The sequence below is a fragment of the Staurois parvus genome, unplaced genomic scaffold, assembly GCF_062004578.1.
Source record: "Staurois parvus isolate SC_StPar_1 unplaced genomic scaffold, SC_StPar_1.0 ptg000126l, whole genome shotgun sequence".
In the NCBI taxonomy this organism is placed as follows: domain Eukaryota; kingdom Metazoa; phylum Chordata; class Amphibia; order Anura; family Ranidae; genus Staurois; species Staurois parvus.
In genome coordinates this window covers 1,478,456-1,694,163 of record NW_028317922.1, presented here as the reverse complement: position 1 = coordinate 1,694,163, position 215,708 = coordinate 1,478,456, and the positions used below count along the sequence as shown (strand labels likewise).

The window sequence follows — 215,708 nt, the reverse complement described above, 5'->3', positions numbered from 1 at the left end:
CTACTATAAGTTGGTGTGACAGGAGCCTATGGAGAATTGAGATTTTTATGCCTATGCATGTTGCCGGAAAAGAGAAAAGGCAGCAAGATTCACGACTAAATTGCCAGTGAGACTAAGCCACCGTTCTGTCATGAGCAACAGACAGGTGAGAAGCCAAAGCATGGAGCATACGCTAGCCCGATTCATGAGAAAAGCAACAGCTCACAGACAGGTGGACTCTCCTTAAACCTACAACAGATGCCGAAACCCGGGATCGAACCAGGGACCTTTAGATCTTCAGTCTAACGCTCTCCCAACTGAGCTATTTCGGCACATTCCAAAGGAGCAAGCCAGCAGGTGTGTGGCGGCAAGGCGAAGGGGTCCCAGAGACCTTAAAGGAGATCTAAAGTCCCAGCCTACACTTTTATTTTCAAACATCAGCATGGTAATGGCAATAGGAACAATAGGAGCAATAGTTCCCCTTGACAAACCAATGTAAGCTTGCCTCAGTAACCTCCTTTTATGTTGTGATTGCTGTTTCTCTGCTGGCCATCTATTTCCACAATTTCCTGGATTTCCGGCATGGTGTTCAGCTTCTTCTCTGCTCTTTACTTTCATTTTCTAAGGACTGCAGCTCCCATGGTACCTTGCTGCCTGCAAGCTGTGATTCCTGTACTGACTCTGCCTCCTGAAACTCCTCCTCTCAGCAAATCTGTACGTTGGAAATCAGACTCTGTGAAATGTGTGACACAGCAAAGTCTACTCACAGGGCACTGTGAATACATTTCACTGAAATCAAAAAAGAAAATGTTGGTGGATCTTCACAAAGTCAGTTTACAATATTCAAGATTGTTCAAATTCATGCGAGTAGGCTAGAAATCAATGAAATGCAACGTGGGAAGCAATATATGGCTTTACATTTTTAAAGCTAGATAGAGGTTTTGAGGAGTCCAAATACACTGCTCTAAAGAAGCCTTAAACCAGCTGTAGTTCTACCAAAGGACCAGAGTGAAGGAAAATGCTCCAAGTGTTCTCTTTTCGAAAAGAACCTTATCTAGCTGCTAACCCTCTTGCTTTTCATCTGACGTAGCCATTTTGAGCCACTTTCCCTGAAAAAGTCATACAGTTTGTAATCTTTCTTCGCTTTAAAGCTTTGCTTTTCATCTGACGTAGCCATTTTCACCCAATTTTCCTGATAAAAGGCATACAATCATACATCTTTCTTCAAACTAAAGTGAAAGGCAAAATCAAAATGACTTGCATGTATACTGTGTCTTTTGGGACCCTGCAAGAGAAGTGACTCCGCAAGGAAATTGGTTGAATAAGTGATATTGCCTTTTCTAGGAAGGAGTGGTTATGCTTCTCATTTTGTGTGCATGGAAGAAGAAGCGGCCTGCAACCTGAGGAAGCTGAGAATCTTCAGCTGCGCAATTGTAGCTTTTGTCATGGAAGTCATTTCGGACCGCGAAGATACTTTTTCTGACCTGCTTCTGGTTTTCTAGTCTGATGCATCAGCAAGAGGAAGAAAATGTATTGGATTTTATTCATCCCATGGTTCAAAAAAGTTCTATTTACTTGCATCAAGTTGTCAAAGACTAGTTTTGGCGGCGCCGTGACTTTTAGTATCTTTCAAAGCCGGCTAAGTCTTGTTCACCCCGGGATGCATTTGATAAGTTGTTTTGCTCGGCTGCGCGCTGCCATTCCTTTCGGACACATTGCATTTCCTCTGTGAAGCAGACTCTTCCACTTGGTTTGATTGGCATAACGCAGGTGAGGGCTGCAACAATGCAACATGCCAGCCTTTTTTTCCCCCAAGGCTTTGCAAGCGCTATGTGGTGGTGTAACCTGGTCCTATTGAGAAGAATAGATTTTGGACATGTCCTTGCACGTTGGCTGAGAAAACCATATACTGCGGGAAGTTGTACAATTGCTTTTCTGCTGCGCCCGAGACCCTAATATGCACTAAACCAGTTTCTAAACCTTGGTCTTGGTCTGCCCAGTCTTGCCGGGAAGCGTTACACCAAAAGAAACGCAGGCAGTTGCCGAAACCCGGGATTGAACCAGGGACCTTTAGATCTTCAGTCTAACGCTCTCCCAACTGAGCTATTTTGGCTTAAGACGTGTGCTTTCCTCAGCAATTGTTGGCTACTATAAGTTGATGTGACAGGAGCCTATGGAGAATTGAGATTTTTATGCCTATGCATGTTGCCGGAAAAGAGAAAAGGCAGCAAGATTCGCGACTAAATTGCCAGTGAGACTAAGCCACCGTTCAGTCATGAGCAACAGACAGGTGAGAAGCCAAAGCATGGAGCATACGCTAGCCCGATTCATGAGAAAAGCAACAGCTCACAGACAGGTGGACTCTCCTTAAACCTACAACAGATGCCGAAACCCGGGATCGAACCAGGGACCTTTAGATCTTCAGTCAAACGCTCTCCCAACTGAGCTATTTCGGCACATTCCAAAGGAGCAAGCCAGCAGGTGTGTGGCGGCAAGGCGAAGGGGTCCCAGAGACCTTAAAGGAGATCTAAAGTCCCAGCCTACACTTTTATTTTCAAACATCAGCATGGTAATGGCAATAGGAACAATAGGAGCAATAGTTCCCCTTGACAAACCAATGTAAGCTTGCCTCAGTAACCTCCTTTTATGTTGTGATTGCTGTTTCTCTGCTGGCCATCTATTTCCACAATTTCCTGGATTTCCGGCATGGTGTTCAGCTTCTTCTCTGCTCTTTACTTTCATTTTCTAAGGACTGCAGCTCCCATGGTACCTTGCTGCCTGCAAGCTGTGATTCCTGTACTGACTCTGCCTCCTGAAACTCCTCCTCTCAGCAAATCTGTACGTTGGAAATCAGACTCTGTGAAATGTGTGACACAGCAAAGTCTACTCACAGGGCACTGTGAATACATTTCACTGAAATCAAAAAAGAAAATGTTGGTGGATCTTCACAAAGTCAGTTTACAATATTCAAGATTGTTCAAATTCATGCGAGTAGGCTAGAAATCAATGAAATGCAACGTGGGAAGCAATATATGGCTTTACATTTTTAAAGCTAGATAGAGGTTTTGAGGAGTCCAAATACACTGCTCTAAAGAAGCCTTAAACCAGCCGTAGTACTACCAAAGGACCAGAGTGAAGGAAAACGCTCCAAGTGTTCTCTTTGCGAAAGGAACCTTATCTAGCTGCTAACCCTCTTGCTTTTCATCTGACGTAGCCATTTTGAGCCACTTTCCCTGAAAAAGTCATACAGTTTGTAATCTTTCTTCGCTTTAAAGCTTTGCTTTTCATCTGACGTAGCCATTTTCACCCAATTTTCCTGATAAAAGGCATACAATCATACATCTTTCTTCAAACTAAAGTGAAAGGCAAAATCAAAATGACTTGCGTGTATACTGTGTCTTTTGGGACCCTGCAAGAGAAGTGACTCCGCAAGGAAATTGGTTGAATAAGTGATATTGCCTTTTCTAGGAAGGAGTGGTTATGCTTCTCATTTTGTGTGCATGGAAGAAGAAGCGACCTGCAACCTGAGGAAGCTGAGAATCTTCAGCTGCGCAATTGTAGCTTTTGTCATGGAAGTCATTTCGGACCGCGAAGATACTTTTTCTGACCTGCTTCTGGTTTCTAGTCTAATGCAACAGCACGAGGAAGAAAATGTATTGGATTTTATTCATCCCATGGTTCAAAAAAGTTCTATTTACTTGCATCAAGTTGTCAAAGACTAGTTTTGGCGGCGCCGTGACTTTTAGTATCTTTCAAAGCCGGCTAAGTTTTTTTCACCCCGGAATGCATTTGATAAGTTGTTTTGCTCGGCTGCGCTCTGCCATTCCTTTCGGACACATTGCATTTCCTCTGTGAAGCAGACTCTTCCACTTGGTTTGATTGGCATAACGCAGGTGAGGGCTGCAACAATGCAACATGCCAGCCTTTTTTTCCCCCAAGGCTTTGCAGCGCTATGTGGTGGTGTAACCTGGTCCTATTGAGTAGAAAAGATTTTGGACATGTCCTTGCACGTTGGCTGAGAAAACCATATACTGCGGGAAGTTGTACAATTGCTTTTCTGCTGCGCCCGAGACCCTAATATGCACTGAACCAGTTTCTAAACCTTGGTCTTGGTCTGCCCAGTCTTGCCGGGAAGCGTTACACCAAAAGAAACGCAGGCAGTTGCCGAAACCCGGAATAGAACCAGGGACTTTAGATCTTCAGTCTAACGCTCTCCCAACTGAGCTATTTCGGCACATTCCAAAGGAGCAAGCCAGCAGGTGTGTGGCGGCAAAGCGAAGGGGTCCCAGAGACCTTAAAGGAGATCTAAAGTCCCAGCCTACACTTTTATTTTCAAACATCAGCATGGTAATGGCAATAGGAACAATAGGAGCAATAGTTCCCCTTGACAAACCAATGTAAGCTTGCCTCAGTAACCTCCTTTTATGTTGTGATTGCTGTTTCTCTGCTGGCCATCTATTTCTACAATTTCCTGGATTTCCGGCATGGTGTTCAGCTTCTTCTCTGCTCTTTACTTTCATTTTCTAAGGACTGCAGCTCCCATGGTACCTTGCTGCCTGCAAGCTGTGATTCCTGTACTGACTCTGCCTCCTGAAACTCCTCCTCTCAGCAAATCTGTACGTTGGAAATCAGACTCTGTGAAATGTGTGACACAGCAAAGTCTACTCACAGGGCACTGTGAATACATTTCACTGAAATCAAAAAAGAAAATGTTGGTGGATCTTCACAAAGTCAGTTTACAATATTCAAGATTGTTCAAATTCATGCGAGTAGGCTAGAAATCAATGAAATGCAACGTGGGAAGCAATATATGGCTTTACATTTTTAAAGCTAGATAGAGGTTTTGAGGAGTCCAAATACACTGCTCTAAAGAAGCCTTAAACCAGCCGTAGTACTACCAAAGGACCAGAGTGAAGGAAAATGCTCCAAGTGTTCTCTTTTTGAAAGTAACCTTATCTAGCTGCTAACCCTCTTGCTTTTCATCTGACTTAGCCATTTTGAGCCACTTTCCCTGAAAAAGTCATACAGTTTGTAATCTTTCTTCGCTTTAAAGCTTTGCTTTTCATCTGACGTAGCCATTTTCACCCAATTTTCCTGATAAAAGGAATACAATCATACATCTTTCTTCAAACTAAAGTGAAAGGCAAAATCCAAATGACTTGCGTGTATACTGTGTCTTTTGGGACCCTGCAAGAGAAGTGACTCCGCAAGGAAATTGGTTGAATAAGTGATATTGCCTTTTCTAGGAAGGAGTGGTTATGCTTCTCATTTTGTGTGTATGGAAGAAGAAGCGGCCTGCAACCTGAGGAAGCTGAGAATCTTCAGCTGCGCAATTGTAGCTTTTGTCATGGAAGTCATTTCGGACCGCGAAGATACTTTTTCTGACCTGCTTCTGGTTTTCTAGTCTGATGCATCAGCACGAGGAAGAAAATGTATTGGATTTTATTCATCCCATGGTTCAAAAAAGTTCTATTTACTTGCATCAAGTTGTTAAAGACTAGTTTTGGCTGCGCCGTGACTTTTAGTATCTTTCAAAGCCGGCTAAGTCTTGTTCACCCCGGAATGCATTTGATAAGTTGTTTTGCTCGGCTGCGCGCTGCCATTCCTTTCGGACACATTGCATTTCCTCTGTGAAGCAGACTCTTCCACTTGGTTTGATTGGCATAACGCAGGTGAGGGCTGCAACAATGCAACATGCCAGCCTTTTTTTCCCCCAAGGCTTTGCAGCGCTATGTGGTGGTGTAACCTGGTCCTATTGAGAAGAATAGATTTTGGACATGTCCTTGCACGTTGGCTGAGAAAACCATATACTGCGGGAAGTTGTACAATTGCTTTTCTGCTGCGCCCGAGACCCTAATATGCACTTACCCAGTTTCTAAACCTTGGTCTTGGTCTTGGTCTGCCCAGTCTTGCCGGGAAGCGTTACACCAAAACAAACACAGGCAGTTGCCGAAACCCGGGATTGAACCAGGGACCTTTAGATCTTCAGTCTAACGCTCTCCCAACTGAGCTATTTCGGCTTAAGACGTGTGCTTTCCTCAGCAATTGTTGGCTACTATAAGTTGGTGTGACAGGAGCCTATGGAGAATTGAGATTTTTATGCCTATGCATGTTGCCGGAAAAGAGAAAAGGCAGCAAGATTCGCGACTAAATTGCCAGTGAGACTAAGCCACCGTTCAGTCATGAGCAACAGACAGGTGAGAAGCCAAAGCATGGAGCATACGCTAGCCCGATTCATGAGAAAAGCAACAGCTCACAGACAGGTGGACTCTCCTTAAACCTACAACAGATGCCGAAACCCGGGATCGAACCAGGGACCTTTAGATCTTCAGTCTAACGCTCTCCCAACTGAGCTATTTTGGCTTAAGACGTGTGCTTTTCTCAGCAATTGTTGGCTACTATAAGTTGGTGTGACAGGAGCCTATGGAGAATTGAGATTTTTATGCCTATGCATGTTGCCGGAAAAGAGAAAAGGCAACAAGATTCACGACTAAATTGCCAGGGAGACTAAGCCACCGTTCTGTCATGAGCAACAGACAGGTGAGAAGCCAAAGCATGGAGCATACGCTGGCCCGATTCATGAGAAAAGCAACAGCTCACAGACAGGTGGCCTCTCCTTAAATCTACAACAGATGCCGAAACCCGGGATCGAACCAGGGACCTTTAGATCTTCAGTCTAACGCTCTCCCAACTGAGTTATTTCGGCACGTTCCAAATGAGCAAGCCAGCAGGTGTGTGGCGGTAAGGCGAAGGGGTCCCAGAGACCTTAAAGGAGATCTAAAGTCCCAGCCTAAACTTTTATTTTCAAACATCAGCATGGTAATGGCAATAGGAACAATAGGAGCAATAGTTCCCCTTGACAAACCAATGTAAGCTTGCCTCAGTAACCTCCTTTTATGTTGTGATTGCTGTTTCTCTGCTGGCCATCTATTTACACAATTTCCTGGATTTCCGGCATGGTGTTCAGCTTCTTCTCTGCTCTTTACTTTCATTTTCTAAGGACTGCAGCTCCCATGGTACCTTGCTGCCTGCAAGCTGTGATTCCTTTACTGACTCTGCCTCCTGAAACTCCTCCTCTCAGCAAATCTGTACGTTGGAAATCAGACTCTGTGAAATGTGTGACACAGCAAAGTCTATTCACAGGGCACTGTGAATACATTTCACTGAAATCAAAAAAGAAAATGTTGGTGGATCTTCACAAAGTCAGTTTACAATATTCAAGATTGTTCAAATTCATGCGAGTAGGCTAGAAATCAATGAAATGCAACGTGGGAAGCAATATATGGCTTTACATTTTTAAAGCTAGATAGAGGTTTTGAGGAGTCCAAATACACTGCTCTAAAGAAGCCTTAAACCAGCCGTAGTACTACCAAAGGACCAGAGTGAAGGAAAATGCTCCAAGTGTTCTCTTTTCGAAAGGAACCTTATCTAGCTGCTAACCCTCTTGCTTTTCATCTGACGTAGCCATTTTGAGCCACTTTCCCTGAAAAAGTCATACAGTTTGTAATCTTTCTTCGCTTTAAAGCTTTGCTTTTCATCTGACGTAGCCATTTTCACCCAATTTTCCTGATAAAAGGCATACAATCATACATCTTTCTTCAAACTAAAGTGAAAGGCAAAATCAAAATGACTTGCGTGTATACTGTGTCTTTTGGGACCCTGCAAGAGAAGTGACTCCGCAAGGAAATTGGTTGAATAAGTGATATTGCCTTTTCTAGGAAGGAGTGGTTATGCTTCTCATTTTGTGTGTATGGAAGAAGAAGCGGCCTGCAACCTGAGGAAGCTGAGAATCTTCAGCTGCGCAATTGTAGCTTTTGTCATGGAAGTCATTTCGGACCGCGAAGATACTTTTTCTGACCTGCTTCTGGTTTCTAGTCTAATGCAACAGCACGAGGAAGAAAATGTATTTTATTTTATTCATCCCATGGTTCAAAAAAGTTCTATTTACTTGCATCAAGTTGTCAAAGACTAGTTTTGGCGGCGCCGTGACTTTTAGTATCTTTCAAAGCCGGCTAAGTCTTGTTCACCCCGGAATGCATTTGATAAGTTGTTTTGCTCGGCTGCGCACTGCCATTCCTTTCGGACACATTGCATTTCCTCTGTGAAGCAGACTCTTCCACTTGGTTTGATTGGCATAATGCAGGTGAGGGCTGCAACAATGCAACATGCCAGCCTTTTTTTCCCCCAAGGGTTTGCAGCGCTATGTGGTGGTGTTACCTGGTCCTATTGAGAAGAATAGATTTTGGACATGTCCTTGCACGTTGGCTGAGAAAACCATATACTGCGGGAAGTTGTACAATTGCTTTTCTGCTGCGCCCGAGACCCTAATATGCACTTACCCAGTTTCTAAACCTTGGTCTTGGTCTTGGTCTGCCCAGTCTTGCCGGGAAGCGTTACACCAAAACAAACACAGGCAGTTGCCGAAACCCGGGATTGAACCAGGGACCTTTAGATCTTCAGTCTAACGCTCTCCCAACTGAGCTATTTCGGCTTAAGACGTGTGCTTTCCTCAGCAATTGTTGGCTACTATAAGTTGGTGTGACAGGAGCCTATGGAGAATTGAGATTTTTATGCCTATGCATGTTGCCGGAAAAGAGAAAAGGCAGCAAGATTCGCGACTAAATTGCCAGTGAGACTAAGCCACCGTTCAGTCATGAGCAACAGACAGGTGAGAAGCCAAAGCATGGAGCATACGCTAGCCCGATTCATGAGAAAAGCAACAGCTCACAGACAGGTGGACTCTCCTTAAACCTACAACAGATGCCGAAACCCGGGATCGAACCAGGGACCTTTAGATCTTCAGTCAAACGCTCTCCCAACTGAGCTATTTCGGCACATTCCAAAGGAGCAAGCCAGCAGGTGTGTGGCGGCAAGGCGAAGGGGTCCCAGAGACCTTAACGGAGATCTAAAGTCCCAGCCTACACTTTTATTTTCAAACATCAGCATGGTAATGGCAATAGGAACAATAGGAGCAATAGTTCCCCTTGACAAACCAATGTAAGCTTGCCTCAGTAACCTCCTTTTATGTTGTGATTGCTGTTTCTCTGCTGGCCATCTATTTCCACAATTTCCTGGATTTCCGGCATGGTGTTCAGCTTCTTCTCTGCTCTTTACTTTCATTTTCTAAGGACTGCAGCTCCCATGGTACCTTGCTGCCTGCAAGCTGTGATTCCTGTACTGACTCTGCCTCCTGAAACTCCTCCTCTCAGCAAATCTGTACGTTGGAAATCAGACTCTGTGAAATGTGTGACACAGCAAAGTCTACTCACAGGGCACTGTGAATACATTTCACTGAAATCAAAAAAGAAAATGTTGGTGGATCTTCACAAAGTCAGTTTACAATATTCAAGATTGTTCAAATTCATGCGAGTAGGCTAGAAATCAATGAAATGCAACGTGGGAAGCAATATATGGCTTTACATTTTTAAAGCTAGATAGAGGTTTTGAGGAGTCCAAATACACTGCTCTAAAGAAGCCTTAAACCAGCCGTAGTACTACCAAAGGACCAGAGTGAAGGAAAACGCTCCAAGTGTTCTCTTTGCGAAAGGAACCTTATCTAGCTGCTAACCCTCTTGCTTTTCATCTGACGTAGCCATTTTGAGCCACTTTCCCTGAAAAAGTCATACAGTTTGTAATCTTTCTTCGCTTTAAAGCTTTGCTTTTCATCTGACGTAGCCATTTTCACCCAATTTTCCTGATAAAAGGCATACAATCATACATCTTTCTTCAAACTAAAGTGAAAGGCAAAATCAAAATGACTTGCGTGTATACTGTGTCTTTTGGGACCCTGCAAGAGAAGTGACTCCGCAAGGAAATTGGTTGAATAAGTGATATTGCCTTTTCTAGGAAGGAGTGGTTATGCTTCTCATTTTGTGTGCATGGAAGAAGAAGCGACCTGCAACCTGAGGAAGCTGAGAATCTTCAGCTGCGCAATTGTAGCTTTTGTCATGGAAGTCATTTCGGACCGCGAAGATACTTTTTCTGACCTGCTTCTGGTTTCTAGTCTAATGCAACAGCACGAGGAAGAAAATGTATTGGATTTTATTCATCCCATGGTTCAAAAAAGTTCTATTTACTTGCATCAAGTTGTCAAAGACTAGTTTTGGCGGCGCCGTGACTTTTAGTATCTTTCAAAGCCGGCTAAGTTTTTTTCACCCCGGAATGCATTTGATAAGTTGTTTTGCTCGGCTGCGCTCTGCCATTCCTTTCGGACACATTGCATTTCCTCTGTGAAGCAGACTCTTCCACTTGGTTTGATTGGCATAACGCAGGTGAGGGCTGCAACAATGCAACATGCCAGCCTTTTTTTCCCCCAAGGCTTTGCAGCGCTATGTGGTGGTGTAACCTGGTCCTATTGAGTAGAAAAGATTTTGGACATGTCCTTGCACGTTGGCTGAGAAAACCATATACTGCGGGAAGTTGTACAATTGCTTTTCTGCTGCGCCCGAGACCCTAATATGCACTGAACCAGTTTCTAAACCTTGGTCTTGGTCTGCCCAGTCTTGCCGGGAAGCGTTACACCAAAAGAAACGCAGGCAGTTGCCGAAACCCGGAATAGAACCAGGGACTTTAGATCTTCAGTCTAACGCTCTCCCAACTGAGCTATTTCGGCACATTCCAAAGGAGCAAGCCAGCAGGTGTGTGGCGGCAAAGCGAAGGGGTCCCAGAGACCTTAAAGGAGATCTAAAGTCCCAGCCTACACTTTTATTTTCAAACATCAGCATGGTAATGGCAATAGGAACAATAGGAGCAATAGTTCCCCTTGACAAACCAATGTAAGCTTGCCTCAGTAACCTCCTTTTATGTTGTGATTGCTGTTTCTCTGCTGGCCATCTATTTCTACAATTTCCTGGATTTCCGGCATGGTGTTCAGCTTCTTCTCTGCTCTTTACTTTCATTTTCTAAGGACTGCAGCTCCCATGGTACCTTGCTGCCTGCAAGCTGTGATTCCTGTACTGACTCTGCCTCCTGAAACTCCTCCTCTCAGCAAATCTGTACGTTGGAAATCAGACTCTGTGAAATGTGTGACACAGCAAAGTCTACTCACAGGGCACTGTGAATACATTTCACTGAAATCAAAAAAGAAAATGTTGGTGGATCTTCACAAAGTCAGTTTACAATATTCAAGATTGTTCAAATTCATGCGAGTAGGCTAGAAATCAATGAAATGCAACGTGGGAAGCAATATATGGCTTTACATTTTTAAAGCTAGATAGAGGTTTTGAGGAGTCCAAATACACTGCTCTAAAGAAGCCTTAAACCAGCCGTAGTACTACCAAAGGACCAGAGTGAAGGAAAATGCTCCAAGTGTTCTCTTTTTGAAAGTAACCTTATCTAGCTGCTAACCCTCTTGCTTTTCATCTGACTTAGCCATTTTGAGCCACTTTCCCTGAAAAAGTCATACAGTTTGTAATCTTTCTTCGATTTAAAGCTTTGCTTTTCATCTGACGTAGCCATTTTCACCCAATTTTCCTGATAAAAGGCATACAATCATACATCTTTCTTCAAACTAAAGTGAAAGGCAAAATCAAAATGACTTGCGTGTATACTGTGTCTTTTGGGACCCTGCAAGAGAAGTGACTCCGCAAGGAAATTGGTTGAATAAGTGATATTGCCTTTTCTAGGAAGGAGTGGTTATGCTTCTCATTTTGTGTGCATGGAAGAAGAAGCGGCCTGCAACCTGAGGAAGCTGAGAATCTTCAGCTGCGCAATTGTAACTTTTGTCATGGAAGTCATTTCGGACCGCGAAGATACTTTTTCTGACCTGCTTCTGGTTTTCTAGTCTGATGCATCAGCACGAGGAAGAAAATGTATTGGATTTTATTCATCCCATGGTTCAAAAAAGTTCTATTTACTTGCATCAAGTTGTCAAAGACTAGTTTTGGCAGCGCCGTGACTTTTAGTATCTTTCAAAGCCGGCTAAGTCTTGTTCACCCCGGAATGCATTTGATAAGTTGTTTTGCTCGGCTGCGCGCTGCCATTCCTTTCGGACACATTGCATTTCCTCTGTGAAGCAGACTCTTCCACTTGGTTTGATTGGCATAACGCAGGTGAGGGCTGCAACAATGCAACATGCCAGCCTTTTTTTCCCCCAAGGCTTTGCAGCGCTATGTGGTGGTGTAACCTGGTCCTATTGAGAAGAATAGATTTTGGAAATGTCCTTGCACGTTGGCTGAGAAAACCATATACTGCGGGAAGTTGTACAATTGCTTTTCTGCTGTGCCCGAGACCCTAATATGCACTGAACCAGTTTCTAAACCTTGGTCTTGGTCTGCCCAGTCTTGCCGGGAAGCGTTACACCAAAAGAAACGCAGGCAGTTGCCGAAACCCGGAATAGAACCAGGGACCTTTAGATCTTCAGTCTAACGCTCTCCCAACTGAGCTATTTCGGCTTAAGACGTGTGCTTTCCTCAGCAATTGTTGGCTACTATAAGTTGGTGTTACAGGAGCCTATGGAGAATTGAGATTTTTATGCCTATGCATGTTGCCGGAAAAGAGAAAAGGCAGCAAGATTCACGACTAAATTGCCAGTGAGACTAAGCCACCGTTCAGTCATGAGCAACAGACAGGTGAGAAGCCAATGCATGGAGCATACGCTAGCCCGATTCATGAGAAAAGCAACAGCTCACAGACAGGTGTACTCTCCTTAAACCTACAACAGATGCCGAAACCCGGGATCGAACCAGGGACCTTTAGATCTTCAGTCTAACGCTCTCCCAACTGAGCTATTTCGGCACATTCCAAAGGAGCAAGCCAGCAGGTGTGTGGCGGCAAGGCGAAGGGGTCCCAGAGACCTTAAAGGAGATCTAAAGTCCCAGCCTACACTTTTATTTTCAAACATCAGCATGGTAATGGCAATAGGAACAATAGGAGCAATAGTTCCCCTTGACAAACCAATGTAAGCTTGCGTCAGTAACCTCCTTTTATGTTGTGATTGCTGTTTCTCTGCTGGCCATCTATTTCCACAATTTCCTGGATTTCCGGCATGGTGTTCAGCTTCTTCTCTGCTCTTTACTTTCATTTTCTAAGGACTGCAGCTCCCATGGTACCTTGCTTCCTGCAAGCTGTGATTCCTGTACTGACTCTGCCTCCTGAAACTCCTCCTCTCAGCAAATCTGTACGTTGGAAATCAGACTCTGTGAAATGTGTGACACAGAAAAGTCTACTCACAGGGCACTGTGAATACATTTCACTGAAATCAAAAAAGAAAATGTTGGTGGATCTTCACAAAGTCAGTTTACAATATTCAAGATTGTTCAAATTCATGCGAGTAGGCTAGAAATCAATGAAATGCAACGTGGGAAGCAATATATGGCTTTACATTTTTAAAGCTAGATAGAGGTTTTGAGGAGTCCAAATACACTGCTCTAAAGAAGCCTTAAACCAGCCGTAGTACTACCAAAGGACCAGAGTGAAGGAAAATGCTCCAAGTGTTCTCTTTTCGAAAGGAACCTTATCTAGCTGCTAACCCTCTTGCTTTTCATCTGACGTAGCCATTTTGAGCCACTTTCCCTGAAAAAGTCATACAGTTTGTAATCTTTCTTCGCTTTAAAGCTTTGCTTTTCATCTGACGTAGCCATTTTCACCCAATTTTCCTGATAAAAGGAATACAATCATACATCTTTCTTCAAACTAAAGTGAAAGGCAAAATCCAAATGACTTGCGTGTATACTGTGTCTTTTGGGACCCTGCAAGAGAAGTGACTCCGCAAGGAAATTGGTTGAATAAGTGATATTGCCTTTTCTAGGAAGGAGTGGTTATGCTTCTCATTTTGTGTGTATGGAAGAAGAAGCGGCCTGCAACCTGAGGAAGCTGAGAATCTTCAGCTGCGCAATTGTAGCTTTTGTCATGGAAGTCATTTCGGACCGCGAAGATACTTTTTCTGACCTGCTTCTGGTTTTCTAGTCTGATGCATCAGCACGAGGAAGAAAATGTATTGGATTTTATTCATCCCATGGTTCAAAAAATTTCTATTTACTTGCATCAAGTTGTCAAAGACTAGTTTTGGCTGCGCCGTGACTTTTAGTATCTTTCAAAGCCGGCTAAGTCTTGTTCACCCCGGAATGCATTTGATAAGTTGTTTTGCTCGGCTGCGCGCTGCCATTCCTTTCGGACACATTGCATTTCCTCTGTGAAGCAGACTCTTCCACTTGGTTTGATTGGCATAACGCAGGTGAGGGCTGCAACAATGCAACATGCCAGCCTTTTTTTCCCCCAAGGCTTTGCAGCGCTATGTGGTGGTGTTACCTGGTCCTATTGAGAAGAATAGATTTTGAACATGTCCTTGCACGTTGGCTGAGAAAACCATATACTGCGGGAAGTTGTACAATTGCTTTTCTGCTGTGCCCGAGACCCTAATATGCACTGAACCAGTTTCTAAACCTTGGTCTTGGTCTGCCCAGTCTTGCCGGGAAGCGTTACACCAAAAGAAATGCAGGCAGTTGCCGAAACCCGGGATTTAACCAGGGACCTTTAGATCTTCAGTCTAACGCTCTCCCAACTGACGTATTTCGGCTTAAGACGTGTGCTTTCCTCAGCAATTGTTGGCTACTATAAGTTGGTGTGACAGGAGCCTATGGAGAATTGAGATTTTTATGCCTATGCATGTTGCCGGAAAAGAGAAAAGGCAGCAAGATTCACGACTAAATTGCCAGTGAGACTAAGCCACCGTTCTGTCATGAGCAACAGACAGGTGAGAAGCCAAAGCATGGAGCATACGCTAGCCCGATTCATGAGAAAAGCAACAGCTCACAGACAGGTGGACTCTCCTTAAACCTACAACAGATGCCGAAACCCGGGATCGAACCAGGGACCTTTAGATCTTCAGTCTAACGCTCTCCCAACTGAGCTATTTCGGCACATTCCAAAGGAGCAAGCCAGCAGGTGTGTGGCGGCAAGGCGAAGGGGTCCCAGAGACCTTAAAGGAGATCTAAAGTCCCAGCCTACACTTTTATTTTCAAACATCAGCATGGTAATGGCAATAGGAACAATAGGAGCAATAGTTCCCCTTGACAAACCAATGTAAGCTTGCCTCAGTAACCTCCTTTTATGTTGTGATTGCTGTTTCTCTGCTGGCCATCTATTTCCACAATTTCCTGGATTTCCGGCATGGTGTTCAGCTTCTTCTCTGCTCTTTACTTTCATTTTCTAAGGACTGCAGCTCCCATGGTACCTTGCTGCCTGCAAGCTGTGATTCCTGTACTGACTCTGCCTCCTGAAACTCCTCCTCTCAGCAAATCTGTACGTTGGAAATCAGACTCTGTGAAATGTGTGACACAGCAAAGTCTACTCACAGGGCACTGTGAATACATTTCACTGAAATCAAAAAAGAAAATGTTGGTGGATCTTCACAAAGTCAGTTTACAATATTCAAGATTGTTCAAATTCATGCGAGTAGGCTAGAAATCAATGAAATGCAACGTGGGAAGCAATATATGGCTTTACATTTTTAAAGCTAGATAGAGGTTTTGAGGAGTCCAAATACACTGCTCTAAAGAAGCCTTAAACCAGCTGTAGTTCTACCAAAGGACCAGAGTGAAGGAAAATGCTCCAAGTGTTCTCTTTTCGAAAAGAACCTTATCTAGCTGCTAACCCTCTTGCTTTTCATCTGACGTAGCCATTTTGAGCCACTTTCCCTGAAAAAGTCATACAGTTTGTAATCTTTCTTCGCTTTAAAGCTTTGCTTTTCATCTGACGTAGCCATTTTCACCCAATTTTCCTGATAAAAGGCATACAATCATACATCTTTCTTCAAACTAAAGTGAAAGGCAAAATCAAAATGACTTGCATGTATACTGTGTCTTTTGGGACCCTGCAAGAGAAGTGACTCCGCAAGGAAATTGGTTGAATAAGTGATATTGCCTTTTCTAGGAAGGAGTGGTTATGCTTCTCATTTTGTGTGCATGGAAGAAGAAGCGGCCTGCAACCTGAGGAAGCTGAGAATCTTCAGCTGCGCAATTGTAGCTTTTGTCATGGAAGTCATTTCGGACCGCGAAGATACTTTTTCTGACCTGCTTCTGGTTTTCTAGTCTGATGCATCAGCAAGAGGAAGAAAATGTATTGGATTTTATTCATCCCATGGTTCAAAAAAGTTCTATTTACTTGCATCAAGTTGTCAAAGACTAGTTTTGGCGGCGCCGTGACTTTTAGTATCTTTCAAAGCCGGCTAAGTCTTGTTCACCCCGGGATGCATTTGATAAGTTGTTTTGCTCGGCTGCGCGCTGCCATTCCTTTCGGACACATTGCATTTCCTCTGTGAAGCAGACTCTTCCACTTGGTTTGATTGGCATAACGCAGGTGAGGGCTGCAACAATGCAACATGCCAGCCTTTTTTTCCCCCAAGGCTTTGCAAGCGCTATGTGGTGGTGTAACCTGGTCCTATTGAGAAGAATAGATTTTGGACATGTCCTTGCACGTTGGCTGAGAAAACCATATACTGCGGGAAGTTGTACAATTGCTTTTCTGCTGCGCCCGAGACCCTAATATGCACTAAACCAGTTTCTAAACCTTGGTCTTGGTCTGCCCAGTCTTGCCGGGAAGCGTTACACCAAAAGAAACGCAGGCAGTTGCCGAAACCCGGGATTGAACCAGGGACCTTTAGATCTTCAGTCTAACGCTCTCCCAACTGAGCTATTTTGGCTTAAGACGTGTGCTTTCCTCAGCAATTGTTGGCTACTATAAGTTGGTGTGACAGGAGCCTATGGAGAATTGAGATTTTTATGCCTATGCATGTTGCCGGAAAAGAGAAAAGGCAGCAAGATTCGCGACTAAATTGCCAGTGAGACTAAGCCACCGTTCAGTCATGAGCAACAGACAGGTGAGAAGCCAAAGCATGGAGCATACGCTAGCCCGATTCATGAGAAAAGCAACAGCTCACAGACAGGTGGACTCTCCTTAAACCTACAACAGATGCCGAAACCCGGGATCGAACCAGGGACCTTTAGATCTTCAGTCAAACGCTCTCCCAACTGAGCTATTTCGGCACATTCCAAAGGAGCAAGCCAGCAGGTGTGTGGCGGCAAGGCGAAGGGGTCCCAGAGACCTTAAAGGAGATCTAAAGTCCCAGCCTACACTTTTATTTTCAAACATCAGCATGGTAATGGCAATAGGAACAATAGGAGCAATAGTTCCCCTTGACAAACCAATGTAAGCTTGCCTCAGTAACCTCCTTTTATGTTGTGATTGCTGTTTCTCTGCTGGCCATCTATTTCCACAATTTCCTGGATTTCCGGCATGGTGTTCAGCTTCTTCTCTGCTCTTTACTTTCATTTTCTAAGGACTGCAGCTCCCATGGTACCTTGCTGCCTGCAAGCTGTGATTCCTGTACTGACTCTGCCTCCTGAAACTCCTCCTCTCAGCAAATCTGTACGTTGGAAATCAGACTCTGTGAAATGTGTGACACAGCAAAGTCTACTCACAGGGCACTGTGAATACATTTCACTGAAATCAAAAAAGAAAATGTTGGTGGATCTTCACAAAGTCAGTTTACAATATTCAAGATTGTTCAAATTCATGCGAGTAGGCTAGAAATCAATGAAATGCAACGTGGGAAGCAATATATGGCTTTACATTTTTAAAGCTAGATAGAGGTTTTGAGGAGTCCAAATACACTGCTCTAAAGAAGCCTTAAACCAGCCGTAGTACTACCAAAGGACCAGAGTGAAGGAAAACGCTCCAAGTGTTCTCTTTGCGAAAGGAACCTTATCTAGCTGCTAACCCTCTTGCTTTTCATCTGACGTAGCCATTTTGAGCCACTTTCCCTGAAAAAGTCATACAGTTTGTAATCTTTCTTCGCTTTAAAGCTTTGCTTTTCATCTGACGTAGCCATTTTCACCCAATTTTCCTGATAAAAGGCATACAATCATACATCTTTCTTCAAACTAAAGTGAAAGGCAAAATCAAAATGACTTGCGTGTATACTGTGTCTTTTGGGACCCTGCAAGAGAAGTGACTCCGCAAGGAAATTGGTTGAATAAGTGATATTGCCTTTTCTAGGAAGGAGTGGTTATGCTTCTCATTTTGTGTGCATGGAAGAAGAAGCGACCTGCAACCTGAGGAAGCTGAGAATCTTCAGCTGCGCAATTGTAGCTTTTGTCATGGAAGTCATTTCGGACCGCGAAGATACTTTTTCTGACCTGCTTCTGGTTTCTAGTCTAATGCAACAGCACGAGGAAGAAAATGTATTGGATTTTATTCATCCCATGGTTCAAAAAAGTTCTATTTACTTGCATCAAGTTGTCAAAGACTAGTTTTGGCGGCGCCGTGACTTTTAGTATCTTTCAAAGCCGGCTAAGTTTTTTTCACCCCGGAATGCATTTGATAAGTTGTTTTGCTCGGCTGCGCTCTGCCATTCCTTTCGGACACATTGCATTTCCTCTGTGAAGCAGACTCTTCCACTTGGTTTGATTGGCATAACGCAGGTGAGGGCTGCAACAATGCAACATGCCAGCCTTTTTTTCCCCCAAGGCTTTGCAGCGCTATGTGGTGGTGTAACCTGGTCCTATTGAGTAGAAAAGATTTTGGACATGTCCTTGCACGTTGGCTGAGAAAACCATATACTGCGGGAAGTTGTACAATTGCTTTTCTGCTGCGCCCGAGACCCTAATATGCACTGAACCAGTTTCTAAACCTTGGTCTTGGTCTGCCCAGTCTTGCCGGGAAGCGTTACACCAAAAGAAACGCAGGCAGTTGCCGAAACCCGGAATAGAACCAGGGACTTTAGATCTTCAGTCTAACGCTCTCCCAACTGAGCTATTTCGGCACATTCCAAAGGAGCAAGCCAGCAGGTGTGTGGCGGCAAAGCGAAGGGGTCCCAGAGACCTTAAAGGAGATCTAAAGTCCCAGCCTACACTTTTATTTTCAAACATCAGCATGGTAATGGCAATAGGAACAATAGGAGCAATAGTTCCCCTTGACAAACCAATGTAAGCTTGCGTCAGTAACCTCCTTTTATGTTGTGATTGCTGTTTCTCTGCTGGCCATCTATTTCCACAATTTCCTGGATTTCCGGCATGGTGTTCAGCTTCTTCTCTGCTCTTTACTTTCATTTTCTAAGGACTGCAGCTCCCATGGTACCTTGCTTCCTGCAAGCTGTGATTCCTGTACTGACTCTGCCTCCTGAAACTCCTCCTCTCAGCAAATCTGTACGTTGGAAATCAGACTCTGTGAAATGTGTGACACAGAAAAGTCTACTCACAGGGCACTGTGAATACATTTCACTGAAATCAAAAAAGAAAATGTTGGTGGATCTTCACAAAGTCAGTTTACAATATTCAAGATTGTTCAAATTCATGCGAGTAGGCTAGAAATCAATGAAATGCAACGTGGGAAGCAATATATGGCTTTACATTTTTAAAGCTAGATAGAGGTTTTGAGGAGTCCAAATACACTGCTCTAAAGAAGCCTTAAACCAGCCGTAGTACTACCAAAGGACCAGAGTGAAGGAAAATGCTCCAAGTGTTCTCTTTTCGAAAGGAACCTTATCTAGCTGCTAACCCTCTTGCTTTTCATCTGACGTAGCCATTTTGAGCCACTTTCCCTGAAAAAGTCATACAGTTTGTAATCTTTCTTCGCTTTAAAGCTTTGCTTTTCATCTGACGTAGCCATTTTCACCCAATTTTCCTGATAAAAGGAATACAATCATACATCTTTCTTCAAACTAAAGTGAAAGGCAAAATCCAAATGACTTGCGTGTATACTGTGTCTTTTGGGACCCTGCAAGAGAAGTGACTCCGCAAGGAAATTGGTTGAATAAGTGATATTGCCTTTTCTAGGAAGGAGTGGTTATGCTTCTCATTTTGTGTGTATGGAAGAAGAAGCGGCCTGCAACCTGAGGAAGCTGAGAATCTTCAGCTGCGCAATTGTAGCTTTTGTCATGGAAGTCATTTCGGACCGCGAAGATACTTTTTCTGACCTGCTTCTGGTTTTCTAGTCTGATGCATCAGCACGAGGAAGAAAATGTATTGGATTTTATTCATCCCATGGTTCAAAAAATTTCTATTTACTTGCATCAAGTTGTCAAAGACTAGTTTTGGCTGCGCCGTGACTTTTAGTATCTTTCAAAGCCGGCTAAGTCTTGTTCACCCCGGAATGCATTTGATAAGTTGTTTTGCTCGGCTGCGCGCTGCCATTCCTTTCGGACACATTGCATTTCCTCTGTGAAGCAGACTCTTCCACTTGGTTTGATTGGCATAACGCAGGTGAGGGCTGCAACAATGCAACATGCCAGCCTTTTTTTCCCCCAAGGCTTTGCAGCGCTATGTGGTGGTGTAACCTGGTCCTATTGAGAAGAATAGATTTTGGAAATGTCCTTGCACGTTGGCTGAGAAAACCATATACTGCGGGAAGTTGTACAATTGCTTTTCTGCTGTGCCCGAGACCCTAATATGCACTGAACCAGTTTCTAAACCTTGGTCTTGGTCTGCCCAGTCTTGCCGGGAAGCGTTACACCAAAAGAAACGCAGGCAGTTGCCGAAACCCGGAATAGAACCAGGGACCTTTAGATCTTCAGTCTAACGCTCTCCCAACTGAGCTATTTCGGCTTAAGACGTGTGCTTTCCTCAGCAATTGTTGGCTACTATAAGTTGGTGTTACAGGAGCCTATGGAGAATTGAGATTTTTATGCCTATGCATGTTGCCGGAAAAGAGAAAAGGCAGCAAGATTCACGACTAAATTGCCAGTGAGACTAAGCCACCGTTCAGTCATGAGCAACAGACAGGTGAGAAGCCAATGCATGGAGCATACGCTAGCCCGATTCATGAGAAAAGCAACAGCTCACAGACAGGTGTACTCTCCTTAAACCTACAACAGATGCCGAAACCCGGGATCGAACCAGGGACCTTTAGATCTTCAGTCTAACGCTCTCCCAACTGAGCTATTTCGGCACATTCCAAAGGAGCAAGCCAGCAGGTGTGTGGCGGCAAGGCGAAGGGGTCCCAGAGACCTTAAAGGAGATCTAAAGTCCCAGCCTACACTTTTATTTTCAAACATCAGCATGGTAATGGCAATAGGAACAATAGGAGCAATAGTTCCCCTTGACAAACCAATGTAAGCTTGCGTCAGTAACCTCCTTTTATGTTGTGATTGCTGTTTCTCTGCTGGCCATCTATTTCCACAATTTCCTGGATTTCCGGCATGGTGTTCAGCTTCTTCTCTGCTCTTTACTTTCATTTTCTAAGGACTGCAGCTCCCATGGTACCTTGCTTCCTGCAAGCTGTGATTCCTGTACTGACTCTGCCTCCTGAAACTCCTCCTCTCAGCAAATCTGTACGTTGGAAATCAGACTCTGTGAAATGTGTGACACAGAAAAGTCTACTCACAGGGCACTGTGAATACATTTCACTGAAATCAAAAAAGAAAATGTTGGTGGATCTTCACAAAGTCAGTTTACAATATTCAAGATTGTTCAAATTCATGCGAGTAGGCTAGAAATCAATGAAATGCAACGTGGGAAGCAATATATGGCTTTACATTTTTAAAGCTAGATAGAGGTTTTGAGGAGTACAAATACACTGCTCTAAAGAAGCCTTAAACCAGCCGTAGTACTACCAAAGGACCAGAGTGAAGGAAAATGCTCCAAGTGTTCTCTTTTCGAAAGGAACCTTATCTAGCTGCTAACCCTCTTGCTTTTCATCTGACGTAGCCATTTTGAGCCACTTTCCCTGAAAAAGTCATACAGTTTGTAATCTTTCTTCGCTTTAAAGCTTTGCTTTTCATCTGACGTAGCCATTTTCACCCAATTTTCCTGATAAAAGGAATACAATCATACATCTTTCTTCAAACTAAAGTGAAAGGCAAAATCCAAATGACTTGCGTGTATACTGTGTCTTTTGGGACCCTGCAAGAGAAGTGACTCCGCAAGGAAATTGGTTGAATAAGTGATATTGCCTTTTCTAGGAAGGAGTGGTTATGCTTCTCATTTTGTGTGTATGGAAGAAGAAGCGGCCTGCAACCTGAGGAAGCTGAGAATCTTCAGCTGCGCAATTGTAGCTTTTGTCATGGAAGTCATTTCGGACCGCGAAGATACTTTTTCTGACCTGCTTCTGGTTTTCTAGTCTGATGCATCAGCACGAGGAAGAAAATGTATTGGATTTTATTCATCCCATGGTTCAAAAAATTTCTATTTACTTGCATCAAGTTGTCAAAGACTAGTTTTGGCTGCGCCGTGACTTTTAGTATCTTTCAAAGCCGGCTAAGTCTTGTTCACCCCGGAATGCATTTGATAAGTTGTTTTGCTCGGCTGCGCGCTGCCATTCCTTTCGGACACATTGCATTTCCTCTGTGAAGCAGACTCTTCCACTTGGTTTGATTGGCATAACGCAGGTGAGGGCTGCAACAATGCAACATGCCAGCCTTTTTTTCCCCCAAGGCTTTGCAGCGCTATGTGGTGGTGTTACCTGGTCCTATTGAGAAGAATAGATTTTGAACATGTCCTTGCACGTTGGCTGAGAAAACCATATACTGCGGGAAGTTGTACAATTGCTTTTCTGCTGTGCCCGAGACCCTAATATGCACTGAACCAGTTTCTAAACCTTGGTCTTGGTCTGCCCAGTCTTGCCGGGAAGCGTTACACCAAAAGAAATGCAGGCAGTTGCCGAAACCCGGGATTTAACCAGGGACCTTTAGATCTTCAGTCTAACGCTCTCCCAACTGACGTATTTCGGCTTAAGACGTGTGCTTTCCTCAGCAATTGTTGGCTACTATAAGTTGGTGTGACAGGAGCCTATGGAGAATTGAGATTTTTATGCCTATGCATGTTGCCGGAAAAGAGAAAAGGCAGCAAGATTCACGACTAAATTGCCAGTGAGACTAAGCCACCGTTCTGTCATGAGCAACAGACAGGTGAGAAGCCAAAGCATGGAGCATACGCTAGCCCGATTCATGAGAAAAGCAACAGCTCACAGACAGGTGGACTCTCCTTAAACCTACAACAGATGCCGAAACCCGGGATCGAACCAGGGACCTTTAGATCTTCAGTCTAACGCTCTCCCAACTGAGCTATTTCGGCACATTCCAAAGGAGCAAGCCAGCAGGTGTGTGGCGGCAAGGCGAAGGGGTCCCAGAGACCTTAAAGGAGATCTAAAGTCCCAGCCTACACTTTTATTTTCAAACATCAGCATGGTAATGGCAATAGGAACAATAGGAGCAATAGTTCCCCTTGACAAACCAATGTAAGCTTGCCTCAGTAACCTCCTTTTATGTTGTGATTGCTGTTTCTCTGCTGGCCATCTATTTCCACAATTTCCTGGATTTCCGGCATGGTGTTCAGCTTCTTCTCTGCTCTTTACTTTCATTTTCTAAGGACTGCAGCTCCCATGGTACCTTGCTGCCTGCAAGCTGTGATTCCTGTACTGACTCTGCCTCCTGAAACTCCTCCTCTCAGCAAATCTGTACGTTGGAAATCAGACTCTGTGAAATGTGTGACACAGCAAAGTCTACTCACAGGGCACTGTGAATACATTTCACTGAAATCAAAAAAGAAAATGTTGGTGGATCTTCACAAAGTCAGTTTACAATATTCAAGATTGTTCAAATTCATGCGAGTAGGCTAGAAATCAATGAAATGCAACGTGGGAAGCAATATATGGCTTTACATTTTTAAAGCTAGATAGAGGTTTTGAGGAGTCCAAATACACTGCTCTAAAGAAGCCTTAAACCAGCTGTAGTTCTACCAAAGGACCAGAGTGAAGGAAAATGCTCCAAGTGTTCTCTTTTCGAAAAGAACCTTATCTAGCTGCTAACCCTCTTGCTTTTCATCTGACGTAGCCATTTTGAGCCACTTTCCCTGAAAAAGTCATACAGTTTGTAATCTTTCTTCGCTTTAAAGCTTTGCTTTTCATCTGACGTAGCCATTTTCACCCAATTTTCCTGATAAAAGGCATACAATCATACATCTTTCTTCAAACTAAAGTGAAAGGCAAAATCAAAATGACTTGCATGTATACTGTGTCTTTTGGGACCCTGCAAGAGAAGTGACTCCGCAAGGAAATTGGTTGAATAAGTGATATTGCCTTTTCTAGGAAGGAGTGGTTATGCTTCTCATTTTGTGTGCATGGAAGAAGAAGCGGCCTGCAACCTGAGGAAGCTGAGAATCTTCAGCTGCGCAATTGTAGCTTTTGTCATGGAAGTCATTTCGGACCGCGAAGATACTTTTTCTGACCTGCTTCTGGTTTTCTAGTCTGATGCATCAGCAAGAGGAAGAAAATGTATTGGATTTTATTCATCCCATGGTTCAAAAAAGTTCTATTTACTTGCATCAAGTTGTCAAAGACTAGTTTTGGCGGCGCCGTGACTTTTAGTATCTTTCAAAGCCGGCTAAGTCTTGTTCACCCCGGGATGCATTTGATAAGTTGTTTTGCTCGGCTGCGCGCTGCCATTCCTTTCGGACACATTGCATTTCCTCTGTGAAGCAGACTCTTCCACTTGGTTTGATTGGCATAACGCAGGTGAGGGCTGCAACAATGCAACATGCCAGCCTTTTTTTCCCCCAAGGCTTTGCAAGCGCTATGTGGTGGTGTAACCTGGTCCTATTGAGAAGAATAGATTTTGGACATGTCCTTGCACGTTGGCTGAGAAAACCATATACTGCGGGAAGTTGTACAATTGCTTTTCTGCTGCGCCCGAGACCCTAATATGCACTAAACCAGTTTCTAAACCTTGGTCTTGGTCTGCCCAGTCTTGCCGGGAAGCGTTACACCAAAAGAAACGCAGGCAGTTGCCGAAACCCGGGATTGAACCAGGGACCTTTAGATCTTCAGTCTAACGCTCTCCCAACTGAGCTATTTTGGCTTAAGACGTGTGCTTTCCTCAGCAATTGTTGGCTACTATAAGTTGATGTGACAGGAGCCTATGGAGAATTGAGATTTTTATGCCTATGCATGTTGCCGGAAAAGAGAAAAGGCAGCAAGATTCGCGACTAAATTGCCAGTGAGACTAAGCCACCGTTCAGTCATGAGCAACAGACAGGTGAGAAGCCAAAGCATGGAGCATACGCTAGCCCGATTCATGAGAAAAGCAACAGCTCACAGACAGGTGGACTCTCCTTAAACCTACAACAGATGCCGAAACCCGGGATCGAACCAGGGACCTTTAGATCTTCAGTCAAACGCTCTCCCAACTGAGCTATTTCGGCACATTCCAAAGGAGCAAGCCAGCAGGTGTGTGGCGGCAAGGCGAAGGGGTCCCAGAGACCTTAAAGGAGATCTAAAGTCCCAGCCTACACTTTTATTTTCAAACATCAGCATGGTAATGGCAATAGGAACAATAGGAGCAATAGTTCCCCTTGACAAACCAATGTAAGCTTGCCTCAGTAACCTCCTTTTATGTTGTGATTGCTGTTTCTCTGCTGGCCATCTATTTCCACAATTTCCTGGATTTCCGGCATGGTGTTCAGCTTCTTCTCTGCTCTTTACTTTCATTTTCTAAGGACTGCAGCTCCCATGGTACCTTGCTGCCTGCAAGCTGTGATTCCTGTACTGACTCTGCCTCCTGAAACTCCTCCTCTCAGCAAATCTGTACGTTGGAAATCAGACTCTGTGAAATGTGTGACACAGCAAAGTCTACTCACAGGGCACTGTGAATACATTTCACTGAAATCAAAAAAGAAAATGTTGGTGGATCTTCACAAAGTCAGTTTACAATATTCAAGATTGTTCAAATTCATGCGAGTAGGCTAGAAATCAATGAAATGCAACGTGGGAAGCAATATATGGCTTTACATTTTTAAAGCTAGATAGAGGTTTTGAGGAGTCCAAATACACTGCTCTAAAGAAGCCTTAAACCAGCCGTAGTACTACCAAAGGACCAGAGTGAAGGAAAACGCTCCAAGTGTTCTCTTTGCGAAAGGAACCTTATCTAGCTGCTAACCCTCTTGCTTTTCATCTGACGTAGCCATTTTGAGCCACTTTCCCTGAAAAAGTCATACAGTTTGTAATCTTTCTTCGCTTTAAAGCTTTGCTTTTCATCTGACGTAGCCATTTTCACCCAATTTTCCTGATAAAAGGCATACAATCATACATCTTTCTTCAAACTAAAGTGAAAGGCAAAATCAAAATGACTTGCGTGTATACTGTGTCTTTTGGGACCCTGCAAGAGAAGTGACTCCGCAAGGAAATTGGTTGAATAAGTGATATTGCCTTTTCTAGGAAGGAGTGGTTATGCTTCTCATTTTGTGTGCATGGAAGAAGAAGCGACCTGCAACCTGAGGAAGCTGAGAATCTTCAGCTGCGCAATTGTAGCTTTTGTCATGGAAGTCATTTCGGACCGCGAAGATACTTTTTCTGACCTGCTTCTGGTTTCTAGTCTAATGCAACAGCACGAGGAAGAAAATGTATTGGATTTTATTCATCCCATGGTTCAAAAAAGTTCTATTTACTTGCATCAAGTTGTCAAAGACTAGTTTTGGCGGCGCCGTGACTTTTAGTATCTTTCAAAGCCGGCTAAGTTTTTTTCACCCCGGAATGCATTTGATAAGTTGTTTTGCTCGGCTGCGCTCTGCCATTCCTTTCGGACACATTGCATTTCCTCTGTGAAGCAGACTCTTCCACTTGGTTTGATTGGCATAACGCAGGTGAGGGCTGCAACAATGCAACATGCCAGCCTTTTTTTCCCCCAAGGCTTTGCAGCGCTATGTGGTGGTGTAACCTGGTCCTATTGAGTAGAAAAGATTTTGGACATGTCCTTGCACGTTGGCTGAGAAAACCATATACTGCGGGAAGTTGTACAATTGCTTTTCTGCTGCGCCCGAGACCCTAATATGCACTGAACCAGTTTCTAAACCTTGGTCTTGGTCTGCCCAGTCTTGCCGGGAAGCGTTACACCAAAAGAAACGCAGGCAGTTGCCGAAACCCGGAATAGAACCAGGGACTTTAGATCTTCAGTCTAACGCTCTCCCAACTGAGCTATTTCGGCACATTCCAAAGGAGCAAGCCAGCAGGTGTGTGGCGGCAAAGCGAAGGGGTCCCAGAGACCTTAAAGGAGATCTAAAGTCCCAGCCTACACTTTTATTTTCAAACATCAGCATGGTAATGGCAATAGGAACAATAGGAGCAATAGTTCCCCTTGACAAACCAATGTAAGCTTGCCTCAGTAACCTCCTTTTATGTTGTGATTGCTGTTTCTCTGCTGGCCATCTATTTCTACAATTTCCTGGATTTCCGGCATGGTGTTCAGCTTCTTCTCTGCTCTTTACTTTCATTTTCTAAGGACTGCAGCTCCCATGGTACCTTGCTGCCTGCAAGCTGTGATTCCTGTACTGACTCTGCCTCCTGAAACTCCTCCTCTCAGCAAATCTGTACGTTGGAAATCAGACTCTGTGAAATGTGTGACACAGCAAAGTCTACTCACAGGGCACTGTGAATACATTTCACTGAAATCAAAAAAGAAAATGTTGGTGGATCTTCACAAAGTCAGTTTACAATATTCAAGATTGTTCAAATTCATGCGAGTAGGCTAGAAATCAATGAAATGCAACGTGGGAAGCAATATATGGCTTTACATTTTTAAAGCTAGATAGAGGTTTTGAGGAGTCCAAATACACTGCTCTAAAGAAGCCTTAAACCAGCCGTAGTACTACCAAAGGACCAGAGTGAAGGAAAATGCTCCAAGTGTTCTCTTTTTGAAAGTAACCTTATCTAGCTGCTAACCCTCTTGCTTTTCATCTGACTTAGCCATTTTGAGCCACTTTCCCTGAAAAAGTCATACAGTTTGTAATCTTTCTTCGCTTTAAAGCTTTGCTTTTCATCTGACGTAGCCATTTTCACCCAATTTTCCTGATAAAAGGAATACAATCATACATCTTTCTTCAAACTAAAGTGAAAGGCAAAATCCAAATGACTTGCGTGTATACTGTGTCTTTTGGGACCCTGCAAGAGAAGTGACTCCGCAAGGAAATTGGTTGAATAAGTGATATTGCCTTTTCTAGGAAGGAGTGGTTATGCTTCTCATTTTGTGTGTATGGAAGAAGAAGCGGCCTGCAACCTGAGGAAGCTGAGAATCTTCAGCTGCGCAATTGTAGCTTTTGTCATGGAAGTCATTTCGGACCGCGAAGATACTTTTTCTGACCTGCTTCTGGTTTTCTAGTCTGATGCATCAGCACGAGGAAGAAAATGTATTGGATTTTATTCATCCCATGGTTCAAAAAAGTTCTATTTACTTGCATCAAGTTGTTAAAGACTAGTTTTGGCTGCGCCGTGACTTTTAGTATCTTTCAAAGCCGGCTAAGTCTTGTTCACCCCGGAATGCATTTGATAAGTTGTTTTGCTCGGCTGCGCGCTGCCATTCCTTTCGGACACATTGCATTTCCTCTGTGAAGCAGACTCTTCCACTTGGTTTGATTGGCATAACGCAGGTGAGGGCTGCAACAATGCAACATGCCAGCCTTTTTTTCCCCCAAGGCTTTGCAGCGCTATGTGGTGGTGTAACCTGGTCCTATTGAGAAGAATAGATTTTGGACATGTCCTTGCACGTTGGCTGAGAAAACCATATACTGCGGGAAGTTGTACAATTGCTTTTCTGCTGCGCCCGAGACCCTAATATGCACTTACCCAGTTTCTAAACCTTGGTCTTGGTCTTGGTCTGCCCAGTCTTGCCGGGAAGCGTTACACCAAAACAAACACAGGCAGTTGCCGAAACCCGGGATTGAACCAGGGACCTTTAGATCTTCAGTCTAACGCTCTCCCAACTGAGCTATTTCGGCTTAAGACGTGTGCTTTCCTCAGCAATTGTTGGCTACTATAAGTTGGTGTGACAGGAGCCTATGGAGAATTGAGATTTTTATGCCTATGCATGTTGCCGGAAAAGAGAAAAGGCAGCAAGATTCGCGACTAAATTGCCAGTGAGACTAAGCCACCGTTCAGTCATGAGCAACAGACAGGTGAGAAGCCAAAGCATGGAGCATACGCTAGCCCGATTCATGAGAAAAGCAACAGCTCACAGACAGGTGGACTCTCCTTAAACCTACAACAGATGCCGAAACCCGGGATCGAACCAGGGACCTTTAGATCTTCAGTCTAACGCTCTCCCAACTGAGCTATTTTGGCTTAAGACGTGTGCTTTTCTCAGCAATTGTTGGCTACTATAAGTTGGTGTGACAGGAGCCTATGGAGAATTGAGATTTTTATGCCTATGCATGTTGCCGGAAAAGAGAAAAGGCAACAAGATTCACGACTAAATTGCCAGGGAGACTAAGCCACCGTTCTGTCATGAGCAACAGACAGGTGAGAAGCCAAAGCATGGAGCATACGCTGGCCCGATTCATGAGAAAAGCAACAGCTCACAGACAGGTGGCCTCTCCTTAAATCTACAACAGATGCCGAAACCCGGGATCGAACCAGGGACCTTTAGATCTTCAGTCTAACGCTCTCCCAACTGAGTTATTTCGGCACGTTCCAAATGAGCAAGCCAGCAGGTGTGTGGCGGTAAGGCGAAGGGGTCCCAGAGACCTTAAAGGAGATCTAAAGTCCCAGCCTAAACTTTTATTTTCAAACATCAGCATGGTAATGGCAATAGGAACAATAGGAGCAATAGTTCCCCTTGACAAACCAATGTAAGCTTGCCTCAGTAACCTCCTTTTATGTTGTGATTGCTGTTTCTCTGCTGGCCATCTATTTACACAATTTCCTGGATTTCCGGCATGGTGTTCAGCTTCTTCTCTGCTCTTTACTTTCATTTTCTAAGGACTGCAGCTCCCATGGTACCTTGCTGCCTGCAAGCTGTGATTCCTTTACTGACTCTGCCTCCTGAAACTCCTCCTCTCAGCAAATCTGTACGTTGGAAATCAGACTCTGTGAAATGTGTGACACAGCAAAGTCTATTCACAGGGCACTGTGAATACATTTCACTGAAATCAAAAAAGAAAATGTTGGTGGATCTTCACAAAGTCAGTTTACAATATTCAAGATTGTTCAAATTCATGCGAGTAGGCTAGAAATCAATGAAATGCAACGTGGGAAGCAATATATGGCTTTACATTTTTAAAGCTAGATAGAGGTTTTGAGGAGTCCAAATACACTGCTCTAAAGAAGCCTTAAACCAGCCGTAGTACTACCAAAGGACCAGAGTGAAGGAAAATGCTCCAAGTGTTCTCTTTTCGAAAGGAACCTTATCTAGCTGCTAACCCTCTTGCTTTTCATCTGACGTAGCCATTTTGAGCCACTTTCCCTGAAAAAGTCATACAGTTTGTAATCTTTCTTCGCTTTAAAGCTTTGCTTTTCATCTGACGTAGCCATTTTCACCCAATTTTCCTGATAAAAGGCATACAATCATACATCTTTCTTCAAACTAAAGTGAAAGGCAAAATCAAAATGACTTGCGTGTATACTGTGTCTTTTGGGACCCTGCAAGAGAAGTGACTCCGCAAGGAAATTGGTTGAATAAGTGATATTGCCTTTTCTAGGAAGGAGTGGTTATGCTTCTCATTTTGTGTGTATGGAAGAAGAAGCGGCCTGCAACCTGAGGAAGCTGAGAATCTTCAGCTGCGCAATTGTAGCTTTTGTCATGGAAGTCATTTCGGACCGCGAAGATACTTTTTCTGACCTGCTTCTGGTTTCTAGTCTAATGCAACAGCACGAGGAAGAAAATGTATTTTATTTTATTCATCCCATGGTTCAAAAAAGTTCTATTTACTTGCATCAAGTTGTCAAAGACTAGTTTTGGCGGCGCCGTGACTTTTAGTATCTTTCAAAGCCGGCTAAGTCTTGTTCACCCCGGAATGCATTTGATAAGTTGTTTTGCTCGGCTGCGCACTGCCATTCCTTTCGGACACATTGCATTTCCTCTGTGAAGCAGACTCTTCCACTTGGTTTGATTGGCATAATGCAGGTGAGGGCTGCAACAATGCAACATGCCAGCCTTTTTTTCCCCCAAGGGTTTGCAGCGCTATGTGGTGGTGTTACCTGGTCCTATTGAGAAGAATAGATTTTGGACATGTCCTTGCACGTTGGCTGAGAAAACCATATACTGCGGGAAGTTGTACAATTGCTTTTCTGCTGCGCCCGAGACCCTAATATGCACTTACCCAGTTTCTAAACCTTGGTCTTGGTCTTGGTCTGCCCAGTCTTGCCGGGAAGCGTTACACCAAAACAAACACAGGCAGTTGCCGAAACCCGGGATTGAACCAGGGACCTTTAGATCTTCAGTCTAACGCTCTCCCAACTGAGCTATTTCGGCTTAAGACGTGTGCTTTCCTCAGCAATTGTTGGCTACTATAAGTTGGTGTGACAGGAGCCTATGGAGAATTGAGATTTTTATGCCTATGCATGTTGCCGGAAAAGAGAAAAGGCAGCAAGATTCGCGACTAAATTGCCAGTGAGACTAAGCCACCGTTCAGTCATGAGCAACAGACAGGTGAGAAGCCAAAGCATGGAGCATACGCTAGCCCGATTCATGAGAAAAGCAACAGCTCACAGACAGGTGGACTCTCCTTAAACCTACAACAGATGCCGAAACCCGGGATCGAACCAGGGACCTTTAGATCTTCAGTCAAACGCTCTCCCAACTGAGCTATTTCGGCACATTCCAAAGGAGCAAGCCAGCAGGTGTGTGGCGGCAAGGCGAAGGGGTCCCAGAGACCTTAACGGAGATCTAAAGTCCCAGCCTACACTTTTATTTTCAAACATCAGCATGGTAATGGCAATAGGAACAATAGGAGCAATAGTTCCCCTTGACAAACCAATGTAAGCTTGCCTCAGTAACCTCCTTTTATGTTGTGATTGCTGTTTCTCTGCTGGCCATCTATTTCCACAATTTCCTGGATTTCCGGCATGGTGTTCAGCTTCTTCTCTGCTCTTTACTTTCATTTTCTAAGGACTGCAGCTCCCATGGTACCTTGCTGCCTGCAAGCTGTGATTCCTGTACTGACTCTGCCTCCTGAAACTCCTCCTCTCAGCAAATCTGTACGTTGGAAATCAGACTCTGTGAAATGTGTGACACAGCAAAGTCTACTCACAGGGCACTGTGAATACATTTCACTGAAATCAAAAAAGAAAATGTTGGTGGATCTTCACAAAGTCAGTTTACAATATTCAAGATTGTTCAAATTCATGCGAGTAGGCTAGAAATCAATGAAATGCAACGTGGGAAGCAATATATGGCTTTACATTTTTAAAGCTAGATAGAGGTTTTGAGGAGTCCAAATACACTGCTCTAAAGAAGCCTTAAACCAGCCGTAGTACTACCAAAGGACCAGAGTGAAGGAAAACGCTCCAAGTGTTCTCTTTGCGAAAGGAACCTTATCTAGCTGCTAACCCTCTTGCTTTTCATCTGACGTAGCCATTTTGAGCCACTTTCCCTGAAAAAGTCATACAGTTTGTAATCTTTCTTCGCTTTAAAGCTTTGCTTTTCATCTGACGTAGCCATTTTCACCCAATTTTCCTGATAAAAGGCATACAATCATACATCTTTCTTCAAACTAAAGTGAAAGGCAAAATCAAAATGACTTGCGTGTATACTGTGTCTTTTGGGACCCTGCAAGAGAAGTGACTCCGCAAGGAAATTGGTTGAATAAGTGATATTGCCTTTTCTAGGAAGGAGTGGTTATGCTTCTCATTTTGTGTGCATGGAAGAAGAAGCGACCTGCAACCTGAGGAAGCTGAGAATCTTCAGCTGCGCAATTGTAGCTTTTGTCATGGAAGTCATTTCGGACCGCGAAGATACTTTTTCTGACCTGCTTCTGGTTTCTAGTCTAATGCAACAGCACGAGGAAGAAAATGTATTGGATTTTATTCATCCCATGGTTCAAAAAAGTTCTATTTACTTGCATCAAGTTGTCAAAGACTAGTTTTGGCGGCGCCGTGACTTTTAGTATCTTTCAAAGCCGGCTAAGTTTTTTTCACCCCGGAATGCATTTGATAAGTTGTTTTGCTCGGCTGCGCTCTGCCATTCCTTTCGGACACATTGCATTTCCTCTGTGAAGCAGACTCTTCCACTTGGTTTGATTGGCATAACGCAGGTGAGGGCTGCAACAATGCAACATGCCAGCCTTTTTTTCCCCCAAGGCTTTGCAGCGCTATGTGGTGGTGTAACCTGGTCCTATTGAGTAGAAAAGATTTTGGACATGTCCTTGCACGTTGGCTGAGAAAACCATATACTGCGGGAAGTTGTACAATTGCTTTTCTGCTGCGCCCGAGACCCTAATATGCACTGAACCAGTTTCTAAACCTTGGTCTTGGTCTGCCCAGTCTTGCCGGGAAGCGTTACACCAAAAGAAACGCAGGCAGTTGCCGAAACCCGGAATAGAACCAGGGACTTTAGATCTTCAGTCTAACGCTCTCCCAACTGAGCTATTTCGGCACATTCCAAAGGAGCAAGCCAGCAGGTGTGTGGCGGCAAAGCGAAGGGGTCCCAGAGACCTTAAAGGAGATCTAAAGTCCCAGCCTACACTTTTATTTTCAAACATCAGCATGGTAATGGCAATAGGAACAATAGGAGCAATAGTTCCCCTTGACAAACCAATGTAAGCTTGCCTCAGTAACCTCCTTTTATGTTGTGATTGCTGTTTCTCTGCTGGCCATCTATTTCTACAATTTCCTGGATTTCCGGCATGGTGTTCAGCTTCTTCTCTGCTCTTTACTTTCATTTTCTAAGGACTGCAGCTCCCATGGTACCTTGCTGCCTGCAAGCTGTGATTCCTGTACTGACTCTGCCTCCTGAAACTCCTCCTCTCAGCAAATCTGTACGTTGGAAATCAGACTCTGTGAAATGTGTGACACAGCAAAGTCTACTCACAGGGCACTGTGAATACATTTCACTGAAATCAAAAAAGAAAATGTTGGTGGATCTTCACAAAGTCAGTTTACAATATTCAAGATTGTTCAAATTCATGCGAGTAGGCTAGAAATCAATGAAATGCAACGTGGGAAGCAATATATGGCTTTACATTTTTAAAGCTAGATAGAGGTTTTGAGGAGTCCAAATACACTGCTCTAAAGAAGCCTTAAACCAGCCGTAGTACTACCAAAGGACCAGAGTGAAGGAAAATGCTCCAAGTGTTCTCTTTTTGAAAGTAACCTTATCTAGCTGCTAACCCTCTTGCTTTTCATCTGACTTAGCCATTTTGAGCCACTTTCCCTGAAAAAGTCATACAGTTTGTAATCTTTCTTCGATTTAAAGCTTTGCTTTTCATCTGACGTAGCCATTTTCACCCAATTTTCCTGATAAAAGGCATACAATCATACATCTTTCTTCAAACTAAAGTGAAAGGCAAAATCAAAATGACTTGCGTGTATACTGTGTCTTTTGGGACCCTGCAAGAGAAGTGACTCCGCAAGGAAATTGGTTGAATAAGTGATATTGCCTTTTCTAGGAAGGAGTGGTTATGCTTCTCATTTTGTGTGCATGGAAGAAGAAGCGGCCTGCAACCTGAGGAAGCTGAGAATCTTCAGCTGCGCAATTGTAACTTTTGTCATGGAAGTCATTTCGGACCGCGAAGATACTTTTTCTGACCTGCTTCTGGTTTTCTAGTCTGATGCATCAGCACGAGGAAGAAAATGTATTGGATTTTATTCATCCCATGGTTCAAAAAAGTTCTATTTACTTGCATCAAGTTGTCAAAGACTAGTTTTGGCAGCGCCGTGACTTTTAGTATCTTTCAAAGCCGGCTAAGTCTTGTTCACCCCGGAATGCATTTGATAAGTTGTTTTGCTCGGCTGCGCGCTGCCATTCCTTTCGGACACATTGCATTTCCTCTGTGAAGCAGACTCTTCCACTTGGTTTGATTGGCATAACGCAGGTGAGGGCTGCAACAATGCAACATGCCAGCCTTTTTTTCCCCCAAGGCTTTGCAAGCGCTATGTGGTGGTGTAACCTGGTCCTATTGAGAAGAATAGATTTTGGACATGTCCTTGCACATTGGCTGAGAAAACCATATACTGCGGGAAGTTGTACAATTGCTTTTCTGCTGCGCCCGAGACCCTAATATGCACTGAACCAGTTTCTAAACCTTGGTCTTGGTCTGCCCAGTCTTGCCGGGAAGCTTTACACCAAAAGAAACGCAGGCAGTTGCCGAAACCCGGGATTGAACCAGGGACCTTTAGATCTTCAGTCTAACGCTCTCCCAACTGAGCTATTTTGGCTTAAGACGTGTGCTTTTCTCAGCAATTGTTGGCTACTATAAGTTGGTGTGACAGGAGCCTATGGAGAATTGAGATTTTTATGCCTATGCATGTTGCCGGAAAAGAGAAAAGGCAACAAGATTCACGACTAAATTGCCAGGGAGACTAAGCCACCGTTCTGTCATGAGCAACAGACAGGTGAGAAGCCAAAGCATGGAGCATACGCTGGCCCGATTCATGAGAAAAGCAACAGCTCACAGACAGGTGGCCTCTCCTTAAATCTACAACAGATGCCGAAACCCGGGATCGAACCAGGGACCTTTAGATCTTCAGTCTAACGCTCTCCCAACTGAGTTATTTCGGCACGTTCCAAATGAGCAAGCCAGCAGGTGTGTGGCAGTAAGGCGAAGGGGTCCCAGAGACCTTAAAGGAGATCTAAAGTCCCAGCCTAAACTTTTATTTTCAAACATCAGCATGGTAATGGCAATAGGAACAATAGGAGCAATAGTTCCCCTTGACAAACCAATGTAAGCTTGCGTCAGTAACCTCCTTTTATGTTGTGATTGCTGTTTCTCTGCTGGCCATCTATTTCCACAATTTCCTGGATTTCCGGCATGGTGTTCAGCTTCTTCTCTGCTCTTTACTTTCATTTTCTAAGGACTGCAGCTCCCATGGTACCTTGCTGCCTGCAAGCTGTGATTCCTGTACTGACTCTGCCTCCTGAAACTCCTCCTCTCAGCAAATCTGTACGTTGGAAATCAGACTCTGTGAAATGTGTGACACAGCAAAGTCTACTCACAGGGCACTGTGAATACATTTCACTGAAATCAAAAAAGAAAATGTTGGTGGATCTTCACAAAGTCAGTTTACAATATTCAAGATTGTTCAAATTCATGCGAGTAGGCTAGAAATCAATGAAATGCAACGTGGGAAGCAATATATGGCTTTACATTTTTAAAGCTAGATAGAGGTTTTGAGGAGTCCAAATACACTGCTCTAAAGAAGCCTTAAACCAGCCGTAGTACTACCAAAGGACCAGAGTGAAGGAAAATGCTCCAAGTGTTCTCTTTTTGAAAGTAACCTTATCTAGCTGCTAACCCTCTTGCTTTTCATCTGACTTAGCCATTTTGAGCCACTTTCCCTGAAAAAGTCATACAGTTTGTAATCTTTCTTCGCTTTAAAGCTTTGCTTTTCATCTGACGTAGCCATTTTCACCCAATTTTCCTGATAAAAGGCATACAATCATACATCTTTCTTCAAACTAAAGTGAAAGGCAAAATCAAAATGACTTGCGTGTATACTGTGTCTTTTGGGACCCTGCAAGAGAAGTGACTCCGCAAGGAAATTGGTTGAATAAGTGATATTGCCTTTTCTAGGAAGGAGTGGTTATGCTTCTCATTTTGTGTGCATGGAAGAAGAAGCGGCCTGCAACCTGAGGAAGCTGAGAATCTTCAGCTGCGCAATTGTAACTTTTGTCATGGAAGTCATTTCGGACCGCGAAGATACTTTTTCTGACCTGCTTCTGGTTTTCTAGTCTGATGCATCAGCACGAGGAAGAAAATGTATTGGATTTTATTCATCCCATGGTTCAAAAAAGTTCTATTTACTTGCATCAAGTTGTCAAAGACTAGTTTTGGCAGCGCCGTGACTTTTAGTATCTTTCAAAGCCGGCTAAGTCTTGTTCACCCCGGAATGCATTTGATAAGTTGTTTTGCTCGGCTGCGCGCTGCCATTCCTTTCGGACACATTGCATTTCCTCTGTGAAGCAGACTCTTCCACTTGGTTTGATTGGCATAACGCAGGTGAGGGCTGCAACAATGCAACATGCCAGCCTTTTTTTCCCCCAAGGCTTTGCAAGCGCTATGTGGTGGTGTAACCTGGTCCTATTGAGAAGAATAGATTTTGGACATGTCCTTGCACATTGGCTGAGAAAACCATATACTGCGGGAAGTTGTACAATTGCTTTTCTGCTGCGCCCGAGACCCTAATATGCACTGAACCAGTTTCTAAACCTTGGTCTTGGTCTGCCCAGTCTTGCCGGGAAGCTTTACACCAAAAGAAACGCAGGCAGTTGCCGAAACCCGGGATTGAACCAGGGACCTTTAGATCTTCAGTCTAACGCTCTCCCAACTGAGCTATTTTGGCTTAAGACGTGTGCTTTTCTCAGCAATTGTTGGCTACTATAAGTTGGTGTGACAGGAGCCTATGGAGAATTGAGATTTTTATGCCTATGCATGTTGCCGGAAAAGAGAAAAGGCAACAAGATTCACGACTAAATTGCCAGGGAGACTAAGCCACCGTTCTGTCATGAGCAACAGACAGGTGAGAAGCCAAAGCATGGAGCATACGCTGGCCCGATTCATGAGAAAAGCAACAGCTCACAGACAGGTGGCCTCTCCTTAAATCTACAACAGATGCCGAAACCCGGGATCGAACCAGGGACCTTTAGATCTTCAGTCTAACGCTCTCCCAACTGAGTTATTTCGGCACGTTCCAAATGAGCAAGCCAGCAGGTGTGTGGCGGTAAGGCGAAGGGGTCCCAGAGACCTTAAAGGAGATCTAAAGTCCCAGCCTAAACTTTTATTTTCAAACATCAGCATGGTAATGGCAATAGGAACAATAGGAGCAATAGTTCCCCTTGACAAACCAATGTAAGCTTGCCTCAGTAACCTCCTTTTATGTTGTGATTGCTGTTTCTCTGCTGGCCATCTATTTCCACAATTTCCTGGATTTCCGGCATGGTGTTCAGCTTCTTCTCTGCTCTTTACTTTCATTTTCTAAGGACTGCAGCTCCCATGGTACCTTGCTGCCTGCAAGCTGTGATTCCTTTACTGACTCTGCCTCCTGAAACTCCTCCTCTCAGCAAATCTGTACGTTGGAAATCAGACTCTGTGAAATGTGTGACACAGCAAAGTCTATTCACAGGGCACTGTGAATACATTTCACTGAAATCAAAAAAGAAAATGTTGGTGGATCTTCACAAAGTCAGTTTACAATATTCAAGATTGTTCAAATTCATGCGAGTAGGCTAGAAATCAATGAAATGCAACGTGGGAAGCAATATATGGCTTTACATTTTTAAAGCTAGATAGAGGTTTTGAGGAGTCCAAATACACTGCTCTAAAGAAGCCTTAAACCAGCCGTAGTACTACCAAAGGACCAGAGTGAAGGAAAATGCTCCAAGTGTTCTCTTTTCGAAAGGAACCTTATCTAGCTGCTAACCCTCTTGCTTTTCATCTGACGTAGCCATTTTGAGCCACTTTCCCTGAAAAAGTCATACAGTTTGTAATCTTTCTTCGCTTTAAAGCTTTGCTTTTCATCTGACGTAGCCATTTTCACCCAATTTTCCTGATAAAAGGCATACAATCATACATCTTTCTTCAAACTAAAGTGAAAGGCAAAATCAAAATGACTTGCGTGTATACTGTGTCTTTTGGGACCCTGCAAGAGAAGTGACTCCGCAAGGAAATTGGTTGAATAAGTGATATTGCCTTTTCTAGGAAGGAGTGGTTATGCTTCTCATTTTGTGTGCATGGAAGAAGAAGCGGCCTGCAACCTGAGGAAGCTGAGAATCTTCAGCTGCGCAATTGTAGCTTTTGTCATGGAAGTCATTTCGGACCGCGAAGATACTTTTTCTGACCTTCTTCTGGTTTCTAGTCTAATGCAACAGCACGAGGAAGAAAATGTATTTTATTTTATTCATCCCATGGTTCAAAAAAGTTCTATTTACTTGCATCAAGTTGTCAAAGACTAGTTTTGGCGGCGCCGTGACTTTTAGTATCTTTCAAAGCCGGCTAAGTCTTGTTCACCCCGGAATGCATTTGATAAGTTGTTTTGCTCGGCTGCGCACTGCCATTCCTTTCGGACACATTGCATTTCCTCTGTGAAGCAGACTCTTCCACTTGGTTTGATTGGCATAATGCAGGTGAGGGCTGCAACAATGCAACATGCCAGCCTTTTTTTCCCCCAAGGGTTTGCAGCGCTATGTGGTGGTGTTACCTGGTCCTATTGAGAAGAATAGATTTTGGACATGTCCTTGCACGTTGGCTGAGAAAACCATATACTGCGGGAAGTTGTACAATTGCTTTTCTGCTGCGCCCGAGACCCTAATATGCACTTACCCAGTTTCTAAACCTTGGTCTTGGTCTTGGTCTGCCCAGTCTTGCCGGGAAGCGTTACACCAAAACAAACACAGGCAGTTGCCGAAACCCGGGATTGAACCAGGGACTTTTAGATCTTCAGTCTAACGCTCTCCCAACTGAGCTATTTCGGCTTAAGACGTGTGCTTTCTTCAGCAATTGTTGGCTACTATAAGTTGGTGTGACAGGAGCCTATGGAGAATTGAGATTTTTATGCCTATGCATGTTGCCGGAAAAGAGAAAAGGCAGCAAGATTCACGACTAAATTGCCAGGGAGACTAAGCCACCGTTCTGTCATGAGCAACAGACAGGTGAGAAGCCAAAGCATGGAGCATACGCTAGCCCGATTCATGAGAAAAGCAACAGCTCACAGACAGGTGGACTCTCCTTAAATCTACAACAGATGCCGAAACCCGGGATCGAACCAGGGACCTTTAGATCTTCAGTCTAACGCTCTCCCAACTGAGCTATTTCGGCACGTTCCAAATGAGCAAGCCAGCAGGTGTGTGGCGGCAAGGCGAAGGGGTCCCAGAGACCTTAAAGGAGATCTAAAGTCCCAGCCTACACTTTTATTTTCAAACATCAGCATGGTAATGGCAATAGGAACAATAGGAGCAATAGTTCCCCTTGACAAACCAATGTAAGCTTGCCTCAGTAACCTCCTTTTATGTTGTGATTGCTGTTTCTCTGCTGGCCATCTATTTCCACAATTTCCTGGATTTCCGGCATGGTGTTCAGCTTCTTCTCTGCTCTTTACTTTCATTTTCTAAGGACTGCAGCTCCCATGGTACCTTGCTGCCTGCAAGCTGTGATTCCTGTACTGACTCTGCCTCCTGAAACTCCTCCTCTCAGCAAATCTGTACGTTGGAAATCAGACTCTGTGAAATGTGTGACACAGCAAAGTCTACTCACAGGGCACTGTGAATACATTTCACTGAAATCAAAAAAGAAAATGTTGGTGGATCTTCACAAAGTCAGTTTACAATATTCAAGATTGTTCAAATTCATGCGAGTAGGCTAGAAATCAATGAAATGCAACGTGGGAAGCAATATATGGCTTTACATTTTTAAAGCTAGATAGAGGTTTTGAGGAGTCCAAATACACTGCTCTAAAGAAGCCTTAAACCAGCCGTAGTACTACCAAAGGACCAGAGTGAAGGAAAATGCTCCAAGTGTTCTCTTTTCGAAAGGAACCTTATCTAGCTGCTAACCCTCTTGCTTTTCATCTGACGTAGCCATTTTGAGCCACTTTCCCTGAAAAAGTCATACAGTTTGTAATCTTTCTTCGCTTTAAAGCTTTGCTTTTCATCTGACGTAGCCATTTTCACCCAATTTTCCTGATAAAAGGCATACAATCATACATCTTTCTTCAAACTAAAGTGAAAGGCAAAATTAAAATGACTTGCGTGTATACTGTGTCTTTTGGGACCCTGCAAGAGAAGTGACTCCGCAAGGAAATTGGTTGAATAAGTGATATTGCCTTTTCTAGGAAGGAGTGGTTATGCTTCTCATTTTGTGTGTATGGAAGAAGAAGCGGCCTGCAACCTGAGGAAGCTGAGAATCTTCAGCTGCGCAATTGTAGCTTTTGTCATGGAAGTCATTTCGGACCGCGAAGATACTTTTTCTGACCTGCTTCTGGTTTTCTAGTCTGATGCATCAGCACGAGGAAGAAAATGTATTGGATTTTATTCATCCCATGGTTCAAAAAAGTTCTATTTACTTGCATCAAGTTGTCAAAGACTAGTTTTGGCGGCGCCGTGACTTTTAGTATCTTTCAAAGCCGGCTAAGTCTTGTTCACCCCGGAATGCATTTGATAAGTTGTTTTGCTCGGCTGCGCGCTGCCATTCCTTTCGGACACATTGCATTTCCTCTGTGAAGCAGACTCTTCCACTTGGTTTGATTGGCATAATGCAGGTGAGGGCTGCAACAATGCAACATGCCAGCCTTTTTTTCCCCCAAGGCTTTGCAGCGCTATGTGGTGGTGTAACCTGGTCCTATTGAGAAGAATAGATTTTGGAAATGTCCTTGCACGTTGGCTGAGAAAACCATATACTGCGGGAAGTTGTACAATTGCTTTTCTGCTGTGCCCGAGACCCTAATATGCACTGAACCAGTTTCTAAACCTTGGTCTTGGTCTGCCCAGTCTTGCCGGGAAGCGTTACACCAAAAGAAACGCAGGCAGTTGCCGAAACCCGGAATAGAACCAGAGACCTTTAGATCTTCAGTCTAACGCTCTCCCAACTGAGCTATTTCGGCTTAAGACGTGTGTTTTCCTCAGCAATTGTTGGCTACTATAAGTTGGTGTTACAGGAGCCTATGGAGAATTGAGATTTTTATGCCTATGCATGTTGCCGGAAAAGAGAAAAGGCAGCAAGATTCACGACTAAATTGCCAGTGAGACTAAGCCACCGTTCTGTCATGAGCAACAGACAGGTGAGAAGCCAATGCATGGAGCATACGCTAGCCCGATTCATGAGAAAAGCAACAGCTCACAGACAGGTGGACTCTCCTTAAACCTACAACAGATGCCGAAACCCGGGATCGAACCAGGGACCTTTAGATCTTCAGTCTAACGCTCTCCCAACTGAGCTATTTCGGCACATTCCAAAGGAGCAAGCCAGCAGGTGTGTGGCGGCAAGGCGAAGGGGTCCCAGAGACCTTAAAGGAGATCTAAAGTCCCAGCCTACACTTTTATTTTCAAACATCAGCATGGTAATGGCAATAGGAACAATAGGAGCAATAGTTCCCCTTGACAAACCAATGTAAGCTTGCGTCAGTAACCTCCTTTTATGTTGTGATTGCTGTTTCTCTGCTGGCCATCTATTTCCACAATTTTCTGGATTTCCGGCATGGTGTTCAGCTTCTTCTCTGCTCTTTACTTTCATTTTCTAAGGACTGCAGCTCCCATGGTACCTTGCTGCCTGCAAGCTGTGATTCCTGTACTGACTCTGCCTCCTGAAACTCCTCCTCTCAGCAAATCTGTACGTTGGAAATCAGACTCTGTGAAATGTGTGACACAGAAAAGTCTACTCACAGGGCACTGTGAATACATTTCACTGAAATCAAAAAAGAAAATGTTGGTGGATCTTCACAAAGTCAGTTTACAATATTCAAGATTGTTCAAATTCATGCGAGTAGGCTAGAAATCAATGAAATGCAACGTGGGAAGCAATATATGGCTTTACATTTTTAAAGCTAGATAGAGGTTTTGAGGAGTCCAAATACACTGCTCTAAAGAAGCCTTAAACCAGCCGTAGTACTACCAAAGGACCAGAGTGAAGGAAAATGCTCCAAGTGTTCTCTTTTCGAAAGGAACCTTATCTAGCTGCTAACCCTCTTGCTTTTCATCTGACGTAGCCATTTTGAGCCACTTTCCCTGAAAAAGTCATACAGTTTGTAATCTTTCTTCGCTTTAAAGCTTTGCTTTTCATCTGACGTAGCCATTTTCACCCAATTTTCCTGATAAAAGGCATACAATCATACATCTTTCTTCAAACTAAAGTGAAAGGCAAAATCCAAATGACTTGCTTGTATACTGTGTCTTTTGGGACCCTGCAAGAGAAGTGACTCCGCAAGGAAATTGGTTGAATAAGTGATATTGCCTTTTCTAGGAAGGAGTGGTTATGCTTCTCATTTTGTGTGTATGGAAGAAGAAGCGGCCTGCAACCTGAGGAAGCTGAGAATCTTCAGCTGCGCAATTGTAGCTTTTGTCATGGAAGTCATTTCGGACCGCGAAGATACTTTTTCTGACCTGCTTCTGGTTTTCTAGTCTGATGCATCAGCACGAGGAAGAAAATGTATTGGATTTTATTCATCCCATGGTTCAAAAAAGTTCTATTTACTTGCATCAAGTTGTCAAAGACTAGTTTTGGCTGCGCCGTGACTTTTAGTATCTTTCAAAGCCGGCTAAGTCTTGTTCACCCCGGAATGCATTTGATAAGTTGTTTTGCTCGGCTGCGCGCTGCCATTCCTTTCGGACACATTGCATTTCCTCTGTGAAGCAGACTCTTCCACTTGGTTTGATTGGCATAACGCAGGTGAGGGCTGCAACAATGCAACATGCCAGCCTTTTTTTCCCCCAAGGCTTTGCAGCGCTATGTGGTGGTGTAACCTGGTCCTATTGAGAAGAATAGATTTTGGACATGTCCTTGCACGTTGGCTGAGAAAACCATATACTGCGGGAAGTTGTACAATTGCTTTTCTGCTGCGCCCGAGACCCTAATATGCACTGAACCAGTTTCTAAACCTTGGTCTTGGTCTGCCCAGTCTTGCCGGGAAGCGTTACACCAAAAGAAACGGAGGCAGTTGCCGAAACCCGGGATTGAACCAGGGACCTTTAGATCTTCAGTCTAACGCTCTCCCAACTGAGCTATTTCGGCTTAAGACATGTGCTTTCCTCAGCAATTGTTGGCTACTATAAGTTGGTGTGACAGGAGCCTATGGAGAATTGAGATTTTTATGCCTATGCATGTTGCCGGAAAAGAGAAAAGGCAGCAAGATTCACGACTAAATTGCTAGTGAGACTAAGCCACCGTTCTGTCATGAGCAACAGACAGGTGAGAAGCCAAAGCATGGAGCATACGCTAGCCCGATTCATGAGAAAAGCAACAGCTCACAGACAGGTGGACTCTCCTTAAACCTACAACAGATGCCGAAACCCGGGATCGAACCAGGGACCTTTAGATCTTCAGTCTAACGCTCTCCCAACTGAGCTATTTCGGCACGTTCCAAAGGAGCAAGCCAGCAGGTGTGTGGCGGCAAGGCGAAGGGGTCCCAGAGACCTTAAAGGAGATCTAAAGTCCCAGCCTACACTTTTATTTTCAAACATCAGCATGGTAATTGCAATAGGAACAATAGGAGCAATAGTTCCCCTTGACAAACCAATGTAAGCTTGCCTCAGTAACCTCCTTTTATGTTGTGATTGCTGTTTCTCTGCTGGCCATCTATTTCCACAATTTCCTGGATTTCCGGCATGGTGTTCAGCTTCTTCTCTGCTCTTTACTTTCATTTTCTAAGGACTGCAGCTCCCATGGTACCTTGCTTCCTGCAAGCTGTGATTCCTGTACTGACTCTGCCTCCTGAAACTCCTCCTCTCAGCAAATCTGTACGTTGGAATTCAGACTCTGTGAAATGTGTGACACAGCAAAGTCTACTCACAGGGCACTGTGAATACATTTCACTGAAATCAAAAAAGAAAATGTTGGTGGATCTTCACAAAGTCAGTTTACAATATTCAAGATTGTTCAAATTCATGCGAGTAGGCTAGAAATCAATGAAATGCAACGTGGGAAGCAATATATGGCTTTACATTTTTAAAGCTAGATAGAGGTTTTGAGGAGTCCAAATACACTGCTCTAAAGAAGCCTTAAACCAGCCGTAGTACTACCAAAGGACCAGAGTGAAGGAAAATGCTCCAAGTGTTCTCTTTTCGAAAGGAACCTTATCTAGCTGCTAACCCTCTTGCTTTTCATCTGACGTAGCCATTTTGACCCACTTTCCCTGAAAAAGTCATACAGTTTGTAATCTTTCTTCGCTTTAAAGCTTTGCTTTTCATCTGACGTAGCCATTTTCACCCAATTTTCCTGATAAAAGGAATACAATCATACATCTTTCTTCAAACTAAAGTGAAAGGCAAAATCCAAATGACTTGCTTGTATACTGTGTCTTTTGGGACCCTGCAAGAGAAGTGACTCCGCAAGGAAATTGGTTGAATAAGTGATATTGCCTTTTCTAGGAAGGAGTGGTTATGCTTCTCATTTTGTGTGTATGAAAGAAGAAGCGGCCTGCAACCTGAGGAAGCTGAGAATCTTCAGCTGCGCAATTGTAGCTTTTGTCATGGAAGTCATTTCGGACCGCGAAGATACTTTTTCTGACCTGCTTCTGGTTTTCTAGTCTGATGCATCAGCACGAGGAAGAAAATGTATTGGATTTTATTCATCCCATGGTTCAAAAAAGTTCTATTTACTTGCATCAAGTTGTCAAAGACTAGTTTTGGCGGCGCCGTGACTTTTAGTATCTTTCAAAGCCGGCTAAGTCTTGTTCACCCCGGAATGCATTTGATAAGTTGTTTTGCTCGGCTGCGCGCTGCCATTCCTTTCGGACACATTACATTTCCTCTGTGAAGCAGACTCTTCCACTTGGTTTGATTGGCATAACGCAGGTGAGGGCTGCAACAATGCAACATGCCAGCCTTTTTTTCCCCCAAGGCTTTCCAGCGCTATGTGGTGGTGTAACCTGGTCCTATTGAGAAGAATAGATTTTGGACATGTCCTTGCACGTTGGCTGAGAAAACCATATACTGCGGGAAATTGTACAATTGCTTTTCTGCTGCGCCCGAGACCCTAATATGCACTGAACCAGTTTCTAAACCTTGGTCTTGGTCTGCCCAGTCTTGCTGGGAAGCGTTAAACCAAAAGAAACGCAGGCAGTTGCCGAAACCCGGGATTGAACCAGGGACCTTTAGATCTTCAGTCAAACGCTCTCCCAACTGAGCTATTTCGGCTTAAGACGTGTGCTTTCCTCAGCAATTGTTGGCTACTATAAGTTGGTGTGACAGGAGCCTATGGAGAATTGAGATTTTTATGCCTATGCATGTTGCCGGAAAAGAGAAAAGGCAGCAAGATTCACGACTAAATTGCCAGTGAGACTAAGCCACCGTTCTGTCATGAGCAACAGACAGGTGAGAAGCCAAAGAATGGAGCATACGCTAGCCCAATTCATGAGAAAAGCAACAGCTCACAGACAGGTGGACTCTCCTTAAACCTACAACAGATGCCGAAACCCGGGATCGAACCAGGGACCTTTAGATCTTCAATCTAACGCTCTCCCAACTGAGCTATTTCGGCACATTCTAAAGGAGCAAGCCAGCAGGTGTGTGGCGGCAAGGCGAAGGGGTCCCAGAGACCTTAAAGGAGATCTAAAGTCCCAGCCTACACTTTTATTTTCAAACATCAGCATGGTAATGGCAATAGGAACAATAGGAGCAATAGTTCCCCTTGACAAACCAATGTAAGCTTGCCTCAGTAACCTCCTTTTATGTTGTGATTGCTGTTTCTCTGCTGGCCATCTATTTCCACAATTTCCTGGATTTCCGGCATGGTGTTCAGCTTCTTCTCTGCTCTTTACTTTCATTTTCTAAGGACTGCAGCTCCCATGGTACCTTGCTGCCTGCAAGCTGTGATTCCTGTACTGACTCTGCCTCCTGAAACTCCTCCTCTCAGCAAATCTGTACGTTGGAATTCAGACTCTGTGAAATGTGTGACACAGCAAAGTCTACTCACAGGGCACTGTGAATACATTTCACTGAAATCAAAAAAGAAAATGTTGGTGGATCTTCACAAAGTCAGTTTACAATATTCAAGATTGTTCAAATTCATGCGAGTAGGCTAGAAATCAATGAAATGCAACGTGGGAAGCAATATATGGCTTTACATTTTTAAAGCTAGATAGAGGTTTTGAGGAGTCCAAATACACTGCTCTAAAGAAGCCTTAAACCAGCCGTAGTACTACCAAAGGACCAGAGTGAAGGAAAATGCTCCAAGTGTTCTCTTTTCGAAAGGAACCTTATCTAGCTGCTAACCCTCTTGCTTTTCATCTGACGTAGCCATTTTGAGCCACTTTCCCTGAAAAAGTCATACAGTTTGTAATCTTTCTTCGCTTTAAAGCTTTGCTTTTCATCTGACGTAGCCATTTTCACCCAATTTTCCTGATAAAAGGAATACAATCATACATCTTTCTTCAAACTAAAGTGAAAGGCAAAATCCAAATGACTTGCGTGTATACTGTGTCTTTTGGGACCCTGCAAGAGAAGTGACTCCGCAAGGAAATTGGTTGAATAAGTGATATTGCCTTTTCTAGGAAGGAGTGGTTATGCTTCTCATTTTGTGTGTATGGAAGAAGAAGCGGCCTGCAACCTGAGGAAGCTGAGAATCTTCAGCTGCGCAATTGTAGCTTTTGTCATGGAAGTCATTTCGGACCGCGAAGATACTTTTTCTGACCTGCTTCTGGTTTTCTAGTCTGATGCATCAGCACGAGGAAGAAAATGTATTGGATTTTATTCATCCCATGGTTCAAAAAAGTTCTATTTACTTGCATCAAGTTGTCAAAGACTAGTTTTGGCTGCGCCGTGACTTTTAGTATCTTTCAAAGCCGGCTAAGTCTTGTTCACCCCGGAATGCATTTGATAAGTTGTTTTGCTCGGCTGCGCGCTGCCATTCCTTTCGGACACATTGCGTTTCCTCTGTGAAGCAGACTCTTCCACTTGGTTTGATTGGCATAACGCAGGTGAGGGCTGCAACAATGCAACATGCCAGCCTTTTTTTCCCCCAAGGCTTTGCAATCGCTATGTGGTGGTGTAACCTGGTCCTATTGAGAAGAATAGATTTTGGACATGTCCTTGCACATTGGCTGAGAAAACCATATACTGCGGGAAGTTGTACAATTGCTTTTCTGCTGCGCCCGAGACCGTAATATGCACTGAACCAGTTTCTAAACCTTGGTCTTGGTCTGCCCAGTCTTGCCGTTAAGCGTTACACCAAAAGAAACGCAGGCAGTTGCCGAAACCCGGGATTGAACCAGGGACCTTTAGATCTTCAGTCTAACGCTCTCCCAACTGAGCTATTTCGGCTTAAGACGTGTGCTTTCCTCAGCAATTGTTGGCTACTATAATTTGGTGTTACAGGAGCCTATGGAGAATTGAGATTTTTATGCCTATGCATGTTGCCGGAAAAGAGAAAAGGCAGCAAGATTCGTGACTAAATTGCCAGTGAGACTAAGCCACCGTTCAGTCATGAGCAACAGACAGGTGAGAAGCCAAAGCATGGAGCATACGCTAGCCCGATTCATGAGAAAAGCAACAGCTCACAGACAGGTGGACTCTCCTTAAACCTACAACAGATGCCGAAACCCGGGATCGAACCAGGGACCTTTAGATCTTCAGTCTAACGCTCTCCCAACTGAGCTATTTTGGCACATTCCAAAGGAGCAAGCCAGCAGGTGTGTGGCGGCAAGGCGAAGGGGTCCCAGAGACCTTAAAGGAGATCTAAAGTCCCAGCCTACACTTTTATTTTCAAACATCAGCATGGTAATGGCAATAGGAACAATAGGAGCAATAGTTCCCCTTGACAAACCAATGTATGCTTGCGTCAGTAACCTCCTTTTATGTTGTGATTGCTGTTTCTCTGCTGGCCATCTATTTCCACAATTTCCTGGATTTCCGGCATGGTGTTCAGCTTCTTCTCTGCTCTTTACTTTCATTTTCTAAGGACTGCAGCTCCCATGGTACCTTGCTGCCTGCAAGCTGTGATTCCTGTACTGACTCTGCCTCCTGAAACTCCTCCTCTCAGCAAATCTGTACGTTGGAAATCAGACTCTGTGAAATGTGTGACACAGCAAAGTCTACTCACAGGGCACTGTGAATACATTTCACTGAAATCAAAAAAGAAAATGTTGGTGGATCTTCACAAAGTCAGTTTACAATATTCAAGATTGTTCAAATTCATGCGAGTAGGCTAGAAATCAATGAAATGCAACGTGGGAAGCAATATATGGCTTTACATTTTTAAAGCTAGATAGAGGTTTTGAGGAGTCCAAATACACTGCTCTAAAGAAGCCTTAAACCAGCCGTAGTACTACCAAAGGACCAGAGTCAAGGAAAATGCTCCAAGTGTTCTCTTTTCGAAAGGAACCTTATCTAGCTGCTCACCCTCTTGCTTTTCATCTGACGTAGCCATTTTGAGCCACTTTCCCTGAAAAAGTCATACAGTTTGTAATCTTTCTTCGCTTTAAAGCTTTGCTTTTCATCTGACGTAGCCATTTTCACCCAATTTTCCTGATAAAAGGCATACAATCATACATCTTTCTTCAAACTAAAGTGAAAGGCAAAATCCAAATGACTTGCGTGTATACTGTGTCTTTTGGGACCCTGCAAGAGAAGTGACTCCGCAAGGAAATTGGTTGAATAAGTGATATTGCCTTTTCTAGGAAGGAGTGGTTATGCTTCTAATTTTGTGTGTATGAAAGAAGAAGCGGCCTGCAACCTGAGGAAGCTGAGAATCTTCAGCTGCGCAATTGTAGCTTTTGTCATGGAAGTAATTTCGGACCGCGAAGATACTTTTTCTGACCTGCTTCTGGTTTTCTAGTCTGATGCATCAGCACGAGGAAGAAAATGTATTGGATTTTATTCATCCCATGGTTCAAAAAAGTTCTATTTACTTGCATCAAGTTGTCAAAGACTAGTTTTGGCGGCGCCGTGACTTTTAGTATCTTTCAAAGCCGGCTAAGTCTTGTTCACCCCGGAATGCATTTGATAAGTTGATTTGCTCGGCTGCGCGCTGCCATTCCTTTCGGACACATTGCATTTCCTCTGTGAAGCAGACTCTTCCACTTGGTTTGATTGGCATAACGCAGGTGAGGGCTGCAACAATGCAACATGCCAGCCTTTTTTTCCCCCAAGGCTTTCCAGCGCTATGTGGTGGTGTAACCTGGTCCTATTGAGAAGAATAGATTTTGGACATGTCCTTGCACGTTGGCTGAGAAAACCATATACTGCGGGAAATTGTACAATTGCTTTTCTGCTGCGCCCGAAACCCTAATATGCACTGAACCAGTTTCTAAACCTTGGTCTTGGTCTGCCCAGTCTTGCCGGGAAGCGTTACACCAAAAGAAACGGAGGCAGTTGCCAAAACCCGGAATTGAACCAGGGACCTTTAGATCTTCAGTCTAATGCTCTCCCAACTGAGCTATTTCAGCTTAAGACATGTGCTTTCCTCAGCAATTGTTGGCTACTATAAGTTGGTGTGACAGGAGCCTATGGAGAATTGAGATTTTTATGCCTATGCATGTTGCCGGAAAAGAGAAAAGGCAGCAAGATTCACGACTAAATTGCCAGTGAGACTAAGCCACCGTTCTGTCATGAGCAACAGACAGGTGAGAAGCCAAAGCATGGAGCATACGCTAGCCCGATTCATGAGAAAAGCAACAGCTCACAGACAGGAGGACTCTCCTTAAACCTACAACAGATGCCGAAACCCGGGATCGAACCAGGGACCTTTAGATCTTCAGTCTAATGCTCTCCCAACTGAGCTATTTCGGCACATTCTAAAGGAGAAAGCCAGCAGGTGTGTGGCGGCAAGGCGAAGGGGTCCCAGAGACATTAAAGGAGATCTAAAGTCCCAGCCTACACTTTTATTTTCAAACATCAGCATGGTAATGGCAATAGGAACAATAGGAGCAATAGTTCCCCTTGACAAACCAATGTAAGCTTGCCTCAGTAACCTCCTTTTATGTTGTGATTGCTGTTTCTCTGCTGGCCATCTATTTCCACAATTTCCTGGATTTCCGGCATGGTGTTCAGCTTCTTCTCTGCTCTTTACTTTCATTTTCTAAGGACTGCAGCTCCCATGGTACCTTGCTGCCTGCAAGCTGTGATTCCTGTACTGACTCTGCCTCCTGAAACTCCTCCTCTCAGCAAATCTGTACGTTGGAAATCAGACTCTGTGAAATGTGTGACACAGCAAAGTCTACTCACAGGGCACTGTGAATACATTTCACTGAAATCAAAAAAGAAAATGTTGGTGGATCTTCACAAAGTCAGTTTACAATATTCAAGATTGTTCAAATTCATGCGAGTAGGCTAGAAATCAATGAAGTGCAACGTGGGAAGCAATATATGGCTTTACATTTTTAAAGCTAGATAGAGGTTTTGAGGAGTCCAAATACACTGCTCTAAAGAAGCCTTAAACCAGCCGTAGTACTACCAAAGGACCAGAGTGAAGGAAAATGCTCCAAGTGTTCTCTTTTCGAAAGGAACCTTATCTAGCTGCTAACCCTCTTGCTTTTCATCTGACGTAGCCATTTTGAGCCACTTTCCCTGAAAAAGTCATACAGTTTGTAATCTTTCTTCGCTTTAAAGCTTTGCTTTTCATCTGACGTAGCCATTTTCACCCAATTTTCCTGATAAAAGGCATACAATCATACATCTTTCTTCAAACTAAAGTGAAAGGCAAAATCAAAATGACTTGCGTGTATACTGTGTCTTTTGGGACCCTGCAAGAGAAGTGACTCCGCAAGGAAATTGGTTGAATAAGTGATATTGCCTTTTCTAGGAAGGAGTGGTTATGCTTCTCATTTTGTGTGCATGGAAGAAGAAGCGGCCTGCAAACTGAGGAAGCTGAGAATCTTCATCTGCGCAATGGTAACTTTTGTCATGGAAGTCATTTCGGACCGCGAAGATACTTTTTCTGACCTGCTTCTGGTTTCTAGTCTGATGCATCAGCACGAGGAAGAAAATGTATTGGATTTTATTCATCCCATGGTTCAAAAAAGTTCTATTTACTTGCATCAAGTTGTCAAAGACTAGTTTTGGCGGCGCCGTGACTTTTAGTATCTTTCAAAGCCGGCTAAGTCTTGTTCACCCCGGAATGCATTTGATAAGTTGTTTTGCTCGGCTGCGCGCTGCCATTCCTTTCGGACACATTACATTTCCTCTGTGAAGCAGACTCTTCCACTTGGTTTGATTGGCATAATGCAGGTGAGGGCTGCAACAATGCAACATGCCAGCCTTTTTTTCCCCCAAGGCTTTCCAGCGCTATGTGGTGGTGTAACCTGGTCCTATTGAGAAGAATAGATTTTGGACATGTCCTTGCACGTTGGCTGAGAAAACCATATACTGCGGGAAATTGTACAATTGCTTTTCTGCTGCGCCCGAGACCCTAATATGCACTGAACCAGTTTCTAAACCTTGGTCTTGGTCTGCCCAGTCTTGCTGGGAAGCGTTAAACCAAAAGAAACGCAGGCAGTTGCCGAAACCCGGGATTGAACCAGGGACCTTTAGATCTTCAGTCAAACGCTCTCCCAACTGAGCTATTTCGGCTTAAGACGTGTGCTTTCCTCAGCAATTGTTGGCTACTATAAGTTGGTGTGACAGGAGCCTATGGAGAATTGAGATTTTTATGCCTATGCATGTTGCCGGAAAAGAGAAAAGGCAGCAAGATTCACGACTAAATTGCCAGGGAGACTAAGCCACCGTTCTGTCATGAGCAACAGACAGGTGAGAAGCCAAAGCATGGAGCATACGCTAGCCCGATTCATGAGAAAAGCAACAGCTCACAGACAGGTGGACTCTCCTTAAATCTACAACAGATGCTGAAACCCGGGATCGAACCAGGGACCTTTAGATCTTCAGTCTAACGCTCTCCCAACTGAGCTATTTCGGCACGTTCCAAAGGAGCAAGCCAGCAGGTGTGTGGCGGCAAGGCGAAGGGGTCCCAGAGACCTTAAAGGAGATCTAAAGTCCCAGCCTACACTTTTATTTTCAAACATCAGCATGGTAATGGCAATAGGAACAATAGGAGCAATAGTTCCCCTTGACAAACCAATGTAAGCTTGCCTCAGTAACCTCCTTTTATGTTGTGATTGCTGTTTCTCTGCTGGCCATCTATTTCCACAATTTCCTGGATTTCCGGCATGGTGTTCAGCTTCTTCTCTGCTCTTTACTTTCATTTTCTAAGGACTGCAGCTCCCATGGTACCTTGCTGCCTGCAAGCTGTGATTCCTGTACTGACTCTGCCTCCTGAAACTCCTCCTCTCAGCAAATCTGTACGTTGGAAATCAGACTCTGTGAAATGTGTGACACAGCAAAGTCTACTCACAGGGCACTGTGAATACATTTCACTGAAATCAAAAAAGAAAATGTTGGTGGATCTTCACAAAGTCAGTTTACAATATTCAAGATTGTTCAAATTCATGCGAGTAGGCTAGAAATCAATGAAATGCAACGTGGGAAGCAATATATGGCTTTACATTTTTAAAGCTAGATAGAGGTTTTGAGGAGTCCAAATACACTGCTCTAAAGAAGCCTTAAACCAGCCGTAGTACTACCAAAGGACCAGAGTGAAGGAAAATGCTCCAAGTGTTCTCTTTTCGAAAGGAACCTTATCTAGCTGCTAACCCTCTTGCTTTTCATCTGACGTAGCCATTTTGAGCCACTTTCCCTGAAAAAGTCATACAGTTTGTAATCTTTCTTCGCTTTAAAGCTTTGCTTTTCATCTGACGTAGCCATTTTTACCCAATTTTCCTGATAAAAGGCATACAATCATACATCTTTCTTCAAACTAAAGTGAAAGGCAAAATCAAAATGACTTGCGTGTATACTGTGTCTTTTGGGACCCTGCAAGAGAAGTGACTCCGCAAGGAAATTGGTTGAATAAGTGATATTGCCTTTTCTAGGAAGGAGTGGTTATGCTTCTCATTTTGTGTGTATGGAAGAAGAAGCGGCCTGCAACCTGAGGAAGCTGAGAATCTTCAGCTGCGCAATTGTAGCTTTTGTCATGGAAGTCATTTCGGACCGCGAAGATACTTTTTCTGACCTGCTTCTGGTTTTCTAGTCTGATGCATCAGCACGAGGAAGAAAATGTATTGGATTTTATTCATCCCATGGTTCAAAAAAGTTCTATTTACTTGCATCAAGTTGTCAAAGACTAGTTTTGGCAGCGCCGTGACTTTTAGTATCTTTCAAAGCCGGCTAAGTCTTGTTCACCCCGGAATGCATTTGATAAGTTGTTTTGCTCGGCTGCGCGCTGCCATTCCTTTCGGACACATTGCATTTCCTCTGTGAAGCAGACTCTTCCACTTGGTTTGATTGGCATAATGCAGGTGAGGGCTGCAACAATGCAACATGCCAGCCTTTTTTTCCCCCAAGGCTTTGCAGCGCTATGTGGTGGTGTAAACTGGTCCTATTGAGAAGAATAGATTTTGGAAATGTCCTTGCACGTTGGCTGAGAAAACCATATACTGCTGGAAGTTGTACAATTGCTTTTCTGCTGTGCCCGAGACCCTAATATGCACTGAACAAGTTTCTAAACCTTGGTCTTGGTCTGCCCAGTCTTGCCGGGAAGCGTTACACCAAAAGAAACGCAGGCAGTTGCCGAAACCCGGAATAGAACCAGGGACCTTTAGATCTTCAGTCTAACGCTCTCCCAACTGAGCTATTTCGGCTTAAGATGTGTGCTTTCCTCAGCAATTGTTGGCTACTATAAGTTGGTGTTACAGGAGCCTATGGAGAATTGAGATTTTTATGCCTATGCATGTTGCCGGAAAAGAGAAAAGGCAGCAAGATTCACGACTAAATTGCCAGTGAGACTAAGCCACCGTTCAGTCATGAGCAACAGACAGGTGAGAAGCCAATGCATGGAGCATACGCTAGCCCGATTCATGAGAAAAGCAACAGCTCACAGACAGGTGGACTCTCCTTAAACCTACAACAGATGCCGAAACCCGGGATCGAACCAGGGACCTTTAGATCTTCAGTCTAACGCTCTCCCAACTGAGCTATTTCGGCACGTTCCAAAGGAGCAAGCCAGCAGGTGTGTGGCGGCAAGGCGAAGGGGTCCCAGAGACCTTAAAGGAGATCTAAAGTCCCAGCCTACACTTTTATTTTCAAACATCAGCATGGTAATTGCAATAGGAACAATAGGAGCAATAGTTCCCCTTGACAAACCAATGTAAGCTTGCCTCAGTAACCTCCTTTTATGTTGTGATTGCTGTTTCTCTGCTGGCCATCTATTTCCACAATTTCCTGGATTTCCGGCATGGTGTTCAGCTTCTTCTCTGCTCTTTACTTTCATTTTCTAAGGACTGCAGCTCCCATGGTACCTTGCTTCCTGCAAGCTGTGATTCCTGTACTGACTCTGCCTCCTGAAACTCCTCCTCTCAGCAAATCTGTACGTTGGAATTCAGACTCTGTGAAATGTGTGACACAGCAAAGTCTACTCACAGGGCACTGTGAATACATTTCACTGAAATAAAAAAAGAAAATGTTGGTGGATCTTCACAAAGTCAGTTTACAATATTCAAGATTGTTCAAATTCATGCGAGTAGGCTAGAAATCAATGAAATGCAACGTGGGAAGCAATATATGGCTTTACATTTTTAAAGCTAGATAGAGGTTTTGAGGAGTCCAAATACACTGCTCTAAAGAAGCCTTAAACCAGCCGTAGTACTACCAAAGGACCAGAGTGAAGGAAAATGCTCCAAGTGTTCTCTTTTCGAAAGGAACCTTATCTAGCTGCTAACCCTCTTGCTTTTCATCTGACGTAGCCATTTTGAGCCACTTTCCCTGAAAAAGTCATACAGTTTGTAATCTTTCTTCGCTTTAAAGCTTTGCTTTTCATCTGACGTAGCCATTTTCACCCAATTTTCCTGATAAAAGGAATACAATCATACATCTTTCTTCAAACTAAAGTGAAAGGCAAAATCCAAATGACTTGCGTGTATACTGTGTCTTTTGGGACCCTGCAAGAGAAGTGACTCCGCAAGGAAATTGGTTGAATAAGTGATATTGCCTTTTCTAGGATGGAGTGGTTATGCTTCTCATTTTGTGTGTATGGAAGAAGAAGCGGCCTGCAACCTGAGGAAGCTGAGAATCTTCAGCTGCGCAATTGTAGCTTTTGTCATGGAAGTCATTTCGGACCGCGAAGATACTTTTTCTGACCTGCTTCTGGTTTTCTAGTCTGATGCATCAGCACGAGGAAGAAAATGTATTGGATTTTATTCATCCCATGGTTCAAAAAAGTTCTATTTACTTGCATCAAGTTGTTAAAGACTAGTTTTGGCTGCGCCGTGACTTTTAGTATCTTTCAAAGCCGGCTAAGTCTTGTTCACCCCGGAATGCATTTGATAAGTTGTTTTGCTCGGCTGCGCGCTGCCATTCCTTTCGGACACATTGCATTTCCTCTGTGAAGCAGACTCTTCCACTTGGTTTGATTGGCATAACGCAGGTGAGGGCTGCAACAATGCAACATGCCAGCCTTTTTTTCCCCCAAGGCTTTGCAGTGCTATGTGGTGGTGTAACCTGGTCCTATTGAGAAGAATAGATTTTGGACATGTCCTTGCACGTTGGCTGAGAAAACCATATACTGCGGGAAGTTGTACAATTGCTTTTCTGCTGCGCCCGATACCCTAATATGCACTGAACCAGTTTCTAAACCTTGGTCTTGGTCTGCCCAGTCTTGCCGGGAAGCGTTACACCAAAAGAAACGCAGGCAGTTGCCGAAACCCGGGATTGAACCAGGGACCTTTAGATCTTCAGTCTAACGCTCTCCCAACTGAGCTATTTCGGCTTAAGACATGTGCTTTCCTCAGCAATTGTTGGCTACTATAAGTTGGTGTGACAGGAGCCTATGGAGAATTGAGATTTTTATGCCTATGCATGTTGCCGGAAAAGAGAAAAGGCAGCAAGATTCACGACTAAATTGCTAGTGAGACTAAGCCACCGTTCTGTCATGAGCAACAGACAGGTGAGAAGCCAAAGCATGGAGCATACGCTAGCCCGATTCATGAGAAAAGCAACAGCTCACAGACAGGTGGACTCTCCTTAAACCTACAACAGATGCCGAAACCCAGGATCGAACCAGGGACCTTTAGATCTTCAATCTAACGCTCTCCCAACTGAGCTATTTCGGCACGTTCCAAAGGAGCAAGCCAGCAGGTGTGTGGCGGCAAGGCGAAGGGGTCCCAGAGACCTTAAAGGAGATCTAAAGTCCCAGCCTACACTTTTATTTTCAAACATCAGCATGGTAATTGCAATAGGAACAATAGGAGCAATAGTTCCCCTTGACAAACCAATGTAAGCTTGCCTCAGTAACCTCCTTTTATGTTGTGATTGCTGTTTCTCTGCTGGCCATCTATTTCCACAATTTCCTGGATTTCCGGCATGGTGTTCAGCTTCTTCTCTGCTCTTTACTTTCATTTTCTAAGGACTGCAGCTCCCATGGTACCTTGCTTCCTGCAAGCTGTGATTCCTGTACTGACTCTGCCTCCTGAAACTCCTCCTCTCAGCAAATCTGTACGTTGGAATTCAGACTCTGTGAAATGTGTGACACAGCAAAGTCTACTCACAGGGCACTGTGAATACATTTCACTGAAATCAAAAAAGAAAATGTTGGTGGATCTTCACAAAGTCAGTTTACAATATTCAAGATTGTTCAAATTCATGCGAGTAGGCTAGAAATCAATGAAATGCAACGTGGGAAGCAATATATGGCTTTACATTTTTAAAGCTAGATAGAGTTTTTGAGGAGTCCAAATACACTGCTCTAAAGAAGCCTTAAACCAGCCGTAGTACTACCAAAGGACCAGAGTGAAGGAAAATGCTCCAAGTGTTCTCTTTTCGAAAGGAACCTTATCTAGCTGCTAACCCTCTTGCTTTTCATCTGACGTAGCCATTTTGAGCCACTTTCCCTGAAAAAGTCATACAGTTTGTAATCTTTCTTCGCTTTAAAGCTTTGCTTTTCATCTGACGTAGCCATTTTCACCCAATTTTCCTGATAAAAGGCATACAATCATACATCTTTCTTCAAACTAAAGTGAAAGGCAAAATCCAAATGACTTGCGTGTATACTGTGTCTTTTGGGACCCTGCAAGAGAAGTGACTCCGCAAGGAAATTGGTTGAATAAGTGATATTGCCTTTTCTAGGAAGGAGTGGTTATGCTTCTCATTTTGTGTGCATGGAAGAAGAAGCGGCCTGCAACCTGAGGAAGCTGAGAATATTCAGCTGCGCAATTGTAACTTTTGTCATGGAAGTCATTTCGGACCGCGAAGATACTTTTTCTGACCTGCTTCTGGTTTCTAGTCTGATGCATCAGCACGAGGAAGAAAATGTATTGGATTTTATTCATCCCATGGTTCAAAAAAGTTCTATTTACTTGCATCAAGTTGTCAAAGACTAGTTTTGGCAGCGCCGTGACTTTTAGTATCTTTCAAAGCCGGCTAAGTCTTGTTCACCCCGGAATGCATTTGATAAGTTGTTTTGCTCGGCTGCGCGCTGCCATTCCTTTCGGACACATTGCATTTCCTCTGTGAAGCAGACTCTTCCACTTGGTTTGATTGGCATAACGCAGGTGAGGGCTGCAACAATGCAACATGCCAGCCTTTTTTTCCCCCAAGGCTTTGCAGTGCTATGTGGTGGTGTAACCTGGTCCTATTGAGTAGAATAGATTTTGGACATGTCCTTGCACGTTGGCTGAGAAAACCATATACTGCGGGAAGTTGTACAATTGCTTTTCTGCTGCGCCCGAGACCCTAATATGCACTGAACCAGTTTCTAAACCTTGGTCTTGGTCTGCCCAGTCTTGCCGGGAAGCGTTACACCAAAAGAAACGCAGGCAGTTGCCGAAACCCAGGATTGAACCAGGAACCTTTAGATCTTCAGTCTAACGCTCTCCCAACTGAGCTATTTCGGCTTAAGATGTGTGCTTTCCTCAGCAATTGTTGGCTACTATAAGTTGGTGTGACAGGAGCCTATGGAGAATTGAGATTTTTATGCCTATGCATGTTGCCGGAAAAGAGAAAAGGCAGCAAGATTCACGACTAAATTGCCAGTGAGACTAAGCCACCGTTCTGTCATGAGCAACAGACAGGTGAGAAGCCAAAGAATGGAGCATACGCTAGCCCGATTCATGAGAAAAGCAACAGCTCACAGACAGGTGGACTCTCCTTAAACCTACAACAGATGCCGAAACCCGGGATCGAACCAGGGACCTTTAGATCTTCAGTCTAACGCTCTCCCAACTGAGTTATTTCGGCACGTTCCAAATGAGCAAGCCAGCAGGTGTGTGGCGGTAAGGCGAAGGGGTCCCAGAGACCTTAAAGGAGATCTAAAGTCCCAGCCTAAACTTTTATTTTCAAACATCAGCATGGTAATGGCAATAGGAACAATAGGAGCAATAGTTCCCCTTGACAAACCAATGTAAGCTTGCCTCAGTAACCTCCTTTTATGTTGTGATTGCTGTTTCTCTGCTGGCCATCTATTTCCACAATTTCCTGGATTTCCGGCATGGTGTTCAGCTTCTTCTCTGCTCTTTACTTTCATTTTCTAAGGACTGCAGCTCCCATGGTACCTTGCTGCCTGCAAGCTGTGATTCCTGTACTGACTCTGCCTCCTGAAACTCCTCCTCTCAGCAAATCTGTACGTTGGAAATCAGACTCTGTGAAATGTGTGACACAGCAAAGTCTATTCACAGGGCACTGTGAATACATTTCACTGAAATCAAAAAAGAAAATGTTGGTGGATCTTCACAAAGTCAGTTTACAATATTCAAGATTGTTCAAATTCATGCGAGTAGGCTAGAAATCAATGAAATGCAACGTGGGAAGCAATATATGGCTTTACATTTTTAAAGCTAGATAGAGGTTTTGAGGAGTCCAAATACACTGCTCTAAAGAAGCCTTAAACCAGCCGTAGTACTACCAAAGGACCAGAGTGAAGGAAAATGCTCCAAGTGTTCTCTTTTCGAAAGGAACCTTATCTAGCTGCTAACCCTCTTGCTTTTCATCTGACGTAGCCATTTTGAGCCACTTTCCCTGAAAAAGTCATACAGTTTGTAATCTTTCTTCGCTTTAAAGCTTTGCTTTTCATCTGACGTAGCCATTTTCACCCAATTTTCCTGATAAAAGGCATACAATCATACATCTTTCTTCAAACTAAAGTGAAAGGCAAAATCAAAATGACTTGCGTGTATACTGTGTCTTTTGGGACCCTGCAAGAGAAGTGACTCCGCAAGGAAATTGGTTGAATAAGTGATATTGCCTTTTCTAGGAAGGAGTGGTTATGCTTCTCATTTTGTGTGCATGGAAGAAGAAGCGGCCTGCAACCTGAGGAAGCTGAGAATCTTCAGCTGCGCAATTGTAGCTTTTGTCATGGAAGTCATTTCGGACCGCGAAGATACTTTTTCTGACCTGCTTCTGGTTTCTAGTCTAATGCAACAGCACGAGGAAGAAAATGTATTGGATTTTATTCATCCCATGGTTCAAAAAAGTTCTATTTACTTGCATCAAGTTGTCAAAGACTAGTTTTGGCGGCGCCGTGACTTTTAGTATCTTTCAAAGCCGGCTAAGTCTTGTTCACCCCGGAATGCATTTGATAAGTTGTTTTGCTCGGCTGCGCACTGCCATTCCTTTCGGACACATTGCATTTCCTCTGTGAAGCAGACTCTTCCACTTGGTTTGATTGGCATAATGCAGGTGAGGGCTGCAACAATGCAACATGCCAGCCTTTTTTTCCCCCAAGGGTTTGCAGCGCTATGTGGTGGTGTTACCTGGTCCTATTGAGAAGAATAGATTTTGGACATGTCCTTGCACGTTGGCTGAGAAAACCATATACTGCGGGAAGTTGTACAATTGCTTTTCTGCTGCGCCCGAGACCCTAATATGCACTGACCCAGTTTCTAAACCTTGGTCTTGGTCTTGGTCTGCCCAGTCTTGCCGGGAAGCGTTACACCAAAACAAACACAGGCAGTTGCCGAAACCCGGGATTGAACCAGGGACCTTTAGATCTTCAGTCTAACGCTCTCCCAACTGAGCTATTTCGGCTTAAGACGTGTGCGTTCCTCAGCAATTGTTGGCTACTATAAGTTGGTGTGACAGGAGCCTATGGAGAATTGAGATTTTTATGCCTATGCATGTTGCCGGAAAAGAGAAAAGGCAGCAAGATTCACAACTAAATTGCCAGGGAGACTAAGCCACCGTTCTGTCATGAGCAACAGACAGGTGAGAAGCCAAAGCATGGAGCATACGCTAGCCCGATTCATGAGAAAAGCAACAGCTCACAGACAGGTGGACTCTCCTTAAATCTACAACAGATGCCGAAACCCGGGATCGAACCAGGGACCTTTAGATCTTCAGTCTAACGCTCTCCCAACTGAGTTATTTCGGCACGTTCCAAATGAGCAAGCCAGCAGGTGTGTGGCGGTAAGGCGAAGGGGTCCCAGAGACCTTAAAGGAGATCTAAAGTCCCAGCCTAAACTTTTATTTTCAAACATCAGCATGGTAATGGCAATAGGAACAATAGGAGCAATAGTTCCCCTTGACAAACCAATGTAAGCTTGCCTCAGTAACCTCCTTTTATGTTGTGATTGCTGTTTCTCTGCTGGCCATCTATTTCCACAATTTCCTGGATTTCCGGCATGGTGTTCAGCTTCTTCTCTGCTCTTTACTTTCATTTTCTAAGGACTGCAGCTCCCATGGTACCTTGCTGCCTGCAAGCTGTGATTCCTGTACTGACTCTGCCTCCTGAAACTCCTCCTCTCAGCAAATCTGTACGTTGGAAATCAGACTCTGTGAAATGTGTGACACAGCAAAGTCTATTCACAGGGCACTGTGAATACATTTCACTGAAATCAAAAAAGAAAATGGTGGATCTTCACAAAGTCAGTTTACAATATTCAAGATTGTTCAAATTCATGCGAGTAGGCTAGAAATCAATGAAATGCAACGTGGGAAGCAATATATGGCTTTACATTTTTAAAGCTAGATAGAGGTTTTGAGGAGTCCAAATACACTGCTCTAAAGAAGCCTTAAACCAGCCGTAGTACTACCAAAGGACCAGAGTGAAGGAAAATGCTCCAAGTGTTCTCTTTTCGAAAGGAACCTTATCTAGCTGCTAACCCTCTTGCTTTTCATCTGACGTAGCCATTTTGAGCCACTTTCCCTGAAAAAGTCATACAGTTTGTAATCTTTCTTCGCTTTAAAGCTTTGCTTTTCATCTGACGTAGCCATTTTCACCCAATTTTCCTGATAAAAGGCATACAATCATACATCTTTCTTCAAACTAAAGTGAAAGGCAAAATCAAAATGACTTGCGTGTATACTGTGTCTTTTGGGACCCTGCAAGAGAAGTGACTCCGCAAGGAAATTGGTTGAATAAGTGATATTGCCTTTTCTAGGAAGGAGTGGTTATGCTTCTCATTTTGTGTGTATGGAAGAAGAAGCGGCCTGCAACCTGAGGAAGCTGAGAATCTTCAGCTGCGCAATTGTAGCTTTTGTCATGGAAGTCATTTCGGACCGCGAAGATACTTTTTCTGACCTGCTTCTGGTTTTCTAGTCTGATGCATCAGCACGAGGAAGAAAATGTATTGGATTTTATTCATCCCATGGTTCAAAAAAGTTCTATTTACTTGCATCAAGTTGTCAAAGACTAGTTTTGGCTGCGCCGTGACTTTTAGTATCTTTCAAAGCCGGCTAAGTCTTGTTCACCCAGGAATGCATTTGATAAGTTGTTTTGCTCGGCTGCGCGCTGCCATTCCTTTCGGACACATTGCATTTCCTCTGTGAAGCAGACTCTTCCACTTGGTTTGATTGGCATAATGCAGGTGAGGGCTGCAACAATGCAAAATGCCTGCCTTTTTTTCCCCCAAGGCTTTGCAGCGCTATGTGGTGGTGTAACCTGGTCCTATTGAGAAGAATAGATTTTGGAAATGTCCTTGCACGTTGGCTGAGAAAACCATATACTGCGGGAAGTTGTACAATTGCTTTTCTGCTGTGCCCGAGACCCTAATATGCACTGAACCAGTTTCTAAACCTTGGTCTTGGTCTGCCCAGTCTTGCCGGGAAGCGTTACACCAAAAGAAACGCAGGCAGTTGCCGAAACCCGGAACAGAACCAGGGACCTTTAGATCTTCAGTCTAACGCTCTCCCAACTGAGCTATTTCGGCTTAAGACGTGTGCTTTCCTCAGCAATTGTTGGCTACTATAAGTTGGTGTTACAGGAGCCTATGGAGAATTGAGATTTTTATGCCTATGCATGTTGCCGGAAAAGAGAAAAGGCAGCAAGATTCACGACTAAATTGCCAGTGAGACTAAGCCACCGTTCTGTCATGAGCAACAGACAGGTGAGAAGCCAAAGCATGGAGCATACGCTAGCCCGATTCATGAGAAAAGCAACAGCTCACAGACAGGTGGACTCTCCTTAAACCTACAACAGATGCCGAAACCCGGGATCGAACCAGGGACCTTTAGATCTTCAGTCTAACGCTCTCCCAACTGAGCTATTTCGGCACATTCCAAAGGAGCAAGCCAGCAGGTGTGTGGCGGCAAGGCGAAGGGGTCCCAGAGACCTTAAAGGAGATCTAAAGTCCCAGCCTACACTTTTATTTTCAAACATCAGCATGGTAATGGCAATAGGAACAATAGGAGCAATAGTTCCCCTTGACAAACCAATGTAAGCTTGCGTCAGTAACCTCCTTTTATGTTGTGATTGCTGTTTCTCTGCTGGCCATCTATTTCCACAATTTCCTGGATTTCCGGCATGGTGTTCAGCTTCTTCTCTGCTCTTTACTTTCATTTTCTAAGGACTGCAGCTCCCATGGTACTTTGCTGCCTGCAAGCTGTGATTCCTGTACTGACTCTGCCTCCTGAAACTCCTCCTCTCAGCAAATCTGTACGTTGGAAATCAGACTCTGTGAAATGTGTGACACAGAAAAGTCTACTCACAGGGCACTGTGAATACATTTCACTGAAATCAAAAAAGAAAATGTTGGTGGATCTTCACAAAGTCAGTTTACAATATTCAAGATTGTTCAAATTCATGCGAGTAGGCTAGAAATCAATGAAATGCAACGTGGGAAGCAATATATGGCTTTACATTTTTAAAGCTAGATAGAGGTTTTGAGGAGTCCAAATACACTGCTCTAAAGAAGCCTTAAACCAGCCGTAGTACTACCAAAGGACCAGAGTGAAGGAAAATGCTCCAAGTGTTCTCTTTTCGAAAGGAACCTTATCTAGCTGCTAACCCTCTTGCTTTTCATCTGACGTAGCCATTTTGAGCCACTTTCCCTGAAAAAGTCATACAGTTTGTAATCTTTCTTCGCTTTAAAGCTTTGCTTTTCATCTGACGTAGCCATTTTCACCCAATTTTCCTGATAAAAGGAATACAATCATACATCTTTCTTCAAACTAAAGTGAAAGGCAAAATCCAAATGACTTGCGTGTATACTGTGTCTTTTGGGACCCTGCAAGAGAAGTGACTCCGCAAGGAAATTGGTTGAATAAGTGATATTGCCTTTTCTAGGAAGGAGTGGTTATGCTTCTCATTTTGTGTGTATGGAAGAAGAAGCGGCCTGCAACCTGAGGAAGCTGAGAATCTTCAGCTGCGCAATTGTAGCTTTTGTCATGGAAGTCATTTCGGACCGCGAAGATACTTTTTCTGACCTGCTTCTGGTTTTCTAGTCTGATGCATCAGCACGAGGAAGAAAATGTATTGGATTTTATTCATCCCATGGTTCAAAAAAGTTCTATTTACTTGCATCAAGTTGTCAAAGACTAGTTTTGGCTGCGCCGTGACTTTTAGTATCTTTCAAAGCCGGCTAAGTCTTGTTCACCCCGGAATGCATTTGATAAGTTGTTTTGCTCGGCTGCGCGCTGCCATTCCTTTCGGACACATTGCATTTCCTCTGTGAAGCAGACTCTTCCACTTGGTTTGATTGGCATAACGCAGGTGAGGGCTGCAACAATGCAACATGCCAGCCTTTTTTTCCCCCAAGGCTTTGCAGCGCTATGTGGTGGTGTAACCTGGTCCTATTGAGAAGAATAGATTTTGGACATGTCCTTGCACGTTGGCTGAGAAAACCATATACTGCGGGAAGTTGTACAATTGCTTTTCTGCTGCGCCCGAGACCCTAATATGCACTGAACCAGTTTCTAAACCTTGGTCTTGGTCTGCCCAGTCTTGCCGGGAAGCGTTACACCAAAAGAAACGGAGGCAGTTGCCGAAACCCGGGATTTAACCAGGGACCTTTAGATCTTCAGTCTAACGCTCTCCCAACTGAGCTATTTCGGCTTAAGACATGTGCTTTCCTCAGCAATTGTTGGCTACTATAAGTTGGTGTGACAGGAGCCTATGGAGAATTGAGATTTTTATGCCTATGCATGTTGCCGGAAAAGAGAAAAGGCAGCAAGATTCACGACTAAATTGCTAGTGAGACTAAGCCACCGTTCTGTCATGAGCAACAGACAGGTGAGAAGCCAAAGCATGGAGCATACGCTAGCCCGATTCATGAGAAAAGCAACAGCTCACAGACAGGTGGACTCTCCTTAAACCTACAACAGATGCCGAAACCCGGGATCGAACCAGGGACCTTTAGATCTTCAGTCTAACGCTCTCCCAACTGAGCTATTTCGGCACGTTCCAAAGGAGCAAGCCAGCAGGTGTGTGGCGGCAAGGCGAAGGGGTCCCAGAGACCTTAAAGGAGATCTAAAGTCCCAGCCTACACTTTTATTTTCAAACATCAGCATGGTAATTGCAATAGGAACAATAGGAGCAATAGTTCCCCTTGACAAACCAATGTAAGCTTGCCTCAGTAACCTCCTTTTATGTTGTGATTGCTGTTTCTCTGCTGGCCATCTATTTCCACAATTTCCTGGATTTCCGGCATGGTGTTCAGCTTCTTCTCTGCTCTTTACTTTCATTTTCTAAGGACTGCAGCTCCCATGGTACCTTGCTTCCTGCAAGCTGTGATTCCTGTACTGACTCTGCCTCCTGAAACTCCTCCTCTCAGCAAATCTGTACGTTGGAATTCAGACTCTGTGAAATGTGTGACACAGCAAAGTCTACTCACAGGGCACTGTGAATACATTTCACTGAAATCAAAAAAGAAAATGTTGGTGGATCTTCACAAAGTCAGTTTACAATATTCAAGATTGTTCAAATTCATGCGAGTAGGCTAGAAATCAATGAAATGCAACGTGGGAAGCAATATATGGCTTTACATTTTTAAAGCTAGATAGAGGTTTTGAGGAGTCCAAATACACTGCTCTAAAGAAGCCTTAAACCAGCCGTAGTACTACCAAAGGACCAGAGTGAAGGAAAATGCTCCAAGTGTTCTCTTTTCGAAAGGAACCTTATCTAGCTGCTAACCCTCTTGCTTTTCATCTGACGTAGCCATTTTGAGCCACTTTCCCTGAAAAAGTCATACAGTTTGTAATCTTTCTTCGCTTTAAAGCTTTGCTTTTCATCTGACGTAGCCATTTTCACCCAATTTTCCTGATAAAAGGAATACAATCATACATCTTTCTTCAAACTAAAGTGAAAGGCAAAATCCAAATGACTTGCTTGTATACTGTGTCTTTTGGGACCCTGCAAGAGAAGTGACTCCGCAAGGAAATTGGTTGAATAAGTGATATTGCCTTTTCTAGGAAGGAGTGGTTATGCTTCTCATTTTGTGTGTATGGAAGAAGAAGCGGCCTGCAACCTGAGGAAGCTGAGAATCTTCAGCTGCGCAATTGTAGCTTTTGTCATGGAAGTCATTTCGGACCGCGAAGATACTTTTTCTGACCTGCTTCTGGTTTTCTAGTCTGATGCATCAGCACGAGGAAGAAAATGTATTGGATTTTATTCATCCCATGGTTCAAAAAAGTTCTATTTACTTGCATCAAGTTGTTAAAGACTAGTTTTGGCTGCGCCGTGACTTTTAGTATCTTTCAAAGCCGGCTAAGTCTTGTTCACCCCGGAATGCATTTGATAAGTTGTTTTGCTCGGCTGCGCGCTGCCATTCCTTTCGGACACATTGCATTTCCTCTGTGAAGCAGACTCTTCCACTTGGTTTGATTGGCATAACGCAGGTGAGGGCTGCAACAATGCAACATGCCAGCCTTTTTTTCCCCCAAGGCTTTGCAGCGCTATGTGGTGGTGTAACCTGGTCCTATTGAGAAGAATAGATTTTGGACATGTCCTTGCACGTTGGCTGAGAAAACCATATACTGCGGGAAGTTGTACAATTGCTTTTCTGCTGCGCCCGACACCCTAATATGCACTGAACCAGTTTCTAAACCTTGGTCTTGGTCTGCCCAGTCTTGCCGGGAAGCGTTACACCAAAAGAAACGGAGGCAGTTGCCGAAACCCGGGATTGAACCAGGGACCTTTAGATCTTCAGTCTAACGCTCTCCCAACTGAGCTATTTCGGCTTAAGACATGTGCTTTCCTCAGGAATTGTTGGCTACTATAAGTTGGTGTGACAGGAGCCTATGGAGAATTGAGATTTTTATGCCTATGCATGTTGCCGGAAAAGAGAAAAGGCAGCAAGATTCATGACTAAATTGCTAGTGAGACTAAGCCACCGTTCTGTCATGAGCAACAGACAGGTGAGAAGCCAAAGCATGGAGCATACGCTAGCCCGATTCATGAGAAAAGCAACAGCTCACAGACAGGTGGACTCTCCTTAAACCTACAACAGATGCCGAAACCCGGGATCGAACCAGGGACCTTTAGATCTTCAGTCTAACGCTCTCCCAACTGAGCTATTTCGGCACGTTCCAAAGGAGCAAGCCAGCAGGTGTGTGGCGGCAAGGCGAAGGGGTCCCAGAGACCTTAAAGGAGATCTAAAGTCCCAGCCTACACTTTTATTTTCAAACATCAGCATGGTAATTGCAATAGGAACAATAGGAGCAATAGTTCCCCTTGACAAACCAATGTAAGCTTGCCTCAGTAACCTCCTTTTATGTTGTGATTGCTGTTTCTCTGCTGGCCATCTATTTCCACAATTTCCTGGATTTCCGGCATGGTGTTCAGCTTCTTCTCTGCTCTTTACTTTCATTTTCTAAGGACTGCAGCTCCCATGGTACCTTGCTTCCTGCAAGCTGTGATTCCTGTACTGACTCTGCCTCCTGAAACTCCTCCTCTCAGCAAATCTGTACGTTGGAATTCAGACTCTGTGAAATGTGTGACACAGCAAAGTCTACTCACAGGGCACTGTGAATACATTTCACTGAAATCAAAAAAGAAAATGTTGGTGGATCTTCACAAAGTCAGTTTACAATATTCAAGATTGTTCAAATTCATGCGAGTAGGCTAGAAATCAATGAAATGCAACGTGGGAAGCAATATATGGCTTTACATTTTTAAAGCTAGATAGAGGTTTTGAGGAGTCCAAATACACTGCTCTAAAGAAGCCTTAAACCAGCCGTAGTACTACCAAAGGACCAGAGTGAAGGAAAATGCTCCAAGTGTTCTCTTTTCGAAAGGAACCTTATCTAGCTGCTAACCCTCTTGCTTTTCATCTGACGTAGCCATTTTGAGCCACTTTCCCTGAAAAAGTCATACAGTTTGTAATCTTTCTTCGCTTTAAAGCTTTGCTTTTCATCTGACGTAGCCATTTTCACCCAATTTTCCTGATAAAAGGAATACAATCATACATCTTTCTTCAAACTAAAGTGAAAGGCAAAATCCAAATGACTTGCGTGTATACTGTGTCTTTTGGGACCCTGCAAGAGAAGTGACTCCGCAAGGAAATTGGTTGAATAAGTGATATTGCCTTTTCTAGGAAGGAGTGGTTATGCTTCTCATTTTGTGTGTATGGAAGAAGAAGCGGCCTGCAACCTGAGGAAGCTGAGAATCTTCAGCTGCGCAATTGTAGCTTTTGTCATTGAAGTCATTTCGGACCGCGAAGATACTTTTTCTGACCTGCTTCTGGTTTTCTAGTCTGATGCATCAGCACGAGGAAGAAAATGTATTGGATTTTATTCATCCCATGGTTCAAAAAAGTTCTATTTACTTGCATCAAGTTGTCAAAGACTAGTTTTGGCTGCGCCGTGACTTTTAGTATCTTTCAAAGCCGGCTAAGTCTTGTTCACCCCGGAATGCATTTGATAAGTTGTTTTGCTCGGCTGCGCGCTGCCATTCCTTTCGGACACATTGCATTTCCTCTGTGAAGCAGACTCTTCCACTTGGTTTGATTGGCATAACGCAGGTGAGGGCTGCAACAATGCAACATGCCAGCCTTTTTTTCCCCCAAGGCTTTGCAGCGCTATGTGGTGGTGTAACCTGGTCCTATTGAGAAGAATAGATTTTGGACATGTCCTTGCACGTTGGCTGAGAAAACCATATACTGCGGGAAGTTGTACAATTGCTTTTCTGCTGCGCCCGAGACCCTAATATGCACTGAACCAGTTTCTAAACCTTGGTCTTGGTCTGCCCAGTCTTGCCGGGAAGCGTTACACCAAAAGAAACGGAGGCAGTTGCCGAAACCCGGGATTGAACCAGGGACCTTTAGATCTTCAGTCTAACGCTCTCCCAACTGAGCTATTTCGGCTTAAGACATGTGCTTTCCTCAGCAATTGTTGGCTACTATAAGTTGGTGTGACAGGAGCCTATGGAGAATTGAGATTTTTATGCCTATGCATGTTGCCGGAAAAGAGAAAAGGCAGCAAGATTCACGACTAAATTGCTAGTGAGACTAAGCCACCGTTCTGTCATGAGCAACAGACAGGTGAGAAGCCAAAGCATGGAGCATACGCTAGCCCGATTCATGAGAAAAGCAACAGCTCACAGACAGGTGGACTCTCCTTAAACCTACAACAGATGCCGAAACCCGGGATCGAACCAGGGACCTTTAGATCTTCAGTCTAACGCTCTCCCAACTGAGCTATTTCGGCACGTTCCAAAGGAGCAAGCCAGCAGGTGTGTGGCGGCAAGGCGAAGGGGTCCCAGAGACCTTAAAGGAGATCTAAAGTCCCAGCCTACACTTTTATTTTCAAACATCAGCATGGTAATTGCAATAGGAACAATAGGAGCAATAGTTCCCCTTGACAAACCAATGTAAGCTTGCCTCAGTAACCTCCTTTTATGTTGTGATTGCTGTTTCTCTGCTGGCCATCTATTTCCACAATTTCCTGGATTTCCGGCATGGTGTTCAGCTTCTTCTCTGCTCTTTACTTTCATTTTCTAAGGACTGCAGCTCCCATGGTACCTTGCTTCCTGCAAGCTGTGATTCCTGTACTGACTCTGCCTCCTGAAACTCCTCCTCTCAGCAAATCTGTACGTTGGAATTCAGACTCTGTGAAATGTGTGACACAGCAAAGTCTACTCACAGGGCACTGTGAATACATTTCACTGAAATCAAAAAAGAAAATGTTGGTGGATCTTCACAAAGTCAGTTTACAATATTCAAGATTGTTCAAATTCATGCGAGTAGGCTAGAAATCAATGAAATGCAACGTGGGAAGCAATATATGGCTTTACATTTTTAAAGCTAGATAGAGGTTTTGAGGAGTCCAAATACACTGCTCTAAAGAAGCCTTAAACCAGCCGTAGTACTACCAAAGGACCAGAGTGAAGGAAAATGCTCCAAGTGTTCTCTTTTCGAAAGGAACCTTATCTAGCTGCTAACCCTCTTGCTTTTCATCTGACGTAGCCATTTTGAGCCACTTTCCCTGAAAAAGTCATACAGTTTGTAATCTTTCTTCGCTTTAAAGCTTTGCTTTTCATCTGACGTAGCCATTTTCACCCAATTTTCCTGATAAAAGGAATACAATCATACATCTTTCTTCAAACTAAAGTGAAAGGCAAAATCCAAATGACTTGCTTGTATACTGTGTCTTTTGGGACCCTGCAAGAGAAGTGACTCCGCAAGGAAATTGGTTGAATAAGTGATATTGCCTTTTCTAGGAAGGAGTGGTTATGCTTCTCATTTTGTGTGTATGGAAGAAGAAGCGGCCTGCAACCTGAGGAAGCTGAGAATCTTCAGCTGCGCAATTGTAGCTTTTGTCATGGAAGTCATTTCGGACCGCGAAGATACTTTTTCTGACCTGCTTCTGGTTTTCTAGTCTGATGCATCAGCACGAGGAAGAAAATGTATTGGATTTTATTCATCCCATGGTTCAAAAAAGTTCTATTTACTTGCATCAAGTTGTTAAAGACTAGTTTTGGCTGCGCCGTGACTTTTAGTATCTTTCAAAGCCGGCTAAGTCTTGTTCACCCCGGAATGCATTTGATAAGTTGTTTTGCTCGGCTGCGCGCTGCCATTCCTTTCGGACACATTGCATTTCCTCTGTGAAGCAGACTCTTCCACTTGGTTTGATTGGCATAACGCAGGTGAGGGCTGCAACAATGCAACATGCCAGCCTTTTTTTCCCCCAAGGCTTTGCAGCGCTATGTGGTGGTGTAACCTGGTCCTATTGAGAAGAATAGATTTTGGACATGTCCTTGCACGTTGACTGAGAAAACCATATACTGCGGGAAGTTGTACAATTGCTTTTCTGCTGCGCCCGACACCCTAATATGCACTGAACCAGTTTCTAAACCTTGGTCTTGGTCTGCCCAGTCTTGCCGGGAAGCGTTACACCAAAAGAAACGGAGGCAGTTGCCGAAACCCGGGATTGAACCAGGGACCTTTAGATCTTCAGTCTAACGCTCTCCCAACTGAGCTATTTCGGCTTAAGACATGTGCTTTCCTCAGGAATTGTTGGCTACTATAAGTTGGTGTGACAGGAGCCTATGGAGAATTGAGATTTTTATGCCTATGCATGTTGCCGGAAAAGAGAAAAGGCAGCAAGATTCATGACTAAATTGCTAGTGAGACTAAGCCACCGTTCTGTCATGAGCAACAGACAGGTGAGAAGCCAAAGCATGGAGCATACGCTAGCCCGATTCATGAGAAAAGCAACAGCTCACAGACAGGTGGACTCTCCTTAAACCTACAACAGATGCCGAAACCCGGGATCGAACCAGGGACCTTTAGATCTTCAGTCTAACGCTCTCCCAACTGAGCTATTTCGGCACGTTCCAAAGGAGCAAGCCAGCAGGTGTGTGGCGGCAAGGCGAAGGGGTCCCAGAGACCTTAAAGGAGATCTAAAGTCCCAGCCTACACTTTTATTTTCAAACATCAGCATGGTAATTGCAATAGGAACAATAGGAGCAATAGTTCCCCTTGACAAACCAATGTAAGCTTGCCTCAGTAACCTCCTTTTATGTTGTGATTGCTGTTTCTCTGCTGGCCATCTATTTCCACAATTTCCTGGATTTCCGGCATGGTGTTCAGCTTCTTCTCTGCTCTTTACTTTCATTTTCTAAGGACTGCAGCTCCCATGGTACCTTGCTTCCTGCAAGCTGTGATTCCTGTACTGACTCTGCCTCCTGAAACTCCTCCTCTCAGCAAATCTGTACGTTGGAATTCAGACTCTGTGAAATGTGTGACACAGCAAAGTCTACTCACAGGGCACTGTGAATACATTTCACTGAAATCAAAAAAGAAAATGTTGGTGGATCTTCACAAAGTCAGTTTACAATATTCAAGATTGTTCAAATTCATGCGAGTAGGCTAGAAATCAATGAAATGCAACGTGGGAAGCAATATATGGCTTTACATTTTTAAAGCTAGATAGAGGTTTTGAGGAGTCCAAATACACTGCTCTAAAGAAGCCTTAAACCAGCCGTAGTACTACCAAAGGACCAGAGTGAAGGAAAATGCTCCAAGTGTTCTCTTTTCGAAAGGAACCTTATCTAGCTGCTAACCCTCTTGCTTTTCATCTGACGTAGCCATTTTGAGCCACTTTCCCTGAAAAAGTCATACAGTTTGTAATCTTTCTTCGCTTTAAAGCTTTGCTTTTCATCTGACGTAGCCATTTTCACCCAATTTTCCTGATAAAAGGAATACAATCATACATCTTTCTTCAAACTAAAGTGAAAGGCAAAATCCAAATGACTTGCGTGTATACTGTGTCTTTTGGGACCCTGCAAGAGAAGTGACTCCGCAAGGAAATTGGTTGAATAAGTGATATTGCCTTTTCTAGGAAGGAGTGGTTATGCTTCTCATTTTGTGTGTATGGAAGAAGAAGCGGCCTGCAACCTGAGGAAGCTGAGAATCTTCAGCTGCGCAATTGTAGCTTTTGTCATGGAAGTCATTTCGGACCGCGAAGATACTTTTTCTGACCTGCTTCTGGTTTTCTAGTCTGATGCATCAGCACGAGGAAGAAAATGTATTGGATTTTATTCATCCCATGGTTCAAAAAAGTTCTATTTACTTGCATCAAGTTGTCAAAGACTAGTTTTGGCTGCGCCGTGACTTTTAGTATCTTTCAAAGCCGGCTAAGTCTTGTTCACCCCGGAATGCATTTGATAAGTTGTTTTGCTCGGCTGCGCGCTGCCATTCCTTTCGGACACATTGCATTTCCTCTGTGAAGCAGACTCTTCCACTTGGTTTGATTGGCATAACGCAGGTGAGGGCTGCAACAATGCAACATGCCAGCCTTTTTTTCCCCCAAGGCTTTGCAGCGCTATGTGGTGGTGTAACCTGGTCCTATTGAGAAGAATAGATTTTGGACATGTCCTTGCACGTTGGCTGAGAAAACCATATACTGCGGGAAGTTGTACAATTGCTTTTCTGCTGCGCCCGAGACCCTAATATGCACTGAACCAGTTTCTAAACCTTGGTCTTGGTCTGCCCAGTCTTGCCGGGAAGCGTTACACCAAAAGAAACGCAGGCAGTTGCCGAAACCCGGGATTGAACCAGGGACCTTTAGATCTTCAGTCTAACGCTCTCCCAACTGAGCTATTTCGGCTTAAGACATGTGCTTTCCTCAGCAATTGTTGGCTACTATAAGTTGGTGTGACAGGAGCCTATGGAGAATTGAGATTTTTATGCCTATGCATGTTGCCGGAAAAGAGAAAAGGCAGCAAGATTCACGACTAAATTGCTAGTGAGACTAAGCCACCGTTCTGTCATGAGCAACAGACAGGTGAGAAGCCAAAGCATGGAGCATACGCTAGCCCGATTCATGAGAAAAGCAACAGCTCACAGACAGGTGGACTCTCCTTAAACCTACAACAGATGCCGAAACCCGGGATCGAACCAGGGACCTTTAGATCTTCAGTCTAACGCTCTCCCAACTGAGCTATTTCGGCACGTTCCAAAGGAGCAAGCCAGCAGGTGTGTGGCGGCAAGGCGAAGGGGTCCCAGAGACCTTAAAGGAGATCTAAAGTCCCAGCCTACACTTTTATTTTCAAACATCAGCATGGTAATTGCAATAGGAACAATAGGAGCAATAGTTCCCCTTGACAAACCAATGTAAGCTTGCCTCAGTAACCTCCTTTTATGTTGTGATTGCTGTTTCTCTGCTGGCCATCTATTTCCACAATTTCCTGGATTTCCGGCATGGTGTTCAGCTTCTTCTCTGCTCTTTACTTTCATTTTCTAAGGACTGCAGCTCCCATGGTACCTTGCTTCCTGCAAGCTGTGATTCCTGTACTGACTCTGCCTCCTGAAACTCCTCCTCTCAGCAAATCTGTACGTTGGAATTCAGACTCTGTGAAATGTGTGACACAGCAAAGTCTACTCACAGGGCACTGTGAATACATTTCACTGAAATCAAAAAAGAAAATGTTGGTGGATCTTCACAAAGTCAGTTTACAATATTCAAGATTGTTCAAATTCATGCGAGTAGGCTAGAAATCAATGAAATGCAACGTGGGAAGCAATATATGGCTTTACATTTTTAAAGCTAGATAGAGGTTTTGAGGAGTCCAAATACACTGCTCTAAAGAAGCCTTAAACCAGCCGTAGTACTACCAAAGGACCAGAGTGAAGGAAAATGCTCCAAGTGTTCTCTTTTCGAAAGGAACCTTATCTAGCTGCTAACCCTCTTGCTTTTCATCTGACGTAGCCATTTTGAGCCACTTTCCCTGAAAAAGTCATACAGTTTGTAATCTTTCTTCGCTTTAAAGCTTTGCTTTTCATCTGACGTAGCCATTTTCACCCAATTTTCCTGATAAAAGGAATACAATCATACATCTTTCTTCAAACTAAAGTGAAAGGCAAAATCCAAATGACTTGCTTGTATACTGTGTCTTTTGGGACCCTGCAAGAGAAGTGACTCCGCAAGGAAATTGGTTGAATAAGTGATATTGCCTTTTCTAGGAAGGAGTGGTTATGCTTCTCATTTTGTGTGTATGGAAGAAGAAGCGGCCTGCAACCTGAGGAAGCTGAGAATCTTCAGCTGCGCAATTGTAGCTTTTGTCATGGAAGTCATTTCGGACCGCGAAGATACTTTTTCTGACCAGCTTCTGGTTTTCTAGTCTGATGCATCAGCACGAGGAAGAAAATGTATTGGATTTTATTCATCCCATGGTTCAAAAAAGTTCTATTTACTTGCATCAAGTTGTTAAAGACTAGTTTTGGCTGCGCCGTGACTTTTAGTATCTTTCAAAGCCGGCTAAGTCTTGTTCACCCCGGAATGCATTTGATAAGTTGTTTTGCTCGGCTGCGCGCTGCCATTCCTTTCGGACACATTGCATTTCCTCTGTGAAGCAGACTCTTCCACTTGGTTTGATTGGCATAACGCAGGTGAGGGCTGCAACAATGCAACATGCCAGCCTTTTTTTCCCCCAAGGCTTTGCAGCGCTATGTGGTGGTGTAACCTGGTCCTATTGAGAAGAATAGATTTTGGACATGTCCTTGCACGTTGGCTGAGAAAACCATATACTGCGGGAAGTTGTACAATTGCTTTTCTGCTGCGCCCGATACCCTAATATGCACTGAACCAGTTTCTAAACCTTGGTCTTGGTCTGCCCAGTCTTGCCGGGAAGCGTTACACCAAAAGAAACGCAGGCAGTTGCCGAAACCCGGGATTGAACCAGGGACCTTTAGATCTTCAGTCTAACGCTCTCCCAACTGAGCTATTTCGGCTTAAGACATGTGCTTTCCTCAGCAATTGTTGGCTACTATAAGTTGGTGTGACAGGAGCCTATGGAGAATTGAGATTTTTATGCCTATGCATGTTGCCGGAAAAGAGAAAAGGCAGCAAGATTCATGACTAAATTGCTAGTGAGACTAAGCCACCGTTCTGTCATGAGCAACAGACAGGTGAGAAGCCAAAGCATGGAGCATACGCTAGCCCGATTCATGAGAAAAGCAACAGCTCACAGACAGGTGGACTCTCCTTAAACCTACAACAGATGCCGAAACCCAGGATCGAACCAGGGACCTTTAGATCTTCAATCTAACGCTCTCCCAACTGAGCTATTTCGGCACGTTCCAAAGGAGCAAGCCAGCAGGTGTGTGGCGGCAAGGCGAAGGGGTCCCAGAGACCTTAAAGGAGATCTAAAGTCCCAGCCTACACTTTTATTTTCAAACATCAGCATGGTAATTGCAATAGGAACAATAGGAGCAATAGTTCCCCTTGACAAACCAATGTAAGCTTGCCTCAGTAACCTCCTTTTATGTTGTGATTGCTGTTTCTCTGCTGGCCATCTATTTCCACAATTTCCTGGATTTCCGGCATGGTGTTAAGCTTCTTCTCTGCTCTTTACTTTCATTTTCTAAGGACTGCAGCTCCCATGGTACCTTGCTTCCTGCAAGCTGTGATTCCTGTACTGACTCTGCCTCCTGAAACTCCTCCTCTCAGCAAATCTGTACGTTGGAATTCATACTCTGTGAAATGTGTGACACAGCAAAGTCTACTCACAGGGCACTGTGAATACATTTCACTGAAATCAAAAAAGAAAATGTTGGTGGATCTTCACAAAGTCAGTTTACAATATTCAAGATTGTTCAAATTCATGCGAGTAGGCTAGAAATCAATGAAATGCAACGTGGGAAGCAATATATGGCTTTACATTTTTAAAGCTAGATAGAGGTTTTGAGGAGTCCAAATACACTGCTCTAAAGAAGCCTTAAACCAGCCGTAGTACTACCAAAGGACCAGAGTGAAGGAAAATGCTCCAAGTGTTCTCTTTTCGAAAGGAACCTTATCTAGCTGCTAACCCTCTTGCTTTTCATCTGACGTAGCCATTTTGAGCCACTTTCCCTGAAAAAGTCATACAGTTTGTAATCTTTCTTCGCTTTAAAGCTTTGCTTTTCATCTGACGTAGCCATTTTCACCCAATTTTCCTGATAAAAGGAATACAATCATACATCTTTCTTCAAACTAAAGTGAAAGGCAAAATCCAAATGACTTGCGTGTATACTGTGTCTTTTGGGACCCTGCAAGAGAAGTGACTCCGCAAGGAAATTGGTTGAATAAGTGATATTGCCTTTTCTAGGAAGGAGTGGTTATGCTTCTCATTTTGTGTGTATGGAAGAAGAAGCGGCCTGCAACCTGAGGAAGCTGAGAATCTTCAGCTGCGCAATTGTAGCTTTTGTCATGGAAGTCATTTCGGACCGCGAAGATACTTTTTCTGACCTGCTTCTGGTTTTCTAGTCTGATGCATCAGCACGAGGAAGAAAATGTATTGGATTTTATTCATCCCATGGTTCAAAAAAGTTCTATTTACTTGCATCAAGTTGTCAAAGACTAGTTTTGGCTGCGCCGTGACTTTTAGTATCTTTCAAAGCCGGCTAAGTCTTGTTCACCCCGGAATGCATTTGATAAGTTGTTTTGCTCGGCTGCGCGCTGCCATTCCTTTCGGACACATTGCATTTCCTCTGTGAAGCAGACTCTTCCACTTGGTTTGATTGGCATAATGCAGGTGAGGGCTACAACAATGCAACATGCCAGCCTTTTTTTCCCCCAAGGCTTTGCAGCGCTATGTGGTGGTGTAACCTGGTCCTATTGAGAAGAATAGATTTTGGAAATGTCCTTGCACGTTGGCTGAGAAAACCATATACTGCGGGAAGTTGTACAATTGCTTTTCTGCTGTGCCCGAGACCCTAATATGCACTGAACCAGTTTCTAAACCTTGGTCTTGGTCTGCCCAGTCTTGCCGGGAAGCGTTACACCAAAAGAAACGCAGGCAGTTGCCGAAACCCGGAATAGAACCAGGGACCTTTAGATCTTCAGTCTAACGCTCTCCCAACTGAGCTATTTCGGCTTAAGACGTGTGCTTTCCTCAGCAATTGTTGGCTACTATAAGTTGGTGTTACAGGAGCCTATGGAGAATTGAGATTTTTATGCCTATGCATGTTGCCGGAAAAGAGAAAAGGCAGCAAGATTCACGACTAAATTGCCAGTGAGACTAAGCCACCGTTCAGTCATGAGCAACAGACAGGTGAGAAGCCAATGCATGGAGCATACGCTAGCCCGATTCATGAGAAAAGCAACAGCTCACAGACAGGTGGACTCTCCTTAAACCTACAACAGATGCCGAAACCCGGGATCGAACCAGGGACCTTTAGATCTTCAGTCTAACGCTCTCCCAACTGAGCTATTTCGGCACATTCCAAAGGAGCAAGCCAGCAGGTGTGTGGCGGCAAGGCGAAGGGGTCCCAGAGACCTTAAAGGAGATCTAAAGTCCCAGCCTACACTTTTATTTTCAAACATCAGCATGGTAATGGCAATAGGAACAATAGGAGCAATAGTTCCCCTTGACAAACCAATGTAAGCTTGCCTCAGTAACCTCCTTTTATGTTGTGATTGCTGTTTCTCTGCTGGCCATCTATTTCCACAATTTCCTGGATTTCCGGCATGGTGTTCAGCTTCTTCTCTGCTCTTTACTTTCATTTTCTAAGGACTGCAGCTCCCATGGTACCTTGCTGCCTGCAAGCTGTGATTCCTGTACTGACTCTGCCTCCTGAAACTCCTCCTCTCAGCAAATCTGTACGTTGGAAATCAGACTCTGTGAAATGTGTGACACAGAAAAGTCTACTCACAGGGCACTGTGAATACATTTCACTGAAATCAAAAAAGAAAATGTTGGTGGATCTTCACAAAGTCAGTTTACAATATTCAAGATTGTTCAAATTCATGCGAGTAGGCTAGAAATCAATGAAATGCAACGTGGGAAGCAATATATGGCTTTACATTTTTAAAGCTAGATAGAGGTTTTGAGGAGTCCAAATACACTGCTCTAAAGAAGCCTTAAACCAGCCGTAGTACTACCAAAGGACCAGAGTGAAGGAAAATGCTCCAAGTGTTCTCTTTTCGAAAGGAACCTTATCTAGCTGCTAACCCTCTTGCTTTTCATCTGACGTAGCCATTTTGAGCCACTTTCCCTGAAAAAGTCATACAGTTTGTAATCTTTCTTCGCTTTAAAGCTTTGCTTTTCATCTGACGTAGCCATTTTCACCCAATTTTCCTGATAAAAGGAATACAATCATACATCTTTCTTCAAACTAAAGTGAAAGGCAAAATCCAAATGACTTGCGTGTATACTGTGTCTTTTGGGACCCTGCAAGAGAAGTGACTCCGCAAGGAAATTGGTTGAATAAGTGATATTGCCTTTTCTAGGAAGGAGTGGTTATGCTTCTCATTTTGTGTGTATGGAAGAAGAAGCGGCCTGCAACCTGAGGAAGCTGAGAATCTTCAGCTGCGCAATTGTAGCTTTTGTCATGGAAGTCATTTTGGACCGCGAAGATACTTTTTCTGACCTGCTTCTGGTTTTCTAGTCTGATGCATCAGCACGAGGAAGAAAATGTATTGGATTTTATTCATCCCATGGTTCAAAAAAGTTCTATTTACTTGCATCAAGTTGTCAAAGACTAGTTTTGGCTGCGCCGTGACTTTTAGTATCTTTCAAAGCCGGCTAAGTCTTGTTCACCCCGGAATGCATTTGATAAGTTGTTTTGCTCGGCTGCGCGCTGCCATTCCTTTCGGACACATTGCATTTCCTCTGTGAAGCAGACTCTTCCACTTGGTTTGATTGGCATAACGCAGGTGAGGGCTGCAACAATGCAACATGCCAGCCTTTTTTTCCCCCAAGGCTTTGCAGCGCTATGTGGTGGTGTAACCTGGTCCTATTGAGAAGAATAGATTTTGGACATGTCCTTGCACGTTGGCTGAGAAAACCATATACTGCGGGAAGTTGTACAATTGCTTTTCTGCTGCGCCCGAGACCCTAATATGCACTGAACCAGTTTCTAAACCTTGGTCTTGGTCTGCCCAGTCTTGCCGGGAAGCGTTACACCAAAAGAAACGGAGGCAGTTGCCGAAACCCGGGATTGAACCAGGGACCTTTAGATCTTCAGTCTAACGCTCTCCCAACTGAGCTATTTCGGCTTAAGACATGTGCTTTCCTCAGCAATTGTTGGCTACTATAAGTTGGTGTGACAGGAGCCTATGGAGAATTGAGATTTTTATGCCTATGCATGTTGCCGGAAAAGAGAAAAGGCAGCAAGATTCACGACTAAATTGCTAGTGAGACTAAGCCACCGTTCTGTCATGAGCAACAGACAGGTGAGAAGCCAAAGCATGGAGCATACGCTAGCCCGATTCATGAGAAAAGCAACAGCTCACAGACAGGTGGACTCTCCTTAAACCTACAACAGATGCCGAAACCCGGGATCGAACCAGGGACCTTTAGATCTTCAGTCTAACGCTCTCCCAACTGAGCTATTTCGGCACGTTCCAAAGGAGCAAGCCAGCAGGTGTGTGGCGGCAAGGCGAAGGGGTCCCAGAGACCTTAAAGGAGATCTAAAGTCCCAGCCTACACTTTTATTTTCAAACATCAGCATGGTAATTGCAATAGGAACAATAGGAGCAATAGTTCCCCTTGACAAACCAATGTAAGCTTGCCTCAGTAACCTCCTTTTATGTTGTGATTGCTGTTTCTCTGCTGGCCATCTATTTCCACAATTTCCTGGATTTCCGGCATGGTGTTCAGCTTCTTCTCTGCTCTTTACTTTCATTTTCTAAGGACTGCAGCTCCCATGGTACCTTGCTTCCTGCAAGCTGTGATTCCTGTACTGACTCTGCCTCCTGAAACTCCTCCTCTCAGCAAATCTGTACGTTGGAATTCAGACTCTGTGAAATGTGTGACACAGAAAAGTCTACTCACAGGGCACTGTGAATACATTTCACTGAAATCAAAAAAGAAAATGTTGGTGGATCTTCACAAAGTCAGTTTACAATATTCAAGATTGTTCAAATTCATGCGAGTAGGCTAGAAATCAATGAAATGCAACGTGGGAAGCAATATATGGCTTTACATTTTTAAAGCTAGATAGAGGTTTTGAGGAGTCCAAATACACTGCTCTAAAGAAGCCTTAAACCAGCCGTAGTACTACCAAAGGACCAGAGTGAAGGAAAATGCTCCAAGTGTTCTCTTTTCGAAAGGAACCTTATCTAGCTGCTAACCCTCTTGCTTTTCATCTGACGTAGCCATTTTGAGCCACTTTCCCTGAAAAAGTCATACAGTTTGTAATCTTTCTTCGCTTTAAAGCTTTGCTTTTCATCTGACGTAGCCATTTTCACCCAATTTTCCTGATAAAAGGAATACAATCATACATCTTTCTTCAAACTAAAGTGAAAGGCAAAATCCAAATGACTTGCGTGTATACTGTGTCTTTTGGGACCCTGCAAGAGAAGTGACTCCGCAAGGAAATTGGTTGAATAAGTGATATTGCCTTTTCTAGGAAGGAGTGGTTATGCTTCTCATTTTGTGTGTATGGAAGAAGAAGCGGCCTGCAACCTGAGGAAGCTGAGAATCTTCAGCTGCGCAATTGTAGCTTTTGTCATGGAAGTCATTTCGGACCGCGAAGATACTTTTTCTGACCTGCTTCTGGTTTTCTAGTCTGATGCATCAGCACGAGGAAGAAAATGTATTGGATTTTATTCATCCCATGGTTCAAAAAAGTTCTATTTACTTGCATCAAGTTGTCAAAGACTAGTTTTGGCTGCGCCGTGACTTTTAGTATCTTTCAAAGCCGGCTAAGTCTTGTTCACCCCGGAATGCATTTGATAAGTTGTTTTGCTCGGCTGCGCGCTGCCATTCCTTTCGGACACATTGCATTTCCTCTGTGAAGCAGACTCTTCCACTTGGTTTGATTGGCATAACGCAGGTGAGGGCTGCAACAATGCAACATGCCAGCCTTTTTTTCCCCCAAGGCTTTGCAGCGCTATGTGGTGGTGTAACCTGGTCCTATTGAGAAGAATAGATTTTGGACATGTCCTTGCACGTTGGCTGAGAAAACCATATACTGCGGGAAGTTGTACAATTGCTTTTCTGCTGCGCCCGAGACCCTAATATGCACTGAACCAGTTTCTAAACCTTGGTCTTGGTCTGCCCAGTCTTGCCGGGAAGCGTTACACCAAAAGAAACGGAGGCAGTTGCCGAAACCCGGGATTGAACCAGGGACCTTTAGATCTTCAGTCTAACGCTCTCCCAACTGAGCTATTTCGGCTTAAGACATGTGCTTTCCTCAGCAATTGTTGGCTACTATAAGTTGGTGTGACAGGAGCCTATGGAGAATTGAGATTTTTATGCCTATGCATGTTGCCGGAAAAGAGAAAAGGCAGCAAGATTCACGACTAAATTGCTAGTGAGACTAAGCCACCGTTCTGTCATGAGCAACAGACAGGTGAGAAGCCAAAGCATGGAGCATACGCTAGCCCGATTCATGAGAAAAGCAACAGCTCACAGACAGGTGGACTCTCCTTAAACCTACAACAGATGCCGAAACCCGGGATCGAACCAGGGACCTTTAGATCTTCAGTCTAACGCTCTCCCAACTGAGCTATTTCGGCACGTTCCAAAGGAGCAAGCCAGCAGGTGTGTGGCGGCAAGGCGAAGGGGTCCCAGAGACCTTAAAGGAGATCTAAAGTCCCAGCCTACACTTTTATTTTCAAACATCAGCATGGTAATTGCAATAGGAACAATAGGAGCAATAGTTCCCCTTGACAAACCAATGTAAGCTTGCGTCAGTAACCTCCTTTTATGTTGTGATTGCTGTTTCTCTGCTGGCCATCTATTTCCACAATTTCCTGGATTTCCGGCATGGTGTTCAGCTTCTTCTCTGCTCTTTACTTTCATTTTCTAAGGACTGCAGCTCCCATGGTACCTTGCTTCCTGCAAGCTGTGATTCCTGTACTGACTCTGCCTCCTGAAACTCCTCCTCTCAGCAAATCTGTACGTTGGAATTCAGACTCTGTGAAATGTGTGACACAGCAAAGTCTACTCACAGGGCACTGTGAATACATTTCACTGAAATCAAAAAAGAAAATGTTGGTGGATCTTCACAAAGTCAGTTTACAATATTCAAGATTGTTCAAATTCATGCGAGTAGGCTAGAAATCAATGAAATGCAACGTGGGAAGCAATATATGGCTTTACATTTTTAAAGCTAGATAGAGGTTTTGAGGAGTCCAAATACACTGCTCTAAAGAAGCCTTAAACCAGCCGTAGTACTACCAAAGGACCAGAGTGAAGGAAAATGCTCCAAGTGTTCTCTTTTCGAAAGGAACCTTATCTAGCTGCTAACCCTCTTGCTTTTCATCTGACGTAGCCATTTTGAGCCACTTTCCCTGAAAAAGTCATACAGTTTGTAATCTTTCTTCGCTTTAAAGCTTTGCTTTTCATCTGACGTAGCCATTTTCACCCAATTTTCCTGATAAAAGGAATACAATCATACATCTTTCTTCAAACTAAAGTGAAAGGCAAAATCCAAATGACTTGCTTGTATACTGTGTCTTTTGGGACCCTGCAAGAGAAGTGACTCCGCAAGGAAATTGGTTGAATAAGTGATATTGCCTTTTCTAGGAAGGAGTGGTTATGCTTCTCATTTTGTGTGTATGGAAGAAGAAGCGGCCTGCAACCTGAGGAAGCTGAGAATCTTCAGCTGCGCAATTGTAGCTTTTGTCATGGAAGTCATTTCGGACCGCGAAGATACTTTTTCTGACCTGCTTCTGGTTTTCTAGTCTGATGCATCAGCACGAGGAAGAAAATGTATTGGATTTTATTCATCCCATGGTTCAAAAAAGTTCTATTTACTTGCATCAAGTTGTCAAAGACTAGTTTTGGCGGCGCCGTGACTTTTAGTATCTTTCAAAGCCGGCTAAGTCTTGTTCACCCCGGAATGCATTTGATAAGTTGTTTTGCTCGGCTGCGCGCTGCCATTCCTTTCGGACACATTGCATTTCCTCTGTGAAGCAGACTCTTCCACTTGGTTTGATTGGCATAACGCAGGTGAGGGCTGCAACAATGCAACATGCCAGCCTTTTTTTCCCCCAAGGCTTTGCAGCGCTATGTGGTGGTGTAACCTGGTCCTATTGAGAAGAATAGATTTTGGACATGTCCTTGCACGTTGGCTGAGAAAACCATATACTGCGGGAAGTTGTACAATTGCTTTTCTGCTGCGCCCGAGACCCTAATATGCACTGAACCAGTTTCTAAACCTTGGTCTTGGTCTGCCCAGTCTTGCCGGGAAGCGTTACACCAAAAGAAACGGAGGCAGTTGCCGAAACCCGGGATTGAACCAGGGACCTTTAGATCTTCAGTCTAACGCTCTCCCAACTGAGCTATTTCGGCTTAAGATGTGTGCTTCCCTCAGCAATTGTTGGCTACTATAAGTTGGTGTTACAGGAGCCTATGGAGAATTGAGATTTTTATGCCTATGCATGTTGCCGGAAAAGAGAAAAGGCAGCAAGATTCACGACTAAATTGCCAGTGAGACTAAGCCACCGTTCAGTCATGAGCAACAGACAGGTGAGAAGCCAAAGCATGGAGCATACGCTAGCCCGATTCATGAGAAAAGCAACAGCTAACAGACAGGTGGACTCTCCTTAAACCTACAACAGATGCCGAAACCCGGGATCGAACCAGGGACCTTTAGATCTTCAGTCTAACGCTCTCCCAACTGAGCTATTTCGGCACGTTCCAAAGGAGCAAGCCAGCAGGTGTGTGGCGGCAAGGCGAAGGGGTCCCAGAGACCTTAAAGGAGGTCTAAAGTCCCAGCCTACACTTTTATTTTCAAACATCAGCATGGTAATTGCAATAGGAACAATAGGAGCAATAGTTCCCCTTGACAAACCAATGTAAGCTTGCCTCAGTAACCTCCTTTTATGTTGTGATTGCTGTTTCTCTGCTGGCCATCTATTTCCACAATTTCCTGGATTTCCGGCATGGTGTTAAGCTTCTTCTCTGCTCTTTACTTTCATTTTCTAAGGACTGCAGCTCCCATGGTACCTTGCTTCCTGCAAGCTGTGATTCCTGTACTGACTCTGCCTCCTGAAACTCCTCCTCTCAGCAAATCTGTACGTTGGAATTCATACTCTGTGAAATGTGTGACACAGCAAAGTCTACTCACAGGGCACTGTGAATACATTTCACTGAAATCAAAAAAGAAAATGTTGGTGGATCTTCACAAAGTCAGTTTACAATATTCAAGATTGTTCAAATTCATGCGAGTAGGCTAGAAATCAATGAAATGCAACGTGGGAAGCAATATATGGCTTTACATTTTTAAAGCTAGATAGAGGTTTTGAGGAGTCCAAATACACTGCTCTAAAGAAGCCTTAAACCAGCCGTAGTACTACCAAAGGACCAGAGTGAAGGAAAATGCTCCAAGTGTTCTCTTTTCGAAAGGAACCTTATCTAGCTGCTAACCCTCTTGCTTTTCATCTGACGTAGCCATTTTGAGCCACTTTCCCTGAAAAAGTCATACAGTTTGTAATCTTTCTTCGCTTTAAAGCTTTGCTTTTCATCTGACGTAGCCATTTTCACCCAATTTTCCTGATAAAAGGAATACAATCATACATCTTTCTTCAAACTAAAGTGAAAGGCAAAATCCAAATGACTTGCGTGTATACTGTGTCTTTTGGGACCCTGCAAGAGAAGTGACTCCGCAAGGAAATTGGTTGAATAAGTGATATTGCCTTTTCTAGGAAGGAGTGGTTATGCTTCTCATTTTGTGTGTATGGAAGAAGAAGCGGCCTGCAACCTGAGGAAGCTGAGAATCTTCAGCTGCGCAATTGTAGCTTTTGTCATGGAAGTCATTTCGGACCGCGAAGATACTTTTTCTGACCAGCTTCTGGTTTTCTAGTCTGATGCATCAGCACGAGGAAGAAAATGTATTGGATTTTATTCATCCCATGGTTCAAAAAAGTTCTATTTACTTGCATCAAGTTGTCAAAGACTAGTTTTGGCTGCGCCGTGACTTTTAGTATCTTTCAAAGCCGGCTAAGTCTTGTTCACCCCGGAATGCATTTGATAAGTTGTTTTGCTCGGCTGCGCGCTGCCATTCCTTTCGGACACATTGCATTTCCTCTGTGAAGCAGACTCTTCCACTTGGTTTGATTGGCATAACGCAGGTGAGGGCTGCAACAATGCAACATGCCAGCCTTTTTTTCCCCCAAGGCTTTGCAGCGCTATGTGGTGGTGTAACCTGGTCCTATTGAGAAGAATAGATTTTGGACATGTCCTTGCACGTTGGCTGAGAAAACCATATACTGCGGGAAGTTGTACAATTGCTTTTCTGCTGCGCCCGACACCCTAATATGCACTGAACCAGTTTCTAAACCTTGGTCTTGGTCTGCCCAGTCTTGCCGGGAAGCGTTACACCAAAAGAAACGGAGGCAGTTGCCGAAACCCGGGATTGAACCAGGGACCTTTAGATCTTCAGTCTAACGCTCTCCCAACTGAGCTATTTCGGCTTAAGACATGTGCTTTCCTCAGCAATTGTTGGCTACTATAAGTTGGTGTGACAGGAGCCTATGGAGAATTGAGATTTTTATGCCTATGCATGTTGCCGGAAAAGAGAAAAGGCAGCAAGATTCACGACTAAATTGCTAGTGAGACTAAGCCACCGTTCTGTCATGAGCAACAGACAGGTGAGAAGCCAAAGCATGGAGCATACGCTAGCCCGATTCATGAGAAAAGCAACAGCTCACAGACAGGTGGACTCTCCTTAAACCTACAACAGATGCCGAAACCCGGGATCGAACCAGGGACCTTTAGATCTTCAGTCTAACGCTCTCCCAACTGAGCTATTTCGGCACGTTCCAAATGAGCAAGCCAGCAGGTGTGTGGCGGCAAGGCGAAGGGGTCCCAGAGACCTTAAAGGAGATCTAAAGTCCCAGCCTACACTTTTATTTTCAAACATCAGCATGGTAATTGCAATAGGAACAATAGGAGCAATAGTTACCCTTGACAAACCAATGTAAGCTTGCCTCAGTAACCTCCTTTTATGTTGTGATTGCTGTTTCTCTGCTGGCCATCTATTTCCACAATTTCCTGGATTTCCGGCATGGTGTTCAGCTTCTTCTCTGCTCTTTACTTTCATTTTCTAAGGACTGCAGCTCCCATGGTACCTTGCTGCCTGCAAGCTGTGATTCCTGTACTGACTCTGCCTCCTGAAACTCCTCCTCTCAGCAAATCTGTACGTTGGAAATCAGACTCTGTGAAATGTGTGACACAGAAAAGTCTACTCACAGGGCACTGTGAATACATTTCACTGAAATCAAAAAAGAAAATGTTGGTGGATCTTCACAAAGTCAGTTTACAATATTCAAGATTGTTCAAATTCATGCGAGTAGGCTAGAAATCAATGAAATGCAACGTGGGAAGCAATATATGGCTTTACATTTTTAAAGCTAGATAGAGGTTTTGAGGAGTCCAAATACACTGCTCTAAAGAAGCCTTAAACCAGCCGTAGTACTACCAAAGGACCAGAGTGAAGGAAAATGCTCCAAGTGTTCTCTTTTCGAAAGGAACCTTATCTAGCTGCTAACCCTCTTGCTTTTCATCTGACGTAGCCATTTTGAGCCACTTTCCCTGAAAAAGTCATACAGTTTGTAATCTTTCTTCGCTTTAAAGCTTTGCTTTTCATCTGACGTAGCCATTTTCACCCAATTTTCCTGATAAAAGGAATACAATCATACATCTTTCTTCAAACTAAAGTGAAAGGCAAAATCCAAATGACTTGCGTGTATACTGTGTCTTTTGGGACCCTGCAAGAGAAGTGACTCCGCAAGGAAATTGGTTGAATAAGTGATATTGCCTTTTCTAGGAAGGAGTGGTTATGCTTCTCATTTTGTGTGTATGGAAGAAGAAGCGGCCTGCAACCTGAGGAAGCTGAGAATCTTCAGCTGCGCAATTGTAGCTTTTGTCATGGAAGTCATTTTGGACCGCGAAGATACTTTTTCTGACCTGCTTCTGGTTTTCTAGTCTGATGCATCAGCACGAGGAAGAAAATGTATTGGATTTTATTCATCCCATGGTTCAAAAAAGTTCTATTTACTTGCATCAAGTTGTCAAAGACTAGTTTTGGCTGCGCCGTGACTTTTAGTATCTTTCAAAGCCGGCTAAGTCTTGTTCACCCCGGAATGCATTTGATAAGTTGTTTTGCTCGGCTGCGCGCTGCCATTCCTTTCGGACACATTGCATTTCCTCTGTGAAGCAGACTCTTCCACTTGGTTTGATTGGCATAACGCAGGTGAGGGCTGCAACAATGCAACATGCCAGCCTTTTTTTCCCCCAAGGCTTTGCAGCGCTATGTGGTGGTGTAACCTGGTCCTATTGAGAAGAATAGATTTTGGACATGTCCTTGCACGTTGGCTGAGAAAACCATATACTGCGGGAAGTTGTACAATTGCTTTTCTGCTGCGCCCGAGACCCTAATATGCACTGAACCAGTTTCTAAACCTTGGTCTTGGTCTGCCCAGTCTTGCCGGGAAGCGTTACACCAAAAGAAACGGAGGCAGTTGCCGAAACCCGGGATTGAACCAGGGACCTTTAGATCTTCAGGCTAACGCTCTCCCAACTGAGCTATTTCGGCTTAAGACATGTGCTTTCCTCAGCAATTGTTGGCTACTATAAGTTGGTGTGACAGGAGCCTATGGAGAATTGAGATTTTTATGCCTATGCATGTTGCCGGAAAAGAGAAAAGGCAGCAAGATTCACGACTAAATTGCTAGTGAGACTAAGCCACCGTTCTGTCATGAGCAACAGACAGGTGAGAAGCCAAAGCATGGAGCATACGCTAGCCCGATTCATGAGAATAGCAACAGCTCACAGACAGGTGGACTCTCCTTAAACCTACAACAGATGCCGAAACCCGGGATCGAACCAGGGACCTTTAGATCTTCAGTCTAACGCTCTCCCAACTGAGCTATTTCGGCACGTTCCAAAGGAGCAAGCCAGCAGGTGTGTGGCGGCAAGGCGAAGGGGTCCCAGAGACCTTAAAGGAGATCTAAAGTCCCAGCCTACACTTTTATTTTCAAACATCAGCATGGTAATTGCAATAGGAACAATAGGAGCAATAGTTCCCCTTGACAAACCAATGTAAGCTTGCGTCAGTAACCTCCTTTTATGTTGTGATTGCTGTTTCTCTGCTGGCCATCTATTTCCACAATTTCCTGGATTTCCGGCATGGTGTTCAGCTTCTTCTCTGCTCTTTACTTTCATTTTCTAAGGACTGCAGCTCCCATGGTACCTTGCTTCCTGCAAGCTGTGATTCCTGTACTGACTCTGCCTCCTGAAACTCCTCCTCTCAGCAAATCTGTACGTTGGAATTCAGACTCTGTGAAATGTGTGACACAGCAAAGTCTACTCACAGGGCACTGTGAATACATTTCACTGAAATCAAAAAAGAAAATGTTGGTGGATCTTCACAAAGTCAGTTTACAATATTCAAGATTGTTCAAATTCATGCGAGTAGGCTAGAAATCAATGAAATGCAACGTGGGAAGCAATATATGGCTTTACATTTTTAAAGCTAGATAGAGGTTTTGAGGAGTCCAAATACACTGCTCTAAAGAAGCCTTAAACCAGCCGTAGTACTACCAAAGGACCAGAGTGAAGGAAAATGCTCCAAGTGTTCTCTTTTCGAAAGGAACCTTATCTAGCTGCTAACCCTCTTGCTTTTCATCTGACGTAGCCATTTTGAGCCACTTTCCCTGAAAAAGTCATACAGTTTGTAATCTTTCTTCGCTTTAAAGCTTTGCTTTTCATCTGACGTAGCCATTTTCACCCAATTTTCCTGATAAAAGGAATACAATCATACATCTTTCTTCAAACTAAAGTGAAAGGCAAAATCCAAATGACTTGCGTGTATACTGTGTCTTTTGGGACCCTGCAAGAGAAGTGACTCCGCAAGGAAATTGGTTGAATAAGTGATATTGCCTTTTCTAGGAAGGAGTGGTTATGCTTCTCATTTTGTGTGTATGGAAGAAGAAGCGGCCTGCAACCTGAGGAAGCTGAGAATCTTCAGCTGCGCAATTGTAGCTTTTGTCATGGAAGTCATTTCGGACCGCGAAGATACTTTTTCTGACCTGCTTCTGGTTTTCTAGTCTGATGCATCAGCACGAGGAAGAAAATGTATTGGATTTTATTCATCCCATGGTTCAAAAAAGTTCTATTTACTTGCATCAAGTTGTCAAAGACTAGTTTTGGCTGCGCCGTGACTTTTAGTATCTTTCAAAGCCGGCTAAGTCTTGTTCACCCCGGAATGCATTTGATAAGTTGTTTTGCTCGGCTGCGCGCTGCCATTCCTTTCGGACACATTGCATTTCCTCTGTGAAGCAGACTCTTCCACTTGGTTTGATTGGCATAATGCAGGTGAGGGCTGCAACAATGCAACATGCCAGCCTTTTTTTCCCCCAAGGCTTTGCAGCGCTATGTGGTGGTGTAACCTGGTCCTATTGAGAAGAATAGATTTTGGAAATGTCCTTGCACGTTGGCTGAGAAAACCATATACTGCGGGAAGTTGTACAATTGCTTTTCTGCTGTGCCCGAGACCCTAATATGCACTGAACCAGTTTCTAAACCTTGGTCTTGGTCTGCCCAGTCTTGCCGGGAAGCGTTACACCAAAAGAAACGCAGGCAGTTGCCGAAACCCGGAATAGAACCAGGGACCTTTAGATCTTCAGTCTAACGCTCTCCCAACTGAGCTATTTCGGCTTAAGACGTGTGCTTTCCTCAGCAATTGTTGGCTACTATAAGTTGGTGTTACAGGAGCCTATGGAGAATTGAGATTTTTATGCCTATGCATGTTGCCGGAAAAGAGAAAAGGCAGCAAGATTCACGACTAAATTGCCAGTGAGACTAAGCCACCGTTCAGTCATGAGCAACAGACAGGTGAGAAGCCAATGCATGGAGCATACGCTAGCCCGATTCATGAGAAAAGCAACAGCTCACAGACAGGTGGACTCTCCTTAAACCTACAACAGATGCCGAAACCCGGGATCGAACCAGGGACCTTTGGATCTTCAGTCTAACGCTCTCCCAACTGAGCTATTTCGGCACATTCCAAAGGAGCAAGCCAGCAGGTGTGTGGCGGCAAGGCGAAGGGGTCCCAGAGACCTTAAAGGAGATCTAAAGTCCCAGCCTACACTTTTATTTTCAAACATCAGCATGGTAATGGCAATAGGAACAATAGGAGCAATAGTTCCCCTTGACAAACCAATGTAAGCTTGCGTCAGTAACCTCCTTTTATGTTGTGATTGCTGTTTCTCTGCTGGCCATCTATTTCCACAATTTCCTGGATTTCCGGCATGGTGTTCAGCTTCTTCTCTGCTCTTTACTTTCATTTTCTAAGGACTGCAGCTCCCATGGTACCTTGCTGCCTGCAAGCTGTGATTCCTGTACTGACTCTGCCTCCTGAAACTCCTCCTCTCAGCAAATCTGTACGTTGGAAATCAGACTCTGTGAAATGTGTGACACAGAAAAGTCTACTCACAGGGCACTGTGAATACATTTCACTGAAATCAAAAAAGAAAATGTTGGTGGATCTTCACAAAGTCAGTTTACAATATTCAAGATTGTTCAAATTCATGCGAGTAGGCTAGAAATCAATGAAATGCAACGTGGGAAGCAATATATGGCTTTACATTTTTAAAGCTAGATAGAGGTTTTGAGGAGTCCAAATACACTGCTCTAAAGAAGCCTTAAACCAGCCGTAGTACTACCAAAGGACCAGAGTGAAGGAAAATGCTCCAAGTGTTCTCTTTTCGAAAGGAACCTTATCTAGCTGCTAACCCTCTTGCTTTTCATCTGACGTAGCCATTTTGAGCCACTTTCCCTGAAAAAGTCATACAGTTTGTAATCTTTCTTCGCTTTAAAGCTTTGCTTTTCATCTGACGTAGCCATTTTCACCCAATTTTCCTGATAAAAGGAATACAATCATACATCTTTCTTCAAACTAAAGTGAAAGGCAAAATCCAAATGACTTGCGTGTATACTGTGTCTTTTGGGACCCTGCAAGAGAAGTGACTCCGCAAGGAAATTGGTTGAATAAGTGATATTGCCTTTTCTAGGAAGGAGTGGTTATGCTTCTCATTTTGTGTGTATGGAAGAAGAAGCGGCCTGCAACCTGAGGAAGCTGAGAATCTTCAGCTGCGCAATTGTAGCTTTTGTCATGGAAGTCATTTTGGACCGCGAAGATACTTTTTCTGACCTGCTTCTGGTTTTCTAGTCTGATGCATCAGCACGAGGAAGAAAATGTATTGGATTTTATTCATCCCATGGTTCAAAAAAGTTCTATTTACTTGCATCAAGTTGTCAAAGACTAGTTTTGGCTGCGCCGTGACTTTTAGTATCTTTCAAAGCCGGCTAAGTCTTGTTCACCCCGGAATGCATTTGATAAGTTGTTTTGCTCGGCTGCGCGCTGCCATTCCTTTCGGACACATTGCATTTCCTCTGTGAAGCAGACTCTTCCACTTGGTTTGATTGGCATAACGCAGGTGAGGGCTGCAACAATGCAACATGCCAGCCTTTTTTTCCCCCAAGGCTTTGCAGCGCTATGTGGTGGTGTAACCTGGTCCTATTGAGAAGAATAGATTTTGGACATGTCCTTGCACGTTGGCTGAGAAAACCATATACTGCGGGAAGTTGTACAATTGCTTTTCTGCTGCGCCCGAGACCCTAATATGCACTGAACCAGTTTCTAAACCTTGGTCTTGGTCTGCCCAGTCTTGCCGGGAAGCGTTACACCAAAAGAAACGGAGGCAGTTGCCGAAACCCGGGATTGAACCAGGGACCTTTAGATCTTCAGGCTAACGCTCTCCCAACTGAGCTATTTCGGCTTAAGACATGTGCTTTCCTCAGCAATTGTTGGCTACTATAAGTTGGTGTGACAGGAGCCTATGGAGAATTGAGATTTTTATGCCTATGCATGTTGCCGGAAAAGAGAAAAGGCAGCAAGATTCACGACTAAATTGCTAGTGAGACTAAGCCACCGTTCTGTCATGAGCAACAGACAGGTGAGAAGCCAAAGCATGGAGCATACGCTAGCCCGATTCATGAGAAAAGCAACAGCTCACAGACAGGTGGACTCTCCTTAAACCTACAACAGATGCCGAAACCCGGGATCGAACCAGGGACCTTTAGATCTTCAGTCTAACGCTCTCCCAACTGAGCTATTTCGGCACGTTCCAAAGGAGCAAGCCAGCAGGTGTGTGGCGGCAAGGCGAAGGGGTCCCAGAGACCTTAAAGGAGATCTAAAGTCCCAGCCTACACTTTTATTTTCAAACATCAGCATGGTAATTGCAATAGGAACAATAGGAGCAATAGTTCCCCTTGACAAACCAATGTAAGCTTGCGTCAGTAACCTCCTTTTATGTTGTGATTGCTGTTTCTCTGCTGGCCATCTATTTCCACAATTTCCTGGATTTCCGGCATGGTGTTCAGCTTCTTCTCTGCTCTTTACTTTCATTTTCTAAGGACTGCAGCTCCCATGGTACCTTGCTTCCTGCAAGCTGTGATTCCTGTACTGACTCTGCCTCCTGAAACTCCTCCTCTCAGCAAATCTGTACGTTGGAATTCAGACTCTGTGAAATGTGTGACACAGCAAAGTCTACTCACAGGGCACTGTGAATACATTTCACTGAAATCAAAAAAGAAAATGTTGGTGGATCTTCACAAAGTCAGTTTACAATATTCAAGATTGTTCAAATTCATGCGAGTAGGCTAGAAATCAATGAAATGCAACGTGGGAAGCAATATATGGCTTTACATTTTTAAAGCTAGATAGAGGTTTTGAGGAGTCCAAATACACTGCTCTAAAGAAGCCTTAAACCAGCCGTAGTACTACCAAAGGACCAGAGTGAAGGAAAATGCTCCAAGTGTTCTCTTTTCGAAAGGAACCTTATCTAGCTGCTAACCCTCTTGCTTTTCATCTGACGTAGCCATTTTGAGCCACTTTCCCTGAAAAAGTCATACAGTTTGTAATCTTTCTTCGCTTTAAAGCTTTGCTTTTCATCTGACGTAGCCATTTTCACCCAATTTTCCTGATAAAAGGAATACAATCATACATCTTTCTTCAAACTAAAGTGAAAGGCAAAATCCAAATGACTTGCTTGTATACTGTGTCTTTTGGGACCCTGCAAGAGAAGTGACTCCGCAAGGAAATTGGTTGAATAAGTGATATTGCCTTTTCTAGGAAGGAGTGGTTATGCTTCTCATTTTGTGTGTATGGAAGAAGAAGCGGCCTGCAACCTGAGGAAGCTGAGAATCTTCAGCTGCGCAATTGTAGCTTTTGTCATGGAAGTCATTTCGGACCGCGAAGATACTTTTTCTGACCTGCTTCTGGTTTTCTAGTCTGATGCATCAGCACGAGGAAGAAAATGTATTGGATTTTATTCATCCCATGGTTCAAAAAAGTTCTATTTACTTGCATCAAGTTGTCAAAGACTAGTTTTGGCTGCGCCGTGACTTTTAGTATCTTTCAAAGCCGGCTAAGTCTTGTTCACCCCGGAATGCATTTGATAAGTTGTTTTGCTCGGCTGCGCGCTGCCATTCCTTTCGGACACATTGCATTTCCTCTGTGAAGCAGACTCTTCCACTTGGTTTGATTGGCATAACGCAGGTGAGGGCTGCAACAATGCAACATGCCAGCCTTTTTTTCCCCCAAGGCTTTGCAGCGCTATGTGGTGGTGTAACCTGGTCCTATTGAGAAGAATAGATTTTGGACATGTCCTTGCACGTTGGCTGAGAAAACCATATACTGCGGGAAGTTGTACAATTGCTTTTCTGCTGCGCCCGAGACCCTAATATGCACTGAACCAGTTTCTAAACCTTGGTCTTGGTCTGCCCAGTCTTGCCGGGAAGCGTTACACCAAAAGAAACGGAGGCAGTTGCCGAAACCCGGGATTGAACCAGGGACCTTTAGATCTTCAGTCTAACGCTCTCCCAACTGAGCTATTTCGGCTTAAGATGTGTGCTTTCCTCAGCAATTGTTGGCTACTGTAAGTTGGTGTTACAGGAGCCTATGGAGAATTGAGATTTTTATGCCTATGCATGTTGCCGGAAAAGAGAAAAGGCAGCAAGATTCACGACTAAATTGCCAGTGAGACTAAGCCACCGTTCAGTCATGAGCAACAGACAGGTGAGAAGCCAAAGCATGGAGCATACGCTAGCCCGATTCATGAGAAAAGCAACAGCTCACAGACAGGTGGACTCTCCTTAAACCTACAACAGATGCCGAAACCCGGGATCGAACCAGGGACCTTTAGATCTTCAGTCTAACGCTCTCCCAACTGAGCTATTTCGGCACATTCCAAAGGAGCAAGCCAGCAGGTGTGTGGCGGCAAGGCGAAGGGGTCCCAGAGACCTTAAAGGAGATCTAAATTCCCAGCCTACACTTTTATTTTCAAACATCAGCATGGTAATGGCAATAGGAACAATAGGAGCAATAGTTTCCCTTGACAAACCAATGTAAGCTTGCCTCAGTAACCTCCTTTTATGTTGTGATTGCTGTTTCTCTGCTGGCCATCTATTTCCACAATTTCCTGGATTTCCGGCATGGTGTTCAGCTTCTTCTCTGCTCTTTACTTTCATTTTCTAAGGACTGCAGCTCCCATGGTACCTTGCTGCCTGCAAGCTGTGATTCCTGTACTGACTCTGCCTCCTGAAACTCCTCCTCTCAGCAAATCTGTACGTTGGAATTCAGACTCTGTGAAATGTGTGACACAGCAAAGTCTACTCACAGGGCACTGTGAATACATTTCACTGAAATCAAAAAAGAAAATGTTGGTGGATCTTCACAAAGTCAGTTTACAATATTCAAGATTGTTCAAATTCATGCGAGTAGGCTAGAAATCAATGAAATGCAACGTGGGAAGCAATATATGGCTTTACATTTTTAAAGCTAGATAGAGGTTTTGAGGAGTCCAAATACACTGCTCTAAAGAAGCCTTAAACCAGCCGTAGTACTACCAAAGGACCAGAGTGAAGGAAAATGCTCCAAGTGTTCTCTTTTCGAAAGGAACCTTATCTAGCTGCTAACCCTCTTGCTTTTCATCTGACGTAGCCATTTTGAGCCACTTTCCCTGAAAAAGTCATACAGTTTGTAATCTTTCTTCGCTTTAAAGCTTTGCTTTTCATCTGACGTAGCCATTTTCACCCAATTTTCCTGATAAAAGGAATACAATCATACATCTTTCTTCAAACTAAAGTGAAAGGCAAAATCCAAATGACTTGCTTGTATACTGTGTCTTTTGGGACCCTGCAAGAGAAGTGACTCCGCAAGGAAATTGGTTGAATAAGTGATATTGCCTTTTCTAGGAAGGAGTGGTTATGCTTCTCATTTTGTGTGTATGGAAGAAGAAGCGGCCTGCAACCTGAGGAAGCTGAGAATCTTCAGCTGCGCAATTGTAGCTTTTGTCATGGAAGTCATTTCGGACCGCGAAGATACTTTTTCTGACCTGCTTCTGGTTTTCTAGTCTGATGCATCAGCACGAGGAAGAAAATGTATTGGATTTTATTCATCCCATGGTTCAAAAAAGTTCTATTTACTTGCATCAAGTTGTCAAAGACTAGTTTTGGCGGCGCCGTGACTTTTAGTATCTTTCAAAGCCGGCTAAGTCTTGTTCACCCCGGAATGCATTTGATAAGTTGTTTTGCTCGGCTGCGCGCTGCCATTCCTTTCGGACACATTGCATTTCCTCTGTGAAGCAGACTCTTCCACTTGGTTTGATTGGCATAACGCAGGTGAGGGCTGCAACAATGCAACATGCCAGCCTTTTTTTCCCCCAAGGCTTTGCAGCGCTATGTGGTGGTGTAACCTGGTCCTATTGAGAAGAATAGATTTTGGACATGTCCTTGCACGTTGGCTGAGAAAACCATATACTGCGGGAAGTTGTACAATTGCTTTTCTGCTGCGCCCGAGACCCTAATATGCACTGAACCAGTTTCTAAACCTTGGTCTTGGTCTGCCCAGTCTTGCCGGGAAGCGTTACACCAAAAGAAACGGAGGCAGTTGCCAAAACCCGGGATAGAACCAGGGACCTTTAGATCTTCAGTCTAACGCTCTCCCAACTGAGCTATTTCGGCTTAAGATGTGTGCTTTCCTCAGCAATTGTTGGCTACTGTAAGATGGTGTTACAGGAGCCTATGGAGAATTGAGATTTTTATGCCTATGCATGTTGCCGGAAAAGAGAAAAGGCAGCAAGATTCACGACTAAATTGCCAGTGAGACTAAGCCACCGTTCAGTCATGAGCAACAGACAGGTGAGAAGCCAAAGCATGGAGCATACGCTAGCCCGATTCATGAGAAAAGCAACAGCTCACAGACAGGTGGACTCTCCTTAAACCTACAACAGATGCCGAAACCCGGGATCGAACCAGGGACCTTTAGATCTTCAGTCTAACGCTCTCCCAACTGAGCTATTTCGGCACATTCCAAAGGAGCAAGCCAGCAGGTGTGTGGCGGCAAGGCGAAGGGGTCCCAGAGACCTTAAAGGAGATCTAAATTCCCAGCCTACACTTTTATTTTCAAACATCAGCATGGTAATGGCAATAGGAACAATAGGAGCAATAGTTTCCCTTGACAAACCAATGTAAGCTTACCTCAGTAACCTCCTTTTATGTTGTGATTGCTGTTTCTCTGCTGGCCATCTATTTCCACAATTTCCTGGATTTCCGGCATGGTGTTCAGCTTCTTCTCTGCTCTTTACTTTCATTTTCTAAGGACTGCAGCTCCCATGGTACCTTGCTGCCTGCAAGCTGTGATTCCTGTACTGACTCTGCCTCCTGAAACTCCTCCTCTCAGCAAATCTGTACGTTGGAATTCAGACTCTGTGAAATGTGTGACACAGCAAAGTCTACTCACAGGGCACTGTGAATACATTTCACTGAAATCAAAAAAGAAAATGTTGGTGGATCTTCACAAAGTCAGTTTACAATATTCAAGATTGTTCAAATTCATGCGAGTAGGCTAGAAATCAATGAAATGCAACGTGGGAAGCAATATATGGCTTTACATTTTTAAAGCTAGATAGAGGTTTTGAGGAGTCCAAATACACTGCTCTAAAGAAGCCTTAAACCAGCCGTAGTACTACCAAAGGACCAGAGTGAAGGAAAATGCTCCAAGTGTTCTCTTTTCGAAAGGAACCTTATCTAGCTGCTAACCCTCTTGCTTTTCATCTGACGTAGCCATTTTGAGCCACTTTCCCTGAAAAAGTCATACAGTTTGTAATCTTTCTTCGCTTTAAAGCTTTGCTTTTCATCTGACGTAGCCATTTTCACCCAATTTTCCTGATAAAAGGCATACAATCATACATCTTTCTTCAAACTAAAGTGAAAGGCAAAATCAAAATGACTTGCGTGTATACTGTGTCTTTTGGGACCCTGCAAGAGAAGTGACTCCGCAAGGAAATTGGTTGAATAAGTGATATTGCCTTTTCTAGGAAGGAGTGGTTATGCTTCTCATTTTGTGTGCATGGAAGAAGAAGCGGCCTGCAAACTGAGGAAGCTGAGAATCTTCAGCTGCGCAATTGTAACTTTTGTCATGGAAGTCATTTCGGACCGCGAAGATACTTTTTCTGACCTGCTTCTGGTTTCTAGTCTGATGCATCAGCACGAGGAAGAAAATGTATTGGATTTTTTTCATCCCATGGTTCAAAAAAGTTCTATTTACTTGCATCAAGTTGTCAAAGACTAGTTTTGGCGGCGCCGTGACTTTTAGTATCTTTCAAAGCCGGCTAAGTCTTGTTCACCCCGGAATGCATTTGATAAGTTGTTTTGCTCGGCTGCGCGCTGCCATTCCTTTCGGACACATTACATTTCCTCTGTGAAGCAGACTCTTCCACTTGGTTTGATTGGCATAACGCAGGTGAGGGCTGCAACAATGCAACATGCCAGCCTTTTTTTCCCCCAAGGCTTTCCAGCGCTATGTGGTGGTGTAACCTGGTCCTATTGAGAAGAATAGATTTTGGACATGTCCTTGCACGTTGGCTGAGAAAACCATATACTGCGGGAAATTGTACAATTGCTTTTCTGCTGCGCCCGAGACCCTAATATGCACTGAACCAATTTCTAAACCTTGGTCTTGGTCTGCCCAGTCTTGCTGGGAAGCGTTAAACCAAAACAAACGCAGGCAGTTGCCGAAACCCGGGATTGAACCAGGAACCTTTAGATCTTCAGTCTAACGCTCTCCCAACTGAGCTATTTCGGCTTAAGACATGTGCTTTCCTCAGCAATTGTTGGCTACTATAAGTTGGTGTGACAGGAGCCTATGGAGAATTGAGATTTTTATGCCTATGCATGTTGCCGGAAAAGAGAAAAGGCAGCAAGATTCACGACTAAATTGCCAGTGAGACTAAGCCACCGTTCTGTCATGAGCAACAGACAGGTGAGAAGCCAAAGCATGGAGCATACGCTAGCCCGATTCATGAGAAAAGCAACAGCTCACAGACAGGTGGACTCTCCTTAAACCTACAACAGATGCCGAAACCCGGGATCGAACCAGGGACCTTTAGATCTTCAGTCTAACGCTCTCCCAACTGAGCTATTTCGGCACATTCCAAAGGAGCAAGCCAGCAGGTGTGTGGCGGCAAGGCGAAGGGGTCCCAGAGACATTAAAGGAGATCTAAAGTCCCAGCCTACACTTTTATTTTCAAACATCAGCATGGTAATGGCAATAGGAACAATAGGAGCAATAGTTCCCCTTGACAAACCAATGTAAGCTTGCCTCAGTAACCTCCTTTTATGTTGTGATTGCTGTTTCTCTGCTGGCCATCTATTTCCACAATTTCCTGGATTTCCGGCATGGTGTTCAGCTTCTTCTCTGCTCTTTACTTTCATTTTCTAAGGACTGCAGCTCCCATGGTACCTTGCTGCCTGCAAGCTGTGATTCCTGTACTGACTCTGCCTCCTGAAACTCCTCCTCTCAGCAAATCTGTACGTTGGAAATCAGACTCTGTGAAATGTGTGACACAGCAAAGTCTACTCACAGGGCACTGTGAATACATTTCACTGAAATCAAAAAAGAAAATGTTGGTGGATCTTCACAAAGTCAGTTTACAATATTCAAGATTGTTCAAATTCATGCGAGTAGGCTAGAAATCAATGAAATGCAACGTGGGAAGCAATATATGGCTTTACATTTTTAAAGCTAGATAGAGGTTTTGAGGAGTCCAAATACACTGCTCTAAAGAAGCCTTAAACCAGCCGTAGTACTACCAAAGGACCAGAGTGAAGGAAAATGCTCCAAGTGTTCTCTTTTCGAAAGGAACCTTATCTAGCTGCTAACCCTCTTGCTTTTCATCTGACGTAGCCATTTTGAGCCACTTTCCCTGAAAAAGTCATACAGTTTGTAATCTTTCTTCGCTTTAAAGCTTTGCTTTTCATCTGACGTAGCCATTTTCACCCAATTTTCCTGATAAAAGGCATACAATCATACATCTTTCTTCAAACTAAAGTGAAAGGCAAAATCAAAATGACTTGCGTGTATACTGTGTCTTTTGGGACCCTGCAAGAGAAGTGACTCCGCAAGGAAATTGGTTGAATAAGTGATATTGCCTTTTCTAGGAAGGAGTGGTTATGCTTCTCATTTTGTGTGCATGGAAGAAGAAGCGGCCTGCAAACTGAGGAAGCTGAGAATCTTCAGCTGCGCAATTGTAACTTTTGTCATGGAAGTCATTTCGGACCGCGAAGATACTTTTTCTGACCTGCTTCTGGTTTCTAGTCTGATGCATCAGCACGAGGAAGAAAATGTATTGGATTTTTTTCATCCCATGGTTCAAAAAAGTTCTATTTACTTGCATCAAGTTGTCAAAGACTAGTTTTGGCGGCGCCGTGACTTTTAGTATCTTTCAAAGCCGGCTAAGTCTTGTTCACCCCGGAATGCATTTGATAAGTTGTTTTGCTCGGCTGCGCGCTGCCATTCCTTTCGGACACATTACATTTCCTCTGTGAAGCAGACTCTTCCACTTGGTTTGATTGGCATAACGCAGGTGAGGGCTGCAACAATGCAACATGCCAGCCTTTTTTTCCCCCAAGGCTTTCCAGCGCTATGTGGTGGTGTAACCTGGTCCTATTGAGAAGAATAGATTTTGGACATGTCCTTGCACGTTGGCTGAGAAAACCATATACTGCGGGAAATTGTACAATTGCTTTTCTGCTGCGCCCGAGACCCTAATATGCACTGAACCAATTTCTAAACCTTGGTCTTGGTCTGCCCAGTCTTGCTGGGAAGCGTTAAACCAAAACAAACGCAGGCAGTTGCCGAAACACGGGATTGAACCAGGAACCTTTAGATCTTCAGTCTAACGCTCTCCCAACTGAGCTATTTCGGCTTAAGACGTGTGCTTTCCTCAGCAATTGTTGGCTACTATAAGTTGGTGTGACAGGAGCCTATGGAGAATTGAGATTTTTATGCCTATGCATGTTGCCGGAAAAGAGAAAAGGCAGCAAGATTCACGACTAAATTGCCAGTGAGACTAAGCCACCGTTCTGTCATGAGCAACAGACAGGTGAGAAGCCAAAGCATGGAGCATACGCTAGCCCGATTCATGAGAAAAGCAACAGCTCACAGACAGGTGGACTCTCCTTAAACCTACAACAGATGCCGAAACCCGGGATCGAACCAGGGACCTTTAGATCTTCAATCTAACGCTCTCCCAACTGAGCTATTTCGGCACATTCTAAAGGAGCAAGCCAGCAGGTGTGTGGCGGCAAGGCGAAGGGGTCCCAGAGACCTTAAAGGAGATCTAAAGTCCCAGCCTACACTTTTATTTTCAAACATCAGCATGGTAATGGCAATAGGAACAATAGGAGCAATAGTTCCCCTTGACAAACCAATGTAAGCTTGCCTCAGTAACCTCCTTTTATGTCGTGATTGCTGTTTCTCTGCTGGCCATCTATTTCCACAATTTCCTGGATTTCCGGCATGGTGTTCAGCTTCTTCTCTGCTCTTTACTTTCATTTTCTAAGGACTGCAGCTCCCATGGTACCTTGCTGCCTGCAAGCTGTGATTCCTGTACTGACTCTGCCTCCTGAAACTCCTCCTCTCAGCAAATCTGTACGTTGGAATTCAGACTCTGTGAAATGTGTGACACAGCAAAGTCTACTCACAGGGCACTGTGAATACATTTCACTGAAATCAAAAAAGAAAATGTTGGTGGATCTTCACAAAGTCAGTTTACAATATTCAAGATTGTTCAAATTCATGCGAGTAGGCTAGAAATCAATGAAATGCAACGTGGGAAGCAATATATGGCTTTACATTTTTAAAGCTAGATAGAGGTTTTGAGGAGTCCAAATACACTGCTCTAAAGAAGCCTTAAACCAGCCGTAGTACTACCAAAGGACCAGAGTGAAGGAAAATGCTCCAAGTGTTCTCTTTTCGAAAGGAACCTTATCTAGCTGCTAACCCTCTTGCTTTTCATCTGACGTAGCCATTTTGAGCCACTTTCCCTGAAAAAGTCATACAGTTTGTAATCTTTCTTCGCTTTAAAGCTTTGCTTTTCATCTGACGTAGCCATTTTCACCCAATTTTCCTGATAAAAGGAATACAATCATACATCTTTCTTCAAACTAAAGTGAAAGGCAAAATCCAAATGACTTGCGTGTATACTGTGTCTTTTGGGACCCTGCAAGAGAAGTGACTCCGCAAGGAAATTGGTTGAATAAGTGATATTGCCTTTTCTAGGAAGGAGTGGTTATGCTTCTCATTTTGTGTGTATGGAAGAAGAAGCGGCCTGCAACCTGAGGAAGCTGAGAATCTTCAGCTGCGCAATTGTAGCTTTTGTCATGGAAGTCATTTCGGACCGCGAAGATACTTTTTCTGACCTGCTTCTGGTTTTCTAGTCTGATGCATCAGCACGAGGAAGAAAATGTATTGGATTTTATTCATCCCATGGTTCAAAAAAGTTCTATTTACTTGCATCAAGTTGTCAAAGACTAGTTTTGGCTGCGCCGTGACTTTTAGTATCTTTCAAAGCCGGCTAAGTCTTGTTCACCCCGGAATGCATTTGATAAGTTGTTTTGCTCGGCTGCGCGCTGCCATTCCTTTCGGACACATTGCATTTCCTCTGTGAAGCAGACTCTTCCACTTGGTTTGATTGGCATAACGCAGGTGAGGGCTGCAACAATGCAACATGCCAGCCTTTTTTTCCCCCAAGGCTTTGCAAGCGCTATGTGGTGGTGTAACCTGGTCCTATTGAGAAGAATAGATTTTGGACATGTCCTTGCACGTTGGCTGAGAAAACCATATACTGCGGGAAGTTGTACAATTGCTTTTCTGCTGCGCCCGAGACCCTAATATGCACTGAACCAGTTTCTAAACCTTGGTCTTGGTCTGCCCAGTCTTGCCGGGAAGCGTTACACCAAAAGAAACGCAGGGAGTTGCCGAAACCCGGGATTGAACCAGGGACCTTTAGATCTTCAGTCTAACGCTCTCCCAACTGAGCTATTTCGGCTTAAGACGTGTGCTTTCCTCAGCAATTGTTGGCTACTATAAGTTGGTGTGACAGGAGCCTATGGAGAATTGAGATTTTTATGCCTATGCATGTTGCCGGAAAAGAGAAAAGGCAGCAAGATTCACGACAAAATTGCCAGTGAGACTAAGCCACCGTTCTGTCATGAGCAACAGACAGGTGAGAAGCCAAAGCATAGAGCATACGCTAGCCCGATTCATGAGAAAAGCAACAGCTCACAGACAGGAGGACTCTCCTTAAACCTACACAGATGCCGAAACCCGGGATCGAACCAGGGACCTTTAGATCTTCAGTCTAACGCTCTCCCAACTGAGCTATTTCGGCACATTCTAAAGGAGCAAGCCAGCAGGTGTGTGGCGGCAAGGCGAAGGGGTCCCAGAGACATTAAAGGAGATCTAAAGTCCCAGCCTACACTTTTATTTTCAAACATCAGCATGGTAATGGCAATAGGAACAATAGGAGCAATAGTTCCCCTTGACAAACCAATGTAAGCTTGCCTCAGTAACCTCCTTTTATGTTGTGATTGCTGTTTCTCTGCTGGCCATCTATTTCCACAATTTCCTGGATTTCCGGCATGGTGTTCAGCTTCTTCTCTGCTCTTTACTTTCATTTTCTAAGGACTGCAGCTCCCATGGTACCTTGCTGCCTGCAAGCTGTGATTCCTGTACTGACTCTGCCTCCTGAAACTACTCCTCTCAGCAAATCTGTACGTTGGAAATCAGACTCTGTGAAATGTGTGACACAGCAAAGTCTACTCACAGGGCACTGTGAATACATTTCACTGAAATCAAAAAAGAAAATGTTGGTGGATCTTCACAAAGTCAGTTTACAATATTCAAGATTGTTCAAATTCATGCGAGTAGGCTAGAAATCAATGAAATGCAACGTGGGAAGCAATATATGGCTTTACATTTTTAAAGCTAGATAGAGGTTTTGAGGAGTCCAAATACACTGCTCTAAAGAAGCCTTAAACCAGCCGTAGTACTACCAAAGGACCAGAGTGAAGGAAAATGCTCCAAGTGTTCTCTTTTCGAAAGGAACCTTATCTAGCTGCTAACCCTCTTGCTTTTCATCTGACGTAGCCATTTTGAGCCACTTTCCCTGAAAAAGTCATACAGTTTGTAATCTTTCTTCGCTTTAAAGCTTTGCTTTTCATCTGACGTAGCCATTTTCACCCAATTTTCCTGATAAAAGGCATACAATCATACATCTTTCTTCAAACTAAAGTGAAAGGCAAAATCAAAATGACTTGCGTGTATACTGTGTCTTTTCGGACCCTGCAAGAGAAGTGACTCCGCAAGGAAATTGGTTGAATAAGTGATATTGCCTTTTCTAGGAAGGAGTGGTTATGCTTCTCATTTTGTGTGCATGGAAGAAGAAGCGGCCTGCAAACTGAGGAAGCTGAGAATCTTCAGCTGCGCAATGGTAACTTTTGTCATGGAAGTCATTTCGGACCGCGAAGATACTTTTTCTGACCTGCTTCTGGTTTCTAGTCTGATGCATCAGCACGAGGAAGAAAATGTATTGGATTTTATTCATCCCATGGTTCAAAAAAGTTCTATTTACTTGCATCAAGTTGTCAAAGACTAGTTTTGGCGGCGCCGTGACTTTTAGTATCTTTCAAAGCCGGCTAAGTCTTGTTCACCCCGGAATGCATTTGATAAGTTGTTTTGCTCGGCTGCGCGCTGCCATTCCTTTCGGACACATTGCATTTCCTCTGTGAAGCAGACTCTTCCACTTGGTTTGATTGGCATAACGCAGGTGAGGGCTGCAACAATGCAACATGCCAGCCTTTTTTTCCCCCAAGGCTTTGCAAGCGCTATGTGGTGGTGTAACCTGGTCCTATTGAGAAGAATAGATTTTGGACATGTCCTTGCACGTTGGCTGAGAAAACCATATACTGCGGGAAGTTGTACAATTGCTTTTCTGCTGCGCCCGAGACCCTAATATGCACTGAACCAGTTTCTAAACCTTGGTCTTGGTCTGCCCAGTCTTGCCGGGAAGCGTTACACCAAAAGAAACGCAGGCAGTTGCCGAAACCCGGGGTTGAACCAGGGACCTTTAGATCTTCAGTCTAACGCTCTCCCAACTGAGCTATTTCGGCTTAAGACGTGTGCTTTCCTCAGCAATTGTTGGCTACTATAAGTTGGTGTGACAGGAGCCTATGGAGAATTGAGATTTTTATGCCTATGCATGTTGCCGGAAAAGAGAAAAGGCAGCAAGATTCACGACAAAATTGCCAGTGAGACTAAGCCACCGTTCTGTCATGAGCAACAGACAGGTGAGAAGCCAAAGCATGGAGCATACGCTAGCCCGATTCATGAGAAAAGCAACAGCTCACAGACAGGAGGACTCTCCTTAAACCTACACAGATGCCGAAACCCGGGATCGAACCAGGGACCTTTAGATCTTCAGTCTAACGCTCTCCCAACTGAGCTATTTCGGCACATTCTAAAGGAGCAAGCCAGCAGGTGTGTGGCGGCAAGGCGAAGGGGTCCCAGAGGCATTAAAGGAGATCTAAAGTCCCAGCCTACACTTTTATTTTCAAACATCAGCATGGTAATGGCAATAGGAACAATAGGAGCAATAGTTCCCCTTGACAAACCAATGTAAGCTTGCCTCAGTAACCTCCTTTTATGTTGTGATTGCTGTTTCTCTGCTGGCCATCTATTTCCACAATTTCCTGGATTTCCGGCATGGTGTTCAGATTCTTCTCTGCTCTTTACTTTCATTTTCTAAGGACTGCAGCTCCCATGGTACCTTGCTGCCTGCAAGCTGTGATTCCTGTACTGACTCTGCCTCCTGAAACTCCTCCTCTCAGCAAATCTGTACGTTGGAAATCAGACTCTGTGAAATGTGTGACACAGCAAAGTTTACTCACAGGGCACTGTGAATACATTTCACTGAAATCAAAAAAGAAAATGTTGGTGGATCTTCACAAAGTCAGTTTACAATATTCAAGATTGTTCAAATTCATGCGAGTAGGCTAGAAATCAATGAAATGCAACGTGGGAAGCAATATATGGCTTTACATTTTTAAAGCTAGATAGAGGTTTTGAGGAGTCCAAATACACTGCTCTAAAGAAGCCTTAAACCAGCCGTAGTACTACCAAAGGACCAGAGTGAAGGAAAATGCTCCAAGTGTTCTCTTTTCGAAAGGAACCTTATCTAGCTGCTAACCCTCTTGCTTTTCATCTGACGTAGCCATTTTGAGCCACTTTCCCTGAAAAAGTCATACAGTTTGTAATCTTTCTTCGCTTTAAAGCTTTGCTTTTCATCTGACGTAGCCATTTTCACCCAATTTTCCTGATAAATGGAATACAATCATACATCTTTCTTCAAACTAAAGTGAAAGGCAAAATCCAAATGACTTGCGTGTATACTGTGTCTTTTGGGACCCTGCAAGAGAAGTGACTCCGCAAGGAAATTGGTTGAATAAGTGATATTGCCTTTTCTAGGAAGGAGTGGTTATGCTTCTCATTTTGTGTGTATGGAAGAAGAAGCGGCCTGCAACCTGAGGAAGCTGAGAATCTTCAGCTGCGCAATTGTAGCTTTTGTCATGGAAGTCATTTCGGACCGCGAAGATACTTTTTCTGACCTGCTTCTGGTTTTCTAGTCTGATGCATCAGCACGAGGAAGAAAATGTATTGCATTTTATTCATCCCATGGTTCAAAAAAGTTCTATTTACTTGCATCAAGTTGTCAAAGACTAGTTTTGGCTGCGCCGTGACTTTTAGTATCTTTCAAAGCCGGCTAAGTCTTGTTCACCCCGGAATGCATTTGATAAGTTGTTTTGCTCGGCTGCGCGCTGCCATTCCTTTCGGACACATTGCATTTCCTCTGTGAAGCAGACTCTTCCACTTGGTTTGATTGGCATAACGCAGGTGAGGGCTGCAACAATGCAACATGCCAGCCTTTTTTTCCCCCAAGGCTTTGCAGCGCTATGTGGTGGTGTAACCTGGTCCTATTGAGAAGAATAGATTTTGGACATGTCCTTGCACGTTGGCTGAGAAAACCATATACTGCGGGAAGTTGTACAATTGCTTTTCTGCTGCGCCCGAGACCCTAATATGCACTGAACCAGTTTCTAAACCTTGGTCTTGGTCTGCCCAGTCTTGCCGGGAAGCGTTACACCAAAAGAAACGGAGGCACTTGCCGAAACCCGGGATTGAACCAGGGACCTTTAGATCTTCAGTCTAACACTCTCCCAACTGAGCTATTTCGGCTTAAGACATGTGCTTTCCTCAGCAATTGTTGGCTACTATAAGTTGGTGTGACAGGAGCCTATGGAGAATTGAGATTTTTATGCCTATGCATGTTGCCGGAAAAGAGAAAAGGCAGCAAGATTCACGACTAAATTGCTAGTGAGACTAAGCCACCGTTCTGTCATGAGCAACAGACAGGTGAGAAGCCAAAGCATGGAGCATACGCTAGCCCGATTCATGAGAAAAGCAACAGCTCACAGACAGGTGGACTCTCCTTAAACCTACAACAGATGCCGAAACCCTGGATCGAACCAGGGACCTTTAGATCTTCAGTCTAACGCGCTCCCAACTGAGCTATTTCGGCACGTTCCAAAGGAGCAAGCCAGCAGGTGTGTGGCGGCAAGGCGAAGGGGTCCCAGAGACCTTAAAGGAGATCTAAAGTCCCAGCCTACACTTTTATTTTCAAACATCAGCATGGTAATTGCAATAGGAACAATAGGAGCAATAGTTCCCCTTGACAAACCAATGTAAGCTTGCCTCAGTAACCTCCTTTTATGTTGTGATTGCTGTTTCTCTGCTGGCCATCTATTTCCACAATTTCCTGGATTTCCGGCATGGTGTTCAGCTTCTTCTCTGCTCTTTACTTTCATTTTCTAAGGACTGCAGCTCCCATGGTACCTTGCTTCCTGCAAGCTGTGATTCCTGTACTGACTCTGCCTCCTGAAACTCCTCCTCTCAGCAAATCTGTACGTTGGAATTCAGACTCTGTGAAATGTGTGACACAGCAAAGTCTACTCACAGGGCACTGTGAATACATTTCACTGAAATCAAAAAAGAAAATGTTGGTGGATCTTCACAAAGTCAGTTTACAATATTCAAGATTGTTCAAATTCATGCGAGTAGGCTAGAAATCAATGAAATGCAACGTGGGAAGCAATATATGGCTTTACATTTTTAAAGCTAGATAGAGGTTTTGAGGAGTCCAAATACACTGCTCTAAAGAAGCCTTAAACCAGCCGTAGTACTACCAAAGGACCAGAGTGAAGGAAAATGCTCCAAGTGTTCTCTTTTCGAAAGGAACCTTATCTAGCTGCTAACCCTCTTGCTTTTCATCTGACGTAGCCATTTTGAGCCACTTTCCCTGAAAAAGTCATACAGTTTGTAATCTTTCTTCGCTTTAAAGCTTTGCTTTTCATCTGACGTAGCCATTTTCACCCAATTTTCCTGATAAAAGGCATACAATCATACATCTTTCTTCAAACTAAAGTGAAAGGCAAAATCCAAATGACTTGCTTGTATACTGTGTCTTTTGGGACCCTGCAAGAGAAGTGACTCCGCAAGGAAATTGGTTGAATAAGTGATATTGCCTTTTCTAGGAAGGAGTGGTTATGCTTCTCATTTTGTGTGTATGGAAGAAGAAGCGGCCTGCAACCTGAGGAAGCTGAGAATCTTCAGCTGCGCAATTGTAGCTTTTGTCATGGAAGTCATTTCGGACCGCGAAGATACTTTTTCTGACCTGCTTCTGGTTTTCTAGTCTGATGCATCAGCACGAGGAAGAAAATGTATTGCATTTTATTCATCCCATGGTTCAAAAAAGTTCTATTTACTTGCATCAAGTTGTCAAAGACTAGTTTTGGCTGCGCCGTGACTTTTAGTATCTTTCAAAGCCGGCTAAGTCTTGTTCACCCCGGAATGCATTTGATAAGTTGTTTTGCTCGGCTGCGCGCTGCCATTCCTTTCGGACACATTGCATTTCCTCTGTGAAGCAGACTCTTCCACTTGGTTTGATTGGCATAACGCAGGTGAGGGCTGCAACAATGCAACATGCCAGCCTTTTTTTCCCCCAAGGCTTTGCAGCGCTATGTGGTGGTGTAACCTGGTCCTATTGAGAAGAATAGATTTTGGACATGTCCTTGCACGTTGGCTGAGAAAACCATATACTGCGGGAAGTTGTACAATTGCTTTTCTGCTGCGCCCGAGACCCTAATATGCACTGAACCAGTTTCTAAACCTTGGTCTTGGTCTGCCCAGTCTTGCCGGGAAGCGTTACACCAAAAGAAACGGAGGCACTTGCCGAAACCCGGGATTGAACCAGGGACCTTTAGATCTTCAGTCTAACACTCTCCCAACTGAGCTATTTCGGCTTAAGACATGTGCTTTCCTCAGCAATTGTTGGCTACTATAAGTTGGTGTGACAGGAGCCTATGGAGAATTGAGATTTTTATGCCTATGCATGTTGCCGGAAAAGAGAAAAGGCAGCAAGATTCACGACTAAATTGCTAGTGAGACTAAGCCACCGTTCTGTCATGAGCAACAGACAGGTGAGAAGCCAAAGCATGGAGCATACGCTAGCCCGATTCATGAGAAAAGCAACAGCTCACAGACAGGTGGACTCTCCTTAAACCTACAACAGATGCCGAAACCCTGGATCGAACCAGGGACCTTTAGATCTTCAGTCTAACGCGCTCCCAACTGAGCTATTTCGGCACGTTCCAAAGGAGCAAGCCAGCAGGTGTGTGGCGGCAAGGCGAAGGGGTCCCAGAGACCTTAAAGGAGATCTAAAGTCCCAGCCTACACTTTTATTTTCAAACATCAGCATGGTAATTGCAATAGGAACAATAGGAGCAATAGTTCCCCTTGACAAACCAATGTAAGCTTGCCTCAGTAACCTCCTTTTATGTTGTGATTGCTGTTTCTCTGCTGGCCATCTATTTCCACAATTTCCTGGATTTCCGGCATGGTGTTCAGCTTCTTCTCTGCTCTTTACTTTCATTTTCTAAGGACTGCAGCTCCCATGGTACCTTGCTTCCTGCAAGCTGTGATTCCTGTACTGACTCTGCCTCCTGAAACTCCTCCTCTCAGCAAATCTGTACGTTGGAATTCAGACTCTGTGAAATGTGTGACACAGCAAAGTCTACTCACAGGGCACTGTGAATACATTTCACTGAAATCAAAAAAGAAAATGTTGGTGGATCTTCACAAAGTCAGTTTACAATATTCAAGATTGTTCAAATTCATGCGAGTAGGCTAGAAATCAATGAAATGCAACGTGGGAAGCAATATATGGCTTTACATTTTTAAAGCTAGATAGAGGTTTTGAGGAGTCCAAATACACTGCTCTAAAGAAGCCTTAAACCAGCCGTAGTACTACCAAAGGACCAGAGTGAAGGAAAATGCTCCAAGTGTTCTCTTTTCGAAAGGAACCTTATCTAGCTGCTAACCCTCTTGCTTTTCATCTGACGTAGCCATTTTGAGCCACTTTCCCTGAAAAAGTCATACAGTTTGTAATCTTTCTTCGCTTTAAAGCTTTGCTTTTCATCTGACGTAGCCATTTTCACCCAATTTTCCTGATAAAAGGCATACAATCATACATCTTTCTTCAAACTAAAGTGAAAGGCAAAATCCAAATGACTTGCTTGTATACTGTGTCTTTTGGGACCCTGCAAGAGAAGTGACTCCGCAAGGAAATTGGTTGAATAAGTGATATTGCCTTTTCTAGGAAGGAGTGGTTATGCTTCTCATTTTGTGTGTATGGAAGAAGAAGCGGCCTGCAACCTGAGGAAGCTGAGAATCTTCAGCTGCGCAATTGTAGCTTTTGTCATGGAAGTCATTTCGGACCGCGAAGATACTTTTTCTGACCTGCTTCTGGTTTTCTAGTCTGATGCATCAGCACGAGGAAGAAAATGTATTGGATTTTATTCATCCCATGGTTCAAAAAAGTTCTATTTACTTGCATCAAGTTGTCAAAGACTAGTTTTGGCTGCGCCGTGACTTTTAGTATCTTTCAAAGCCGGCTAAGTCTTGTTCACCCCGGAATGCATTTGATAAGTTGTTTTGCTCGGCTGCGCGCTGCCATTCCTTTCGGACACATTGCATTTCCTCTGTGAAGCAGACTCTTCCACTTGGTTTGATTGGCATAACGCAGGTGAGGGCTGCAACAATGCAACATGCCAGCCTTTTTTTCCCCCAAGGCTTTGCAGCGCTATGTGGTGGTGTAACCTGGTCCTATTGAGAAGAATAGATTTTGGACATGTCCTTGCACGTTGGCTGAGAAAACCATATACTGCGGGAAGTTGTACAATTGCTTTTCTGCTGCGCCCGAGACCCTAATATGCACTGAACCAGTTTCTAAACCTTGGTCTTGGTCTGCCCAGTCTTGCCGGGAAGCGTTACACCAAAAGAAACGGAGGCAGTTGCCGAAACCCGGGATTGAACCAGGGACCTTTAGATCTTCAGTCTAACGCTCTCCCAACTGAGCTATTTCGGCTTAAGACATGTGCTTTCCTCAGCAATTGTTGGCTACTATAAGTTGGTGTGACAGGAGCCTATGGAGAATTGAGATTTTTATGCCTATGCATGTTGCCGGAAAAGAGAAAAGGCAGCAAGATTCACGACTAAATTGCTAGTGAGACTAAGCCACCGTTCTGTCATGAGCAACAGACAGGTGAGAAGCCAAAGCATGGAGCATACGCTAGCCCGATTCATGAGAAAAGCAACAGCTCACAGACAGGTGGACTCTCCTTAAACCTACAACAGATGCCGAAACCCGGGATCGAACCAGGGACCTTTAGATCTTCAGTCTAACGCTCTCCCAACTGAGCTATTTCGGCACGTTCCAAAGGAGCAAGCCAGCAGGTGTGTGGCGGCAAGGCGAAGGGGTCCCAGAGACCTTAAAGGAGATCTAAAGTCCCAGCCTACACTTTTATTTTCAAACATCAGCATGGTAATTGCAATAGGAACAATAGGAGCAATAGTTCCCCTTGACAAACCAATGTAAGCTTGCCTCAGTAACCTCCTTTTATGTTGTGATTGCTGTTTCTCTGCTGGCCATCTATTTCCACAATTTCCTGGATTTCCGGCATGGTGTTCAGCTTCTTCTCTGCTCTTTACTTTCATTTTCTAAGGACTGCAGCTCCCATGGTACCTTGCTTCCTGCAAGCTGTGATTCCTGTACTGACTCTGCCTCCTGAAACTCCTCCTCTCAGCAAATCTGTACGTTGGAATTCAGACTCTGTGAAATGTGTGACACAGCAAAGTCTACTCACAGGGCACTGTGAATACATTTCACTGAAATCAAAAAAGAAAATGTTGGTGGATCTTCACAAAGTCAGTTTACAATATTCAAGATTGTTCAAATTCATGCGAGTAGGCTAGAAATCAATGAAATGCAACGTGGGAAGCAATATATGGCTTTACATTTTTAAAGCTAGATAGAGGTTTTGAGGAGTCCAAATACACTGCTCTAAAGAAGCCTTAAACCAGCCGTAGTACTACCAAAGGACCAGAGTGAAGGAAAATGCTCCAAGTGTTCTCTTTTCGAAAGGAACCTTATCTAGCTGCTAACCCTCTTGCTTTTCATCTGACGTAGCCATTTTGAGCCACTTTCCCTGAAAAAGTCATACAGTTTGTAATCTTTCTTCGCTTTAAAGCTTTGCTTTTCATCTGACGTAGCCATTTTCACCCAATTTTCCTGATAAAAGGCATACAATCATACATCTTTCTTCAAACTAAAGTGAAAGGCAAAATCCAAATGACTTGCGTGTATACTGTGTCTTTTGGGACCCTGCAAGAGAAGTGACTCCGCAAGGAAATTGGTTGAATAAGTGATATTGCCTTTTCTAGGAAGGAGTGGTTATGCTTCTAATTTTGTGTGTAGAAAAGAAGAAGCGGCCTGCAACCTGAGGAAGCTGAGAATCTTCAGCTGCGCAATTGTAGCTTTTGTCATGGAAGTAATTTCGGACCGCGAAGATACTTTTTCTGACCTGCTTCTGGTTTTCTAGTCTGATGCATCAGCACGAGGAAGAAAATGTATTGGATTTTATTCATCCCATGGTTCAAAAAAGTTCTATTTACTTGCATCAAGTTGTCAAAGACTAGTTTTGGCGGCGCCGTGACTTTTAGTATCTTTCAAAGCCGGCTAAGTCTTGTTCACCCCGGAATGCATTTGATAAGTTGTTTTGCTCGGCTGCGCGCTGCCATTCCTTTCGGACACATTACATTTCCTCTGTGAAGCAGACTCTTCCACTTGGTTTGATTGGCATAACGCAGGTGAGGGCTGCAACAATGCAACATGCCAGCCTTTTTTTCCCCCAAGGCTTTCCAGCGCTATGTGGTGGTGTAACCTGGTCCTATTGAGAAGAATAGATTTTGGACATGTCCTTGCACGTTGGCTGAGAAAACCATATACTGCGGGAAATTGTACAATTGCTTTTCTGCTGCGCCCGAGACCCTAATATGCACTGAACCAGTTTCTAAACCTTGGTCTTGGTCTGCCCAGTCTTGCTGGGAAGCGTTAAACCAAAAGAAACGCAGGCAGTTGCCGAAACCCGGGATTGAACCAGGGACCTTTAGATCTTCAGTCAAACGCTCTCCCAACTGAGCTATTTCGGCTTAAGACGTGTGCTTTCCTCAGCAATTGTTGGCTACTAGAGATGAGCGAAGAAATGAAAAATTCGATTCGACTGATTCGGCGAATTCGTGGACAATATTCGATTCGAGTCGAATAAATTCGCTGTGAATTTAACTTAAAAAAGGGTGTTTCTAGGCTTCAGAGAGACTTAATATTAGTGCAGAACACTGTACCTTTAATTTAAATGCCCTTGGAGTCTGCTGGGGAAGAGAAATAATACTGTCAGTCAGTATGACATGCAGATGAGTGCCGTCGATCTTAGAATCACCGCACACTTCACTCATTTGGGCAGTCACGGGGCCAAAACCAGAGTGTGGAGCCACAGTGTGGCGGTGGAGGCAGCAGCAATGGGAGGCCATACAGCACCCTATGACAAAAATGGAAACCACCAGCAGTGTGAGGAGACCTGAAAGTGGCACATGGCAGAGTGTGGCGATAGAGACAGCAGCAATGGGAGGCCGTACAGGGACCCATGACACACTCTGGACCTGGCAGCAGCATGAGGAGGCGGTACAGGGGCCCATGACAGATTACGGGCCTGGCAGCAGCATGAGGAGTCGGTACAGGGGCCCATGGCAGATTACGGGCCTGGCAGCAGCAATGGGAGGCCGTACAGGGACCCATGACACACTCTGGACCTGGCAGCAGCATGGGGAGGCGGTACAGGGGCCCATGACAGATTACGGGCCTGGCAGCAGCATGAGGAGTCGGTACGGGGGCCCATGACACACTCTGGACCTGGCAGCAGCATGAGGAGGCGGTACAGGGGCGCATGACAGATTACGAGCCTGGCAGCAGCAACTTGGACAGGAGGACGTTCAGCTTCTGCACCGTCGGGTGCGTGCTCGCAAACTGTTGTCTCTTGGAAACGGATTCCAAGAAAGACTGCTGACGGAATCCGTGAAGAGGAGTAGCAGGAGAAGGAGCATCTGAACGAGCGGAATATGCCAACAAGCGACAACAGTGGCCCATGACAGATTACGGGCCTGGCAGCAGCATGAGGAGTCGGTACGGGGGCCCATGGCAGATTACGGGCCTGGCAGCAGCTATGGGAGGCCCGTAATCTGCCAGCACCCTATGACAAAAAATGGAACCCACCAGCAGTGTGAGGAGACCTGAAAGTGGCACATGGCAGAGTGTGGCGATGGAGACAGCAGCAATGGGAGGCCGTACAGGGACCCATGAGAGACTCTGGACCTGGCAGCAGCATGAGGAGGCGGTATAGGGGCCCATGGCAGATTAGGGGCCTGGCAGCAGCTATGGGAGGCCCGTAATCTGCCAGCACCCTATGACAAAAAATGGAACACACCAGCAGTGTGAGGAGACCTGAAAGTGGCACATGGCAGAGTGTGGCGATGGAGGCAGCAGCAATGGGAGGCCGTACAGGGACCCATGAGAGACTCTGGACTTGGCAGCAGCATGAGGAGGCGGTATAGGGGCCCATGGCAGATTAGGGGCCTGGCAGCAGCTATGGGAGGCCCGTAATCTGCCAGCACCCTATGACAAAAAATGGAACACACCAGCAGTGTGAGGAGACCTGAAAGTGGCACATGTTTGGGGCATGATTCATGGCGGATTTAGTCAGTTGTGTCAGGAACTGGTGGTTTGAAATCCAGACTAATCCACGCCTGATTCATTTTCACAAACGTCAGTCTCTCCACACTTTGGGTGGACAGTCGTGTCCTCCGCGGAGTTGCAATACCTCCTGCCGCACTAAACACGCGCTCCGATGCCACGCTACTGGCCGGGCATGACAGCCTTTCAAGGGCAAATTCAGCTAGTTGGGGCCAAAGGTCAAGTTTCGTTGCCCAGTAGTCAAGGGGATTGTCTACCTCGGTTGGCAGGGTGCTGTCCAAGTAGGCCTAAGCCTGTTGTTTGAGGTCCTGCTCCAGGTCCACCTGATGCTGCTGCTGCTGCTGCGGCTGGTTAGTAGTTTCCTCACTGCGCTGGTGAAGAAAGCTACTCATCATCGACTGCAGACTGAGGCAGCCGCTGCTGGTGGAGCTGCCACTGCTCCTACCACCCCACCCCTCCCCTGCTGCCATGGCAGCGGAACACGAGCGCACAGGGCCCACAGTGTCTGAGGATGGACGTTGGCGCAGACAGGCAGAGACCAGCTGACTACATAGGTGTTTTTTATAGTACGTTATTTTGGCCTCCCTCTCAGCAGGTGTGAAAAAGGCCACCATTTTTGAACGGTAGCGAGGGTCCAACAAGGTGGACAGCCAAAAGTCATCCCTCTGTCTGATGGTTATTATTCGGCTGTCGCTACGCAAGCAACCGAGCATGCTATGGGCCATTTGTGCCAAGGAATGCGAGGGACTCCCTGCCTCCATCTCCACAGCATACTGCCACGGTGCGTCTAGGTCCTCTGTCTCCTCTTCCTCCTCCTCTACCAGATGCTCCTGCTCCTCCACTCCTGTCCGCTGAGTGGAAAAACCACCCATTTCACTCAATAATTCCTGAGCACCAATGTCCTCCTCTACCTCCTCCTCTTCTTCCAGTCCTGCCCCCACAGGGGCCATGTGGCGTTGAGATCTGTGCGCCACGTCTACCGCACCCTGACCAGCCATTGTTAACAGCATTTGTTCCAGGACGTGCAACAGAGGAATGACGTCGTTCATCCCATAGTCCTGCCGACTCACGAATAGCGTGGCCTCCTCAAAGGGCCTGAGCAAGCGCAGGTGTCACGCATGAGCTGCCAATGGCTGACATCTAAGTTACACAGGGAGTACCTTTATCTGCTTTTAACATCAGGAAATCTGTGATGGCCTTTTGCTGTTCGTAAAGGCGGTCTAACATATGTAGGGTTGAATTCCACCTTGTTGCAACGTCACAGCATGAGGAGTCGGTATAGGGGCCCATGGCAGATTAGGGGCCTGGCAGCAGTTATGGGAGGCCCATAATCTGCCAGCACCCTATGACAAAAAATGGAACACACCAGCAGTGTGAGGAGACCTGAAAGTGGCACATGGCAGAGTGTGGCGATGGAGACAGCAGCAATGGGAGGCCGTACAGGGACCCATGAGAGACTCTGGACCTGGCAGCAGCATGAGGAGGCGGTATATAGGGGCCTACGGCAGATTAGGGGCCTGGCAGCAGCTATAGGAGGCCCGTAATCTGCCAGCACCCTATGTCAAAAAATTCAACACACCAGCAGTGTGTGAGGAGACCTGAAAGTGGCACATGGCAGAGTGTGGCGATGGAGACAGCAGCAATGGGAGGCCGTACAGGGACCCATGACAGACTCTGGACTTGGCAGCAGCATGAGGAGGCGGTATATAGGGGCTTATGGCAGATTAGGGGCCTGGCAGCAGCTATAGGAGGCCCGTAATCTGCCAGCACCCTATGTCAAAAAATTCAACACACCAGCAGTGTGAGGAGACCTGAAAGTGGCACATGGCAGAGTGTGGCGATGGAGACAGCAGCAATGGGAGGCCGTACAGGGACCCATGACAGACTCTGAACTTGGCAGCAGCATGAGGAGGCGTTATATAGGGGCCCATGGCAGATTAGGGGCCTGGCAGCAGCTATGTGAGGCCCGTAATCTGCCTGCACCCTATGTCAAAAAATTTAACACACCAGCAGTGTGAAGAGACCTGAAAGTGGCACATGGCAGCAGAGTGTGGCGATGGAGACAGCAGCAATGGGAGGCCGTACAGGGACCATGACAGACTCTGGACTTGGCAGCAGCATGAGGAGGCGGTATATAGGGGCCCATGGCAGATTAGGGGCCTGGCAGCAGCTATGTGAGGCCCGTTATCTTGCAGCACCCTATGTCAAAAAATTTAACACACCAGCAGTGTGAAGAGACCTGAAAGTGGCACATGGCAGCAGAGTGTGGCGATGGAGACAGCAGCAATGGGAGGCCGTACAGGGACCCATGAGAGACTCTGGACCTGGCAGCAGCAGGAGGAGGCGGTATATAGGGGCCCATGGCAGATTAGGGGCCTGGCAGCAGCTATGTGAGGCCCGTAATCTGCCTGCACCCTATGTCAAAAAATTTAACACACCAGCAGTGTGAAGAGACCTGAAAGTGGCACATGGCAGCAGAGTGTGGCGATGGAGACAGCAGCAATGGGAGGCCGTACAGGGACCCATGACAGACTCTGAACTTGGCAGCAGCATGAGGAGGCGGTATATAGGGGCCCATGGCAGATTAGGGGCCTGGCAGCAGCTATAGGAGGCCCGTAATCTGCCAGCACCCTATGTCAAAAAATTTAACACACCAGCAGTGTGAAGAGACCTGAAAGTGGCACATGGCAGCAGAGTGTGGCGATGGAGACAGCAGCAATGGGAGGCCGTACAGGGACCCATGAGAGACTCTAGACTTGGCAGCAGCATGAGGAGGCGGTATATAGGGGCCCATGGCAGATTAGGGGCCTGGCAGCAGCTATGTGAGGCCCGTAATCTGCCTGCACCCTATGTCAAAAAATTAAACACACCAGCAGTGTGAAGAGACCTGAAAGTGGCACATGGCATGAGAGACTCTGGACCTGGCAGCAGCAGGAGGAGGTGGTATATAGGGGCCCATGGCAGATTAGGGGCCTGGCAGCAGCTATGTGAGGCCCGTAATCTGCCTGCACCCTATGTCAAAAAATTTAACACACCAGCAGTGTGAAGAGACCTGAAAGTGGCACATGGCAGCAGAGTGTGGCGATGGAGACAGCAGCAATGGGAGGCCGTACAGGGACCATGACAGACTCTGGACTTGGCAGCAGCATGAGGAGGCGGTATATAGGGGCCCATGGCAGATTAGGGGCCTGGCAGCAGCTATGTGAGGCCCGTTATCTTGCAGCACCCTATGTCAAAAAATTTAACACACCAGCAGTGTGAAGAGACCTGAAAGTGGCACATGGCAGCAGAGTGTGGCGATGGAGACAGCAGCAATGGGAGGCCGTACAGGGACCCATGAGAGACTCTGGACCTGGCAGCAGCAGGAGGAGGCGGTATATAGGGGCCCATGGCAGATTAGGGGCCTGGCAGCAGCTATGTGAGGCCCGTAATCTGCCTGCACCCTATGTCAAAAAATTTAACACACCAGCAGTGTGAAGAGACCTGAAAGTGGCACATGGCATGAGAGACTCTGGACCTGGCAGCAGCAGGAGGAGGCGGTATAGGGGCCCATGGCTGATTAGGGGCCTGGCAGCAGCTATGTGAGGCCCGTTATCTTGCAGCACCCTATGTCAAAAAATTTAACACACCAGCAGTGTGAAGAGACCTGAAAGTGGCACATGGCAGCAGAGTGTGGCGATGGAGACAGCAGCAATGGGAGGCCGTACAGGGACCATGACAGACTCTGGACTTGGCAGCAGCATGAGGAGGCGGTATATAGGGGCCCATGGCAGATTAGGGGCCTGGCAGCAGCTATGTGAGGCCCGTTATCTTGCAGCACCCTATGTCAAAAAATTTAACACACCAGCAGTGTGAAGAGACCTGAAAGTGGCACATGGCAGCAGAGTGTGGCGATGGAGACAGCAGCAATGGGAGGCCGTACAGGGACCCATGAGAGACTCTAGACTTGGCAGCAGCATGAGGAGGCGGTATATAGGGGCCCATGGCAGATTAGGGGCCTGGCAGCAGCTATGTGAGGCCCGTAATCTGCCTGCACCCTATGTCAAAAAATTAAACACACCAGCAGTGTGAAGAGACCTGAAAGTGGCACATGGCATGAGAGACTCTGGACCTGGCAGCAGCAGGAGGAGGTGGTATATAGGGGCCCATGGCAGATTAGGGGCCTGGCAGCAGCTATGTGAGGCCCGTAATCTGCCTGCACCCTATGTCAAAAAATTTAACACACCAGCAGTGTGAAGAGACCTGAAAGTGGCACATGGCAGCAGAGTGTGGCGATGGAGACAGCAGCAATGGGAGGCCGTACAGGGACCATGACAGACTCTGGACTTGGCAGCAGCATGAGGAGGCGGTATATAGGGGCCCATGGCAGATTAGGGGCCTGGCAGCAGCTATGTGAGGCCCGTTATCTTGCAGCACCCTATGTCAAAAAATTTAACACACCAGCAGTGTGAAGAGACCTGAAAGTGGCACATGGCAGCAGAGTGTGGCGATGGAGACAGCAGCAATGGGAGGCCGTACAGGGACCCATGAGAGACTCTGGACCTGGCAGCAGCAGGAGGAGGTGGTATATAGGGGCCCATGGCAGATTAGGGGCCTGGCAGCAGCTATGTGAGGCCCGTAATCTGCCTGCACCCTATGTCAAAAAATTTAACACACCAGCAGTGTGAAGAGACCTGAAAGTGGCACATGGCAGCAGAGTGTGGCGATGGAGACAGCAGCAATGGGAGGCCGTACAGGGACCCATGAGAGACTCTGGACCTGGCAGCAGCAGGAGGAGGCGGTATATAGGGGCCCATGGCAGATTAGGGGCCTGGCAGCAGCTATGTGAGGCCCGTAATCTGCCTGCACCCTATGTCAAAAAATTTAACACACCAGCAGTGTGAAGAGACCTGAAAGTGGCACATGGCAGCAGAGTGTGGCGATGGAGACAGCAGCAATGGGAGGCCGTACAGGGACCCATGAGAGACTCTGGACCTGGCAGCAGCAGGAGGAGGCGGTATATAGGGGCCCATGGCAGATTAGGGGCCTGGCAGCAGCTATGTGAGGCCCGTAATCTGCCTGCACCCTATGTCAAAAAATTTAACACACCAGCAGTGTGAAGAGACCTGAAAGTGGCACATGGCAGCAGAGTGTGGCGATGGAGACAGCAGCAATGGGAGGCCGTACAGGGACCATGACAGACTCTGGACTTGGCAGCAGCATGAGGAGGCGGTATATAGGGGCCCATGGCAGATTAGGGGCCTGGCAGCAGCTATGTGAGGCCCGTTATCTTGCAGCACCCTATGTCAAAAAATTTTACACACCAGCAGTGTGAAGAGACCTGAAAGTGGCACATGGCAGCAGAGTGTGGCGATGGAGACAGCAGCAATGGGAGGCCGTACAGGGACCCATGAGAGACTCTGGACCTGGCAGCAGCAGGAGGAGGTGGTATATAGGGGCCCATGGCAGATTAGGGGCCTGGCAGCAGCTATGTGAGGCCCGTAATCTGCCTGCACCCTATGTCAAAAAATTTAACACACCAGCAGTGTGAAGAGACCTGAAAGTGGCACATGGCAGCAGAGTGTGGCGATGGAGACAGCAGCAATGGGAGGCCGTACAGGGACCCATGAGAGACTCTGGACCTGGCAGCAGCAGGAGGAGGTGGTATATAGGGGCCCATGGCAGATTAGGGGCCTGGCAGCAGCTATGTGAGGCCCGTAATCTGCCTGCACCCTATGTCAAAAAATTTAACACACCAGCAGTGTGAAGAGACCTGAAAGTGGCACATGGCAGCAGAGTGTGGCGATGGAGACAGCAGCAATGGGAGGCCGTACAGGGACCATGACAGACTCTGGACTTGGCAGCAGCATGAGGAGGCGGTATATAGGGGCCCATGGCAGATTAGGGGCCTGGCAGCAGCTATGTGAGGCCCGTTATCTTGCAGCACCCTATGTCAAAAAATTTAACACACCAGCAGTGTGAAGAGACCTGAAAGTGGCACATGGCAGCAGAGTGTGGCGATGGAGACAGCAGCAATGGGAGGCCGTACAGGGACCCATGAGAGACTCTAGACTTGGCAGCAGCATGAGGAGGCGGTATATAGGGGCCCATGGCAGATTAGGGGCCTGGCAGCAGCTATGTGAGGCCCGTAATCTGCCTGCACCCTATGTCAAAAAATTTAACACACCAGCAGTGTGAAGAGACCTGAAAGTGGCACATGGCAGCAGAGTGTGGCGATGGAGACAGCAGCAATGGGAGGCCGTACAGGGACCCATGAGAGACTCTGGACCTGGCAGCAGCAGGAGGAGGCGGTATATAGGGGCCTATGGCAGATTAGGGGCCTGGCAGCAGCTATAGGAGGCCCGTAATCTGCCAGCACCCTATGTCAAAAAATTCAACACACCAGCAGTGTGAGGAGACCTGAAAGTGGCACATGTTTGAGGCATGATTCATGGCGGATTTAGTCAGTTGTGTCAGGAACTGGTGGTTTGAAATCCAGACTAATCCACGCCTGATTCATTTTCACAAACGTGAGTCTCTCCACACTTTGGGTGGACAGTCGTGTCCTCCGCGGAGTTACAATACCTCCTGCCGCACTAAACACGCGCTCCGATGCCACGCTACTGGCCGGGCATGACAGCCTTTCAAGGGCAAATTCAGCTAGTTGGGGCCAAAGGTCAAGTTTCGTTGCCCAGTAGTCAAGGGGATTGTCTACCTCGGTTGGCAGGGTGCTGTCCAAGTAGGCCCAAGCCTGTTGTTTGAGCTCCTGCTCCAGGTCCACCTGATGCTGCTGCTGCTGCTGCGGCTGGTTAGTAGTTTCCTCACTGCGCTGGTGAAGAAAGCTACTCATCATCGACTGCAGACTGAGGCAGCCGCTGCTGGTGGAGCTGCCACTGCTCCTACCACCCCACCCCTCCCCTGCTGCCATGCCAGCGGAACGCGAGCGCACAGGGCCCACAGTGTCTGAGGATGGACGTTGGCGCACAAAGGCAGAGACCAACTGACTACATAGGTGGTTTTTATAGTACGTAATTTTGGCCTCCCTCTCAGCAGGTGTGAAAAAGGCCACCATTTTGGACCGGTAGCGAGGGTCCAACAAGGTGGACAGCCAAAAGTCATCCCTCTGTCTGATGGTTATTATTCGGCTGTCGCTACGCAAGCAACCGAGCATGCTATGGGCCATTTGTGCCAAGGAATGCGAGGGACTCCCTGCCTCCATCTCCACAGCATACTGCCACGGTGCGTCTGGGTCCTCTGTCTCCTCCTCCTCCTCCTCTACCAGATGCTCCTGCTCCTCCACTCCTGTCCGCTGAGTGGAAAAACCACCCATTTCACTCAATAATTCCTGAGCACAAATGTCCTCCTCTACCTCCTCCTCTTCTTCCTGTCCTGCCCCCACAGGGGTCATGTGGCGTTGAGATCTGTGCGCCACGTCTACCGCACCCTGACCAGCCATTGTTAACAGCATTTGTTCCAGGACGTGCAACAGAGGAATGACGTCGTTCATCCCATAGTCCTGCCGACTCACGAATAGCGTGGCCTCCTCAAAGGGCCTGAGCAAGCGGCAGGTGTCACGCATGAGCTGCCAATGGCTGACATCTAAGTTACACAGGGGAGTACCTTTATCCGCTTGTAACATCAGGAAATCGGTGATGGCCTTTCGCTGCTCGTAAAGGCGGTCTAACATGTGTAGGGTTGAATTCCACCTTGTTGCAACGTCGCAGATCAGGCGATGCTGTGGAATTCCGTTCTGCCGCTGCAGCTCAATGAGGGTGTTCTTTGCGGTGTAGGAATGGCTGAAATGCATGCACAGTTTACGTGACATTTTAAGGATGTCTTGCAGTGGGATGGTGGATTTTAGGAACCGCTTGACAACCAGATTGAACACGTGAGCCATGCATGGCGCATGGCACAACCTTCCTTGACGCAGAGCAGACACCATGTTCTTTCCGTTGTCAGTCAACATGGTTCCGATTTTTAGTTTGCGCGGAGACAGCCATCTGTCGATTTCTCTGTTCATTACACTCAGCAGTTCCTCCCCTGTGTGACTACGTTCGCCAAGGCATACCAGGTGCAGCACAGCGTGACACCGTTGCGCCCTGCACATGTGATATGCCGGTCGGGTAATGGGACTTGGCACGGGGGTGGCGGCTGAGGACACGGCGGAAAAAGAGGTGGTAGAGGCGGACATGCTTGCTGGACCAAGGACGTGCAAACGTGGAGGCAAAAGCGTCGTGACCTGTCCAAGTTGCTGGTGCGGCTGTGCCGGCACCACGTTCACCCAGTGGGCCGTAAATGACATGTACTGTCCCTGACCGTAGTTACAGCTCCACACGTCGGCGCTGCCGTGCACTTTGGCAGAGACCGACATGCTCAAAGACTGGCCCACCATCTCTTCTACATGTGAATGCAGGGCTGGCACTGCCTTTTGGGCAAAGAAATGACGGCTTGGCACTCTCCACCGCGGCGCGGCACAAGCCATCATTTCTCGGAAAGGTGCTGAGTCCACCAGTTGGAAAGGGAGGGACTGCAGCACCAGCAACTTGGACAGGAGGACGTTCAGCTTTTGCACCGTCGGGTGCGTGCTCGCAAACTGTTGTCTCTTGGATACGGATTCCAAGAAAGACTGTTGACGGAATCCGAGAAGAGGAGTAGCAGGAGAAGGAGCATCTGAACGAGCGGAAGATGCCAATGAGCGACAACTCCCCTCAGCAGAGGTGTTGGAGCCTTGACTGGCTGATAGAGGGCGATTGACGACGTCGGGTGACGGAGCAAGTAACGGAGCGGGTGATGGAGCGGGGGCTGGGGCAGGCAGAACCGCCGTATGTTTATCACGGTTTTCCCAGGCCACCGAATGGTGACGCTGCATATGCTGACGCAACGCTGTAGTCCCAACATGGGCCCCCTGGCCACGCTTGCATTTCTGGCCACATAGTCGACATACGGCTACGTTTACTTCCTCGGGCGGCTTGAGGAAAAATTGCCACACCACCGAGTAGGAAACTTTGCCCCCGCTACTCTTCACTGGCTGACTGCTACTTCCTCCGTGCGCACCGGCACCACTACTGGCCGTGGTGGTAGGCTGCAGTGGAGCTGGTGCTCTACTCCGTGGACGTTTGGCTCCACTGACACTGATGCGACCCTGCTGCTGTCTCCTGGGCAACCCACCGACTGTTTTGCTCGCTGCCAAGCTGCCACCCTCTTCTCCTGATGATGCGGAAGAAATTGCCTGATGACGACGAGGCTGCCAAGTGCGATCAACCTCCTCATCATCAAGTAGGGTCTCCGCCTCACTACTAGCCCCCTCGGCTGCGTCTGGGTCAGGAGACAGACCTGTCTCTAGACCGGCTACCGAGCCACTCTCCTCGCCAGTACTTGTTCGCTTGGCTGCTGAAAAGGCCGATGTCTCCCCCCGTTCCTGACCGCCCTCTGTTAGCTCTTCCTCACTGTACAGTGGGGCTGAGCCCACAGCATGCGATACTTCGCTTGGTGAGGGAACAGCAAAGGACAGGGGCAGGTAGAGGACACGTGATTTCAGTGGGCTTGGTCCCGGGCCATGCCAACTAACGGTTGTGTCTGACGTACCCACCGACCGTTGGCTGTAGGTGTCAGAGGTGACCTGGAAGAGGAAGACGACCGAGCCAACCAATCAATGACGGCAGGGTTGTCGGTGGAGACACGACCGCTGGATGACACCGGGAGCACTGGCCTCTGGCTGCGAATACTGCTGCCTCGACCCCTTCCTCTGCTGCCACGTCTGCTCGCTCCTAAAACATTGCCTCCTCTGCCACTCCTCTGCATGTTGTCTGACATACTATTTAATTCAACGATTAGGTGTCCCTGAGTAACAATTCTCTGGCACTCAGTAACAATTCTGTCTGTCCCTGAGTATGAATTCTGTGGCCCTGAGTAACAATTGTGTGTCTGTGCAAGTAACAATTCTGTGTCTGTGCAAGTAACAATTTTGTGTCTGTGAGAGTAACAATTCTCTGGCACTCAGTAACAATTCTGTCTGTCCCTGAGTAACAATTCTCTGGCACTCAGTAACAATTCTGTCTGTCCCTGAGTAACAATTCTGTCTGTCCCTGAGTATGAATTCTGTGGCCCTGAGTAAGAATTCTCTGGCACTCAGTAACAATTCTGTCTGTCCCTGAGTATGAATTCTGTGGCCCTGAGTAACAATTGTGTGTCTGTGCAAGTAACAATTCTGTGTCTGTGCAAGTAACAATTTTGTGTCTGTGAGAGTAACAATTCTCTGGCACTCAGTAACAATTCTGTCTGTCCCTGAGTAACAATTCTCTGGCACTCAGTAACAATTCTGTCTGTCCCTGAGTATGAATTCTGTGGCCCTGAGTAACAATTCTGTCTCTGTGCGAGTAACAATTCTGTGTCTGTGCAAGTAACAATTTTGTGTCTGTGAGAGTAACAATTCTCTGGCACTCAGTAACAATTCTGTCTGTCCCCTGAGTAACAATTCTCTGGCACTCAGTAACAATTCTGTCTGTCCCTGAGTAACAATTCTCTGGCACTCAGTAACAATTCTGTCTGTCCCTGAGTAACAATTCTCTGGCACTCAGTAACAATTGTGTGTCTGTGCAAGTAACAATTCTGTGTCTGTGCAAGTAACAATTTTGTGTCTGTGAGAGTAACAATTCTCTGGCACTCAGTAACAATTCTGTCTGTCCCTGAGTAACAATTCTCTGGCACTCAGTAACAATTCTGTCTGTCCCTGAGTATGAATTCTGTGGCCCTGAGTAACAATTCTGTCTCTGTGCGAGTAACAATTCTGTGTCTGTGCAAGTAACAATTTTGTGTCTGTGAGAGTAACAATTCTCTGGCACTCAGTAACAATTCTGTCTGTCCCTGAGTAACAATTCTCTGGCACTCAGTAACAATTCTGTCTGTCCCTGAGTAACAATTCTCTGGCACTCAGTAACAATTCTGTCTGTCCCTGAGTAACAATTCTCTGGCACTCAGTAACAATTGTGTGTCTGTGCAAGTAACAATTCTGTGTCTGTGCAAGTAACAATTTTGTGTCTGTGAGAGTAACAATTCTCTGGCACTCAGTAACAATTCTGTCTGTCCCTGAGTAACAATTCTCTGGCACTCAGTAACAATTCTGTCTGTCCCTGAGTATGAATTCTGTGGCCCTGAGTAACAATTCTGTCTCTGTGCGAGTAACAATTCTGTGTCTGTGCAAGTAACAATTTTGTGTCTGTGAGAGTAACAATTCTCTGGCACTCAGTAACAATTCTGTCTGTCCCTGAGTAACAATTCTATGGCACTCAGTAACAATTCTGTCTTCCCTGAGTAACAATTCTCTGGCACTCAGTAACAATTCTGTCTGTCCCTGAGTATGAATTCTGTGGCCCTGAGTAACAATTCTGTCTCTGTGCGAGTAACAATTCTGTGTCTGTGCAAGTAACAATTTTGTGTCTGTGAGAGTAACAATTCTCTGGCACTCAGTAACAATTCTGTCTGTCCCTGAGTAACAATTCTCTGGCACTCAGTAACAATTCTGTCTGTCCCTGAGTAACAATTCTCTGGCACTCAGTAACAATTGTGTGTCTGTGCAAGTAACAATTCTGTGTCTGTGCAAGTAACAATTTGTGTCTGTGAGAGTAACAATTCTCTGGCACTCAGTAACAATTCTGTCTGTCCCTGAGTAACAATTCTCTGGCACTCAGTAACAATTCTGTCTGTCCCTGAGTATGAATTCTGTGGCCCTGAGTAACAATTCTGTCTCTGTGCGAGTAACAATTCTGTGTCTGTGCAAGTAACAATTTTGTGTCTGTGAGAGTAACAATTCTCTGGCACTCAGTAACAATTCTGTCTGTCCCTGAGTAACAATTCTCTGGCACTCAGTAACAATTCTGTCTGTCCCTGAGTAACAATTCTCTGGCACTCAGTAACAATTCTGTCTGTCCCTGAGTAACAATTCTCTGGCACTCAGTAACAATTGTGTGTCTGTGCAAGTAACAATTCTGTGTCTGTGCAAGTAACAATTTTGTGTCTGTGAGAGTAACAATTCTCTGGCACTCAGTAACAATTCTGTCTGTCCCTGAGTAACAATTCTCTGGCACTCAGTAACAATTCTGTCTGTCCCTGAGTATGAATTCTGTGGCCCTGAGTAACAATTCTGTCTCTGTGCGAGTAACAATTCTGTGTCTGTGCAAGTAACAATTTTGTGTCTGTGAGAGTAACAATTCTCTGGCACTCAGTAACAATTCTGTCTGTCCCTGAGTAACAATTCTATGGCACTCAGTAACAATTCTGTCTTCCCTGAGTAACAATTCTCTGGCACTCAGTAACAATTCTGTCTGTCCCTGAGTATGAATTCTGTGGCCCTGAGTAACAATTCTGTCTCTGTGCGAGTAACAATTCTGTGTCTGTGCAAGTAACAATTTTGTGTCTGTGAGAGTAACAATTCTCTGGCACTCAGTAACAATTCTGTCTGTCCCTGAGTAACAATTCTCTGGCACTCAGTAACAATTCTGTCTGTCCCTGAGTATGAATTCTGTGGCCCCTGAGTAACAATTGTGTGTCTGTGCAAGTAACAATTCTGTGTCTGTGCAAGTAACAATTTTGTGTCTGTGAGAGTAACAATTCTCTGGCACTCAGTAACAATTCTGTCTGTCCCTGAGTAACAATTCTCTGGCACTCAGTAACAATTCTGTCTGTCCCTGAGTAACAATTCTGTCTGTCCCTGAGTATGAATTCTGTGGCCCTGAGTAAGAATTCTCTGGCACTCAGTAACAATTCTGTCTGTCCCTGAGTATGAATTCTGTGGCCCTGAGTAACAATTGTGTGTCTGTGCAAGTAACAATTCTGTGTCTGTGCAAGTAACAATTTTGTGTCTGTGAGAGTAACAATTCTCTGGCACTCAGTAACAATTCTGTCTGTCCCTGAGTAACAATTCTCTGGCACTCAGTAACAATTCTGTCTGTCCCTGAGTAACAATTCTCTGGCACTCAGTAACAATTCTGTCTGTCCCTGAGTAACAATTCTGTCTGTCCCTGAGAATGAATTCTGTGGCCCTGAGTAAGAATTCTCTGGCACTCAGTAACAATTCTGTCTGTCCCTGAGTAACAATTCTCTGGCACTCAGTAACAATTCTGTCTGTCCCTGAGTAAAAATTCTGTGGCCCTAATAACGTTTCTGTGGCCCTAAGTAACAATTCTCTGGCACTGAGTAACAATTCTGTCTGTCCCTGAGTATGAATTCTGTGGCCCTAACTAGCGTTTCTTTGTCCCTAAATAACGATTCTGTGGCCCTCATTAACAAGTCTGTGTCCCTGAGTAATGGTTCTCTGTCCCTAAGTAACTTCTCTCTGTCCCCAATTCTCGTTTCTGTGGCCCTAACTCTGTCCCTGTCCCTAGTACAGAGCGGTCTGCCTCTGTTCAATGACTGCAGGCAAATGAAGATTTCCAAAATGGCCGCTATATATACCTCGACCATTACACAGTGCTGGCTGGCTGGCTGCTGATTGGCTGATGCGATCACATGTCGTTGAGGAATGCATTATGGGGCAGCGCGCCTTGTCTGCGCGCCTTCCCCGACATCCCCGCTCCGTCGCCGCACATGTCAGCCGCCATTTTCGGAAAAATTTCGATTCGCGCGTCCGAATTAGGCTGTTTTTCGGATTCGGCACGAATCGAAATTTTTCCGAAATTCGACTCGAATTCCACTTCGGATACTTCGATTCGCTCATCTCTATTGGCTACTATAAGTTGGTGTGACAGGAGCCTATGGAGAATTGAGATTTTTATGCCTATGCATGTTGCCGGAAAAGAGAAAAGGCAGCAAGATTCACGACTAAATTGCCAGTGAGACTAAGCCACCGTTCTGTCATGAGCAACAGACAGGTGAGAAGCCAAAGCATGGAGCATACGCTAGCCCGATTCATGAGAAAAGCAACAGCTCACAGACAGGAGGACTCTCCTTAAACCTACAACAGATGCCGAAACCCGGGATCGAACCAGGGACCTTTAGATCTTCAATCTAACGCTCTCCCAACTGAGCTATTTCGGCACATTCTAATGGAGCAAGCCAGCAGGTGTGTGGCGGCAAGGCGAAGGGGTCCCAGAGACCTTAAAGGAGATCTAAAGTCCCAGCCTACACTTTTATTTTCAAACATCAGCATGGTAATGGCAATAGGAACAATAGGAGCAATAGTTCCCCTTGACAAACCAATGTAAGCTTGCCTCAGTAACCTCCTTTTATGTTGTGATTGCTGTTTCTCTGCTGGCCATCTATTTCCACAATTTCCTGGATTTCCGGCATGGTGTTCAGCTTCTTCTCTGCTCTTTACTTTCATTTTCTAAGGACTGCAGCTCCCATGGTACCTTGCTGCCTGCAAGCTGTGATTCCTGTACTGACTCTGCCTCCTGAAACTCCTCCTCTCAGCAAATCTGTACGTTGGAATTCAGACTCTGTGAAATGTGTGACACAGCAAAGTCTACTCACAGGGCACTGTGAATACATTTCACTGAAATCAAAAAAGAAAATGTTGGTGGATCTTCACAAAGTCAGTTTACAATATTCAAGATTGTTCAAATTCATGCGAGTAGGCTAGAAATCAATGAAATGCAACGTGGGAAGCAATATATGGCTTTACATTTTTAAAGCTAGATAGAGGTTTTGAGGAGTCCAAATACACTGCTCTAAAGAAGCCTTAAACCAGCCGTAGTACTACCAAAGGACCAGAGTGAAGGAAAATGCTCCAAGTGTTCTCTTTTCGAAAGGAACCTTATCTAGCTGCTAACCCTCTTGCTTTTCATCTGACGTAGCCATTTTGAGCCACTTTCCCTGAAAAAGTCATACAGTTTGTAATCTTTCTTCGCTTTAAAGCTTTGCTTTTCATCTGACGTAGCCATTTTCACCCAATTTTCCTGATAAAAGGAATACAATCATACATCTTTCTTCAAACTAAAGTGAAAGGCAAAATCCAAATGACTTGCGTGTATACTGTGTCTTTTGGGACCCTGCAAGAGAAGTGACTCCGCAAGGAAATTGGTTGAATAAGTGATATTGCCTTTTCTAGGAAGGAGTGGTTATGCTTCTCATTTTGTGTGTATGGAAGAAGAAGTGGCCTGCAACCTGAGGAAGCTGAGAATCTTCAGCTGCGCAATTGTAGCTTTTGTCATGGAAGTCATTTCGGACCGCGAAGATACTTTTTCTGACCTGCTTCTGGTTTTCTAGTCTGATGCATCAGCACGAGGAAGAAAATGTATTGGATTTTATTCATCCCATGGTTCAAAAAAGTTCTATTTACTTGCATCAAGTTGTCAAAGACTAGTTTTGGCGGCGCCGTGACTTTTAGTATCTTTCAAAGCCGGCTAAGTCTTGTTCACCCCGGAATGCATTTGATAAGTTGATTTGCTCGGCTGCGCGCTGCCATTCCTTTCGGACACATTGCATTTCCTCTGTGAAGCAGACTCTTCCACTTGGTTTGATTGGCATAACGCAGGTGAGGGCTGCAACAATGCAACATGCCAGCCTTTTTTTCCCCCAAGGCTTTCCAGCGCTATGTGGTGGTGTAACCTGGTCCTATTGAGAAGAATAGATTTTGGACATGTCCTTGCACGTTGGCTGAGAAAACCATATACTGCGGGAAATTGTACAATTGCTTTTCTGCTGCGCCCGAGACCCTAATATGCACTGAACCAGTTTCTAAACCTTGGTCTTGGTCTGCCCAGTCTTGCCGGGAAGCGTTACACCAAAAGAAACGGAGGCAGTTGCCGAAACCCGGGATTGAACCAGGGACCTTTAGATCTTCAGTCTAATGCTCTCCCAACTGAGCTATTTCAGCTTAAGACATGTGCTTTCCTCAGCAATTGTTGGCTACTATAAGTTGGTGTGACAGGAGCCTATGGAGAATTGAGATTTTTATGCCTATGCATGTTGCCGGAAAAGAGAAAAGGCAGCAAGATTCACGACTAAATTGCCAGGGAGACTAAGCCACCGTTCTGTCATGAGCAACAGACAGGTGAGAAGCCAAAGCATGGAGCATACGCTAGCCCGATTCATGAGAAAAGCAACAGCTCACAGACAGGAGGACTCTCCTTAAACCTACAACAGATGCCGAAACCCGGGATCGAACCAGGGACCTTTAGATCTTCAGTCTAACGCTCTCCCAACTGAGCTATTTCGGCACATTCTAAAGGAGCAAGCCAGCAGGTGTGTGGCGGCAAGGCGAAGGGGTCCCAGAGACATTAAAGGAGATCTAAAGTCCCAGCCTACACTTTTATTTTCAAACATCAGCATGGTAATGGCAATAGGAACAATAGGAGCAATAGTTCCCCTTGACAAACCAATGTAAGCTTGCCTCAGTAACCTCCTTTTATGTTGTGATTGCTGTTTCTCTGCTGGCCATCTATTTCCACAATTTCCTGGATTTCCGGCATGGTGTTCAGCTTCTTCTCTGCTCTTTACTTTCATTTTCTAAGGACTGCAGCTCCCATGGTACCTTGCTGCCTGCAAGCTGTGATTCCTGTACTGACTCTGCCTCCTGAAACTCCTCCTCTCAGCAAATCTGTACGTTGGAAATCAGACTCTGTGAAATGTGTGACACAGCAAAGTCTACTCACAGGGCACTGTGAATACATTTCACTGAAATCAAAAAAGAAAATGTTGGTGGATCTTCACAAAGTCAGTTTACAATATTCAAGATTGTTCAAATTCATGCGAGTAGGCTAGAAATCAATGAAGTGCAACGTGGGAAGCAATATATGGCTTTACATTTTTAAAGCTAGATAGAGGTTTTGAGGAGTCCAAATACACTGCTCTAAAGAAGCCTTAAACCAGCCGTAGTACTACCAAAGGACCAGAGTGAAGGAAAATGCTCCAAGTGTTCTCTTTTCGAAAGGAACCTTATCTAGCTGCTAACCCTCTTGCTTTTCATCTGACGTAGCCATTTTGAGCCACTTTCCCTGAAAAAGTCATACAGTTTGTAATCTTTCTTCGCTTTAAAGCTTTGCTTTTCATCTGACGTAGCCATTTTCACCCAATTTTCCTGATAAAAGGCATACAATCATACATCTTTCTTCAAACTAAAGTGAAAGGCAAAATCAAAATGACTTGCGTGTATACTGTGTCTTTTGGGACCCTGCAAGAGAAGTGACTCCGCAAGGAAATTGGTTGAATAAGTGATATTGCCTTTTCTAGGAAGGAGTGGTTATGCTTCTCATTTTGTGTGCATGGAAGAAGAAGCGGCCTGCAAACTGAGGAAGCTGAGAATCTTCATCTGCGCAATGGTAACTTTTGTCATGGAAGTCATTTCGGACCGCGAAGATACTTTTTCTGACCTGCTTCTGGTTTCTAGTCTGATGCATCAGCACGAGGAAGAAAATGTATTGGATTTTATTCATCCCATGGTTCAAAAAAGTTCTATTTACTTGCATCAAGTTGTCAAAGACTAGTTTTGGCGGCGCCGTGACTTTTAGTATCTTTCAAAGCCGGCTAAGTCTTGTTCACCCCGGAATGCATTTGATAAGTTGTTTTGCTCGGCTGCGCGCTGCCATTCCTTTCGGACACATTACATTTCCTCTGTGAAGCAGACTCTTCCACTTGGTTTGATTGGCATAACGCAGGTGAGGGCTGCAACAATGCAACATGCCAGCCTTTTTTTCCCCCAAGGCTTTCCAGCGCTATGTGGTGGTGTAACCTGGTCCTATTGAGAAGAATAGATTTTGGACATGTCCTTGCACGTTGGCTGAGAAAACCATATACTGCGGGAAATTGTACAATTGCTTTTCTGCTGCGCCCGAGACCCTAATAAGCACTGAACCAGTTTCTAAACCTTGGTCTTGGTCTGCCCAGTCTTGCTGGGAAGCGTTAAACCAAAAGAAACGCAGGCAGTTGCCGAAACCCGGGATTGAACCAGGGACCTTTAGATCTTCAGTCAAACGCTCTCCCAACTGAGCTATTTCGGCTTAAGACGTGTGCTTTCCTCAGCAATTGTTGGCTACTATAAGTTGGTGTGACAGGAGCCTATGGAGAATTGAGATTTTTATGCCTATGCATGTTGCCGGAAAAGAGAAAAGGCAGCAAGATTCACGACTAAATTGCCAGTGAGACTAAGCCACCGTTCTGTCATGAGCAACAGACAGGTGAGAAGCCAAAGCATGGAGCATACGCTAGCCCGATTCATGAGAAAAGCAACAGCTCACAGACAGGTGGACTCTCCTTAAACCTACAACAGATGCCGAAACCCGGGATCGAACCAGGGACCTTTAGATCTTCAATCTAACGCTCTCCCAACTGAGCTATTTCGGCACATTCTAAAGGAGCAAGCCAGCAGGTGTGTGGCGGCAAGGCGAAGGGGTCCCAGAGACCTTAAAGGAGATCTAAAGTCCCAGCCTACACTTTTATTTTCAAACATCAGCATGGTAATGGCAATAGGAACAATAGGAGCAATAGTTCCCCTTGACAAACCAATCTAAGCTTGCGTCAGTAACCTCCTTTTATGTTGTGATTGCTGTTTCTCTGCTGGCCATCTATTTCCACAATTTCCTGGATTTCCGGCATGGTGTTCAGCTTCTTCTCTGCTCTTTACTTTCATTTTCTAAGGACTGCAGCTCCCATGGTACCTTGCTGCCTGCAAGCTGTGATTCCTGTACTGACTCTGCCTCCTGAAACTCCTCCTCTCAGCAAATCTGTACGTTGGAAATCAGACTCTGTGAAATGTGTGACACAGCAAAGTCTACTCACAGGGCACTGTGAATACATTTCACTGAAATCAAAAAAGAAAATGTTGGTGGATCTTCACAAAGTCAGTTTACAATATTCAAGATTGTTCAAATTCATGCGAGTAGGCTAGAAATCAATGAAATGCAACGTGGGAAGCAATATATGGCTTTACATTTTTAAAGCTAGATAGAGGTTTTGAGGAGTCCAAATACACTGCTCTAAAGAAGCCTTAAACCAGCCGTAGTACTACCAAAGGACCAGAGTGAAGGAAAATGCTCCAAGTGTTCTCTTTTCGAAAGGAACCTTATCTAGCTGCTAACCCTCTTGCTTTTCATCTGACGTAGCCATTTTGAGCCACTTTCCCGGAAAAAGTCATACAGTTTGTAATCTTTCTTCGCTTTAAAGCTTTGCTTTTCATCTGACGTAGCCATTTTCACCCAATTTTCCTGATAAAAGGCATACAATCATACATCTTTCTTCAAACTAAAGTGAAAGGCAAAATCCAAATGACTTGCGTGTATACTGTGTCTTTTGGGACCCTGCAAGAGAAGTGACTCCGCAAGGAAATTGGTTGAATAAGTGATATTGCCTTTTCTAGGAAGGAGTGGTTATGCTTCTCATTTTGTGTGTATGGAAGAAGAAGCGGCCTGCAACCTGAGGAAGCTGAGAATCTTCAGCTGCGCAATTGTAGCTTTTGTCATGGAAGTCATTTCGGACCGCGAAGATACTTTTTCTGACCTGCTTCTGGTTTTCTAGTCTGATGCATCAGCACGAGGAAGAAAATGTATTGGATTTTATTCATCCCATGGTTCAAAAAAGTTCTATTTACTTGCATCAAGTTGTCAAAGACTAGTTTTGGCGGCGCCGTGACTTTTAGTATCTTTCAAAGCCGGCTAAGTCTTGTTCACCCCGGAATGCATTTGATAATTTTTTTTGCTCGGCTGCGCGCTGCCATTCCTTTCGGACACATTGCATTTCCTCTGTGAAGCAGACTCTTCCACTTGGTTTGATTGGCATAACGCAGGTGAGGGCTGCAACAATGCAACATGCCAGCCTTTTTTTCCCCCAAGGCTTTGCAGCGCTATGTGGTGGTGTAACCTGGTCCTATTGAGAAGAATAGATTTTGGACATGTCCTTGCACGTTGGCTGAGAAAACCATATACTGCGCGAAGTTGTACAATTGCTTTTCTGCTGCGCCCGAGACCCTAATATGCACTGAACCAGTTTCTAAACCTTGGTCTTGGTCTGCCCAGTCTTGCCGGGAAGCGTTACACCAAAACAAACACAGGCAGTTGCCGAAACCCGGGATTGAACCAGGGACCTTTAGATCTTCAGTCTAACGCTCTCCCAACTGAGCTATTTCGGCTTAAGACGTGTGCTTTCCTCAGCAATTGTTGGCTACTATAAGTTGGTGTGACAGGAGCCTATGGAGAATTGAGATTTTTATGCCTATGCATGTTGCCGGAAAAGAGAAAAGGCAGCAAGATTCACGACTAAATTGCCAGGGAGACTAAGCCACCGTTCTGTCATGAGCAACAGACAGGTGAGAAGCCAAAGCATGGAGCATACGCTAGCCCGATTCATGAGAAAAGCAACAGCTCACAGACAGGTGGACTCTCCTTAAATCTACAACAGATGCCGAAACCCGGGATCGAACCAGGGACCTTTAGATCTTCAGTCTAACGCTCTCCCAACTGAGCTATTTCGGCACGTTCCAAATGAGCAAGCCAGCAGGTGTGTGGCGGCAAGGCGAAGGGGTCCCAGAGACCTTAAAGGAGATCTAAAGTCCCAGCCTACACTTTTATTTTCAAACATCAGCATGGTAATGGCAATAGGAACAATAGGAGCAATAGTTCCCCTTGACAAACCAATGTAAGCTTGCCTCAGTAACCTCCTTTTATGTTGTGATTGCTGTTTCTCTGCTGGCCATCTATTTCCACAATTTCCTGGATTTCCGGCATGGTGTTCAGCTTCTTCTCTGCTCTTTACTTTCATTTTCTAAGGACTGCAGCTCCCATGGTACCTTGCTGCCTGCAAGCTGTGATTCCTTTACTGACTCTGCCTCCTGAAACTCCTCCTCTCAGCAAATCTGTACGTTGGAAATCAGACTCTGTGAAATGTGTGACACAGCAAAGTCTACTCACAGGGCACTGTGAATACATTTCACTGAAATAAAAAAAGAAAATGTTGGTGGATCTTCACAAAGTCAGTTTACAATATTCAAGATTGTTCAAATTCATGCGAGTAGGCTAGAAATCAATGAAATGCAACGTGGGAAGCAATATATGGCTTTACATTTTTAAAGCTAGATAGAGGTTTTGAGGAGTCCAAATACACTGCTCTAAAGAAGCCTTAAACCAGCCGTAGTACTACCAAAGGACCAGAGTGAAGGAAAATGCTCCAAGTGTTCTCTTTTCGAAAGGAACCTTATCTAGCTGCTAACCCTCTTGCTTTTCATCTGATGTAGCCATTTTGAGCCACTTTCCCTGAAAAAGTCATACAGTTTGTAATCTTTCTTCGCTTTAAAGCTTTGCTTTTCATCTGACGTAGCCATTTTCACCCAATTTTCCTGATAAAAGGCATACAATCATACATCTTTCTTCAAACTAAAGTGAAAGGCAAAATCAAAATGACTTGCGTGTATACTGTGTCTTTTGGGACCCTGCAAGAGAAGTGACTCCGCAAGGAAATTGGTTGAATAAGTGATATTGCCTTTTCTAGGAAGGAGTGGTTATGCTTCTCATTTTGTGTGTATGGAAGAAGAAGCGGCCTGCAACCTGAGGAAGCTGAGAATCTTCAGCTGCGCAATTGTAGCTTTTGTCATGGAAGTCATTTCGGACCGCGAAGATACTTTTTCTGACCTGCTTCTGGTTTTCTAGTCTGATGCATCAGCACGAGGAAGAAAATGTATTGGATTTTATTCATCCCATGGTTCAAAAAAGTTCTATTTACTTGCATCAAGTTGTCAAAGACTAGTTTTGGCGGCGCCGTGACTTTTAGTATCTTTCAAAGCCGGCTAAGTCTTGTTCACCCCGGAATGCATTTGATAAGTTGTTTTGCTCGGCTGCGCGCTGCCATTCCTTTCGGACACATTGCATTTCCTCTGTGAAGCAGACTCTTCCACTTGGTTTGATTGGCATAACGCAGGTGAGGGCTGCAACAATGCAACATGCCAGCCTTTTTTTCCCCCAAGGCTTTGCAGCGCTATGTGGTGGTGTAACCTGGTCCTATTGAGAAGAATAGATTTTGGAAATGTCCTTGCACGTTGGCTGAGAAAACCATATACTGCGGGAAGTTGTACAATTGCTTTTCTGCTGTGCCCGAGACCCTAATATGCACTGAACCAGTTTCTAAACCTTGGTCTTGGTCTGCCCAGTCTTGCCGGGAAGCGTTACACCAAAAGAAACGCAGGCAGTTGCCGAAACCCGGAATAGAACCAGGGACCTTTAGATCTTCAGTCTAACGCTCTCCCAACTGAGCTATTTCGGCTTAAGAAGTGTGCTTTCCTCAGCAATTGTTGGCTACTATAAGTTGGTGTTACAGGAGCCTATGGAGAATTGAGATTTTTATGCCTATGCATGTTGCCGGAAAAGAGAAAAGGCAGCAAGATTCACGACTAAATTGCCAGTGAGACTAAGCCACCGTTCTGTCATGAGCAACAGACAGGTGAGAAGCCAATGCATGGAGCATACGCTAGCCCGATTCATGAGAAAAGCAACAGCTCACAGACAGGTGGACTCTCCTTAAACCTACAACAGATGCCGAAACCCGGGATCGAACCAGGGACCTTTAGATCTTCAGTCTAACGCTCTCCCAACTGAGCTATTTCGGCACATTCCAAAGGAGCAAGCCAGCAGGTGTGTGGCGGCAAGGCGAAGGGGTCCCAGAGACCTTAAAGGAGATCTAAAGTCCCAGCCTACACTTTTATTTTCAAACATCAGCATGGTAATGGCAATAGGAACAATAGGAGCAATAGTTCCCCTTGACAAACCAATGTAAGCTTGCCTCAGTAACCTCCTTTTATGTTGTGATTGCTGTTTCTCTGCTGGCCATCTATTTCCACAATTTCCTGGATTTCCGGCATGGTGTTCAGCTTCTTCTCTGCTCTTTACTTTCATTTTCTAAGGACTGCAGCTCCCATGGTACCTTGCTGCCTGCAAGCTGTGATTCCTGTACTGACTCTGCCTCCTGAAACTCCTCCTCTCAGCAAATCTGTACGTTGGAAATCAGACTCTGTGAAATGTGTGACACAGAAAAGTCTACTCACAGGGCACTGTGAATACATTTCACTGAAATCAAAAAAGAAAATGTTGGTGGATCTTCACAAAGTCAGTTTACAATATTCAAGATTGTTCAAATTCATGCGAGTAGGCTAGAAATCAATGAAATGCAACGTGGGAAGCAATATATGGCTTTACATTTTTAAAGCTAGATAGAGGTTTTGAGGAGTCCAAATACACTGCTCTAAAGAAGCCTTAAACCAGCCGTAGTACTACCAAAGGACCAGAGTGAAGGAAAATGCTCCAAGTGTTCTCTTTTCGAAAGGAACCTTATCTAGCTGCTAACCCTCTTGCTTTTCATCTGACGTAGCCATTTTGAGCCACTTTCCCTGAAAAAGTCATACAGTTTGTAATCTTTCTTCGCTTTAAAGCTTTGCTTTTCATCTGACGTAGCCATTTTCACCCAATTTTCCTGATAAAAGGAATACAATCATACATCTTTCTTCAAACTAAAGTGAAAGGCAAAATCCAAATGACTTGCGTGTATACTGTGTCTTTTGGGACCCTGCAAGAGAAGTGACTCCGCAAGGAAATTGGTTGAATAAGTGATATTGCCTTTTCTAGGAAGGAGTGGTTATGCTTCTCATTTTGTGTGTATGGAAGAAGAAGCGGCCTGCAACCTGAGGAAGCTGAGAATCTTCAGCTGCGCAATTGTAGCTTTTGTCATGGAAGTCATTTCGGACCGCGAAGATACTTTTTCTGACCTGCTTCTGGTTTTCTAGTCTGATGCATCAGCACGAGGAAGAAAATGTATTGGATTTTATTCATCCCATGGTTCAAAAAAGTTCTATTTACTTGCATCAAGTTGTCAAAGACTAGTTTTGGCGGCGCCGTGACTTTTAGTATCTTTCAAAGCCGGCTAAGTCTTGTTCACCCCGGAATGCATTTGATAAGTTGATTTGCTCGGCTGCGCGCTGCCATTCCTTTCGGACACATTGCATTTCCTCTGTGAAGCAGACTCTTCCACTTGGTTTGATTGGCATAACGCAGGTGAGGGCTGCAACAATGCAACATGCCAGCCTTTTTTTCCCCCAAGGCTTTCCAGCGCTATGTGGTGGTGTAACCTGGTCCTATTGAGAAGAATAGATTTTGGACATGTCCTTGCACGTTGGCTGAGAAAACCATATACTGCGGGAAATTGTACAATTGCTTTTCTGCTGCGCCCGAGACCCTAATATGCACTGAACCAGTTTCTAAACCTTGGTCTTGGTCTGCCCAGTCTTGGCGGGAAGCGTTACACCAAAAGAAACGGAGGCAGTTGCCGAAACCCGGGATTGAACCAGGGACCTTTAGATCTTCAGTCTAATGCTCTCCCAACTGAGCTATTTCAGCTTAAGACATGTGCTTTCCTCAGCAATTGTTGGCTACTATAAGTTGGTGTGACAGGAGCCTATGGAGAATTGAGATTTTTATGCCTATGCATGTTGCCGGAAAAGAGAAAAGGCAGCAAGATTCACGACTAAATTGCCAGGGAGACTAAGCCACCGTTCTGTCATGAGCAACAGACAGGTGAGAAGCCAAAGCATGGAGCATACGCTAGCCCGATTCATGAGAAAAGCAACAGCTCACAGACAGGAGGACTCTCCTTAAACCTACAACAGATGCCGAAACCCGGGATCGAACCAGGGACCTTTAGATCTTCAGTCTAACGCTCTCCCAACTGAGCTATTTCGGCACATTCTAAAGGAGCAAGCCAGCAGGTGTGTGGCGGCAAGGCGAAGGGGTCCCAGAGACATTAAAGGAGATCTAAAGTCCCAGCCTACACTTTTATTTTCAAACATCAGCATGGTAATGGCAATAGGAACAATAGGAGCAATAGTTCCCCTTGACAAACCAATGTAAGCTTGCCTCAGTAACCTCCTTTTATGTTGTGATTGCTGTTTCTCTGCTGGCCATCTATTTCCACAATTTCCTGGATTTCCGGCATGGTGTTCAGCTTCTTCTCTGCTCTTTACTTTCATTTTCTAAGGACTGCAGCTCCCATGGTACCTTGCTGCCTGCAAGCTGTGATTCCTGTACTGACTCTGCCTCCTGAAACTCCTCCTCTCAGCAAATCTGTACGTTGGAAATCAGACTCTGTGAAATGTGTGACACAGCAAAGTCTACTCACAGGGCACTGTGAATACATTTCACTGAAATCAAAAAAGAAAATGTTGGTGGATCTTCACAAAGTCAGTTTACAATATTCAAGATTGTTCAAATTCATGCGAGTAGGCTAGAAATCAATGAAATGCAACGTGGGAAGCAATATATGGCTTTACATTTTTAAAGCTAGATAGAGGTTTTGAGGAGTCCAAATACACTGCTCTAAAGAAGCCTTAAACCAGCCGTAGTACTACCAAAGGACCAGAGTGAAGGAAAATGCTCCAAGTGTTCTCTTTTCGAAAGGAACCTTATCTAGCTGCTAACCCTCTTGCTTTTCATCTGATGTAGCCATTTTGAGCCACTTTCCCTGAAAAAGTCATACAGTTTGTAATCTTTCTTCGCTTTAAAGCTTTGCTTTTCATCTGACGTAGCCATTTTCACCCAATTTTCCTGATAAAAGGCATACAATCATACATCTTTCTTCAAACTAAAGTGAAAGGCAAAATCAAAATGACTTGCGTGTATACTGTGTCTTTTGGGACCCTGCAAGAGAAGTGACTCCGCAAGGAAATTGGTTGAATAAGTGATATTGCCTTTTCTAGGAAGGAGTGGTTATGCTTCTCATTTTGTGTGTATGGAAGAAGAAGCGGCCTGCAACCTGAGGAAGCTGAGAATCTTCAGCTGCGCAATTGTAGCTTTTGTCATGGAAGTCATTTCGGACCGCGAAGATACTTTTTCTGACCTGCTTCTGGTTTTCTAGTCTGATGCATCAGCACGAGGAAGAAAATGTATTGGATTTTATTCATCCCATGGTTCAAAAAAGTTCTATTTACTTGCATCAAGTTGTCAAAGACTAGTTTTGGCGGCGCCGTGACTTTTAGTATCTTTCAAAGCCGGCTAAGTCTTGTTCACCCCGGAATGCATTTGATAAGTTGTTTTGCTCGGCTGCGCGCTGCCATTCCTTTCGGACACATTGCATTTCCTCTGTGAAGCAGACTCTTCCACTTGGTTTGATTGGCATAACGCAGGTGAGGGCTGCAACAATGCAACATGCCAGCCTTTTTTTCCCCCAAGGCTTTGCAGCGCTATGTGGTGGTGTAACCTGGTCCTATTGAGAAGAATAGATTTTGGAAATGTCCTTGCACGTTGGCTGAGAAAACCATATACTGCGGGAAGTTGTACAATTGCTTTTCTGCTGTGCCCGAGACCCTAATATGCACTGAACCAGTTTCTAAACCTTGGTCTTGGTCTGCCCAGTCTTGCCGGGAAGCGTTACACCAAAAGAAACGCAGGCAGTTGCCGAAACCCGGAATAGAACCAGGGACCTTTAGATCTTCAGTCTAACGCTCTCCCAACTGAGCTATTTCGGCTTAAGAAGTGTGCTTTCCTCAGCAATTGTTGGCTACTATAAGTTGGTGTTACAGGAGCCTATGGAGAATTGAGATTTTTATGCCTATGCATGTTGCCGGAAAAGAGAAAAGGCAGCAAGATTCACGACTAAATTGCCAGTGAGACTAAGCCACCGTTCTGTCATGAGCAACAGACAGGTGAGAAGCCAATGCATGGAGCATACGCTAGCCCGATTCATGAGAAAAGCAACAGCTCACAGACAGGTGGACTCTCCTTAAACCTACAACAGATGCCGAAACCCGGGATCGAACCAGGGACCTTTAGATCTTCAGTCTAACGCTCTCCCAACTGAGCTATTTCGGCACATTCCAAAGGAGCAAGCCAGCAGGTGTGTGGCGGCAAGGCGAAGGGGTCCCAGAGACCTTAAAGGAGATCTAAAGTCCCAGCCTACACTTTTATTTTCAAACATCAGCATGGTAATGGCAATAGGAACAATAGGAGCAATAGTTCCCCTTGACAAACCAATGTAAGCTTGCCTCAGTAACCTCCTTTTATGTTGTGATTGCTGTTTCTCTGCTGGCCATCTATTTCCACAATTTCCTGGATTTCCGGCATGGTGTTCAGCTTCTTCTCTGCTCTTTACTTTCATTTTCTAAGGACTGCAGCTCCCATGGTACCTTGCTGCCTGCAAGCTGTGATTCCTGTACTGACTCTGCCTCCTGAAACTCCTCCTCTCAGCAAATCTGTACGTTGGAAATCAGACTCTGTGAAATGTGTGACACAGAAAAGTCTACTCACAGGGCACTGTGAATACATTTCACTGAAATCAAAAAAGAAAATGTTGGTGGATCTTCACAAAGTCAGTTTACAATATTCAAGATTGTTCAAATTCATGCGAGTAGGCTAGAAATCAATGAAATGCAACGTGGGAAGCAATATATGGCTTTACATTTTTAAAGCTAGATAGAGGTTTTGAGGAGTCCAAATACACTGCTCTAAAGAAGCCTTAAACCAGCCGTAGTACTACCAAAGGACCAGAGTGAAGGAAAATGCTCCAAGTGTTCTCTTTTCGAAAGGAACCTTATCTAGCTGCTAACCCTCTTGCTTTTCATCTGACGTAGCCATTTTGAGCCACTTTCCCTGAAAAAGTCATACAGTTTGTAATCTTTCTTCGCTTTAAAGCTTTGCTTTTCATCTGACGTAGCCATTTTCACCCAATTTTCCTGATAAAAGGAATACAATCATACATCTTTCTTCAAACTAAAGTGAAAGGCAAAATCCAAATGACTTGCGTGTATACTGTGTCTTTTGGGACCCTGCAAGAGAAGTGACTCCGCAAGGAAATTGGTTGAATAAGTGATATTGCCTTTTCTAGGAAGGAGTGGTTATGCTTCTCATTTTGTGTGTATGGAAGAAGAAGCGGCCTGCAACCTGAGGAAGCTGAGAATCTTCAGCTGCGCAATTGTAGCTTTTGTCATGGAAGTCATTTCGGACCGCGAAGATACTTTTTCTGACCTGCTTCTGGTTTTCTAGTCTGATGCATCAGCACGAGGAAGAAAATGTATTGGATTTTATTCATCCCATGGTTCAAAAAAGTTCTATTTACTTGCATCAAGTTGTCAAAGACTAGTTTTGGCGGCGCCGTGACTTTTAGTATCTTTCAAAGCCGGCTAAGTCTTGTTCACCCCGGAATGCATTTGATAAGTTGATTTGCTCGGCTGCGCGCTGCCATTCCTTTCGGACACATTGCATTTCCTCTGTGAAGCAGACTCTTCCACTTGGTTTGATTGGCATAACGCAGGTGAGGGCTGCAACAATGCAACATGCCAGCCTTTTTTTCCCCCAAGGCTTTCCAGCGCTATGTGGTGGTGTAACCTGGTCCTATTGAGAAGAATAGATTTTGGACATGTCCTTGCACGTTGGCTGAGAAAACCATATACTGCGGGAAATTGTACAATTGCTTTTCTGCTGCGCCCGAGACCCTAATATGCACTGAACCAGTTTCTAAACCTTGGTCTTGGTCTGCCCAGTCTTGGCGGGAAGCGTTACACCAAAAGAAACGGAGGCAGTTGCCGAAACCCGGGATTGAACCAGGGACCTTTAGATCTTCAGTCTAATGCTCTCCCAACTGAGCTATTTCAGCTTAAGACATGTGCTTTCCTCAGCAATTGTTGGCTACTATAAGTTGGTGTGACAGGAGCCTATGGAGAATTGAGATTTTTATGCCTATGCATGTTGCCGGAAAAGAGAAAAGGCAGCAAGATTCACGACTAAATTGCCAGGGAGACTAAGCCACCGTTCTGTCATGAGCAACAGACAGGTGAGAAGCCAAAGCATGGAGCATACGCTAGCCCGATTCATGAGAAAAGCAACAGCTCACAGACAGGAGGACTCTCCTTAAACCTACAACAGATGCCGAAACCCGGGATCGAACCAGGGACCTTTAGATCTTCAGTCTAACGCTCTCCCAACTGAGCTATTTCGGCACATTCTAAAGGAGCAAGCCAGCAGGTGTGTGGCGGCAAGGCGAAGGGGTCCCAGAGACATTAAAGGAGATCTAAAGTCCCAGCCTACACTTTTATTTTCAAACATCAGCATGGTAATGGCAATAGGAACAATAGGAGCAATAGTTCCCCTTGACAAACCAATGTAAGCTTGCCTCAGTAACCTCCTTTTATGTTGTGATTGCTGTTTCTCTGCTGGCCATCTATTTCCACAATTTCCTGGATTTCCGGCATGGTGTTCAGCTTCTTCTCTGCTCTTTACTTTCATTTTCTAAGGACTGCAGCTCCCATGGTACCTTGCTGCCTGCAAGCTGTGATTCCTGTACTGACTCTGCCTCCTGAAACTCCTCCTCTCAGCAAATCTGTACGTTGGAAATCAGACTCTGTGAAATGTGTGACACAGCAAAGTCTACTCACAGGGCACTGTGAATACATTTCACTGAAATCAAAAAAGAAAATGTTGGTGGATCTTCACAAAGTCAGTTTACAATATTCAAGATTGTTCAAATTCATGCGAGTAGGCTAGAAATCAATGAAATGCAACGTGGGAAGCAATATATGGCTTTACATTTTTAAAGCTAGATAGAGGTTTTGAGGAGTCCAAATACACTGCTCTAAAGAAGCCTTAAACCAGCCGTAGTACTACCAAAGGACCAGAGTGAAGGAAAATGCTCCAAGTGTTCTCTTTTCGAAAGGAACCTTATCTAGCTGCTAACCCTCTTGCTTTTCATCTGACGTAGCCATTTTGAGCCACTTTCCCTGAAAAAGTCATACAGTTTGTAATCTTTCTTCGCTTTAAAGCTTTGCTTTTCATCTGACGTAGCCATTTTCACCCAATTTTCCTGATAAAAGGCATACAATCATACATCTTTCTTCAAACTAAAGTGAAAGGCAAAATCCAAATGACTTGCGTGTATACTGTGTCTTTTGGGACCCTGCAAGAGAAGTGACTCCGCAAGGAAATTGGTTGAATAAGTGATATTGCCTTTTCTAGGAAGGAGTGGTTATGCTTCTCATTTTGTGTGTATGGAAGAAGAAGCGGCCTGCAACCTGAGGAAGCTGAGAATCTTCAGCTGCGCAATTGTAGCTTTTGTCATGGAAGTCATTTCGGACCGCGAAGATACTTTTTCTGACCTGCTTCTGGTTTTCTAGTCTGATGCATCAGCACGAGGAAGAAAATGTATTGGATTTTATTCATCCCATGGTTCAAAAAAGTTCTATTTACTTGCATCAAGTTGTCAAAGACTAGTTTTGGCGGCGCCGTGACTTTTAGTATCTTTCAAAGCCGGCTAAGTCTTGTTCACCCCGGAATGCATTTGATAAGTTGATTTGCTCGGCTGCGCGCTGCCATTCCTTTCGGACACATTGCATTTCCTCTGTGAAGCAGACTCTTCCACTTGGTTTGATTGGCATAACGCAGGTGAGGGCTGCAACAATGCAACATGCCAGCCTTTTTTTCCCCCAAGGCTTTCCAGCGCTATGTGGTGGTGTAACCTGGTCCTATTGAGAAGAATAGATTTTGGACATGTCCTTGCACGTTGGCTGAGAAAACCATATACTGCGGGAAATTGTACAATTGCTTTTCTGCTGCGCCCGAGACCCTAATATGCACTGAACCAGTTTCTAAACCTTGGTCTTGGTCTGCCCAGTCTTGGCGGGAAGCGTTACACCAAAAGAAACGGAGGCAGTTGCCGAAACCCGGGATTGAACCAGGGACCTTTAGATCTTCAGTCTAATGCTCTCCCAACTGAGCTATTTCAGCTTAAGACATGTGCTTTCCTCAGCAATTGTTGGCTACTATAAGTTGGTGTGACAGGAGCCTATGGAGAATTGAGATTTTTATGCCTATGCATGTTGCCGGAAAAGAGAAAAGGCAGCAAGATTCACGACTAAATTGCCAGGGAGACTAAGCCACCGTTCTGTCATGAGCAACAGACAGGTGAGAAGCCAAAGCATGGAGCATACGCTAGCCCGATTCATGAGAAAAGCAACAGCTCACAGACAGGAGGACTCTCCTTAAACCTACAACAGATGCCGAAACCCGGGACCTTTAGATCTTCAGTCTAACGCTCTCCCAACTGAGCTATTTCGGCACATTCTAAAGGAGCAAGCCAGCAGGTGTGTGGCGGCAAGGCGAAGGGGTCCCAGAGACATTAAAGGAGATCTAAAGTCCCAGCCTACACTTTTATTTTCAAACATCAGCATGGTAATGGCAATAGGAACAATAGGAGCAATAGTTCCCCTTGACAAACCAATGTAAGCTTGCCTCAGTAACCTCCTTTTATGTTGTGATTGCTGTTTCTCTGCTGGCCATCTATTTCCACAATTTCCTGGATTTCCGGCATGGTGTTCAGCTTCTTCTCTGCTCTTTACTTTCATTTTCTAAGGACTGCAGCTCCCATGGTACCTTGCTGCCTGCAAGCTGTGATTCCTGTACTGACTCTGCCTCCTGAAACTCCTCCTCTCAGCAAATCTGTACGTTGGAAATCAGACTCTGTGAAATGTGTGACACAGCAAAGTCTACTCACAGGGCACTGTGAATACATTTCACTGAAATCAAAAAAGAAAATGTTGGTGGATCTTCACAAAGTCAGTTTACAATATTCAAGATTGTTCAAATTCATGCGAGTAGGCTAGAAATCAATGAAATGCAACGTGGGAAGCAATATATGGCTTTACATTTTTAAAGCTAGATAGAGGTTTTGAGGAGTCCAAATACACTGCTCTAAAGAAGCCTTAAACCAGCCGTAGTACTACCAAAGGACCAGAGTGAAGGAAAATGCTCCAAGTGTTCTCTTTTCGAAAGGAACCTTATCTAGCTGCTAACCCTCTTGCTTTTCATCTGACGTAGCCATTTTGAGCCACTTTCCCTGAAAAAGTCATACAGTTTGTAATCTTTCTTCGCTTTAAAGCTTTGCTTTTCATCTGACGTAGCCATTTTCACCCAATTTTCCTGATAAAAGGCATACAATCATACATCTTTCTTCAAACTAAAGTGAAAGGCAAAATCAAAATGACTTGCGTGTATACTGTGTCTTTTGGGACCCTGCAAGAGAAGTGACTCCGCAAGGAAATTGGTTGAATAAGTGATATTGCCTTTTCTAGGAAGGAGTGGTTATGCTTCTCATTTTGTGTGCATGGAAGAAGAAGCGGCCTGCAAACTGAGGAAGCTGAGAATCTTCATCTGCGCAATGGTAACTTTTGTCATGGAAGTCATTTCGGACCGCGAAGATACTTTTTCTGACCTGCTTCTGGTTTCTAGTCTGATGCATCAGCACGAGGAAGAAAATGTATTGGATTTTATTCATCCCATGGTTCAAAAAAGTTCTATTTACTTGCATCAAGTTGTCAAAGACTAGTTTTGGCGGCGCCGTGACTTTTAGTATCTTTCAAAGCCGGCTAAGTCTTGTTCACCCCGGAATGCATTTGATAAGTTGTTTTGCTCGGCTGCGCGCTGCCATTCCTTTCGGACACATTACATTTCCTCTGTGAAGCAGACTCTTCCACTTGGTTTGATTGGCATAACGCAGGTGAGGGCTGCAACAATGCAACATGCCAGCCTTTTTTTCCCCCAAGGCTTTCCAGCGCTATGTGGTGGTGTAACCTGGTCCTATTGAGAAGAATAGATTTTGGACATGTCCTTGCACGTTGGCTGAGAAAACCATATACTGCGGGAAATTGTACAATTGCTTTTCTGCTGCGCCCGAGACCCTAATATGCACTGAACCAGTTTCTAAACCTTGGTCTTGGTCTGCCCAGTCTTGCCGGGAAGCGTTACACCAAAACAAACACAGGCAGTTGCCGAAACCCGGGATTGAACCAGGGACCTTTAGATCTTCAGTCTAATGCTCTCCCAACTGAGCTATTTCGGCTTAAGACATGTGCTTTCCTCAGCAATTGTTGGCTACTATAAGTTGGTGTGACAGGAGCCTATGGAGAATTGAGATTTTTATGCCTATGCATGTTGCCGGAAAAGAGAAAAGGCAGCAAGATTCACGACTAAATTGCTAGTGAGACTAAGCCACCGTTCTGTCATGAGCAACAGACAGGTGAGAAGCCAAAGGATGGAGCATACGCTAGCCCGATTCATGAGAAAAGCAACAGCTCACAGACAGGTGGACTCTCCTTAAACCTACAACAGATGCCGAAACCCGGGATCGAACCAGGGACCTTTAGATCTTCAGTCTAACGCTCTCCCAACTGAGCTATTTCGGCACGTTCCAAAGGAGCAAGCCAGCAGGTGTGTGGCGGCAAGGCGAAGGGGTCCCAGAGACCTTAAAGGAGATCTAAAGTCCCAGCCTACACTTTTATTTTCAAACATCAGCATGGTAATTGCAATAGGAACAATAGGAGCAATAGTTCCCCTTGACAAACCAATGTAAGCTTGCCTCAGTAACCTCCTTTTATGTTGTGATTGCTGTTTCTCTGCTGGCCATCTATTTCCACAATTTCCTGGATTTCCGGCATGGTGTTCAGCTTCTTCTCTGCTCTTTACTTTCATTTTCTAAGGACTGCAGCTCCCATGGTACCTTGCTTCCTGCAAGCTGTGATTCCTGTACTGACTCTGCCTCCTGAAACTCCTCCTCTCAGCAAATGTGTACGTTGGAATTCAGACTCTGTGAAATGTGTGACACAGCAAAGTCTACTCACAGGGCACTGTGAATACATTTCACTGAAATCAAAAAAGAAAATGTTGGTGGATCTTCACAAAGTCAGTTTACAATATTCAAGATTGTTCAAATTCATGCGAGTAGGCTAGAAATCAATGAAATGCAACGTGGGAAGCAATATATGGCTTTACATTTTTAAAGCTAGATAGAGGTTTTGAGGAGTCCAAATACACTGCTCTAAAGAAGCCTTAAACCAGCCGTAGTACTACCAAAGGACCAGAGTGAAGGAAAATGCTCCAAGTGTTCTCTTTTCGAAAGGAACCTTATCTAGCTGCTAACCCTCTTGCTTTTCATCTGACGTAGCCATTTTGACCCACTTTCCCTGAAAAAGTCATACAGTTTGTAATCTTTCTTCGCTTTAAAGCTTTGCTTTTCATCTGACGTAGCCATTTTCACCCAATTTTCCTGATAAAAGGAATACAATCATACATCTTTCTTCAAACTAAAGTGAAAGGCAAAATCCAAATGACTTGCTTGTATACTGTGTCTTTTGGGACCCTGCAAGAGAAGTGACTCCGCAAGGAAATTGGTTGAATAAGTGATATTGCCTTTTCTAGGAAGGAGTGGTTATGCTTCTCATTTTGTGTGTATGGAAGAAGAAGCGGCCTGCAACCTGAGGAAGCTGAGAATCTTCAGCTGCGCAATTGTAGCTTTTGTCATGGAAGTCATTTCGGACCGCGAAGATACTTTTTCTGACCTGCTTCTGGTTTTCTAGTCTGATGCATCAGCACGAGGAAGAAAATGTATTGGATTTTATTCATCCCATGGTTCAAAAAAGTTCTATTTACTTGCATCAAGTTGTTAAAGACTAGTTTTGGCTGCGCCGTGACTTTTAGTATCTTTCAAAGCCGGCTAAGTCTTGTTCACCCCGGAATGCATTTGATAAGTTGTTTTGCTCGGCTGTGCGCTGCCATTCCTTTCGGACACATTGCATTTCCTCTGTGAAGCAGACTCTTCCACTTGGTTTGATTGGCATAACGCAGGTGAGGGCTGCAACAATGCAACATGCCAGCCTTTTTTTCCCCCAAGGCTTTGCAGCGCTATGTGGTGGTGTAACCTGGTCCTATTGAGAAGAATAGATTTTGGACATGTCCTTGCACGTTGGCTGAGAAAACCATATACTGCGGGAAGTTGTACAATTGCTTTTCTGCTGCGCCCGATACCCTAATATGCACTGAACCAGTTTCTAAACCTTGGTCTTGGTCTGCCCAGTCTTGCCGGGAAGCGTTACACCAAAAGAAACGGAGGCAGTTGCCGAAACCCGGGATTGAACCAGGGACCTTTAGATCTTCAGTCTAACGCTCTCCCAACTGAGCTATTTCGGCTTAAGACATGTGCTTTCCTCAGCAATTGTTGGCTACTATAAGTTGGTGTGACAGGAGCCTATGGAGAATTGAGATTTTTATGCCTATGCATGTTGCCGGAAAAGAGAAAAGGCAGCAAGATTCACGACTAAATTGCTAGTGAGACTAAGCCACCGTTCTGTCATGAGCAACAGACAGGTGAGAAGCCAAAGCATGGAGCATACGCTAGCCCGATTCATGAGAAAAGCAACAGCTCACAGACAGGTGGACTCTCCTTAAACCTACAACAGATGCCGAAACCCAGGATCGAACCAGGGACCTTTAGATCTTCAATCTAACGCTCTCCCAACTGAGCTATTTCGGCACGTTCCAAAGGAGCAAGCCAGCAGGTGTGTGGCGGCAAGGCGAAGGGGTCCCAGAGACCTTAAAGGAGATCTAAAGTCCCAGCCTACACTTTTATTTTCAAACATCAGCATGGTAATTGCAATAGGAACAATAGGAGCAATAGTTCCCCTTGACAAACCAATGTAAGCTTGCCTCAGTAACCTCCTTTTATGTTGTGATTGCTGTTTCTCTGCTGGCCATCTATTTCCACAATTTCCTGGATTTCCGGCATGGTGTTCAGCTTCTTCTCTGCTCTTTACTTTCATTTTCTAAGGACTGCAGCTCCCATGGTACCTTGCTTCCTGCAAGCTGTGATTCCTGTACTGACTCTGCCTCCTGAAACTCCTCCTCTCAGCAAATCTGTACGTTGGAATTCAGACTCTGTGAAATGTGTGACACAGCAAAGTCTACTCACAGGGCACTGTGAATACATTTCACTGAAATCAAAAAAGAAAATGTTGGTGGATCTTCACAAAGTCAGTTTACAATATTCAAGATTGTTCAAATTCATGCGAGTAGGCTAGAAATCAATGAAATGCAACGTGGGAAGCAATATATGGCTTTACATTTTTAAAGCTAGATAGAGGTTTTGAGGAGTCCAAATACACTGCTCTAAAGAAGCCTTAAACCAGCCGTAGTACTACCAAAGGACCAGAGTGAAGGAAAATGCTCCAAGTGTTCTCTTTTCGAAAGGAACCTTATCTAGCTGCTAACCCTCTTGCTTTTCATCTGACGTAGCCATTTTGAGCCACTTTCCCTGAAAAAGTCATACAGTTTGTAATCTTTCTTCGCTTTAAAGCTTTGCTTTTCATCTGACGTAGCCATTTTCACCCAATTTTCCTGATAAAAGGAATACAATCATACATCTTTCTTCAAACTAAAGTGAAAGGCAAAATCAAAATGACTTGCGTGTATACTGTGTCTTTTGGGACCCTGCAAGAGAAGTGACTCCGCAAGGAAATTGGTTGAATAAGTGATATTGCCTTTTCTAGGAAGGAGTGGTTATGCTTCTCATTTTGTGTGCATGGAAGAAGAAGCGGCCTGCAACCTGAGGAAGCTGAGAATATTCAGCTGCGCAATTGTAACTTTTGTCATGGAAGTCATTTCGGACCGCGAAGATACTTTTTCTGACCTGCTTCTGGTTTCTAGTCTGATGCATCAGCACGAGGAAGAAAATGTATTGGATTTTATTCATCCCATGGTTCAAAAAAGTTCTATTTACTTGCATCAAGTTGTCAAAGACTAGTTTTGGCAGCGCCGTGACTTTTAGTATCTTTCAAAGCCGGCTAAGTCTTGTTCACCCCGGAATGCATTTGATAAGTTGTTTTGCTCGGCTGCGCGCTGCCATTCCTTTCGGACACATTGCATTTCCTCTGTGAAGCAGACTCTTCCACTTGGTTTGATTGGCATAACGCAGGTGAGGGCTGCAACAATGCAACATGCCAGCCTTTTTTTCCCCCAAGGCTTTGCAGTGCTATGTGGTGGTGTAACCTGGTCCTATTGAGTAGAATAGATTTTGGACATGTCCTTGCACGTTGGCTGAGAAAACCATATACTGCGGGAAGTTGTACAATTGCTTTTCTGCTGCGCCCGAGACCCTAATATGCACTGAACCAGTTTCTAAACCTTGGTCTTGGTCTGCCCAGTCTTGCCGGGAAGCGTTACACCAAAAGAAACGCAGGCAGTTGCCGAAACCCGGAATAGAACCAGGGACCTTTAGATCTTCAGTCTAACGCTCTCCCAACTGAGCTATTTCGGCTTAAGATGTGTGCTTTCCTCAGCAATTGTTGGCTACTATAAGTTGGTGTTACAGGAGCCTATGGAGAATTGAGATTTTTATGCCTATGCATGTTGCCGGAAAAGAGAAAAGGCAGCAAGATTCACGACTAAATTGCCAGTGAGACTAAGCCACCGTTCAGTCATGAGCAACAGACAGGTGAGAAGCCAATGCATGGAGCATACGCTAGCCCGATTCATGAGAAAAGCAACAGCTCACAGACAGGTGGACTCTCCTTAAACCTACAACAGATGCCGAAACCCGGGATCGAACCAGGGACCTTTAGATCTTCAGTCTAACGCTCTCCCAACTGAGCTATTTCGGCACATTCCAAAGGAGCAAGCCAGCAGGTGTGTGGCGGCAAGGCGAAGGGGTCTCAGAGACCTTAAAGGAGATCTAAAGTCCCAGCCTACACTTTTATTTTCAAACATCAGCATGGTAATGGCAATAGGAACAATAGGAGCAATAGTTCCCCTTGACAAACCAATGTAAGCTTGCGTCAGTAACCTCCTTTTATGTTGTGATTGCTGTTTCTCTGCTGGCCATCTATTTCCACAATTTCCTGGATTTCCGGCATGGTGTTCAGCTTCTTCTCTGCTCTTTACTTTCATTTTCTAAGGACTGCAGCTCCCATGGTACCTTGCTGCCTGCAAGCTGTGATTCCTGTACTGACTCTGCCTCCTGAAACTCCTCCTCTCAGCAAATCTGTACGTTGGAAATCAGACTCTGTGAAATGTGTGACACAGAAAAGTCTACTCACAGGGCACTGTGAATACATTTCACTGAAATCAAAAAAGAAAATGTTGGTGGATCTTCACAAAGTCAGTTTACAATATTCAAGATTGTTCAAATTCATGCGAGTAGGCTAGAAATCAATGAAATGCAACGTGGGAAGCAATATATGGCTTTACATTTTTAAAGCTAGATAGAGGTTTTGAGGAGTCCAAATACACTGCTCTAAAGAAGCCTTAAACCAGCCGTAGTACTACCAAAGGACCAGAGTGAAGGAAAATGCTCCAAGTGTTCTCTTTTCGAAAGGAACCTTATCTAGCTGCTAACCCTCTTGCTTTTCATCTGACGTAGCCATTTTGAGCCACTTTCCCTGAAAAAGTCATACAGTTTGTAATCTTTCTTCGCTTTAAAGCTTTGCTTTTCATCTGACGTAGCCATTTTCACCCAATTTTCCTGATAAAAGGAATACAATCATACATCTTTCTTCAAACTAAAGTGAAAGGCAAAATCCAAATGACTTGCGTGTATACTGTGTCTTTTGGGACCCTGCAAGAGAAGTGACTCCGCAAGGAAATTGGTTGAATAAGTGATATTGCCTTTTCTAGGAAGGAGTGGTTATGCTTCTCATTTTGTGTGTATGGAAGAAGAAGCGGCCTGCAACCTGAGGAAGCTGAGAATCTTCAGCTGCGCAATTGTAGCTTTTGTCATGGAAGTCATTTCGGACCGCGAAGATACTTTTTCTGACCTGCTTCTGGTTTTCTAGTCTGATGCATCAGCACGAGGAAGAAAATGTATTGGATTTTATTCATCCCATGGTTCAAAAAAGTTCTATTTACTTGCATCAAGTTGTCAAAGACTAGTTTTGGCTGCGCCGTGACTTTTAGTATCTTTCAAAGCCGGCTAAGTCTTGTTCACCCCGGAATGCATTTGATAAGTTGTTTTGCTCGGCTGCGCGCTGCCATTCCTTTCGGACACATTGCATTTCCTCTGTGAAGCAGACTCTTCCACTTGGTTTGATTGGCATAACGCAGGTGAGGGCTGCAACAATGCAACATGCCAGCCTTTTTTTCCCCCAAGGCTTTGCAGCGCTATGTGGTGGTGTAACCTGGTCCTATTGAGAAGAATAGATTTTGGACATGTCCTTGCACGTTGGCTGAGAAAACCATATACTGCGGGAAGTTGTACAATTGCTTTTCTGCTGCGCCCGATACCCTAATATGCACTGAACCAGTTTCTAAACCTTGGTCTTGGTCTGCCCAGTCTTGCCGGGAAGCGTTACACCAAAAGAAACGGAGGCAGTTGCCGAAACCCGGGATTGAACCAGGGACCTTTAGATCTTCAGTCTAACGCTCTCCCAACTGAGCTATTTCGGCTTAAGACATGTGCTTTCCTCAGCAATTGTTGGCTACTATAAGTTGGTGTGACAGGAGCCTATGGAGAATTGAGATTTTTATGCCTATGCATGTTGCCGGAAAAGAGAAAAGGCAGCAAGATTCACAACTAAATTGCTAGTGAGACTAAGCCACCGTTCTGTCATGAGCAACAGACAGGTGAGAAGCCAAAGCATGGAGCATACGCTAGCCCGATTCATGAGAAAAGCAACAGCTCACAGACAGGTGGACTCTCCTTAAACCTACAACAGATGCCGAAACCCAGGATCGAACCAGGGACCTTTAGATCTTCAATCTAACGCTCTCCCAACTGAGCTATTTCGGCACGTTCCAAAGGAGCAAGCCAGCAGGTGTGTGGCGGCAAGGCGAAGGGGTCCCAGAGACCTTAAAGGAGATCTAAAGTCCCAGCCTACACTTTTATTTTCAAACATCAGCATGGTAATTGCAATAGGAACAATAGGAGCAATAGTTCCCCTTGACAAACCAATGTAAGCTTGCCTCAGTAACCTCCTTTTATGTTGTGATTGCTGTTTCTCTGCTGGCCATCTATTTCCACAATTTCCTGGATTTCCGGCATGGTGTTCAGCTTCTTCTCTGCTCTTTACTTTCATTTTCTAAGGACTGCAGCTCCCATGGTACCTTGCTTCCTGCAAGCTGTGATTCCTGTACTGACTCTGCCTCCTGAAACTCCTCCTCTCAGCAAATCTGTACGTTGGAATTCAGACTCTGTGAAATGTGTGACACAGCAAAGTCTACTCACAGGGCACTGTGAATACATTTCACTGAAATCAAAAAAGAAAATGTTGGTGGATCTTCACAAAGTCAGTTTACAATATTCAAGATTGTTCAAATTCATGCGAGTAGGCTAGAAATCAATGAAATGCAACGTGGGAAGCAATATATGGCTTTACATTTTTAAAGCTAGATAGAGGTTTTGAGGAGTCCAAATACACTGCTCTAAAGAAGCCTTAAACCAGCCGTAGTACTACCAAAGGACCAGAGTGAAGGAAAATGCTCCAAGTGTTCTCTTTTCGAAAGGAACCTTATCTAGCTGCTAACCCTCTTGCTTTTCATCTGACGTAGCCATTTTGAGCCACTTTCCCTGAAAAAGTCATACAGTTTGTAATCTTTCTTCGCTTTAAAGCTTTGCTTTTCATCTGACGTAGCCATTTTCACCCAATTTTCCTGATAAAAGGCATACAATCATACATCTTTCTTCAAACTAAAGTGAAAGGCAAAATCAAAATGACTTGCGTGTATACTGTGTCTTTTGGGACCCTGCAAGAGAAGTGACTCCGCAAGGAAATTGGTTGAATAAGTGATATTGCCTTTTCTAGGAAGGAGTGGTTATGCTTCTCATTTTGTGTGCATGGAAGAAGAAGCGGCCTGCAACCTGAGGAAGCTGAGAATATTCAGCTGCGCAATTGTAACTTTTGTCATGGAAGTCATTTCGGACCGCGAAGATACTTTTTCTGACCTGCTTCTGGTTTCTAGTCTGATGCATCAGCACGAGGAAGAAAATGTATTGGATTTTATTCATCCCATGGTTCAAAAAAGTTCTATTTACTTGCATCAAGTTGTCAAAGACTAGTTTTGGCAGCGCCGTGACTTTTAGTATCTTTCAAAGCCGGCTAAGTCTTGTTCACCCCGGAATGCATTTGATAAGTTGTTTTGCTCGGCTGCGCGCTGCCATTCCTTTCGGACACATTGCATTTCCTCTGTGAAGCAGACTCTTCCACTTGGTTTGATTGGCATAACGCAGGTGAGGGCTGCAACAATGCAACATGCCAGCCTTTTTTTCCCCCAAGGCTTTGCAGTGCTATGTGGTGGTGTAACCTGGTCCTATTGAGTAGAATAGATTTTGGACATGTCCTTGCACGTTGGCTGAGAAAACCATATACTGCGGGAAGTTGTACAATTGCTTTTCTGCTGCGCCCGAGACCCTAATATGCACTGAACCAGTTTCTAAACCTTGGTCTTGGTCTGCCCAGTCTTGCCGGGAAGCGTTACACCAAAAGAAACGCAGGCAGTTGCCGAAACCCAGGATTGAACCAGGGACCTTTAGATCTTCAGTCTAACGCTCTCCCAACTGAGCTATTTCGGCTTAAGATGTGTGCTTTCCTCAGCAATTGTTGGCTACTATAAGTTGGTGTGACAGGAGCCTATGGAGAATTGAGATTTTTATGCCTATGCATGTTGCCGGAAAAGAGAAAAGGCAGCAAGATTCACGACTAAATTGCCAGTGAGACTAAGCCACCGTTCTGTCATGAGCAACAGACAGGTGAGAAGCCAAAGAATGGAGCATACGCTAGCCCGATTCATGAGAAAAGCAACAGCTCACAGACAGGTGGACTCTCCTTAAACCTACAACAGATGCCGAAACCCGGGATCGAACCAGGGACCTTTAGATCTTCAGTCTAACGCTCTCCCAACTGAGTTATTTCGGCACGTTCCAAATGAGCAAGCCAGCAGGTGTGTGGCGGTAAGGCGAAGGGGTCCCAGAGACCTTAAAGGAGATCTAAAGTCCCAGCCTAAACTTTTATTTTCAAACATCAGCATGGTAATGGCAATAGGAACAATAGGAGCAATAGTTCCCCTTGACAAACCAATGTAAGCTTGCCTCAGTAACCTCCTTTTATGTTGTGATTGCTGTTTCTCTGCTGGCCATCTATTTCCACAATTTCCTGGATTTCCGGCATGGTGTTCAGCTTCTTCTCTGCTCTTTACTTTCATTTTCTAAGGACTGCAGCTCCCATGGTACCTTGCTGCCTGCAAGCTGTGATTCCTTTACTGACTCTGCCTCCTGAAACTCCTCCTCTCAGCAAATCTGTACGTTGGAAATCAGACTCTGTGAAATGTGTGACACAGCAAAGTGTATTCACAGGGCACTGTGAATACATTTCACTGAAATCAAAAAAGAAAATGTTGGTGGATCTTCACAAAGTCAGTTTACAATATTCAAGATTGTTCAAATTCATGCGAGTAGGCTAGAAATCAATGAAATGCAACGTGGGAAGCAATATATGGCTTTACATTTTTAAAGCTAGATAGAGGTTTTGAGGAGTCCAAATACACTGCTCTAAAGAAGCCTTAAACCAGCCGTAGTACTACCAAAGGACCAGAGTGAAGGAAAATGCTCCAAGTGTTCTCTTTTCGAAAGGAACCTTATCTAGCTGCTAACCCTCTTGCTTTTCATCTGACGTAGCCATTTTGAGCCACTTTCCCTGAAAAAGTCATACAGTTTGTAATCTTTCTTCGCTTTAAAGCTTTGCTTTTCATCTGACGTAGCCATTTTCACCCAATTTTCCTGATAAAAGGCATACAATCATACATCTTTCTTCAAACTAAAGTGAAAGGCAAAATCAAAATGACTTGCGTGTATACTGTGTCTTTTGGGACCCTGCAAGAGAAGTGACTCCGCAAGGAAATTGGTTGAATAAGTGATATTGCCTTTTCTAGGAAGGAGTGGTTATGCTTCTCATTTTGTGTGCATGGAAGAAGAAGCGGCCTGCAACCTGAGGAAGCTGAGAATCTTCAGCTGCGCAATTGTAGCTTTTGTCATGGAAGTCATTTCGGACCGCGAAGATACTTTTTCTGACCTGCTTCTGGTTTCTAGTCTAATGCAACAGCACGAGGAAGAAAATGTATTGGATTTTATTCATCCCATGGTTCAAAAAAGTTCTATTTACTTGCATCAAGTTGTCAAAGACTAGTTTTGGCGGCGCCGTGACTTTTAGTATCTTTCAAAGCCGGCTAAGTCTTGTTCACCCCGGAATGCATTTGATAAGTTGTTTTGCTCGGCTGCGCACTGCCATTCCTTTCGGACACATTGCATTTCCTCTGTGAAGCAGACTCTTCCACTTGGTTTGATTGGCATAATGCAGGTGAGGGCTGCAACAATGCAACATGCCAGCCTTTTTTTCCCCCAAGGGTTTGCAGCGCTATGTGGTGGTGTTACCTGGTCCTATTGAGAAGAATAGATTTTGGACATGTCCTTGCACGTTGGCTGAGAAAACCATATACTGCGGGAAGTTGTACAATTGCTTTTCTGCTGCGCCCGAGACCCTAATATGCACTGACCCAGTTTCTAAACCTTGGTCTTGGTCTTGGTCTGCCCAGTCTTGCCGGGAAGCGTTACACCAAAACAAACACAGGCAGTTGCCGAAACCCGGGATTGAACCAGGGACCTTTAGATCTTCAGTCTAACGCTCTCCCAACTGAGCTATTTCGGCTTAAGACGTGTGCTTTCCTCAGCAATTGTTGGCTACTATAAGTTGGTGTGACAGGAGCCTATGGAGAATTGAGATTTTTATGCCTATGCATGTTGCCGGAAAAGAGAAAAGGCAGCAAGATTCACGACTAAATTGCCAGGGAGACTAAGCCACCGTTCTGTCATGAGCAACAGACAGGTGAGAAGCCAAAGCATGGAGCATACGCTAGCCCGATTCATGAGAAAAGCAACAGCTCACAGACAGGTGGACTCTCCTTAAATCTACAACAGATGCCGAAACCCGGGATCGAACCAGGGACCTTTAGATCTTCAGTCTAACGCTCTCCCAACTGAGCTATTTCGGCACGTTCCAAATGAGCAAGCCAGCAGGTGTGTGGCGGCAAGGCGAAGGGGTCCCAGAGACCTTAAAGGAGATCTAAAGTCCCAGCCTACACTTTTATTTTCAAACATCAGCATGGTAATGGCAATAGGAACAATAGGAGCAATAGTTCCCCTTGACAAACCAATGTAAGCTTGCCTCAGTAACCTCCTTTTATGTTGTGATTGCTGTTTCTCTGCTGGCCATCTATTTCCACAATTTCCTGGATTTCCGGCATGGTGTTCAGCTTCTTCTCTGCTCTTTACTTTCATTTTCTAAGGACTGCAGCTCCCATGGTACCTTGCTGCCTGCAAGCTGTGATTCCTGTACTGACTCTGCCTCCTGAAACTCCTCCTCTCAGCAAATCTGTACGTTGGAAATCAGACTCTGTGAAATGTGTGACACAGCAAAGTCTACTCACAGGGCACTGTGAATACATTTCACTGAAATCAAAAAAGAAAATGTTGGTGGATCTTCACAAAGTCAGTTTACAATATTCAAGATTGTTCAAATTCATGCGAGTAGGCTAGAAATCAATGAAATGCAACGTGGGAAGCAATATATGGCTTTACATTTTTAAAGCTAGATAGAGGTTTTGAGGAGTCCAAATACACTGCTCTAAAGAAGCCTTAAACCAGCCGTAGTACTACCAAAGGACCAGAGTGAAGGAAAATGCTCCAAGTGTTCTCTTTTCGAAAGGAACCTTATCTAGCTGCTAACCCTCTTGCTTTTCATCTGACGTAGCCATTTTGAGCCACTTTCCCTGAAAAAGTCATACAGTTTGTAATCTTTCTTCGCTTTAAAGCTTTGCTTTTCATCTGACGTAGCCATTTTCACCCAATTTTCCTGATAAAAGGCATACAATCATACATCTTTCTTCAAACTAAAGTGAAAGGCAAAATCCAAATGACTTGCGTGTATACTGTGTCTTTTGGGACCCTGCAAGAGAAGTGACTCCGCAAGGAAATTGGTTGAATAAGTGATATTGCCTTTTCTAGGAAGGAGTGGTTATGCTTCTCATTTTGTGTGTATGGAAGAAGAAGCGGCCTGCAACCTGAGGAAGCTGAGAATCTTCAGCTGCGCAATTGTAGCTTTTGTCATGGAAGTCATTTCGGACCGCGAAGATACTTTTTCTGACCTGCTTCTGGTTTTCTAGTCTGATGCATCAGCACGAGGAAGAAAATGTATTGGATTTTATTCATCCCATGGTTCAAAAAAGTTCTATTTACTTGCATCAAGTTGTCAAAGACTAGTTTTGGCGGCGCCGTGACTTTTAGTATCTTTCAAAGCCGGCTAAGTCTTGTTCACCCCGGAATGCATTTGATAAGTTGTTTTGCTCGGCTGCGCGCTGCCATTCCTTTCGGACACATTGCATTTCCTCTGTGAAGCAGACTCTTCCACTTGGTTTGATTGGCATAATGCAGGTGAGGGCTGCAACAATGCAACATGCCAGCCTTTTTTTCCCCCAAGGCTTTGCAGCGCTATGTGGTGGTGTAACCTGGTCCTATTGAGAAGAATAGATTTTGGAAATGTCCTTGCACGTTGGCTGAGAAAACCATATACTGCGGGAAGTTGTACAATTGCTTTTCTGCTGTGCCCGAGACCCTAATATGCACTGAACCAGTTTCTAAACCTTGGTCTTGGTCTGCCCAGTCTTGCCGGGAAGCGTTACACCAAAAGAAACGCAGGCAGTTGCCGAAACCCGGAATAGAACCAGGGACCTTTAGATCTTCAGTCTAACGCTCTCCCAACTGAGCTATTTCGGCTTAAGACGTGTGCTTTCCTCAGCAATTGTTGGCTACTATAAGTTGGTGTTACAGGAGCCTATGGAGAATTGAGATTTTTATGCCTATGCATGTTGCCGGAAAAGAGAAAAGGCAGCAAGATTCACGACTAAATTGCCAGTGAGACTAAGCCACCGTTCAGTCATGAGCAACAGACAGGTGAGAAGCCAATGCATGGAGCATACGCTAGCCCGATTCATGAGAAAAGCAACAGCTCACAGACAGGTGGACTCTCCTTAAACCTACAACAGATGCCGAAACCCGGGATCGAACCAGGGACCTTTAGATCTTCAGTCTAACGCTCTCCCAACTGAGCTATTTCGGCACATTCCAAAGGAGCAAGCCAGCAGGTGTGTGGCGGCAAGGCGAAGGGGTCCCAGAGACCTTAAAGGAGATCTAAAGTCCCAGCCTACACTTTTATTTTCAAACATCAGCATGGTAATGGCAATAGGAACAATAGGAGCAATAGTTCCCCTTGACAAACCAATGTAAGCTTGCGTCAGTAACCTCCTTTTATGTTGTGATTGCTGTTTCTCTGCTGGCCATCTATTTCCACAATTTCCTGGATTTCCGGCATGGTGTTCAGCTTCTTCTCTGCTCTTTACTTTCATTTTCTAAGGACTGCAGCTCCCATGGTACCTTGCTGCCTGCAAGCTGTGATTCCTGTACTGACTCTGCCTCCTGAAACTCCTCCTCTCAGCAAATCTGTACGTTGGAAATCAGACTCTGTGAAATGTGTGACACAGAAAAGTCTACTCACAGGGCACTGTGAATACATTTCACTGAAATCAAAAAAGAAAATGTTGGTGGATCTTCACAAAGTCAGTTTACAATATTCAAGATTGTTCAAATTCATGCGAGTAGGCTAGAAATCAATGAAATGCAACGTGGGAAGCAATATATGGCTTTACATTTTTAAAGCTAGATAGAGGTTTTGAGGAGTCCAAATACACTGCTCTAAAGAAGCCTTAAACCAGCCGTAGTACTACCAAAGGACCAGAGTGAAGGAAAATGCTCCAAGTGTTCTCTTTTCGAAAGGAACCTTATCTAGCTGCTAACCCTCTTGCTTTTCATCTGACGTAGCCATTTTGAGCCACTTTCCCTGAAAAAGTCATACAGTTTGTAATCTTTCTTCGCTTTAAAGCTTTGCTTTTCATCTGACGTAGCCATTTTCACCCAATTTTCCTGATAAAAGGAATACAATCATACATCTTTCTTCAAACTAAAGTGAAAGGCAAAATCCAAATGACTTGCGTGTATACTGTGTCTTTTGGGACCCTGCAAGAGAAGTGACTCCGCAAGGAAATTGGTTGAATAAGTGATATTGCCTTTTCTAGGAAGGAGTGGTTATGCTTCTCATTTTGTGTGTATGGAAGAAGAAGCGGCCTGCAACCTGAGGAAGCTGAGAATCTTCAGCTGCGCAATTGTAGCTTTTGTCATGGAAGTCATTTCGGACCGCGAAGATACTTTTTCTGACCTGCTTCTGGTTTTCTAGTCTGATGCATCAGCTTGAGGAAGAAAATGTATTGGATTTTATTCATCCCATGGTTCAAAAAAGTTCTATTTACTTGCATCAAGTTGTCAAAGACTAGTTTTGGCTGCGCCGTGACTTTTAGTATCTTTCAAAGCCGGCTAAGTCTTGTTCACCCCGGAATGCATTTGATAAGTTGTTTTGCTCGGCTGCGCGCTGCCATTCCTTTCGGACACATTGCATTTCCTCTGTGAAGCAGACTCTTCCACTTGGTTTGATTGGCATAACGCAGGTGTGGGCTGCAACAATGCAACATGCCAGCCTTTTTTTCCCCCAAGGCTTTGCAGCGCTATGTGGTGGTGTAACCTGGTCCTATTGAGAAGAATAGATTTTGGACATGTCCTTGCACGTTGGCTGAGAAAACCATATACTGCGGGAAGTTGTACAATTGCTTTTCTGCTGCGCCCGAGACCCTAATATGCACTGAACCAGTTTCTAAACCTTGGTCTTGGTCTGCCCAGTCTTGCCGGGAAGCGTTACACCAAAAGAAACGGAGGCAGTTGCCGAAACCCGGGATTGAACCAGGGACCTTTAGATCTTCAGTCTAATGCTCTCCCAACTGAGCTATTTCGGCTTAAGACATGTGCTTTCCTCAGCAATTGTTGGCTACTATAAGTTGGTGTGACAGGAGCCTATGGAGAATTGAGATTTTTATGCCTATGCATGTTGCCGGAAAAGAGAAAAGGCAGCAAGATTCACGACTAAATTGCTAGTGAGACTAAGCCACCGTTCTGTCATGAGCAACAGACAGGTGAGAAGCCAAAGCATGGAGCATACGCTAGCCCGATTCATGAGAAAAGCAACAGCTCACAGACAGGTGGACTCTCCTTAAACCTACAACAGATGCCGAAACCCGGGATCGAACCAGGGACCTTTAGATCTTCAGTCTAACGCTCTCCCAACTGAGCTATTTCGGCACGTTCCAAAGGAGCAAGCCAGCAGGTGTGTGGCGGCAAGGTGAAGGGGTCCCAGAGACCTTAAAGGAGATCTAAAGTCCCAGCCTACACTTTTATTTTCAAACATCAGCATGGTAATTGCAATAGGAACAATAGGAGCAATAGTTCCCCTTGACAAACCAATGTAAGCTTGCCTCAGTAACCTCCTTTTATGTTGTGATTGCTGTTTCTCTGCTGGCCATCTATTTCCACAATTTCCTGGATTTCCGGCATGGTGTTCAGCTTCTTCTCTGCTCTTTACTTTCATTTTCTAAGGACTGCAGCTCCCATGGTACCTTGCTTCCTGCAAGCTGTGATTCCTGTACTGACTCTGCCTCCTGAAACTCCTCCTCTCAGCAAATCTGTACGTTGGAATTCAGACTCTGTGAAATGTGTGACACAGCAAAGTCTACTCACAGGGCACTGTGAATACATTTCACTGAAATCAAAAAAGAAAATGTTGGTGGATCTTCACAAAGTCAGTTTACAATATTCAAGATTGTTCAAATTCATGCGAGTAGGCTAGAAATCAATGAAATGCAACGTGGGAAGCAATATATGGCTTTACATTTTTAAAGCTAGATAGAGGTTTTGAGGAGTCCAAATACACTGCTCTAAAGAAGCCTTAAACCAGCCGTAGTACTACCAAAGGACCAGAGTGAAGGAAAATGCTCCAAGTGTTCTCTTTTCGAAAGGAACCTTATCTAGCTGCTAACCCTCTTGCTTTTCATCTGACGTAGCCATTTTGAGCCACTTTCCCTGAAAAAGTCATACAGTTTGTAATCTTTCTTCGCTTTAAAGCTTTGCTTTTCATCTGACGTAGCCATTTTCACCCAATTTTCCTGATAAAAGGAATACAATCATACATCTTTCTTCAAACTAAAGTGAAAGGCAAAATCCAAATGACTTGCGTGTATACTGTGTCTTTTGGGACCCTGCAAGAGAAGTGACTCCGCAAGGAAATTGGTTGAATAAGTGATATTGCCTTTTCTAGGAAGGAGTGGTTATGCTTCTCATTTTGTGTGTATGGAAGAAGAAGCGGCCTGCAACCTGAGGAAGCTGAGAATCTTCAGCTGCGCAATTGTAGCTTTTGTCATGGAAGTCATTTCGGACCGCGAAGATACTTTTTCTGACCTGCTTCTGGTTTTCTAGTCTGATGCATCAGCACGAGGAAGAAAATGTATTGGATTTTATTCATCCCATGGTTCAAAAAAGTTCTATTTACTTGCATCAAGTTGTCAAAGACTAGTTTTGGCTGCGCCGTGACTTTTAGTATCTTTCAAAGCCGGCTAAGTCTTGTTCACCCCGGAATGCATTTGATAAGTTGTTTTGCTCGGCTGCGCGCTGCCATTCCTTTCGGACACATTGCATTTCCTCTGTGAAGCAGACTCTTCCACTTGGTTTGATTGGCATAACGCAGGTGAGGGCTGCAACAATGCAACATGCCAGCCTTTTTTTCCCCCAAGGCTTTGCAAGCGCTATGTGGTGGTGTAACCTGGTCCTATTGAGAAGAATAGATTTTGGACATGTCCTTGCACGTTGGCTGAGAAAACCATATACTGCGGGAAGTTGTACAATTGCTTTTCTGCTGCGCCCAACACCCTAATATGCACTGAACCAGTTTCTAAACCTTGGTCTTGGTCTGCCCAGTCTTGCCGGGAAGCGTTACACCAAAAGAAACGGGGGCAGTTGCCGAAACCCGGGATTGAACCAGGGACCTTTAGATCTTCAGTCTAACGCTCTCCCAACTGAGCTATTTCGGCTTAAGACATGTGCTTTCCTCAGCAATTGTTGGCTACTATAAGTTGGTGTGACAGGAGCCTATGGAGAATTGAGATTTTTATGCCTATGCATGTTGCCGGAAAAGAGAAAAGGCAGCAAGATTCACGACTAAATTGCTAGTGAGACTAAGCCACCGTTCTGTCATGAGCAACAGACAGGTGAGAAGCCAAAGCATGGAGCATACGCTAGCCCGATTCATGAGAAAAGCAACAGCTCACAGACAGGTGGACTCTCCTTAAACCTACAACAGATGCCGAAACCCGGGATCGAACCAGGGACCTTTAGATCTTCAGTCTAACGCTCTCCCAACTGAGCTATTTCGGCACGTTCCAAAGGAGCAAGCCAGCAGGTGTGTGGCGGCAAGGTGAAGGGGTCCCAGAGACCTTAAAGGAGATCTAAAGTCCCAGCCTACACTTTTATTTTCAAACATCAGCATGGTAATTGCAATAGGAACAATAGGAGCAATAGTTCCCCTTGACAAACCAATGTAAGCTTGCCTCAGTAACCTCCTTTTATGTTGTGATTGCTGTTTCTCTGCTGGCCATCTATTTCCACAATTTCCTGGATTTCCGGCATGGTGTTCAGCTTCTTCTCTGCTCTTTACTTTCATTTTCTAAGGACTGCAGCTCCCATGGTACCTTGCTTCCTGCAAGCTGTGATTCCTGTACTGACTCTGCCTCCTGAAACTCCTCCTCTCAGCAAATCTGTACGTTGGAATTCAGACTCTGTGAAATGTGTGACACAGCAAAGTCTACTCACAGGGCACTGTGAATACATTTCACTGAAATCAAAAAAGAAAATGTTGGTGGATCTTCACAAAGTCAGTTTACAATATTCAAGATTGTTCAAATTCATGCGAGTAGGCTAGAAATCAATGAAATGCAACGTGGGAAGCAATATATGGCTTTACATTTTTAAAGCTAGATAGAGGTTTTGAGGAGTCCAAATACACTGCTCTAAAGAAGCCTTAAACCAGCCGTAGTACTACCAAAGGACCAGAGTGAAGGAAAATGCTCCAAGTGTTCTCTTTTCGAAAGGAACCTTATCTAGCTGCTAACCCTCTTGCTTTTCATCTGACGTAGCCATTTTGAGCCACTTTCCCTGAAAAAGTCATACAGTTTGTAATCTTTCTTCGCTTTAAAGCTTTGCTTTTCATCTGACGTAGCCATTTTCACCCAATTTTCCTGATAAAAGGAATACAATCATACATCTTTCTTCAAACTAAAGTGAAAGGCAAAATCCAAATGACTTGCGTGTATACTGTGTCTTTTGGGACCCTGCAAGAGAAGTGACTCCGCAAGGAAATTGGTTGAATAAGTGATATTGCCTTTTCTAGGAAGGAGTGGTTATGCTTCTCATTTTGTGTGTATGGAAGAAGAAGCGGCCTGCAACCTGAGGAAGCTGAGAATCTTCAGCTGCGCAATTGTAGCTTTTGTCATGGAAGTCATTTCGGACCGCGAAGATACTTTTTCTGACCTGCTTCTGGTTTTCTAGTCTGATGCATCAGCACGAGGAAGAAAATGTATTGGATTTTATTCATCCCATGGTTCAAAAAAGTTCTATTTACTTGCATCAAGTTGTCAAAGACTAGTTTTGGCTGCGCCGTGACTTTTAGTATCTTTCAAAGCCGGCTAAGTCTTGTTCACCCCGGAATGCATTTGATAAGTTGTTTTGCTCGGCTGCGCGCTGCCATTCCTTTCGGACACATTGCATTTCCTCTGTGAAGCAGACTCTTCCACTTGGTTTGATTGGCATAACGCAGGTGAGGGCTGCAACAATGCAACATGCCAGCCTTTTTTTCCCCCAAGGCTTTGCAAGCGCTATGTGGTGGTGTAACCTGGTCCTATTGAGAAGAATAGATTTTGGACATGTCCTTGCACGTTGGCTGAGAAAACCATATACTGCGGGAAGTTGTACAATTGCTTTTCTGCTGCGCCCAACACCCTAATATGCACTGAACCAGTTTCTAAACCTTGGTCTTGGTCTGCCCAGTCTTGCCGGGAAGCGTTACACCAAAAGAAACGGGGGCAGTTGCCGAAACCCGGGATTGAACCAGGGACCTTTAGATCTTCAGTCTAACGCTCTCCCAACTGAGCTATTTCGGCTTAAGACATGTGCTTTCCTCAGCAATTGTTGGCTACTATAAGTTGGTGTGACAGGAGCCTATGGAGAATTGAGATTTTTATGCCTATGCATGTTGCCGGAAAAGAGAAAAGGCAGCAAGATTCACGACTAAATTGCTAGTGAGACTAAGCCACCGTTCTGTCATGAGCAACAGACAGGTGAGAAGCCAAAGCATGGAGCATACGCTAGCCCGATTCATGAGAAAAGCAACAGCTCACAGACAGGTGGACTCTCCTTAAACCTACAACAGATGCCGAAACCCGGGATCGAACCAGGGACCTTTAGATCTTCAGTCTAACGCTCTCCCAACTGAGCTATTTCGGCACATTCCAAAGGAGCAAGCCAGCAGGTGTGTGGCGGCAAGGCGAAGGGGTCCCAGAGACCTTAAAGGAGATCTAAAGTCCCAGCCTACACTTTTATTTTCAAACATCAGCATGGTAATTGCAATAGGAACAATAGGAGCAATAGTTCCCCTTGACAAACCAATGTAAGCTTGCCTCAGTAACCTCCTTTTATGTTGTGATTGCTGTTTCTCTGCTGGCCATCTATTTCCACAATTTCCTGGATTTCCGGCATGGTGTTCAGCTTCTTCTCTGCTCTTTACTTTCATTTTCTAAGGACTGCAGCTCCCATGGTACCTTGCTTCCTGCAAGCTGTGATTCCTGTACTGACTCTGCCTCTTGAAACTCCTCCTCTCAGCAAATCTGTACGTTGGAATTCAGACTCTGTGAAATGTGTGACACAGCAAAGTCTACTCACAGGGCACTGTGAATACATTTCACTGAAATCAAAAAAGAAAATGTTGGTGGATCTTCACAAAGTCAGTTTACAATATTCAAGATTGTTCAAATTCATGCGAGTAGGCTAGAAATCAATGAAATGCAACGTGGGAAGCAATATATGGCTTTACATTTTTAAAGCTAGATAGAGGTTTTGAGGAGTCCAAATACACTGCTCTAAAGAAGCCTTAAACCAGCTGTAGTTCTACCAAAGGACCAGAGTGAAGGAAAATGCTCCAAGTGTTCTCTTTTCGAAAGGAACCTTATCTAGCTGCTAACCCTCTTGCTTTTCATCTGACGTAGCCATTTTGAGCCACTTTCCCTGAAAAAGTCATACAGTTTGTAATCTTTCTTCGCTTTAAAGCTTTGCTTTTCATCTGACGTAGCCATTTTCACCCAATTTTCCTGATAAAAGGCATACAATCATACATCTTTCTTCAAACTAAAGTGAAAGGCAAAATCAAAATGACTTGCGTGTATACTGTGTCTTTTGGGACCCTGCAAGAGAAGTGACTCCGCAAGGAAATTGGTTGAATAAGTGATATTGCCTTTTCTAGGAAGGAGTGGTTATGCTTCTCATTTTGTGTGCATGGAAGAAGAAGCGGCCTGCAACCTGAGGAAGCTGAGAATCTTCAGCTGCGCAATTGTAGCTTTTGTCATGGAAGTCATTTCGGACCGCGAAGATACTTTTTCTGACCTGCTTCTGGTTTTCTAGTCTGATGCATCAGCACGAGGAAGAAAATGTATTGGATTTTATTCATCCCATGGTTCAAAAAAGTTCTATTTACTTGCATCAAGTTGTCAAAGACTAGTTTTGGCTGCGCCGTGACTTTTAGTATCTTTCAAAGCCGGCTAAGTCTTGTTCACCCCGGAATGCATTTGATAAGTTGTTTTGCTCGGCTGCGCGCTGCCATTCCTTTCGGACACATTGCATTTCCTCTGTGAAGCAGACTCTTCCACTTGGTTTGATTGGCATAACGCAGGTGAGGGCTGCAACAATGCAACATGCCAGCCTTTTTTTCCCCCAAGGCTTTGCAAGCGCTATGTGGTGGTGTAACCTGGTCCTATTGAGAAGAATAGATTTTGGACATGTCCTTGCACATTGGCTGAGAAAACCATATACTGCGGGAAGTTGTACAATTGCTTTTCTGCTGCGCCCGAGACCCTAATATGCACTGAACCAGTTTCTAAACCTTGGTCTTGGTCTGCCCAGTCTTGCCGGGAAGCGTTACACCAAAAGAAACGCAGGCAGTTGCCGAAACCCGGGATTGAACCAGGGACCTTTAGATCTTCAGTCTAACGCTCTCCCAACTGAGCTATTTCGGCTTAAGATGTGTGCTTTCCTCAGCAATTGTTGGCTACTATAAGTTGGTGTTACAGGAGCCTATGGAGAATTGAGATTTTTATGCCTATGCATGTTGCCGGAAAAGAGAAAAGGCAGCAAGATTCACGACTAAATTGCCAGTGAGACTAAGCCACCGTTCAGTCATGAGCAACAGACAGGTGGGAAGCCAAAGCATGGAGCATACGCTAGCCCGATTCATGAGAAAAGCAATAGCTCACAGACAGGTGGACTCTCCTTAAACCTACAACAGATGCCAAAACCCGGGATCGAACCAGGGACCTTTAGATCTTCAGTCTAACGCTCTCCCAACTGAGCTATTTCGGCACATTCCAAAGGAGCAAGCCAGCAGGTGTGTGGTGGCAAGGCGAAGGGGTCCCAGAGACCTTAAAGGAGATCTAAAGTCCCAGCCTACACTTTTATTTTCAAACATCAGCATGGTAATGGCAATAGGAACAATAGGAGCAATAGTTCCCCTTGACAAACCAATGTAAGCTTGCGTCAGTAACCTCCTTTTATGTTGTGATTGCTGTTTCTCTGCTGGCCATCTATTTCCACAATTTCCTGGATTTCCGGCATGGTGTTCAGCTTCTTCTCTGCTCTTTACTTTCATTTTCTAAGGACTGCAGCTCCCATGGTACCTTGCTGCCTGCAAGCTGTGATTCCTGTACTGACTCTGCCTCCTGAAACTCCTCCTCTCAGCAAATCTGTACGTTGGAAATCAGACTCTGTGAAATGTGTGACACAGAAAAGTCTACTCACAGGGCACTGTGAATACATTTCACTGAAATCAAAAAAGAAAATGTTGGTGGATCTTCACAAAGTCAGTTTACAATATTCAAGATTGTTCAAATTCATGCGAGTAGGCTAGAAATCAATGAAATGCAACGTGGGAAGCAATATATGGCTTTACATTTTTAAAGCTAGATAGAGGTTTTGAGGAGTCCAAATACACTGCTCTAAAGAAGCCTTAAACCAGCCGTAGTACTACCAAAGGACCAGAGTGAAGGAAAATGCTCCAAGTGTTCTCTTTTCGAAAGGAACCTTATCTAGCTGCTAACCCTCTTGCTTTTCATCTGACGTAGCCATTTTGAGCCACTTTCCCTGAAAAAGTCATACAGTTTGTAATCTTTCTTCGCTTTAAAGCTTTGCTTTTCATCTGACGTAGCCATTTTCACCCAATTTTCCTGATAAAAGGAATACAATCATACATCTTTCTTCAAACTAAAGTGAAAGGCAAAATCCAAATGACTTGCGTGTATACTGTGTCTTTTGGGACCCTGCAAGAGAAGTGACTCCGCAAGGAAATTGGTTGAATAAGTGATATTGCCTTTTCTAGGAAGGAGTGGTTATGCTTCTCATTTTGTGTGTATGGAAGAAGAAGCGGCCTGCAACCTGAGGAAGCTGAGAATCTTCAGCTGCGCAATTGTAGCTTTTGTCATGGAAGTCATTTCGGACCGCGAAGATACTTTTTCTGACCTGCTTCTGGTTTTCTAGTCTGATGCATCAGCACGAGGAAGAAAATGTATTGGATTTTATTCATCCCATGGTTCAAAAAAGTTCAATTTACTTGCATCAAGTTGTCAAAGACTAGTTTTGGCTGCGCCGTGACTTTTAGTATCTTTCAAAGCCGGCTAAGTCTTGTTCACCCCGGAATGCATTTGATAAGTTGTTTTGCTCGGCTGCGCGCTGCCATTCCTTTCGGACACATTGCATTTCCTCTGTGAAGCAGACTCTTCCACTTGGTTTGATTGGCATAACGCAGGTGAGGGCTGCAACAATGCAACATGCCAGCCTTTTTTTCCCCCAAGGCTTTGCAGCGCTATGTGGTGGTGTAACCTGGTCCTATTGAGAAGAATAGATTTTGGACATGTCCTTGCACGTTGGCTGAGAAAACCATATACTGCGGGAAGTTGTACAATTGCTTTTCTGCTGCGCCCGAGACCCTAATATGCACTGAACCAGTTTCTAAACCTTGGTCTTGGTCTGCCCAGTCTTGCCGGGAAGCGTTACACCAAAAGAAACGGAGGCAGTTGCCGAAACCCGGGATTGAACCAGGGACCTTTAGATCTTCAGTCTAACGCTCTCCCAACTGAGCTATTTCGGCTTAAGACATGTGCTTTCCTCAGCAATTGTTGGCTACTATAAGTTGGTGTGACAGGAGCCTATGGAGAATTGAGATTTTTATGCCTATGCATGTTGCCGGAAAAGAGAAAAGGCAGCAAGATTCACGACTAAATTGCTAGTGAGACTAAGCCACCGTTCTGTCATGAGCAACAGACAGGTGAGAAGCCAAAGCATGGAGCATACGCTAGCCCGATTCATGAGAAAAGCAACAGCTCACAGACAGGTGGACTCTCCTTAAACCTACAACAGATGCCGAAACCCGGGATCGAACCAGGGACCTTTAGATCTTCAGTCTAACGCTCTCCCAACTGAGCTATTTCGGCACGTTCCAAAGGAGCAAGCCAGCAGGTGTGTGGCGGCAAGGCGAAGGGGTCCCAGAGACCTTAAAGGAGATCTAAAGTCCCAGCCTACACTTTTATTTTCAAACATCAGCATGGTAATTGCAATAGGAACAATAGGAGCAATAGTTCCCCTTGACAAACCAATGTAAGCTTGCCTCAGTAACCTCCTTTTATGTTGTGATTGCTGTTTCTCTGCTGGCCATCTATTTCCACAATTTCCTGGATTTCCGGCATGGTGTTCAGCTTCTTCTCTGCTCTTTACTTTCATTTTCTAAGGACTGCAGCTCCCATGGTACCTTGCTTCCTGCAAGCTGTGATTCCTGTACTGACTCTGCCTCCTGAAACTCCTCCTCTCAGCAAATCTGTACGTTGGAATTCAGACTCTGTGAAATGTGTGACACAGCAAAGTCTACTCACAGGGCACTGTGAATACATTTCACTGAAATCAAAAAAGAAAATGTTGGTGGATCTTCACAAAGTCAGTTTACAATATTCAAGATTGTTCAAATTCATGCGAGTAGGCTAGAAATCAATGAAATGCAACGTGGAAAGCAATATATGGCTTTACATTTTTAAAGCTAGATAGAGGTTTTGAGGAGTCCAAATACACTGCTCTAAAGAAGCCTTAAACCAGCCGTAGTACTACCAAAGGACCAGAGTGAAGGAAAATGCTCCAAGTGTTCTCTTTTCGAAAGGAACCTTATCTAGCTGCTAACCCTCTTGCTTTTCATCTGACGTAGCCATTTTGAGCCACTTTCCCTGAAAAAGTCATACAGTTTGTAATCTTTCTTCGCTTTAAAGCTTTGCTTTTCATCTGACGTAGCCATTTTCACCCAATTTTCCTGATAAAAGGAATACAATCATACATCTTTCTTCAAACTAAAGTGAAAGGCAAAATCCAAATGACTTGCGTGTATACTGTGTCTTTTGGGACCCTGCAAGAGAAGTGACTCCGCAAGGAAATTGGTTGAATAAGTGATATTGCCTTTTCTAGGAAGGAGTGGTTATGCTTCTCATTTTGTGTGTATGGAAGAAGAAGCGGCCTGCAACCTGAGGAAGCTGAGAATCTTCAGCTGCGCAATTGTAGCTTTTGTCATGGAAGTCATTTCGGACCGCGAAGATACTTTTTCTGACCTGCTTCTGGTTTTCTAGTCTGATGCGTCAGCACGAGGAAGAAAATGTATTGGATTTTATTCATCCCATGGTTCAAAAAAGTTCTATTTACTTGCATCAAGTTGTCAAAGACTAGTTTTGGCTGCGCCGTGACTTTTAGTATCTTTCAAAGCCGGCTAAGTCTTGTTCACCCCGGAATGCATTTGATAAGTTGTTTTGCTCGGCTGCGCGCTGCCATTCCTTTCGGACACATTGCATTTCCTCTGTGAAGCAGACTCTTCCACTTGGTTTGATTGGCATAACGCAGGTGAGGGCTGCAACAATGCAACATGCCAGCCTTTTTTTCCCCCAAGGCTTTGCAAGCGCTATGTGGTGGTGTAACCTGGTCCTATTGAGAAGAATAGATTTTGGACATGTCCTTGCACGTTGGCTGAGAAAACCATATACTGCGGGAAGTTGTACAATTGCTTTTCTGCTGCGCCCAACACCCTAATATGCACTGAACCAGTTTCTAAACCTTGGTCTTGGTCTGCCCAGTCTTGCCGGGAAGCGTTACACCAAAAGAAACGGGGGCAGTTGCCGAAACCCGGGATTGAACCAGGGACCTTTAGATCTTCAGTCTAACGCTCTCCCAACTGAGCTATTTCGGCTTAAGACATGTGCTTTCCTCAGCAATTGTTGGCTACTATAAGTTGGTGTGACAGGAGCCTATGGAGAATTGAGATTTTTATGCCTATGCATGTTGCCGGAAAAGAGAAAAGGCAGCAAGATTCACGACTAAATTGCTAGTGAGACTAAGCCACCGTTCTGTCATGAGCAACAGACAGGTGAGAAGCCAAAGCATGGAGCATACGCTAGCCCGATTCATGAGAAAAGCAACAGCTCACAGACAGGTGGACTCTCCTTAAACCTACAACAGATGCCGAAACCCGGGATCGAACCAGGGACCTTTAGATCTTCAGTCTAACGCTCTCCCAACTGAGCTATTTCGGCACGTTCCAAAGGAGCAAGCCAGCAGGTGTGTGGCGGCAAGGTGAAGGGGTCCCAGAGACCTTAAAGGAGATCTAAAGTCCCAGCCTACACTTTTATTTTCAAACATCAGCATGGTAATTGCAATAGGAACAATAGGAGCAATAGTTCCCCTTGACAAACCAATGTAAGCTTGCCTCAGTAACCTCCTTTTATGTTGTGATTGCTGTTTCTCTGCTGGCCATCTATTTCCACAATTTCCTGGATTTCCGGCATGGTGTTCAGCTTCTTCTCTGCTCTTTACTTTCATTTTCTAAGGACTGCAGCTCCCATGGTACCTTGCTTCCTGCAAGCTGTGATTCCTGTACTGACTCTGCCTCCTGAAACTCCTCCTCTCAGCAAATCTGTACGTTGGAATTCAGACTCTGTGAAATGTGTGACACAGCAAAGTCTACTCACAGGGCACTGTGAATACATTTCACTGAAATCAAAAAAGAAAATGTTGGTGGATCTTCACAAAGTCAGTTTACAATATTCAAGATTGTTCAAATTCATGCGAGTAGGCTAGAAATCAATGAAATGCAACGTGGGAAGCAATATATGGCTTTACATTTTTAAAGCTAGATAGAGGTTTTGAGGAGTCCAAATACACTGCTCTAAAGAAGCCTTAAACCAGCCGTAGTACTACCAAAGGACCAGAGTGAAGGAAAATGCTCCAAGTGTTCTCTTTTCGAAAGGAACCTTATCTAGCTGCTAACCCTCTTGCTTTTCATCTGACGTAGCCATTTTGAGCCACTTTCCCTGAAAAAGTCATACAGTTTGTAATCTTTCTTCGCTTTAAAGCTTTGCTTTTCATCTGACGTAGCCATTTTCACCCAATTTTCCTGATAAAAGGAATACAATCATACATCTTTCTTCAAACTAAAGTGAAAGGCAAAATCCAAATGACTTGCGTGTATACTGTGTCTTTTGGGACCCTGCAAGAGAAGTGACTCCGCAAGGAAATTGGTTGAATAAGTGATATTGCCTTTTCTAGGAAGGAGTGGTTATGCTTCTCATTTTGTGTGTATGGAAGAAGAAGCGGCCTGCAACCTGAGGAAGCTGAGAATCTTCAGCTGCGCAATTGTAGCTTTTGTCATGGAAGTCATTTCGGACCGCGAAGATACTTTTTCTGACCTGCTTCTGGTTTTCTAGTCTGATGCATCAGCACGAGGAAGAAAATGTATTGGATTTTATTCATCCCATGGTTCAAAAAAGTTCTATTTACTTGCATCAAGTTGTCAAAGACTAGTTTTGGCTGCGCCGTGACTTTTAGTATCTTTCAAAGCCGGCTAAGTCTTGTTCACCCCGGAATGCATTTGATAAGTTGTTTTGCTCGGCTGCGCGCTGCCATTCCTTTCGGACACATTGCATTTCCTCTGTGAAGCAGACTCTTCCACTTGGTTTGATTGGCATAACGCAGGTGAGGGCTGCAACAATGCAACATGCCAGCCTTTTTTTCCCCCAAGGCTTTGCAAGCGCTATGTGGTGGTGTAACCTGGTCCTATTGAGAAGAATAGATTTTGGACATGTCCTTGCACGTTGGCTGAGAAAACCATATACTGCGGGAAGTTGTACAATTGCTTTTCTGCTGCGCCCAACACCCTAATATGCACTGAACCAGTTTCTAAACCTTGGTCTTGGTCTGCCCAGTCTTGCCGGGAAGCGTTACACCAAAAGAAACGGGGGCAGTTGCCGAAACCCGGGATTGAACCAGGGACCTTTAGATCTTCAGTCTAACGCTCTCCCAACTGAGCTATTTCGGCTTAAGACATGTGCTTTCCTCAGCAATTGTTGGCTACTATAAGTTGGTGTGACAGGAGCCTATGGAGAATTGAGATTTTTATGCCTATGCATGTTGCCGGAAAAGAGAAAAGGCAGCAAGATTCACGACTAAATTGCTAGTGAGACTAAGCCACCGTTCTGTCATGAGCAACAGACAGGTGAGAAGCCAAAGCATGGAGCATACGCTAGCCCGATTCATGAGAAAAGCAACAGCTCACAGACAGGTGGACTCTCCTTAAACCTACAACAGATGCCGAAACCCGGGATCGAACCAGGGACCTTTAGATCTTCAGTCTAACGCTCTCCCAACTGAGCTATTTCGGCACATTCCAAAGGAGCAAGCCAGCAGGTGTGTGGCGGCAAGGCGAAGGGGTCCCAGAGACCTTAAAGGAGATCTAAAGTCCCAGCCTACACTTTTATTTTCAAACATCAGCATGGTAATTGCAATAGGAACAATAGGAGCAATAGTTCCCCTTGACAAACCAATGTAAGCTTGCCTCAGTAACCTCCTTTTATGTTGTGATTGCTGTTTCTCTGCTGGCCATCTATTTCCACAATTTCCTGGATTTCCGGCATGGTGTTCAGCTTCTTCTCTGCTCTTTACTTTCATTTTCTAAGGACTGCAGCTCCCATGGTACCTTGCTTCCTGCAAGCTGTGATTCCTGTACTGACTCTGCCTCTTGAAACTCCTCCTCTCAGCAAATCTGTACGTTGGAATTCAGACTCTGTGAAATGTGTGACACAGCAAAGTCTACTCACAGGGCACTGTGAATACATTTCACTGAAATCAAAAAAGAAAATGTTGGTGGATCTTCACAAAGTCAGTTTACAATATTCAAGATTGTTCAAATTCATGCGAGTAGGCTAGAAATCAATGAAATGCAACGTGGGAAGCAATATATGGCTTTACATTTTTAAAGCTAGATAGAGGTTTTGAGGAGTCCAAATACACTGCTCTAAAGAAGCCTTAAACCAGCTGTAGTTCTACCAAAGGACCAGAGTGAAGGAAAATGCTCCAAGTGTTCTCTTTTCGAAAGGAACCTTATCTAGCTGCTAACCCTCTTGCTTTTCATCTGACGTAGCCATTTTGAGCCACTTTCCCTGAAAAAGTCATACAGTTTGTAATCTTTCTTCGCTTTAAAGCTTTGCTTTTCATCTGACGTAGCCATTTTCACCCAATTTTCCTGATAAAAGGCATACAATCATACATCTTTCTTCAAACTAAAGTGAAAGGCAAAATCAAAATGACTTGCGTGTATACTGTGTCTTTTGGGACCCTGCAAGAGAAGTGACTCCGCAAGGAAATTGGTTGAATAAGTGATATTGCCTTTTCTAGGAAGGAGTGGTTATGCTTCTCATTTTGTGTGCATGGAAGAAGAAGCGGCCTGCAACCTGAGGAAGCTGAGAATCTTCAGCTGCGCAATTGTAGCTTTTGTCATGGAAGTCATTTCGGACCGCGAAGATACTTTTTCTGACCTGCTTCTGGTTTTCTAGTCTGATGCATCAGCACGAGGAAGAAAATGTATTGGATTTTATTCATCCCATGGTTCAAAAAAGTTCTATTTACTTGCATCAAGTTGTCAAAGACTAGTTTTGGCTGCGCCGTGACTTTTAGTATCTTTCAAAGCCGGCTAAGTCTTGTTCACCCCGGAATGCATTTGATAAGTTGTTTTGCTCGGCTGCGCGCTGCCATTCCTTTCGGACACATTGCATTTCCTCTGTGAAGCAGACTCTTCCACTTGGTTTGATTGGCATAACGCAGGTGAGGGCTGCAACAATGCAACATGCCAGCCTTTTTTTCCCCCAAGGCTTTGCAAGCGCTATGTGGTGGTGTAACCTGGTCCTATTGAGAAGAATAGATTTTGGACATGTCCTTGCACATTGGCTGAGAAAACCATATACTGCGGGAAGTTGTACAATTGCTTTTCTGCTGCGCCCGAGACCCTAATATGCACTGAACCAGTTTCTAAACCTTGGTCTTGGTCTGCCCAGTCTTGCCGGGAAGCGTTACACCAAAAGAAACGCAGGCAGTTGCCGAAACCCGGGATTGAACCAGGGACCTTTAGATCTTCAGTCTAACGCTCTCCCAACTGAGCTATTTCGGCTTAAGATGTGTGCTTTCCTCAGCAATTGTTGGCTACTATAAGTTGGTGTTACAGGAGCCTATGGAGAATTGAGATTTTTATGCCTATGCATGTTGCCGGAAAAGAGAAAAGGCAGCAAGATTCACGACTAAATTGCCAGTGAGACTAAGCCACCGTTCAGTCATGAGCAACAGACAGGTGGGAAGCCAAAGCATGGAGCATACGCTAGCCCGATTCATGAGAAAAGCAATAGCTCACAGACAGGTGGACTCTCCTTAAACCTACAACAGATGCCAAAACCCGGGATCGAACCAGGGACCTTTAGATCTTCAGTCTAACGCTCTCCCAACTGAGCTATTTCGGCACATTCCAAAGGAGCAAGCCAGCAGGTGTGTGGTGGCAAGGCGAAGGGGTCCCAGAGACCTTAAAGGAGATCTAAAGTCCCAGCCTACACTTTTATTTTCAAACATCAGCATGGTAATGGCAATAGGAACAATAGGAGCAATAGTTCCCCTTGACAAACCAATGTAAGCTTGCGTCAGTAACCTCCTTTTATGTTGTGATTGCTGTTTCTCTGCTGGCCATCTATTTCCACAATTTCCTGGATTTCCGGCATGGTGTTCAGCTTCTTCTCTGCTCTTTACTTTCATTTTCTAAGGACTGCAGCTCCCATGGTACCTTGCTGCCTGCAAGCTGTGATTCCTGTACTGACTCTGCCTCCTGAAACTCCTCCTCTCAGCAAATCTGTACGTTGGAAATCAGACTCTGTGAAATGTGTGACACAGAAAAGTCTACTCACAGGGCACTGTGAATACATTTCACTGAAATCAAAAAAGAAAATGTTGGTGGATCTTCACAAAGTCAGTTTACAATATTCAAGATTGTTCAAATTCATGCGAGTAGGCTAGAAATCAATGAAATGCAACGTGGGAAGCAATATATGGCTTTACATTTTTAAAGCTAGATAGAGGTTTTGAGGAGTCCAAATACACTGCTCTAAAGAAGCCTTAAACCAGCCGTAGTACTACCAAAGGACCAGAGTGAAGGAAAATGCTCCAAGTGTTCTCTTTTCGAAAGGAACCTTATCTAGCTGCTAACCCTCTTGCTTTTCATCTGACGTAGCCATTTTGAGCCACTTTCCCTGAAAAAGTCATACAGTTTGTAATCTTTCTTCGCTTTAAAGCTTTGCTTTTCATCTGACGTAGCCATTTTCACCCAATTTTCCTGATAAAAGGAATACAATCATACATCTTTCTTCAAACTAAAGTGAAAGGCAAAATCCAAATGACTTGCGTGTATACTGTGTCTTTTGGGACCCTGCAAGAGAAGTGACTCCGCAAGGAAATTGGTTGAATAAGTGATATTGCCTTTTCTAGGAAGGAGTGGTTATGCTTCTCATTTTGTGTGTATGGAAGAAGAAGCGGCCTGCAACCTGAGGAAGCTGAGAATCTTCAGCTGCGCAATTGTAGCTTTTGTCATGGAAGTCATTTCGGACCGCGAAGATACTTTTTCTGACCTGCTTCTGGTTTTCTAGTCTGATGCATCAGCACGAGGAAGAAAATGTATTGGATTTTATTCATCCCATGGTTCAAAAAAGTTCAATTTACTTGCATCAAGTTGTCAAAGACTAGTTTTGGCTGCGCCGTGACTTTTAGTATCTTTCAAAGCCGGCTAAGTCTTGTTCACCCCGGAATGCATTTGATAAGTTGTTTTGCTCGGCTGCGCGCTGCCATTCCTTTCGGACACATTGCATTTCCTCTGTGAAGCAGACTCTTCCACTTGGTTTGATTGGCATAACGCAGGTGAGGGCTGCAACAATGCAACATGCCAGCCTTTTTTTCCCCCAAGGCTTTGCAGCGCTATGTGGTGGTGTAACCTGGTCCTATTGAGAAGAATAGATTTTGGACATGTCCTTGCACGTTGGCTGAGAAAACCATATACTGCGGGAAGTTGTACAATTGCTTTTCTGCTGCGCCCGAGACCCTAATATGCACTGAACCAGTTTCTAAACCTTGGTCTTGGTCTGCCCAGTCTTGCCGGGAAGCGTTACACCAAAAGAAACGGAGGCAGTTGCCGAAACCCGGGATTGAACCAGGGACCTTTAGATCTTCAGTCTAACGCTCTCCCAACTGAGCTATTTCGGCTTAAGACATGTGCTTTCCTCAGCAATTGTTGGCTACTATAAGTTGGTGTGACAGGAGCCTATGGAGAATTGAGATTTTTATGCCTATGCATGTTGCCGGAAAAGAGAAAAGGCAGCAAGATTCACGACTAAATTGCTAGTGAGACTAAGCCACCGTTCTGTCATGAGCAACAGACAGGTGAGAAGCCAAAGCATGGAGCATACGCTAGCCCGATTCATGAGAAAAGCAACAGCTCACAGACAGGTGGACTCTCCTTAAACCTACAACAGATGCCGAAACCCGGGATCGAACCAGGGACCTTTAGATCTTCAGTCTAACGCTCTCCCAACTGAGCTATTTCGGCACGTTCCAAAGGAGCAAGCCAGCAGGTGTGTGGCGGCAAGGCGAAGGGGTCCCAGAGACCTTAAAGGAGATCTAAAGTCCCAGCCTACACTTTTATTTTCAAACATCAGCATGGTAATTGCAATAGGAACAATAGGAGCAATAGTTCCCCTTGACAAACCAATGTAAGCTTGCCTCAGTAACCTCCTTTTATGTTGTGATTGCTGTTTCTCTGCTGGCCATCTATTTCCACAATTTCCTGGATTTCCGGCATGGTGTTCAGCTTCTTCTCTGCTCTTTACTTTCATTTTCTAAGGACTGCAGCTCCCATGGTACCTTGCTTCCTGCAAGCTGTGATTCCTGTACTGACTCTGCCTCCTGAAACTCCTCCTCTCAGCAAATCTGTACGTTGGAATTCAGACTCTGTGAAATGTGTGACACAGCAAAGTCTACTCACAGGGCACTGTGAATACATTTCACTGAAATCAAAAAAGAAAATGTTGGTGGATCTTCACAAAGTCAGTTTACAATATTCAAGATTGTTCAAATTCATGCGAGTAGGCTAGAAATCAATGAAATGCAACGTGGAAAGCAATATATGGCTTTACATTTTTAAAGCTAGATAGAGGTTTTGAGGAGTCCAAATACACTGCTCTAAAGAAGCCTTAAACCAGCCGTAGTACTACCAAAGGACCAGAGTGAAGGAAAATGCTCCAAGTGTTCTCTTTTCGAAAGGAACCTTATCTAGCTGCTAACCCTCTTGCTTTTCATCTGACGTAGCCATTTTGAGCCACTTTCCCTGAAAAAGTCATACAGTTTGTAATCTTTCTTCGCTTTAAAGCTTTGCTTTTCATCTGACGTAGCCATTTTCACCCAATTTTCCTGATAAAAGGAATACAATCATACATCTTTCTTCAAACTAAAGTGAAAGGCAAAATCCAAATGACTTGCGTGTATACTGTGTCTTTTGGGACCCTGCAAGAGAAGTGACTCCGCAAGGAAATTGGTTGAATAAGTGATATTGCCTTTTCTAGGAAGGAGTGGTTATGCTTCTCATTTTGTGTGTATGGAAGAAGAAGCGGCCTGCAACCTGAGGAAGCTGAGAATCTTCAGCTGCGCAATTGTAGCTTTTGTCATGGAAGTCATTTCGGACCGCGAAGATACTTTTTCTGACCTGCTTCTGGTTTTCTAGTCTGATGCATCAGCACGAGGAAGAAAATGTATTGGATTTTATTCATCCCATGGTTCAAAAAAGTTCTATTTACTTGCATCAAGTTGTCAAAGACTAGTTTTGGCTGCGCCGTGACTTTTAGTATCTTTCAAAGCCGGCTAAGTCTTGTTCACCCCGGAATGCATTTGATAAGTTGTTTTGCTCGGCTGCGCGCTGCCATTCCTTTCGGACACATTGCATTTCCTCTGTGAAGCAGACTCTTCCACTTGGTTTGATTGGCATAACGCAGGTGAGGGCTGCAACAATGCAACATGCCAGCCTTTTTTTCCCCCAAGGCTTTGCAGCGCTATGTGGTGGTGTAACCTGGTCCTATTGAGAAGAATAGATTTTGGACATGTCCTTGCACGTTGGCTGAGAAAACCATATACTGCGGGAAGTTGTACAATTGCTTTTCTGCTGCGCCCGACACCCTAATATGCACTGAACCAGTTTCTAAACCTTGGTCTTGGTCTGCCCAGTCTTGCCGGGAAGCGTTACACCAAAAGAAACGGAGGCAGTTGCCGAAACCCAGGATTGAACCAGGGACCTTTAGATCTTCAGTCTAACGCTCTCCCAACTGAGCTATTTCGGCTTAAGACATGTGCTTTCCTCAGCAATTGTTGGCTACTATAAGTTGGTGTGACAGGAGCCTATGGAGAATTGAGATTTTTATGCCTATGCATGTTGCCGGAAAAGAGAAAAGGCAGCAAGATTCACGACTAAATTGCTAGTGAGACTAAGCCACCGTTCTGTCATGAGCAACAGACAGGTGAGAAGCCAAAGCATGGAGCATACGCTAGCCCGATTCATGAGAAAAGCAACAGCTCACAGACAGGTGGACTCTCCTTAAACCTACAACAGATGCCGAAACCCGGGATCGAACCAGGGACCTTTAGATCTTCAGTCTAACGCTCTCCCAACTGAGCTATTTCGGCACGTTCCAAAGGAGCAAGCCAGCAGGTGTGTGGCGGCAAGGCGAAGGGGTCCCAGAGACCTTAAAGGAGATCTAAAGTCCCAGCCTACACTTTTATTTTCAAACATCAGCATGGTAATTGCAATAGGAACAATAGGAGCAATAGTTCCCCTTGACAAACCAATGTAAGCTTGCCTCAGTAACCTCCTTTTATGTTGTGATTGCTGTTTCTCTGCTGGCCATCTATTTCCACAATTTCCTGGATTTCCGGCATGGTGTTAAGCTTCTTCTCTGCTCTTTACTTTCATTTTCTAAGGACTGCAGCTCCCATGGTACCTTGCTTCCTGCAAGCTGTGATTCCTGTACTGACTCTGCCTCCTGAAACTCCTCCTCTCAGCAAATCTGTACGTTGGAATTCAGACTCTGTGAAATGTGTGACACAGCAAAGTCTACTCACAGGGCACTGTGAATACATTTCACTGAAATCAAAAAAGAAAATGTTGGTGGATCTTCACAAAGTCAGTTTACAATATTCAAGATTGTTCAAATTCATGCGAGTAGGCTAGAAATCAATGAAATGCAACGTGGGAAGCAATATATGGCTTTACATTTTTAAAGCTAGATAGAGGTTTTGAGGAGTCCAAATACACTGCTCTAAAGAAGCCTTAAACCAGCCATAGTACTACCAAAGGACCAGAGTGAAGGAAAATGCTCCAAGTGTTCTCTTTTCGAAAGGAACCTTATCTAGCTGCTAACCCTCTTGCTTTTCATCTGACGTAGCCATTTTGAGCCACTTTCCCTGAAAAAGTCATACAGTTTGTAATCTTTCTTCGCTTTAAAGCTTTGCTTTTCATCTGACGTAGCCATTTTCACCCAATTTTCCTGATAAAAGGAATACAATCATACATCTTTCTTCAAACTAAAGTGAAAGGCAAAATCCAAATGACTTGCGTGTATACTGTGTCTTTTGGGACCCTGCAAGAGAAGTGACTCCGCAAGGAAATTGGTTGAATAAGTGATATTGCCTTTTCTAGGAAGGAGTGGTTATGCTTCTCATTTTGTGTGTATGGAAGAAGAAGCGGCCTGCAACCTGAGGAAGCTGAGAATCTTCAGCTGCGCAATTGTAGCTTTTGTCATGGAAGTCATTTCGGACCGCGAAGATACTTTTTCTGACCTGCTTCTGGTTTTCTAGTCTGATGCATCAGCACGAGGAAGAAAATGTATTGGATTTTATTCATCCCATGGTTCAAAAAAGTTCTATTTACTTGCATCAAGTTGTCAAAGACTAGTTTTGGCTGCGCCGTGACTTTTAGTATCTTTCAAAGCCGGCTAAGTCTTGTTCACCCCGGAATGCATTTGATAAGTTGTTTTGCTCGGCTGCGCGCTGCCATTCCTTTCGGACACATTGCATTTCCTCTGTGAAGCAGACTCTTCCACTTGGTTTGATTGGCATAATGCAGGTGAGGGCTGCAACAATGCAACATGCCAGCCTTTTTTTCCCCCAAGGCTTTGCAGCGCTATGTGGTGGTGTAACCTGGTCCTATTGAGAAGAATAGATTTTGGAAATGTCCTTGCACGTTGGCTGAGAAAACCATATACTGCGGGAAGTTGTACAATTGCTTTTCTGCTGTGCCCGAGACCCTAATATGCACTGAACCAGTTTCTAAACCTTGGTCTTGGTCTGCCCAGTCTTGCCGGGAAGCGTTACACCAAAAGAAACGCAGGCAGTTGCCGAAACCCGGAATAGAACCAGGGACCTTTAGATCTTCAGTCTAACGCTCTCCCAACTGAGCTATTTCGGCTTAAGACGTGTGCTTTCCTCAGCAATTGTTGGCTACTATAAGTTGGTGTTACAGGAGCCTATGGAGAATTGAGATTTTTATGCCTATGCATGTTGCCGGAAAAGAGAAAAGGCAGCAAGATTCACGACTAAATTGCCAGTGAGACTAAGCCACCGTTCAGTCATGAGCAACAGACAGGTGAGAAGCCAATGCATGGAGCATACGCTAGCCCGATTCATGAGAAAAGCAACAGCTCACAGACAGGTGGACTCTCCTTAAACCTACAACAGATGCCGAAACCCGGGATCGAACCAGGGACCTTTAGATCTTCAGTCTAACGCTCTCCCAACTGAGCTATTTTGGCACATTCCAAAGGAGCAAGCCAGCAGGTGTGTGGCGGCAAGGCGAAGGGGTCCCAGAGACCTTAAAGGAGATCTAAAGTCCCAGCCTACACTTTTATTTTCAAACATCAGCATGGTAATTGCAATAGGAACAATAGGAGCAATAGTTCCCCTTGACAAACCAATGTAAGCTTGCGTCAGTAACCTCCTTTTATGTTGTGATTGCTGTTTCTCTGCTGGCCATCTATTTCCACAATTTCCTGGATTTCCGGCATGGTGTTAAGCTTCTTCTCTGCTCTTTACTTTCATTTTCTAAGGACTGCAGCTCCCATGGTACCTTGCTTCCTGCAAGCTGTGATTCCTGTACTGACTCTGCCTCCTGAAACTCCTCCTCTCAGCAAATCTGTACGTTGGAATTCAGACTCTGTGAAATGTGTGACACAGCAAAGTCTACTCACAGGGCACTGTGAATACATTTCACTGAAATCAAAAAAGAAAATGTTGGTGGATCTTCACAAAGTCAGTTTACAATATTCAAGATTGTTCAAATTCATGCGAGTAGGCTAGAAATCAATGAAATGCAACGTGGGAAGCAATATATGGCTTTACATTTTTAAAGCTAGATAGAGGTTTTGAGGAGTCCAAATACACTGCTCTAAAGAAGCCTTAAACCAGCCATAGTACTACCAAAGGACCAGAGTGAAGGAAAATGCTCCAAGTGTTCTCTTTTCGAAAGGAACCTTATCTAGCTGCTAACCCTCTTGCTTTTCATCTGACGTAGCCATTTTGAGCCACTTTCCCTGAAAAAGTCATACAGTTTGTAATCTTTCTTCGCTTTAAAGCTTTGCTTTTCATCTGACGTAGCCATTTTCACCCAATTTTCCTGATAAAAGGAATACAATCATACATCTTTCTTCAAACTAAAGTGAAAGGCAAAATCCAAATGACTTGCGTGTATACTGTGTCTTTTGGGACCCTGCAAGAGAAGTGACTCCGCAAGGAAATTGGTTGAATAAGTGATATTGCCTTTTCTAGGAAGGAGTGGTTATGCTTCTCATTTTGTGTGTATGGAAGAAGAAGCGGCCTGCAACCTGAGGAAGCTGAGAATCTTCAGCTGCGCAATTGTAGCTTTTGTCATGGAAGTCATTTCGGACCGCGAAGATACTTTTTCTGACCTGCTTCTGGTTTTCTAGTCTGATGCATCAGCACGAGGAAGAAAATGTATTGGATTTTATTCATCCCATGGTTCAAAAAAGTTCTATTTACTTGCATCAAGTTGTCAAAGACTAGTTTTGGCTGCGCCGTGACTTTTAGTATCTTTCAAAGCCGGCTAAGTCTTGTTCACCCCGGAATGCATTTGATAAGTTGTTTTGCTCGGCTGCGCGCTGCCATTCCTTTCGGACACATTGCATTTCCTCTGTGAAGCAGACTCTTCCACTTGGTTTGATTGGCATAATGCAGGTGAGGGCTGCAACAATGCAACATGCCAGCCTTTTTTTCCCCCAAGGCTTTGCAGCGCTATGTGGTGGTGTAACCTGGTCCTATTGAGAAGAATAGATTTTGGAAATGTCCTTGCACGTTGGCTGAGAAAACCATATACTGCGGGAAGTTGTACAATTGCTTTTCTGCTGTGCCCGAGACCCTAATATGCACTGAACCAGTTTCTAAACCTTGGTCTTGGTCTGCCCAGTCTTGCCGGGAAGCGTTACACCAAAAGAAACGCAGGCAGTTGCCGAAACCCGGAATAGAACCAGGGACCTTTAGATCTTCAGTCTAACGCTCTCCCAACTGAGCTATTTCGGCTTAAGACGTGTGCTTTCCTCAGCAATTGTTGGCTACTATAAGTTGGTGTTACAGGAGCCTATGGAGAATTGAGATTTTTATGCCTATGCATGTTGCCGGAAAAGAGAAAAGGCAGCAAGATTCACGACTAAATTGCCAGTGAGACTAAGCCACCGTTCAGTCATGAGCAACAGACAGGTGAGAAGCCAATGCATGGAGCATACGCTAGCCCGATTCATGAGAAAAGCAACAGCTCACAGACAGGTGGACTCTCCTTAAACCTACAACAGATGCCGAAACCCGGGATCGAACCAGGGACCTTTAGATCTTCAGTCTAACGCTCTCCCAACTGAGCTATTTCGGCACATTCTAAAGGAGCAAGCCAGCAGGTGTGTGGCGGCAAGGCGAAGGGGTCCCAGAGACATTAAAGGAGATCTAAAGTCCCAGCCTACACTTTTATTTTCAAACATCAGCATGGTAATGGCAATAGGAACAATAGGAGCAATAGTTCCCCTTGACAAACCAATGTAAGCTTGCCTCAGTAACCTCCTTTTATGTTGTGATTGCTGTTTCTCTGCTGGCCATCTATTTCCACAATTTCCTGGATTTCCGGCATGGTGTTCAGCTTCTTCTCTGCTCTTTACTTTCATTTTCTAAGGACTGCAGCTCCCATGGTACCTTGCTGCCTGCAAGCTGTGATTCCTGTACTGACTCTGCCTCCTGAAACTACTCCTCTCAGCAAATCTGTACGTTGGAAATCAGACTCTGTGAAATGTGTGACACAGCAAAGTCTACTCACAGGGCACTGTGAATACATTTCACTGAAATCAAAAAAGAAAATGTTGGTGGATCTTCACAAAGTCAGTTTACAATATTCAAGATTGTTCAAATTCATGCGAGTAGGCTAGAAATCAATGAAATGCAACGTGGGAAGCAATATATGGCTTTACATTTTTAAAGCTAGATAGAGGTTTTGAGGAGTCCAAATACACTGCTCTAAAGAAGCCTTAAACCAGCCGTAGTACTACCAAAGGACCAGAGTGAAGGAAAATGCTCCAAGTGTTCTCTTTTCGAAAGGAACCTTATCTAGCTGCTAACCCTCTTGCTTTTCATCTGACGTAGCCATTTTGAGCCACTTTCCCTGAAAAAGTCATACAGTTTGTAATCTTTCTTCGCTTTAAAGCTTTGCTTTTCATCTGACGTAGCCATTTTCACCCAATTTTCCTGATAAAAGGCATACAATCATACATCTTTCTTCAAACTAAAGTGAAAGGCAAAATCCAAATGACTTGCGTGTATACTGTGTCTTTTGGGACCCTGCAAGAGAAGTGACTCCGCAAGGAAATTGGTTGAATAAGTGATATTGCCTTTTCTAGGAAGGAGTGGTTATGCTTCTCATTTTGTGTGCATGGAAGAAGAAGCGGCCTGCAAACTGAGGAAGCTGAGAATCTTCAGCTGCGCAATGGTAACTTTTGTCATGGAAGTCATTTCGGACCGCGAAGATACTTTTTCTGACCTGCTTCTGGTTTCTAGTCTGATGCATCAGCACGAGGAAGAAAATGTATTGGATTTTATTCATCCCATGGTTCAAAAAAGTTCTATTTACTTGCATCAAGTTGTCAAAGACTAGTTTTGGCGGCGCCGTGACTTTTAGTATCTTTCAAAGCCGGCTAAGTCTTGTTCACCCCGGAATGCATTTGATAAGTTGTTTTGCTCGGCTGCGCGCTGCCATTCCTTTCGGACACATTGCATTTCCTCTGTGAAGCAGACTCTTCCACTTGGTTTGATTGGCATAACGCAGGTGAGGGCTGCAACAATGCAACATGCCAGCCTTTTTTTCCCCCAAGGCATTGCAAGCGCTATGTGGTGGTGTAACCTGGTCCTATTGAGAAGAATAGATTTTGGACATGTCCTTGCACGTTGGCTGAGAAAACCATATACTGCGGGAAGTTGTACAATTGCTTTTCTGCTGCGCCCGAGACCCTAATATGCACTGAACCAGTTTCTAAACCTTGGTCTTGGTCTGCCCAGTCTTGCCGGGAAGCGTTACACCAAAAGAAACGCAGGCAGTTGCCGAAACCCGGGATTGAACCAGGGACCTTTAGATCTTCAGTCTAACGCTCTCCCAACTGAGCTATTTCGGCTTAAGACGTGTGCTTTCCTCAGCAATTGTTGGCTACTTTAAGTTGGTGTGACAGGAGCCTATGGAGAATTGAGATTTTTATGCCTATGCATGTTGCCGGAAAAGAGAAAAGGCAGCAAGATTCACGACAAAATTGCCAGTGAGACTAAGCCACCGTTCTGTCATGAGCAACAGACAGGTGAGAAGCCAAAGCATGGAGCATACGCTAGCCCGATTCATGAGAAAAGCAACAGCTCACAGACAGGAGGACTCTCCTTAAACCTACACAGATGCCGAAACCCGGGATCGAACCAGGGACCTTTAGATCTTCAGTCTAACGCTCTCCCAACTGAGCTATTTCGGCACATTCTAAAGGAGCAAGCCAGCAGGTGTGTGGCGGCAAGGCGAAGGGGTCCCAGAGGCATTAAAGGAGATCTAAAGTCCCAGCCTACACTTTTATTTTCAAACATCAGCATGGTAATGGCAATAGGAACAATAGGAGCAATAGTTCCCCTTGACAAACCAATGTAAGCTTGCCTCAGTAACCTCCTTTTATGTTGTGATTGCTGTTTCTCTGCTGGCCATCTATTTCCACAATTTCCTGGATTTCCGGCATGGTGTTCAGATTCTTCTCTGCTCTTTACTTTCATTTTCTAAGGACTGCAGCTCCCATGGTACCTTGCTGCCTGCAAGCTGTGATTCCTGTACTGACTCTGCCTCCTGAAACTCCTCCTCTCAGCAAATCTGTACGTTGGAAATCAGACTCTGTGAAATGTGTGACACAGCAAAGTCTACTCACAGGGCACTGTGAATACATTTCACTGAAATCAAAAAAGAAAATGTTGGTGGATCTTCACAAAGTCAGTTTACAATATTCAAGATTGTTCAAATTCATGCGAGTAGGCTAGAAATCAATGAAATGCAACGTGGGAAGCAATATATGGCTTTACATTTTTAAAGCTAGATAGAGGTTTTGAGGAGTCCAAATACACTGCTCTAAAGAAGCCTTAAACCAGCCGTAGTACTACCAAAGGACCAGAGTGAAGGAAAATGCTCCAAGTGTTCTCTTTTCGAAAGGAACCTTATCTAGCTGCTAACCCTCTTGCTTTTCATCTGACGTAGCCATTTTGAGCCACTTTCCCGGAAAAAGTCATACAGTTTGTAATCTTTCTTCGCTTTAAAGCTTTGCTTTTCATCTGACGTAGCCATTTTCACCCAATTTTCCTGATAAAAGGCATACAATCATACATCTTTCTTCAAACTAAAGTGAAAGGCAAAATCCAAATGACTTGCGTGTATACTGTGTCTTTTGGGACCCTGCAAGAGAAGTGACTCCGCAAGGAAATTGGTTGAATAAGTGATATTGCCTTTTCTAGGAAGGAGTGGTTATGCTTCTCATTTTGTGTGTATGGAAGAAGAAGCGGCCTGCAACCTGAGGAAGCTGAGAATCTTCAGCTGCGCAATTGTAGCTTTTGTCATGGAAGTCATTTCGGACCGCGAAGATACTTTTTCTGACCTGCTTCTGGTTTTCTAGTCTGATGCATCAGCATGAGGAAGAAAATGTATTGGATTTTATTCATCCCATGGTTCAAAAAAGTTCTATTTACTTGCATCAAGTTGTCAAAGACTAGTTTTGGCGGCGCCGTGACTTTTAGTATCTTTCAAAGCCGGCTAAGTCTTGTTCACCCCGGAATGCATTTGATAAGTTGTTTTGCTCGGCTGCGCGCTGCCATTCCTTTCGGACACATTGCATTTCCTCTGTGAAGCAGACTCTTCCACTTGGTTTGATTGGCATAACGCAGGTGAGGGCTGCAACAATGCAACATGCCAGCCTTTTTTTCCCCCAAGGCTTTGCAGCGCTATGTGGTGGTGTAACCTGGTCCTATTGAGAAGAATAGATTTTGGACATGTCCTTGCACGTTGGCTGAGAAAACCATATACTGCGGGAAGTTGTACAATTGCTTTTCTGCTGCGCCCGAGACCCTAATATGCACTGAACCAGTTTCTAAACCTTGGTCTTGGTCTGCCCAGTCTTGCCGGGAAGCGTTACACCAAAAGAAACGGAGGCAGTTGCCGAAACCCGGGATTGAACCAGGGACCTTTAGATCTTCAGTCTAACGCTCTCCCAACTGAGCTATTTCAGCTTAAGACATGTGCTTTCCTCAGCAATTGTTGGCTACTATAAGTTGGTGTGACAGGAGCCTATGGAGAATTGAGATTTTTATGCCTATGCATGTTGCCGGAAAAGAGAAAAGGCAGCAAGATTCACGACTAAATTGCTAGTGAGACTAAGCCACCGTTCTGTCATGAGCAACAGACAGGTGAGAAGCCAAAGCATGGAGCATACGCTAGCCCGATTTATGAGAAAAGCAACAGCTCACAGACAGGTGGACTCTCCTTAAACCTACAACAGATGCCGAAACCCGGGATCGAACCAGGGACCTTTAGATCTTCAGTCTAACGCTCTCCCAACTGAGCTATTTCGGCACGTTCCAAAGGAGCAAGCCAGCAGGTGTGTGGCGGCAAGGCGAAGGGGTCCCAGAGACCTTAAAGGAGATCTAAAGTCCCAGCCTACACTTTTATTTTCAAACATCAGCATGGTAATTGCAATAGGAACAATAGGAGCAATAGTTCCCCTTGACAAACCAATGTAAGCTTGCCTCAGTAACCTCCTTTTATGTTGTGATTGCTGTTTCTCTGCTGGCCATATATTTCCACAATTTCCTGGATTTCCGGCATGGTGTTCAGCTTCTTCTCTGCTCTTTACTTTCATTTTCTAAGGACTGCAGCTCCCATGGTACCTTGCTTCCTGCAAGCTGTGATTCCTGTACTGACTCTGCCTCCTGAAACTCCTCCTCTCAGCAAATCTGTACGTTGGAATTCAGACTCTGTGAAATGTGTGACACAGCAAAGTCTACTCACAGGGCACTGTGAATACATTTCACTGAAATCAAAAAAGAAAATGTTGGTGGATCTTCACAAAGTCAGTTTACAATATTCAAGATTGTTCAAATTCATGCGAGTAGGCTAGAAATCAATGAAATGCAACGTGGGAAGCAATATATGGCTTTACATTTTTAAAGCTAGATAGAGGTTTTGAGGAGTCCAAATACACTGCTCTAAAGAAGCCTTAAACCAGCCGTAGTACTACCAAAGGACCAGAGTGAAGGAAAATGCTCCAAGTGTTCTCTTTTCGAAAGGAACCTTATCTAGCTGCTAACCCTCTTGCTTTTCATCTGACGTAGCCATTTTGAGCCACTTTCCCTGAAAAAGTCATACAGTTTGTAATCTTTCTTCGCTTTAAAGCTTTGCTTTTCATCTGACGTAGCCATTTTCACCCAATTTTCCTGATAAAAGGAATACAATCATACATCTTTCTTCAAACTAAAGTGAAAGGCAAAATCCAAATGACTTGCGTGTATACTGTGTCTTTTGGGACCCTGCAAGAGAAGTGACTCCGCAAGGAAATTGGTTGAATAAGTGATATTGCCTTTTCTAGGAAGGAGTGGTTATGCTTCTCATTTTGTGTGTATGGAAGAAGAAGCGGCCTGCAACCTGAGGAAGCTGAGAATCTTCAGCTGCGCAATTGTAGCTTTTGTCATGGAAGTCATTTCGGACCGCGAAGATACTTTTTCTGACCTGCTTCTGGTTTTCTAGTCTGATGCATCAGCACGAGGAAGAAAATGTATTGGATTTTATTCATCCCATGGTTCAAAAAAGTTCTATTTACTTGCATCAAGTTGTCAAAGACTAGTTTTGGCGGCGCCGTGACTTTTAGTATCTTTCAAAGCCGGCTAAGTCTTGTTCACCCCGGAATGCATTTGATAAGTTGTTTTGCTCGGCTGCGCGCTGCCATTCCTTTCGGACACATTGCATTTCCTCTGTGAAGCAGACTCTTCCACTTGGTTTGATTGGCATAACGCAGGTGAGGGCTGCAACAATGCAACATGCCAGCCTTTTTTTCCCCCAAGGCTTTGCAGCGCTATGTGGTGGTGTAACCTGGTCCTATTGAGAAGAATAGATTTTGGACATGTCCTTGCACGTTGGCTGAGAAAACCATATACTGCGGGAAGTTGTACAATTGCTTTTCTGCTGCGCCCGAGACCCTAATATGCACTGAACCAGTTTCTAAACCTTGGTCTTGGTCTGCCCAGTCTTGCCGGGAAGCGTTACACCAAAAGAAACGCAGGCAGTTGCCGAAACCCGGGATTGAACCAGGGACCTTTAGATCTTCAGTCTAACGCTCCCCCAACTGAGCTATTTCAGCTTAAGACATGTGCTTTCCTCAGCAATTGTTGGCTACTATAAGTTGGTGTGACAGGAGCCTATGGAGAATTGAGATTTTTATGCCTATGCATGTTGCCGGAAAAGAGAAAAGGCAGCAAGATTCACGACTAAATTGCTAGTGAGACTAAGCCACCGTTCTGTCATGAGCAACAGACAGGTGAGAAGCCAAAGCATGGAGCATACGCTAGCCCGATTCATGAGAAAAGCAACAGCTCACAGACAGGTGGACTCTCCTTAAACCTACAACAGATGCCGAAACCCGGGATCGAACCAGGGACCTTTAGATCTTCAGTCTAACGCTCTCCCAACTGAGCTATTTCGGCACGTTCCAAAGGAGCAAGCCAGCAGGTGTGTGGCGGCAAGGCGAAGGGGTCCCAGAGACCTTAAAGGAGATCTAAAGTCCCAGCCTACACTTTTATTTTCAAACATCAGCATGGTAATTGCAATAGGAACAATAGGAGCAATAGTTCCCCTTGACAAACCAATGTAAGCTTGCGTCAGTAACCTCCTTTTATGTTGTGATTGCTGTTTCTCTGCTGGCCATCTATTTCCACAATTTCCTGGATTTCCGGCATGGTGTTCAGCTTCTTCTCTGCTCTTTACTTTCATTTTCTAAGGACTGCAGCTCCCATGGTACCTTGCTTCCTGCAAGCTGTGATTCCTGTACTGACTCTGCCTCCTGAAACTCCTCCTCTCAGCAAATCTGTACGTTGGAATTCAGACTCTGTGAAATGTGTGACACAGCAAAGTCTACTCACAGGGCACTGTGAATACATTTCACTGAAATCAAAAAAGAAAATGTTGGTGGATCTTCACAAAGTCAGTTTACAATATTCAAGATTGTTCAAATTCATGCGAGTAGGCTAGAAATCAATGAAATGCAACGTGGGAAGCAATATATGGCTTTACATTTTTAAAGCTAGATAGAGGTTTTGAGGAGTCCAAATACACTGCTCTAAAGAAGCCTTAAACCAGCCGTAGTACTACCAAAGGACCAGAGTGAAGGAAAATGCTCCAAGTGTTCTCTTTTCGAAAGGAACCTTATCTAGCTGCTAACCCTCTTGCTTTTCATCTGACGTAGCCATTTTGAGCCACTTTCCCTGAAAAAGTCATACAGTTTGTAATCTTTCTTCGCTTTAAAGCTTTGCTTTTCATCTGACGTAGCCATTTTCACCCAATTTTCCTGATAAAAGGAATACAATCATACATCTTTCTTCAAACTAAAGTGAAAGGCAAAATCCAAATGACTTGCGTGTATACTGTGTCTTTTGGGACCCTGCAAGAGAAGTGACTCCGCAAGGAAATTGGTTGAATAAGTGATATTGCCTTTTCTAGGAAGGAGTGGTTATGCTTCTCATTTTGTGTGTATGGAAGAAGAAGCGGCCTGCAACCTGAGGAAGCTGAGAATCTTCAGCTGCGCAATTGTAACTTTTGTCATGGAAGTCATTTCGGACCGCGAAGATACTTTTTCTGACCTGCTTCTGGTTTTCTAGTCTGATGCATCAGCACGAGGAAGAAAATGTATTGGATTTTATTCATCCCATGGTTCAAAAAAGTTCTATTTACTTGCATCAAGTTGTCAAAGACTAGTTTTGGCTGCGCCGTGACTTTTAGTATCTTTCAAAGCCGGCTAAGTCTTGTTCACCCCGGAATGCATTTGATAAGTTGTTTTGCTCGGCTGCGCGCTGCCATTCCTTTCGGACACATTGCATTTCCTCTGTGAAGCAGACTCTTCCACTTGGTTTGATTGGCATAACGCAGGTGAGGGCTGCAACAATGCAACATGCCAGCCTTTTTTTCCCCCAAGGCTTTGCAAGCGCTATGTGGTGGTGTAACCTAGTCCTATTGAGAAGAATAGATTTTGGACATGTCCTTGCACGTTGGCTGAGAAAACCATATACTGCGGGAAGTTGTACAATTGCTTTTCTGCTGCGCCCGAGACCCTAATATGCACTGAACCAGTTTCTAAACCTTGGTCTTGGTCTGCCCAGTCTTGCCGGGAAGCATTACATCAAAAGAAATGCAGGCAGTTGCCAAGACCCGGGATTGAACCAGGGACCTTTAGATCTTCAGTCTAACGCTCTCCCAACTGAGCTATTTCGGCTTAAGACATGTGCTTTCCTCAGCAATTGTTGGCTACTATAAGTTGGTGTGACAGGAGCCTATGGAGAATTGAGATTTTTATGCCTATGCATGTTGCCGGAAAAGAGAAAAGGCAGCAAGATTCACGACTAAATTGCCAGTGAGACTAAGCCACCGTTCTGTCATGAGCAACAGACAGGTGAGAAGCCAAAGCATGGAGCATACGCTAGCCTGATTCATGAGAAAAGCAACAGCTCACAGACAGGTGGACTCTCCTTAAACCTACAAAAGATGCCGAAACCCGGGATCGAACCAGGGACCTTTAGATCTTCAGTCTAACGCTCTCCCAACTGAGCTATTTCAGCACATTCCAAAGGAGCAAGCCAGCAGGTGTGTGGCGGCCAGGCGAAGGGGTCCCAGAGACCTTAAAGGAGATCTAAAGTCCCAGCCTACACTTTTATTTTCAAACATCAGCATGGTAATGGCAATAGGAACAATAGGAGCAATAGTTCCCCTTGACAAACCAATGTAAGCTTGCCTCAGAAACCTCCTTTTATGTTGTGATTGCTGTTTCTCTGCTGGCCATCTATTTCCACAATTTCCTGGATTTCCGGCATGGTGTTCAGCTTCTTCTCTGCTCTTTACTTTCATTTTCTAAGGACTGCAGCTCCCATGGTACCTTGCTGCCTGCAAGCTGTGATTCCTGTACTGACTCTGCCTCCTGAAACTCCTCCTCTCAGCAAATCTGTACGTTGGAAATCAGACTCTGTGAAATGTGTGACACAGCAAAGTCTACTCACAGGGCACTGTGAATACATTTCACTGAAATCAAAAAAGAAAATGTTGGTGGATCTTCACAAAGTCAGTTTACAATATTCAAGATTGTTCAAATTCATGCGAGTAGGCTAGAAATCAATGAAATGCAACGTGGGAAGCAATATATGGCTTTACATTTTTAAAGCTAGATAGAGGTTTTGAGGAGTCCAAATACACTGCTCTAAAGAAGCCTTAAACCAGCCGTAGTACTACCAAAGGACCAGAGTGAAGGAAAATGCTCCAAGTGTTCTCTTTTCGAAAGGAACCTTATCTAGCTGCTAACCCTCTTGCTTTTCATCTGACGTAGCCATTTTGAGCCACTTTCCCGGAAAAAGTCATACAGTTTGTAATCTTTCTTCGCTTTAAAGCTTTGCTTTTCATCTGACGTAGCCATTTTCACCCAATTTTCCTGATAAAAGGCATACAATCATACATCTTTCTTCAAACTAAAGTGAAAGGCAAAATCCAAATGACTTGCGTGTATACTGTGTCTTTTGGGACCCTGCAAGAGAAGTGACTCCGCAAGGAAATTGGTTGAATAAGTGATATTGCCTTTTCTAGGAAGGAGTGGTTATGCTTCTCATTTTGTGTGTATGGAAGAAGAAGCGGCCTGCAACCTGAGGAAGCTGAGAATCTTCAGCTGCGCAATTGTAACTTTTGTCATGGAAGTCATTTCGGACCGCGAAGATACTTTTTCTGACCTGCTTCTGGTTTTCTAGTCTGATGCATCAGCACGAGGAAGAAAATGTATTGGATTTTATTCATCCCATGGTTCAAAAAAGTTCTATTTACTTGCATCAAGTTGTCAAAGACTAGTTTTGGCGGCGCCGTGACTTTTAGTATCTTTCAAAGCCGGCTAAGTCTTGTTCACCCCGGAATGCATTTGATAAGTTGTTTTGCTCGGCTGCGCACTGCCATTCCTTTCGGACACATTGCATTTCCTCTGTGAAGCAGACTCTTCCAATTGGTTAGATTGGCATAACGCAGGTGAGGGCTGCAACAATGCAACATGCCAGCCTTTTTTTCCCCCAAGGCTTTGCAGCGCTATGTGGTAGTGTAACCTGGTCCTATTGAGAAGAATAGATTTTGGACATGTCCTTGCACGTTGGCTGAGAAAACCATATACTGCGCGAAGTTGTACAATTGCTTTTCTGCTGCGCCCGAGACCCTAATATGCACTGAACCAGTTTCTAAACCTTGGTCTTGGTCTGCCCAGTCTTGCCGGGAAGCGTTACACCAAAAGAAACGCAGGCAGTTGCCGAAACCCGGGATTGAACCAGGGACCTTTAGATCTTCAGTCTAACGCTCTCCCAACTGAGCTATTTCGGCTTAAGACGTGTGCTTTCCTCAGCAATTGTTGGCTACTATAAGTTGGTGTGACAGGAGCCTATGGAGAATTGAGATTTTTATGCCTATGCATGTTGCCGGAAAAGAGAAAAGGCAGCAAGATTCATGACTAAATTGCCAGTGAGACTAAGCCACCGTTCTGTCATGAGCAACAGACAGGTGAGAAGCCAAAGCATGGAGCATACGCTAGCCCGATTCATGAGAAAAGCAACAGCTCACAGACAGGTGGACTCTCCTTAAACCTACAACAGATGCCGAAACCCGGGATCGAACCAGGGACCTTTAGATCTTCAGTCTAACGCTCTCCCAACTAAGCTATTTCGGCACATTCCAAAGGAGCAAGCCAGCAGGTGTGTGGCGGCAAGGCGAAGGGGTCCCAGAGACCTTAAAGGAGATCTAAAGTCCCAGCCTACACTTTTATTTTCAAACATCAGCATGGTAATGGCAATAGGAACAATAGGAGCAATAGTTCCCCTTGACAAACCAATGTAAGCTTGCCTCAGTAACCTCCTTTTATGTTGTGATTGCTGTTTCTCTGCTGGCCATCTATTTCCACAATTTCCTGGATTTCCGGCATGGTGTTCAGCTTCTTCTCTGCTCTTTACTTTCATTTTCTAAGGACTGCAGCTCCCATGGTACCTTGCTGCCTGCAAGCTGTGATTCCTGTACTGACTCTGCCTCCTGAAACTCCTCCTCTCAGCAAATCTGTACGTTGGAAATCAGACTCTGTGAAATGTGTGACACAGCAAAGTCTACTCACAGGGCACTGTGAATACATTTCACTGAAATCAAAAAAGAAAATGTTGGTGGATCTTCACAAAGTCAGTTTACAATATTCAAGATTGTTCAAATTCATGCGAGTAGGCTAGAAATCAATGAAATGCAACGTGGGAAGCAATATATGGCTTTACATTTTTAAAGCTAGATAGAGGTTTTGAGGAGTCCAAATACACTGCTCTAAAGAAGCCTTAAACCAGCCGTAGTACTACCAAAGGACCAGAGTGAAGGAAAATGCTCCAAGTGTTCTCTTTTCGAAAGGAACCTTATCTAGCTGCTAACCCTCTTGCTTTTCATCTGACGTAGACATTTTGAGCCACTTTCCCTGAAAAAGTCATACAGTTTGTAATCTTTCTTCGCTTTAAAGCTTTGCTTTTCATCTGACGTAGCCATTTTCACCCAATTTTCCTGATAAAAGGCATACAATCATACATCTTTCTTCAAACTGAAGTGAAAGGCAAAATCCAAATGACTTGCGTGTATACTGTGTCTTTTGGGACCCTGCAAGAGAAGTGACTCCGCAAGGAAATTGGTTGAATAAGTGATATTGCCTTTTCTAGGAAGGAGTGGTTATGCTTCTCATTTTGTGTGTATGGAAGAAGAAGCGGCCTGCAATCTGAGGAAGCTGAGAATCTTCAGCTGCGCAATTGTAGCTTTTGTCATGGAAGTCATTTCGGACCGCGAAGATACTTTTTCTGACCTGCTTCTGGTTTTCTAGTCTGATGCATCAGCACGAGGAAGAAAATGTATTGGATTTTATTCATCCCATGGTTCAAAAAAGTTCTATTTACTTGCATCAAGTTGTCAAAGACTAGTTTTGGCGGCGCCGTGACTTTTAGTATCTTTCAAAGCCGGCTAAGTCTTGTTCACCCCGGAATGCATTTGATAAGTTGTTTTGCTCGGCTGCGCGCTGCCATTCCTTTCGGACACATTACATTTCCTCTGTGAAGCAGACTCTTCCACTTGGTTTGATTGGCATAACGCAGGTGAGGGCTGCAACAATGCAACATGCCAGCCTTTTTTTCCCCCAAGGCTTTCCAGCGCTATGTGGTGGTGTAACCTGGTCCTATTGAGAAGAATAGATTTTGGACATGTCCTTGCACGTTGGCTGAGAAAACCATATACTGCGGGAAATTGTACAATTGCTTTTCTGCTGCGCCCGATACCCTAATATGCACTGAACCAGTTTCTAAACCTTGGTCTTGGTCTGCCCAGTCTTGCTGGGAAGCGTTAAACCAAAAGAAACGCAGGCAGTTGCCGAAACCCGGGATTGAACCAGGGACCTTTAGATCTTCAGTCTAACGCTCTCCCACCTGAGCTATTTCGGCTTAAGACGTGTGCTTTCCTCAGCAATTGTTGGCTACTATAAGTTGGTGTGACAGGAGCCTATGGAGAATTGAGATTTTTATGCCTATGCATGTTGCCGGAAAAGAGAAAAGGCAGCAAGATTCACGACTAAATTGCCAGTGAGACTAAGCCACCGTTCTGTCATGAGCAACAGACAGGTGAGAAGCCAAAGCATGGAGCATACGCTAGCCCGATTCATGAGAAAAGCAACAGCTCACAGACAGGTGGACTCTCCTTAAACCTACAACAGATGCCGAAACACGGGATCGAACCAGGGACCTTTAGATCTTCAATCTAACGCTCTCCCAACTGAGCTATTTCGGCACATTATAAAGGAGCAAGCCAGCAGGTGTGTGGCGGCAAGGCGAAGGGGTCCCAGAGACCTTAAAGGAGATCTAAAGTCCCAGCCTACACTTTTATTTTCAAACATCAGCATGGTAATGGCAATAGGAACAATAGGAGCAATAGTTCCCCTTGACAAACCAATGTAAGCTTGCGTCAGTAACCTCCTTTTATGTTGTGATTGCTGTTTCTCTGCTGGCCATCTATTTCCACAATTTCCTGGATTTCCGGCATGGTGTTCAGCTTCTTCTCTGCTCTTTACTTTCATTTTCTAAGGACTGCAGCTCCCATGGTACCTTGCTGCCTGCAAGCTGTGATTCCTGTACTGACTCTGCCTCCTGAAACTCCTCCTCTCAGCAAATCTGTACGTTGGAAATCAGACTCTGTGAAATGTGTGACACAGCAAAGTCTACTCACAGGGCACTGTGAATACATTTCACTGAAATCAAAAAAGAAAATGTTGGTGGATCTTCACAAAGTCAGTTTACAATATTCAAGATTGTTCAAATTCATGCGAGTAGGCTAGAAATCAATGAAATGCAACGTGGGAAGCAATATATGGCTTTACATTTTTAAAGCTAGATAGAGGTTTTGAGGAGTCCAAATACACTGCTCTAAAGAAGCCTTAAACCAGCCGTAGTACTACCAAAGGACCAGAGTGAAGGAAAATGCTCCAAGTGTTCTCTTTTCGAAAGGAACCTTATCTAGCTGCTAACCCTCTTGCTTTTCATCTGACGTAGCCATTTTGAGCCACTTTCCCGGAAAAAGTCATACAGTTTGTAATCTTTCTTCGCTTTAAAGCTTTGCTTTTCATCTGACGTAGCCATTTTCACCCAATTTTCCTGATAAAAGGCATACAATCATACATCTTTCTTCAAACTAAAGTGAAAGGCAAAATCCAAATGACTTGCGTGTATACTGTGTCTTTTGGGACCCTGCAAGAGAAGTGACTCCGCAAGGAAATTGGTTGAATAAGTGATATTGCCTTTTCTAGGAAGGAGTGGTTATGCTTCTCATTTTGTGTGCATGGAAGAAGAAGCGGCCTGCAACCTGAGGAAGCTGAGAATCTTCAGCTGCGCAATTGTAGCTTTTGTCATGGAAGTCATTTCGGACCGCGAAGATACTTTTTCTGACCTGCTTCTGGTTTTCTAGTCTGATGCATCAGCACGAGGAAGAAAATGTATTGGATTTTATTCATCCCATGGTTCAAAAAAGTTCTATTTACTTGCATCAAGTTGTCAAAGACTAGTTTTGGCTGCGCCGTGACTTTTAGTATCTTTCAAAGCCGGCTAAGTCTTGTTCACCCCGGAATGCATTTGATAAGTTGTTTTGCTCGGCTGCGCGCTGCCATTCCTTTCGGACACATTGCATTTCCTCTGTGAAGCAGACTCTTCCACTTGGTTTGATTGGCATAACGCAGGTGAGGGCTGCAACAATGCAACATGCCAGCCTTTTTTTCCCCCAAGGCTTTGCAAGCGCTATGTGGTGGTGTAACCTGGTCCTATTGAGAAGAATAGATTTTGGACATGTCCTTGCACATTGGCTGAGAAAACCATATACTGCGGGAAGTTGTACAATTGCTTTTCTGCTGCGCCCGAGACCCTAATATGCACTGAACCAGTTTCTAAACCTTGGTCTTGGTCTGCCCAGTCTTGCCGGGAAGCGTTACACCAAAAGAAACGCAGGCAGTTGCCGAAACCCGGGATTGAACCAGGGACCTTTAGATCTTCAGTCTAACGCTCTCCCAACTGAGCTATTTCGGCTTAAGACGTGTGCTTTCCTCAGCAATTGTTGGCTACTATAAGTTGGTGTTACAGGAGCCTATGGAGAATTGAGATTTTTATGCCTATGCATGTTGCCGGAAAAGAGAAAAGGCAGCAAGATTCACGACTAAATTGCCAGTGAGACTAAGCCACCGTTCAGTCATGAGCAACAGACAGGTGAGAAGCCAAAGCATGGAGCATACGCTAGCCCGATTCATGAGAAAAGCAACAGCTCACAGACAGGTGGACTCTCCTTAAACCTACAACAGATGCCGAAACCCGGGATCGAACCAGGGACCTATAGATCTTCAGTCTAACGCTCTCCCAACTGAGCTATTTCGGCACATTCTAAAGGAGCAAGCCAGCAGGTGTGTGGCGGCAAGGCGAAGGGGTCCCAGAGACCTTAAAGGAGATCTAAACTCCCAGCCTACACTTTTATTTTCAAACATCAGCATGGTAATGGCAATAGGAACAATAGGAGCAATAGTTCCCCTTGACAAACCAATGTAAGCTTGCCTCAGTAACCTCCTTTTATGTTGTGATTGCTGTTTCTCTGCTGGCCATCTATTTCCACAATTTCCTGGATTTCCGGCATGGTGTTCAGCTTCTTCTCTGCTCTTTACTTTCATTTTCTAAGGACTGCAGCTCCCATGGTACCTTGCTGCCTGCAAGCTGTGATTCCTGTACTGACTCTGCCTCCTGAAACTCCTCCTCTCAGCAAATCTGTACGTTGGAAATCAGACTCTGTGAAATGTGTGACACAGCAAAGTCTACTCACAGGGCACTGTGAATACATTTCACTGAAATCAAAAAAGAAAATGTTGGTGGATCTTCACAAAGTCAGTTTACAATATTCAAGATTGTTCAAATTCATGCGAGTAGGCTAGAAATCAATGAAATGCAACGTGGGAAGCAATATATGGCTTTACATTTTTAAAGCTAGATAGAGGTTTTGAGGAGTCCAAATACACTGCTCTAAAGAAGCCTTAAACCAGCCGTAGTACTACCAAAGGACCAGAGTGAAGGAAAATGCTCCAAGTGTTCTCTTTTCGAAAGGAACCTTATCTAGCTGCTAACCCTCTTGCTTTTCATCTGACGTAGCCATTTTGAGCCACTTTCCCGGAAAAAGTCATACAGTTTGTAATCTTTCTTCGCTTTAAAGCTTTGCTTTTCATCTGACGTAGCCATTTTCACCCAATTTTCCTGATAAAAGGCATACAATCATACATCTTTCTTCAAACTAAAGTGAAAGGCAAAATCCAAATGACTTGCGTGTATACTGTGTCTTTTGGGACCCTGCAAGAGAAGTGACTCCGCAAGGAAATTGGTTGAATAAGTGATATTGCCTTTTCTAGGAAGGAGTGGTTATGCTTCTCATTTTGTGTGTATGGAAGAAGAAGCGGCCTGCAACCTGAGGAAGCTGAGAATCTTCAGCTGCGCAATTGTAGCTTTTGTCATGGAAGTCATTTCGAACCGCGAAGATACTTTTTCTGACCTGCTTCTGGTTTTCTAGTCTGATGCATCAGCAAGAGGAAGAAAATGTATTGGATTTTATTCATCCCATGGTTCAAAAAAGTTCTATTTACTTGCATCAAGTTGTCAAAGACTAGTTTTGGCTGCGCCGTGACTTTTAGTATCTTTCAAAGCCGGCTAAGTCTTGTTCACCCCGGAATGCATTTGATAAGTTGTTTTGCTCGGCTGCGCGCTGCCATTCCTTTCGGACACATTACATTTCCTCTGTGAAGCAGACTCTTCCACTTGGTTTGATTGGCATAACGCAGGTGAGGGCTGCAACAATGCAACATGCCAGCCTTTTTTTCCCCCAAGGCTTTCCAGCGCTATGTGGTGGTGTAACCTGGTCCTATTGAGAAGAATAGATTTTGGACATGTCCTTGCACGTTGGCTGAGAAAACCATATACTGCGGGAAATTGTACAATTGCTTTTCTGCTGCGCCCGATACCCTAATATGCACTGAACCAGTTTCTAAACCTTGGTCTTGGTCTGCCCAGTCTTGCTGGGAAGCGTTAAACCAAAAGAAACGCAGGCAGTTGCCGAAACCCGGGATTGAACCAGGGACCTTTAGATCTTCAGTCTAACGCTCTCCCAACTGAGCTATTTCGGCTTAAGACGTGTGCTTTCCTCAGCAATTGTTGGCTACTATAAGTTGGTGTGACAGGAGCCTATGGAGAATTGAGATTTTTATGCCTATGCATGTTGCCGGAAAAGAGAAAAGGCAGCAAGATTCACGACTAAATTGCCAGTGAGACTAAGCCACCGTTCTGTCATGAGCAACAGACAGGTGAGAAGCCAAAGCATGGAGCATACGCTAGCCCGATTCATGAGAAAAGCAACAGCTCACAGACAGGTGGACTCTCCTTAAACCTACAACAGATGCTGAAACCCGGGATCGAACCAGGGACCTTTAGATCTTCAATCTAACGCTCTCCCAACTGAGCTATTTCGGCACATTCTAAAGGAGCAAGCCAGCAGGTGTGTGGCGGCAAGGCGAAGGGGTCTCAGAGACCTTAAAGGAGATCTAAAGTCCCAGCCTACACTTTTATTTTCAAACATCAGCATGGTAATGGCAATAGGAACAATAGGAGCAATAGTTCCCCTTGACAAACCAATGTAAGCTTGCCTCAGTAACCTCCTTTTATGTTGTGATTGCTGTTTCTCTGCTGGCCATCTATTTCCACAATTTCCTGGATTTCCGGCATGGTGTTCAGCTTCTTCTCTGCTCTTTACTTTCATTTTCTAAGGACTGCAGCTCCCATGGTACCTTGCTGCCTGCAAGCTGTGATTCCTGTACTGACTCTGCCTCCTGAAACTCCTCCTCTCAGCAAATCTGTACGTTGGAAATCAGACTCTGTGAAATGTGTGACACAGCAAAGTCTACTCACAGGGCACTGTGAATACATTTCACTGAAATCAAAAAAGAAAATGTTGGTGGATCTTCACAAAGTCAGTTTACAATATTCAAGATTGTTCAAATTCATGCGAGTAGGCTAGAAATCAATGAAATGCAACGTGGGAAGCAATATATGGCTTTACATTTTTAAAGCTAGATAGAGGTTTTGAGGAGTCCAAATACACTGCTCTAAAGAAGCCTTAAACCAGCCGTAGTAGTACCAAAGGACCAGAGTGAAGGAAAATGCTCCAAGTGTTCTCTTTTCGAAAGGAACCTTATCTAGCTGCTAACCCTCTTGCTTTTCATCTGACGTAGCCATTTTGAGCCACTTTCCCTGAAAAAGTCATACAGTTTGTAATCTTTCTTCGCTTTAAAGCTTTGCTTTTCATCTGACGTAGCCATTTTCACCCAATTTTCCTGATAAAAGGCATACAATCATACATCTTTCTTCAAACTAAAGTGAAAGGCAAAATAAAAATGACTTGCGTGTATACTGTGTCTTTTGGGACCCTGCAAGAGAAGTGACTCCGCAAGGAAATTGGTTGAATAAGTGATATTGCCTTTTCTAGGAAGGAGTGGTTATGCTTCTCATTTTGTGTGTATGGAAGAAGAAGCGGCCTGCAACCTGAGGAAGCTGAGAATCTTCAGCTGCGCAATTGTAGCTTTTGTCATGGAAGTCATTTCGGACCGCGAAGATACTTTTTCTGACCTGCTTCTGGTTTTCTAGTCTGATGCATCAGCACGAGGAAGAAAATGTATTGGATTTTATTCATCCCATGGTTCAAAAAAGTTCTATTTACTTGCATCAAGTTGTCAAAGACTAGTTTTGGCGGCGCCGTGACTTTTAGTATCTTTCAAAGCCGGCTAAGTCTTGTTCACCCCGGAATGCATTTGATAAGTTGTTTTGCTTGGCTGCGCGCTGCCATTCCTTTCGGACACATTGCATTTCCTCTGTGAAGCAGACTCTTCCACTTGGTTTGATTGGCATAACGCAGGTGAGGGCTGCAACAATGCAACATGCCAGCCTTTTTTTCCCCCAAGGCTTTGCAGCGCTATGTGGTGGTGTAACCTGGTCCTATTGAGAAGAATAGATTTTGGACATGTCCTTGCACGTTGGCTGAGAAAACCATATACTGCAGGAAGTTGTACAATTGCTTTTCTGCTGCGCCCGAGACCCTAATATGCACTGAACCAGTTTCTAAACCTTGGACTTGGTCTGCCCAGTCTTGCCAGGAAGCGTTTACACCAAAGGAAGCGCAGGCAGTTGCCGAAACCCGGGATTGAACCAGGGACGTTTAGATTTTCAGTCTAACGCTCTCCCAACTGAGCTATTTCGGCTTAAGATGTGTGCTGTCCTCAGCAATTGTTGGCTACTATAAGTTGGTGTGACAGAAGCCTATGGAGAATTGAGATTTTTATGCCTATGCATGTTGCCGGAAAAGAGAAAAGGCAGCAAGATTCACGACTAAATTGCCAGTGAGACTAAGCCACCGTTCTGTCATGAGCAACAGACAGGTGAGAAGCCAAAGCATGGAGCATACGCTAGCCCGATTCATGAGAACAGCAACAGCTCACAGACAGGTGGACTCTCCTTAAACCTACAACAGATGCCGAAACCCGGGATCGAACCAGGGACCTTTAGATCTTCAGTCTAACGCTCTCCCAACTGAGCTATTTCGGCACATTCCAAAGGAGCAAGCCAGCAGGTGTGTGGCGGCAAGGCGAAGGGGTCCCAGAGACCTTAAAGGAGATCTAAAGTCCCAGCCTACACTTTTATTTTCAAACATCAGCATGGTAATTGCAATAGGAACAATAGGAGCAATAGTTCCCCTTGACAAACCAATGTAAGCTTGCCTCAGTAACCTCCTTTTATGTTGTGATTGCTGTTTCTCTGCTGGCCATCTATTTCCACAATTTTCTGGATTTCCGGCATGGTGTTCAGCTTCTTCTCTGCTCTTTACTTTCATTTTCTAAGGACTGCAGCTCCCATGGTACCTTGCTGCCTGCAAGCTGTGATTCCTGTACTGACTCTGCCTCCTGAAACTCCTCTTCTCAGCAAATCTGTACGTTGGAAATCAGACTCTGTGAAATGTGTGACACAGCAAAGTCTACTCACAGGGCACTGTGAATACATTTCACTGAAATCAAAAAAGAAAATGTTGGTGGATCTTCACAAAGTCAGTTTACAATATTCAAGATTGTTCAAATTCATGCGAGTAGGCTAGAAATCAATGAAATGCAACGTGGGAAGCAATATATGGCTTTACATTTTTAAAGCTAGATAGAGGTTTTGAGGAGTCCAAATACACTGCTCTAAAGAAGCCTTAAACCAGCCGTAGTACTACCAAAGGACCAGAGTGAAGGAAAATGCTCCAAGTGTTCTCTTTTCGAAAGGAACCTTATCTAGCTGCTAACCCTCTTGCTTTTCATCTGACGTAGCCATTTTGAGCCACTTTCCCTGAAAAAGTCATACAGTTTGTAATCTTTCTTCGCTTTAAAGCTTTGCTTTTCATCTGACGTAGCCATTTTCACCCAATTTTCCTGATAAAAGGCATACAATCATACATCTTTCTTCAAACTAAAGTGAAAGGCAAAATCAAAATGACTTGCGTGTATACTGTGTCTTTTGGGACCCTGCAAGAGAAGTGACTCCGCAAGGAAATTGGTTGAATAAGTGATATTGCCTTTTCTAGGAAGGAGTGGTTATGCTTCTCATTTTGTGTGTATGGAAGAAGAAGCGGCCTGCAACATGAGGAAGCTGAGAATCTTCAGCTGCGCAATTGTAGCTTTTGTCATGGAAGTCATTTCGGACCGCTAAGATACTTTTTCTGACCTGCTTCTGGTTTCTAGTCTGATGCATCAGCACGAGGAAGAAAATGTATTGGATTTTATTCATCCCATGGTTCAAAAAAGTTCTATTTACTTGCATCAAGTTGTCAAAGACTAGTTTTGGCTGCGCCGTGACTTTTAGTATCTTTCAAAGCCGGCTAAGTCTTGTTCACACCGGAATGCATTTGATAAGTTGTTTTGCTCGGCTGCGCACTGCCATTCCTTTCGGACACATTGCATTTCCTCTGTGAAGCAGACTCTTCCAATTGGTTAGATTGGCATAACGCAGGTGAGGGCTGCAACAATGCAACATGCCAGCCTTTTTTTCCCCCAAGGCTTTGCAGCGCTATGTGGTGGTGTAACCTGGTCCTATTGAGAAGAATAGATTTTGGACATGTCCTTGCACGTTGGCTGAGAAAACCATATACTGCGCGAAGTTGTACAATTGCTTTTCTGCTGCGCCCGAGACCCTAATATGCACTGAACCAGTTTCTAAACCTTGGTCTTGGTCTGCCCAGTCTTGCCGGGAAGCGTTACACCAAAAGAAACGGAGGCAGTTGCCGAAACCCGGGATTGAACCAGGGACCTTTAGATCTTCAGTCTAACGCTCTCCCAACTGAGCTATTTCGGCTTAAGATGTGTGCTTTCCTCAGCAATTGTTGGCTACTATAAGTTGGTGTGACAGGAGCCTATGGAGAATTGAGATTTTTATGCCTATGCATGTTGCCGGAAAAGAGAAAAGGCAGCAAGATTCACGACTAAATTGCCAGTGAGACTAAGCCACCGTTCTGTCATGAGCAACAGACAGGTGAGAAGCCAAAGCATGGAGCATACGCTAGCCTGATTCATGAGAAAAGCAACAGCTCACAGACACGTGGACTCTCCTTACACCTACAACAGATGCCAAAACCCGGGATCGAACCATGGACCTTTAGATCTTCAGTCTAACGCTCTCCCAACTGAGCTATTTCAGCACATTCCAAAGGAGCAAGCCAGCAGGTGTGTGGTGGCAAGGCGAAGGGGTCCCAGAGACCTTAAAGGAGATCTAAAGTCCCAGCCTACACTTTTATTTTCAAACATCAGCATGGTAATGGCAATAGGAACAATAGGAGCAATAGTTCCCCTTGACAAACCAATGTAAGCTTGCCTCAGTAACCTCCTTTTATGTTGTGATTGCTGTTTCTCTGCTGGCCATCTATTTCCACAATTTCCTGGATTTCCGGCATGGTGTTCAGCTTCTTCTCTGCTCTTTACTTTCATTTTCTAAGGACTGCAGCTCCCATGGTACCTTGCTGCCTGCAAGCTGTGATTCCTGTACTGACTCTGCCTCCTGAAACTCCTCCTCTCAGCAAATCTGTACGTTGGAAATCAGACTCTGTGAAATGTGTGACACAGCAAAGTCTACTCACAGGGCACTGTGAATACATTTCACTGAAATCAAAAAAGAAAATGTTGGTGGATCTTCACAAAGTCAGTTTACAATATTCAAGATTGTTCAAATTCATGCGAGTAGGCTAGAAATCAATGAAATGCAACGTGGGAAGCAATATATGGCTTTACATTTTTAAAGCTAGATAGAGGTTTTGAGGAGTCCAAATACACTGCTCTAAAGAAGCCTTAAACCAGCCGTAGTACTACCAAAGGACCAGAGTGAAGGAAAATGCTCCAAGTGTTCTCTTTTCGAAAGGAACCTTATCTAGCTGCTAACCTCTTGCTTTTCATCTGACGTAGCCATTTTGAGCCACTTTCCCTGAAAAAGTCAAACAGTTTGTAATCTTTCTTCGCTTTAAAGCTTTGCTTTTCATCTGACGTAGCCATTTTCACCCAATTTTCCTGATAAAAGGCATACAATCATACATCTTTCTTCAAACTAAAGTGAAAGGCAAAATCAAAATGACTTGCGTGTATACTGTGTCTTTTGGGACCCTGCAAGAGAAGTGACTCCGCAAGGAAATTGGTTGAATAAGTGATATTGCCTTTTCTAGGAAGGAGTGGTTATGCTTCTCATTTTGTGTGCATGGAAGAAGAAGCGGCCTGCAACCTGAGGAAGCTGAGAATCTTCAGCTGCGCAATTGTAACTTTTGTCATGGAAGTCATTTCGGACCGCGAAGATACTTTTTCTGACCTGCTTCTGGTTTCTAGTCTGATGCATCAGCACGAGGAAGAAAATGTATTGGATTTTATTCATCCCATGGTTCAAAAAAGTTCTATTTACTTGCATCAAGTTGTCAAAGACTAGTTTTGGCGGCGCCGTGACTTTTAGTATCTTTCAAAGCCGGCTAAGTCTTGTTCACCCCGGAATGCATTTGACAAGTTGTTTTGCTCGGCTGCGCGCTGCCATTCCTTTCGGACACATTGCATTTCCTCTGTGAAGCAGACTCTTCCACTTGGTTTGATTGGCATAACGCAGGTGAGGGCTGCAACAATGCAACATGCCAGCCTTTTTTTCCCCCAAGGCTTTGCAGCGCTATGTGGTGGTGTTACCTGGTCCTATTGAGAAGAATAGATTTTGAACATGTCCTTGCACGTTGGCTGAGAAAACCATATACTGCGGGAAGTTGTACAATTGCTTTTCTGCTGTGCCCGAGACCCTAATATGCACTGAACCAGTTTCTAAACCTTGGTCTTGGTCTGCCCAGTCTTGCCAGGAAGCGTTACACCAAAAGTAAAGCAGGCAGTTGCCGAAACCCGGGATTAAATCAGGGACCTTCAGATCTTCAGTCTAACGCTCTCCCAACTGAGCTATTTCAGCACATTCCAAGGGAGCAAGCCAGCAGGTGTGTGGCGGCAAGGCGAATGGGTCCCAGAGACCTTAAAGGAGTTCTAAAGTCCCAGCCTACACTTTTATTTTCAAACATCAGCATGGTAATGGCAATAGGAACAATAGGAGCAATAGTTCCCCTTGACAAACCAATGTAAGCTTGCGTCAGTAACCTCCTTTTATGTTGTGATTGCTGTTTCTCTGCTGGCCATCTATTTCCACAATTTCCTGGATTTCCGGCATGGTGTTCAGCTTCTTCTCTGCTCTTTACTTTCATTTTCTAAGGACTGCAGCTCCCATGGTACCTTGCTGCCTGCAAGCTGTGATTCCTGTACTGACTCTGCCTCCTGAAACTCCTCCTCTCAGCAAATCTGTACGTTGGAAATCAGACTCTGTGAAATGTGTGACACAGAAAAAGTCTACTCACAGGGCACTGTGAATACATTTCACTGAAATCAAAAAAGAAAATGTTGGTGGATCTTCACAAAGTCAGTTTACAATATTCAAGATTGTTCAAATTCATGCGAGTAGGCTAGAAATCAATGAAATGCAACGTGGGAAGCAATATATGGCTTTACATTTTTAAAGCTAGATAGAGGTTTTGAGGAGTCCAAATACACTGCTCTAAAGAAGCCTTAAACCAGCTGTAGTTCTACCAAAGGACCAGAGTGAAGGAAAATGCTCCAAGTGTTCTCTTTTCGAAAGGAACCTTATCTAGCTGCTAACCCTCTTGCTTTTCATCTGACGTAGCCATTTTGAGCCACTTTCCCTGAAAAAGTCATACAGTTTGTAATCTTTCTTCGCTTTAAAGCTTTGCTTTTCATCTGACGTAGCCATTTTCACCCAATTTTCCTGATAAAAGGCATACAATCATACATCTTTCTTCAAACTAAAGTGAAAGGCAAAATCAAAATGACTTGCGTGTATACTGTGTCTTTTGGGACCCTGCAAGAGAAGTGACTCCGCAAGGAAATTGGTTGAATAAGTGATATTGCCTTTTCTAGGAAGGAGTGGTTATGCTTCTCATTTTGTGTGCATGGAAGAAGAAGCGGCCTGCAACCTGAGGAAGCTGAGAATCTTCAGCTGCGCAATTGTAGCTTTTGTCATGGAAGTCATTTCGGACCGCGAAGATACTTTTTCTGACCTGCTTCTGGTTTTCTAGTCTGATGCATCAGCACGAGGAAGAAAATGTATTGGATTTTATTCATCCCATGGTTCAAAAAAGTTCTATTTACTTGCATCAAGTTGTCAAAGACTAGTTTTGGCTGCGCCGTGACTTTTAGTATCTTTCAAAGCCGGCTAAGTCTTGTTCACCCCGGAATGCATTTGATAAGTTGTTTTGCTCGGCTGCGCGCTGCCATTCCTTTCGGACACATTGCATTTCCTCTGTGAAGCAGACTCTTCCACTTGGTTTGATTGGCATAACGCAGGTGAGGGCTGCAACAATGCAACATGCCAGCCTTTTTTTCCCCCAAGGCTTTGCAAGCGCTATGTGGTGGTGTAACCTGGTCCTATTGAGAAGAATAGATTTTGGACATGTCCTTGCACATTGGCTGAGAAAACCATATACTGCGGGAAGTTGTACAATTGCTTTTCTGCTGCGCCCGAGACCCTAATATGCACTGAACCAGTTTCTAAACCTTGGTCTTGGTCTGCCCAGTCTTGCCGGGAAGCGTTACACCAAAAGAAACGCAGGCAGTTGCCGAAACCCGGGATTGAACCAGGGACCTTTAGATCTTCAGTCTAACGCTCTCCCAACTGAGCTATTTCGGCTTAAGATGTGTGCTTTCCTCAGCAATTGTTGGCTACTATAAGTTGGTGTTACAGAAGCCTATGGAGAATTGAGATTTTTATGCCTATGCATGTTGCCGGAAAAGAGAAAAGGCAGCAAGATTCACGACTAAATTGCCAGTGAGACTTATGCAGGCCATAGATGGGGAGAAAAACTGCAGATTTTTCTTTTAAAAAACGAAAAATCGGTTGTTCAAGTGGCCGACGTTACCATCAATGGTAAAAAAAATCGGCCGATTTTCTACCCGTCTAGAGCCGGCAAAAAGTGTCCCTGCAGAGAGCTCTGCTATTTCTTTGACAGTTCTCTGACAGTTCCTTGACATTTATAGAAGTTGCAACAATGTATCTATTTGTTTCCATTTAGGATACAGATGTTTTTATTCGGAAACAAATAGATACAATGTTTCAACCGCTGTAAATGTCAAGGAACTGTCACAGAACTGTCAGAAATAGCGGAGCTCTCTGCAGAGACACTTTTTGCTGGACTGGAATTCTTCTTATTTTCATCCTTCTTCTTCTTCTTCTTCTTCTTCATCCTCATCCTCATCCTCTTCTTCTTCTTCTTCTTCATCCTCATCCTCATCCTCTTCTTCTTCTTCTTCTTCTTCATCCTCATCCTCTTCTTCTTCTTCTTCTTCATCATCCTCATCCTCTTCTTCTTCATCCTCATCCTCCTCTTCTTCTTCTTCTTCTTCTTCATCCTCATCCTCATCTTCATCCTCATCCTCTTCTTCTTCATCATCATCATCCTCATCCTCTTCTTCTTCTTCTTCTTCATCCTCATCCTCTTCTTCTTCTTCATCCTCTTCTTCTTCCTCTTCTTCTTCTTCATCCTCCTCTTCATCGTCTTCGTCTTCTTCTTTTTCTTCTTTTTGTCTTCCTCTTGCAGGTCACTGCTCATGCGCAGATTTTTTATCGGTAAAAAATCGGCCGATTTGCCCACTAATTGCCGCGAAAATCGGCCGATCGGCAAAATCGGCCGATTTTTTTCCAACCTTACCGAAAATAAAAAACGGCCAAAATACCGAAAAACGGCCGACCAAATCGCCCACTAACGATCCGAAAATCGGCCGATTTTATTTTCGGCCGAAAAATCGGCCGATTTTCGACCCATCTATGGCCTGCATAAGCCACCGTTCAGTCATGAGCAACAGACAGGTGAGAAGCAAAAGCATGGAGCATACGCTAGCCCGATTCATGAGAAAAGCATCAGCTCACAGACAGGTGGACTCTCCTTAAACCTACAACAGATGCCGAAACCCGGGATCGAACCAGGGACCTTTAGATCTTCAGTCTAACGCTCTCCCAACTGAGCTATTTTGGCACATTCCAAAGGAGCAAGCCAGCAGGTGTGTGGCGGCAAGGCGAAGGGGTCCCAGAGACCTTAAAGGAGATCTAAAGTCCCAGCCTACACTTTTATTTTCAAACATCAGCATGGTAATGGCAATAGGAACAATAGGAGCAATAGTTCCCCTTGACAAACCAATGTAAGCTTGCCTCAGTAACCTCCTTTTATGTTGTGATTGCTGTTTCTCTGCTGGCCATCTATTTCCACAATTTCCTGGATTTCCGGCATGGTGTTCAGCTTCTTCTCTGCTCTTTACTTTCATTTTCTAAGGACTGCAGCTCCCATGGTACCTTGCTGCCTGCAAGCTGTGATTCCTGTACTGACTCTGCCTCCTGAAACTCCTCCTCTCAGCAAATCTGTACGTTGGAAATCAGACTCTGTGAAATGTGTGACACAGCAAAGTCTACTCACAGGGCACTGTGAATACATTTCACTGAAATCAAAAAAGAAAATGTTGGTGGATCTTCACAAAGTCAGTTTACAATATTCAAGATTGTTCAAATTCATGCGAGTAGGCTAGAAATCAATGAAATGCAACGTGGGAAGCAATATATGGCTTTACATTTTTAAAGCTAGATAGAGGTTTTGAGGAGTCCAAATACACTGCTCTAAAGAAGCCTTAAACCAGCCGTAGTACTACCAAAGGACCAGAGTGAAGGAAAATGCTCCAAGTGTTCTCTTTTCGAAAGGAACCTTATCTAGCTGCTAACCCTCTTGCTTTTCATCTGACGTAGCCATTTTGAGCCACTTTCCCGGAAAAAGTCATACAGTTTGTAATCTTTCTTCGCTTTAAAGCTTTGCTTTTCATCTGACGTAGCCATTTTCACCCAATTTTCCTGATAAAAGGCATACAATCATACATCTTTCTTCAAACTAAAGTGAAAGGCAAAATCCAAATGACTTGCGTGTATACTGTGTCTTTTGGGACCCTGCAAGAGAAGTGACTCCGCAAGGAAATTGGTTGAATAAGTGATATTGCCTTTTCTAGGAAGGAGTGGTTATGCTTCTCATTTTGTGTGTATGGAAGAAGAAGCGGCCTGCAACCTGAGGAAGCTGAGAATCTTCAGCTGCGCAATTGTAGCTTTTGTCATGGAAGTCATTTCGGACCGCGAAGATACTTTTTCTGACCTGCTTCTGGTTTTCTAGTCTGATGCATCAGCAAGAGGAAGAAAATGTATTGGATTTTATTCATCCCATGGTTCAAAAAAGTTCTATTTACTTGCATCAAGTTGTCAAAGACTAGTTTTGGCTGCGCCGTGACTTTTAGTATCTTTCAAAGCCGGCTAAGTCTTGTTCACCCCGGAATGCATTTGATAAGTTGTTTTGCTCGGCTGCGCGCTGCCATTCCTTTCGGACACATTACATTTCCTCTGTGAAGCAGACTCTTCCACTTGGTTTGATTGGCATAACGCAGGTGAGGGCTGCAACAATGCAACATGCCAGCCTTTTTTTCCCCCAAGGCTTTGCAAGCGCTATGTGGTGGTGTAACCTGGTCCTATTGAGAAGAATAGATTTTGGACATGTCCTTGCACGTTGGCTGAGAAAACCATATACTGTGGGAAGTTGTACAATTGCTTTTCTGCTGCGCCCGAGACCCTAATATGCACTGAACCAGTTTCTAAACCTTGGTCTTGGTCTGCCCAGTCTTGCCGGGAACAGTTAAACCAAAAGAAACGCAGGCAGTTGCCGAAACCCGGGATTGAACCAGGGACCTTTAGATCTTCAGTCTAACTCTCTCCCAACTGAGCTATTTCGGCTTAAGACGAGAGCTTTCCTCAGCAATTGTTGGCTACTATAAGTTGGTGTGACAGGAGCCTATGGAGAATTGAGATTTTTATGCCTATGCATGTTGCCGGAAAAGAGAAAAGGCAGCAAGATTCACGACTAAATTGCCAGTGAGACTAAGCCACCGTTCTGTCATGAGCAACAGACAGGTGAGAAGCCAAAGCATGGAGCATACGCTAGCCCGATTCATGAGAAAAGCAACAGCTCACAGACAGGTGGACTCTCCTTAAACCTACAACAGATGCCGAAACCCGGGATCGAACCAGGGACCTTTAGATCTTCAGTCTAATGCTCTCCCAACTGAGCTATTTCGGCACATTCCAAAGGAGCAAGCCAGCAGGTGTGTGGCGGCAAGGCGAAGGGGTCCCAGAGACCTTAAAGGAGATCTAAAGTCCCAGCCTACACTTTTATTTTCAAACATCAGCATGGTAATGGCAATAGGAACAATAGGAGCAATAGTTCCCCTTGACAAACCAATGTAAGCTTGCGTCAGTAACCTCCTTTTATGTTGTGATTGCTGTTTCTCTGCTGGCCATCTATTTCCACAATTTCCTGGATTTACGGCATGGTGTTCAGCTTCTTCTCTGCTCTTTACTTTCATTTTCTAAGGACTGCAGCTCCCATGGTACCTTGCTGCCTGCAAGCTGTGATTCCTGTACTGACTCTGCCTTCTGAAACTCCTCCTCTCAGCAAATCTGTACGTTGGAAATCAGACTCTGTGAAATGTGTGACACAGCAAAGTCTACTCACAGGGCACTGTGAATACATTTCACTGAAATCAAAAAAGAAAATGTTGGTGGATCTTCACAAAGTCAGTTTACAATATTCAAGATTGTTCAAATTCATGCGAGTAGGCTAGAAATCAATGAAATGCAACGTGGGAAGCAATATATGGCTTTACATTTTTAAAGCTAGATAGAGGTTTTGAGGAGTCCAAATACACTGCTCTAAAGAAGCCTTAAACCAGCCGTTGTACTACCAAAGGACCAGAGTGAAGGAAAATGCTCCAAGTGTTCTCTTTTCGAAAGGAACCTTATCTAGCTGCTAACCCTCTTGCTTTTCATCTGACGTAGCCATTTTGAGCCACTTTCCCTGAAAAAGTCATACAGTTTGTAATCTTTCTTCGCTTTAAAGCTTTGCTTTTCATCTGACGTAGCCATTTTCACCCAATTTTCCTGATAAAAGGCATACAATCATACATCTTTCTTCAAACTAAAGTGAAAGGCAAAATCAAAATGACTTGCG

At 44.6% G+C, this 215,708-nt stretch overlaps 111 non-coding genes across 111 annotated transcripts; all 111 read right to left on the bottom strand.

The window, feature by feature from the left end:
- Window positions 1–238: 238 nt before the first annotated feature.
- Window positions 239–311, bottom strand: TRNAF-GAA (transfer RNA phenylalanine (anticodon GAA)). The gene has a single exon. It is a non-coding gene; the product is annotated as a tRNA-Phe (tRNA).
- Window positions 312–5,926: 5,615 nt separating this feature from the next.
- On the bottom strand, window positions 5,927–5,999 carry TRNAF-GAA (transfer RNA phenylalanine (anticodon GAA)). Its single transcript has one exon. It is a non-coding gene; the product is annotated as a tRNA-Phe (tRNA).
- A 270-nt stretch (window positions 6,000–6,269) lies between these two features.
- Window positions 6,270–6,342, bottom strand: TRNAF-GAA (transfer RNA phenylalanine (anticodon GAA)). The gene has a single exon. It is a non-coding gene; the product is annotated as a tRNA-Phe (tRNA).
- A 2,055-nt stretch (window positions 6,343–8,397) lies between these two features.
- Window positions 8,398–8,470, bottom strand: TRNAF-GAA (transfer RNA phenylalanine (anticodon GAA)). The gene has a single exon. It is a non-coding gene; the product is annotated as a tRNA-Phe (tRNA).
- A 4,171-nt stretch (window positions 8,471–12,641) lies between these two features.
- On the bottom strand, window positions 12,642–12,714 carry TRNAF-GAA (transfer RNA phenylalanine (anticodon GAA)). The gene has a single exon. It is a non-coding gene; the product is annotated as a tRNA-Phe (tRNA).
- A 2,050-nt stretch (window positions 12,715–14,764) lies between these two features.
- Window positions 14,765–14,837, bottom strand: TRNAF-GAA (transfer RNA phenylalanine (anticodon GAA)). Its single transcript has one exon. It is a non-coding gene; the product is annotated as a tRNA-Phe (tRNA).
- Window positions 14,838–20,789: 5,952 nt separating this feature from the next.
- On the bottom strand, window positions 20,790–20,862 carry TRNAF-GAA (transfer RNA phenylalanine (anticodon GAA)). The gene has a single exon. It is a non-coding gene; the product is annotated as a tRNA-Phe (tRNA).
- A 2,050-nt stretch (window positions 20,863–22,912) lies between these two features.
- On the bottom strand, window positions 22,913–22,985 carry TRNAF-GAA (transfer RNA phenylalanine (anticodon GAA)). The gene has a single exon. It is a non-coding gene; the product is annotated as a tRNA-Phe (tRNA).
- Window positions 22,986–28,600: 5,615 nt separating this feature from the next.
- On the bottom strand, window positions 28,601–28,673 carry TRNAF-GAA (transfer RNA phenylalanine (anticodon GAA)). The gene has a single exon. It is a non-coding gene; the product is annotated as a tRNA-Phe (tRNA).
- A 270-nt stretch (window positions 28,674–28,943) lies between these two features.
- TRNAF-GAA (transfer RNA phenylalanine (anticodon GAA)) lies at window positions 28,944–29,016 on the bottom strand. Its single transcript has one exon. It is a non-coding gene; the product is annotated as a tRNA-Phe (tRNA).
- Window positions 29,017–31,071: 2,055 nt separating this feature from the next.
- Window positions 31,072–31,144, bottom strand: TRNAF-GAA (transfer RNA phenylalanine (anticodon GAA)). The gene has a single exon. It is a non-coding gene; the product is annotated as a tRNA-Phe (tRNA).
- An 8,424-nt stretch (window positions 31,145–39,568) lies between these two features.
- TRNAF-GAA (transfer RNA phenylalanine (anticodon GAA)) lies at window positions 39,569–39,641 on the bottom strand. The gene has a single exon. It is a non-coding gene; the product is annotated as a tRNA-Phe (tRNA).
- Window positions 39,642–41,691: 2,050 nt separating this feature from the next.
- TRNAF-GAA (transfer RNA phenylalanine (anticodon GAA)) lies at window positions 41,692–41,764 on the bottom strand. The gene has a single exon. It is a non-coding gene; the product is annotated as a tRNA-Phe (tRNA).
- A 1,707-nt stretch (window positions 41,765–43,471) lies between these two features.
- On the bottom strand, window positions 43,472–43,544 carry TRNAF-GAA (transfer RNA phenylalanine (anticodon GAA)). Its single transcript has one exon. It is a non-coding gene; the product is annotated as a tRNA-Phe (tRNA).
- A 270-nt stretch (window positions 43,545–43,814) lies between these two features.
- Window positions 43,815–43,887, bottom strand: TRNAF-GAA (transfer RNA phenylalanine (anticodon GAA)). Its single transcript has one exon. It is a non-coding gene; the product is annotated as a tRNA-Phe (tRNA).
- Window positions 43,888–45,937: 2,050 nt separating this feature from the next.
- TRNAF-GAA (transfer RNA phenylalanine (anticodon GAA)) lies at window positions 45,938–46,010 on the bottom strand. The gene has a single exon. It is a non-coding gene; the product is annotated as a tRNA-Phe (tRNA).
- Window positions 46,011–47,718: 1,708 nt separating this feature from the next.
- Window positions 47,719–47,791, bottom strand: TRNAF-GAA (transfer RNA phenylalanine (anticodon GAA)). Its single transcript has one exon. It is a non-coding gene; the product is annotated as a tRNA-Phe (tRNA).
- A 270-nt stretch (window positions 47,792–48,061) lies between these two features.
- On the bottom strand, window positions 48,062–48,134 carry TRNAF-GAA (transfer RNA phenylalanine (anticodon GAA)). The gene has a single exon. It is a non-coding gene; the product is annotated as a tRNA-Phe (tRNA).
- A 2,050-nt stretch (window positions 48,135–50,184) lies between these two features.
- On the bottom strand, window positions 50,185–50,257 carry TRNAF-GAA (transfer RNA phenylalanine (anticodon GAA)). Its single transcript has one exon. It is a non-coding gene; the product is annotated as a tRNA-Phe (tRNA).
- A 4,172-nt stretch (window positions 50,258–54,429) lies between these two features.
- On the bottom strand, window positions 54,430–54,502 carry TRNAF-GAA (transfer RNA phenylalanine (anticodon GAA)). The gene has a single exon. It is a non-coding gene; the product is annotated as a tRNA-Phe (tRNA).
- Window positions 54,503–56,209: 1,707 nt separating this feature from the next.
- Window positions 56,210–56,282, bottom strand: TRNAF-GAA (transfer RNA phenylalanine (anticodon GAA)). The gene has a single exon. It is a non-coding gene; the product is annotated as a tRNA-Phe (tRNA).
- A 4,177-nt stretch (window positions 56,283–60,459) lies between these two features.
- Window positions 60,460–60,532, bottom strand: TRNAF-GAA (transfer RNA phenylalanine (anticodon GAA)). Its single transcript has one exon. It is a non-coding gene; the product is annotated as a tRNA-Phe (tRNA).
- A 2,390-nt stretch (window positions 60,533–62,922) lies between these two features.
- Window positions 62,923–62,995, bottom strand: TRNAF-GAA (transfer RNA phenylalanine (anticodon GAA)). Its single transcript has one exon. It is a non-coding gene; the product is annotated as a tRNA-Phe (tRNA).
- A 2,050-nt stretch (window positions 62,996–65,045) lies between these two features.
- On the bottom strand, window positions 65,046–65,118 carry TRNAF-GAA (transfer RNA phenylalanine (anticodon GAA)). The gene has a single exon. It is a non-coding gene; the product is annotated as a tRNA-Phe (tRNA).
- A 1,707-nt stretch (window positions 65,119–66,825) lies between these two features.
- On the bottom strand, window positions 66,826–66,898 carry TRNAF-GAA (transfer RNA phenylalanine (anticodon GAA)). Its single transcript has one exon. It is a non-coding gene; the product is annotated as a tRNA-Phe (tRNA).
- Window positions 66,899–67,168: 270 nt separating this feature from the next.
- On the bottom strand, window positions 67,169–67,241 carry TRNAF-GAA (transfer RNA phenylalanine (anticodon GAA)). Its single transcript has one exon. It is a non-coding gene; the product is annotated as a tRNA-Phe (tRNA).
- A 1,707-nt stretch (window positions 67,242–68,948) lies between these two features.
- On the bottom strand, window positions 68,949–69,021 carry TRNAF-GAA (transfer RNA phenylalanine (anticodon GAA)). The gene has a single exon. It is a non-coding gene; the product is annotated as a tRNA-Phe (tRNA).
- A 270-nt stretch (window positions 69,022–69,291) lies between these two features.
- On the bottom strand, window positions 69,292–69,364 carry TRNAF-GAA (transfer RNA phenylalanine (anticodon GAA)). Its single transcript has one exon. It is a non-coding gene; the product is annotated as a tRNA-Phe (tRNA).
- Window positions 69,365–71,071: 1,707 nt separating this feature from the next.
- TRNAF-GAA (transfer RNA phenylalanine (anticodon GAA)) lies at window positions 71,072–71,144 on the bottom strand. The gene has a single exon. It is a non-coding gene; the product is annotated as a tRNA-Phe (tRNA).
- Window positions 71,145–71,414: 270 nt separating this feature from the next.
- Window positions 71,415–71,487, bottom strand: TRNAF-GAA (transfer RNA phenylalanine (anticodon GAA)). The gene has a single exon. It is a non-coding gene; the product is annotated as a tRNA-Phe (tRNA).
- Window positions 71,488–73,194: 1,707 nt separating this feature from the next.
- On the bottom strand, window positions 73,195–73,267 carry TRNAF-GAA (transfer RNA phenylalanine (anticodon GAA)). Its single transcript has one exon. It is a non-coding gene; the product is annotated as a tRNA-Phe (tRNA).
- A 270-nt stretch (window positions 73,268–73,537) lies between these two features.
- TRNAF-GAA (transfer RNA phenylalanine (anticodon GAA)) lies at window positions 73,538–73,610 on the bottom strand. Its single transcript has one exon. It is a non-coding gene; the product is annotated as a tRNA-Phe (tRNA).
- Window positions 73,611–75,317: 1,707 nt separating this feature from the next.
- Window positions 75,318–75,390, bottom strand: TRNAF-GAA (transfer RNA phenylalanine (anticodon GAA)). The gene has a single exon. It is a non-coding gene; the product is annotated as a tRNA-Phe (tRNA).
- A 2,393-nt stretch (window positions 75,391–77,783) lies between these two features.
- Window positions 77,784–77,856, bottom strand: TRNAF-GAA (transfer RNA phenylalanine (anticodon GAA)). Its single transcript has one exon. It is a non-coding gene; the product is annotated as a tRNA-Phe (tRNA).
- Window positions 77,857–79,563: 1,707 nt separating this feature from the next.
- Window positions 79,564–79,636, bottom strand: TRNAF-GAA (transfer RNA phenylalanine (anticodon GAA)). The gene has a single exon. It is a non-coding gene; the product is annotated as a tRNA-Phe (tRNA).
- Window positions 79,637–79,906: 270 nt separating this feature from the next.
- Window positions 79,907–79,979, bottom strand: TRNAF-GAA (transfer RNA phenylalanine (anticodon GAA)). The gene has a single exon. It is a non-coding gene; the product is annotated as a tRNA-Phe (tRNA).
- Window positions 79,980–81,686: 1,707 nt separating this feature from the next.
- Window positions 81,687–81,759, bottom strand: TRNAF-GAA (transfer RNA phenylalanine (anticodon GAA)). The gene has a single exon. It is a non-coding gene; the product is annotated as a tRNA-Phe (tRNA).
- A 270-nt stretch (window positions 81,760–82,029) lies between these two features.
- TRNAF-GAA (transfer RNA phenylalanine (anticodon GAA)) lies at window positions 82,030–82,102 on the bottom strand. The gene has a single exon. It is a non-coding gene; the product is annotated as a tRNA-Phe (tRNA).
- Window positions 82,103–83,809: 1,707 nt separating this feature from the next.
- TRNAF-GAA (transfer RNA phenylalanine (anticodon GAA)) lies at window positions 83,810–83,882 on the bottom strand. Its single transcript has one exon. It is a non-coding gene; the product is annotated as a tRNA-Phe (tRNA).
- Window positions 83,883–84,152: 270 nt separating this feature from the next.
- Window positions 84,153–84,225, bottom strand: TRNAF-GAA (transfer RNA phenylalanine (anticodon GAA)). Its single transcript has one exon. It is a non-coding gene; the product is annotated as a tRNA-Phe (tRNA).
- Window positions 84,226–85,932: 1,707 nt separating this feature from the next.
- On the bottom strand, window positions 85,933–86,005 carry TRNAF-GAA (transfer RNA phenylalanine (anticodon GAA)). The gene has a single exon. It is a non-coding gene; the product is annotated as a tRNA-Phe (tRNA).
- Window positions 86,006–86,275: 270 nt separating this feature from the next.
- Window positions 86,276–86,348, bottom strand: TRNAF-GAA (transfer RNA phenylalanine (anticodon GAA)). The gene has a single exon. It is a non-coding gene; the product is annotated as a tRNA-Phe (tRNA).
- Window positions 86,349–88,398: 2,050 nt separating this feature from the next.
- Window positions 88,399–88,471, bottom strand: TRNAF-GAA (transfer RNA phenylalanine (anticodon GAA)). The gene has a single exon. It is a non-coding gene; the product is annotated as a tRNA-Phe (tRNA).
- Window positions 88,472–92,644: 4,173 nt separating this feature from the next.
- TRNAF-GAA (transfer RNA phenylalanine (anticodon GAA)) lies at window positions 92,645–92,717 on the bottom strand. The gene has a single exon. It is a non-coding gene; the product is annotated as a tRNA-Phe (tRNA).
- A 1,707-nt stretch (window positions 92,718–94,424) lies between these two features.
- On the bottom strand, window positions 94,425–94,497 carry TRNAF-GAA (transfer RNA phenylalanine (anticodon GAA)). Its single transcript has one exon. It is a non-coding gene; the product is annotated as a tRNA-Phe (tRNA).
- Window positions 94,498–94,767: 270 nt separating this feature from the next.
- TRNAF-GAA (transfer RNA phenylalanine (anticodon GAA)) lies at window positions 94,768–94,840 on the bottom strand. The gene has a single exon. It is a non-coding gene; the product is annotated as a tRNA-Phe (tRNA).
- Window positions 94,841–96,890: 2,050 nt separating this feature from the next.
- TRNAF-GAA (transfer RNA phenylalanine (anticodon GAA)) lies at window positions 96,891–96,963 on the bottom strand. The gene has a single exon. It is a non-coding gene; the product is annotated as a tRNA-Phe (tRNA).
- A 1,706-nt stretch (window positions 96,964–98,669) lies between these two features.
- Window positions 98,670–98,742, bottom strand: TRNAF-GAA (transfer RNA phenylalanine (anticodon GAA)). The gene has a single exon. It is a non-coding gene; the product is annotated as a tRNA-Phe (tRNA).
- Window positions 98,743–99,012: 270 nt separating this feature from the next.
- Window positions 99,013–99,085, bottom strand: TRNAF-GAA (transfer RNA phenylalanine (anticodon GAA)). Its single transcript has one exon. It is a non-coding gene; the product is annotated as a tRNA-Phe (tRNA).
- Window positions 99,086–101,134: 2,049 nt separating this feature from the next.
- Window positions 101,135–101,207, bottom strand: TRNAF-GAA (transfer RNA phenylalanine (anticodon GAA)). Its single transcript has one exon. It is a non-coding gene; the product is annotated as a tRNA-Phe (tRNA).
- Window positions 101,208–102,915: 1,708 nt separating this feature from the next.
- TRNAF-GAA (transfer RNA phenylalanine (anticodon GAA)) lies at window positions 102,916–102,988 on the bottom strand. The gene has a single exon. It is a non-coding gene; the product is annotated as a tRNA-Phe (tRNA).
- A 269-nt stretch (window positions 102,989–103,257) lies between these two features.
- On the bottom strand, window positions 103,258–103,330 carry TRNAF-GAA (transfer RNA phenylalanine (anticodon GAA)). Its single transcript has one exon. It is a non-coding gene; the product is annotated as a tRNA-Phe (tRNA).
- Window positions 103,331–105,037: 1,707 nt separating this feature from the next.
- Window positions 105,038–105,110, bottom strand: TRNAF-GAA (transfer RNA phenylalanine (anticodon GAA)). The gene has a single exon. It is a non-coding gene; the product is annotated as a tRNA-Phe (tRNA).
- Window positions 105,111–105,379: 269 nt separating this feature from the next.
- TRNAF-GAA (transfer RNA phenylalanine (anticodon GAA)) lies at window positions 105,380–105,452 on the bottom strand. Its single transcript has one exon. It is a non-coding gene; the product is annotated as a tRNA-Phe (tRNA).
- Window positions 105,453–107,159: 1,707 nt separating this feature from the next.
- Window positions 107,160–107,232, bottom strand: TRNAF-GAA (transfer RNA phenylalanine (anticodon GAA)). The gene has a single exon. It is a non-coding gene; the product is annotated as a tRNA-Phe (tRNA).
- A 2,050-nt stretch (window positions 107,233–109,282) lies between these two features.
- On the bottom strand, window positions 109,283–109,355 carry TRNAF-GAA (transfer RNA phenylalanine (anticodon GAA)). The gene has a single exon. It is a non-coding gene; the product is annotated as a tRNA-Phe (tRNA).
- Window positions 109,356–111,405: 2,050 nt separating this feature from the next.
- Window positions 111,406–111,478, bottom strand: TRNAF-GAA (transfer RNA phenylalanine (anticodon GAA)). Its single transcript has one exon. It is a non-coding gene; the product is annotated as a tRNA-Phe (tRNA).
- A 270-nt stretch (window positions 111,479–111,748) lies between these two features.
- On the bottom strand, window positions 111,749–111,821 carry TRNAF-GAA (transfer RNA phenylalanine (anticodon GAA)). The gene has a single exon. It is a non-coding gene; the product is annotated as a tRNA-Phe (tRNA).
- Window positions 111,822–129,132: 17,311 nt separating this feature from the next.
- Window positions 129,133–129,205, bottom strand: TRNAF-GAA (transfer RNA phenylalanine (anticodon GAA)). The gene has a single exon. It is a non-coding gene; the product is annotated as a tRNA-Phe (tRNA).
- Window positions 129,206–131,255: 2,050 nt separating this feature from the next.
- On the bottom strand, window positions 131,256–131,328 carry TRNAF-GAA (transfer RNA phenylalanine (anticodon GAA)). The gene has a single exon. It is a non-coding gene; the product is annotated as a tRNA-Phe (tRNA).
- Window positions 131,329–133,377: 2,049 nt separating this feature from the next.
- On the bottom strand, window positions 133,378–133,450 carry TRNAF-GAA (transfer RNA phenylalanine (anticodon GAA)). Its single transcript has one exon. It is a non-coding gene; the product is annotated as a tRNA-Phe (tRNA).
- Window positions 133,451–135,157: 1,707 nt separating this feature from the next.
- On the bottom strand, window positions 135,158–135,230 carry TRNAF-GAA (transfer RNA phenylalanine (anticodon GAA)). Its single transcript has one exon. It is a non-coding gene; the product is annotated as a tRNA-Phe (tRNA).
- Window positions 135,231–135,500: 270 nt separating this feature from the next.
- Window positions 135,501–135,573, bottom strand: TRNAF-GAA (transfer RNA phenylalanine (anticodon GAA)). Its single transcript has one exon. It is a non-coding gene; the product is annotated as a tRNA-Phe (tRNA).
- Window positions 135,574–137,623: 2,050 nt separating this feature from the next.
- Window positions 137,624–137,696, bottom strand: TRNAF-GAA (transfer RNA phenylalanine (anticodon GAA)). Its single transcript has one exon. It is a non-coding gene; the product is annotated as a tRNA-Phe (tRNA).
- Window positions 137,697–139,746: 2,050 nt separating this feature from the next.
- TRNAF-GAA (transfer RNA phenylalanine (anticodon GAA)) lies at window positions 139,747–139,819 on the bottom strand. The gene has a single exon. It is a non-coding gene; the product is annotated as a tRNA-Phe (tRNA).
- A 2,050-nt stretch (window positions 139,820–141,869) lies between these two features.
- Window positions 141,870–141,942, bottom strand: TRNAF-GAA (transfer RNA phenylalanine (anticodon GAA)). The gene has a single exon. It is a non-coding gene; the product is annotated as a tRNA-Phe (tRNA).
- Window positions 141,943–143,992: 2,050 nt separating this feature from the next.
- TRNAF-GAA (transfer RNA phenylalanine (anticodon GAA)) lies at window positions 143,993–144,065 on the bottom strand. The gene has a single exon. It is a non-coding gene; the product is annotated as a tRNA-Phe (tRNA).
- A 3,817-nt stretch (window positions 144,066–147,882) lies between these two features.
- TRNAF-GAA (transfer RNA phenylalanine (anticodon GAA)) lies at window positions 147,883–147,955 on the bottom strand. Its single transcript has one exon. It is a non-coding gene; the product is annotated as a tRNA-Phe (tRNA).
- Window positions 147,956–148,225: 270 nt separating this feature from the next.
- TRNAF-GAA (transfer RNA phenylalanine (anticodon GAA)) lies at window positions 148,226–148,298 on the bottom strand. The gene has a single exon. It is a non-coding gene; the product is annotated as a tRNA-Phe (tRNA).
- Window positions 148,299–150,005: 1,707 nt separating this feature from the next.
- TRNAF-GAA (transfer RNA phenylalanine (anticodon GAA)) lies at window positions 150,006–150,078 on the bottom strand. Its single transcript has one exon. It is a non-coding gene; the product is annotated as a tRNA-Phe (tRNA).
- Window positions 150,079–152,470: 2,392 nt separating this feature from the next.
- TRNAF-GAA (transfer RNA phenylalanine (anticodon GAA)) lies at window positions 152,471–152,543 on the bottom strand. The gene has a single exon. It is a non-coding gene; the product is annotated as a tRNA-Phe (tRNA).
- Window positions 152,544–154,250: 1,707 nt separating this feature from the next.
- TRNAF-GAA (transfer RNA phenylalanine (anticodon GAA)) lies at window positions 154,251–154,323 on the bottom strand. The gene has a single exon. It is a non-coding gene; the product is annotated as a tRNA-Phe (tRNA).
- Window positions 154,324–158,500: 4,177 nt separating this feature from the next.
- Window positions 158,501–158,573, bottom strand: TRNAF-GAA (transfer RNA phenylalanine (anticodon GAA)). Its single transcript has one exon. It is a non-coding gene; the product is annotated as a tRNA-Phe (tRNA).
- A 270-nt stretch (window positions 158,574–158,843) lies between these two features.
- TRNAF-GAA (transfer RNA phenylalanine (anticodon GAA)) lies at window positions 158,844–158,916 on the bottom strand. Its single transcript has one exon. It is a non-coding gene; the product is annotated as a tRNA-Phe (tRNA).
- A 2,050-nt stretch (window positions 158,917–160,966) lies between these two features.
- On the bottom strand, window positions 160,967–161,039 carry TRNAF-GAA (transfer RNA phenylalanine (anticodon GAA)). The gene has a single exon. It is a non-coding gene; the product is annotated as a tRNA-Phe (tRNA).
- Window positions 161,040–162,746: 1,707 nt separating this feature from the next.
- TRNAF-GAA (transfer RNA phenylalanine (anticodon GAA)) lies at window positions 162,747–162,819 on the bottom strand. Its single transcript has one exon. It is a non-coding gene; the product is annotated as a tRNA-Phe (tRNA).
- Window positions 162,820–163,089: 270 nt separating this feature from the next.
- Window positions 163,090–163,162, bottom strand: TRNAF-GAA (transfer RNA phenylalanine (anticodon GAA)). Its single transcript has one exon. It is a non-coding gene; the product is annotated as a tRNA-Phe (tRNA).
- A 1,708-nt stretch (window positions 163,163–164,870) lies between these two features.
- On the bottom strand, window positions 164,871–164,943 carry TRNAF-GAA (transfer RNA phenylalanine (anticodon GAA)). The gene has a single exon. It is a non-coding gene; the product is annotated as a tRNA-Phe (tRNA).
- Window positions 164,944–165,213: 270 nt separating this feature from the next.
- On the bottom strand, window positions 165,214–165,286 carry TRNAF-GAA (transfer RNA phenylalanine (anticodon GAA)). Its single transcript has one exon. It is a non-coding gene; the product is annotated as a tRNA-Phe (tRNA).
- A 1,708-nt stretch (window positions 165,287–166,994) lies between these two features.
- On the bottom strand, window positions 166,995–167,067 carry TRNAF-GAA (transfer RNA phenylalanine (anticodon GAA)). The gene has a single exon. It is a non-coding gene; the product is annotated as a tRNA-Phe (tRNA).
- Window positions 167,068–167,337: 270 nt separating this feature from the next.
- On the bottom strand, window positions 167,338–167,410 carry TRNAF-GAA (transfer RNA phenylalanine (anticodon GAA)). The gene has a single exon. It is a non-coding gene; the product is annotated as a tRNA-Phe (tRNA).
- Window positions 167,411–169,118: 1,708 nt separating this feature from the next.
- Window positions 169,119–169,191, bottom strand: TRNAF-GAA (transfer RNA phenylalanine (anticodon GAA)). Its single transcript has one exon. It is a non-coding gene; the product is annotated as a tRNA-Phe (tRNA).
- A 270-nt stretch (window positions 169,192–169,461) lies between these two features.
- On the bottom strand, window positions 169,462–169,534 carry TRNAF-GAA (transfer RNA phenylalanine (anticodon GAA)). The gene has a single exon. It is a non-coding gene; the product is annotated as a tRNA-Phe (tRNA).
- Window positions 169,535–171,241: 1,707 nt separating this feature from the next.
- On the bottom strand, window positions 171,242–171,314 carry TRNAF-GAA (transfer RNA phenylalanine (anticodon GAA)). The gene has a single exon. It is a non-coding gene; the product is annotated as a tRNA-Phe (tRNA).
- Window positions 171,315–171,584: 270 nt separating this feature from the next.
- Window positions 171,585–171,657, bottom strand: TRNAF-GAA (transfer RNA phenylalanine (anticodon GAA)). The gene has a single exon. It is a non-coding gene; the product is annotated as a tRNA-Phe (tRNA).
- Window positions 171,658–173,365: 1,708 nt separating this feature from the next.
- Window positions 173,366–173,438, bottom strand: TRNAF-GAA (transfer RNA phenylalanine (anticodon GAA)). Its single transcript has one exon. It is a non-coding gene; the product is annotated as a tRNA-Phe (tRNA).
- A 270-nt stretch (window positions 173,439–173,708) lies between these two features.
- On the bottom strand, window positions 173,709–173,781 carry TRNAF-GAA (transfer RNA phenylalanine (anticodon GAA)). Its single transcript has one exon. It is a non-coding gene; the product is annotated as a tRNA-Phe (tRNA).
- Window positions 173,782–175,489: 1,708 nt separating this feature from the next.
- Window positions 175,490–175,562, bottom strand: TRNAF-GAA (transfer RNA phenylalanine (anticodon GAA)). The gene has a single exon. It is a non-coding gene; the product is annotated as a tRNA-Phe (tRNA).
- A 270-nt stretch (window positions 175,563–175,832) lies between these two features.
- TRNAF-GAA (transfer RNA phenylalanine (anticodon GAA)) lies at window positions 175,833–175,905 on the bottom strand. Its single transcript has one exon. It is a non-coding gene; the product is annotated as a tRNA-Phe (tRNA).
- A 1,708-nt stretch (window positions 175,906–177,613) lies between these two features.
- Window positions 177,614–177,686, bottom strand: TRNAF-GAA (transfer RNA phenylalanine (anticodon GAA)). The gene has a single exon. It is a non-coding gene; the product is annotated as a tRNA-Phe (tRNA).
- Window positions 177,687–177,956: 270 nt separating this feature from the next.
- TRNAF-GAA (transfer RNA phenylalanine (anticodon GAA)) lies at window positions 177,957–178,029 on the bottom strand. Its single transcript has one exon. It is a non-coding gene; the product is annotated as a tRNA-Phe (tRNA).
- A 1,707-nt stretch (window positions 178,030–179,736) lies between these two features.
- On the bottom strand, window positions 179,737–179,809 carry TRNAF-GAA (transfer RNA phenylalanine (anticodon GAA)). The gene has a single exon. It is a non-coding gene; the product is annotated as a tRNA-Phe (tRNA).
- Window positions 179,810–180,079: 270 nt separating this feature from the next.
- On the bottom strand, window positions 180,080–180,152 carry TRNAF-GAA (transfer RNA phenylalanine (anticodon GAA)). Its single transcript has one exon. It is a non-coding gene; the product is annotated as a tRNA-Phe (tRNA).
- A 2,050-nt stretch (window positions 180,153–182,202) lies between these two features.
- TRNAF-GAA (transfer RNA phenylalanine (anticodon GAA)) lies at window positions 182,203–182,275 on the bottom strand. Its single transcript has one exon. It is a non-coding gene; the product is annotated as a tRNA-Phe (tRNA).
- A 2,050-nt stretch (window positions 182,276–184,325) lies between these two features.
- On the bottom strand, window positions 184,326–184,398 carry TRNAF-GAA (transfer RNA phenylalanine (anticodon GAA)). Its single transcript has one exon. It is a non-coding gene; the product is annotated as a tRNA-Phe (tRNA).
- Window positions 184,399–186,448: 2,050 nt separating this feature from the next.
- On the bottom strand, window positions 186,449–186,521 carry TRNAF-GAA (transfer RNA phenylalanine (anticodon GAA)). Its single transcript has one exon. It is a non-coding gene; the product is annotated as a tRNA-Phe (tRNA).
- A 1,707-nt stretch (window positions 186,522–188,228) lies between these two features.
- TRNAF-GAA (transfer RNA phenylalanine (anticodon GAA)) lies at window positions 188,229–188,301 on the bottom strand. Its single transcript has one exon. It is a non-coding gene; the product is annotated as a tRNA-Phe (tRNA).
- Window positions 188,302–188,570: 269 nt separating this feature from the next.
- TRNAF-GAA (transfer RNA phenylalanine (anticodon GAA)) lies at window positions 188,571–188,643 on the bottom strand. The gene has a single exon. It is a non-coding gene; the product is annotated as a tRNA-Phe (tRNA).
- Window positions 188,644–190,693: 2,050 nt separating this feature from the next.
- On the bottom strand, window positions 190,694–190,766 carry TRNAF-GAA (transfer RNA phenylalanine (anticodon GAA)). The gene has a single exon. It is a non-coding gene; the product is annotated as a tRNA-Phe (tRNA).
- Window positions 190,767–192,816: 2,050 nt separating this feature from the next.
- On the bottom strand, window positions 192,817–192,889 carry TRNAF-GAA (transfer RNA phenylalanine (anticodon GAA)). Its single transcript has one exon. It is a non-coding gene; the product is annotated as a tRNA-Phe (tRNA).
- Window positions 192,890–194,940: 2,051 nt separating this feature from the next.
- Window positions 194,941–195,013, bottom strand: TRNAF-GAA (transfer RNA phenylalanine (anticodon GAA)). Its single transcript has one exon. It is a non-coding gene; the product is annotated as a tRNA-Phe (tRNA).
- A 1,707-nt stretch (window positions 195,014–196,720) lies between these two features.
- Window positions 196,721–196,793, bottom strand: TRNAF-GAA (transfer RNA phenylalanine (anticodon GAA)). The gene has a single exon. It is a non-coding gene; the product is annotated as a tRNA-Phe (tRNA).
- A 270-nt stretch (window positions 196,794–197,063) lies between these two features.
- Window positions 197,064–197,136, bottom strand: TRNAF-GAA (transfer RNA phenylalanine (anticodon GAA)). The gene has a single exon. It is a non-coding gene; the product is annotated as a tRNA-Phe (tRNA).
- A 3,831-nt stretch (window positions 197,137–200,967) lies between these two features.
- Window positions 200,968–201,040, bottom strand: TRNAF-GAA (transfer RNA phenylalanine (anticodon GAA)). Its single transcript has one exon. It is a non-coding gene; the product is annotated as a tRNA-Phe (tRNA).
- A 2,050-nt stretch (window positions 201,041–203,090) lies between these two features.
- Window positions 203,091–203,163, bottom strand: TRNAF-GAA (transfer RNA phenylalanine (anticodon GAA)). Its single transcript has one exon. It is a non-coding gene; the product is annotated as a tRNA-Phe (tRNA).
- A 2,051-nt stretch (window positions 203,164–205,214) lies between these two features.
- On the bottom strand, window positions 205,215–205,287 carry TRNAF-GAA (transfer RNA phenylalanine (anticodon GAA)). The gene has a single exon. It is a non-coding gene; the product is annotated as a tRNA-Phe (tRNA).
- A 270-nt stretch (window positions 205,288–205,557) lies between these two features.
- TRNAF-GAA (transfer RNA phenylalanine (anticodon GAA)) lies at window positions 205,558–205,630 on the bottom strand. The gene has a single exon. It is a non-coding gene; the product is annotated as a tRNA-Phe (tRNA).
- A 1,706-nt stretch (window positions 205,631–207,336) lies between these two features.
- On the bottom strand, window positions 207,337–207,409 carry TRNAF-GAA (transfer RNA phenylalanine (anticodon GAA)). Its single transcript has one exon. It is a non-coding gene; the product is annotated as a tRNA-Phe (tRNA).
- Window positions 207,410–211,239: 3,830 nt separating this feature from the next.
- On the bottom strand, window positions 211,240–211,312 carry TRNAF-GAA (transfer RNA phenylalanine (anticodon GAA)). The gene has a single exon. It is a non-coding gene; the product is annotated as a tRNA-Phe (tRNA).
- Window positions 211,313–212,581: 1,269 nt separating this feature from the next.
- On the bottom strand, window positions 212,582–212,654 carry TRNAF-GAA (transfer RNA phenylalanine (anticodon GAA)). Its single transcript has one exon. It is a non-coding gene; the product is annotated as a tRNA-Phe (tRNA).
- Window positions 212,655–214,705: 2,051 nt separating this feature from the next.
- TRNAF-GAA (transfer RNA phenylalanine (anticodon GAA)) lies at window positions 214,706–214,778 on the bottom strand. The gene has a single exon. It is a non-coding gene; the product is annotated as a tRNA-Phe (tRNA).
- Between the last annotated feature and the right edge of the window lie 930 nt (window positions 214,779–215,708).